General features: G+C 40.8%; 5 protein-coding genes across 21 annotated transcripts; 2 read left to right on the top strand and 3 right to left on the bottom strand.

The window, feature by feature from the left end:
* Nucleotides 1–8,168: 8,168 nt before the first annotated feature.
* Nucleotides 8,169–12,166, bottom strand: GJA10 (gap junction protein alpha 10; the record flags this gene model as incomplete). Its single annotated transcript, XM_032105079.1, has 3 exons — nucleotides 11,826–12,166; nucleotides 8,510–9,045; nucleotides 8,169–8,410 (listed from the first exon to the last, which is right to left on the bottom strand). Coding segments are annotated over exons 1-3 (1,020 nt in total), but the record flags the coding sequence as incomplete, so codon positions are not given.
* Nucleotides 12,167–16,526: 4,360 nt separating this feature from the next.
* On the bottom strand, nucleotides 16,527–37,691 carry CASP8AP2 (caspase 8 associated protein 2). 5 transcript variants are annotated; one of them, XM_032105053.1, is made up of 10 exons: nucleotides 37,258–37,691; nucleotides 36,029–36,104; nucleotides 34,869–34,949; nucleotides 33,381–33,481; nucleotides 32,135–32,209; nucleotides 30,704–30,819; nucleotides 26,139–28,627; nucleotides 22,211–25,145; nucleotides 20,521–20,620; nucleotides 16,527–19,198 (listed from the first exon to the last, which is right to left on the bottom strand). In XM_032105053.1, exons 2-10 carry the CDS (start codon nucleotides 36,075–36,077, stop codon nucleotides 19,142–19,144), a joined length of 6,003 nt encoding a protein of 2,000 aa, XP_031960944.1. In that variant the 5' UTR covers nucleotides 36,078–36,104; nucleotides 37,258–37,691; the 3' UTR covers nucleotides 16,527–19,141. The 5 variants fall into 5 exon arrangements, with proteins under 5 accessions (XP_031960944.1, XP_031960946.1, XP_031960945.1 ...); XM_032105055.1 differs by having other exon boundaries at nucleotides 36,068–36,104; XM_032105054.1 differs by lacking the exon at nucleotides 37,258–37,691 and adding an exon at nucleotides 36,872–36,903.
* Nucleotides 37,692–37,782: 91 nt separating this feature from the next.
* Nucleotides 37,783–131,235, top strand: MDN1 (midasin AAA ATPase 1). Of its 2 annotated transcripts, none has more exons than XM_032105052.1 (102): nucleotides 37,783–37,978; nucleotides 43,437–43,663; nucleotides 45,085–45,309; nucleotides 46,641–46,748; nucleotides 46,828–47,020; nucleotides 49,007–49,219; nucleotides 50,455–50,586; nucleotides 52,053–52,156; nucleotides 53,676–53,790; nucleotides 55,346–55,539; nucleotides 56,563–56,644; nucleotides 57,306–57,401; nucleotides 58,376–58,488; nucleotides 59,031–59,179; nucleotides 59,279–59,339; nucleotides 59,835–60,046; nucleotides 61,490–61,593; nucleotides 62,591–62,735; nucleotides 64,021–64,117; nucleotides 65,327–65,440; nucleotides 66,039–66,186; nucleotides 66,351–66,461; nucleotides 67,253–67,404; nucleotides 67,854–68,032; nucleotides 68,407–68,615; nucleotides 69,701–69,847; nucleotides 70,564–70,705; nucleotides 70,833–70,967; nucleotides 71,044–71,182; nucleotides 72,125–72,263; nucleotides 72,353–72,483; nucleotides 72,970–73,114; nucleotides 74,224–74,353; nucleotides 74,917–75,147; nucleotides 75,879–76,076; nucleotides 77,517–77,725; nucleotides 78,252–78,374; nucleotides 79,272–79,469; nucleotides 79,561–79,668; nucleotides 80,241–80,429; nucleotides 81,214–81,303; nucleotides 81,398–81,658; nucleotides 81,801–82,071; nucleotides 82,586–82,745; nucleotides 83,023–83,139; nucleotides 84,281–84,489; nucleotides 85,037–85,182; nucleotides 85,667–85,869; nucleotides 86,972–87,192; nucleotides 88,215–88,328; nucleotides 89,136–89,268; nucleotides 89,953–90,062; nucleotides 90,710–90,843; nucleotides 91,430–91,590; nucleotides 91,944–92,064; nucleotides 92,914–93,124; nucleotides 93,266–93,497; nucleotides 94,312–94,438; nucleotides 95,320–95,490; nucleotides 95,632–95,846; nucleotides 95,943–96,324; nucleotides 96,530–96,639; nucleotides 97,729–98,425; nucleotides 99,399–99,557; nucleotides 100,237–100,510; nucleotides 101,485–101,720; nucleotides 102,387–102,482; nucleotides 102,722–102,816; nucleotides 103,509–103,633; nucleotides 104,770–104,916; nucleotides 105,193–105,302; nucleotides 105,751–105,824; nucleotides 106,014–106,209; nucleotides 107,654–107,810; nucleotides 107,979–108,125; nucleotides 108,545–108,671; nucleotides 109,602–109,707; nucleotides 110,803–110,918; nucleotides 111,942–112,421; nucleotides 112,942–113,168; nucleotides 113,515–113,661; nucleotides 113,890–114,062; nucleotides 114,436–114,597; nucleotides 114,737–114,874; nucleotides 115,098–115,239; nucleotides 115,472–115,641; nucleotides 115,882–116,025; nucleotides 116,664–116,796; nucleotides 117,459–117,778; nucleotides 118,708–118,869; nucleotides 119,247–119,348; nucleotides 119,507–119,708; nucleotides 120,173–120,343; nucleotides 121,810–121,967; nucleotides 123,736–123,825; nucleotides 124,215–124,330; nucleotides 124,953–125,127; nucleotides 125,806–125,879; nucleotides 125,973–126,087; nucleotides 127,071–127,134; nucleotides 128,791–128,933; nucleotides 130,275–131,235. In XM_032105052.1, exons 1-102 carry the CDS (start codon nucleotides 37,877–37,879, stop codon nucleotides 130,461–130,463), a joined length of 16,707 nt encoding a protein of 5,568 aa, XP_031960943.1. In that variant the 5' UTR covers nucleotides 37,783–37,876; the 3' UTR covers nucleotides 130,464–131,235. The 2 variants fall into 2 exon arrangements, with proteins under 2 accessions (XP_031960943.1, XP_031960942.1); XM_032105051.1 differs by having other exon boundaries at nucleotides 115,469–115,641.
* Nucleotides 131,236–131,333: 98 nt separating this feature from the next.
* On the top strand, nucleotides 131,334–132,846 carry LYRM2 (LYR motif containing 2). The gene is made up of 3 exons (XM_032105072.1): nucleotides 131,334–131,435; nucleotides 131,592–131,732; nucleotides 132,324–132,846. The coding sequence occupies exons 1-3, from the start codon at nucleotides 131,391–131,393 to the stop codon at nucleotides 132,402–132,404; spliced, it is 267 nt and encodes an 88-aa protein (XP_031960963.1). The 5' UTR covers nucleotides 131,334–131,390; the 3' UTR covers nucleotides 132,405–132,846.
* Nucleotides 132,847–133,134: 288 nt separating this feature from the next.
* ANKRD6 (ankyrin repeat domain 6) lies at nucleotides 133,135–224,920 on the bottom strand. Of its 12 annotated transcripts, XM_032105063.1 has the most exons (18): nucleotides 224,825–224,920; nucleotides 224,314–224,446; nucleotides 219,026–219,125; nucleotides 168,068–168,324; nucleotides 159,725–159,823; nucleotides 151,466–151,564; nucleotides 150,864–150,962; nucleotides 147,529–147,627; nucleotides 146,520–146,618; nucleotides 144,849–144,947; nucleotides 144,553–144,630; nucleotides 143,633–143,737; nucleotides 143,244–143,384; nucleotides 142,840–143,016; nucleotides 140,676–140,828; nucleotides 140,007–140,120; nucleotides 137,913–138,255; nucleotides 133,135–136,809 (listed from the first exon to the last, which is right to left on the bottom strand). In XM_032105063.1, exons 4-18 carry the CDS (start codon nucleotides 168,185–168,187, stop codon nucleotides 136,250–136,252), a joined length of 2,385 nt encoding a protein of 794 aa, XP_031960954.1. In that variant the 5' UTR covers nucleotides 168,188–168,324; nucleotides 219,026–219,125; nucleotides 224,314–224,446; nucleotides 224,825–224,920; the 3' UTR covers nucleotides 133,135–136,249. The 12 variants fall into 12 exon arrangements, with proteins under 12 accessions (XP_031960954.1, XP_031960952.1, XP_031960959.1 ...); XM_032105061.1 differs by lacking the exon at nucleotides 219,026–219,125; XM_032105068.1 differs by lacking the exon at nucleotides 219,026–219,125 and having other exon boundaries at nucleotides 143,244–143,381.
* Nucleotides 224,921–228,167: the final 3,247 nt, after the last annotated feature.

Here is a 228,167-nt window from a genome sequence, read left to right as displayed (position 1 = left end):
ACCACTAGCATGCACAACAAGTTGTACATCCCAAAACGCTCCCTCAAAGACACAAGGGTGTTTCTGCAGTGGCAGCACACACTGACAAGATCCAGCTCAGTCTACGTGAGAGAAATCTTGAGTCGTGGAGAGAGCTACCCATTAACACCAGCAGTCAGAGTACAGTACAGCTGGGATTGGCATGAAATGGAGGAATAAGTGTTTGCTTCTTTAAACTGTATTATCAATTACACATTATAGCAGCGGGAGAGGGGAACATAGCAACAGAAAATCTGCTTTTTGTCTCTCTGCTGAAGGCAGTTTGTGCTCAATCCCTTCGTTTATTTCTTCTCCTTAGAATGTCCTTACTTTTTCATGATGGATGATAGTTCTAGGAGCATACTCTGAAAGATAACAAGAGAAAGAAAGCATGAATTGGCTTAAAGGAGAAAAACAAATGCTATCATAGTAATTAACCCCAACACATAGTGAAGGGTATCTGGTGTTTAGCTGACAACAAACTTGCCTTGTAGGGCTTTGGTCAATGCTAAGGGGAGGGTGGGAAGAGGGGCAACACCTTGCTTTTAAACCAGAATAAACACATGAATGCATTAGAGTGACCAGCAGGTTGAGGGAGGCGATTCTCCCTCTCTGCTCGGCTCCTGTGAGACCTCACCTGGAGTGTTGCATCTAGCTCTGGGACCCTGATATAAGAATGTCATTGGAGCTGCTGGAGTAAGTCCAGCGGAGGGCTGTGAAGATGGGCAGAGAGGCTGGGACACCTGTCCTATGAAGACAGGCTGAGTTGGGGCTGTTCAGCCTGGAGAAGAGAAGGCTTCAGGGAGACCTTATAGCACCTCCCAGTACCTAAAGAGGGCCTACAACAGAGCTGTAGAGGGACTGGTAGCAAGGGCATGTAGTGATAGGACAAAGGGTAATGGCTTCAAACTGAGAGTAGGTTTATATTAGGTTTTAGGAAGAAATTCTTTACTATGAGGGTGGTGAGGCACGGAAACAGGTTCCCCTGAGCAGTGGTGAATGTGCCATCCCTGGAAGTGTTCAAGGCCAGGTTGGGTGGGGCTTTGAGCAACGTTGTCTAGCAGGAGGTGTCCCTGCCCATGGGAGTGGGGGTTGGAACTAGATTATTTTTAAGGTCCTTTTAAACCCAAACCATTCTGATTCTATAATTCTGTGGTTTAATAATTTGTTTGAAATCAGTGAACCCATCCTAGAGCTCTTCCTATACCTAGTAAGGGGGCTTGTATATTTTTGAATTCTTTAAAACCTAACAGACTCAATTAAACAAGTTCCACTTTCTAAAATCCAGCTTGTTTGTTGCTGCACAAATCCTCAGAGGGGTTAATTAGTGTTCAACTGCTGCTAACACCCAAAGTTTATCTGTGTTTGTGCAAGTGGTGAATGGTTACATTTGGGTGGCCAAGTGGCTTTTGCAGAATAATTGGTACACTTGCTGTCATCACCACAAGCTTCTTCTGAGTGCTCCAGGGCAGAATAAGATACAAACACTGTGGGATTTATTTATTTTTTTAAAGAGGTGTTTTCACGGCAAAGCTGTACAAAACCAGCAGTAGCTACCAGAGGTGTAAATGTGAATACCTATAAGGATTCTCAAAAATCCTAGAGGAACACAGGGTTTTTCCACTCCCTCACCCTACCTCTAGATTTTCCTGGTGGAGCTCAGCTGTATAAATAACTCCTCCGTGGTTATCAGGTTTGTTATTTCAATGTACATTCACTCTTATCAAGCTGTTGCAGCCCCAGAAGCAAGAGCAGGTGAGCAGCTAGTTAAATGAGTGGATATTTATTCCTTACATGTTGTTGAAAGGTTGAATAAACATGCCATGTTCTGAAGAAGATGGCAAGCACTCATGCTGAACAGCAGCTTTCTCCTCCCTATCCTGCTCACTATGGAGTGTTTTCCCAGTGGGTAAGAGGCTCAAAGCTGAATGGAGAATTGAGAAGCAGGAAAAAATTGAACAGCATAGAGGAATAAAAGAGCAGTGCAATGAGGAAAACCAAACCTAGTGAATTGTAAAATTTCCCCAACTTTGACAGAACCAGGATTTCAGCCCCAGAGACTTCCTTTTCTGAAAATGAATAAAATCAGCAGCCCTATCTCAGACCAATTCTGCAATCTGAGGGTATCAGCGTCACCACCTGCTTCATTGTCAATTTTATCCCTTCATTCACCATGAGAAGGGAGCCTGGCTTTTAAAGATACATTGGTTACTTTGTAGCCAAAAATACAGACTTAGAAAAATTACACTGTGAAAGCACAGGGCGCTCTGGAGGAGAGGATGGGGAAGATGCCGCACTTCTTGAAAAGCAAAAATCTGGAGTGTCTAAAAGGCCTAATTCTTTATGAAAATATTGATCTAGTAATTTTGGTTGCTAAGAACATTACACATCTTCTAGTGATTTCCAGTTTTGTTTTGTGATCTAGGAACTTATCATGGCTTCATGAAGAAACACAACCATTAGATAATGTCAAGCCCCCCATCTTCTTGGAATACCCTTGGGTACTCTAGCAAGAGCACTAGCACAGTAGTTCTCTTAATACAGATTTAGGCATGGGTTGCAAATGTGATAATTAGTTCCAAGTCATCTGAAAGTTGGTGCCTTTGTGAAGAGAATTGCCAATCTAGTGTACATGTTCCAAATCCCAGTTAGCCAAATTAAAACTTCTAGGTTTTAGAGTACACCATAGAATTCTTTAGAAAATTATCACATGGATAAAGACCAGAAAGAACTGATACTGGACATGCTCAGGTAGCATGCAACTAGAATCCTCTGCTTTAGAAGGGCAGGAAACACAACTAGCAAAGACTTCAAATGCAGCTAGCAAGCAAATACCAGCCAGCCTCCAGCTTTTGTAGAAATGCTTGCATTCAGCTATTGAATTGGGATGACACTGCGACACTCTGAAGATGGAACCTCAGGCTGTGGTCATCTCAGATGAGCTTTCTGTTCGTTCTGTAATCGTTCCCTGGTTTGCAGAAAATGGGTGAGGAGGAAGACTGCTTGATTCTGGCAAACGGTGCCTTTGGAAGTAAAGCTGCCGTCTTCTCTAACTGGTCATTTGGAGTGCTCAGATCTGTTTTTCATGGCCCCCAGAGATAAGAAGAGAGTTATTGGATGGTTGTAATGGCTTCACACAGCCCTGCATGCACAGGCTGTGAGACAACCGCCCTCAGTGCAATCCCCCGAGAGTGCCTATTCTGGGCTGTAATTCCTGGCCCTGCCTATTTTCAAGAGAGCACAGGTTGTATCGGTACTCGTTATATACTGACCTTTGACTGCATCAGTCAATTAATCTTATCAGGCTTAAGCATGGATTATCCATTAGTCAAGACCCTGACTGGTGCAAATTATTAGGGTTTTTTCTCATAATATCATTCATGTGCAGAGTCCTATTGACAGCAGCATAATTCCTACACACCTTTGTGGATCCAGCTCCTGGCTGTCAGTTATGATTGTGGATATACTAAATTCAGTGAAGCTCTTTTCACTCAGCTGTGTGTGAAAAGCTGCCATTTAAGACCTGCTTTGCCTAATGGTGTCTGGCAGCCTGGGATCATGCAGAAGATGCCCTCTTGCTCCACAGCTATATCTCCCCTAAAATAAAAGTTAAAATGTGGTGAGAGATGCAAACCTTAGGGCAGAACTATGTGTGTACCCACCATATTTCGTAGAAGATAAGATACTGTATATTCTCTAAAATGTATCCTCAAAGTGAGCCTTGGAAATTATTAATGTGGAGATAGTTATCAGTGAAAAAATTGTTTTCTGTCACTTCAAAGCATGCTGAATGTGGTCCTCAGGACCAAGGTTTTGGAGACTTGCAGATAGTCTGACTTCAGCTGTACACAGTTGCTGGATTCCCCTGTCAGCGTAGAGTTTTGTAACATTATATTGAGATTAGCTCATCCATACAGTCAGCAATGCTCTTGTCACTGTGTTTAGGTGAAATGAAATCAGTTAGAAATAACCCTCATGTCATGTATTGACTCCATCTTTGCTTTGCTATGTGCTCGAAGGTCCAGTTTTGGTATTCTGTCCTCAGAATCTAATAAACCTAAAGCTTGACCAGCAGTGCCTCAAAAAAAGGTATTTTTTTTCCCAATGGATCTTTAGCCAAGTAAGTTTTTTAGGTTTTCTGTCTCTCTCACTTTGGCTTCCTCGTCTGAATAATGATTAACTTTGGACAATGCAGTGTGAAAGAAACAGAACTGAACATGAAGAGTGAGTAGTTTGAAGGTAAAACTAAACACTTGCAATGTAAATATTTTGTCAGGGGTTTATGCTGCAGTTGGACGCAAAATGATGAAATGGCTCTTCATCTCCACCAATTCCAGATGAGGAAGTTTTAAACAGCCTTCTAGTTTGCACTGTGGCCAAACATGGTTGCCCTGTATAAATTCTACCAATGGGAAAGGCATTTCTTCTTTCTTATATACAGAGATGGTCTGGTTTGAACTGAAGTCTGAAAAAGTTGAGGAATCCTGATAGCCAAACATGCATTTTGTATTCAGTATCCTACTGCGCTGTTTCATAAGGGCTTTCAGTGAAGAACTAAATGAATTCTCTCTTAAGGGTCCAAAGCAACCTTTCCTCCAAAGAGGAAGTCCTAAGAACTTCCTGTTCTCTTTGAGAGAGGCAGTTTTGTACTTATGAAAAAAATCCCATGATATGACCTGACCAATTACTATCCACCACCTGGTCTTCATAGTTTGATCCAGAGGGTGCAATACATTACAAGAGGTAATCTTAAAACATTTATTTGTGCCTAATGATTATTGTTTACTTGTAAGAGATTCAGTTTTGCCGTGGAAGTGGCGGTGATAATACTGGTCAGGAAGAAGCTCATCACTGGCTGAAGATCAAGCATCCATAAACTGTACCATTAGACTTGCTCCGTACTTTCAATGTCCTGACTCACAGAGCGCAGTTGACTTGTCTGAACACTCTTGCAGTATCGGATGGATAGATTTTGTGTAGCTTTGAGGTTTTCTTTCAGCTAAGAAGAAAACTATAGTGTTTGTGGGCAGCTGCAGTTGTCCTGCTGTCTTACCACAGAACATGGGTAGGTGTTTGGTTGGAGGTTGCCAGAATGGTTATTGAGCTACAGAAAGTGATATTTTCAATGTTGAGTTGATACTCATCTCTCATTGAACCTAATACGAAGAATGCTACAGACAGATTCTGGCCAAATGGTGTGGATGAAGGGAAAAAGAAAAAACTGGAACCAGCATGGAACTAAAGATGACAGTTTGGGAAAGTTATCAAAGAAAATTGAAGAACAGTGTCAATTCTGCTATTAGGCTACCCAGCTTAGATTAGTAAAATTTAGGTTAGAACAGACTCCATTTTGGCTGTTTAGAGTATGTTCGTTCATGTGGATTCACTGTTATATTAAAAAGTGTCTGTGCTTTCTCTGCATTACTGTTGCAAGTCACCGTTAATCAGGGATGACAGTAGGATGGCATAGTTTTGTAAGCTTCATTTGGAATTTTTTAATACAATTACTTTTAAGTACTTATTTTTTTAAAAAACATGATCAATAGATTTTGAATGCTCTTATCACACAGATAAATCTAGTAATACACATTTTTCTGTTCTCTAAACATTGCCTCTCCTATGAGGAAAGGCTGAGAGAATTGGGGTTGTTCAGACTGGAGAAGAGAAGGCTCCAGGGTGACCTAGTAGTGGCCTTCCAGTAAGTAGAAGGGAGCCTACAAGAGAGCTGTAGAGGGACTTTTTGCAAGGGCTTGTAGCGATAGGACAAATGGGAATGGCTTTAAAATGAAAGAGAGTAGGTTTAGTAGGAAGAAATTCTTTATTGTGAGGGGGGTGAGGCACTGGAACAGGTTGCCAAGAGAAGTTGTGAACGCCCCATCCCTGGAAGTGTTCAAATCCAGGCTTGAAGGGGCTTCAGGCAACCTGGTCTAGTGGAAGGAGTCCCTTGACAGGGTGGGGGTTGGAACTAGATGATCTTTAAGATCCCTTCCAACCCAAATCGTTATATGATTCTATTATTCATACATTATGATTGTCTTCTGGAAATCAAGTTAAAACATATCAAACCAATGCTGAGTGCCTTTGACCAAATTAAATGGTTAATATAGGAATTGGGGAATACAGACTGTAAGAGTCTTCAAGTTCTAATGCCCAGGTTCCACATATTTGTGATGCACCAGCATATTTGTGTATTGAAATCAGTATTCATAAAATGCTGCAGCAGTGCCAGAGTGAAGTGCATTTGCCAAAATCTTGACTCAGTTGTATTAAGAAGTACACGTACTTTTAAATATTGTGTGCTGTAAGCAGGAAGCACCAGGTAGCACACCTACATCAGTCACATTTTAAAATGCTAGCACAAATCCTACACGTAATGATCTCCAAAGACAGCATGCTGGAGCACTGTTACTTTCAAGAGTAATGACATTGTTTTGCAAACTGACTGTATTTCTCCGAAGAGCTCCCCTGGAAGATAGAGTCATTGTCATTACACAGGAAAAGCTGCCAAGCAACTTCTGTGAGTTCGCAACAGGGTGCTACTGAAATTCTGTCTTGCTTTAAATAACTTTCTGCACTTCACCTTTTTAAAGAGCCTTCTATCTGAATATCAAAACCCAGCAGATCAACAGATTAGGCTCTAGGCCCTCTCTCTGTATTAGAAAGATTGAAGTGGAAAGTGGTTCAATTGCACCTGACAATTTAACATGGTTTATGCTGACTGGCTTATTGTAGGAACTGTCATCCCATGAAAACTGGAACCCACAAACAGTTTTTGGATGAGCAATGTAACGGTGCCTTGTGTTTCTTACCACAAAAGATTTGAAGTTGGTTGGTTGGTTTTGTTTGTTGTCTATATAAGAAAAAAAGGGGAGTGGGGGTGTTTAGGAAGAGCAAGGAAAAAAAATTGAACAGAATCTATGACTTTGAGCTTTGTGTGAAGTGATCTTGTTTATTACATGCCCCAGAAAAAGGTATTTATGGGCTTGCTACTGCAAGCGATTGTAAAGGAGCCTCTGTGCTCTCAAAGAACAAAACCTGTTATCTGAGGCAACCACAATTCAAATCACTTTTAAGAAAGCCTTGTTGATTCTTAAGTGCAAGCACTATATCTTATCAACATTATGACTGTAAGCAAGCCTAGAGCATGTGGCCAAAGAAAAGGAAGAGCTGCTGAAAAAGCAATTCTGTAGTCGTTGGCTCTGGCATTGCAATTATTTGGTGGGGGTTTTTTTAATGTAGATCTTTTGATTTATTCATTGAACAATTATTCAACTTGGAGGTCACCTCTGGGACAAACCCGAAACTGAGAGAAGTTGTGTCATTGAACTCAATGCATTCAAGGCTTCTTTTTCTTACACTGGCAGGAGCTGAAGAAATTTTCCCTGGGACAATCCTCGTCCAGTTGATTGGGATGATGGAATGAATATAAAGAAGCTGGGATTCGGTGACTTAGAGCTCCTCGGGACTCAGTAATTCCCTGGTGTTCCTGCTTTCACTGCAGAAGGAGGCCGAGCGTTTGGGAGCTTGGCTTTGTCCGGGAGGCCGCGAGGCGCTGGGGCTGTGTTGGAAGTCCTGCCCGAGTCGTCCTGCCCCCTGGCTCGTCCCCTCCTCCCCAGGGCAGGCACAGGGTGCCGGGCCCCCCCGCCGCCCCCCTCCCGCGGGCTGCCCCGGGCGCTACTTGCCATGGACACGCGGCGTCCCGAGGCGGCGGCGGGCGGCGGGCTGGGCGCGCCCTCCTCGCGGCGCTTCCCCCCCGAGCCGGAGCCGGAGCCGGAGCCGCCGCGGGAGGCGGTGCTCTCGCTGTCGCTGCCCGCCCGGCTCCCGGTGAAGACGCGGGAGAGGAAGCTGGACTTGCGGGTGCCCGGGCAGTGCCCGCTGTCCGGGGAGTCGCCGCGCTCCTCATCCAGATCCCGGCAGGCGCTCACCCGGCTGTGCCTGCGGGGCGCCCGGTGGGCGGTGGCCGCGGCCGCCCCCGCCGCCCCCGCCCCGCCGCCCGCAGGGGCGGCCCGCGGCGCCTCCTCGCTGCTGGAGGAGGGCGGCTGCTGCTGTCCGTGGTGCCGGCGGCGCGGCGGCGGCGGCGTCCCCTGGAGCTGCCCGCGGTGCTGCCGGGCCGGCGGCGGCGCGGGGGCGGCGGGAGCGGGCGGCGGGAGCGGCGCGGGCGCGGGGCGCGGCGGGGACGCGTTGCTGGCCAGGCAGGGCGGCGGAGGCACCACCGAGCTCTTCTTGGAGATGTACAGGCCGGGGTCCTCCTCGGAGGGGCCCGCCGGCCACTGCGGCTGCCCGCAGAGGCTCTTCTGGATCTTCTTGATGCCCAGGTGGGCGATTTCGAGGATGTTGAGGAAGAGGGAGACGGCGGCTATGCTGTTCATGAAAACCATAAAGATGGTCTTCTCTGTGGGTCGGGACACAAAACAATCCACCGTGTTAGGGCAAGGGGGCCGAGTGCATTTGTAAAGGGGAGACATGTGAAGCCCGTACAAAAGATACTGACCTATCATAAAGCCCACTTCGACCACCGACCGGGTCAGGATATGTAGGACGTAGGTGCGCAGCAGAGACCCTCTCAGGGGTGCCTTATTCACTTTCTTCTGTTCCTCCAGCTTACGCAGTTCTCTCTCAACTCTCCTGTGTTCCTCGAGCACGGGCTCCAGGTCCTCGAGCTGAGCCCGCAGGTCCGCTTTTCTGTTCTGTCGCTCTTTCTCGAGCGCCCTTAACCTGTAGAGCGCGTGGCCCATGTACACTAGGGATGGGGAGGAGACAAATATGATCTGCAGTACCCAGTATCTGATCAAAGAGATGGGGAAGGCTTTGTCATAACAGATATTGTTGCAGCCAGGTTGCTCTGTGTTGCAGATGAACTCGGACTGCTCATCATCCCAGACATCTTCAGCAGCCACTCCCAGCACCAGCATCCGGAATATGAACAGGATCGTGAGCCAGATTTTGCCAACTATGGTGGAGTGGATGTGCACTTCTTCAAGGATGCTGCCCAACAAGTTCCAGTCCCCCATGGTCAGAAGTTCATTTCTGGAAACAAACAAAAAAATTATTTTCATGCAATGATTTTTTTTTTTTTTTTAATGGACATTTTAAGTTTCGTTTGTTTGCGTTTGTTTTTTTTTTAATTTTAATAAATGTCTTTCAGATACATTCTGGTAGCTGGAGAGCTCTTAGAAGTTCATCATTATTTTCTACTTACTGGGTCTTTAAATGAATGCAAACTTCATGATTACTGGTCAAAGATGCAAATGTGAGATTATTTTAAGATTAAGAGAGATTAATTTCAGCTGTAATACACAGTACTTCATAACTGCCCATAATTTTATATTATTTTCTTCCCACTAGAAATGAAGGCTTTTTTCCCACTTTGCAAATCCTTTGCCAACTACAGGTTAATTCTACACCCACTCCATTCCACATTGACTATGAATTTGCCATAGTTTTGCCATAATAGATAATGTTCTTGGCTTTAATTTGTTGGATAAAGCTTTGAGAAGTGTCCTATAACTGACTAAAAAAAAGTTTCATTTTTACCCCAAGGTAGTAGCAATATTAGTGTCATCCATCCAATATTTTCCCACCTACCCGGGTAACAATTCACAAGTTTCTCTCTTGGCTTCCTAAAACTACAAATATGTAGCTGATTTACACATAACTTTACATTTGCAGTCTCAGTTCTAGGACAATATCAATAAACTGAGTGCTCCTAGGGTTATTACCTTTATTTTTATGCATCAAGTTTTACTGGACCACCAAGACTTCATCTTAATTATAAATTTTAACATATGAGATAATGAAATCAGGGATTACATCATGGAGCAATGTGGAGGTTTTTAACAGTGAGTGTATGAAAATCCTTTTAACAAAAATGATTAACAAAATGCTTGATTCACAAGCAGATTGGTCTATGTTCTGCTACCAGATGCTTGATTTACAAGCTGCTTCTTTTGAAACTATTTTGGAGCTTCGGGTAATGTGGGGAATTGAAATGTAAGATATTTGACTGCTTATTTATGCATGAACTGCATGTTTGGTGCTGAGTCCCTGGAATGTGTTCTACTAATACAGTAATGAATTATTGAAAGCAACTGGGATCATATCTACTTTAGGGTTCACACTTGAATTTTTTTTGTGCTACAATACTTTAAGTCCCAAATTCCACTAAACTACAACCTTTAGTAAAGTGCAATTTCTAAGCTTTTTTTGTTTGAAAGTGGCTGGTTGATGTGCCCAAAATCTTGTATGTATTTAAATGATAGCGTAGCTGGGTGATATCACCATTATTAATATGGCTTGGTTCATGACATGATCCCATGTAGTTCAATTCTGCTTCAAGGCTGCATTTTTCCACACTGCAAGTAAAGATTTTCAGTTGTAACCAGCAGTGAAGTCATTCTCAGCACAGGCATCCTACAGATTTCATTATTTTGTTTCTGGGACTGTTTTCAGTCTGCAAATTTGAATTTTCACACATGGAACTGGCTAAGGAAACATATCGAGTGAAGCAATTTCTTAGGTGCTGTGATGCACCCAGAATATCTTGTTTCCCCACTCCTTCCCTCCCACACATATCAATGCAATGAGACATGAGGAAAACAAAAAGTCAGCAATAATTATTGTAGTCCAATGCAACAGTTAAACAAAGGAGCTTTAGATATACTCATTGCCTTGCAAATGGCTGATCCCTCACTGAAATTGATAGACTCAGCAAAAAAACCCAACCAAACAATAAAACCCCAAGTGTGATGCTACAATGTAAATTCAGGAATAAAAGGGAAAAGGAGATATGCTTTAATCCCAAAGATAAAATGCATTCATCTAGCAGTAGGAACTGCCATTGTTCTGGAACAGAAAGTGTATGTAACTATTTGGGGCAAGAGAGGTATATAAACAGATCATTCCAGCTCTATAGAGTTTTGTTTCTTAAGTTGTTTCTATCATTGTTTAAATAACTCTATCCTCACCTTTGCATTATAAAAGCCAACAGAGGAGAGTAATGTAATTGTAGGAATGGTATAACTCACCCTCTAAGTGACCCTGTGATACCAGGACACTTGCCCTCAGCTCTGCACTGGTAGAACTGCAGCATAAATATTGACACAGTGAATGTTGTATAAAATAAAGAAGTTAGAGCCATAAAAGCCAGAGTCTCTAAGAAATCAGCCCAAACTATTTCACAACCTTGTCATAGCAATGTGCTTCTAATTCTTCCATTTTTTTCCCTTCCCTGGCCTTAATTGAGTTCTGTGTAACAGAGTAATTTCAGTTTACTGTAAGAGAGTAATCTCAAAAATCAATGATATCATTATTTCCAGTTTACTAGTAGACTAGAAATTCTAGTAGTGCAGCCTATTCTATATTACTAGTGTTGTAGACTAGAAATATACCATTTTTAGTAAAGTACATGCCTGAGATGTTTCTCATTATACCATCTGACTACCTTTGTGTCGGCTCAAGTATTTTTATATGGTTATTTCAAACAATAAAAATTCATGCATGTAATCACTTAGAAACAGATGGGAATCCACCATTTCTCCTGGAGGAAGTTCCTTTAATTTTTGATTTCATTATTTCTTTAAAATTAATCTGGTCATTTGCCACTATTCAAATGACTTCTGTATTACATTCATGCCAGATTTGCATCAGTTGAGGTATGAAAAAGCAGCATTAAACTTTAAATTTCTTGTCAGAAGAAGTTAAATGTTAAGATGCAAATACTCATGGATTTATTTTGCATTGCTTCAAGTCTGACAGGCACCTGCCTGCTCCATACTGCCCCTAGGAAGAATTACTTTTCTGCTACTTACCTTAGGAGAAAGCCTTTGGTTAGTCTCTTAGAGCATTGCAGAAGGAGCATGCAGAACTGCTTGTTGTTATTTCTCAGAGACCTCTCTTTGAGAATCCTAGGACATCTCTTTTTTTTTTCTTTTTTTTCTTTTCCCCAAGAGCCAAAGCATAGACGTGGTCCACTGAACGGGCTTCTCAGTTCTATGTAGCTGGATGCCCAGATCGCTCTGTCTAAACTATTCATACACGGTTTAAAAATCATCAGATGATAGGATGGTGCCTCTAGCCAAAATTATCGTGCAATTATTTTAGTCAGCGGTGTCTACCAAAGCCATTCCCCCAAGGCTCAATCTGTATGGCAGCAGTTTGTAATGTCCCTATGCCTTGTTTTAGTCAGTTCTTCAAACTTGACACCTCCACCCACCTCCCAAATGAAATTTTATTTTATAAAATGGCTAAATAGGTAGCCGTTTTTGTACTTTACAGTACAATAGAGTCTTACATTTTCTTTACATTCCATTAGTTTCGCTTTGAATCAATGCTCGAGGATCGATCGGTCATGTCCGATTTCATACTCTGTTGCCTGGTGAGTTAATTTAGGATGCGTTAGACTGAGCCTTTGAAAATGGAGGCCACAGGAACTGAGACTCGAGTCTTGAGTTAGAAACACAGGCTTTCAGCACAGTAGCCCTTGAAGAGCCACCCCCAAGACCATTCAGGACTGGTATCTGTGAGAGACAAGGTTTAAAAAAGGAAAGTGAGCTGTCAAAATGGGATTTTGTGAGAAATCGGAGCTACCAGAGCTGAGTTGCTGATACTAAGACCTTCCACTGCCTAGTCCTGCCCAGGCCCAGGCCTAAATTTTATGGAAATTCCAAATACTCTTTTTTTTTCCTCTCTTGTTGTGGAACTTCTGGACCTTTTCTTCCATTTTATAAGGCACAGAAATTATTTCTGTTTTGGACTCTTCTCCCTAAAGATACTCCCACTAATAAGAAGAGGAGTGGCCAGTTCTCAAAGGACAGTAGCCCTACCCCTTCTTTGGAATTATCTCTGATTTATGTACCATTGCATCCTTCTCTCTTGCACAAGCTGTACATGTCTCCCTGAAAGTCCTGTTTGAATATACCTTCAGAGCCCTGCCCTGCAGCATGTGAGGTGGCTACAGCACCTTTCCTCTAGCCTCAGCCAAACACAGCAGATGTATGGTTTATGCAAACATTACAAACACTTCAGGGGAAGTAGGGTTACAGTTTTCACTCCTAAGAGATGCATTAATATTCATCTGAACCACCCAGACTGCCACAGGCCTTTCTCATCCTTATACTCTCGTGCCTGTCATTGCCATCTTATTTTCATGTCTCTTCTTTCCAAATTTTGTCACCAAGTCCCTAAGGCTTTTCCTTGCTGCTTCAGCTGTCTCAGACCTTGGACGCAGGCCTGGGTCCTCTGTGCTGCCTCATCAGATGTTGTTGACCTGACATCTCCAGCAGCTTCTGCAGTGCCCAGGTGTTTCCCAGGAGCACCCTCTTCACATCTGCTGGCTGTGAAAACTTGAGAAAAGAGCAAGAGCTGCAGTACCTATGCCGTGTCCATCCTGTCAGAGAATGAGCTCTGTTGTTCACTGCAGAAGCAGCTCATTCTGGGCCCAGCACATTTCTGTCCAATTCCATCTGCCCCTTGGTCCAGAACCTCAGAGCAACCTGGTTTACGGTTTTGGTTTTCTCAGGGGACAGGGAGGGTGACAGTAGGCTGTTCAGGGACAATTTGTTGCATTTCTGCTTTAGCAGCAGAATAATTAATGTTGCTAAAAGACTGCTCATACAAGCTTATTATTAATGGACCACATAATTAATTGTGCATGAAAGGGAAGCAGGGGTGGGGGCACAGGGATGGTGGTGTTTGCATTTGGAGAGAAGCAAGAATCTGTGGTGCCTCAGGACACTCCCTTCCTATAAGCATCTGCTGTAGACAGAATCAGCTTACATGTGAATGGCAGCAGGCTGTGCGTGGATGTGTTGGGAGGGAAGATATCCTGCAAATCAGAGACTGAAATTCCAGTGGTGACTGGAATAGGCAACTGTGAGAAGCAGCACAGTGGGAACCAGCACATCTTCATGCCTGACCTACCTGGACCTGGAGTGACCTCCCTGCTAGGAAGAAGAGTTTTAACGTGAAGCCTCAGGTTTTAACGTTCATGTTTTTCAAATCCTGTACTGCCTGGTGTGTAACTCTGAAGTTTCTTGTAACCTGTTAACTTCTGCTCTCCCCTGCTAGGTAGACATAACAAAGCCTCTCTGGGCCTGCTCTCCAAGGACACTCAGACCATCCTAGGCCGAAAAAGTATAAACCAGAAGCCTCTCTAAAGTGGGGGCAAGCTTGGGAAAATTACATCATTAACTGAAGCTTTAATTGGAGAATTAACCCTGATATGCAAATGAACCAAACCTATAAAAGTGTGAAGAACTCGTGACCTGTTGTCCATCTTGGGGTCCATCTTGGCAGCAGCCTCTGGCTCCCCAGGGGGTTCCTTTGAAGGCCTTTCAAATAAATACCTACCTTTATTCCCTTACTCCTGTCTAGCGTCTGTTTTTAGGTGGCCTCTCAAGGCATCACAAGGAACATAGTGCTGGGGCAGGAGCTGATCACAACCAAGGAGGGTGAAAGGTCTAGTCCTGGTGCTTATTCAATAAATCCCAGTATCCAAACCCAGTATGGGGCATTTACTCTGTCTTGTGTGTGACAGCAGGATTCTTTCTGCCCCTGGGATGGGGGCAACCCTGGATGTACAGACAGAGCAGGGAATGAGATGCTGGAAAGCAGTGCCATGGAAAGTGACTTGGCACTCCTGGTCAAGAGAAAGTTGCCCATGAGTCAGCAGTGCCCTGGCAGCCAGGAGGGCCAGCCCTGTCCTGGGGGGGCATCAAGCACAGCATCACCAGCAAGGCAAGGGAGGCCATTGTCCCACCTTGAGTCCTGTTTGCAGTTTTGGGCACCACAGTCTAAGAAATACATAAAGCTATTAAAGTGTCCAAAGGAGGGCAACGAAGATGGTGAACGGCCTTGAGGGGAAGCTGAGGTCACCTGGTCTGTTCAGCCTGGAGGAGACTGAGGGGAGGCCTCACTGCAGTCTACAACTTCATGAAGAGAAGAGGAGGGGCACACACTGATCTCTGCAGTGCCCAGTGACAGGACCCAAGGTAATGGCCTGAAGTTGTGTCAGGGAAGGTTTAGGTTGGATATTAGAAAAAGGTTCTTCATTCAGAAGGTGGTTGAGCACTGGAACAGACTCCCCAGGGAAGTGGTCACAGCCCCAAGCCTGACAGAATTCAAGAAGCATTTGGACAACACTCTCAGGCAGATGGCGGGATTCTTGGGGCTATCCTGTGCAGGGCCAGGAGTTGGTCCCTTCCAGCTCAGGGTATTCTATGATTCTAAATTAGAAGCGACAGCTAGTACAAAATAAGTTCTTCAAGTATTAGGTCCAAATACACTTTTTATAGCACTGCAGCTTTTGATATTCTTGTCAGGGACTCACACATTTGAAAAACAAAAAAGGATATACGTGGGAACTAATAGTAATCTTCTTGTAACACAGACAGCAGCATTTCCTTGTACTAATACTTTACAATTGTTACATCACAACAAGCTAAGAGTACAGGGTCAAAGCCACTTCAAAGTGCACATGCTTTCTGCCATCTCACCAAATTCATCACAAAACTCTGAAGCCAATGGATGTGAACAGTGAGCCAGACAACAGGCTGCAGCCAAAGCAATTCAGGTATGAGCACAATGAAATGCGAAGATGAGACTACAGAATTTTAGTTTTAGCCTAAACCACTAACCTGGTTCAGTGCACCCTCACTGTCTAGAAACCCCTTGGCTTATTAAAAAAGTCACTTCACTTGAACTTGTTTTTCCATTTTACTACAGGCAAATATTACTGTTAATACTGGTGCTAACTCGCTCCTTCTGGAGCAAGTTGTCTTTCATAGGAACCAGACAGCCACCCCTGAAACTTTATCCATCTTTCCTAGCAAAGCCAATTCCACTCCTGAAAAGCCTCTTTACTGATTTCATAGTCTTCTAAGAAATCCTTAAGCCTGTTCCTCAGCATGCCTTATTACTGCTGCCTCCCTTCATGAAGACAAATTACTGAAGATTATTCTGCATTTGGTTTTAGAGTGAATACAATTAGACAAAAGCCTCAATGGAAATAGCTATCTGCTGCTGGATTGACATCTAAGAGAAGTGCCCTGAGTTAAGACAACTGTTGTATGTACACCTTTAGCTGCAAACAGACTTTGCCTTAGAGAGAATCCCTCAAAATTCAATGCCCAGTGCTCGATGATTTCACTGTCACGCACATCTCCACAAACCCCGCTCTCTGAATTTCAACTCCAAAAAATTTTTGAATACTCACATCCATTAAACAGAATCCTGTAAAAATACGTGTGTTGGACAGAAGTAGACCTATTCTTCAGTAGCAAGTTGGAGTAAGACTCTCGAAGGACCACCAGCTACACTCTTCCAGTGAAAGGTCCTGGACCTAAAAAGGTCTTTCTCCTCTGTAATATTCCACTCAACAATAACCCTGTTTCCAGAAAAAAGATTAAAGTTGTAGGTCCTGATTCATAAGTGGCTTAAGGGTTTTACGTAGTTTGTGAAATTCTCCAATTTCTAGTCACAACTCAGAGCAGTAATTACAGTAGAGCACCAGCTGGCAACTTCCATGTTTATTGGCCAGAACGTCAACATAGCTACCCACTTACACCAACTAACAGAACTAAATTTTAATGCTGCTTCACAGCATGTGTACTTGTCAAGCCATTAACCAACAGTTCTAGAAAATATTTTGATTTACCTGAGGTTTCACAAAGAAGACTGTACAATTACATACAGTACATTTGGCATATATGTATCAAAATTCTTGTTGGAGAAATAAATTACAAACAATGGTACAAAACCACTCCAAGACAACCTTTGTTCAACAAGAACATGTGTGTGAGTTTTACAGTTTTATTTTTTGTATTGCTCTTACAGTAAGCAAACTATTTAGTTTATACAAAATAAACCTGTAGTTTTATATAGTTTAAAAAAATCATCTTTGGCTAAACAAAGCTCCTCCTATTTTTATACATATATTTATATATATACAAACATCAGATATTTTACAAGACCATGTAGGAAGCTGTACACATAGATACAATAAAGAGAACATTAACCAAGTTTCACACTTTACAAAAAAGGAATCCCAAGTCAGATTCAAAACAGTCAAACCCTGCCTCCCATCACCTATACAGATATGAAAGCAAGTAACACAGATAAGGAATAAACAACTTTGTAATAAAATACTGCCTGCCTTTTTTGATGCAGAGAGGAAGCATTTAAATGGAGAGAAGTGACTTCCCTCAGTGCCTTCAGTACTGTGCACATGTTGATCCATAAGGATATAGTTAAAAGAATACTCTTAGTAGAGTCCAACTTTTGCACAAATACGAACACTTCTCTGCAAACTTACTGTTCTTAAAACAGTTTCAGTTAGATTTAAATCTTCACCAAATTAACAATTGTCACAAATGTTTGTTAAGAACAAACACAGGCTGGTGCACCAATCCCCCACTGAAATCACCAGGCACTGCCAGCATTAGCACAGAAGGTGAGATTTGATCATTAAAAGCAAACATTTCAGAAGCAAGCATTTAAGACGGAAGACTGCCAGAACTGACATCATCACCTACTCAAGTCATTCCTTGTAACAGTTTCCAGAGCACTACCTAAAATAAGGGCAATGCACTGTTTGGCAGCATGACAATCCATTCTGTAGGTCACATGTACAATACTCCAAAGTGGTCAGTGACAACATCACGGACAAATTATCTGATGGTTTATTAGAAAGAGAGGTCTGTCCCATCAGTTGGAGAGGGAACAAAAAAACATGCTGACATTGAAGAAATGGTCACTGGACTCTGAAAAAGAGCCAATTCAATCCAAGTTGAAAGGCAATGCACTTTGGTGGGGCTATTAACTGAAGTCTAACTGAACTCAGCAGATGCTCTGACTGAATAAAGACTACAGCAATTCTGGTCCTCCATACAGAATAAAACCTCAAAAATCAATGAACTCATTAAAAAAAACCCTTGCAACTTCCAGGGATGTTTCTCAGAGAGAAGAAAAAAAAAAATCCTTTTTAGAAATTTGGGATAAAACAGCAGTGTGTATGAGATGTGTGTGTAAATATATATATATATATACACACACACACACACTTTAGGTATGTTCTAGTAAAACTGGAAACAGTTATAACAGATTTTTTAAAATAGAACATAATGAATTTCTAATGTACTAAACAATTTGTAAAGATAGATGCAATTGCTGTCAAAACATGCCAAGTTGACAAGCTTTTGAAAACTGCTTGTTTTTACAGAGAAGTTTTGTTTCTGGTTAGTAGCTACAAAGTCACACTTTATGAAACTGTAAAGGTCTGTCTGTTTCTAAATTAATTTTTAACAGAAAATCACTTCTCAATATTTACTCTTTTTTTAACAAAACAGAATGTTTATTATGTTGAAGACCTTAACAAAGTACCTTTTCCAGATGTAATTTGGAACAGAAAAACATAATGGCCTTTGCAGAGTAGTGCTCATATGAAGTTAACACTTAAGCTACCCTGCACACCGACTATTCTGAAAACAGATTCTGTTAGATTTAACTCTCCAGTAAGTAAACAATTGTCACAAATATTTGTTAAAAACAAGCTGCAGGATCCACCTATTCCTGAGCAACAGAATTCAATTACTAGATAAGCAACTTCTGGAATCATTGCCCTGCCTTATTTTAAAAGAACAAGTCCTCACTTCTTAAAATATGTTCCACAGTCACAAAGATGACCTACCTGTCATTTTCCAGGATTATCTGCCAACTGGATTCCAAAGCACTCTCACTTTTTAAGATCAGAGTTCGACATCAGCACACACAGAACTTCTGTCAAGCGAAACAAGAGCCACCATTCCCACTCAACTGCTTGCCCTTGTCTCCACTCACAGAACACCTTTAACTAACAGGAGATGTCACCCACTTGAAATGATACTGCCCCATGCGCAGTGTCAAAGCCCTTTCTTCCCTAGCCACTTGGTTTGTGAAGTTCCCTCTGTGTTACCCTGTTAAAGAACGTCAGAGGAAACGCAGACAATAACTAACAGTGCACTGGATTTACCAAACTCAGTATTCTGACTTGGATACCACCCCATAATCCCATCATACGAATGCAGTGGCTCCAGTCCATCCCTGCAGGTAACAGCTACGCCCTGTAACCATGAAGCAACTTGGTTTGAGTCTACTTGCACTTGGATTTCTTGAACAGCTTCATTAACTGCTTGAATCTTTCTGAAACCTAATGGAGGACAAAAAAAAAAAAAAAAAAAAAAGATACATCATTAAGGCCCCAGACCCAGACTTCCACATCTACCAAGACAGATTGATCTGACATCAATTTTTTTAAGACCACCACTATTTGCTTACAGGAAATTTTAGTAGGAGAATTTTAGGAGCACCAATAACAGATTAACTGGATCTAGGAAGTCTTCCTACACCTTTCACACTTGAAATAGCTTCCAGGTTAATCAAGGAGAGCTAGAGCCAACACAGGTTTAACACAGGTTTCCCTACAAGAAGAGGGAAAAAAATGAAGGCTTCAAAGACAATTAGCCTTGAATTTGCCATGTGTAACCATGAGTAAGATGCAAATGTAAAGACAAAAGCTTATTTTGTACACCACAAAAAGCGCCGTTTATTGGTTATTTTCAACCCTCTTATACAATTATTGCTTCAGGTATTTTTGGCTCATCATGGAGTAATCTGCCCACCAGGGATTTTACATAACTGGTCTGTAGATCAGAGTAAAAAGTTTTTTTCTGAACATAGCTACAGCTGACATAGTGACCTCATTCAGCTCTAAGCTAGTGTTTCTTATTGCTATATACATATTGCTATAGCATATTGATGATCCACCAAACTAACTGGGAAGAGAGGCATAAATGCACAGATAACATTGTTTTATCCAACCAGCCACCCCAACAGCTTCCAAACCCCACAAAAACCCTGCAGCCACACAAAACAACACTCTAAAAGCCAAATCCCAATCATGCAGGATTTCCTAATGGAGTCAAATGTGTTTCTCCCTTTCTAGATTTTCAGGATATAGATTAAGAGAAAAATTCAACTTAAGTGTAAAGTTATATGCAAACCTCTGGAAATATTCTACATTAATTTGCTATCTGTGTCTTTTGAAACTTTTTAATTAAAAAATGAAAGAAAAATGAAACACCTTCATTAAAAATGTCCTTTCTGCACAACCCTGGTACTTTTTTTGAGCTCTAACTTCAATTTTTTTCCTAATTTATTAAAGGTGTGCAAAGGCTTCAGGCCTCTCAAAATTGCCTTTCTTTATCTAAGTGCCGATCCAACAACAATCCCTTATGAGTGTAGCACTTTCAACACACCAATCAAACAAGTATTGAGGAATCCCCATAATACTCCTATAATGTGTATTTTTAAGAAGTAACAACTGGCAGAATCAGATTATTTTTTACAAGAATCCCCCAAAATGACATGAGGAAAAGAAAACTACAGATTTGCAGACAATCTCCAAAGATTTTTGTTCAACTACAATTGTCAGTGTAGGAATTTAGCAAACATAAGAATATCATCACCTACCTGATTTGGGCTTTTGTTTAGCCTAGTGGCCAAGGAAACAAAAGTTTTGCTTGATGGTCCTTTTTTCTGACATTCCAGTAAAATTTCTCGGTCATCATTTCTAGACAAAAGTGAATTTTTAAAATATTCATACATATAGTTGTGTATGTGCACACAAGCAAAATAATACATACAGGCCTATATAAAATTTGGAGTATTTCCAAACTACAGAATATGAATTCAAACAGCAGCAATGAATTTGTGGAGGATCCTTTCTTCTACCAGCACAGAGTAATAGAGTCAGTACAAACAAGTGGTAGTGGAGATTATGTTCCCATACTAGGAAGAGCAGGATTGTTATAACAGTTAGCCCCAAACCAAAGTCAAAGAATTTTAAGCTTCTAAACCAGACATTTAAACTTGAATTGAGAGGAACTCAGATTCAACAGGGTCAGTAGTTCCAGGTGCACATGCCTCAGTTTGCATGGCTGAATAGCTGCTTTCACCTAAGGCCCACTGATGTTCAAAGATCAACCAGAGAGGCACTTGACTTCTCTAAGTGGCTTAATGTAATAAAGATACTCGGAGCACATCTACTGTTCAGATGAGAATAAAAAATCAGAAGTCTATTCTGTAGTGTGTCACCGGTTTCCTGTTTGTCTCATCAACGATTTAGGCAAAATGTGTATAGACAGTAATTTTATTTGACTGAAACCTGTCATACTTCAATAAATTATATTTCTTTTCTTCAATTTCAAAGAAAAACGTAATGACCAATTATTTAAATAAATGCCTTTTTTTTCTAAAAGACAAACAAAATTTCAAAGATAAATAAAAAGTGTGAAACCGAAAACCTGGTCATATTCATAAGGAAAACTGTAAGTCTCTTCCTACCTTTTTGGTGTGCACATTAAAAAAAAATCACATTAGCTTTTGCTGTCTTTTTTCCATGAAGGAGCTGATTTTCTTTTAAAATGTTACCTAGAAACTAACTTTATCTCCAAACTATAGTTTAGAAAGGTCTGTCCTGAAAAATTTTAGAACCCCCTTTATAAAGTGTTGATTGTATCAAGTTGTACCAAGAACAGCAAAACCTCCCAACTATAGTTTCTTAAAAATAAGAATACACGACGATAATTTTGCATGAATTATTGACATGTACAGCCACCTCACTTGTCACACACATCCTGCAAATTGGAGTACCTGAGTTGAATGGTTGACTAGTACATTTCCACATATTGAGCAGCTCAGACCCGAAAACAAAAAACTGTTTGCTCTCGTGCCTTCCCTCAGAAGGGGAAATCTTTAGCTATTCTCCTTCACCAGTCACTGATGCCTCATAGGAACATCAAGGACCTCCATTCCCTACCAAGCCTGGCTGGAATTTTTGGACAGAAGAAATAAACTGGGCAGGGGAAATAACAAGAACAGACAGTGCATTACAGTAGGTTTGTCACCTATGGCCCATAACTTTCAAAACAAAAGCCAGGAGGACTCTTACTTCGGGATATGTGGATAAGTGATGGACACCAATCTCCCAGAGCAATCCTGCATTGATAAAAGGAGGGTCCCATTCCACTTTTTAGAGAAGGGTGTAGCGCTACCAAATAACTTCAGTCATCAGCTAAATACCCTTTTCTTCCCTCTTTTCAGTGTATAAGGTAGTTTAAAAAAGCCCTAAAGCAATCAAGCAGATCAAATCAGAAATTACCTTGTCCAGGATACTACTACTTCTCCCTTCTTTTTAATGATGTTTTTGGCATAGAGGCTAGGTGATGATGGAGATGAACCCAAGGCAGAAGAGTCTTTGTTCTGCTGTAGCTCATTCTTCTTATTGGAACATTGTTTGGGTGATGAATTTCTATCTTCAGACCTGATATTACTTCCATCACTCCCCTCACCTGCTGATTCAGTTCCTTTTCGTTGCCTTTTGGAATCGGAATTCTCTTCTACGGTCTCTTTTTTCCTCTTTTTACTAGTTTTATCATCTATACTTATCTGGCACCCTCCATTAGTCTTTGAACTGGGTTTTGTTTCAAGATCACATTCACCTGCTACAGTCTCATCAGAAAGCTCTTCTGTTAAGTCTATAGATGCATTGAAGCACTCTTCAAGTTCTTCCTTTTTATCACTGACTTCTGAGTTTCCTGTTGAAGTTTCCCGAGTCCCGTTATCTGCTCTGGATTCCACTGCATGACATGAAGTTCCATTAACAACACCATCTGTTATGTATGACTTCATATTGCATCCAGCAGGAAAAGAAGCTTGAGATCTAACATGCATTTCATTTATGTTTTTGGATACTTGCAATTTGTGTGCCTCAGATTGCTCAGAGCCTTTATCTGGGCTTTCAGTGTCGTGGCTCTCTTTGTCTGAAGATTTTCTACGGGTCCCAAGCAACTCAGTACTTTCTTCCTTTCCAATACTATTGTGTGACTCCTTCAGAGGCTGAGCTAAGGTAGGATTTTGTTCTTGTTCAGCACTGACGTGAGGCAAGTGATCCATCTTAACCAGATCTGGTTTGACGGCTTCTTTCACGGTGGCACTCTGGCTGTCCCTTTCTTTTCCCCCAGTTCTCGTTTCTCCTTTTCCAGTCTTGGTTGAGGATGCCTGTGCCTCCTTCACTGGAGCCATCTGATCAGAAGCTGGTGAGACAGATGGCACTGCACGCCTAATCTTTACAATAAAATGATCATTGGATTTCTCCATGATTACTGCTTGCATTGGTAGGCTGGGGCGACACTGAAAACCAGGAGCAACAGGCCGACTTGTCCACGATGATGAACAACTTGATTTACTGCTTGAGTTATCAGATTCTAAAGCCAAATGAATGTCTTGTTCAGTGGCATCCTCCTCTCCAAGAAGTGCATCTTCGCTGTAATGTGCACTAACAACACCCTCTGGAGCTGAGCTAGAATTATTCTCAGGTTTTAGAAAGCTGAGGTGAGCATCTGATTTCAAAGGTGATGGAATCGTTAAGGAAACAGCCAAATCTTCAAGAAGGATAGAAGAAACACATGATTTATTCTTCTGCAAATTGCATTCATCTTCTTTGCACGAAGCCGAGTTTGTGGAAACCTCAAACATACAGCTCTCATCCAGCACATCTGGATCAACAGGCATCTGAGGCCTAGATGCTAGTGAGGGAGCTCTTACAGGTGAAACAATAGTCCAGCTAATACCCTCTTCCTGTTTACAATCCATGCATGCGTCCTTTGGAGCAATTTCTTGCTCTAGTTCAGCAGCATTATCCCTGCATTTATGACTGTCTAAAAACTGTTTTTCTGGTGTCCTGAATTCACACTCATTTCTGTTGATATTGCCACCATTTTTTTCCAAGAGATCAGAGCCTTGCAATAAGCTTTTAAAAATTTCACCCATTTGAGCATCACTTACAAGATTAAATGTGAGACTGGACGCTTGTTGTTCTGTGAGAAGCTCATAACTAAGATCAGACTTGTTAGCATCTCTGGACAGTTGGAGTCCTTCCTTTTCATGTTTAACACCCTTCACTGGAGTAAGAGTGCTTTGTAAATTACTCTCTTTAGAGAGGTGAACTTTTGTTTGGGAACTTCTTGTGTTATCAATGGAGTTAAGACATTTTGTAAAGGCAGTTTTTGGTGTACCTGTCTTATTTTTCTCATGGTGACACTTAGGTTGTTGATAATCCACAGTTGCCTTTGAAATATATTCTTCGGGCTTTTGAGAACCATCTTTCAGGGACTTTTTTCTAGATCTCTGCACATCATTTTTATGACTGATCTTGTGGTTTTGCTTTCCAGCTCTTTCGAACTTCCCATCCTCACCCTCATTTCCCACATCACATAGCTTTATTATAATTCTCCTTATCTTTTCAAATAAGTAATCAAGCTGTTCATCTACAAATTTCCACAACTGTTTTTTCATATCTGACACTTGCTGTTCAAAAAGACGGTCCACTATTGCATTCTTTTTAACTTGTTTAAGTTTTGACTCTATAATATCACAGATATTCAATTTTAATGTATCACCTAATGCACATATCTTGGAAAAGTTCAAGTATCTTATTAATGCTGTAAAATTTATGATCCCAGATTCTATAATTCTGTGAAAATGCTGAACTGGGAAGTGGACTTTGAACTTCATATAACTTTTCCTCATCTGTTTTCGTATAGCTCTGAGCATCTGCATGATTTCTTGTATATTTGAAGGTTCAACAATAACATGAACTATTTTTTCAAGACAAGCAATGCTCACAGTTTTGTTTTTCCTCATATTCTTTGAAGATCTGAAGGTCTGATTTTTATGCCTCTCTCTGTTCTTTCGTGTGCTTACTTGCACAGAAACAAATTTTCCATTATCTTCATTGCAGTGCACAGTTTTGCTGTTTTGATTCTGAGGACTGCTGGTCAAATTTCGTGTCTCAGAAGAAGCTTTTGGTCTCGACTTTTTTGTATTTTCAGAGCCTCTCTCTGGTTTAGATTTTTCTTTCTCTTCATCGCTACTCACAATTTCGCCTTCTTCTATTTCATCTGAAGAGATACTCAGCTGAGACTCCATCTCTAAGTGTTCATCAGACATACTAACTGGCTTTTGATTTTCTTTGTTTACCTCCTTTGACAAGTTCTTTGAGGGACAGATGACAACAGCACCTTCAGGAATTAAATCTATAAAAAGAAAACAGTTTGCTAATCACCATAAAGAATGCAATTTTAAACAGCATTTTCAGAAAGACCTGCAAGATTCTCTTCTGTAAACTGACTATTCAGAACTGTTTGTTTGAACTCGGGAAGCCTGAGCTATAACAAGTTTGGGTGGTTTGCTTCAGCAGTTTAAGGGATTTGAGCTTTAAGGGGCAAATTGAGCTTTATTTTGAGCAAATTTTGAGCTTTAAGGGGCCTCAACATTTCACCAAACACATGCGAACTATCTCACAAATACATCAATTGGAAAGAGAAAAATACAGCAGTTTTCATCAACTTTGAATTTCTTTCCATTTACTTTAACAAGTTTTCTGATTACTGTACCAGCTAAATAACAACTATCACATCATTTACATACAATAGGTGGCTTTTCTTTTAAATTTCAAAACTAAAACAAATTGAGAACAAATGACCCATTAATGTTCTAATACTCCCATAAAGTGTTATGCTCTGAAACATAAACAGATTTCAATGCCACTCCACCATTTCTTTTCTAGTAAGAAATCTAAACTTCCAAGAATTTTTGTTTTAATTGCAGCAGGACATTACAAGGAAGACTTAAGTTCACAAATACTTGAAAGAATATGATCCTATGTAACTTTTGCTTCCACAATTTCAGAGGAAAACCTAAAGGGATCTATGCAAAACTAGCCGCAACTAAGACATGCGTATGTGTTTTTTTAGTAAGTTAATACAAAACTCATATTTCAACCAATCTTCTGCCAGTAGTGACCAACTCCAATTTTTAGAGCACTAATATTCAAATAGCTACAATCTTGGCTGCAACATTAAATGCTTCCACTACTAACAAAAAGGACCACTGAGACATACACAGCTTAAGAAGACACAATTTGTATCTTTCAGAAGGCAGTTAAAAGAAGTAATTTCTGCTTTCCTTAAGCAGATCTTCTAAGCTTTATGTAGAAAAGAAATTAGAACATACATATATACAAATACCTTTGTTGTAAGTCTTCACAAGGCCTTTACAGGGACCTTCCATCTTCAGTGCTTTAGCCAAAGGACGCACTGGACTATTCAGTGGGCTGATTGCCTTTGGAATATACCTCAAGTGATTGAGATCAATGCTCAGTATTGAGCTGTCATCATCAACAGAAACTGGGTTAGTTTCTATCTCTTTAGTTATAGGACACATCTCACCACTGAGAGAAGATGCTGTTGCAGTACTGTTATCAGTTAGGTCTGGCTCCAGATTACAAGTATTCTGGTCAACTAGTGGTTCATCCTTAGCAGTTATTATAGTTCTGTCCAGTAAATGAGATGTACTAATACTAATTTCACAGATACTCTTTTCCTCCATGGGACAGTCAACATTTTCTGCAGCCACGTGATCATCATCCCTCACTACTTCCATTAAACAGTCTGGTTTTGTTTCACTGATGCCATCTGCAGTACCAGAGGACTCCAGATCACCAGAACTTCTGGCTTCTGAGTCATCTAAGACAACATTTTGAGAGCCACATTGATCTGCAGAGCTTTCTTTGTCAGTAGCCACCCATATTTTATCTTCCTCTTTCTTCTCTGCTGCTGACTCTAGAAGGTCTCCCATACTTGCACTTGCAGGTTCAGGTTCAGCCACTTCTGCTGCTGGTACATTATCATCCTGCATCTCACCCTCTGTCACACGCAACTCTTCACACTCTGCCATACTCCCTGTCACCTCCAGGGGCAAAGATTCAGGGTGGTTCAGACCCGTCACTGCTGCTGTTTTTCCTGAGGCTTCCAGTTCAACTGGATCACAAGCCTCTGCCACTTCTGATGGCGTTTCTGCCTCCATCTCATCAGGAACCAGCACCTTTGCTGCTTCTGGCAATGTCTGGGGCTGTACCTGACCCACGTCTGCTTCTGGAAAGGTTTCTGAGCTTGGTTCATCAGCTGCAACTGCTGGCAACGCTTCACACTGTGCTGGATCTGCTGCTGCTACTTTCAAGGCTCCGTTTTCAGAACTGACGGAAACAGGCCGCGATGGTTCCACGTTGCTTTGAGCTGGAGCGTCCAGAACTTGTAGTGCTGAATGACTGTGCTCTGTGGGACCACAGTCTAGAGGGTGGGCAGAATCTAAGAGTTCTGCTTGCAGTGTGAGCTCTGTACCTCCCTCATCAGTGGCCTTTTGGGAAGGTTTTCTAAGCCTATCCACTGCAGACAGACATTGTTTCTTATTAGGAGAAAGAGTTAAATTTAGCTTTTCCATAAAGCTAAGTTTTAAGTCTTTGCTTTTTGGCCCACTGCGATTACCTTTAGTTTTGGGAACTTTATCATTTTTTAAGCTATCTGCTACTCTGGATGTTTCTTCCAGCTTACAGGGTTTCTTTCTCATGCTTTTTGTAACATCTGTACCTTTCTTGGAGTCTTTTACAGATTGGTGAGAAAATTCTTTTGCAACTTTTTTTTCATTTCTAAAATGTCTATTTTCATCCTGATCCTCTCTTTCCCTTTTCCTTTTTTCTTCAGTTCTGTGTCTTTCTGATTTGGAATGTGCTGTTTCCCATTCATGTCTACTACTACTTTCCTTCAAGCGTGCATATTTATGCTCTCTGCTGCTGGAATTAGAAGGTGAAGTCCTTCCTTCTCGAGAGATATGATCATCTGTTCCCCTGTCTCTCTTGCAGTCAATGTGTTTTACTTTTCTAGACTCTTCCGCACGACATTTGCGTGATTCATGAACAGTCTTTGAATGTTCATTCTTGGAGTGTGGACTGCTCCCCCTACCAGGCCTCCTTGGTTGCTCTTGCAGCTTTTCAGTTGGTTTATTTTTTTGGCCAGCATGTTTTTCACCTTTATCATGTGTTTTAATGTCTTTTTTTAATCCATTTTGTAATCTCTCATCAGCATACAATTCACCTCTTGTTTGAAACCTGTCTTTACCAGCTGTCTGTTTCTCCCAGGAAGAAACACCCCTTTCTACTCTTCTTTCTACACTTGGACTGCATTTGAGTTTCATGCTCTGACTTTTTTGTTGCAATTCATTTTTACTAGCCTTCTCTGAAAGGGTTTTCAGCTTCTGTTGAGGATCTGAATTCCCCTCTTCACTGTCACCATCATTTCCAGTGCTCTGATGTACTTCTCTCTTGTATTTGTTGACATTTCCCCTGCTGTACTGTTCATTACTTTTAGTTTCTTTTCTTTCCTTTCTGCTCTCCTTGCTGGAAGTATGGTCATAGCTCAGTGCACACGTGTGAGTACCATCACTGCAGAGCTCTTCAGGAGGGTGCCTCAGCAAAAATGGAGTGTTCCTTTTTTCAGAGCCAGACTTCCCACTGTCCGTGTTATGAGATGAGTAACTGTGGTATCCATCTTTTGAACAGTCATTTTTCATTCTATGTTCCATCTTCATATTGTCACCTAAATCAGAAGGTCTGAATTTGGAATCTTTTGTTTTAGTTGATCCTGGAAGGTATGTTCTTCGATGGTTGGGAAATTCTGATAGCCTGTTTATAAAAAGGAAAAATGTTATGCTCTTTTAAAATTTATTTAAACGTAACTAAAGCTGAACTGCAATGAATCCATGTATCTGTAAAAATTGTTAACACTTTCTTTCATTTTCAATCTGAATAAAAGTGGGCGATATAAAAAACATTTAATAACATCCATCAGCACAGAACAAAAGAATATAATTTATATACATATTTTCCAAAGGAAATTCATCTGAAGAAAAATCAAGATTTATGAAAAAGTACTATATTGAGCCTAGTTAACAATTTCAGTAATTCAAATTAGTATCATTGTCCAGCAATAAAGCGAGCTTTCCCCCAGGTAAAAAAAGTTGTTCTTTACAGCATGAGTGATTTAAAATAATTATAATTGAAAAACCATCAATAAGCAAATAAACTACATTTGGGAGTTGTTGCAAGCTCCAGAAGACAAGTAGTACATTATGATAACCAAGCCTCATCAAGGCCACATGCTACTGCTGAGAAGTCATCATATTAAAAATAATTAAAAAACTCAAATTTAAAAGGGTACATGTAGCCTGTATGGCATAAACTCCTATTCATTACTGATAGAATGCACCGGTTACCTCACTACTAAAACAAACAAACAACCAACCTCCCAAACCCACCACAATAAAACAAACACCAAAAACAACCAGACACTTTTCTACCATAGTCAACACAACATTTCATTCAAATATCATCACTAAAGACAAGGTCAACCTTTTTATACACTCACCACTACATAAAAAGAATGATGGTGTCTAATCCATGTAGAAAGAAAGAAAACTAAAAAGTTACAGCAACAAATGATGGCAGCAAACTGTTGGGGTCTCCCCCAAATCACTAAATGTCTGGCTCTGTTTCAGAGAGTCAAGGATGAAGTGGCTGCAACACAGACATCTGGATTTGGCCTGCAATTCTATGATGAAGCAGCATCCAGTTGTAAGGAAGCAGTGCAAGTGTAAAATAATTATCTCCAATACAAAATAGGATTGATTTTGCTTTATAAAATGGAATACTTCCTATGGGTCAATACAGTAAATTTAAATATGATATGAACACCTTATACAACTGGGCCTACTCCAAAAACATGACATTGTGATGTGAACTGAATGTTGAACCCTAATAATGCTGCAGCTGTTGTAACACAAAATCCTTTCTTATATTTGTTTCATTTTGAATGAAACTGATAATTTTTTTCTATGCTTTAGGCTTGCTATTAAATCTGTATATGTGTGATTAATGTTACTGTATCCAAGCTGTGTTTGTTTGATTTTGTGGTTTTAAAGTTGAGGGGTTTTTTTGAGATAAACACTAACAACTCCCTGAGAGATACTAACTTTGAAATAATCTTTACACACAGATGCATTGTCTAAGCTAAGCTAATTTACTATAAACCATGCAACAGACTTCTAAGATATCAAAGTGCCACCTTTCCCACAATTTTCCATGATGGATGCTTCCAAAATACCTAGATCAAATCCTGAACCCCTGCTCTGATTTCACGTGGTTCAGAAACCTTACTGTCAGCTACTCTCCCACCCATACTTCACTGTTTGCAACTCCTTCCAATAACATTAGTGGCATACAGAAATAACCAATAAATCTCCAGTTGTTATCCCCCACCACTGGAGACAGGGATTTCACATCTTGCCATGAAAACATTATATAATCAATTTTTTTTCATTTGTTGTCTGGCAAGTTCCATGGAATTCAAATCTGAGGCCATAAAACAAGACTGGTTTTGAAGCTGAACTGTGTAGAGTATCTGCTTTGAAACATGCAAGATAGTTAGATAACCCACAAGGAACAGTGGGTTACAAACAAAAATTCATGCAAAAGGTCACCATTTGGACTCCTTCTTGGTTTCTTAAGTAGAAACCAAAGACCCCATCAGGCAAAGGAGATATCTATGTATTTCCTCTGATTGTACTGGTTCTAAACTACACAGTTATTTACTAAGTAATTTTTTTTCATTACTTTTTCTTCAAATACATATAAAAATTTCTAACAAGTATATAAACATGATCAGAAAAAAAGCATGTTTTCAGTTCTACTGTCTATTTGTACCTTTGATGGAGATGACTGATTTCTTCATCCTTACGGTTAATTTCCACTCTTGCTGTTTTGATAAGGGCTGAAATATTCTTTTTGAGAGCCTGGTTTTCATTCTGTAGAATGATATTCTATTTTAAATATATATAAAACAGACAGCAAGAGAGAGGGAGAGAAAAAACAAGAATTAGCTTGGGTATCCAAACATGTAATGAAAAATAGTGCAAGACAACCACTAGAAAAATGTCTCATCATTGGCAAAGTGACAGTAAAACATATATAAAACTTTTCGAAGAAATCAAAATTATTGACATCCAAAAAGTTTGGGGTTTTTCTGGGGGTTTTCTGTCAGGATTTTTTTTTTGGGGGGGGGGTGTTGCATTGGTTTTGTTGTTGTTGTTGTTGTTTTGTTTTTTTTGTTTTGGTTTTGTTGTTGTTTGGTTTTTTGCTTTAGTTTTTTTGGGTTTTTTGCTTTTTTTGTAACATCACTCACATTTATGGTCCTGTTTGTGGCCCTGGTAACTATTTCAAACATTTCAAGCATACAATTTAATAAAACTGAAATATGCCATAAAACAAGTGAGCTAAAAAATGATAATCCACCTCTTCATTTCATTCTTTTACTCAATTTATTACTTTCTTGGTCACTGCAGTAAATGAGAGATGTAGCTCTAAAGCACATTCATAGAAAGAGCGTATTTTTTTCAAGGTATCAAAACCAACTTTGGGTACTCTATCATTCTAACCTTTCTAGGCATGATATTCTAGAACCCTGTCAATCCTAGAAATAGTCCCTTCTCTTGATAATTGTCCTCAGCAAAGCCTGCTCAGAAAGGCAGACAAGATTTGCAGAAAACAATACAGAAGTGTCACAGGGCAGCAGCTGCTTACCACTGCAAACCTTAGAACCTTTGGGAGTTATGTGTAATATGCACTAGAGCACACTGCAGAATTGCCCCAAATAATCCAGCTCTATAGAATGGCACAGCAAGGGAACACCAGCTCAAGTTGAAGAGCAGCTCAGACTTTTCAAATTGGCACTGCGCTCAAAGCAACACAGACATCTGCTTCCAGTTCTAATGACAGTGCAGGTACCTTTACAGCCCTGTCCCTAGTGCATTAAAAAAACAAGAGTACTGGATACCTTTCTGATAACTACTCATTTCACACATTCACTTTCTAATTAAGAAGACACAAGACAGCTTTTAACCAAATAAAGTCTTACTGCACACAACATTGTGAAACAATTTACCTACTGATTTTGTCAGTAGGCTATCCCAGCAACCATCCTAGGCAGAACAAGCTCCTAGCATCTATCTACAGGAGCGCTTTACAAACTATCCATGCAATGGATCAAGTCTGGAAAGCATGTAAAATTTCTTTCTCAAAGCAATATTCAATTTACTTTGCATGATCTTGACAATATTTCCCTTTGAACTACAATACCTGTGCCTGTATTTCTTTAAATTTCTTCATCAACTCTTTAATTTGCTGTTGGCATTTTCCATATTCTGCCTGCAACTGTCAAAGAGAGAAGAATTCACAGCATAGGAGCGGACTTAATTACACAGAAGAGTTACTTCTCTAGATTTATACCTAGTTAACACACTAATGTATATTACAAACCTGTTTTTTCCCCCAAAGAAACATATTAAAGCTGTATTGAAACAAAAGGCTCCAATATGCTCCAACTAGTATACAGGTCTCTAAAATGACACAAACACTCAGGTAAGAGGAAATCTATGTGTGCTTGCCTAACAGTAATAGGCTAAAGAATAACAGAAAGCCATATTGTTGTGAAATTAAAGACACAATTACCAAGGAGCAGGAGTTCTAAGAGCCAAGTAGATGGGGACTCTCTTGTCAGATTTTGTGTAACACAAAACAGGTAAGGAAAAACACAACAAAAAGTTACTACAAACGTGGACTGCAAAAAATAGACTGCAAAAGGACATGATGCTGCTAAGATCACAAAGTTAAGCAAAATAAATTTGGCAGAAGCTCTTCTTTAGAGGTAGATAGTGACAAAGCTTTCACAGAAGAATGGACAACTTCCATTCAAACAAACAGTCAACAACTTTCAAACTTGCAAAGTGACATTTTCATCACTCAGTGGAGTCCTGGAGGTTCCGCTCCTGCTCCTTCCAACATCTGTGGATGTCTGTCCCTTTTATGCCATTTAAATGCGTCTTGTAGGCCAGGACTGGTGATGCTACTTAAGTGAGTGTTGCCTTGATTTGCTGGAAGCAGCTACCTACTGCATGGCCACCTTCAGTCTCAAGGACAGAATTTAACAAGACATAAGATAGGTCATGGATTTATCTGCTTTACTCTGTAAAAAATTTGTTGGGAGAAATGTCAAGACCAGCTTTGTATCATATGTCTGATGAGATCCTTGACTAGAGGGAAACCACAAAACATTCTCCCACTATGTAGCTGATACATGAACTGCATGCAAAGGATAAGAAATGGGAACACATCATGTCACAGAGTGACAGATTTCCCTCTTCAGATGAACTCATTGTCCTAAGAGTTTATTAGCACACTCTTGTTCTTACTTATTTAAAAACAGCCTATTTTTCCAACAATGTGAGCATGCCGACAACATTTTCTGTACTTTACTTTTTACACAAGAAAATTTGGAACAAAACCCCCCAAAAACACTAGATTTTTTTTCCATATTAATACATACCTCATCATAGGATGCTTTCTTTGCAGTCCCTTCTTCAATTAATATTTCATCAAATAAATTTAAGCTGCTTCTAGATGGTGTAGTATTTGGTGCAAAATTGTCTATATAAAGAAAAGCAATGACATAAGGAAAAGGTAGTCTTCTAGCCAAGTTGCATTGTTTACACTGTTCTATATTGCCTGTGCATTTTGGTTCTACTTCTTGTACTTACAAGGTAACAACACACAAAATAAAGAATTATTACATGCTCATGGCATATCATGTTGCAGTAAGGTACAAAGGTTTCTTGAAATAGCCATCTCTAAGTGAAATGAAAGTGAAATGAAAAAAAGACCCAAACAAAACCAACTGACAAGCCAACACCCAAACACCCAATTTATTTAATGACAGTGCTTTTTCCTCAAATCCTCATGGGTGCTCTGTTCACCAAGTACACTTAACTGACAGGACCTGGCTTATGACACCCCTGAAATACAGATGCATTTGCCGACAAAAAAATGAAGTCAGCTATCAAAGCTGTGCTTCCATCCTTTGGACAATACCAATGTAAGAGGATGTACAAATAACATCTTATTTGTAAGATGTAACATCTCACCAGTCCTCTCTTCAACTTTAAAATACCAAGATCCCTCAAAACTGGACTTGTGGGAGACAGAGGAGTGCAGGAAATTCGACATGGACTATATAAAATGCTTTCATTACATTGCTATTCCTCCTTGTATCTTTGATGTTTACTAAACAATGCATCTCCGTATGTGAAATATGAACTTCAGAAATACAAAATGCAAAATAAAAAAATTTATAGATGCTTTATGTCTGTAGGATATAGCACAGTCCTTCCATAAAAATTCAGTGGTCTTACAGCTGTAAGATCAGGAGAGAAATAATTGCTTAAATACTAGAAACAGCATCTCATTAAATGGTACACTAAGGCTCATGAAAAAGATCATGTGCTGGATCCATTTATTACTCACCTTCAAAGAAGTTAAAAGAAGAAATTAATTTACATTAGCATGTCAAATTATTTGGAAAGTAACAAAAGGTTAAAATGATCTCCTGAATATACTGTATCACATAGAAAGTATGCACTGGATCTCTCACTGGGGATTTTGTGATCAGTGACTGTTGGATCTGGTCCTGAAGCTTACATAAACACAAAATAAAGGTGTTTTTCCCAGGATAAAATGTCCCGTATCACAGCACAGATAGAATAGCTAGGGTTTCTCTGCACCCCTTACACGCCCAAGTCTCTTCAAATAGCCAGTATCAGAGGAAAACTCTCATTCATTCAACTAATAGATTTAAGAATTCTCTGCTGCATTTATACAGCCTAACATATGTCTTGAATTTAAACAAGCTGCTCACTGAAGCATAGGTTACACCAGCTAAATGTAAACCTAAAATTAAATATTGTTTTACTTGAAATCAGCCTAAGAAGCAGAGAGTCTATCATGTTCCAAGCCAAGCAGTGGGACACAATTAACCTACCAGAAACCGACACACTGCTGTCCAAGCCATCATAAATATCCACTGAGCTCTCATCTCCTTCCCTGAAGGGGGAAGCTTCAGCTAAAGCAATGGAAAAAAAAAAAAAAAAAGGCCAAAGTAATCATTTAGTAAACTGCAAACTCTACCTTCCCCATAAAGTAAGTGCAGCTAGAAAATAGTAGAGGTAACAGTACAGACCAGTGAAAGACAGGGAAATTTTTCCAGCAAACTACTGCTACTGTGGAGAAAAGATCTTTATTCACCAGGGAGCAAAGACAGTCCTGTAAGATCAGTTTGTAAATACTACAAGAACTGTGCACAAAGCATATTATACGGCAAACAGATTTTAAAATGATAAATTAAGTAAACTTGATCTAACTCTGAAACTGTTTTCTAGAATGCACTGAATACAAAACTTACACAACTCAAAAACAAAAAGAAAAGATTTGGTACAATAAAACCACTACTGTTAGAAGAAACATTTCTTGCTAAAAAAAAAAGTATTGTAGCAGTCTGTATCATAACGCAAACGATTTGCTTTAGTATTGCCATCTACTCACACACTAACTGGTTCTGCAAACGTATTTTAATCTAAATCTCCTCATTCTCTCTTCATGTCTTTTTCCAATGCCTCTTATCACTCTCGTCTCCTCCATGTGAACCTCTCTAGTTCTGCAACAAACATTATTTCTATAAAGAAAAACATCAATGTCCACAGTCCTTCTGAGGCTGGGAATCTCCCAAATATGTCTCAAGGCAACCAACTGTGGAGCTGGAAATAGAGTACCTTATTATGGGTACACATTGGCTCTTACAAACAGCAAACAAAAGAGCAGTGCCCCTAACTGTTCAAATGCAAGCTTCATTAAGATACAGCTAAAGGTTAAATTATACAGCAGGAAAGACAGGGGAGAGACCAGCTCCAGGCATCCCTCAAAACATTCAGAAATCCAAAGTACAGGTATGGTTTTAAATACAAACTGATTAATGGGATATGGCTTGCATGATATTGTGCCACAGCCATTTAATTACAGTTGAAGCTCATCAGTATTTGTCACAACTTCGAACTTGTTTTTTAAGTTATTTTCGGACCTATTTATTAGCATAAGACTGCTTGCATTACTTCCCTGCGAATCAGAAAGTAATCTAACACTTCTTACCACTGTAGCGGATATCAAACAGTCCCAGTCCATCCTCACCTGCTGCCATGATACAAACTCCCTATGGCTTCCCCATCTACGAGGAAAATATCAAAGCAAAGAGAACCAATTAACTGACAATTTCAGAACAGCAACATAAAGCAGCATCATCTTGAAGTATGTCAATTACACGTGAGCTACCTGTGGCCCTTGTTCTTCAATAAAATCTAGCACTAGAATGAGAAAACTCTTGTATCAAGGTAACAAAATGAGCTTTCAAGAAATTTAAGAAATTATCTGTTACTTAAATAAGCATCCTGAAGATCTTTAGCTGTTACTTACAGATCCTACAAAGAAATTCTGATTTGAAAACCAGCACTGCATTCTGCGAACAGGTATCTTACCCAGTTAAAATAATCTGATTTAATAATTCTGATTTCTTCCCTACTGACCATTTAAGAGGAAATTCCCCTTGTCTGATACCACCAGTCAAACCAGTACCGAGCAGGGGGGCTGGCAGAGGCTCAGGCTGGGGGGCGGGCAGGGGGGGAAGGTACAGGCGCGGAGCAGCCGCCAGCCCGTTCAGAGAGAGCGGCCCTTCCCCACTCCCCAGGCCTCGCCCTCCCTGCACAGGCGGGGAAGGGGCTCCCCCCCGCCCCAATTCCTGCCACGGCGGAAGAGCTCGGGACCTCTCGGGGGCCAGGGCAGGAGCACCCCGGGTCGCGGCTCCCCCAGCCGCCGGCGGCGGGCAGGCTGTGCCCGCAGGGGCGCGTGCCCGGGGGTGCCGTGCCCGGGGGTGCCGAGCCGGCGGTGCCGAGCCGGCGGTGCCGAGCCGGGGGAGCGGCGCAGGGCCGGGGCACTCACCGGCCGCCGCCGCGGTGCCGCAGGCCGGGCGCGGGGGGCGGGGCCAGCGCCGCGCCAGCCAACGGCCGCAGCCGCACGGCGCATCCGCCGCCGTGACGTCACAGCCCCGCCCCCGGCCCCGAGCAGTTGGCGCCAAAGTGAGACGCGCGCGGCGGCCGCGCCCCGCCCCCTCCGCCGTGGCCCCGCCCCCTCGCCCCTTCCTGACCGCGGGCCCCATCCCGGCCCGGCCACGAGCGCGGGAAATCGCGCGCTGCTCCCGGCGGGACGAGCCGGGCGCCTCCCGCCTGCTCCGGCCCGGAACTCACGGCACTCGCTGGTCACGCAGGCCGGTGTCGCGGCAGCTGGTAGCTGCCTGGGGCAGCGCCGCACGACACACGCGCGCTCACCTGGTGCCGTTCCCCGCTGCTACGGCGGTGCTCTCGGGAAGCCCGAGGTTTAATGCCGGCGGCTCCTGCTATCGGCGATCCCGCTGCCAAACCCCTGCACGGACATCGTTACCGCCCGACAGCCGCGCTCGGCCTCCGCGAGCGGCTGCCACCGGGGGCGTAACGTTCCTGCCGCCCGAGCCGGGGCCACCCGCTGCCGCGCCCGTCACCGCCCGCCCTCGGCCGCCTCCCTGACCCAGATTTAAAGGGCTCACGGGCGGGCGAGTCCTGCGGCAGCAGTGGCAGATGGCTCTGCGGGAAGCAGGGAGCAGCGTAGGCCGAGGACGCGGCAAACGCAGCCCCACACGCGCGGACTTCCAGTGCCCTGAGCCAGCGGGAGAGCCCCGCTCCGCTCCCGGACGGCGCCCGCGGCGAGAGAGGAGGCGGCGCGGTGCACGCCGGGAGCTGTAGTCCGGGGCGGAGGGCACCGCATGGGGGGCGGGGCGGCGGCCGCGCTTCCCGTGACGGCGGCGGAGCGGAAGTTGCTGGTGCCGCGTCCGCTGCGCGCTGCACGTGCTGCGCGCCCCGCGCCGCTCCCGCCGCTCTGCCCCGCCGCGGGACGAGCAGGAGCAGGACGAGGATGGCGGCGGATCTGCGGTTCCGCCTGGCGGAGCCGCTGCAGCTGGTGGCGCGCAGGAACGAGAAGAGCGGCGTGGAGCTGAGCAGATTCCTGGCGAAGCAGGTGAGAAGCGGGCGGCGCGGGGCTCGGCGGTAGCCCCCCGCGCGTCCGTCCTCCCTCCGTGCGGGCGCGTCTCGCAGGGGCCACTGTGGAGCGGAGGGAGCGTGCCGCCGTCTCCTCCCGGCAGCTTTGTGTGTGCCCGACCCCCCCGGCCGTCCCTGGCTCTCGGGCGGCCAGCGGGAGCTAATCCCCGCTCTCTGCCTCCCCCTCTCTCTGTCTCTCCCTCTCTCTCTCCCCCTGATGCTGTTTCTTGCCTCCCCCGCTCCTTTCAGGGATGCGCGGGTGCAGCCTATGAGGAAGATCCTCATCTGTATCCTGGGACCCTTCCTATTGCGCTTCGGCCCGCAGTTAAAATCTCCAATATCTTCGTGTCCCCTGAGGTGACTCTGGAAGCGTGTTAGCGAGAGTTGGCATTTTGTTACCAAGCACTGAGACAGTAACTAGTCCCTACCCTGATGCTATTTTTCGTGTCTTCTTTAATTACCTTGAAGCAGCATGTGGGATAAAAACAAGCATTGATTTTCTAGGCTTTGCTTTGAGGTTTTTTTTTTAATCACAGTCTCACAGGTTGTAGTGATGCTGGAAACATGATCCTGTAGTCACTTTCATGCTTAGGCTGCCTTAGCTCTGAAAAGCACACCTGCTTTCTAGGAGAGTTAAGGCCGATCTCCTTTCTCCCTCTGAAATGCTTGAAGACATGTAGTACCAGGATGTCAGCACATCAGATGTTGTTTTATTAATATTTTTCATGGTAGAGCTTTTGAAGCCCCTAAGACGTGTACACATTTTGGGGCTCAAAGTCTCTGTTTCTCTTTGAGTGTCTTGGAAATGTCCCAGTTGTTTGAAGATGAAAAGTCTAAAGTATCATATTTTTTCAGAATATTGGCTTTCAGTCTGAGTTGCTGTCTCAGTTATGGTTGGGGAAGACTTTCATACTGGTACTCAAGTTTCCTTGTTGGTAGACAGATGGCTCTTTCTTCTGTTGCCGCAAATCACAGGATCAAAGTAAAATTGACGTGAATATATATTCCTGAGTTGAAGCTAATTGGTGGGAAGCAGTGATGAAGAGTTGCTTTTCGAGAGAGAAACTGCTGAGAAATAGAGGCGGGGATGGTGTGGATGCATGTTGTAGCAGACAGATGGAGCAGTGAACCAGAAGTGAGTCACTGAGATCTGAGATTGGGAAAGAAACTGTTCCCTTTCCCTTTTGGTGACTGGTTGGAGATATGCTTCAGGTTTAAAAGTCTTGCTAGGTGGAAATTGTTAAAGAGTGATTGTATAGAGGGAGTCTGGAACAGCACAATACTTAACAATGACACATCCTTTTGAAAACTGAATTGCTGTTTCCAGGCTTGAAAGCTACAGCTCTAGGATTATTTTAAGCTTGTCTTGCCAGTAAACAAACTCCGTCTCTAAACGTCATACCTGATTTCCTACAAGCTGCTTTGTATCTAACCTAGGAAGCATGCATTCTGGAAATCTAGAGCTCTCTTTGCTGTACAGCTTTGTTATGTCTTTCTGGCAACTTATTCTTCAGTGTTCCATAAAGGAATGAAACTTGCCCACAACTGCTAAGTAAGGAGCAGTCTTTTAAGGTTCATAGTGTGGCACAGTTCATGTGGTCATTGAAGGTTTTGTTCTCTGTGCTTGGGTATGTAATAGAATTAGAGCCCTTTCTGTAAAGTATTTTTATATACCATGAACTCTGCAAAGATACAGCAAATTTCGGTGCTCTTAATGAGGAAGGTGGGATGAAAAGCTCTCTGGACCTGTTTCCCACCTTCACATTTTTGAATAATTTAAGCAAACTGTAGAAACAATGGGTCTCCACAAAGTGGAATGTGCTTTTGGCTCTGAGTTACCAAAGGTGTGCCAGAAAGTCTTCCTGCATAGAATTCCAAATGTGAATTTTGTGCAAATGTATGTATTTTGGTTCCCTGTGATCATGTAATTTCAGTAGAGAAGTTAATTACTGTGAAGGTTAAAACACTATTAGGAATGGAACTTTAATGCAAAAATACCCTTTCTTGTTTCTGTCCTTTGCATCTACCACTGTGCTTATATGGAAAGATATATATCAAAAAATCTAACCCCTTTGGATATTTCTTCTCTTTAGTCTATGCAACCATCCTAAGTGGACAGGAGATCTTGAGCACACCATTCTTGATTTTCTTTTTTAATGTCTTGGTGGTTTAGCTTGGCATCCTTCATTTTGCATTTCATTTTTCTATGTAGCAGTGAAAGTTGTCTTAATAATAATTCCAAGCTTTTCTTTAGAGTCCTTCAGGCTTAGCATTTGATGTTGAAAAGTGCCTTTATTCCTTTATATTAATAAGTGTAGGAAAAATGAGGTAACCTAGTGGTCTTAAATTCACACAGCTACCCATTGTCTGCCAGAAAAATGTCTTGGTGCTCTGGCAACTAAGGCAGAGGTTTTTTCATACTGAAATATGGCTTCAACATTTTATTTGAAAGATTAGTTAGACTTTGCATCATGTAGCATTAGAAATAAGGGAAGGTATGTTGCACTTTGGCTTCCATCTTGGGCTGTATTGTCATCTCCTTCTGCTAGTTTTTGAAGTGCTGTGATTTTTGGGACACTGTGTGTTAATGATACAAAGTCAACCAGAAACTTCTTGCTTTCATCCTCTCTTGTGCGGGAGAGATCTGTCTGACTCTGTCAGAGATGTGTTGAAGGAGGTTTAGGAAGTTCCAGCTTGTGCTCCCTGTGAGACTGCTTATCACCCCTGCTTTTTTTTTTTTTTTTTTCCCCTTGAACTGCATAGGTTATAGGAAGAGTGCAGGCTCGTGTTTTGGTTTATTTTGCTGAACTGAACAGCTGCCAAAAAGAGTGGTGCTGCTCTGTTTTCTTTTAGCCTCTTCCCAAGGCCAAGCCACACATTTGTGTTGCTTCTCTTGTCTTGAGCCCAGTAAGCCTGCTGATTTGGAAAATACATTCAACTTTCCCACCCAGTGTAGGACTTCATAAGAAAGATTAGTTTGGATCATCTTGCTGAATTGATTGCTGCACAGTCATACAGTGGTAGAGCTGTTGTGTGGTGGAACAGAGACAACAACATGAGTTCCTGTGTTGGAGGAGAAGAAAGATTTCCCATGTGTGGCCCTTATGCCCTCCTACTCTTTAGAAGTATCCCACTGTTAAATCTGTGTCTGGTGTAACCTGTGAGTCATGAGCAGAAGTGTGGATTTCATGTGGGACCACATTGCTCATTGCTGTGATCCATTAGTTTATGAATTTAGGGTTTGGATTAAGCTGGGTATTATTAAAGATTTCTGTACCTTGTGTGCACTGAGCAAATGTACTGTGCGGGTTGGGAAGGAGATGCTCATCCTGCTGCTAGAGCAGCACCTGGGATCATGTCTGACTCCAGATCTCAATCCTAGCTGTATCTGCTTCGTGTGTCTCATTAATAATAGAGACAGTGTGTGTATGTGCTCTGTGTTTGGAGGCACAGTCTTTTGTGATGCTTTCTTAAAGCAGCTGCTTGGAACCACATGTGCAGATTTACTATCCCAGGCTTGAACACTTCCAGATCAGCTGTCTATTGCTATTAGTTGAGAAAGCTGGTGTTTCACAAAGCCATGTTTAGTTAAAAAAACCCCTCTGACAGTATTCTGCTTTTCCATAAAATTTTTAATTTAGACTCTGAAATCAGATAGACAGTCTCTTGGTAGAATGAGAATGTTGCCACTGTGATTTCTGAACAGCTTTATATGTCCTAAGGGTACTGCACAAAATGATTAAAAACCTGCTTCCTCTCACAAAATTGCTAATGGCATGAATTTGTTGTACCATAGACATGTAAATACAGAATTTACTGAATCAGTCACATTATTTACTGTTTTATTGTTAATTGGCTTTATTCAGATATTCAGAGCTCTGGTTAGTAAATTAAGCACCCTGTTGTGCCTTGTTTGGGTAGCCAAAGATGTAATTGATTTGAAAACTGGAGGTACTTTTTATTTTTTCCAGTGGAGTTTATTTCTGGTTCTTTTGAGCCATTCTGCCTTTGAACAACTTACCAGTCATTTTGCCACTCAAAATCTGCTTCCCTGTAATGAACAGGGCCTCACTCCATTTTAAAAATTATTTTTTGTGCTGCTGTGATAGATGAGAGGAAGATAAACTTATGTCTTCTAAAAGCAAACAAAAGGCCTGTAAGAAACTGCTTGCAATTAATATGATGGGTTTGATCTTTGTAGTGTATATACCTCAGTTTCCCTGGCTTTTTATGCTGTATGGGGGTGAATGTCTATTCAAATTCAGGAGACCGAGGAACAGGTTTGCATGCGATCTAGGAGGGTGTGGACGGTGGTAGAGCCTTAGGAGGTCATCCTTTCAGAGGACCACTGCACTCTTGTAACGATGAAACCATCCCATCTGTGAGACCAGGAACAGGTTTTACCCGAGTAACAAAAGCCTAGGAGAAGCAGAAATTGGCTGCATGTGGTGCTGAAGCAAAAAAGTACCTGAATTACAGAATACTTCTGGCTAAGGGTTCAGTCAATAAGGGAGGGAAGCGTGGAGCATCCGAGTTAAGAGCAAAACCGCTATAGTGCAAATTCATAATCCTGATTTCCAAAATTACTTATGCTGCATTATATGTTAAGCATCATGGAAATGGAGAGATGCTTGGGTAGTAACATAACCTCAAAGACCAGAGAAATTTAAGGGTAAGACACAAGAAATGGGTTGTTACAAAGTTAAGAGGGTTGGGGGGAGTAGGTGGGGTAGATGTGAGGGTAAGGTGTGTTGGTTTGGTTTTTTTCTTTCTTCTAACAGATAGCGAATATGTTTTCCTTGTATTTTAAAGCACTGAATGACCATTTTTGTGTAACAGCATAAAAAGAAAAATATTTTCAACTTCAAAATTGCAGATACGAGCTGCTTCTTGTTAAGACCATTGCTCGCTATAATCCCTGTCAGAGCTATGAAAATAAGGCTGTGATCATGACTGATCAAATGCTTCTTTTTTGTAAAGAGAGAGTGACCATGAAGCAACATAAATTTAAGAACTCAAATTCTTAAATGTTTTGTGGCTCTCATGAAACCAAGCTGTTAAGGTCAATGGAAATTCTAGGCAGAAAGATGTATTAGTTGTTATAACATTTTCCTAATCTTTTTCTTAAAAAAAACATACTGTAAATTGTTTGCTTTATCTTTCAGTTGTAAAGTATGATTTAGGATTTTGGGACTACTTTGTAATTCCTATTTAGTGTATCATTCTGCATCTTACTCTTTCTCTTTTTTTTTAAGGAATTTTTTTTTTTAATACAGAGAACTGTGTCAATTGAGTACTTGCTTTGGGATTTTGGACTCCCTTCTGGTTTTGAACTATTTGTTCCTGTAAAATTCACTCTGACTTCTGCATGAATAGTTCTGAAGTTGAAAGTCAAAATCATTTTCCATTTAACCTGTTCTTACTTCCCATTCCTTTAGGTTTGGACTCAGCAGGATCGCCAGTGCATCCTCAATACTTTAGCACAGTTATTGCTGGATAAAGAATGTACTGTATTGATCGGCCGTCAAGTTCGGCCCATCCTGCTGGATTTGTTGGAAAGAAATGCAGAAGCTATTAAAGCTGGTGGCCAGATCAACCATGATCGGCATGAAAGGCTGTGTGTAGCAATGAGCAAGCTGGTTGCTGACCACCCTGATGTTTTGCCGTGAGTAATGAGATGTCAGTGTTTGAACGTAGGAAGTGTTACAACCCCTAGAGACAAGGGTAACTCAGGTTCTTGTTAATAGATCCCTTGGGGCAGATTAGAGAGAAGTACACAGACCGACTGATGTTTTTATATATATGCATGTGCTGTTTATTTTAGAACAATTTGGTTGCAATGGAAAGGAGATAAGTAGCTGTTTTGGTTATTATCTGTAGAAATACAGCAATATATAAGCATAAAAAATGTCGCAGTTTCAGTGGCCATTGGTCCAAGCAATGGTCGAAGTGTTGATCCATCGGGGGATGGAGGAAGCCCATGAAACATAAAATTTGTTGGGTTGATAAACACTCAGGTTCAGGTGGGAATGCCCAGGTACCCACCCCGGCAGGGCAGAGTTGTACACTGTGGATCATGCCCAGTTCTCTGGTGGAAGTTCCTAAAAGTGAGTCTGGGGGTACTTCGGGGCTCTTTGATTTATGACTCCTCCTAAGACATGACAGCTGCCTCTAATGTAGTTCAGCCAGTTATGCCCCATCAGAAGGGATGAAAACCTTCAGGCCCATGTGAATGTCCTGGTACTTTCCCCGAGGGGAGTTTTTGCACCTGAGCCAGTTGTGTAAGGGAGGACATTGTCATGATAAAAAGCATTATCCCACTTTGCAGGATTTGCTTTTTAGCAGCCTCTTCCAGACATAGCCCAAACCCCAGCTCGTAGCCCCAGGCAGTGGATGCTCCACCCCCTCTGCCCCTGGGCTGTCACCCTGCACATCCTCAGCAAAGCACTGCTGCTTTTGCAAATGTACAATTGTTTGAGACGTTAACCATTAGCATTGCAGTTAACATTTCATCCAGGCAGTATGTGCTTGTTAATGTTCCCTGGTGAAGAGAGGTGATGTCAAGATTTGAATAGTCTCCCACAATAACAGATGTGTTTTGAATGGAAAGAATTATTTAGTAAATACAAGTCTCAAACACAGTTTATTTTAGTTGAATCGTGTTGTAAGATACAATGTGGCTTTCATCTGTGATGTACAGGAAAGCAAAACAGCTGCCCTGAAAATAGTTCACAACCAAAATCTCTGACTTTAATATTAGACCTCTAGGCCGCTAGAATATAAAGGTACATAAGTAGGAATCAGTCTTACTTTTTCAGTAAACAAGAACAATCAAAGAGTTTTCACCAAAGGCAGTACTGTTTCCCCTTGATAATTAAGTAATGATTTCTAATAAGGTTAAGTGTCTGTTGTCAGCTGATTGCTGAAGTGGTTGTCTTTCCCACGAGTGAATAAAGTTAATTATAGGCCTTAGTTCTTAGTAATGTCAGTTACTGTCCTAGGACCTGTGCCCTGACATTTTTATTAGTGTCTGGTTTTCCTTCTTCTGACTCACATGTCTGTGTTCCATCTCTCTCTCTTCTAAAGATTTGCTTTAAGATACTTTAAAACTACGTCACCAGTTTTCCAGAGGCTTTTCCTGGAGAGCTCAGATGCAAACACAGTCCGATATGGGCGCAGACGAATGAAGTTACGAGACCTCATGGAGGCAGCCTACAGATTTTTACAAAAGGAGCAGTCAGTGTTCCGGGAGCTATGGGACTGGAGTGTGTGTGTTCCACTCCTAAGGAGTCATGACACTTTAGTCCGTTGGTAAGTAACATCTATTCAAATGAAAAAGATGTGGAGGTTTTATCTGTGTCTTGAGTTCTAATCAACAGTGTTCACATGCCATAGAAAGCATCTTCAAATAATACCAGAAATCCCTACCAATGGTATCTGTACTTGTACTTTTTAACTGACCTTTTGAAATCTATCGTGATCTATCACAAAGTGAATTTTAGGCTAGTAGTGTTTAAACTATGGTCTAGAGAATCTTTCCAAATAACTTCAGTTTGCCCAAGTTGGTTCTTTTTTCAATTGTTTGTATACAGATTTCTCAGGGGCTGTAAAACTTGGCTTATTTAAGCTGCACTTCGTATTGGCCTTGTTACAGGCTTCATGTGGGAATTTGGTCCAATGTTTGATGTTAGGCTTCTGCCTGCAGGGCTTCAACCTGATCACATGCTCTACCTTATTTATGTCAGTGGTAGTATTGATAGTGCCTTTTATTTTTAAAAAGATCTCTAATAGTGTTCACTTTTTAAAACATAAATTCAGAATTGTGTTAGTAACACATATTTTAAGTAAGGTGTATAATTTAGGAAGGGCAGAACCAAGAGTGTTTTCAAATCATTTATGAAGCTCTTCAAAATTACAGGCTTAGTCTCAGAAAAAGAGAGATGACTTGTAATTCATTGACTAGATTTGTTTTACCTGGTGTTCAGCCAATAGTCTTAAGTAAGTGAATGAGCTGACTTTCAAACTTTTGTCCTGAAACAATCTTCTTCTGCCCACTCTTCCTTCCCCCCCACCACGCTCATAGAACAAAACTTTGTTCTTAGAAATTAAAACCAGTGTTATAATAAATGAAAACTGGTTTATGATTTATATTAAATATTCCTTTGTTGCAAGACAGCTTTATGTAGTCATGACTTGGGAGTTGTTGGCTTTTTTAGGCACTCAGAATTGATTTCATTGCATTAGGTTTACTTTAGAAATAGCATGAAATGCAAGTGTGGAAGGAAAATGGTAGGAGAAAAAAAACTGGGCAAAGATGACCTCAATTCCTTGTCTCGTATGTTAACTTCCATTTACTTGGGAAAGTGCATTCCGTTATTACATTTCTGCTGATAATTCAGTTCTTCAGAGAAATGTTAGCTAATTGGTGTATAAATTAAAACTGCCATGACAGAATTGCTTTCCTCAGTTCTGAGATATTTGTCTAATCTGAAAGGATGTTAAGCATAGTGCTAAAATAATTTCTATGAATAAAGTTTTCTGCACGTTTTTCCAAACTTAATGTTTTGGTATGCAATTGACAGTTGTCAAACTACATTTCTTAAGACTGTTTTGACATATTTTATTCTAAATACAATTTTTAGGTATACTTCAAACTGTCTTGCGCTGGTTACATGCATGAATGATGAGCATAAATTATCTTTCCTGAAGAAAATATTCAATCCTGAGGAGCTGATACATTTCAGACTAAAGTAAGAACTTTTAAAATCATGAACACTATTTGTTTTTCTTGATGGCTTTCAGCTGAGTTAATAAACATGGCTTTCACAGGTTGCTAGAAGAATCTCAGCTGCAGAATGTGGAAAAAGCCCTAGTTTTGGCTAATCCAGATTCCTCGTTTTGGCAAAAGGAGAAGGAACCGCACTATGCACAAGGACACATTGTGTCGGGCGACCTCTCTGCGCACGTAGTAGCTGTCTGTGGCATTGTGCTGCCTAGACTACAGCATGTTTCTGAAGAGCAGGTATGTAATCCACGGATAAATCAGTACATTTTGGTTTAGGAATTTCTAAGTACAGTGAACTGACTTTATTTCCTGATTAGATGGCATTGAGATACTATGGGTAATGTGTGTATCTTTCTCAGTGTGTGCTGTAAACTAGTGTTGCATAATACACACACCACAAAGAAGCTCTGCAGTGGAGTGAAGCAGTGAAGGAACAATAGTGCTGTTCACTTTACCTTCATGTAGCAGTTTGTAGAAACATATTACAAAAGAATATTCAGCCTTACATAGTAACTCCAATCTCAGGGTAATAATCCATAGCTGACTAAAGCCAGGATCTAGGACAGATGCTTCTACCTGCATGACATAGGTTTTTTTTGTGCTATATAGGCATCTTATATGCAGCCTTTCTCCAAACATATGCTCAGTTCTTCTATGAAAAAAAAAAAAGGCTGCTACTTAAACTTTTCTGGAAGGCAGAGAAAGGGGAAAGGAAGTGAACAAGAATTTACTGTCACCACTTGAGAAAGTGTAATGCAGACTATAGTGCCTTACAGTTTTGGGAAGCCCATCGAAGGCTAAATGTATTTAAACAAACAGTATTTAACCTTTTTTCTTTTTAATTGCTATTCAACTTAAGCTCTCCAGATCCCTCTTTGTAGCTACAGCCAGTATTCCTGACTGTTTTTCTCCTTTAGGTAGCAGTTTTAGCTCTTAGCTGAGTTTTTTGTTTAATTTTGTAACAGTGATCTACAACGGGACAAAGAAATGAATGAAGACTACTAGTGTCTAGAATTGTTTGAGTAGCAGAAGCAAGGAAAGAGGATTTTTCCTCCAGATTCCTCTTCCCCTCCCCTCTCCCCCCCCCCCCCCCCCCCCCCCCCCCCATTTTTCTTCCCGCTTCTGTTTTTGAATTCACTGTTTTCTAGCCTTTTGGGATTTTTTTATGGGATTGAGAGTGGTTTGAAATTTGCTGTAGGAGAGGAAACTGTAGAGCTGTTTAAGAAGATTCTTACTCCCATGGCAGCATCACAGCTGTTGCAGCTGTGCTGAAGCCAGGCCATGCAGTAAACTGGATTACTGAAAGAATACTCATTATCTGTGAGGGAGGAGAGAACTTCCCTGAAAGGAATGCTTTTATTTTTTTAATAGCCACAGGTATTTCACTGATCTGGTCTACAGTGTAGTTCCAGTTACAATAGGGAGGTTCCAGTGACAGCTTAGGAGGTCTGATGAAGATGTAGGAGCAAACTGTGAGGGGAAGCAGGTTCTCTTGTTTCCAGAGAAGTACATCAAGCTATATGTGAAAAAAGGTCAGACTTAAATACAAGACACTCATTTTAATGCTGTGATTTCTTTCCTCTGAGCCTTTTGGCACAAAGCACTATTTTTTGTGCCATATATTGATATGACTGTAAGAGTCTAAATATTTGGAGACTATCTGTAGCATTGATTAATTGCCATTCAATAAACTGCATTCATTTAATTTTGAATAAAATGAAAATGTTATTGAATATACCTTTTTTTCATTCACTGAGTTTAATGATCTTGTACTTTGGCCTCTACAGAAAGAAGTAAATACTCATATTCATTCATTTAATATTCATATTTGCATCATTTGAATGCAACTGCTATTTGATTTGTTCTGTGATTTGGACCCATTCTGATGACTGAATTTCACTTACATTGCAAATTGTATTTGATTGACATGAGTTATGACTGAATAGTTACTATGCCTGTACTGACAACTTGGTGTGAATTCCCCTTAGGATCAAATTGTATGTATACTTTTCATTAAGTGTTTCAGCTATAATAGGTTTTGGATTAAATCTATTTTAATACCTGTCAATAAATACAACTTTAGATTCCCTTATTTTATTTGATATGCAGATCTGCAGGCCAAAGTTTTTCTTGTTGTTAGACTCACTTTCCTAATTGTTCTATGTTGTACAACTGTAAGAAAAGCAAATTCAGTGTAGTAACCCAAATTTTATGTTTGAACAGGAAAATAACACCAACAGTTTTGTTTTGGTTGAATCTGCCTTCACAAATCTTCAAAACCTTGCTATTGCTGTAGCGTATCAGACTCCTGTTTTATTAGAAGGACCAATAGGATGTGGCAAAACCTCTTTAATTGAATATTTAGCAGCTGTTACGGGAAGAGCAAAACCTCCTCATATTTTGAAAGTTCAGCTTGGAGATCAAACTGATAGTAAGGTAACTGATGGATTTGTTTTATGGTTGGATCATGAGACATAACTTTTACTTAAAGCATGGACTTAATTTTCTAGTAATATAATGTTTTTACTCAAGGACCCTACCCTGCCCAGCTCATTAGTACTGGTCTTACTATTGATGAGAATGAATAAATTAACAAACAAGAAAAATAGCAGTTATTTTCCAGTAGGTTTTAAATTCTTTGCATAATTGTGCTGAACCTGTGTCATCCAAATTATATTTTATCAGGGCTTTTTTTTTTATGTGGAAGAGCTCTATTGATGTTTTTTTTAAATATAAAAAAAATTGATTGGTATTGGAAAAAGCAGGATTCTGGTGCCAAAGGTTGTATGAACACTTTTATTTCAGTTTAAGTGAGCTAATGTCAGTTTAATCTGATGCCTTTTTTTTTGCGATAAAGGTGAGATAAAGTCAGATACTGGAATGTTGAGGTGACTTGCAGTTACATATTAATGATTAAGCTCTATCTGTAGGTAATTTCATGTACTTCTTGTTTTGCATATAGAATTTTGGAGCTTGAGCTGATTTGTGTTGTTTGGCATGATTTATTTTTAGTTTTCAAGGGTGGTTAGTATCCACAAGAAGTTATTAGAAGGTTTTTATTAGCATGCATGAGCACCTTGTTTGCTTGCATGGAACACCTGGTTTCACCATCTCACAACTGTTTCGTCTCATATACAAGACTTAAGACAATCATATTTAAGAAAAAGTGATGAAGTTCAAGGTATAAAATATGTAGTAGTAAAATCATAAACTCAATTTTTTAAGCAATGCTTAAATATTGAAGTGTCAATTTGAGAGAAAAGCAAAGCTTTGACTGGATTTTACCTTTGAATAACTTGCTTTATAGTTCCTTTTACTACCTTAGTCACAGACTTTTTGAAAGCATGAAATAAAGTTCAGTGTGACCCTAGACCCCAGTCTTCTGTGTTACTTTAGGTCCCTTGTAAATTAGGATGGCACAGCTCCTAAATCCACTTCCAATTACCTGGCTTGTTTTAATTATTATGATTCAGTTAAATTGCCACTGGAGGCAGGGGGAAACCTTTCTTCTTAATTAGAAAAAGTGCAATGCTGGGCAGAGATTGCCAGACAGATCGTTTAGTGAGGTGGAGGCTGAATGTCACTTGTGTCCCAACTTTGGTCCTATTTGCCCTCCTTTTCTCTGGGGATGTGGTGCCCGGTCTCTGATGTGCCAATGGTTTCTGTCACAGGCGCTGCTGGGCATGTATCGATGCACAGATGTACCAGGGGAGTTTGTGTGGCAGCCTGGGACCTTGACTCAAGCTGTGACCAAAGGTCACTGGATACTTCTGGAGGATATTGATTATGCTCCTCTGGATGTGGTATGTACCTTTATGTTTGTTTTAAAGTACTGGTCTTTATGCCCGGGGTGGCAGTTTTGGGAGTCTAATCACCAGGGTTTTGTAGCAGCACGCTGAAAATGCTGCTGCTTTAGAAGGGCTTGGAAAGAATTCATGTCTGTTCGCATATTTGCACACGTCATTAGTTTTTGTCTTTGTTACAGAGTAGTCATGACCCTGCCACTAATGCCAGATTTCACTCTGGAGACTGAAATTGACACTGATAATGAGCTGATAATGTGTCTATTTAATAACGTTTTGGTGTTTGAAACCAAATGTGGTCCTGAACACCGCAGAATATTGTCAATGTGTGAGGCTGGTGCTGTTAATAAGATTTTCTTTTTGGTGTTTTGTTGTGTGGGGCTTTTTTTTCCTTCCACATCTTTTCCTACACATTTCTTACATATTAAAAATGTGCTGTTGCACTAAGCATTATAAGGTCTAAGATTTCCTGGTTTTTGGCTCCAGAACAACTAGTTAGTCAGTCATCCTTGCCTCTTGAAGTAATGGCTACTGAAAACAAGTCATTTGCAAGAATGGTGTGATAGAGATGCTTTGCTGCGTAGGCTTGCTGGACATTCTGCTGGTGGTTTCCTTTCATATCTGTTCCATAAAGCATCCTTTGTGTGACTGAATAACCTGTCAGTTTGTTTATTAGGTTCTAGGCTTCTGATATTAGAAATAGAAAATAAGAAAGCAAATGAATACTGCTTGTATGTACAGACAGTTCACTGCTAGGGGGTCGTGCACTTGTTTGCTTCTGTGGACTCAACTCATTGCACTCATGATAAGCATACCCTGAACAGTATCCTGCATTCATCAAATCCCTTTCTTCAGGTCCTCCCTGCAGGCATCCTGTCTGCTCCATATCAAAGGATCTCTGTGTGCCTCCCTCTGTGCTGAGCAGTCGGTGTGGTCATACCTCCCTTCTTTCTTCCACCACCATTACTGTCCTTCTCTGGGAAAGGGTAGATTTTTTAAATAGACCCCAGGCTCTCCTGGGGGTAGCAGTGTATACACTGGAAAAGGTTGATGTTTGAGAATGACATCTTTGAGATACAGGTCATCTTTCTTTGGGCAGATAAAGAAAATAAAGCTTCTGGTGTGGAAGTGTCTAATAAGTCATTTGATAATTTAAAAATAAATAGTTTTGGTTTGGACTTGCAGTGTAAAGGCTGTTATTCCATTCTCTTATCATTAAATTTGAATACAGGAGAAAAAAGGGTAAGTAAACATTACACCTATGACTTCCACTGCTGATTAAAATTGCTGGGGACTCTGCAATTCCTGTTGGCATCACTTGGAAGTGCAATCTATGGGAATGGCAGTTGCTGGCAACGGAATGGTGCTCCGTGGCATTGCTCCAGCATCTCAAGTGGGAAATGAGTGTGGATGGTTGTGCTGTCTGTTAGTGCCATCAAAAAAAAATTTTTTTTTTTTCTTTCCAGATCTCTGTGCTGATTCCTCTTTTGGAGAAAAGAGAGTTACTGATTCCTGGTCGTGGTGACTGTTTAAAAGTAGCACCAGGATTCCAATTTTTTGCAACCAGAAGGTAGGTTTGTGAACTTAAATGAGATTGAGAGCATGGGTATCCTATTTTTAAGTCCAAGGTACTTTTAAGTGCAAGATACTTGTGTAGGAGTATTTTAGCAATTTCCGATTAACAAGCAATAGAAGCTGTTTTCAAATCTTTTATAGTTTATTTCAAAGCCTTTAACATATTTTCCTGCTTTTGTCTTTCTTCTGTAAATTAGTTCTTTTCTTCTGATCTATTTTTTCTGGAATTGAGTCTTTTGTATTCAACTCTTTTGGTTGCCTCATTTCCTAATAATTTTTATTTCTGAAGGCATGGCTGTAATGGTTTAACCTCAGTCAGCAACTAAGCACCATACAGGCGCTCGCTCACTCCCCTGCAGCAGGATGGGGGAGAGAGCTGGAAGAGTAAAAGTGGGAAAAATCTTGGGTTGAGATAGAATTTAGGTAAAGCAAAAGGTTTCCACACAAACAGAGACAAATGCCATCTCTCTGAGCATCCTCACCCTTCCTTCTTCCCACAGCTTTATATGCTAAGCATGATCCCATCTGATATGGAATATCCTTGTGGTCAGTTGGGATCAGCTGTCCTGGCTGTGTCCCTTCCCAGCTGCTTGTGTACCCTCTATGCTGGGGCAGGGTGAGAAGCAGAAAAGGGTTTGAATCTGTGGAAGCCCTGCTCAGGAGTAACTAAGACATCCCTGGATTATTGGTATTGTTTTGGTCACAAATGTAAAACACAGCCCCATACCAGCTATTGCGAAGAAATTTAACTCTATCCCAGCCAAAGCTAGCACATCAGTGAACAGTTTGTATAGCAGCAAATTATAGTCTTCATTGGGCTAGTTAGAGTAGTTTCCCTAAATCTGTTGAGTTTACAGCTGGGAAATGGTATTTAACAATTGAAACCAAACACAATACAACAAAGAAGAAAAAACCAACAAAAACCCACCAGAAAACAAAAGCCAAACCACAACCCCAAATCTAGTATTTTGCATGTGCAAGGCTACTTCCGCGGTGGGTAAAAAACCACATGGCTGAATAGTTATTGCTGCAGTAAAAGAACAAAGGGAATGAAATGTATGATGGCAAGAGCTGAGTCTGGAGGATGAGGAAGAATAATCATAAACCAATGTGGAGGGGACAAGCTAGAGATGCTTTTCCTGCATCTCTGCAGTAAGAGCACAGATCCTTTAAGATACTTCACAGGCCACTTCTGTCAGGTTTCTCTCTTTACAAAGGGTTCCATATGTTGCTTCTGATAGACAGCCGACAGTAAGTTAAGTCTTTCAGAAAAAGAATTTCTGTGGAGATTTTGCGTTATAGGAAGAAAAACACTGTGATAATAGGCAATTCAGAAAGTGTGGTTAGGCAGGGTAGGGTACATCACAGTACAGTGACAGTGTCGTTCATGCCTGCTGCATTATGCTGTAGCAGCTCTATGTAACGTGTTCTTTGATGCACAGAAATGCACTGAAAATGCTGAATTCTTCAGCCACGCTCAACATGCTGTGTTTCTTCGTGTTGTTTTGATTTAGGATATTCAGCTGTGGTGGAGGTTGGTACAGGCAGCAAAGCAGCCATGCTGCTCTTCTGGACAAATACTGGACCAAAATACATCTGGATAACATGAGCAAAGGAGAACTCAAGGAGGTATGGGGTGTGTTGCTCCATTGTGGCATGTGAATAATTGTTTCAACCTAGGGTAATAAATGTTTTTCAGTAGTTAATTGAATCCTTATTTTTATCTTCAAGTTCCACAATAGACCCTTACAATTTCAGCTTTATGCTGCCAATTTTGAAGTAAACAGGCAGTTTGTCAGGAAAATTTGAAGTGAATTGAACAAAGATTCCTGGAACTTGCCTTGACAGACACAATTCCGCTTTGTGTGGGTCTAAGAATCAAGTTACTTTGCCACTTATTAGCCCACAGAAACTTGAAAGCAGAGAGAAATAGCAAAAAAGAAAATTGAGCTCACTCTAATTATAAGCTTTGAGTTGAAAAATAGTTGGTCAGTTATCAATTAAAAATAATTGCTTCTATTAACATCTTTCTTTTGTTAGCATCTCTGGGAAGTGTTTGCTTTGTGTAGCTCTTAAGAAGATTAAAGCAGCCTAAGGCTCATATGAAAATAGAATTCTCTGGAGATTCTCCGTGTGATACAGAGCTCAAAACAGGATCTGGTCCTACAAGACCCTCAGTTAAGAGAAAAGGTAGTGAATAGTGTCTAGCAGAAGAGTTGAGGAGACAGTTCTGAGTTTTCTAGAATGAAGAAGACAGTTTTTTCAGTAGAATTTATTCACTCATTTGGACTCATTCAGCAGCCAGCACTAGGTCACTAGGTGGCCTTAAATATCTGTGTGGTTTTTTTTCCTTTCTTGTCATTTGTCAGCTAATTGTTAGGAATGGGGCAAGAACAATTATCAAAACCTTATGAAGAAACAAAACTTGAGGGCTAGATATGTTGCTTACCACTAGGTTCTCTTTATTATTTTTCTGCAACTTTAAAGCTTAAGTCACGAAAATGTATAGATTAAGCACTAAGATTCAGTAGTAGTAATAGAAGAGACAATGTTCGAGAACACCGACCTGCTTGCCTTGAAAACAGACTCATGTTCTTCTTGTTAATCTTAAAAGTCAGTCTGGCAGGTTAGGACCAGTTTTCCTGGCCTATGTCTGTGAAAAGTAATTTTGGAAAGCAATATTTTGGTTGGCAACTTTAGTGGAGATAACTGAGCTGAAAGGAAACTACAGAAGGAGATTATCCCTTAAAGTGCCTTTGTCAGCACAGTGAAAAGACAATTTGAATGCTCAAATGAATTTAGTCATAAAAAGAAGGGTGGGAGATAAGGACTTCTGTAATCAGCTGTAAAGTTGTGTGGTCATGGTTTGGCTTCAGATAGGATTGAATGTACTTTCCGTTCTTCCTGTAGGTATTTGTATTTGTGTGACTGTATTAAATGAATTGGAGTAGAGTTGAGTTGGCAAAGTTCATTTTTGACATCAAAATCAGTATCATAGTAGTCATGATAACTTCTGTTTTCTTCAGATCAGAGACTGCAAGGGAGCAGTTTCATGTAGCTTGCTAGCTAAAGTATTTGTTGAAGCATCTCCTGGTAAAAACCGGGGTTGGTTTCTCTCCAGTGCAGGTGGGATTTTTGTTTTGTTGTTTCGTTTCATTTTTTTCTTTTTTGTTTCTTCTTTCAGGTCCTCCAAAGGAGATACCCCAGCCTTGCTCTTGTGACAGATCACTTGCTAGAAATTTTCATGGACCTTGCGGGAGACAAGTATCAGTCACCAGAAAACTGTGCTGCTGGCTCCAGTCACACATCAGAAGCAGCATCAGAATCTAGATCAGAACATAAGAAACCAAATCTGGAAGGACGAGAACTATCTCTAAGGTTGTCTTTTCTTACATGTTTATTGGAAGTCAGCTAGCTACAGAGATAGAAGGGTTTATTTTTGTTATTTTTCTTAATTTTTTAAAAATAATTGTAAACGCTTGAATAATTAAATGGGAATTTTGCAAAAACTGGGAAAATACATTTTTTGTTTTAAAATAATGATCAATATATCATTTAAAGAAACTCATTCTGGATTATTTAAACTTCCTATTTGCTGTACTTCCTTTTTGGTGGGTGTGGGGGAACGTGTAGGTTTTGTCATATGCAGTGCTTAGTTGGTATCAGGCCATATGAATTTATTCTTAATTATTGTTAACACGAGATATCAGTACTAAGTAAAAACTGGAAGGTGCTGTATAATGTTCTCTCAGTAGCTAGAAGATAATGTTTTCAGCAACTGAGTATATTATCTAAATTGTTTCATACTGAACATTCTCAGCATTATAACTTAAGGCGACTGAAAATAACTGTATCTGTAATGTACTGTGAATTTCAGAAATTCTGTGATGAAATGTAGCTTGATGCTGAATTATTTCTTCCTCTCCTACCAAATGTCAGTTCTACTCATCTGGAATTTCTGTAACCAGTAGTGCTTTGTGAATTAGTTAGTAAATATTAGGTGTGGGTAGTACCTAATATTTTTGTGGAACATAAGAACATTGTTTTTTTCTAGAACAAAGTTTCCTTTTCTTGCCTTTTGGAAGATCTTGTTGTTGATAAGGAATCTGTATCTTGAAAAAATGAGGGGTTTATACTTTTCTGGATTCTTTAACACCTTTCAGTTTCATTGTTGCATTATGATTTAGTGGAGTATGTATTACCTGCTTATAAGCAACATTGGTCTTTGTGCTCAGCTACTCCTCAGAGTTATCAACCTCTTTGTGTCTTCCCATGTACAATTTTCACAACAACTACACATGCAGCTGCCAGAAGATGGTGTCATGGCCTAAGCTGAACATGAAAGAAGGTGATGTGTATTTTGGCATGTTTGTACCAAATCTTTTTGGTTTTTCTTTTTAGAGACCTACTGAATTGGTGCAGCAGGATTGCTTACAACTTTGACAGTAACTCTTCAACCACAGCAGTGAATATTTTTCAGGAGGTGCGGTAAGACTTGATCTAGAAATTGATTACCCAAATTCTAGCATTGTCTCACAAAATACTCTCTTTGGGAATGTGAGATGGGAATTTTTTGGGGTTTGTTTGAAGCAATTGGACTGTGGTTGGAATGTTTGTGATAATCTCTAATCAGAAGCTCTTGTTGCTACTAGGGAAGTTGCTTGCAGTAAGGTGATGAGAGACTTTACTACTGTCATACAAACAGCATGGTGCATATAATTTTAACTGATACAAGCTGGGATTGCATATGACTGAGACCTTTCTTTGTCTTCTAACATGGGGCTGCGTTTCTACTTCCCTGTTGATCAGTCTACAGTCTAGGTTGGGAATTTTTTGGGTGTGCATCAGTCAGAGGCAATTTTGAGATGTTGCTTCCTTCTCCATTTTGGTCCATTCATCTAAAAAAAGCTTTTGTGACTGGGCATTGAAAAGTTTTTGCTTTTGGTAGAAACCCACTACATTACAGAGTTTAGAAGTCCTTGTTACATCTTTTTGAACTCTGTTGTTTGACTTGATCTGAAGACAGTGAAATAGTTTTATTTGCAATGGTTGGATTGGATTTGGGTTCGTTTCTATTAAGATGGTGCTTGTCAGATAAAATCATACAAAACTAGTGTTCAACAAGTTGGTTTTCTCCTTGACAGGCACTGGACTGTTTCACAGCCATGTTGTCCAACCAAGGGAGCAGACAGAAAATGGCAAAAGTTATTGGAAGTTACCTAAACATTTCAAAAAAAAAGGTATGTTGAGCTATAATTAACATAATCTTTATTGGTAGTGTTCTGTATTATATAGCTTGCAATTATTCTGTAACATGTTATGCTATTTTTTATTTAAAATTATGCCCACCTCTCTGTCCCAAACAGATTTTTTGCGCTCTGTTCCATCCCAGGATCTGTTTTTCTCCTATTTTATATTCAGCTGCTTTTTTTTTTTTTTTTTTTTTTTAAATCTGAGGGTTCCAGGGAACCTGTTTTAGAGCAAATGGCCTCATGATGCAAAAGGATTGCACAGCTGCCTAAGCACACGATATCACTAGATGCACAGGGTAGTAAAGAATGTGGTTTTTTCTTAGGTGGTTTACAGTGCATGTTAATCATTTAAACAGAGAGATCAGAGGGAAACGTGATCTTTACTGCTACTTGTTCTGTACTCACTGATTACAAAATAAGCTGCCTCTCTGGAGCTCTATAAATGACAGAATTAAACTAAATCATTTCTTTGTCAACTATTTCTGACTGTAGAAGTCTGCAAATCAAATTCCCTCCTGTAAGCTGACAGATGGATCCCTGAAACTTCTGTGGGTTTTTCTCTTTGTCCTTCTTTGCATTATTTCATTACAGGAGTGTATTATTCCCTGCAAGTGGCAAAATACCCTTCTTTACACAAAGGGTTTTTTTTAAGGGAGGTTGTTTGTTTATTGTTAAAATAACAGTTCAAGTTTATGTAGTTGAACTTACCATGGAAGTAGGTGAAGTAGAAATAGAGTGGCAAAGACTATTATGAAGTTATTAAGCTGAAAGTTGCTTGTACAGATAAAAGCACTTCTGAGGTCCTTCACTGTTTTAGGTGATGTGTATTTAAAACCTGAAAAATCTAGAATTTTACCATTGAAAATTAGCTTGCTGCAAAGTAATGCTGGTAGCATAGTGTGGGTGTTCTTAGTGTGATGTAAGCAGCATTAGTATTGGAAATGTTGATGCTTTTTTCACAGGTGGAGTTCTTCTGTGAACTCTATAAACCAGAAATTTCAATAAGGGAACAAGAAGTCTCTGTCGGAAGAGTGCATCTTGTGAAGAAGCAGAACCAGGCTCTCACTGTACAGAGGTAAAATATCCTGTAGTTTCCATGTGAATTGAAATGTTTTGTGGTGGAGTAGAATAGACTGCAAGTCACAGGGTTAAGGAAAATGTGAATTGGGTATTCTCACCCTAATGAAAGGAATGTGAGAGTTCTTTCCCTTGCGATCTTAGTTTTACCTTGTGTATCTTTAAGAGTTGTCTGCATTGTGCTTCTGGCAGATAAAGCCGTAGAGATTTTCAGCTTCTTTGAACTAGAGTGTCTTCAAAGCAGTGTGGAGCCACAGCAGTTATAAAATGATTTTGATGGATCTGCCTTTGTAAAGGGAGATTTTTGTAGTATGTGTTGCTAACTCCATTGGCCAGGAAGTTACTTGGAAACCCTGAATTTTTAGGTTGTATCTTGAGAAAAGTAAGTATCTTAGAAGGATATCTTAGAACTATTTCTTTTCAGACCTATATTAAAAAAAAATCCTAAATCAAACCCCTCCACTAAAAAATGGTGAAGGTAAAATTGGAATGAGCTCCTTGATAAATCTTAGTTTTGAGTAACTTGCTTTGTTTTTTCAGGGCAAAACATACCTTTGCTGCCACACGGCCATCTGCAGTATTGATTGAACAGCTTGCAGTGTGTGTTGTCAAAGGAGAGCCTGTGCTTTTGGTTGGTGAAACAGGAACTGGCAAAACTTCAACAGTTCAGTACCTAGCTCACATTACAGGTAAATAATGAGTGAAAATTGTAACTTATGTGAAGATAATTTAAAAAACAACAAATGAACAAACCACAAGCTGATGGCACTTTCTATTTCTGTTTCAAGGACAACGTTTGAGGGTTGTCAACATGAACCAACAAAGTGACACAGCAGATCTCTTAGGGGGGTGAGTCACTGACCACTGTTCTGTCTGTTCTGTGTAGCAAATGGGCAGTATCTGTTTAATAGTAGGATGTATGTCTTAAGAAACATGTTTGCATGCAGGAACCCTCTTGTCCTTGCTGCAGAACAGAGAAATTTCACTGAATTGTGTGCAGAGCCGTGTGTGATTGCGTCATTCAGAAACACAGCCCGATGTCTTTAAAAATGGCTAAGTTGTTCAATAGAAATCTGATGTAATATTCACTGGACATACTGTTTGGTAGTATTACAAATATTTTGCTTGTCAGGGTGCTCCTGTCTTTACAAAATTGCCTCATGAGGTACATTTAAATATGTGCAATTTTACATGGTTTGTTAGTTGAGTAAAAAACTTCAGAAACAAGGCTTCATCCATGCAGCATATTGTTGTTACAAGTCACTGGTTTTGGGGTTGTTTTCTTTTTTAAGTTCACAGATAACTCTGTCTCACATGAGGAATTACTGTTTTGCTTCTCTTCAGTTACAAGCCTGTGGATAACAAGCTGATCTGGCTCCCTCTGCGAGAGTCTTTTGAAGAACTCTTCTCTCAGACATTCTCTAGGAAGAAAAATCAAACATTCTTGGGACACATTCAGACTTGCTACAGGCAGAAGCGTTGGCATGATCTGCTAAAACTAATGCAACATATTCATAAATCTGCTATTAATAAAGAAGTAAAAGAAAATGCATCTGGTAAGACTTCAGATGGATCAGACACACGTTAGAGCTGAACCACTGCAGAGGGTACATAAATAATGGTGACTTCTGTTCTTTTAATTTGGGTTTGTTTGAGGTTTAGGGGGTTTTCCCTCCCCCTATATTACATCTTTTTTTCTGGTTTTGAGAAATGTAATGTCAACATTGCAACAAGACATTCAGAACTCTGTTAGAATAGTGATTGGGTTGTGTTTTGTTTTGTTTTTCCTTTTTCTAACTCATCTCTGCTGTTAGCTATGCCTGACAGTGTGGAGGTTGACTTGTCTGCCCTATGATACCCTTGACATCTGGTCTCCACTCAGCACTTGTTTGTTGTGCTGGTGAGCAGTCCTGGTTGGTTGTGTGTCAATCTTCTATGTGAATGCATTCATACTTTCAGTCCTGAAACCTGCTTATGTCTCACAAATATGTCCTATTTAAAACACAAAGCAAAGCAACAACAAAAAACCCAAGCCCGAAGTAATAACTGTTTCAGGGTAGTAATAATTTTAAGAGCTTGCTTTTGCCTTGGTTCCTCTGGCAGTGATGCTGACTTGCCTAGTGTTTTCTTTTGTTTCTATGGGGTTTAGTATTTCCAAATAGGTTTTTCCTTGTTTTATACTTCACAACCCATTTTGGGGCTGGGGCAGCATTGATACCTTGTCTTGTACGGAGTTGTGTCTGGTTCTAGACCAGCAGAATAAGTGAAGTTGTAGCTTTCATTCAGTTTGGGTTAAGTAAAATTAATTATGAACTTTATCTCCACTCTTCTTTTAAGTGATATTAAATGAAATGCCCACAAATGTAAAAAAAAAAAAAAAAATAGGGTTTAAAGACTAGTTAATCCAAGAATTGACAATGCTAAAATAAAGATAAGCTGAAATAAAGACAAGCTGAAATCTGTAACTTGCAAAGTTTCTTGAGGAATTTTGGTGCTGTATGTAGCTCAGTTAGTGATTTTTAGCAAGTAACTGAAATCAGTGCTATAGTAAGTAATGTTGTAACTGATAAGCATCAGTGTGTTTATTGATACTGAAGTGTTCATTGTTAATCTGTTCTGTCATAAGGGTTATAAATTTGGATTTATTTTTTTGACGTGTCTTTCTCTCTCTGGAAATCAGAGTGGTAACAGTCATGCTGGAACAAAGTGCAGTATAAGTGTTTGTTCCTCATCTAGGAATGAATAGCAAATTATCTGAACATTATCCACATATGGGTACAGTTAAATTTAAAAAACAAAAAACCACGCACACAAAAACCAAAACAAGATTAAATTATTTTTTTAATTTGTGGTGTGTCACCTGCAGGACTTGAATGTTTTTGTTGCTCAAGCTTGCTTTTGCCTCTGTGCTGGAAACAACTTGATTAAAGTGCTGTTGTCAGACATTTTTTTTGTGACATTGTTTGGATGGTCCAAACTTAAATTTGTTTTGCTTGCAGGCTTGCCACTGAAGGAAAAGTGGGAGGCATTTGGTCTTAAACTGAATCACGCTCATCAACAGATGAAAATGACAGAAAATGCTCTTCTCTTTGCATTTGTTGAGGTATTTAGGGATTTGCATTTTGGTGCTAGGAGGAATAAGGAGAAGTATTTAAAAGTCTTTGCAATCAGTATTATATAAATAGCTTCCTGACAAGAACCTTGCTGTGAAGTAAAATGTGTTCCATGATAACTCATGAAACAAAGTGTGCAGCTTCAAGGAGGCAATGTTTAGATGGGGAGTGGGAGAATGTTTTGTGGTAGCACATTAAATCAATGCTGTATAATAGGAATTAGGACTGGTATGATAAAAGAGTATGTCATACCATCTTTTCAACTGTATCAGATTAGAAAAAACTTCTTGACCAGTCTCCAGTAGCTCATGCTTCTGTCTAGGGATTCCTGTGAAAGATTTAATATTAAGGATTGATTATTTATCTAAAAGTGATTTTTCAAAACATTTCCAACCCATAATATGTTTTAATGACATTAAGTGTGATTAGGAGAAATTGTGAGGTATATGCATGCTTGCTCCTTGTCACCCTGTTAGTCTGAATATATGCACTCAAATTTCATGTAAAGTGTGTAAAATGTTGACCAGTCCTCTATAAAAAATGTATGTATGAATAGTTGGAGAACCTTTGACTTAAATATAGTCATGTTTTAATTAATATAGTCATCGTTTTAATTAATAAGGTACAGATTCCATAGGAGCATAATATTGCTTGTGTCTTTGGATTAACTGTCTTTATTCTATGTGGTGTCAGTGGTAGGTATCACCAACAGACAGCATTGCACAAATAAGAGATCTTAAATCTTACATTTGAACCAGTCAAACTGGTGTCTGATGTAATGGTGTGATAACTGCCTGACTTCTGTGACTGGCAAAATAATTGCTGTTATTGAGAGAGAGCAGTAAAACTGCTATTGCTGTAAAAGGTTTGGAGCTGCCATTTGTCTAATCAAGGCACAGAGTGCACACCAAGTATTTCCTGTATCTGAATGCTTCAGTTGATACATCATTGCTGGCAACATGATTAAGAAATTTGTCTTATTTTTAGGGTACTCTAGCACAAGCAGTAAAAAAAGGAGAGTGGATTTTATTGGATGAAATTAACTTGGCTGCAGCAGAGACTTTGGAGTGCCTGAGTGGTTTATTGGAAGGATCATCTGGGTCACTGGTGTTACTAGACAGAGGAGACACAGGTACTATTTCTACGCTTTCTTTTCTGTATCTTGGTATCCAGCTGACTTCCCTATCCTGTGTAGCTCAAAATAAATTGAGCTCATTTACCATTAAAATGAATGTGTGCAAAAGAGTGATGTGCTCTTTGTAGGCTTTATAGTTCTTTGCAAGAAGTCCAAAACACTGGTGTGTTCTCAACAGCACTGCAGGGGCTGCTGTGTAGGCAGTTAACTCCTTTTACAGATGTAAAGGTAAAAAAATGCAGTTGCTGAATGCTGCTCTCAAGAGCTACAGATAGAGGCAAGTGTTGTGTGAGCATCCTAGGCTGGATTTTCTTCCTGGCCAAGGGAAGCACTGGCTATTGTTCTGAAAGAGACAAAAAGAGTTGCAAGTTTAGGGCTTACATAATTTTTGAAACATTTTGAACTAAATATGTGCTGGTTTGGCCAAATTTAGAAATATATCCTCTGAGAGAAGGCAGGTCACCACCCCTCTCCCACCAGGTTCGGGGAAAATAAATTTTCCTCAAAGGAAAGAGATAAAAACTATTTATTTACCAAACACACAGGGAAAGGAAAATAATGCTAAGTAATAAAATCTCTCTCTGTGGAGAAAAAACCTGGGAGAGTGTTCGAGTCCTCCCTTTGGTCTCCTTGGAGCTGGGGCTTGGCCCAGGGCCAGGCCCTATGTGCCTGATGAAAAATCCTCCTGATGTGCTCTGATGTTGAAGCAATCCAGTGGAAAAGGGGCAAATCTGAAATTCCAGGGAAAGGGAAAATTCAACTCACAGTCTCTCTCCAGAGAAAAAGGAGCTGAACAACTGGCCAAAAAACTGACCTGGGAGCAGCCAGCCGGGTGCTTCCTCCCTCCCCCGCCACAACTGGGAAAAAAAAATTGCTGTGTGTGACCTTGAACAAGCTGCAAACTGCTTTGAAAAAGTTTTGCTCAGTTTTTCCTTCCCCCTCTCAGGCTCAGTTTAGAGTCATAGAAAGGCACAGGAATTAATTTCTGGGCATAGGCAGCGATATGGGATACACATCATAAGGTCACCCCAAGACATTTGTTAAAACATTTCGCTATGCACAAAAAAGTCAAGGTTTCACTTGCCTGTGGCTGTTGTGAAGATGCAGGTACTTCTGAGAAAATCATGTGGGGTTCTCTGAAAATTTTTGCCACTGGAATTTTTAAGGAATTTTAGTAGTGCAGCAATAGAAAGTTGCCTTAGATAAAATATACCTTATTTAACATAATAAATATCCAGTGTTTATTGTGAACCTTATGTCTTTTATTTCTGCTTTACTTTAGAGCCTCTTGTCCGTCACCCTGATTTTCGCTTGTTTGCATGCATGAATCCAGCTACAGATGTTGGAAAGAGAAATCTTCCTCTAGGAATAAGAAACAGGTAGGAAATAATGATTCTGGGACAAAATAGTCACTGTCTTTTTCAGAGTTTAATTAGTTTCAGGAGTTGACCAGAATGCCGTATCTGAAGCCTGAGGATACAAATCTGGACTCAAATTTACTGCCTGTGAGAGATGCTTTCCACATTATGGTGAAGGTTTTTCATGAAATAGAATCAGCAAAATACTTTGGTGAAGTAGCTGAGCTGTGAGCAAGTGGTCTAGCAGTAGTGTAGAGTGTTGTCAGTGGGGACAGGAAATGATTATTCTTCACAAGCTGTCAGTATCTGGGAATGCTACTGCAGCAGTTTATGTTCCTGATTGGAGTAATAAAGACAGGTAAGTGCTTTGTGTCTGTTTAGCAGCCTTTCTCTTGATAACTCAGAAGTGTTGATGATCCTTGCAAAAAGCTTCATGTCCAGTCTCGTTCACTAAAAAGAGGATTTGCATGGTGGCGCAGGTGTGTGATACTCAAAATATTTGATGTGTGGTCTTAAAACATGTAAGTTGTGGCAAGGAAATTGGAATTGTGGCGGATGCATTCTTCAGTGCCATCTACCTTCCTGTATGCACAGATCTCCTGCTTGATGCAGTTTCCCTCATGAGTGCCAAAAGTTGCATGTATAGTCCCTTCCCAGATTCCTAAACACTTTGCAAGACTGTGGAGATGCACCACCTATGTGTAACTAGTCATTTGTAGTTTCCAGTGGCAAAGCAAGGTTTTGTTGCTATTGGCTGTCTTGCAGAATCGTGAAAGGAAAGAAAGTGATTGTAATACAGGAGAGAGTCCAGCATCAGCATAACTTGCTAAGTTTAAATGAATTTGTATTTCTATTTGTCAAAAATACCTACTACTATTTGTCAAAAATAGCTACAGCTACAATAGCTACAGCTGTGTCAGTACTGCATTGTTCAGGTATCTATTGCAAATTGTTTAAAATTGTAATTTAAGTCACATTGTTCACTTTCAGTCTAAGAAATTAAACTAATTCAGATAAATTACTTGAAAGTATTAGTAATACCTTATTTTTCAGCTGCTCTGGTTCTTGAGTCTGTCTGTAGGTTTGACAGTCTATAGGTCTATAGCTTTAACTACCTGTATTCTGTTACTTAAAAATTTAAAATGTTACATGCCATGAGATTTATATATAACATGATTTTTCAATATGGTCAGGTGCCTTAAGTGCTACAGATTGATTTGATTCTTTCAGGTTTACTGAACTTTATGTAGAAGAATTGAGAAATGAAGGAGACTTGCAGATTCTTATCATGGATTATCTGAGAAGCTTGAATGTGAACAAAAGCACAGTACAAGGAATTGTGAAGTGAGTTGACTGTAATCTCTTATAATTCTTGATGAAATAAGTCACAAAAAGAAAGTATGTAACTGTAGTCCGTGGCTAGACTGCTTTGGGAAACACCGTAATGCTCCCCATGGAGCAGTTGGCATAGCTTTAGGAAACAGAAGAGCACGGACATTCATCGTGATTCTGAGGGTTTCTGTACTTGTGGGAAGGAGATTTCTGTTTTTTATTAATTCAGAATTGTTTTCTTGGTGGCACCAGTTAAAAAGTATTGTTGTTTCAGTCCTGTTTCACATCTGAGAGACTAAAATGGTTTGTTGTATTTGTCTAGAGTTACTTTTCTTTCTTGTAGTGTAAGGTGAACTATCTCACATTTAGAATACTTGGAGTTTATAGTCACTCCCTGTATATCAAGCTCTCCCAAAAATACAGTTCTAAAAATACTCTGTTGCTTTGCTTCACTGATTGTACAGATGGCAGAGCTTGGCATGGCTTTCCCAGCCTGGAGCTTCTAAGAAAAGTTCCAGTTGGGAATAAGCTGAGGTGTTCATACTTGGGTTTGAATTCCTTGTAGCAGTGGTCTGATCAGTAACAGCTCTGTGTAAATTTGTTTTTGCAGCTTTTATTTGTCTGTGAGAAAGGAAGCAGAAACAAAGTTGGTGGATGGAACTGGCCACAGACCTCACTACAGTCTCCGTACCCTGTGCAGGGCATTGAGATTCGCAGCGTCTAATCCGTGTGGCAGCATAGCGCGCTCCCTGTATGAGGTGATCACCTGTGCTAGCATTTGTTTCAGTGTGTATTCACTACAGAGGTTGTTTGGGTAAAAGATAATCCTCTCTAGGTTCACTATTGAACAGAAATGGTTCTTTAGTCTGTATCTTTTCCCCTACTTTTCGTATTTATCACTGAAAATAATTCTTCTTCTTAGGGTTTCTGTTTGAGTTTCCTGACGCAGCTTGACAGAGGTTCTCACCCAGTGGTTCAAAAGCTAATTTGCCAGCATATAGTCTCTGGCAACATCAAAAGCCTTCTCAAGCAGGTAGGCAACTAAGATTATGAAGAGCTGTCTGGTATTTAAAGTGGAATTTATTTTGAGTTGTCTTCTCTCCTTTTTTTCCTCTACATTTCCTTCTTGCAGTTCTGTTTTTCATTTTATAAAGATAAGAACTAGAAAAAATTAGTACCATTCTTCTGTAGTTTTTCACTTTGCTTGAATGTTTGTATGTGAGCTCATTTATTTGTTTATTTATTCAGGCTTCCAGCACTGTGGAGTGTGGGCAGCTTAATGCAGTGGCTCCAACTGTAAAGCTTTCACAGACTTTTGAGGAGCTTTCTCAGGCTTTATATTTTTAAACTCTGAATGCAGAACATATGGATATGAAGAAGCATCTGTGCTTTGTCTTTTATGGGAAAGGAAGAATATCACTAGTGCTGGGAACCGAGCACGAGTTTGCGTGGGGGATGGGGAAGCCAGTTTAAGAGATGGGTATTGGTTTCAAAATAAACCCTTTCGTACTGGAAAATGTGTCTGAGCATAAAAAGATTAAAGCAAAGTTCCTGCCTGAAAATGCCCTTCAAAATTCAGTGCTAGGCTCTTGAGACACTTTTATCTTCATGGCACTGGCAAAGATTCCTGCTTCATGACCCTGAAACAATCTGGTCAGGTTTTTCCTGTAATTTGCATTCTGTGACAGTGCTTATTGCAGGAGTGCTCAGGGATTGATTTAAAATTTCTTTACAGCATAGGTAGCAGTGATGTAACAGTAGTTGTTTTCATTAGCAAATTGAAACCCGTTTGTATAATCTGTTATTTCTATCATGTCTCCTTAGCAAATACCAAAACCCCAAGGAGGGAGTTTTATACTTATAGAAGGATACTGGATTTCAGCTGGGGACAAAGAACCTACAGTAGATGAGAGTTACGTGCTCACCCCTTCAGTTAAGCTTAATCTGAAAGACATTGTCAGGGTTGTGTCTGCAGGGTAAGTGTTTCAAGTTTTTAATTAAAAATATAGGTTAAATATGTTTGTTTAGGCCTTGAGTGTTGGTGCCCCTCTAAGTCTATGAATAATGTCTATTTTCCTTCTACTTTACAGTTAACTTTTCATTATAGAGTGACTTGAAATTTATACATATGTTTCTTGTTTCCTTAAAACATCCTGCTGCCATACCTAGTTTTATTTAAATTCTGATCTAGAAATTTGCAGTTAGAATAACCTGCTTATTTCACACTGCCATGAAAAACTTCATGGGTAGCTGTTAGCACTTGGGAGTAAAGTTATTTGTATTTGCCTGTTAGTGTGTGATCTTGGATACCCTAAATGAGTGAAGTGGTGGTGTTTTGGTAATGTGGTTTAATAATGTTGACACCTTGTGTGTGAGAAAGGCATGGCTCCTGCTTCTAACCCACTATTTTGGTCATGGCTTTTAGGACTCATCCAGTACTGATTCAAGGAGAGACCTCTGTTGGTAAAACCAGTTTAATTCGCTGGTTGGCTGCTGCTACTGGGAATCATTGTGTAAGGATTAACAACCATGAGCATACTGATATCCAAGAATATATTGGCTGTTACACATCAGATGCCTCTGGAAAGCTGGTATTTAAGGAAGGTAAGTGAGCATGTTCTATATACTCCAAATTCCTGTCTCATTTCAATGGCCGGGGTTTTTTTTCTTCTTTTCTGCTTAATATATCTGGTTTATTACAATGGAGAGATGACCTGTCATAAAGTTAGTAGTTGCACTTTATTGGTAATCACTTGTGTGAATTTCATTGAATTCTGAAAAGTTCATGTCTGTCTGATCATGCTTGTCCTATTGGACCTAAAGATGGTAAGTCAACAATTTAAACAATACTGTTGCTTCCTTCTCTACATCAGTGTTTATCCTGAATGAAAATGGGTTGCTAAAAGTATCTGAGTGCGTGCTTCTGTTAGATTTGCTTGATAAGATTTTTAACTTGGAATTTTTCCGTTCCCCCCAAGGCATTCTCATAGATGCAATGAGAAAGGGCTACTGGATTGTTCTAGATGAATTGAATTTGGCTCCCACTGATGTTCTGGAGGCTCTCAACCGCTTGTTGGATGATAACAGAGAGCTGTTCATTACTGAGACTCAGGAAGTTGTCAAAGCTCACCCTCGCTTCATGCTGTTTGCCACACAGAACCCTCCAGGTCTCTATGGTGGCAGAAAGGTCTGTATGATCTATTTATTTGGGTAGGTAAGACTTTAGGGAATTAATCTCTCTCATACATAAAGTGTGATGTGAGAACCTTTTGATGTGTAGCAGCATGAATCTCTCAAGAGGGAGGGAGTTGAGGTGGCTGTGGACTGTCAGTACATCTGGCTTCTGTTTAGGTGAGTTGCTTGTTTCACAGATGCAGAATTTCTAATTCATTTTAGGTAGTTGAGATTTAAGTGATTTACTGAACTGGAGTTCATGTGTATTTTAAGTGACTCAGCATTTCTTGTCCAAGAGCACTGGAAAAGAGATTCTACTTAGGCTATAGAAGTCCATTTTGTACTGGTTTTTGTCTGGAATAGGTAATTTTCTTTGTAGTGACTGGTATGGTGCTGTGTTTTGGATTTGTGATCAAAACAGTGTTGATAGCACAGGGATGTCTTAGTTATTGCTGGGCAGTGCTTGCACAGCTTCAAGGCCTTTTCTGCTTCTCACACTGCCCCACCTACTTGTGGAGTAGCGTGGGAGTGCTGGAGAAGCTGTGAGGGGACACAGCTGGGACAGCTGACCCCAGCTGACCAAAGGGATGTTCCATGTCATATATCAAAACTCAGCAGTCAAAACGGGGGGGAGGGGGAGGAAGAGGGGGATGTTCAGTGTTTGTTTCCCTAAATAACACTGGTGTGTGATGAAGCCTGTATTTCCTGGAGATGGCTGAATACCTGCCTATTGATGTGAAGCAATGAATTAATTCCTGATTTTTCTTTGTTTGCACACGCACCTTTTGCTTTACTTATGAAACTGTCTTTGTCTCAGCCTAAAAGTTTTATCACTTCTATCATTCCAATTCTCCCATTGTAAGGAGAGTGAGCTTGTGGCTTTGCAATATTTAGCTGCCTAGGCCCTTAAAACACACAATCTATTTTAAAGCTTTTGTCCTCACCCAGACTGTCTCTTGTTCTTTCTTTCAATGTTGATGTGTGTGTGTTAATTGGTATGCTATGACACTATCCCTATTTCCTTTGGATGTGTAGGGGAAGATCTATGAGCAATATCAAAGGAAAAAGTTCGAGCAGTAGTGTGGTCTCATATTTTAGGTTTTGTCCAGAGCCTTCAGAAATCGTTTTGTGGAGCTGCATTTTGATGAACTGCCAAGTGCTGAACTGGAAACCATCCTGCACAGGAGATGCAGTTTGCCACTTTCTTACTGCAGCAAGCTTGTCAAAGTCATGTTAGACCTGCAAGTATGAGAGCCTTCTTTTAGTCTAACAAATGCAAACATATTTCAAAGTAACATGTACAAAGTAGTAGAAATTCCTTTGAAGGGGAGGTATTGTTAGCTGATGGATATTTACAATTCTAAACCATGGAGAGAACCCACCAAGGTACAAATTTCAGTGGTTAAGACAAAGAATTGGAAAGCTGATGTCAGATTTGAGAGAAAGCTACGAGGAAAAAAACCCAAAAAAAACAGACATCTTGGGATTTGATGTGTAGAATTATCCCTTTCTCTGGAGCCAAAGTACAGTACTGGATTTGTAGGTGTCCTTGGGTCACGTGAAATTTGGTATTATTTCTAAGCAGCAATTTTGGATATGTTTGGCCACTCCTGTATTCAACAGGCATTTGACACTTATTATGTAGCTAAAACAACCTTGTATTTGAAAGCAATTACAGCAGCACAAACTGGATTTTGTTTTATTCCAAGTACCTATTTTATTCTTAGTTGATTTTTTTAAAAATTATTATTATTGTCGAAATTATTTTGTTCCTGGTGCTCATCAAATACCTGCCTAAAAAGAGTTAGTCTTTAGGAGTTGTGACTCTACTAGGGTTTTTTGTTGTTGTTGTTCATGGAATTTTCTTGTTACAATGTCACTGCAGAGAGTGGTGGTTAGCTTTGCTTGAAGTATTTGGACGAGTTCATGAAAAAATAGCTCCCATTTTGTTCTTGTGTCAGTCTTACCGCAGAGGCTCGACAGTGTTTGCTGGGAAGCATGGATTCATTACCCTGCGGGATCTGTTCCGCTGGGCTGAAAGGTACAGGTTGGCAGAACAGCTGCAGAAGGAGTATGACTGGCTTCAGCACTTAGCAAATGATGGTGAGCTCTGCTGCCCCAGCTTTTTTAAGTGTCTGTAGAATCACTTTCCAGCCCCACTTCTTAAGTGTAAATTTTTATTGCTGATTACCCAGGTAGTAATTGCTTTCTCTCTTCCTCTGTTTTGCAGGTTTTATGCTTCTGGCAGGCAGAGTCAGGAAACAGGAGGAGGTGGATGTTATTCAAAATGTCATTGAAAAACACTTCAAGAAAAAAATATATCCTGAGTCTCTCTTCTCAGGGGAAAGTGTCAAAAAGCTACTGGGTGAGTTTCCTATAGGGACCCCACTGGTAGATCTCTAGATGTGACTGAAGCTGATGGATTGCTTTCTGTTGTGCAGCTAAGTCTTCCACGTGGATGTCAGTAATGGATAGAGATTTTAACCATGTTGTCTGGACTCAAGGGATGAGGAGACTTGCCATTTTGGTGGGACGAGCCCTGGAGTTTGGTGAACCAGTACTGCTGGTGGGAGACACTGGGTAATCCTGCTTCTTGTGATGTTCTTGGTAGTGCTTCGCTGGCTGCTGAGTTGGACACAAAGTGATTGTGTGGGCTTCAGTGCTTCTTTGATCTGGGACATTTGAGCCTTTCTCATGGCAGGCTTGCAACTGCTGTTTTTCACAGTTCCTTTTTGAGGGGAAGCAATTGCATCTCGTTTAACCCAAGTCTTTGATGGGTTTATCTGCATTGTATAACTACACAGAAGTTATATAAAAGTAGTAAAATGAAAATGAGCTGACTTCTGTCCCCGTCTTTACAAGGTGCCCTGTAGCATCTCAGTGTGCCTCACTGTAGTGCCTGCTTTTGGGGTATTGTGGCATTTTTCTCTTTGAGAACACATTCAATTTAGATGTTTTAAGAGCTTGAATATAGCCTTGCTACCACTTCTCCACCTCATATGCTGTAGAGGAGGTCATGGAAGTAGATAATGTCTGCTTTGTGCTGGTTATAAATTTGTAGCCTAAATTTTTGTAGAAGAGAAGGAAAGAAAAATGCAAGAAAAGAGAGAAGAAAAATTTACTTGGGTAGTAAATGAAAACTAGGTACTCGGTGGTTTATTTCCTCGGACTTAGGCTTGGTCCAGACGTGTAGCAGTTCTAGTTCAGTGAAATGTTAGGCTGGTTGGGTATCTGTAAGGGCAAGCTGAAAAAATTTGACTTTCAACATGCAGAAATGTATCTATGCAGGTATTGATTTAAATTTAATTAAAGGCCTCTTGGGCAAGTCACCAACAGTTGTGCCAAAGACGGCTTCACTTTGCATACATTTCTTTAAAGGAAAGGAGCAGAAGGAAATTTGCGTGTTGGGCCTTTGCCTCATAGCTCTTCAATGAAAGTATGAATCCTGTCCAAAGTGAGCTGATTGTTTGGTTTTGCTTCTTTTTTAAATTCATCCTTTTTAATGAAATTACTTCGTTGCAGGTGTGGTAAAACTACCATTTGTCAGATCTTTGCATCATTAGCAAATCAGAAGCTGTACTCAGTGAATTGCCACCTGCATATGGAGACATCAGACTTCCTGGGAGGGCTGCGACCAGTCAGGCAGAGGTCCAAAGACCAGGTTTGTCTTGCACCAGTAATAGCTTGGATGGTGGGACCATGGAAGTAAAAAGTAGTGGTTATGACTTCACTTCCTTTTCCATTTCGTAGGAGGAATCTGATGGTTCTAGACTCTTTGAGTGGTGTGATGGACCTCTTGTTTTAGCAATGAAAGAGGAGGGGTTTTTTCTCCTTGATGAGATTTCTTTAGCTGATGATTCTGTACTAGAGCGACTTAACAGGTATGTCTTAAATGTGGTAGTACTAAGCATCCTCAATGTGTCTGTTCATTATCCAAACATAAGTGGGGTAAATCTGACTTCTTTTAGGCACATTTGTTTCCTGGCTTAGGTGAGGTGTTCTCTTGCTAAAAAGGACAATGGTACAAATAAAACTTAAAATCTCTAGTTTACCATCTGCAGTATTAATTTTTTCAGCCTGTCAGCGAGCTCTTGAAATTATGCCTCTTGTCAAATCCCAGGAACAAAATCTAGTTATTCCCCTCTTTTGTGTGTCTAAAAAAAAAAAACAAACCAGAACAACTAAAATATAAGTTTAACTTCATTATCTATTTGCAGTATCCCTCATTTTAGTCTTTTCTGTTACCTGTTATATTGGGTAAATGAAAGTTTATCCAGGCCGATTAATGTGATTTTCATTTTTAAGTGACCTTTTGAAGTGTGGAACAGAATTTAAAATTAGCAATTTTTTTTTATCCATTTCTCTAGTGTTCTTGAAGCTGAAAAGACATTGGTACTTGCTGAAAAAGGTGGTCAAGATGATGAGGAGAATGAGGTAGAACTATTAGTTGCAGGAAAGAAATTCCGTATCCTTGCGACCATGAACCCTGGAGGTGACTTTGGGAAAAAAGAGGTAAAGTCAAAACATCTGGAAATACAGCATGCCTCTTTCTGGTTTTACTGGCCATTAAGTGGTTGGAGGTGCAATGCCAAAATGTGTCATGCCAATTCTGGCATCCAGTGCTTTCTAGTTGGCATCTGCTTCATCACTCTAAATGAGGATTGGGGTGAATCTGTTTTCTGCCACTTCCGTGGGCTGTCACTTTGGCATTATAAATGACTACTCAGCAAAATGTCAAAGGAAGCTTCAGGCCTCTCAATACTCAGGCTTAATATGTAGAATACTTCAAGTGCAGGATCTGTGACTTGTGAAGCAAGTAAATCCAGCTCTCTGGGGTAGTACGAAGTTGTGTAACAGATTGTTCTCACTAATCCTATTCAGACAGTGATGGTCCTCTTGTGTTTCTTGGTGAATAATGAACATCACATCGCAGAAGATCTTTTTCATTTATGGCAAAAAATGGTTTCTGAAGTTGAGAATTAAGTAATTTAAAACATGTTAAAGAAAACCCATAAGACAACAAAACCCTGCAACTTTTAAGCAGTGTTGGAAGCTAGGTCTATAAAAAAGAACCAGAAGCTCTTTTACTCGAAACAAGATGGGTACTCCATTTAAAGTGGTTTCTGGAATAGAGAACCACTCATTGTGAAGCCATGTGTTTAAACAGGATTTATTTCTGCATTGAATTTGTGCTACTAATTTTTGCTTGACCAATTCAGCCAAGAAAGAGAGAAAGTAGAGAAGCGGGTTGTAATTGAAGGCAAATTTCCATGTGGTTTTCTTTTAAGCAAAGAGAGATTACAGAGCCATTGTTTGATACATGATGTCCTAGAATGAAATGTAGGTTTGGTGCTTGCAAACCAGCTCAGTTTCTTCCCATATTCCTTTGAACTTCCTTTAGAACACATTTCCTGCATTGATACCACTACTAGAAGTTTTAAAAATCCTCCTTTTTGCAAAGATTTTGCGAAGTGTCTCTGTCAAAATTAGAAGGAAAGGTCTATCTTGTTCACTTTATTTATTGTTTACAAGTGCAGTGACAACAAGGCTGTTGTTAACAGAGCCTTAAGGAAGATGATGTAATGAATCTTGAATTGCTCTGTTACTCTGCTTGTTTGCAGCTTTCCCCTGCGCTGCGCAACAGATTTACAGAAATATGGTGCCCACAGAGCAATGGCCGGGATGATTTGGTACAGATTGTAAAACACAATCTTCATCCAGGATTGTCTCTGGGTGCAATAAACCACGAGGGTAGGTATTTCTCTGTGTTGGTATTCAAATACTGCTAAGAAAATAAGGAGGTTGGAGGCTGCCAACCTTTCTTCAGAATTTATACCAGTGTGACCCTTTCTCTGCTACGTTTTTCCCTGAGGACAGTATGATATATTTTGGAGTTTGTTCTTCCCTCACTGTGTATGTTACAGCCAGAAGTAGGTTCAGGGCTGTGTTTACTTCACCATCCAGATAGCTGAACTATCCCCAGCCCTTCAGTGTCCCAACTTGGTTTTAATGTAGAGTGTTGAAAGACTGGACACTTCACTTTCTGCCAGCATCTTCACTGTTAGTATTAGTCACCTGATTCTGTCTTGTTACCAGAATTTAAAAGGATCTGTAACGACAGCTCAGGCATGAACTTACTCTTGTGTTATTGTTTTTCTAGGATATAGAGTACCCATCCACATTGCTCATGCAGCTGTACCTACTTTAGAGATGTTTTTTACAACAGTGTAGCAGATGTGACCAAAACAATTATTTTACAACTCAAATTTATTTGGGTTTGTGTGTGTTTGTTTGTTTGTTTACATTCTTTTTAGGGGCAGACATAGCAGAACTTATGATGGACTTTGTTGAATGGCTGACTAAACAAGAGTTTGGTCGCCAGTGTATTCTCAGTGTGAGAGACGTCTTGGCCTGGGTTAATTTTATGAATGTCATGGTAGAGGATGAGTCGGGTTCTGCCAAGGGATGTAGCCGCCTTAACGTTTCCCCAGTGATGTCTTTTATCCATGCTGCATGTTTGGTATATATTGATGGAATAGGATCAGGTAAGTCTTCAGTGCTCATTTGGTAGCAGAAAATATGAAACTGTGTATTTGTATTAATATTTTTTAGTCAAATGCAAACAAAATGCTTTGGAGCAGCATGGGACTCTTCTGAGAGAAGCTTTTACTTCTATTTAACAATCTCTATGTCATGTGCCTTTTCTGTGTTTCAGTAGCAAGAGTTTGAGTAATACAGCAAGCTAAAGTAAATTAGAGGGATTAATAATATTACAAAGGCTAGCACACAAGTAAAGAAAAGCTGTATTTTCTATTGAGTCTTCTGAGCTGATACAGTACTTAAGCACATGAGCACATATTAATCTCTCTATCCCCCACTCCACATATGAGCATCTGTCTGTGCTGGCCTGTACCATGCACATAGCTGAGAATGCATCTTTGTGTGTTTGGCTGCTGGCCCAGCTAATAAATAGTAGATAAGGGAGAGGAGGGAAAGTGAAAGGCACAAGAAATGCCAGAAAAGAAAGCCTGGGGGAGGCTATGGCGAGGGATCAGGGTGGTTGTGATGGTAGAAGAAAGGGAGTTGGAAATACGATGCCCTTAGTTCTGTTGCTCACAGAGCAATCTGTCCATGGTAAATAGTACTGGAAGCACTGTCAAGCAAATACATTAAAATGAAATAAAAACCTGCATGCACATGAAGGGATTGAGTTTCTTGTCATAAGATGAATGTACCTAGTTATGTTTTGAAGCACACTTAACTTTTCTAATTACAGGTACAACATCCTGCTCAGCTGACATGGCTTTATTAGCTCGTGATAAATGCCTGACATTCTTAAGTGAGAAAATGAGTCAGTTCTTTGAGCTGACTGATTATCAGAAGAATGAACTAAAGATTTATGACAGAACAAAGGAAAAAGAGTTCGTATGGATGGACAACTTTATGGGAATTCACCCATTTTTTATTCCAAGAGGCAAGAGACTGTGGGAGTGGGTGGACATTTATTCTGTGATTTATATTTTCAGTAGTTTTGTTATTCACTAAATCTCAGTAGGATACCTGAACCATCAGAGAACAATTTATTGGTTCTTAAGCCTTAGAAAAATGCCTTTTCTGCCTCCAAGTGTGTAGATAGCAACTCAGTCACATTTATTAAGAAGACACATCTGTTCATTCCCTTTTTTCATTACTTCTTAATGGTTAATGGGCTAGTTTTTATAGACTGTTTTTTGGTGCAACAAAGCTTTTTTTAATTTGGAGTTGTGATTTTCTGTCACTTCTGCATGCTCGGAACGCCTGTTAACTTCCACTAACTAAAGCTGTACAAAGCATGGAAAGCAGGGGTCCTAAATACAAAGCTAAACAGACTGGAGGTTAATGCCTGGCCTTGCTCTAGGCTCTCAAAGATTTGCTACAATTTTTGCAAAATTATTTAGTCCCTGCTTTTCAGTCCCTTGTGGGACAAATTAATGCAAATGGAATTAACAAAACACTGCTTCTTACCCTTAAAATGCAGTGACAGGACTAAAAATTGATGACTGTGAGCTTTCTAACTCAGCTGGTTAGTTTTTAGCACATGGACCTATGTGTTCTTAATGCTGTATTAATTGTTCATATTTGAACTTTCTGGCATTCATGGATTGTGTTAGTCATGCATAAAATTGTGCAAAGTAATGCTTTTTGGTAAGTTGCTTAGAGTTCCCCTCTGCTGATTAGATCGCAAAAGGAATCTCTTGGGATCCCTTTCATACAGAACAGGTATCAAGGTGTGTAGGATGCCTTGGTGATTAACACCTTGTATACCTGAGCAATGCTGTATGACACATTTGGGGGAGTGATGGCCCGGGAGCTATACTGGCAGGAATTTGGCAGACAAGCTCTGTGCTCTCTCCCCACTGTATGCCATAATAACAGTAAAGAAAAAGCAAAGTTTTAATTAAAGGGGTGTTCCTTCACAGAACTGGCAGTGTATGGAATAGATTAATATGTTATTCTGGAGCATGACTGTATTGTATCCCTCAGTGTCAATTCTTCAAGAGCTGCTTTTGAGTGTTAGATCCACATGACTGAAGTGCAAGGACAGATTTATGTTTTTTCAGGGATAGATGCCTAGTTTAAATCATGAACCAGGAGGTATTGAAGTTTCATGCAAAATAAATCATATATCTCTATGCTTTTTTTGCTAAATTCAACGTAAATATATGGAGATGGGCTGAGATGCAGCTATGGGTCAAACAGAAAGTGTGTGTGCCTGATCTCTGAGAACAGCATATAAACTGGAATCTCCATTGCTTGCTGTACTGAGATCAGCAATTTACAGACAGAGTGAGCTCATTCAGAGGCACACTGTCAGCACCTCCAGCATAAACATTCTGGTCTAATTGTTTTCTGGTTTACTTCTCCTTTGTTTTAGGCCCTGTTCTCCAGAGGAACAACACGACAGATTATGCTTTAAATGCTGGGACTACAGCAGTGAATGCACAAAGACTGTTAAGAGCTCTACAGCTTAACAAACCTATTTTGTTGGAGGGCTCACCAGGAGTGGGCAAGACCAGCCTAGTTGCTGCCCTGGCAAAAGCCTCAGGAAACTGTCTTGTTCGAATCAACCTGTCTGAGCAAACGGTAGAATAAAATATTATCTTCATTACTCAGTGTTTATGGCAGGGTAGAAGCCTTGAGTAACTTTTAAAGTGCAGTTCTCTTCAGCACTGTCTCTGAAATGTCAATTCTTCCTTCTTGGTCTCAAGATAAAACTGAATGGGAGGGGGAACCAGAAAGAGCAGTAAGCTTCTGAGAGTGAGTGCCAATTCCCAGATATTTCTGTTCTTTTCAGGTGAAGTCATGCGTATCTTTGTCTACTGTGTTTTTCTTGGCTTCTGCAACATTACTTGAAAACAGCTTTAAGGCTTTTTAGCTTTTCTGTTCCAATTTAAATTTGTGTTGTTAAATATAGTAGCTGGTCACTGGAGTCCTATAATGGAAAAGCTTTTAGCATTTTGCAACTACTGAAAATTTTTAAATAGACCTAAAGTGTAGGTATTAAAAGGGAAGGGAGAAAATGTTAAGTAAAGTTAACAAATGCTGTTTATGAACTTCTGTTAAATTTTGTAATTCCTCAACTCCCCCATTCTGTTCTTTACTCCCAAAGGATGTGACAGACTTATTTGGTACAGACTTGCCTGTTGAAGGTGGGAAGGGAGGAGAATTTGCCTGGCGTGATGGACCATTGTTAGCAGCATTAAAGGCTGGACACTGGATTGTATTAGATGAGGTAAATTCAGGACAAATAAAATGGAATGTTCTAGAAGAGCAAATTTGGTGATTTGTCCTGTGGAATAAATACCTTTGAGTGACGATGCCCTCCCTTCATGGAGGCAGGTGATGACTAGATTTCTTTGAGACAAGAGGACAAGGGTTGAATCTCAGCTTGAATTGCTGCAGAAAGCCAAGGATAGGTTTGATTTACATTTGAAAGTTTTTAGGGAAGAGTGTCAACGGAAGTTTTGGGGCAAGTGTCTTCCATGGATACAATTTCACTGAAATAGAAGGTGTTTTTCTGGGACTGACACACTGTGTTGGTTACTAATTTGAGATGGAGAAGAGTTCCATCTTGCCAGTATAAGCTATCCTGCCACTGCAGGTTTGTTCACGTACCATGTAGCACATGCTTTCACGCGTGTGTGCACAGATCTGCCTTCTTGGCAATATGCATTCTAATTACTTTAGAGTGCAAAATCTTCAATTCTGTAGCCCCTTGTCTACCTTCTTTTCCCCCACTATTGTGAAGAATGCCACTTTAAACAACCACTGTAATTAAATAGCTGAGACTGCCTTAATTTAAAAAACAAACGAACAAAATGCTCTGAGTGCCACAAATCTGTGAACGTAAATTCAGAAGAAACATCTCGAACATGCAGCTTTTATGATGGAGAATTGTTTTGTTATCACAGTGGAAAAAAACAGTACAAATAACAAGTATAAGGGTTAGTTGCTCTAGTGTAATAACAGGCTAGCTGGTGGTAATAACTTGTGCTAGTTCTAGAACAGCAATGAAATGGAATTTTACCTTCTAGATATCCCAGATTATTAAACCAGAGATTATTAAACTAGACATTATGCAAAAATGTTTTGTGGACCATTAATATTGTATCCTTATTTCTCTCCTCAGTTGAATCTGGCTTCTCAGTCTGTGTTAGAGGGGCTAAATGCATGCTTTGACCACAGAGCTGAGATTTATGTTCCAGAATTGGGAATGAATTTTCATGTACAGCACAAGACGACTAAGATTTTTGGATGCCAGAATCCGTACAGACAAGGAGGTGGAAGGAAGGGTCTCCCCAAGTCCTTTCTTAATAGATTTACACAGGCAAGCTTATTTGTTTGGTTTACACTACATCGTGATCCTGTCTTGTAGGTTTCTGGGTGTATAAACACTCTGAATTCTCTTGATTTTATAGGTGTATGTTGATCCACTGTCAGCAGAAGATATGAAGTTTATTGGGAATACATTGTTTCCTGCTATTGATAAAACTATTATTGCTAAAATGGTTGCTTTCAATAACAAGGTAAATATATTTTAGTTTCTTTTCTGTAGAAGTAGGCAGAATGCAGTAAGACTAGAAAAAAATTAAGTCTAATGTTATATTTCCAAGCATTTTTATAGAGAAGTGTGTGGGTAAAAAAAGAGGGGTGAAAGTATATGCAGAAGAAAGTAAAGAACACCACTAAACCTGGTACCAGAATTCTTGTACCACGACAGTCAGATGGTTGGTTGATAACTGACGAGGCATTGGTTTTCATGGAAGATAAAACATTTATACACAGGACAAAGTAGTATTCTGTGACCTTGGGTAAAATCTCTTGTGTCAGCATCTTACTGCATATTCATTTATAAGAGGGCAAGAGCAAATTGGAAAATTGAGCTGAGTGTTAGAGGAATAGTAGGGAAGAGACAAACTAAACCAAGCTTTAGTTCCTGACATATGTTCAGCAAAGTAAATTCAGCCTGCTCTTTCAGTTGTCTCAGTCTTGTAAGCAGTACCAAGGCAGAAGCTCAGTCGAGTTTTTTAAAAAATATTTGAAGACCAGCTTGTGGGTGGAATAAAAGATTAGTTTTTAAATTACTTTTTTTTTCCAGATTGAAAAAGAAGTAATGGCTGAAAAGAAGTGGGGACAGAAAGGAGGACCCTGGGAGTTCAACTTACGTGATCTTTTCCGCTGGTGCCAGCTTATGCTTGTTGACCAGTCCCCAGGATGTTATGATCCAGGCCAGCATGTGTTTTTGGTCTATGGAGAAAGAATGAGAACCAGAGAAGACAAGGAAAAGGTGAGCCATGTGTTCTTCCTTGCTCTTCAGATGGTCAGGAAATATTTATAGAAATCCAAGTATAGATCTCCAATTTGAAGATTCCTTGCTATTCATTCATAGACATTTATCTCTTAAAAAAGAAAAATAGGTTTGTTTGGGGTTTTGAGGTTTGATATAGATATCTGCTCCCCAGGGCATTTGAAATACCAATTAATTAGTGTAAAAGCAGGCAGCTGATGTAAATGAAGACAAATAGAATAATCAAGGACTTAAACAACATACTCTTGTGTGGTTTTGTATTAAATAATATGTTTGCCACCTACTTATCCCTCTCTTGCTTAGAAATCCTGTGCTTTTGTTTAATTTCACAGCATTTAAATGGTATTAAACTGAAAGTCAGTCAGATTGTAAAACTGAAGTTACTGGCTGTACGTGATGGGATATTTCCTCATGGGTTGACTTTCCCCTCCCTGTAACATTGTAATATTTTTCTGTGTTACTAAAGAGCTTATTTATGAAGTGAATTCTATCCCAGTACATTGTTAAAGAAACACATTGCTTACAGTATTTCAAGTCTCGGGAAACCATGATTAATGAAAAGGTTGCTGTGAGCAGCTCACACTCACATGGCTTGCTGCACTTTGAGTTAAATGAGCTTGTGATTTACTGTGTTAGTTACTGTCATACAGATGTGGAGCTGAGAGGAAAAGATACTTCAGATGTAAATCTTTAGAAGTGAATCTTTGGAGCAGTGGATAACTTGAACTGATAAGTCTCTTTTTTGCTCTTTTAACTGTTCTAGGTTATTTCTGTATTTAGAGACATTTTTGGCCAGGAGGCCGATGTGTATACAGGAACCAGGGAGTTTCACATCAATCCATATAATGTTCAGGTAAACTGTTGACAAGGGATTTTGTGATGGGATAGGGAAGGAAAAAACTTGCACAGCTAAACTCCCATTTGCCTCTGTTTGTCATCCCTTTCAGATTGGTTATTCAGTTCTTTCTCGTGGCAACTACATTCCTCATTCTGGCAGAACTCTCTCGCTTCTGCATCATTCACTGCAGTCCCTGGAGCCCATAATGAAGTGTGTGCACATGAGCTGGATGGTGATCCTGGTGGGCCCGGCAGCTGTTGGCAAAACCAGTCTGGTGGAGCTGTTGGCCCATCTCACCGGCCGCCGGCTGAAAATCATGGCGATGAACAGCGCGATGGATACAACTGAACTCCTGGGTGGATTTGAGCAGGTAAATACTGGTTTGGTAATGTTTGGCAGTATTTCTCCTTCCCACCTAATAGTGGCCAGTCTGCAGTGAGTTTGTGTTTGTAAATGGAGCCTTGGCACCACAGTCTTCTGCATGAACTGACTCCCTAATGGCCTTTTTGCAGGTTGATATCAACAGGCCATGGCAGCGCCTTTTGGAAAGGGTGGAGAATGCCGTGAGCACACTCGTAAGGGACAGTCTTCTCCTGGCAGAACTTTGTGCAGATGATGCTGAACTCGTGCTGCGTGCTTGGAGCAATTTCATCCTGAATTACAAACCCAAATCTCTGGGGGAAGGAGGTGGAAGTGTTACAGCTGAATTAGTGAGCAAACTGGAGGGAATACTTGTACTTACCCAGAGACTAAACAACAAAATAAATTCTTACACAAAGGCAGGTATGTATGGTGGGCAGTTGGAAGCACTGAAATTCTCCTGTACTGAGCTACTCAATGTATGATGCAATACAAGCTCTTACCTTGTATTCCTAAGAAAGGGAACTTGGATACGCTATTCTTGCATTTGTACTTGGAAGCACTGATAGCTGTACTTCACATATGTCAGCAGAATAATGTATGAGTTGGTTTTCCTTCTTTTTTTTAATCATTGTTTAAAATAAGGCATTAATACTCATCAAATTTCATCTAAAGAGGGAGAAGGGATGCAGAAAAGTACCTGTTTAGGGAGTAAAGTGTCGATCTGTTTTATATTTCTTTGTGCTTGCAAACCTTTTCTGTTCACATGGATTTTGCCCATGGGAGGCTACTGAAGAGCTGGAGCCTCTGCTGTTATGTTCCCCTAAAAAGTAGGAAGCATATATGTTTATTAGCAAAATAACTACTATTTTTCTCGAATGGAACTGGAAGCTACTTTGTTGATGTAAGTCTCAGTGTAAGATGTATTTCCTTTCAGAGTTTGCTCACCTGGTAGAAGAGTTCCGACGTTTCAAGCTGCAGCAGGCCCAGGCTGCTGACTGCAACAGCCATGGCACTTTTGAATGGGTGGATGGGATGTTGGTTCAGGCCCTGCAATCTGGAGACTGGCTGTTAATGGACAATGTTAATTTCTGCAAGTAAGAGATTTTAGTGGCCTTGTTTCAGTGAATATTTTGACCTCCCCAACTGACTTTGCCTCTTACTGTGTGGTTCACAACTGAGTATTTTGCATTTGATAATACAGAGGAGCAATAAATTAGATTTTCTGGAAGAGTATCTTCCTTCTCAGACAGCTTAGCACTTGATTGTTTTCCTGTTTGTCTTTTGCTCAAGATGGGTACCATTTTGATTTCAGAGGAGAAAGGGATCAAATTGGTACCTTTTTATGACCACATGACTTTGTTTTGAATGTAGCCCATCTGTGCTGGACCGCTTGAATGCTTTGCTTGAACCAGGAGGTGTTCTGACCATGAGTGAGAGAGGTGTCATAGATGGCACAATTCCTACAATAACTCCTCATCCAAACTTCAGGTACTTTGCATTTCTGCTTTTTTTTTTCCAAGGTTTTTTTTCCCTTTATCAAATAGGTTTAGAATAAAGGTGTCATCAGTGAGCCGGTCTTTTGGTATTTTGAATGCTGTTCAGTTTGCCATGTAGTGTAGTGACACTGTCTAGCAAGAAAGAAAACTGCACTGTGGTGAGCATATAAAAGAGAGGTTAAGAGGCTTTGCTTTATATCCCTGTTGCAACACAAACTATTACACTGGAAAATTCATAGCAGTGTGCCTCTGCCTTGATTTTGCATTTCTAATTTAGGATTTCAGCACTTCCCTGTCTCACTGTAATGAAGTTGATGATACATGCATTGAGGATGGTGAAGTCTTTAGATGTGCTGGTTATGAAAGCTGATATATGGGCATAATAATTTTCTTCACAGCTTTTTCCAACCCATCTATAAATTTCAGTTTCCTGCAGTGACAGAACTTAAAAAAACCCCAACAAACCACCCAAACAGACAGTCTATTCTCTCAGACCTGAAGTAGTCTCTGGGGAAGATGGGAGGAGAACATAACAGGATTCTGTGTAATTCCTACCTTTTATAAATCCATAACAAGGATATTGGGACTGATACTCTCTGGCTCCTCTGAATTGGAAACATTTTTGACTTCTCAGAAACCTGTTTTCACTGCTTTGTGTCTCAGAAGTACTTTTTCCTCCTTGCTTTTAAGAGGTGTCTATTGATAGTATTAACTGCTTGGATGTTGGATACTTTGGTTTTTAAATAGCACAGATTTATTTGAAGCTGTTGCTAAGACTTTTAAAAGCATTTATAGCTCAGAGGCATAGTTTAACTTCTCTTTGTAAGTGGGCAAATGATAAAACAGTCATAACTCAGATAATAATGAGTTGAAAGTCATACAGAATATCTGTGTCTAATTGCAAAGTATAACTATTCATACAGATTTCTCATTTAAATTCAGTAGCTGTCTCTGGCTTTCTAGATATCGTGTCCCCATTTTTATGAAGATGAATTTACTTTATGGAGAAGCAGATTTGGTAGTTCCAGATAGTTTAAGGACCTAAGTTACATCTTTAGAATTTAAGGCAGTTGAAATGGATGATTGTTGTAGGTCCCTATCAACTTGAATTATTCTTTTCTAATATCCAACAGGCTCTTCCTTTCTATGGATCCAGTTCATGGGGAAATATCCAGAGCCATGCGGAATCGTGGTATTGAAATTTATGTTCCTGGGGAGACTGATGGAAATGTATTGGACAGTCTGGATTTGAAGTTACTCCTGCATGGTTTGGGTTTAGTTGGAGATAGTGTCTGTGATGCACTTCTGGCTGTGCATTCAGAAACCAAGGCAGCAATTGCAGGTAAAAAAAATCTTCTAGGTGTTTTTTAGCAATGTGGGCTCATTACATATATATGGATGAAGTCTTCGGTATTAAACCCTGGTTATTTTATTGTGTTATGTGCTGATATAAGTAAGCACATAAAACTATAATCAGGTAGTTTTGGATTGGTTTTTTGCCTTCCCAGGAAGTAGGCCCAAGTCATGAAAAAGTGGTAACTACAGTGCTTTGTTACAGAGACCTCAGACTCTGGTGCTAGTCTGTTGTCCCTTGTTATAGGGAAGGCAGTGTATGTAAGTGAAAATTAGCAAAAGAGAGGGGTTGCACAAGTTCTTCTTTGCAGCTGAGTTTCATTCATCTCAGCTGTTTGATGTCTTATTTTGAGCTGGTCATCTGTTATTTACAATCTTGTCAGATTTTCTTATCAACCTTGGGAAGAATCCACTCAGCTTTCAGGATAAGATGATATATTTGTTTTGTATCATGACACCTAAAGTGGTGTTTGTCAGATTAAAGGGTTGACAGTTGCTAAACATTCACATCACCCTAATTGCTGTGAATCTTTCAGGTTCTGTGTCATCGTTGTCACCTTTGCTTCAGGCTGCTGTATTAATTGTGCAGCAAATACAAAGAGGCCTTGGATTAGCAAAGTCTTTTTACAGAGCCTGTTGGGAAGTTTATGGCCGCTCACAACAACTGCAGATTAATCAAAAGGTAAAAGTCCTGTATTTGAGAGCTTTTCTTAGATAACTAGATAAGTGAAAAATGTAACTGCATGAGGCTAGTATTTGAGATCCTGTTTCCTACATGCCTGTGCAAGAGATTGATGGAGATGGTGCTCTTGGAGAGATGAACCAAACAGTACCCTGTTTGGACTCTGAGGCTTGTAGTTTGTAACAGCTTCAGCTGGGATATTGGGATATTCATACTGATGGAGCTGTAGCCCGTAACACTGTGCACACTGTCATCTGTGGACACATTCACTTCCTGTTTGAAACTGTATAGTGTGTTATTTCACTTCTGGTAGGAATGTATTGGTACTTTCATTGTGTATGTTATATAGTGTTTGTAGAAGATTTGGTCTATAATAACTTAATAATAGATACATGTAATGAAAATGTTTCCTGAGCCGTTGTGCTTGAATGCATGTTACATGTTTGAATATGACTCTAAGCTGCTTTTTGGTTGTTTGTTGTAGCTTGTGTTAGAATTGGTTACGAGGCATGCTTCCTCTCTGGCTTCCACTGACACTTGGGGTGAGTCCTTGCTAGCAGTGGGATTGTGGCCAGACTCGCTGCCTTCAGGTCTGTTTGCAGCTGAAGACTCGCTCCTTTCCACAGTCCAGCAGGATGGACAGGTCCTGATGTACTGTCTGCACAGACTAAACCTCAGAAACTGCAGGTAGGCAGGAAACCTTTTTTTTTTTTTTTTTTGTCTAGTAAATAAGAAACAATACATGTGAACTATTTATTGTTTATTGCAAAATTCTGTGTTTATCAAATTGTGCAGGTAGAGACTGTGATTGTCGTGCACTGTAACTGTGTTCCTGTTACCTTTCCATACAACCACTGCAAGTGAAAGTTTAATTATTTACTGCTTTATTCTTAAATCTTCAAAATACGTTCAAAAGACTTGTCTCTTTGATCTTCAATGAGTGCATTTGACTCATTTTGAGAGATGTTAGGAGTAAGCATTTAGCAGAAAATGTGAATGCAAACACTGGGTTTAGTAGGTAATAAGAGCCCCAAAATCTCTTCCTTCGGTTTCCTTCTAAGCTTTAAAAAAACCTGAGCATTGAACTACTTTAAAGTATACTAATGATTCTCTGGATTTCCTGTTTTCATGTAATCGATTATTCATCAGTAATTTTAGGTCCAGTAGTTTCAGATAAAAGCACAAATTTCCTTCTTCAGACAGAGCTGTCTGAAAGAAGCAGAGGCCCATGTGCAGGGGGTATATAAAAGAATTTTTTTTAGTGGTTTCTTGTGCAATATAGCTGTTAATTTTTACAACACTGGGGCAAAAACTTCCTTCCTGCCTTCTCTGCTTAGTAGCCTACTCTGGACAGGTACTGTAGTTTGCTTCCAGTGAAAGAACAAGCTGTAGAAGTTGCTACTAAGATACAATGTTGAAATTGTGAAACCTTAGCAACATGCTGTGTTGTTTGCTATTTTGTTTGTTTGTTTGTTTTTAATCAATGACACTTACTTTCCTGTCTTTTTTAATTTAACTTTGCATATCATTCTGGTGCACAAATCAATTAGAATTTCTCAGTGAAATTCTGTGCATATTCACCTGGGGTAGTGCATGAATTTTTGGCAACAGTGAGCTCCTAACAGTAGACACCCCCAATGGATTTGAAATTGAAAAGTGGTTTTAAAGCTAAATAACGGAGGAAAGATCATTGCATTGCTACACTGATGCCTAAAGATGGTTGCAAAATATATTCTTTCCTGGATCTGGCAGTTCAAGCCCTTGATTGCTGGATTTCTTTGTGTTTCAGGACATTACCAGTGACTCTGCAAGATCTTAAGAAAGTTATGCAGTCCACTAATCCCGAGAGTCTCAAGTTCAGTGCTGTTGAGATTGATGCAAACTGGATGGACAAAATGGAAGTTCTCCAGGCTTCAGTGAAGTTGTTCATAGAAAAGGCGACCAATCAAGATTGGAAATTAAGAGTTAAATGGCTTAACTCCTTAGCCAAAAATCTGCCACAGGTGCTTGGTATGTAATAATTTGTTTGGTCTAAAGGCTGACTTGTTAAGTTTTTGCAAATCATAAGTGTTGTATGAAAACATCCAGACCATTCAAATTATCTGAGTTATGGAGACTCTCAACTATCCACACTAATTCAAGGGCATGGATGCTCCAGGGAGGGATAGAAACAGGTTGTGCATGTTAGGGAAATAAGGAGACTTTGGGCTAAGCATTATCCTTTATTATTCAAACGTGGGTAACTTGTGCCGCTTCTGAATTAGTTATTTTTGGATGGCTCTTGGTCTGTGTAAGCAAATACACCTTTTCACTTTTTTTTTAGTGATAGTGAAAGCAGTCAAATGCCTTCTGTGTATTTGGTATTAAAATACAAATGCTTAGAAAGCCAAGAAACTGTAGAACTGAGATTTCCTGAAGCAATGTTGTCTGAACATTCAGGATAATAGCTGAGATGAGCTATTCATTTAATTACAGTATTAATCTCATTAAACTCCTGGAGCATTTAGGCAGGCACTAGTCCAAGTAATTTACCCATTTAGCTTTCTTCTGTGGTCTGAAATCTCAGACTATGTTGTCCCTATATTAATGGGATTGCTTCCTCTTTATTTTGCTGTCTTTTCAGGCAGGTAGGTTTGCAAAGTAGAAAATACCTAAAAAATTACTTTTAATGAAAAGTATGCTTTTTTTTTAAATTGTAAAGAAAATACCCTCTCCCCCCCCCCCCACAACAGATGTGTTGAGAGGAAGATTTGAAGCTATAAACTCAAGGATTTTCACAAACCATATATTTAATAGCATACATGTAGTATCACCAGTTCAACTAGACCTCCTTGCTGGATTTATGTCGTCAGCCATGACATTCTGGTGCTTTTAAGACCTTTTGGAGCTAATACAAAATACAACCAACCAGCATATCCAGAGTGCATGCACAGATTTGATTCAATCTGCTTGTGCTGGCTCAGTTGAAGTTATCTTTCTTGATTTTTACTAAATGCTCTTCTGTGCCCATGTTCTCCCCTCTTCACCTGCAGATTCAGTGCGAATTCAGCTGGAAGCAGGTGCTGTAGCCCTTGGTTGTTTTTATGCCAGTCCTCTCTCATCTGGAGTCAGTAACATGATCAAGTTGCTACAGCCAACTATGACAGGTACTTCTGAAAAAGATGGATGTAAGACATTGCTTCCTTTATTTGTTCTCTGAACACACTGCAACCCTTCTTAGGAAATGTATGTAGCAAAACACTCAATTCTAAATATATGTTGCTTCTGTCATAAAAGAAAGTACAACGAAGAAATTAAAACAAAAAAATCAATTACAACAAATACGAACATTCTTGCTGTCTAGAACAGCAAGTATGACAATTAAATGCATTCATCCTATTCAAGTTAGATATGAGTGCTCTGCCCATGAGTCCTGGCTGTGTATCCGTGACTCAGATGTATTCCTACAGCTCAGGGTGATGTTCTGAAGAGTGATTCAAATATTCACTGCCTTTCTGACTTGATAGATTAGGCACCCTGGTCTTTTTTCCCCAAGATTTGTGTTAGTCCATCTGAAACCCCTGTTTTGGCCTATAATTTTCCCTTGGTGTTTTGTGGGGGCTCAGGCCTGTGGCTTCATTTCCAAGCTTGTTAGGTGCATGGAAACTACATACAGTGACACTGGACCTTTTATGGATGATCCTGGGTATATTGCTTGGAATGTGAGCTGGACTTGAGTTTCCAAGCTGTGTTTGGGTGCTCTAACCCCTGTTTTAATTTATTGTCAGTGTTCTGTTTTCCAGAACCTGCAGTCAGTTTTAATGCTTTTCTGTTTGGATATCTGGAGTGAGAGAGTTTGACTGCCTTCTTCCTAGGCTGCTTCTTTATTTCCCTAATGTTCTTGTATAGGCAGGGGGATCAAGAAAAGAACTGAGTAATGTTTCACTGCTGTCCTGTCTTGTCTGCCTTTCCAGATGAACATGTGATGCCTCTGGACCCAAGATGGAACATGCAGTTTTTGGAAATCATTAGAAATTCAATGAGCTTTGATACAGAAATGAAACACACAGACCAGCTTCTTATCCTTTTGAAGTCTGCAGCAAATCGGTGGGTTACAAAAAAACCCTTTAAAGAGTGCCCAGTGCCTGTAACCAGTGCTGAGTAAACCTTTGTGGTGTCTGCCACGTGTGTTTTTAGGTTTTGATAGATGTGATCTAAAATACCAGGCAGAGGTTTTGTACAGGTATTTAAATTCTTTGCTTCTGTTTTCTGTAGATGCATATTAAACACAATCACTTAATATAGGGAGCAGAGCTCCCGGCATTCCATACATGGTGCAGTACTTCAAGGACAAATCAGAATGTTGGGATAAAGCATTAAAGAGGCAGAAGCAGCAGTGTGAAATCTCTGAAAAAGCTGAAATAGTTGCCCTGCTTTTGCATATGGACTGTTTTTCCTAACAAGATGAAAAAGTGCATAGATTCTGGAGTTAAAGTGTAAGGAAGCAGCTGCTTACATATCCCAGAGGCCATGGTGTTGCACCTGTTAAGTAGCTCACTGGTTTTTCCTTCTTGGTGAAGTCAGGAGTCTGCTCCTTGTGAAGCTTGCTTCTACAGAAACCATATTCAAGCAATTATCTGTTGCAATTTTCTGCACCTGGTTCTTCTTCCATAATACAGTGAATACATTATGTCACTTTGTAGTTCAAATGTCATGTTGTAGCTCACCGTTGTCATAAAGCCAAGGATTTAAAGCAGTACTGGATTGGTAACAACTTTATTTTTACTTCAGGGCAGTGTTATTTCTTGACCGAGAAAAAAGAAGTTACATTGAGAAGAATTTGATTGCCAGCAAGAAGCCAAGAAACAGTGTCTTAAGAATGTCTCTAGATTTCCACAAAAGTGGGTTGATTTTTGCTGTTCCTTTTGGTTCTGTAGTCAATTTGAAATATGGTTAATTTGCATTGTTACGAAATGTATACTTTAAACATGGTGTGCAAAGAAAGAGTATGTGAATGTAAAGCAATCAGATGAGGACTAGTGTGGTATCTAACACATTCTTCTTAAATTAGATATACCTTAGGCTACACTATTTATGTCCCACCTCTATGAGGTAATGAGTGGATATGATTTCTCTCTTAATTAACCAAACTTTAGGATAACAGTGGAGAGAAACTGGAATAACATTCTGTCTTTAGCTAATATGAATAACTAAGTTCTTCAGATTATGTAAGTAGGAAGTTTTACTTCTAAAACAAAAGGTAAGATTTAGTGATGAGGTTAGTGTGCTGCATAGAAGCAATTGATCAAGGAATCCCTCATAATGTTTTTTTTTAATATGTGTATAAAATGCAAAGAGGTAATAGAGAATTGTGCAAATAATGAAGGACTACTTATATTGCTTAATTTCTTGGATCTTTTCCAAGGCTGTGGGTTTTTTTTCTCAATTATAGAGAGGTTCTAGTGATCAGAAGTTGACCCTTATGTGTCATGTGATGTGGCTGGAATATTCAGTCCCTCCCTTTCTTTTCCTCTTCCCCAAACCTCAGATCCAGGGAGTTACAACTGTCTTCCTCATGGAATCGTGGTCAACCTTGCTGCTTTCTTTGAACTTTGGGATGCATTTGCACTTCACTGGGTGAAGTCTAATCAGGTGGCCTTAAGTGACAATGACATGCATGATGTGAGTAGACTTTCCATAGTACATTTAGGGTTAAGTGAAATGTGATTGTGTGCAGAACACTAGTTTCAGGGACCATGAAATAAACAGCAGTGCTTCTGTCTGTATTCAGAATATGCCTAACAGCAGGCAAATGATCATGTTTGTTTCAGTAGCTGTATTTGTGCCCTCTAATACCTGCTTAGGATGGCATGAACTGTGCTGTAGAAGTGGCTGTTTGATGATAAAGGGAGTATCCATTTCTATCTGTGATAAGAATATCTGAACCCTGACAGCTGACATACAGGTCACAGGGGTGGTTCACTCCTCCCTCTCCCTTTTCAGACCATGAATATAATTTTGCTGAAATCTTGACATTGTAGACTTGGTGCAGGGATTGTTTGGTTTTGGCTGGTGTAGTTCCACCTGCCAGTGTGGTGTTTTTAGAGAGCCTGCAGTTGAGTCCTGGTTGTGTAGCACTAAATACAAAGCATTGTGGGACTCTAAGTTAATATATGGTGATGGTTTTGCTTTTTCTCTTGCTTGAACCACGCAGTATTGTGTAACCTGCAGCAGTGGTAACACTGTAACCTCCTTGGCTTGTTGCTAGATTTTCTACTGCTCGCTGTGGCGGGACCGGTTCTGGGCAGTGTCTGACACTGTCACGGTGGATTCGCCAGGGTTGTCACTTCTGGCTCTGCACTGGCACTGGGTTATGAAACACCTAATTGACAGAATTCCTCAGATGCTTATTGGATCAGACCAGAACAAGTGAGTGGCTTTGTTTGGTGGTTTTTGATTTGTTTCTGTTACATGGCTGTATAAATTACTCTTTTCTTTAGTGTTACAGCTAATTAGCATTGTTTGGATTAGTGTCCCAAGTCATGTTCCATTAGTGATGCAAATAACAATGTATTAAGTAGCTGTTCATTTTTAAAATTTGTGTTTCCTAGCACTGTGCGTCTGCGTGCTCGAATGATCATCTAGAAATTTTACCCCCTTAGTGAAAGGATGAGAGAGAGACTTTCCTATGCATCCTTTTGCCTTGTTTCTCAAACTTCCGTTAACTGTGTGGGCTTTTTTTTCCCTCTGCCCCTCCCTTTTTTTTGTTTTTTCTCTACAAGGATTTCCAGGGAAATTCAATCTGTTTCACAGCAGATTCAGAGCTGCTTGGTCAATCCTTCTGGTATTTCAGCCAATATGAAGATACTACAGAAGTCTCTAGGAAGACCCCTTCCTTTTAAGGTATCAATACTCTGCTCTGTTTGCAAAAGATTTGTATTTCCAGCAATGTCCAGATAGGCTTTAATGTATTTACAGCACTTGCTTTCCAGGACAGCAAAAACACATTTCTTTTGTGTTTGTTAGATTGATTGAAAGAAAGTTTCAGCATATGTTAATGTACATCTCTTTTGAGAAATACATCAGTTATCCAGATAACGTTTCTACTATGAATTATGATATGTATAGAAAATATTTGTTTAATACAGAGGGGTGCCTTTGCATTCATGTTGGTGACCAGTAGTTAGACCTAGGTTTTTATTACCTTATCTCTCAAGGATACTCACCTATCAAAAAATGCACGTGGTTTACTTAGTGAGACTTTGAAGAACATTCAGTGCTTACTGAGAATTTGGAGAGATCCAAATGTATTTAAGCATCCAGATGTATCTAATGTATCTAAACATCCAAATGTATTTAAATTGCAGGTGTAAACTGCAATTTCTTTTAAGTCACAGTAGATCCTGAGGGGGTTTTTTTATCATTTTGTGTATTTATCGCCCTTGATTTAGGTAAGTTGCCATGTTGAAGTATTATTTGTCTGCATAATATATGTAGTTTCTCTATGAAGGAAAAAAACTCTAACTTGACAAGGAGGAATTGTGGTCACCTGTTTCAATTTCTGTCTTCCTGCTGTATTGAATCAGGCTACTAAAAGATTATTGTTAAGCTGTTGTTGCAGGCTGGTTTATATATACTTGTACTTTAGTTGTGCGCACGTGAATTCAAAATCTTAGTTTTAACTGCAGTCCCAAATCTTGTTTGTGGTTTTGTTAGTGCTGCTGAAACAAATTGTCCTTTTCACGTTTCCAGGATAAACTGGGCATGGAATGTTTTTCTCAGTTAAAAGCTCTCAGCAAAGCACTGAACACCTTGGAGCTAAGATTGGCCTTTGGAGAAAGTAGGTGGCAGGAAAAAATGTGCTGTGTGAAAATCGCTGCTGCAGGAGTAAAGATGAAGAAAGCATTGCTGCAAGCTGATGGCCTGATAATAAGAGCCAATCATTTAGAAGATGTTAGTCTGGGTAGGTAACACTTGGTAAGAGCCCAGCAGGATGGTTTCTGCCATCTCCATTCTTTCATACACAGATGGAAAGGGTGTTAGATGTTCACTGACAAGAAACATAGTACGTGCATTTATGTGCCTTTTATATTCTGTCAAACAGATCAACTACAGATATTTCTGAAAGCTCTACATTCACAACTGAAAGCAGAAGGAGTCACATACAGTTATTCAGAAGAAAGGCTTCCTGAAAACACCATCTCCAACCAGTTAGACCCTGCCTTGCTGAATCAGCTCTGCAGTCAGGTTCAGCTGTGGCCTGCAATGGAATACATAGGGGTGCTCTGGCAGTACAAACTGACAGCAGATTGGCTGGCCAAGGCTTGTGCAAGAAGGTAAGAAGAAGGCTGGAGAAAGAAATCCTTTATTTCTTTCATGAGATTCAGAATCCCTAGCTAGAAGCTGTAACTTTGGTGCTTTACATCTGCATGTAAATCTGTGTGTATGTATTTGTAATCTATATACACCTGTGTGCATGTGCATATATATCTGTGCAGCACACAAATACATGGGGTATTAGGAATCAACAGAAGATGTTTATCACCAGATTGCAGGGGGCTACTGCAGAAAGACTAAACTAGACCTGGAAATGAAGGAAGTAAACTAGCATGCATGCTTCCTTTTGTGTAAACTATACATTCATAGAATCACAGTTTAAATTAATAGTTAATTTAAGAAGTGTTTGTGTTGTTTCAAGGGGCCAAGTGTATTTATTTTTAGTCTGGTTTACCATTCCTTAAAAGAAAGCTATTCATTTATGGACTTCAGTGAAAGCTAATTTTTGTGTAATGAGACTCTTAGAATCATTGGTTCACTCTTGAATTCAGCAAAGTTCTGAATTTTCACAAAAGCTATAAAGCTAGAAAACAGTTTCTCCCCAAATGCTTTGTATGGTTTGCTCAACATGGAGCTTATAGCTACAGGACATTCCACTTTTCCCCCTTTTTCTTGTGTTTAGATTTTGTCAACTTTGAAGGATTCAAGTGTTTTGAGTAGTATTTTCTTGTTCTTCTCCAACATTTGAAATGCTGTCATTTTAACCTTTCGGTGACTTTGCTTGCCATCTCAATTTGTTTTACTATCCAAATGATTTGTTTCATGTGCCCTGCTTAAGCATTGCTTAGGTTGTATTTTTTTTACCTGCTACAGGAATAACTGCAGTCAAGAATTAAGCATATGTTCAGATCTAGCTCAGTTTATAGCTTTTTCTCTGAAGTTGACACCAGCTGCTTCTCACCAGCTCTCTGGACTGTGGCACTTGTTACACCTTAATGAAGTAAGGATAAGTTTTATTTTAATTTAATTAAATCAGATCTTTAATTAATCTTGCAGAAGTTTTCAAAGGTTCTTCAAAATACGTATATCACTAAGATTTTTGACATGCAGTTTTTCTGCCTCTGCCTGACAAAAACTGTTCCTTCTTTTAACAAGAAAGGTTATTAAGTGTGAGCCTTGAGAAAATGTAATTAAAGCACAATGTTGAAAGATAAAATACAACAAAGTCTTAAATAACATAGTTCTGTATGATTTAGTTTGGTAGTATTGTTCCATACATGCATCTGTGACCTAGTGGAAAACAGGAAATTGTTTAGATGGCAGGTGCCAGCTTGGTTGTATCTATGTGTTCAAAGTAACTTTACACTGAAAAATGCTTTCCTCTATTCCCATGTCCCTTTAGATCTGTTGCAAATCAAACAGACTGATAAAACTACTTTATGCATTTTCTGTAGAACGTTTAATAACTCTGGTTAATATTTATGATACAATGGTTGTGTTCCCACAAAGCGAAGTAAGGCACAAGTTCACTTTAAATGCTTCAGAGCAGAGTTTTGGATGGCTTTACCTGTTTCATGCCTCTGCACCCTCGTGTATCGTAACAAAAGGTTGCGCAGTCATAGACTAGAGGCTGTATTCTAACAACTTGCTCTGTAAACATGCTTCATATTTCACAGACAGGAGACAGTGCTGACATCAGGAAGTGTACTCTGTGTTGAGGAGATGCAAGGAAATACTATGTGAATTTGAAAGGATCTTGGAGAATATCTTGTACTGTCCCTACTGAGAAACAGAATCATGCTTTCTTTGTACGTGTGTGTGCTTAATTCTCTTTTGCTCCCTGTACATTAGTCTCACCTCTAGGTTCTTGTTTCTCCTTAGATATCCCCTGAAGAAATGTCTCTTCTGTCATCTCAGCTAGTTAATGCTGTGTTAGCATCCTTTTGGAGCAGTACTTTCACTATGGACCCAGACTACTGGTTGACTTGGAGGCCACTGCCTGCAACAGAGGAAAACAGCTTCTCTAAATCCCATGTGAACCGTTCTATGAAGGTTTGTCTCTTCTGACCTAATCGAATTCTAGGCTGAATGCTCTTGTTGACTAATTCAGCAGCTTTCTAAAGCCATTGTAAGTTCTGTCATAGTCAGTGCAAGTTGCATCTGAACAATCTAACTCTTAATCTCTTAATTTAGGGCCCAGGCATTTTGACCCGAGCTGTTTTCTCAAAGTGCTTCTTTGAAATTCTAACTAGCAGTAGCAAGACAAGCCAGTGGGATGTGAGTGGGCTTCCTGTCCTGTCATCATCCCATGTAACACTGGGAGAATGGATGGAGAGAGCACAGCAGCTTCACAGAGTCAGCACAGCGCTGTGGACCAACCTGGCTGTCTCTTCAATAGCAGATTTTAGGTATTAAGACCTCTCTTCCACATATAAGTTATTTAAATCAAGCATGTTACAGAAGTTTGCTTACTGTGTGTAAACTTCTCATTCCTTTTCCTCCAGACACACAGATGCTAGACTGCAAGGAATAATGCTAAGCAGACAGCTCTCTGCCCTGGTAGATCTGGTTCCAATGGATCTTCAAGAAGAATTTTTGGAGTGCTGTGAGAAGCTCTACCTCAGGGATCCTGTTGCATATGAGTACCTTCTCAAGACACTTGGAAGCATCACTGATCAGGAGCTACTTCCTAAAGAATTTCTGTTTCTTCTGCTCACGTGCTTGCATCAGTTCTATGGGGAAGGGCTTCAGGAGTTACCAGAGACAGCTTGGCGAGGAAGCCTCTGGGTGGTCATTGGCTTGGTGCAGATCCAGATGTGGCTTCCACAGACCAGGTTTGATCCAGCTGTTAAAAGAGAATACAAGCTCAAGTACTCAAAAGAAGAGGTGAGTATGAAGCCAAGTTGGCTTTTACCATTGTTATGTATAAAATCAACACAGAGGAGTTTGGCTTGGGGGGTCCTTGGGCAAATATTTGGTTGTGATTTTTAAACTATACAGTTAGAACTTCTTTTAGTGTCCAAGAAGTTGATGTACCTACTTGGTTACTAAAATCAGAACTGCTGTGAATGGTTTATTCTTTCCTTTTTAGTTATACCAGCTGGAGTGTGAATGGCAAACACATGACTTTTCATCCCAACTGCATACAGGAAAAAGTATTGAAGATGAAACAGTCAGCAACTATATTCATCCCCATATCAGGTAACACCCCGGCCCTGAACCCATCTCTTTTAGTTTGGACATGTCATCTTTGTGTGCTCAGGCTTTGAAACTTTTCTCCTCAGCTTTACAGTTTTTCTCTCTTTCTGTAGAAACTAGAGTTGCTGGTTTTAAAGTATCAATTTACATATTGAGGTGGAAGAGAAAAATACAGAAGCTGTGCTCTTTACTTGCAGTAAGGAATTGTCAGTACACTTTGTACTGCTGTAAATAGAGCAATTAAAGCAGTGGCCATCATATACTCATAAAGTTGAAACCATGCCCAGAAGTAAAAATAATGCTATACATTTAAATTACTGTACTTTTGTTAAAATGTGACAATGTTATCAGTCAGTTGAAATGAGATGAATTGTTTATCTATCACTGTAGTTCCTCAAGGCCACTATACATGACAGTGCTATTTTGCAAAGTTCTTCAGCTGGTATTACTGGGGAGAAATCTCCATATGTGTATTTTAGCAGTAGCCTTTGCCTATGTTGCTGTGGATGAATTAAATTTCTTACCACACAGAGTACGCTGTTGACATTCAGAATCTGTAGCCACTGTTACTTTGTTTGGGGCTTTTTGTGGTTCTTTTTTTGTCTGAGGAAATTTTAAGCAAAGACAGCTTTCTCCTTTGTGCAGCCTTCCAGGTGTGTTCCTTGTACATGGAGATAAAAACTATCTATTATTCACAATTTTCCACTTTTAATAGGAATTTTTGATTTCATTATTACACATGTAGAGGACCTGCTAGTTCCATGCTACTGCTTAAAGAGAATGATAATCACTGAAAGCAGATTCTGAATGGCTGAGTTTTACCAATTGCATTACTTTTTTCTTAATGCTCACAGAGCTGTCAGGTGGCAAGAAAAAAGTAATTGAAGCTTGTTGAAGTGACAGGGAGAGAAATCTACACCTCGGTGCTAAACGGCTGTCCTTTGTGTTTCCCTTGTTTGCTGTTTTGCACAAAGTAGCAGAGTATTTCTGATTAATCTTCCTCTTTAGCTAACTGTTACGTTAGAGCTGTTTAAACAGGTTTGTATGAACCATATTTCTATGTCTAAACTGGTCAATGTTATTTCTTAACAGACTGTTGCATGAAAGAATGCAAAGGCTGAAAGAGCAGATAAGCAGCCTTTCTAGAAGGAAGGCCTTCAGGCCTCCAGCTCCACTGTATGATTGCTTGTACCAGGAGGCTCACCAGTACATCAACAGCATAGCACGGGTTTCCTCAGTCCAAGACCTTCTAGCCCGCCTTCTGCAGTTCCTCCGTGGAGAGAGACCTAAATCACTGCAGGCTGTACAGAGCCTGTTAAACGAAGAAGCATCGTGGCAACAGTCACACCATCAGTTTAGAAAACACCTGGCAGAGGAGTATGCTGCATTCCCTGATGCCATCATTCCGCTCCAAGCTGCCATCGTGCAGCTGCAACATGGCATGCGGTTAGTGGCTTCTGAAGCGTGTGCAATGCTGCAGAGCTTTGTGTGCCCAGCTGATCTCACCAACCTCCTCACTTCTTTGTTGGCATTTCCTTCTGTTGGCCATGCCCTTCCTACTTACTTTGCTCGGGCAGAAATTTTATGCTCAGTGAATTCAGTTGGGGTACTTAATGGACTTAAAAAGTTCTCTCTGAAGCACTCTGAAGGAGGATCTGAGGGAACTGAACAGCCTTGCCCAGCTCTGGAACAACTCCTGGTGAATGCTTTGTTGCATCTTCGATGCCATGTACTATCCAGAGGAGAGATGGACCAGAAATCTCTGCAGCTCTTCAGACATCTGTGTCGGGTAAGCTCTGGTTGCCCGTAACTGCAATTCTTGCACTGAACTTGTCCCCTGTGGAAGATGTGGATCTCTTAAAACAGGTCTAGAGGAGGCCCACAGAAATCAGAGGGCTGAAACACTTCTCTTATGAATGAAGGCTGACAGAGTTTGGGTTGTTCAGCTGGAGGAAGAGATGTCTCTGAGGAGACATTGTTGTGGCTTTTCAGTATATAAAAGGGGTTTATAAAAAGGATGGAAGGAGACTTTTTACCAAGGCTTGTAGGACAAGGCATAACAGTTTTAAACTGAAAGAGGGTAAATCTAGATTGGATATGAAAATAATTGTTTTAAAATGTGGATGGTGAGACACAGCAACAGGTTGTGTCCAGAGAAGTTGTGGATGCTGCAACCCTGGAAGTGTTTGAGAGTGATTGGATGGGGCTTTGAGCAACCTGTCTACTGAAAGATGTCCCTGCCCATGTTAGAGGGGTTGGATTAGATGATCTTTAGAGGTCCTTATCTTGATAATCATTAGTATGATGTTCTTTAAAATTTTCTAAATTTTTCCCACTTAATTGTAAAAGATAATCTAAAATACTGGATTAACTTGTTTGGATTTATCAAGGCATAAAATTAGAGCCTGTAACAATTACCAAAGATTTTATTTATATAAGAAAAACTTCAAATAACAAAACCCAAAAATGGGGACACAAAGAAAAAAACACCCCAAAGCAAACTTTGTAGTGTTTCTTTATAAAATGTTTAAGAAAGGAGACTAGAATTTGGTTGAATACTCTGTTGCATATTGTTGTCTTTGCATTTACCTCATTAGCTTGTTAAGAGGGCAGTTCACAAATGTTGGATGGCTTTGATTTCTACTATTGTAGGCCACAGAGGAGGGAAGAGCCAAGCAAAATAGATGCTGCCCCGTTGAAGGAATAGGAGATGATTTTAAATGTTAACTTGTGTAGAAGCATCCTGCTTTGTGTTTCCTTAGGCAATTGTAAATGAATGGGATGAACAGGAACGCCGTGCCCAAGAGCAGGAGGCAATAGAACGCAGCCTGTACAGATACAGGAGTAAAAGTCATGGGAAAGGACAGAGTGAGGAAGAAGAAGAAGAAGAATTTAGGAAGAGATTTCCTTTTCATGAAAAGGTAATAGCTGTAACTGTTAAGAAATACAAAAATTACATCTGAAGTTGCTCCTGAAAATACATGCTATTAATGACATGAGGAATGAAGCAGTTTTTCCTTCAACCAAAAGCCGGATGGGGGTAGATTTTGATAGGTATTAAGTTACGCGCCTGTGGTTTATTTTATCTTCTGACTGCAAAAAGTTTTTGGGATTAATTTCCAGTACTGTGGTTGGGTGAATAATCCCAAGTTATATAACTGAATGATAATGTAGTTACTTGTAAAAATCAGGAATTTTATTAATTTAGCAAGTAAAGTCATCTGAGGTCCTACTACCTATGGAGAAGGCTGATCTCCTTGATTAAATAAAGCAGCTGGGAGAGAACAGTTCAGGTCCTCAAGCAACCACACAGTGTTGAGGTGGTTTACCAGCAGACACAGCTGCTGTGTTTTCTGAAAAGGGGTTTAGTTGGCAGCAGCTCAGGGATCACTGTACTGCACACTTGCCTGCTGTAGTTATGCCCTGAAATGTTCTGTACACCTGTGTTCTGTTTCAGACTCGCAGTCTGTCTGTATGGTACCAGCTGCAAATCATTAGCATGTCCTTGCAATGCCAAAAAAAAACCAAAAAAGGAGATAGGGAGAGGAGGCATTAAAGGAAGAAATTAAAATTTACTTTTGATTTTCATGTAATTTGCAGGACTTTGAAGATATCACAGCTCAGCCAAGCCTAGAAGAAAAAATGGAAACCGAAGATCCAGTGGAAGACCAGCTGGAAATTAACAGAGCCCTTTTGTCCAAGAGCTCTATGCAAACAGTAATGAAGGTTCATCAACAGTTGTGCTTAAACTTTGCTCGATCCCTGTGGTATCAACAGAGTCTGCCTTCTCATCAGGCCAAGCATTATTTTAGTACATTTATTTCCTGCTATCAGACTGGTGCATGCCTGGTGTCACAATTCTATCCTTTAATTGGTAAGACTGCTAGCAGTATTTCAGATATGCAGGTTTAGATTTGTAACGATTTGTCTAAAAATAATTGCATTACAGGCCATGAAACACACATATTATGGTGAAAATGCACAAACCTGAATTTTCTTTTTCCAAAGAATTTGCCCCAAGTTCAGAATTGTCTTATGGAATGCTTTGATTTTTATTCTTTTATGCATTTTTTTAATTCCATTTGGTAATACAGAAGACCAACACAATTTAAAAATGTATTGAATACTGAGTGACATTTTGATCACATGGATCTACATAGTCCTGTGGAAGATAAAGCACTTGAAGAAATTTCCCAGAAGTAAATTTTGCAATGAAGTTCATTAAACAATTGGTTTCAATTTAGCTTATGTATATAGTTGAAAAGAAAAATGGCATCGGGGTTTTTTTTTCCACCCTGAATTTTGGAAAACTTGATGTGTCAATTGTGTTAACAATCTGTGAGAACTCAGAATCATCACTTTTCAAAGCAGAGCTGTATATTTCAGTTCTGATGTAATAAGTGCATGTGTGCAATTAAAATGAAGCAGATAAGGGCTGATGTTTCTACAGTGCCTTACTTTTGTGTTTGCACCTGAGGTGTAATCTATGTGGGAGTTTTTTTGTATGTTGGATTACTTTTCCACAGAGCCTTCCTACTAGTTTTATAGTAATATCTCTTGACGTGAATTTACATACAGAGGAACTGTGTTTTTCTGATAGGATCACAGCCCACGTTTAGAATGCTGGTTGTACTTCTGTAGAAAAATTTGATAAAATAGAGAATATAAACTCTAAGTATGTCTCGTGTTCTATACTCCATCTCATTGTTCCAGTGACATAGTACTATATCCTTGTAAAAGATAACATGCTAAGGCTTGGGATACAGGGGGAAAAAAACCCCAACTTTATCTATTCAACTGAAATAAGAATTAATAGCATGTGTGATGTCATCCTTACTTGCTTCCTAGGTGCTGAAATGAATGACAGTCTTTTGGGAAGCCAACTTCTGCTTAGCACTCTTCTTCACAATACCTTTTTTGAGGAAGTAGCTTCAGATCTTGTGCTGCAGCAAGATGGCCCATATGACTTCTACCAGCATCCCAATATTCAGCAAGTCCGACAGTGCCAACCTGTACTTGACAATTTTGCTAAAGAAATAAATGGGCTACTGCAGGAATGGCCAGAGCATCCTGTACTTGTGCAGGTAAAAACACCTCAGCAAATGTTTGGGGGAAGCTGGAGCATTTTAGGATTGCATTTAGGTGTAAATACGTCTATAGATATGCATAGACATGTGCATACACATTCATATGCTTGCGTAGATGTTGTCTGTATTACTTATGCAGATGTTCTGAAGTCATACCTGTTTATTCATAAAAGGTATAGGTATTATTAGCTGTTCTATTTTAGTTATGAAATGTTAGGTGGGGTTCTGCCAACTCTGAACTTAGAACTTTAAGCAATCTTCAGACTTCCATAGCTCAAAGATCCCTAGGGTCTTGCTGTTTCTACTCCTGTTTTTTTCCGAAGTTCTTTCTTTCATAATGCTTTAGAATAATTATTTTTAGTCTCTCTTATGGGATCTATGTGGTCCTCAGGTTACATTTCTTAGAGTAATGTAGAAACTCAGATTCTATAGGAACTCTGCGTTAGGTCATTCGTGCTACCTTCCCCGAGTGCATTGGCCTTACTGAACTAGTGAGCTTATACTAAATTGAGAAAGCAGTTTAAAAATGTAAAAAAAAAAAAAAAGAGAATCCTTATCTCTTGTGGGGAATGGTTATGCTAACAGAAATTAACTCAATTTCACGGCTTCTTCTGTTGAAAGTGCATTTACTATGGGCTGAATGCTTTTGTTTTTATTCTGCAGCTGTTAGTTGTGATGGACAGAATCCGGAGTTTTCCACTTTCTAGTCCTCTCTCAAAGTTTCTGAATGGCTTGGAGATTCTTCTTGCAAAGGCACAGGTAAGAAAAAAGGCTAAGGAAAAGCTTTGTTTTCTCTTTTATGCTTCCTTACCTGTATTTGGTACCATGTTACAAACACAGTACGTGAAAGCTGTCTGCTTGACAGGATTTGGGGAAGTGAACTTACTCCATGCTGAAAGTTTCAAGAGCAAGAACCCAGTAATCCAGAGTAATGCATGAGTCTTGCCAGGCAGTGACTAATTTCTGGCTTTGTGTAAAGGGGAACTTTTCTTTTCCAGGACTGGGAGGAAAATGCTAGTCGAGCCTTGTCCTTGCAGAAGCATCTTGATCTGGTCACACAACTGATTATTCAGTGGCGTAGATTGGAGTTGAAGTAAGAACTGTCCTTCCATGCTGCTTTTCCTTAGATACTGTAAGCTTTTCATCTCCATATGGAAGCACATTCCAACACAGAATTGCCTTAATCCTGGAACATGCTTCTGTGCATCTGTCATAGTGAAAATGTGGGGGGAAAAGAAACCTCCAGCGAGGATTTGTAGTGGCTCAGAATGAGCATATCCAGGCCCTATGTATTTGCCTTAGGAGAAGTAGAAGCAATGTTTTACATATGCTCTCCTGTTTTCATCCTAGGGTTTCCTGACCCTGCAGGGTCTTTTCCTGTTTAATAACCATCATTAAATTGTACTTAAAAATTATTGTCCAGTCTCCTGTTTAAGACCATGTAAAATTTTTATAGCCACAGTATGTCCCAATCAGGAATTCTACAAGTCCACCTCAGTTTCTGAGAAAAGAAACTTTTGAATCTGCCTCTGATGGATTTTGCTTTACCATTCCATAATTTCTTCTCACATATTTAATAATGTTGCCAAAACAATGATCCTCAGGAGTTGATTGTATATATGCTGATATGTGTGTATGTAATGTATGTATATAAGCCTATGTGCAGATTCTTTCATCCTGTTACATTTTCCATTAGTTAAATAGAAACAGAAAACAAATTTTTGTTGTTTTGAACACAAACTACCCCTGATATTTTTGATTTATCTCCTCTCTTATTGTTTCTAGTTGCTGGTCAGTAAGTTTGGACAATATTATGAAGCAGCATGTGGAGAAATCCACAAAGCACTGGTTCTCAATCTATCAGATGATTGAGAAGTATGTTCAAGAACAGACAGAGGCAAACACAGAAGGTAAGTGCTGGCCTTAAAATGAATGTGTGATGCAGTTCTAGTGATTACTAAGGATATATGTTTAAGGTCCTAAATGCCAGAATTTGACAAGGCATTTTTCAGGTATAGTTCTTTGCCCTACAGTAAATTCCATGACTGTGTAGGGTCTTCCATATGGAGTGAACTTTGTATTTCTGAAACAACTTGGTGGCTCATAGGGCCGGTGTTGCAATGTAAAGAAAAGATGTCTTTAAAAAGTATCTAAAAGAAAGTAGAATTGTGATAGCTGTATGTCGTCATGCACATACAAACATTTCAAACAGATCTGGAGGGTAGGAGGCCTCCACCTGCAACTGGAAAAGGCACCTCGGTTTTTTTAGCTGCAGAAAGCATAATTCATCCCAGCTGAACTGCTTTTAACATTCTGTATAAAGCCTAAAGTATTCTTAGAATAGGTAGGTTTTGGTATGTACTGTTCTTAGCAAATCTGTCCGCACGTGTTCATGTTACATAAAATAGGGGAATGAGGGGCAGTACCTTGCCTCCCCCATATTTAATGGAATTGTAAAGATGAAAGCAGTATCCTCTGGCTTGAGGTCGAGTTTCCAATCTCATGACTACTTAATGCACTTGATGAGCTTCAGATTCTTAGCTTATATTACATCTCCAAGGGGACCACATGTCTTCTTCCATAGGTAATACTCCAAAGACACTGTATTCTCTACCAGATTCTTCTGATCTGTTTCTGTCCTCATGACTTTGAGGAGTTAAGAAACTGGCAGTGACTAATTTGTAGTAGGGCTCATCCTGACTGAAAAAGCCATTCATTCATTCATTCATAGATAATAGCAAGTATTCTGTAAATACTCAGTGCACTGACTCTGCAATTGGACATATAACTGACCTTCTCAGTCAATATCTTAATGCTGCTTCTTGTTCCCTGTCCTTTGCCCTGTGTGGCATTTGTTGGTTTTACTTATTAAATCAGAATTCTTCCCCTCTCTGCCCCTGTCCTATTTTGTTTTGAACTTTTCCTAATCGAGATACAATATTTAGGTGAAAGTTTAGAAAGAGCAGACAACAATTTTCATGTAGATCTTCTGGGGTTTTTTTTGTTTTCTCTCACTTTCTTTCTAAATTTCTGGTCCAATGTTCAGGAACTGAGCAAATGGATCTGAAAACGCTGGTCAGCACCTTACAGGCTTTCATTGAAGGCTCTACTCTCGGAGAGTTTCATGCACGGCTCCAAGCACTATTGGTTTTTCACTGCCATGTATTGCTGTTGCCTCAAGTAGCTGAAAAGGGTAAGTTGTTAGCATTATCTGTGTTATCTGTCCAGCAGTCTGGCCATCAAGTGTTCCAGACTTTCCAAACAGGTCACTAAGCTCCTAAGTAGAACACAAACCAATGATGCTGTTTTCCTGTTGGTCAATTTACCCCACCTTGTGGTGTTGCTAAACTTCCAAAAAGAACAGGGGTGCATTTATTGTAATGGTACTGAAGAATATCTTCTGGTAAAAGAAGGATGATAATGATTATTAGTATTATTGTTATTATTATCTGTCCCTTCTCACTTCTAGATGTTCTGTGCAGCATCCTGTGGAATCTATACAATTACTATAAGCAGTTTTCAGAGTGTGTTGAGGCCAAAATCACTGAACTTCGTCAACCCATAGAAAAGGAACTTAAGGTAAAAGGAAACTTGGCTCGGACAATGTATCGGCCTAATCAAAGGGACAGTGGAGCAGATACAATTTGAATTTGTCTATAATAGCTCTGTTGGCCACTGTAATCCCTACTAAACTTCACATTTTCTTTGGCAAGAATTTATTTTTGAGGTGGGGGATGAGTTGATTGAAGGCTTTAAGGTTTGATCACTCCCATTTATCCCTGCAGGTTTCTACCAGTGGTGAAGCCCCTTTGGATTTCATAACATTTGGCTATGCAGCAGTTTTTATGCAGTGCAAACACTTTATTAATAAGATGCCTGTGCAATAATTTTCTCACTTACTAAAATGTCTTGCATTTTAAGACTACCAGATCATCATAGCTTATTAGGTTTAAAGATCATCTTTGATAGGGAAATACTTCATTTCATTTACATAAGTAATCCCACTAATTATTCATTTTCCCAATAGGAATTTGTGAAGATTTCCAGGTGGAATGATGTCAGCTTCTGGGCTATAAAGCAATCAGTTGAAAAAATACGGAGGTAAGCCAGAACTTAAAATTAAGCTCCCTATTTTGAACCTTCCTTCTAGATGATTTCTCTATGATGTTGCATTTGAATGCAGAAATGTTTCTTCTGCTCATAACACAGTGGAAACATTTATTTCCAGCAGCTGAGAGATTTCCAGGATTACAAAACCCAGTAACATTTTTGCTTTCATTTGGTAATTAGAACCCTCTTTAAATTCATGAAGAAGTTTGAAGTTGTTCTGGATGAGCCATGTCGGCCTGCCTTGGTGGAAATTGGTAAGGAAGAGCAGCTGGACTGCATGCAAAAGCAAGAAGAATCTGACGACAAAGAAACCAAAATTCAGAGGCTAAACAACACATTAAGAAAGGTTCTGTCTGCTAGAACAGATGTTACCAAGGTGACTGAATGAGTTATTCTAAGTGTGGGAAGAATATTTTCTGTGTTCTCATCTATATGTTGCTTTTCACTGATTTATTCAGGAAGGTCTTATGTAAGTGTCAAATCTGTTGAATATATCATAAACTTCTTTGGTCTTACTTGTGTTCAGTGTTACGCAACACTGCAGATGGGTGGGAATGCAGCATGGAATGACAAGCATGGTCTGTACTGATCTGGTGCTATATCTGTGCTCTGATAGAGAGATGAGGCAGTCACACATTTCATCTCCAATTTGCTTACATATTGTCTGCAGCAATTTGTTACTTCTCTACTATTAGTGCAGTAAAATAGCCTGGGAGTTGAAGTTGTTATTTTTTTCTAAACAAGGGCCCAAATAAACAATCGTGTAGCTGTGGGATTTTTGTGTATATAAGCTCTGATTAAATATTAAGTCACTTTCGGCTTGGCTACTGATAGGGGAATGCACTACACTGTCATATGTTTGCTGTTGGCTGACAGTTACTGGACTGTGAACATTTGCCTTGGACAAGCTGATGCATGGTAAATCCTGCTCCCCAGAGCGTCAGTTTAGTATGTCTCTAATTAATTTGCCCAGCTCAGAGAGGAAGCCAGGTAAATTTCTTCCTGAAAGAATTCCTACTCATATCGTTAGTTTTTATTAACAAGATGCAAGGAGACAGTCATAACTCATCAGAATTTGGTGGTGAGTGGGAAATGCTGAGTTACACTCAGCTTTGTTCAGTTTCTTCAGACCAGGAGCAGGGCTGGTCTTGCTCGTGTCCTGTACAGGAGGGTAGAGCAAGGAGGCAGAAATCTAATGCAAATCTAACGTGTTTGATTGATTGAGGGTTTGGTTTGTTGGTCAGTGATTTGTAAGCCTATTATTGATAGTTAACAAGGTTGTTGGTTTCACTTCACGTTGTCTTCATTCCTTAAAGAAGATGCATGCAAACATAAATCGAACAAAAGGATTAGCTTTGGATGTGCTGAGGAATTAATTCTGTTACTTAATAATTTCTACTTGCGCGCTGGTTTTGTTGTTCTTTAAGAACAAAATTCGTGTCTCGTGGAAAGTAAGTGAGGGTGTTCTTACCTGGCATCCTGAGGGCATTAGTGATTTAGGGGAATGCCTTTAAACTTGGAAGGCAGAGGAAGCTGACCTGAAGCAGTGATTACTTTTTTCATGGAGGTAATGACAAATGCCTAAGACAGTAAGATCGTAGCGTCTTTCATTTGCTTGACTGTTTTCAAAACTAATGTCTGCCTGACATACATGTATTATAATTCTTCTCGAGTATTGGTGCTGAACTGATGAAAGAATCACATGAGCATGTTTTGGGGTTTCAGATGAATTTAGCCCTTTTTTTAAAGTGATTTACGCCTAGTGATCAAATGAGAGCTTTGAATATTTGTGTATAATTTTATTTCATTTTTTTTTTCAGAGGGCACTCCCAGAATGTCAGGATGGCATTACATTTCGTACAGAATCTCTTCAGTATCGTCTGTCTAAGCTTACTAAAAAAATGAAGAAAATGTGTACAGCAGTTACAGAAAATAATTCATTCCTAAGCCTGGTGGAAAATCTCGACCAGTTCACAGGTTAGGTTTTCTTGTGATTTCCATACCACAATTGACATCTATAACATAAATGGAACAAACCAGGAAAAAGTGCAGATATATAGTCATCTTCCTAGAGTGTCTTTGCACAGCTGCTTTGTGTACGTGAAATTTTCAATCTCTTACCTTTGTCTGCTGTCTTCTATACAGGTGGTATTATTGTTTCTGTAGCTGAACTGCAAAATTTAACATTTGACCAGACAGCAACTAAGGAGAAGCAGAAATCCGAGGCAAAACATATTCAGATGCAAAAGCAACGGGCTTTGTCAGATCTCTTTAAAAGCCTTGCTAAAACAGGTGAGCTTTGACTAAAAATGGACTTGATTTAAAAGTACAGAGTTCTTGAGCATTTTACTATCTTTGCCAGTACATCTAAACCCACCATAATACGATGACAGGTAACACCTTTACCTTCCTCATTCATCAGCCTTTTCATGTCTTAAAAATGATCCCTAACTCAACCTTCTTAAAGGACGTGGGGCAGTGAAAAGTCCTAAATGCACACAGGTCTGTTAGTCTTATTTCAGCTGTTTTGTTCGGCTGTGTTCAGCTCAAGATAGCTCAGCTACAATGTGTTCTTACATTACAAAACTTGCAGCATGTTCAAAGACTTGTCAAAATAAGAACATTTGATATCTTACTACCAACTGTATGAGTGACATTTTTCATGTGAAGAACGAGGGCATGGAAGGATGTGTGCTCAAATACTGTTCCAGGTTTGTCGTACCGGAAAGGTCTGTCTTGGTCCCGTTCCAAAGACTACCAGGAAGTTCTCTACCTTCGTCCACTGGACTTGTGTAGTGCATTGGCTGCAGTGAATTGTACACATGAACTGGATGCCACGTATGTACACAGGACTTTTTATCCTCAGATTGTGTGAATTGCAGCTGTAGTACATGGAATTTATTGCTTGTTGATTTAGACTGGATTTCTGGATGGTAATTCATTTAGGATTTTGCATATTCCTTTCCTTCTATTACTTCTCAGTTTGGTATGTGCAACTGAGCAAGGATTTGGGTTTTTTTCATTTTGGGTTTTTTTTTGGTTTTTTTTGGTTGTTTTTTTTTTTTTTTAATTTGCACTTCAACAACTGTACCCTCAGTTTCATTCTTTCCATGAATTAGATTTCAGTTGGCCCTCCACTGTCCAGCCTTGCCTGGGGTGCTTTGCTAGCATTATATTAGAGTGTAAACTGCTAGTGATTTTATTGAAGGTGAGCTGTGATTGTCAGGGATTACTTCGTTGTTTTGTCTTCATTAAATAATGGCATATTTCAGGAGAAAATGCAAATTCTTGGAAGTGGGCATTAACAGAAAAACTTTCTTAGAGGAAAGATGGTTTCTCAGATTTTTTTTTTTTTGTTTCTCTGTCAACAAGTGCTTTTTTTTTGTTACTGAGACATGCTGGCTGTTGTCCTTCTGGGCTGTAAGGGTTTAGTTTATGGTACCTTGCATCAGGGCCAAAAGAAAAGCTTCCGTGTGAAGCTGGATTTATTTGCATGAGGGGAAGAAAAACAGTATCACTAATTAAGCATTAAATGGTATTCAAAGATGGTGATCTTGCTGCTATTGCCATTTGGTTTCCTTAGAGTTTATTTTAAAAATTTAATGTTTTCTTAAGATTAGAATATTTTTAGATAAAATGAAGAATTGCAAGATGATTGCATTTGCAAAACAACAAATTTCAAGCAAAACTGTTGAGGTGAAGAGCTGACCTGGTGGCTCCAGCATGCTGAGGTACTTTTTAATACCAGACCTCTTTGTGTTCTGCCAGGTTGCTGACAGAGATTTCTTCTGGCTGGGATGGATGCCAGAAGTACTTCTATCGGTCACTTGCACGTCACTCTCGGCTCCAGACAGCATTCTTAGCACCTGCCAAGGTAAAAACAGCAAAGTAAAAACAGAATCTTAATTCTGTTAACTTCATTTTACCAGCTTGGACTGAAATTTCCTAGCAGTAAAAAGGTGATGGGAGATTATGCTATGTTGTGTAATATGATATTAAATATGACACTTTTGTACCACTCCTTAAATGCAGCATGTGAAAACCTGCTGTTTTATGAAGGGACAAAATTGGTTTAGGGAAAGAAGTTAATGATCTGTTCAGTGTACAATGTCTTTCATCCCATCAGATCCCAAATTGCTACTTGTTGTGCATGAAGGAACTCATGAAATGCTGAATCCAAACTTGTAAGGAAAATAAACCCAATGTTATTTGGTGTTCGTGAAGAAATCAGTTGATATTTATAATTGGGCGTAACTGAAGTCTGTGTCCAGCACAAGAATTGCCAATATATTTCTTCATTTAAAGATTGGTCTAAAATCAGTAGAACAGACAAATGAGTTCTGCCAAACCAGAACCACTTTTGCAGCATTTCAGAAACAAAGTGTCTCTTCCAGATGCTCTTCCTCTCACTATGCATTACCCCTTGTTTTACAACATGATCTTACAAAGTCACACCTGATATTGGATACAAATAGTGGAACATGACTGTGATCAGTTATGCTTTGTGTTGTGAGCATTTATTCTGAGCCTTACGATGTGACCCCCTTCTAATGAAAGGAGTGAAAGTAATTGTCAGTGTATCTGGTAAAATGAATTGAATGGTTTTAGCAGTGGTCATGAATGTAAAGTATTTAGACTGGTATCTCTTCAGATTTTAATCATTACTTATAAAAGGTAGATTTAATACTGGAACTAAATTCCTGATACGAATTGCTGCAGTGGAGTGATGTGTAATGTGACTATTGCAGAAGTTACTTGAAAGTCAGATTTGTATGCAGGATATATAGAAGATGCAGAAAAGATGAAGATGGGGAAACTAATAATTGTAACTCTAGTCTGTATATTAAGACTTGTTCAATTAAACCATAATCTTTCAGTCTGCTCAGTGAAATGGAGGCACAGAGAATGCTGTTGTCTGGTTGTTTATCTGACTGTTCCCTCCCACTTTTTCTGTCTCTGTTTTGTTTAGGATATTGGACTAGGTAGCATTGAACGATGCAAAGGGTTCACTGCACACCTCATGCAGATGCTTGTGAGACAGAGGCGATCTCTTACTGCATTGACAGAACAGTGGATCTTACTGAGGTATTTTCCATCTTCCAGCATTTAAATGTTGGCAAGAAGTTTTCACAGTAAGCACATCAGTTCAAGAAAGATGGAAAATAAGGTAGAAGAGAATAACAAATTTTTCCTCTGCTTCCCTATGTTTATCCTCCCCTCATTTAAACCTAGATAGAAAAGATTTAAGTTTATCCTATCACTGCAGCCAGTATTTTGGAATCAAAATAATTTTGTAAAACAAGTTAGGCATATATGTGAAACAATTCCTGTAGTTAATTTCACAGTTAAACCATTAAACTTACAGATTGTTTTATCTCTCTCATTTGGTATTGGCCTAAGTTAATTTTGTTCACATTCAAGTTGTTGGCTTGACCTGGGCCAAATAAATGATCTGGGTGGTATTTTGAGCCAAAATAAATAAAGCATCAACAGCTTACAAAGAAAAATTCTAGAAAGGTGGGACATACTAAATGTTGTGTCAAAACTGTAACAGGAAAAGTAAGACTCTTTCTTACTTGATATGATTTTTCACTCCATTGCTTGAGTCATCAGAGTGATTGCAGACACCACCTTTGTTGAGCATATTTGTGCTCAGCACACTGTAATCCACAAAACTTTCTGAAGTCAGGTTAGGAGCTAGTACCTTTGTACAGAGAAGGAATTCTGGACCGGAGATTACAGGTGCAAAATTTATTCTAACCCCAGGAAACTTGAAAAAAACAAATAAAAAAACCCAACTAAACAAACTCTTCAGCTTTACAGTCACAGGAATAGTAAAATTTTCAGGACACTTATCTGCATTACTATGACTTTCATAGCAAATCAGATTTCCTGGGTTTTGGAGTATTTCATAATTCAGGGAGGGAAAAAACCACTAATTAAACAACTTATAAAAAAAAAAAGAGAAAACTATTTTTTTAGTTTTTCCAGGAGAGGTTATTATCTAGATTTTTTTTTAAATTAATTTAGTTAAAGGTAGAGCTTTTAAAAAGGAAGTACAACATAAAACTCAGTGATTATAACTTCTCCTTCTTTCTTTTTAACTAGGAACTTCCTGAGTTGTATACAAGAGATAGATTCTACGTTGACTGCTGACAGAGACTACAATTCAGCATTTCCTCCTCAAGACAGTATTCAACAATGGACAGACAGACTGCAGCAACTTTCCATGCAGTGCGTGATGGTTCTTGAGGATCTGTCTTGGTTTATCCAGTGCTGCCCAAAAGAAGAGTCAGCCAGGTCCAATGAGAGTGAAAGGACCGATGTCAAACCCAATATTTTTCAGAATTCAGTACCTGAAATGGGAAATGTTCTTGCAGGAATACCTGACCTGATTCCCTCAGATCTAAAACACTTGTCTCCAGTAACAACTGAGCAATTGCCTCCTGGATGCAGAATGCGAAATAAGGATCAGCTGTGGCTGCAGGTAGCTACACAACTGACTGCAACGATGGCAAATGTAAAGGCCATGAAAGCAGAAGTGGACCGAGTAAGACAACAGTCACGTGAGACCTCCTTTTATTCCTGGTGAGTTCTACACATGAACATCTCTTCTGTTTTATGTTCACATAATATGTGAAGTCATTTTGAAAATTTTTGCCTATGCATATATTGAAAAGTGGGTTCAGATGCTCTTCAAACATTTTTCCTTTCATTTTTTTTTGCAAAATGCAGTGCCTGACTCTTTAAAGAAATGTATGTCTTCTCCCACTCCCCTGACAAGTCAAAAAGATTTCCATCTCAGCTTCCCACTTTGTCTTTGGTCTCTCAGGATTTTATCCCCATAGCTCCTTAGCTAATGAGGTGAATTTCAAATAAAAATTTAATGAAGAAATTTTCATTTTAAAAGAAATTTGTAGCCTATTTAATAACAATCTTCTAATTTTCTCTCTGCTTCAAACAGTGTGAATATAAGCTTGTTGTCAGACCTTTTATTTAATAAATTCATGGAGATAGGCTGCCTCTCCCTTATCCATGCCCCAGAAAAGGTTTAATCTTAAATTGGGCTGTTTGTTCTTCTTTCAGTATTATGGTATTTCTGTTGCAGGAGAGACTTTGAGGTTTGCGCATCAGCTGTGAGTTGTTTGCTGGAAGTCTCAGCCCAGTTACAAAGCATAGAGTCCCTGTTTCTTCCAAATGGGCAAGACAGGGAAGCTGCAAATCAGATGGCCCTCATCAAGAGCCTGAAGTATATACAAGAAGAAGTTAATAACACGTCTTCAGACTTCACAGCCTGGAGAACACAGCTTCTTGCTTCTGTGTCAAATTGCAGTGGTAAGGATAATATTTCTCTACCTGATTTGTAACGTTGGTAAAGACACAATTTATTAGTGTGGTTGTTGCTGAAGGTGGCCCCGTGTTCCTTCTGTTATCCAAAAACTTCATGAAATTCAAACTTTCAAAATTTAGTCCAGACTTTATTTGTGCAGTATTATTTTTTTACCATCTCTGTTAGTGACAGATCTTGCACCATGTTGAAGATCAGGATTAGCAAGGATATTTTGGTAGAACTGGGTAGTAAAAATTGCATAGTGCTGTCATTGTCCTTGCATAAAGGAAACATAGGAACTTGTAATCTGATGTGTTTCTTTGTAAAACTGCCTATGTTACGGTTCAAAAGGAAATCAACAGTCGGATGAAGAGTTTGTGGAGCAATTCTCAACAAAAGTGGAGACTGTTATCCGTGCTGTTCTGTATGCTGTTCAGTGTTTGGTAGAGAGAAAACAGGAAGGTGGAAAAGAGGAAGAAAAATCTTCAGAGGAAAATGGTAAGTTTGTCAATATACTTGAGTGGGGAGCAGAAGAGTTTAAACAATGCAAACCTTAAAATTTCTTAAATTGTGTGTGTGTGTCAGAGGTACCATACACAAAGAAATTGCTATTTTAAGAGAAGTTGTGTATTTAAACAGAGAGGGTAGATATATCCAGATTTCTTACTATGACATTTTTAGATTGTCTGACTTGATCTCCATTTTTTTCATGTATTTCAAACAAAGAGGATGCGGCCTTACTTGATGTGGTTAAAGCTGGACATATAACTAAACTTTTGGATGAAGATCTGTCTGCTGATTTGGAGTCTCTACATGTGCAGAAGGCAATTTTAGGTGTTTCAGAGCTCCTGGAGAGCCTGAAATATTACAGGGAAGACTGTACTTCATATAAACATAAGGTAAAATTGTTCTTTTCAAGAGTTTATTGGCTTAGGAGTCTCAAGAGATTTGGAATTGTGAACTACTTTGGTGGTTCAATGTGCGTCGCTTCTTGCCCAGTGCCTTAAAACTAGAAGCATGTGAGAAACTGTGGACAAATAAAGGTAGTCTTCTGTAGTGCAAAAGTCAGACATTTCTGTAGTAAGAAGACAAAGTTTTTGGTTTTGTGAAAAATCTAGAAAAGCTCCAGAAACTGTAGAAATTGTACTTAAACTCACTTACTGATATTTCTGCTTTGAGCATTTCTTTATAGTCACTATCATGACCCTCTCTGAGGTGCATGTCACTAAGTACAAATAATGACTGACAGCTCTTCTTGTTTTTTAACTGCAGTTCTTCAACCAGTCCTGCTATTTGCTGGTGCGTCTACAGCCCATGCTCTGCAAGTACTCAGACCTCATCCTGTTCTACCTCACCGTTTCACTGGCATCTCACAGGAGTACTGGAAAATTGCTTTCTGTTCTAACCAGCATTTTTACAGAGCTTGCCCTAAAGGTAAGTTATTAAGAGATAACAGTGGGTATATGGCAAGCATATATTTAATGTGTAAGAGTCTTGAGTAGAAACTAAGCTAAGTAGTAAGTAACTAAACTTACTACTGAAGAAGGCTTTGAGTTTCTGTTTGCCTTTGCAGGGGTTTTGTCTGCCAAAAGAATTACTTGAAGATGAAGCAGGAGAGGGAGCAACAGAGTTCCATGATTATGAGGATGGTGGTATTGGAGAAGGGGAAGGCAAGAAGGATGTGAGCGACAAAATAGAAAGTGAAGATCAGGCAAGTGTTTGGGGTTGTTCTTGTTTAATTGAAGCAAAACTAGAAAAGCTCTTGAAATCCATGATGTGGATGTCTTGGGTAGAAGAAACATGAAGTTACCTTCAGTCACCTATTTATTTTGGCTTTCATCTTTGCATATCAGTTTACAAATATTGTTGTGATACTTAAGCTTTTACTATATAGGCAAGATCCATTGTAATTTTTGGCTTTACCAATGATTTAGATAGAAGACAGTTTTCGAAAGGGTGAAGAGAAGGAGAAAGAGGATCAAGATTCTAAACCAGACATTGAAGGAGAAGACAACGCAATTGAAATGTCTGAAGACTTTGAAGGAAAGATGCATGATGGAGAACGGGAGAAAAAAGGTTTGGTTCTTCCACTATGGCAAACTTACAAGAAAAGTTATAGATCAGTCCAGTAAAGGTTGACACTTTTCTGTAACATGGGCATGTGTGTCTTTTTCAGCATATATCAATTAAGTGAATGGGGTGATGAAATTAAGGTTCAAAGTATGATTGCTTATTTGTTTATAAAGTTAACAAAAACATTAGCTTTCCCTCCTCTGTACTGAAACACATTCTGAACTGTACACAGAAGATGAGGAAAATTCAGATGAAGAGGAGGAACTGGATAAGCAGATGGGCAATCTTGATAATGCTGAAGCTGATGATAAACTAGATGAAAGGCTCTGGGGGGATGAAGAAGATGATGATGATGAAGAAGATGCTAGTAGTAAAACAGAAGAAACTGGACCAGGAATGGATGAGGTAATAAGGAAAGGGGTGGGGGGAAAAATGTATCAAAGGAATTGAACTCTGCTAACTTAATGTGACCTAGAATGGGAATTGCCTCTCAGAGCTCTTGGCCTTAGGAAGTGGAGTTAAATTTTGTTTAGTGTTTCAGGGCTTTTGTTTAATGTTGTCTTTTTTTTCTGTAGGAGATGGTCTTGTCACTGAGACTTTGAAAAGCAGGTAACATAACTGAGTGTCTTTTGGATTTATTAATAGGAGGATTCAGAGCTTGTTGCAAAAGATGACAATTTGGGGATAGGAAACAAGGATAATAAAAAACAACCTCCCAAGAATGAGGAAAAAGAGCAACAGGAAGAGGACAGTGGAAATAAAGAGAAAATCCATGAACAAATTGATGAGGTAAAAATTACTTGGACTACATGAAGTATCTTGCTGTTAAACCACGTTCTGTTGCTCATATCATGTGTTTCTCAGAATTTGAAATGGGTTTTTTTTAATAGTGAAGTGCATTGAAAAAAAGTTAGTTCATTTCAGAGCTAAAAGTAAACCATACTGTATCCATTATAATATACATTTATTTTCTGATTTTTATTCCAGAAAGAATTTTTTTTTTGCAGCACCCTGAACTTGTAATGGCTGCCAAAACAGGCTTTACAGTGAATTGATGTTTTGATGGTCAAAGCTTCAAAACTCTAATTCTGGTGTGTTTAGCAACAGAAACACCTTTTCCGTGTGCATTTAGCATCTCCAAGAGTGCATATTCTGTTTAGAATGTTTCAGAACTGGCTTTTGAACACAAAACATGCTGGTTTTAAGTACCACCAATTTATGCAAATGCATTTGCTGAAATTTTTCTTTCTGCTCTTAATGCATGAGTCTGTGTACCACTGGAAATCCACTTTTAACTGATCAGAATGTAATATTGTATCCAGTATTTCTCTGTCCTAGAGAATACAGTAGTATCTTATTTCTTATCTTTGCCTATCCTCCCACTTAGTACATGCCTGTTATTTTTTCCCCCATTCTTTTGCTGACAGCGTGAGTATGATGAGAATGAAGTAGATCCGTATCATGGCCAGCAAGAAAAGGAGCCTGAAGTTGAACCTTTGGACCTTCCTGATAATTTGAATCTGCAGAGTAATGAGAAGAGTGATGATGAGGAGGATGAAGGTACAGCTGAAAATCTCTACATTTCCTAGATGAAAGCCACATGGAAATGGAGGGAATAATCAGTTCATGAACCCTTTTTGTCTATAGAAAGGAGAGAGGTGGTGGAAGGATTCTGTATAACCACCAAGAAGCTACAAATTCATTTGTGTATCAAAATACCAATATACCAAATGCAGGCCAGACAAGAACTCAGCATTACAGCATTTTCCTTTACCTCCCTTTCATGCACACTGTGGAGCAGGCTTTCTCATGTTATCCAAGTGATACAGCCTGACTTTTGCTGGAATCTCCTTATTTAATAGTCCAGTTGCTTTTGTGGTTTCATATTTTTTTTATTATGCTTTCAAGAACATTATATAATAGAATATGTTATTCTATTATACTTTAAGAGTATTTGTACTCTTAAAAGTCAATTGACCCTCAGGAATATTTGGTTAAAGGGAGTTAGTAGGAATTCATCTTGCTATATTGCTAGTTAGAAATCAATTGAGACTTAAAGGAATTATCTGGCTATAGAAAATCGTAGATTCTGTGTATAGGACTCAGTATTTTATGGGTTTTTGATAGACTGGGCTGTTTTATTCCAAATATCTGAATATTCAGTCTCTGTACTTTGCTGAAAGTTTTATATACCTTTCTGATTTTTTTTTTTTTAAATCCAGAAGAAGAGAATGATTTTGAAATAGATGAGAAACCTGTGGATTTAAATGAGGCAGAGAAGACAGAAGAACAGAAGGAAGAGGATACTGGTGAGACAGAAAGAGATGATCAGGATGCAAAAGCAGCTGAAGAAGGCGTTTCTGAAGATAAAGAGGAGAAGGAAGATGAAGGAGACAAAGATGTTCATGATCAAGAAGATGATGCAGGGAACACTGAGGATGCAGAAGAAGAAGAGGAAGAGTCACAACCACCTAATGAGAAAAAAAATGAATCTGCCGAAGATAAGGGAATCCCTAATGAAGACCAAGGCCTTCAACCTCAGGTAGAGTGTAATAAATAAAAGAATTTTTTTTTTTTTTTTTAATTGTCTTATACAAGATTGAAGAAATGGATGTGTTCTGTGATACTCCAAAACAAATTTGACATTGGTAGATACAATGTTAGTGAGATCCTTCATCAGGATAACAAGAGCTATGCTCTTTAAACATGTGTTTCTGCTGTCTGTGTTCCTGCTGCCTCCTTGGCCTTGTGTTAGAATGGAATAGACTACTTCAGTTGGAAGGAACCTACAGTGATCATCTAGTCCAACTGCCTGACCACTTCAGGGCTGACCACAAATTTAAGCATATTCTTAAGCATGTTGACCAAATGCCTCTTAAACATTGACAGCTCTGAGGCATTGACCACCTCTCTAGGAAGTGTGTTCCAGTGTTTGAGCACCCTTTCAGTGAAGAAGTGATGTTAAAGTCCTAATGACCATTCCCATGCATCCTATCACTGGGTACCAGGGAGAAGAGATCAGCACCTCTCTCTCCATGTCCCCTTCTCAGGAAGTTGTAGAGAGCAATGTAGGCTCACTCTTCAGCCTCCTTCTCCAAACCAGACAAGCCCAAAGTCCTTAGCCACTCTTCATGGAACATTGCTTCCAGCCCTTGCACCACTTTTGTTACCCTCCTCTGGACACATTTAAGGACTTTCACATCTTTCTTAGCTTGTGGGGCCCAGAACTGCACACAGCACTCAGGTGAAGCTGCACCACTGCTGAACACAGTGGATTCACCACCTCTCTTGACCAGCTGGTGTTGCTGTGTTTGATGATCTCATCCTAGAAGGGGTATCAAATTTAATAGGACTTTCCCTTTGTTAACCCATCCTTAAACTGTGCCTGATGACCTTATTCATCTTTAAGTGCCTTTCAATAACACACAGTTCTCAGTGTTTTTTAGAATGTTATAATTGATGTTATTTCAGGAAGAGGAGGATAAAGATAATTCAGAGATGGATGAACAGATTCCTGAGGCTGAGGAAAGAATGGAGCATGAAACACAAGGGCAGACTGGGCAAGAAAATCTGCAGAGTGACAGTGCTGTTGAGCTGGCTGGAGAGGCTTCAGAAAGAGACCAGTCTAAAGAGGTAAATTATGTGGAAGTGTCTGAGTTAAAAATGCTAAATTTGTGAATATGTTTTCAAGTTGAAATTAGGGAACTGCCGCCATAGTTTTTAAGAACTGTGTATAAGACCTGAGTTTATACCAGTTATAAATTCACTGAAAAAAACCTTCAAGACCATGTAGATACACCCTGCATTTTCACTACTATAAAGGTAAGTTTAGGGTAGTTGTTGAACTGCAGAAGTGGCTTGTCTGCTCTCCATAAGAATTATACTTGCAGTTATGAGTCATTGGTCATTCAGAACAGAACGTAGCAAAGCACTGCAGTTTTAACATCTGGAGTTTGTTTACAGTAGTTGCTATTTTCGGTTACACTTGAAATTTTTTTTTTCTTTTTCAGGAAAGTGGAACTGGAGCTTCAAGTGCAAATCAGTCAGAAGGCCATGAATCCACATGCATGGCCCGGATGGCTTCTCAGAAGCAAAGCAGGAAAAATACACAGGTTCATCTCTGTTATAAAAAATTTTAAATTTTTGTTTAAATGTCTTAATATTAACCAGCAAATAGGCAGGACTCAGTTTCTCCTTGTTAGAAGACTGTTCTCATTAGTGGTGGGTTACACCTCTCTTGAATTTCATGGTGTTAATTTGTTTTCTTCAGAGTTTCAAGAGGAAACCTGGCCAGGCAGACAATGAGCGCTCAATGGGAGATCACAATGAACGCATCCACAAGCGACTGAGAACCATGGAATCCAGCAGTGAAACAAAGCAGGATATAACTCAGCCTCAACAAAACGTGGAGGAGGCTGAAGCATTTGAACATATTAAACAAGGCTCTGAACACTATGATGCACAGACATATGGTACAGTGGTATTTCTGGGTGTAAAGAGTTGTCATTGCAGAATCAAACCTTGAAACACTCGTATTTGCTGTGGTTTTCCCTGTTTGCTTTATAACATTACATTTGACCATCCTTGCTTTGGTTAAAGATGCAGCATCATTTCACTGCAATAAATGCTACTCTTTGGCAGTCAGACTCAAACTAACAGTAACACTTTTGAAAATACCGATTTGACTTATAAAAATGGATTTTATCTTAATATATATCTTTACAATCTGTTCTCTTCAAATCTTACTTCAGTTAATCCACACAATACTGAACTTGACACAGCACAGGAGAATGAAAGATAAAACAGGGGTTTGAGCCTCAGATCTCTTCTAAGTTCGCTGAAACTGATATGCAGTGGCCTCAGAAAATGCAACATTTTTTTTAACTTGACTACTTCTTCCACTTTTCTCTTGACACGTGTTGTTGTCTTTGTGCAGATGTAGCTAGCAAGGAGCAAGAGGAACCTATTATGCCTCCTGAGGAAAAGGAAGAAGGAGACTGTGAAGATGCAGCAATGGAAACAGAAATGCAGGACGAGGATCTCAGAGCAGTAGACACTGAGGAGCTGAAGCCAGAAAAAAAGAAGTCTACTGCCACTAAACCTCCTGGTACATTTACTTAAAAAGTATTCTGAATATATGCTGATATGGATCTTAGATGTATATGTAGGTATTTAGATTTGCATGCAGTGGATGAGTTTCATAAGACTCATCTGTTGTAAAATCTTTTGTAAGGCTAAAATGCCTGCTCTAAATTGATTCTGCTGCAGCAATATTCTTACTTCTGCCTAGTAACCAGCATTAGCCTTTGCTAAATAGATTGAGTGACAGAGGGGTTTGCTGCTTTCTTTCAAGTTAATGGTCTCTAATCTTTATCCACCACTTTGAAGAAATAAAAAGCAAACACTTCCCTGCTGTTCAACACAATGCCAATTCAATTAATTGGCATATAACAATGCATTCCAGTGTCACCACCATCAGCACCATGTAATTCAACTGTTTTATGTATAACTTCTGGCAAAAAAACAAAATAAACCAGCAAGAAGTTGAGGAGCTGGTCTGAATAACATCCAATGAGGTAGCACCAAACTCTCACTGTCTTCTTTCTTAAGTGGGAACAAAACTGAGCAGCTAACAGAAGTGACTGGTAGAGGAGAAGATAGATCTGACTTGTCAGCCACACAGCCCCCCCAAACAAAATAAGCTAGATAGAAGTATCTCTTGCCAATTGCAACAGAAATTGTAATTTTGATGAATCTGAGTAAATGACACTGTAGCGTAGATTTTGAACAGTTTTCTTCTTGAACAACACAGCGTGGCTGGAGAGCGGAGACAATTTTTACAAGCGTCCCACTCCCGTGAACTTTAATCACTTAAATCCCTTGCTAAACTCTTTTAGCTTTATGGTACAGGTGTGCATGTAATCAGTCTACTTGTTTTTCCACACGATTCTCTAACTGTATGTTCTGAAAAACTAAAGTTTTCGAAACATCTGCTACAATGTCATACTTTTTCTCCTTTAGAATATTTCTTAAGAAATTAGTTGTTAAACAGCATAGTACAGTAGCAATAGTAATAAAACAAACTCTTTAGTCCATTCCTTTATTTGTAAATTGATTTTTGATTTATAGAAAACTGTTCTGTTAAAAAATTAGAGAGTAAAAGAGAAGCAAAGATTGCTGGTTTTTAATGATGATTTTCTGACTGTTCTCAAATGACTTTATACGTCCTATCATTCTGTCAGAGGCTATGAGAGTCAATAAATGTACTTCACCAGTGGCATTGTCAGGTGTTAAAGACCTCTTAACTACTATTTTGTTTGTTTGGCAAGAAGCTTACAAGACAGAAAAACAATTTGCACTAGGAAATGCATGGTTATCTGTTCCAGTGAGTTGCAAGATGTATTCATCCCATTCCTAGAATTAAATGTCTTAAAATGTGGCACTTCTTTTAAAAGAAAATGTCTAGGCTGCACTACAAAGCATATGAGATGCTCTGTAAAATAGTCAAGATACGATACTGCTTCTTGTATTATGTGTGATCCATGAAGTCAGTAATTAGTTTTGTGGTTGTAGGACCAGGTGAGGTGGAGCCAGAGATCCAGACTTTTGACTTGGAGGATGTCAGTGACTCTGCACCAGAAAAGCTACCAAAGGTGACTGAAGAGAAGCCAGAGCGAAGTAAGGACTCGACCATACACACAGCCCACCAGTTTCTGATGGACACTTCCCAGGTAGGATCCCCAGGCTATCTTCTTCCAGCTACAGTAGTAGAAAAAGATGGTTTTACTTGACCTGTGTTAATGAAACTCTGAATGCAAAAGGCTAGAATTACTTTTTTTCAGCCAACTCAGTACCTTGATACTATTTAATAGCAGAATGAAAAGTAACACACATATACTGTTGTATATGCAGCTGAATGATGCCTTTAAAATGACTAGTTCTACCCATGGAATCTTCTCATATAGTTTTTTTTAGAAGCTTCTGTTTTTCTAACTGTAAAGAACTGTTCTGCTGAGATGAATCTGCAGATCAAATGCTTGGTTAAAGTGGAAAGCAATGGGCAAGGGTATGTGGCCTGAAGACAACAAAAGGGTACATACAGAATCCACACTTCAGTTAATTCATTATAATATATTACTTCTTTATAAAAGCTGATTGCAGGTATTGTAGAACCTTTTTGAGCATTTTATGAATGTCTCAATTAAAAAAATACTATGGCCTAGAAGATCCTAGAGCTTCATGTAACACTCAGGGTTTTCCAGTGCAAACTTCATTGAAAAAGCACATTTTATCATAAAGACCTATGGCATAGAAGCAGTTGGTGGTGAATAACCAGTTGATAAAGTAAAAATATTTTCAGTGTCTAGTTTTTTTAGAAGGATTGACTTTTCATTCTTACAGTATGGTATCCTAAGTACACACTTGGAGGGTGCTATTCTACTGTTTCTGTGCATAATACAGAAAGGATTGTGTCCCAGCTACATTGGGTATTTCTGTCTTAATGCCAAATATTGCAGCTCTTTGGAAAAAGGCTGCTGAATGCAAGCATTCTCCTGTTGTTAAAATAATTGTGGTTTTGGGGTTTGTAGATTTTTTTCCAATTGGCATGCAAAATGTGAAACAGGAGAGGGAGCTCTTGCAGCACCATTAAAGGGGAAGGGAACGAGGCTGCTGGGGGAAAAGTGCAGCTTCTCAGCTTTCAGGGAAAGGAAGAAGAGATAAATCCCCTCCATGTATATTCTTGCTCCCTTCCTTAAACCTACAGTAGTTGACCAGTGGGACCAGCTGCTTCTTCTTGAGGAATGAGAAGTTACTGGGACTACTGAGTTTGCAGTCATGGGCTTATTTTCCTTAATCCATAAACCTGCAGGTTATGCAGACCATGTACTGCTGTTCTGCTAAGCTGGGAGTTTGTAAGTCAGGGACAGAGGTTGTCAGTGGAAGCACAATGAAAGTAAAAGAAGTATCATAAAGTTTGGGTGTCCTTTAACAGAATGGCTTGTCAAATAGTATTGGTGCCAGGTAAGGAGGATGATGTCATTCAGTCTTCAAGTGGTTTGAATGAAGCTTTTAAAAATATATAATTAAGTGAAGTACACTGTTTTCAAAGATACTAGGTAGGTGTAGTGTTCAATAGTTTGGTCTCCATTATACTGTCATTAAATCTGGTGTTTGTAAAGATCATTTCACTGTTTTATCTTGAAATTCTGTGGTTTATTATATTCAGTGTCAGCATCATAGATGTTCCTAGCCTTGTTTCTATATTGATTATATCACATATGGAGATATTTGTGGGGGAGGTATTTATCTTTAATGTACATGGAAGCTATTAAAAAACATGGAGATTTAAAATCTTCATTTAGGTATTCAGGTATTTTTTTTGTTTAAAAGAATAAGAACAATGCGTTTATACTTTTTTTATAGTTTGCTATACTTTGGGGATCACCAGATGTGTAAACTTATTTTTCTGTCTCATAAAACTCATAATTCCACTTCTAGCACATTGTTAGAGATCCTGAAGAGCTAAGAAAGGAACTTGAAAGGCAATTGGAAGCTTGGCAGACACAACAGCCTGGAACTCCAGAGGAGGTTTGTGACCTCATTTGAATATAAAACTGTCATAATAATCCTTCATTGCATTATTTCATCTTCTTTTACTGCTAAAACATTGAGGAATCCAAGCAGGCTGGAATCTAAATACTCAAAATCACATGATTTAGATACTATTTTTGTTGTTACGTTTAACTTACTCTGAAAAAAAAATTACATTATTCTTGAAGCAGGATGATGTTTCAGATCTTGTTTTGAATGTGAATGCAGATTGTCATATGAGACGCCCTCAGTTTTAGCTGGTTACTGCCCTCCCCTCACTGCCTTCACCTTAGTGCACTGAGGTTTGGTTTCTTTCTTCAGACAGTGGTCTCCTACTGTTTTTGTTTTTTCATACTGCATTTTAATTTCTTTGTGTGATGTTGTAGGAGAAGGAAGCAGCGCAGTTGTGGCAGAGGTATTTAGCACTGACATCTCCTCTGTCACAGCAGCTTTGTGAACAGCTGCGACTCATACTGGAACCCACTCAGGCTGCCAAGCTGAAGTAAGTTGGGTCTTTCTGAGGCTTCTGATTTCTTCAAACTGATGGGTTTGGGGTGCTTTAGCCTCTGTAAAACTACAGCTTTATGTTGTTCTTGTGTTACAGTAATGATTCCTGCTTGCAAATGCCTTCAATTTCCTTGTATGGGAACATTAGGTTATTTTATTAAATGCAAATATGATATAGTAGTAGGCACCCATCCTGAGGATATTTCCTCCTACTTTTTTTTCTCCTATGTAGCAGGTGATCAATCAACTTCACCATTTGAAGTGAAGTCAAAGATTATGTTAAAAGTCAAAATGTTTTATGTTGTTTATAACGTTAAATGATTTTTTTAAGAGATACAGACTTGTTTCAAACTGGTGGAGTCTAAATTCAAGGTCTGCCTTCCATTTTAGATACCTAGATGTAAACTTCTTTTAAAAACACTGAATATCCATCTTACATTAAAAATGTGGGGATTTTTTAATCTATAACTATATATAAGTGTTAAGATACTAATTTTGGATTTTTTGTATTTAAAAAAAAAATTTTATGTGGGGTATATGCTGCATAGGCCATGGATTTCCAGAATGAGATATTTGTTGATAATCCCTGTCACTATGTCTTTTTCCTCAACTTTCAGAGGAGACTACAGAACAGGGAAGAGACTGAACATGCGCAAAGTGATCCCGTACATTGCCAGTCAGTTCCGAAAAGACAAGATCTGGCTGCGAAGGACCAAGCCCAGTAAACGACAGTACCAGATTTGCCTGGCTATTGATGATTCCTCTAGTATGATTGACAATCACTCTAAACAGGTAAAATAAAACCTCAGGAGAAGTATGGAGAAACTGCCTGTCATTGATGAGTATGGCAGTTGCTGACTTGTTTCATACAGGGCTGGTGGCTGCTGGAAAGCCTGACTGATAATTCCAGAGCAGCTATTTTTACAGACCATGTGCTTGAACTCCTGTCACTTCATACCTAAGAGATTTATTAACAAAAGATCAGTGAAAACTAGCTGAAAGGATTGAGCTGTTGTTTGTTAGACAGAGGTGTACATATCCCACTGTAAAATTACTTTCTGTAGCCTACAAAAGGCTGAAACTTCCTTATCTGGCAGTTCATTGGAGCACTAAATATTAATTCATCCTAGCCCACTTGTAGGGTGTTTATTAATTGAAATGGTGTGTTTCCTTCTAAACAGTTACTTATTTATTTCTTCTTAGCCTGTATAAAGGCTAATGTATTATTTATTACTTATTAGCCTGTATAAAGTGGTGTCTCTAAATCAATCAGCTGAAGCCCTCAAGCAGAGCTAGTGTATCTTTACTGCACTGACTGTCTTACATAAGACAGGCAAAAAGATAGGCAGTCTCTTCAATTGTTTTTCTAGATGAAGAAAAATAATTTAAAAAACATTCTTCATATTTAGTATTGGGCTTTGAGTAAAACATTGAATATGCTGGTTTTGATGTAACTTTTTTTTTTAATAGCTTGCTTATGAATCCCTAGCAGTTATTGGAAATGCTCTGACTCTTCTAGAAGTGGGACAAATTGCTGTGTGTAGGTGAGTTTATTTGAAATCTTGACTTTTCTTCAGTACTTCAGAGCAGAATGTAAAGACCAGTTTCATGCTGTAATTTTCTCTTCTTTTCTAAAGCTTTGGAGAGACTGTTCAGCTGCTGCACCCATTCAATGAGCAGTTCAGTGACCAGTCAGGGACACAGATATTGCGTCTTTGCAAGTTTCAGCAGAAGAAAACAAAAATAGCTCAGGTACACAAGAATCCCTCGAGGGCAACAGGTTTGCCTATCTTTTCCAGACAAAATATCAGCAGCTTCATGGTTTCATGATCACTTTGTAACACTTTCTACTTTTTTGTATTTGAGAGTCTGATAGCAGGTTAGATACAAAGAAATAGTGGTCATAATTTTGTAACAGGAAGAGTGTTTCTCACTTCTAGTTCTGATTAACACCACTTTGAAGCATTCACCTTTCTCTGTATTGGGTCTTCAGAAGTATTTTGGGTACAAGCTATTGAGTACCCCAATGCCAAATCCCATCAAAGTTTGTGAGACTTTAGGAGAATTCCATGCCATGGATTCCACTGTAGTATTAGAAGGAAGAGCTTTAAGTTTGTCAGACTTGACTGATTCCTGAAAAAATAATTCCCTGTAGTAAATTACGTAAATATAGTAAATTATTAAAATGGGCATATAGGAATACAGATACGGAGAGCTGAAAAGTTTTCTTCTTTTAGGAAGGTTTTTGCAGTCTTACCCTTCCAGGCTTCAGTAAGATTTTCTGTTGATACTAAATGGAAACAGAGGAGACCCAAATAGTCAACAGTAATCTTAAAAACCAAAATTGGAAGGATTTGACTGTTGATGTTCTTAATTTTAGTGGGGAATATGAAACTGGATAATTCTGTTTCAAGTTGAAGCCAAAGAAGTTCAGCCTAGAAATTTTCAGTGATGCCATTAATCTCTTTAGCAGTGTACTGGTTTGATGGCTTTTCTAGCAGTGGAAAAAAATTAAATCCTATTTGAAGGCTTCTCTGAAGATTCTTTAGTTCAAAAGTACTTCATAAATTTCAAGCAGGAGTTAATACAGGAAAATGCCAAGAACTGTATCTGTGTTAGGTGGTCAGACTGTCTTAGCATTTAAAATAGAGAAAGGTGTTCTTTAGAAATGTTTTCATTATTATTATTATTTTTATGATGAAATCACTTAATTTTCTTATTGATTTCTTCTGCAGTTTCTAGAATCATCAGCAAATATGTTTGCTGCAGCACAGCAGTTGTCTCAAAATATTAGTCCGGGTGAGTTTTTTTGTGTTACTGTGCTTGTTGCCCTGGCAGCAGAATGCTCACTACAGTCCTGAAGTAGGATCCTGCCACGAAGGCTCCTAGCACTGAAACATCACTTGCACTAGGGCTTTAGGTTTTGCTTTGTAAAAAGCAAAGTTTGCTTGAAATTTAGCTCAAAACCTGAGACACCTACTTGGTATTTGTCAATAATTCACTAGAATTTTGTGTAAGACTTTTTTAAAAGGCACGCCTTACCTGTCTCCCTTTACCTCATGCTTGCAGACTGTGTTACAGCCTAGGCTGTGCCAGCTTGGAGCATTGTCCAGCTTCATAGGGACCCTGATTCTAGACACTTCTGCTCCTGCTTGAGAGCTTGAGTTCTCTAGATATCCAGAAGCACACCGCTCTGAGGAGGGAATTTGCCTCCTTCCTGCCTTTCACTGTCCTGCAGCTTTAGATCACAAGCTGCTTGAATTTCCCAGAACAGCTGGAAGACTGCTTGCCTTGTGTCTGACCCATAGTTAGTCTAAAAGATTGTTTTGTGTAGCTAAAAGCTTGTCATGGTGGCACCAGTATTTTTTATAAGTTCTCGTTGAAGTACTCCAAGATCTGGACAGTCTGGGATTTATAATCCACAGCTGCTTTGCCACAGGGTGGCCAGGATGTCAGAATATTCTGAGGGGGAGCAACATCCAGTTCCGTTAAACTAGACAGGGATGCAGCAGCAATCAGCTCCTTAGGATTAGAGAGCTGGCAAGAGAAAAGGCCATAGGATCCTTCACCACCTTCTGTAAAAAGACAAAGCCCTGTCACATTTGGGGCCTGTCTGCAGAAGTGTGTTCTGCATCCCTCTGTAACAATTAGGGCTTGCATTCCTGACTGTAATTACTGTGGTTTTATGTGTAATTAAAGGGTGACAGATGCATAACTTAGAATGTACCTGCAGAAGAATGTATCTGACTCTGGGGGCAACTCGAGTCAAGTAAGATGTCTCCAGACATGGTTGGTGCTGAGGAACCCAGCATGGGTGCTGTGTCTGATGTTTCAGTAGGTTTACTTCAAAATAGCTGGACCGCCTTGACTGTGCCTCTGAGCCTATCTTTTGATTTAGTTTCTTCCAAAAATAACCCGTTTTGGGCACTCCAGGATTGTTCTCTGATGGAAGCCAAGCCTGTTAAAGTGGGGACAACAGAGAAAAGCCTACAGATGGACCCACAGGTGCCTCTTCTAGAGGAACGGATTTGAGCTCCATTTCATTGAAGCAGCTGGTGCTCTCCTGAGCTGGGGGCTGGACTCTTGTCAGTATTCAGTCAGTATTCAATCCCTAGGCATGAAAGACAAGTCCGTGACTAAGTCTGCTTGGTATTTTCCATGACTTTCATCCTTGATTATAGTACTGATGGATGGTGCGAGTCGTCTGTGTGTTGTGGGTGTCACCACCCCCTTACCCCATTATTTTCAATGGTATCACACACTACTCTCTTTCTTGACCTACTAGTAACAGCAGCTTAATGTTAAGTCACATAATTCTATTTGATTAAGAGTTAATTTCCTTAGGAATACCCCTTTTTCCATTATATCCACAGGGCAAACAGCGAAATAGGGGGGTTTGCCTTTTAAATGGATTACTCTGAACTCACTGGAATTTTAAATGTTCTTTGTGCTCAGAAACGGCACAGCTGCTTCTGATTGTATCTGATGGAAGAGGCCTTTTCTTGGAAGGCAAGGAACGGGTGACAGCAGCAGTTCAAGCAGCTCGGAATGCCAATATCTTTGTTATTTTCGTAGTGTTGGACAATCCTAATTCCCGGGTAAGTGAACAAGCATTCAGCTGCAGTGAATGAGAAACCGATACAAATCTTTTTCTTGTCTTTTGTAATGTCATACAGCTACCTTATCTTTTGTAGTGGTCAGATACTGAACCCAATTGCAGTTTTTCACGTCTGTCAGATCTACCATTTCTTCCTGCTGTGCTTCTTATCTTTTGTATTTAAAAAAAATCTCGGCTTGCATGCCACAGAAAGGCTAAATAAGAGCTCCCGTCTTCAAACAGAATGGCTGTAGCTCTGGGCCACCAGGGAAGCAGCTGGCAAGTTGACAGATTTGGAGTTTGAGAGATGCTTTGTTCCATCTCAGCTCTGATTCAACTTGATAATTTCTGACAGCAGTCTCCAATTGACATGACAGCTGGAGCCAGTATGAGATTAAACATTAGACAGAAGGGAGTATGTGAGAGTTATTTAATGCCTCAGTTGAGAAATCTGAGTCCTGCATCTGGTAATGGGGGAAGAAAACTTAAATATCTTTGGATGGGAAGCTGAAATATCTGGGAGTGTTTCAGGAAGACTCTGTAGTGCAGTAAGTGAGCAAACATAAGCCTGGTAGTGAATTATGTGGTAAAGACTCCAATTTTGTAGTTCATGTTTTCTTCCTGTATCTTTATTTTTGCATACAAAACACATCTGCTATATTTATTGTTGAAAAACCAACAGTTCTCCTGCTGACGAACTGCTGAAAGGTTCCGATGAAACCTGGCTGTAGTATCAAGTGAAAATTCTGGGTGCTTTTCATAAGTTTTTTTTTCCAGGGAGAAAAAGATATTTTCCATAAGCTTTATTTATTTCTGAGCTGCTACACTGAGCAACTAAGAAGTTACTTTACAAGAAGCACAGCTGGAGTTTAATCTGATTTTTGTCTTTGTAGTATCTGTTGAAATACTATGAACTTCATAAGGAATCTTTTATTAGAGCACTGCACAAATATGAGTTGAACTCAGCACTAAAGAGCTTACAGACTCTCTTGGGAAGGTATCAAATTAATAGAACTAAAGTGCCAACAATAAAATCATAAAATGCTAAGAGAAGACAGAATTTATTTACAGAATTTGCAGAAACTTAAGCTTAGTCTCTTCTAGCCTGTAATTCATGGATTAGTACACTTTTATCTAAAAGGGCAAAAGCATTTAACTGATTTATGTTCAGCTTCTGATCTGATTTACCACTGAACACTTACAGCTTTTAATCTTAAGAGTATTTTACTAACTTTTAATCTAACGGGGGAGAATTGTAAGTATTTAGAAAACAGGGTAAATTCTATCAGTGATCATAGAATATGTGTCTCATTTAGTAGTAACATCAGTACTTTTTTTACAGGATTCTATTTTGGACATTAAAGTACCCATATTCAAAGGACCTGGAGAACTGCCTGAAATCAGGTCTTACATGGAAGAATTCCCATTCCCGTTCTACATGATCCTTAGAGATGTGAACGCGCTCCCAGAAACTCTGAGTGATGCCCTCAGACAGTGGTTTGAACTGGTGACTGCCTCTGACACTCTTTAGACTTTGGAGACAAGGTCAGGACCCGATTGCTGCTGCTGAACCGCTGAAATACAAGAAACTGCATTTCACGGGAGGGGTCACAAGGCTCTCCTAACTGGGATTATCCTGTGGGAGCTGCCCTGGGGCAGAGACTGTGTAAGAACAGAATGGTTTGTGTGCATCCTCCCAGGAGTGTCAGAGGACAATTATGCAATGGTGAGATTGCCTCCTGGTATTCCCACAAGTAATGTAAAACCTGTCTCAACTCCTCTTGTAATAACTTATTACCTTAAAAAAAAAAAAAAAGCATTTGTAATATTAACAGAGGTAAAATTATTCCTGCTGCTCTCTCCGTGCTGCTGTAAGTAAAACCAGTCTTGCTCCTGGAAAAGCATTTTTGCTTTACAAGTTGAGGTGTCTTGCAAATAAAGCCTTCTTTAGCACCATGTGGAGGTGCCTCTGGGAAGGAGTGGGGAGCAGGGGCGGCAGATGGTTTTGAACAACCAAAAAATAAGTACTTGAATACTTGAAACTATTCTGCGGTTTTAACACTTTTCTTTTTAATTATTTCTGATTTTTGCCTGACGATACCAGCAGGGACTTTTCCGAATCATGTCATATTCTGATCCCTGCCTTACCAGTTTACACTGTGGAGTTTACCCCTGTCCGAGGCAGGCGTTGGGGATGTTTCATAAATCCGGTGTCCTAGAGCACGGACGGGATTTTTCATTGCAAAAGCTATGCATCTTGTATCGTCTGTAGTAATAAAGAGAGGTACCGCTCTTTGTAATTACGACGTCTGTGCCTTGAATTGATCAAAGCTTAAATAAAGCGACGGACGGTGCCCCTGCCGGCACTCCTGGGACGACGCAGGAAATGGCGGCCTTGGCCCCGCCCGCGCGGGGCGGGCTCGGCGGCCCCGTGGCGGGGCAGAGGCGGAGCCGCGTCATGGCCGCCGGGCGCGTCCCCCCGGGCGCGCTTACCCTCAAGCAGGTACGGGTGGGCTGGGGGGGCTCGGGAAAACTGCGTCCTGTAGGTACGACGGGGAACTCGGTGGTTGTTTAAATATCCCTCGAAGCAGAGCCGCCGAGGGTGCAGCTCGCAGCACTGTCCTGGGGCAGCGGGCAGACTTCCCTCTCTCCTCGCCAGTTCCTGAGGCGGCAGCAGGTCCTTCGGTTGTATCGCAGGATCCTGCGGGCTATCCGGGAGGTTCCTGCTGAGCAGGATCGCCGCTACTTAAAGGACTGGGCCAGGGAGGAATTCAGGAGAAATAAGGATGCTACAGAAGAGGTGAGGATCGGGAACCCGCAACTCTGATCGCCTGCCCTCGGGAATGGTCCCTGCCATGTCCTGTCCTGTGTCTCGGGGGTTTGTTTTGTAGGCGTCGCTTCCAGACTGGTGAGAAGACTCCAGTCCTCTGCTTCCTAGTTCTTCCTTTTTCTAGCCAGGGCCCAAGTAATGGTGGCTGAGTTATGCAAAGCCTTGGAGTCCTTAGATAATGTTGAGAGAAACACCCACCTGCTCTGTAAAACCCGTCTCCATCATATCTGTGTGCAGTTCTCATTACTGAGCTTGCAAAGGCAGTACATACAGAGGCATAAAGGAAACATTATTAGGAGTTTGAATCCTGTTAAAAACTGCGTTTTAAAGCAAAGCCACAGGCAAGAATATCATTAAGGAACTAGAGGAAATAATCAATTTATTTACCTGGTTTTTAACCATGTCAGAGACTGTAATGTTACATCACACAAAGAAGTAGATGACAGCAGTGCCAGTAAGAATTGTATGTATTTTAATGCATTAGAAGTCTGTGTGCTTGGGTGAAACCTGTGCTGTGTATGGGGGGGTGTTCAGTTCACTAGATTCCATTCTATTTTACAGGATGCAATCAGGATGATGATTACTCAGGGCAACATGCAACTTCAGGAACTTCAAAGAACACTTAGACTGGCAAAATCTTGATCTTAATTTTATTGACAGTTCGCTTTTCATCTGCTGCAAATAAGCACAGTGTTTTTTCCAGAATGTGGTTATAATGGTAGCTTTGCTGGCAACCTGGTAATGTTTGAAGGAGGAATCTACTACAGTGGGGCTTCTGTTTTTTCCTCTTCCTCATCCACTTCTCAGTTTGGCTACCCTCAAAAGTGGAAATCACTTGGACACAAAGGACTTTAAAGATCTGCATGGATGATAGTATGTGCTGCAGGAAAAGCAGAAAGCACCAAAAATTACAACAGCTGTGTTAATGCTGGTGGAATGGAAAATAAATATATGCCAGATTATTTTGTCTGCTTTTTACTAACATTCACAATAACAGCTCTTCATGTACCATGCCAAGGATTTTCATCCAAACTTGTGATTAAAAGAAAGAACTGAGGATAAATAAATTGGCCCGGAACAAACATCATCTTAATTTTTTGTGTGTAGATGTTGATTTTCAGTAGTAGCTGAATAAAACTTAAAAGGGGAGGTCTTTATATATGAAAATGGGAGATTTTAATCCAAAACATTTATGACCAAGTACCTTCAAACTAGTATTTAAAAGTCAATATATAAGGAAGAATTAGAGGTAGAAAATACTAACTGCAAATGTTGTGGTTTGTTTATTCAAATGTTACACTTCTCCATTTCTAATTGTTAGCTTGCAACTGTTCTCGCTTTCCTTGAGCTGCAGTGTATCTTTTTTTTTTTCCCCCATATAATTTAAAAATGCCTGGATGAGCTGGGGATTTTCTTCACGTAACCAGACAGGCAGCAGTAGATAGATGCGTGACTGTTTTAGGTGGTGATTCCAAGACATGCAGGAACTCTTCCCTCTCCCACTCTGCTATTGTAGTTTCCTTAGGGAACACCCCTGCTTCCCAAGGTGGTTTGCTGCAGAGTTGCTGAGCTGGACAGACTGGCAGCAAATCCAGTAAATAGGTATCACCACTGGCACCAGGGAAAGGACAGGACAGTATTCCAGGATACAAGACAAAGACCCCAGCTGGAAGCAGAAACTGTGGTTCAGATTTGTATAGACTGAATCCTCTGAGCTTCAATCAGTCTGTGAAAAATATGTATGTAAAAATGCTTCATTAAAATTTTACATGTTGTTAACATTTTCTTGTAGAACACACTGACAGAACATTTGTGTGTTGGGGATTTATTTTTCATGTTCGGAGAAAGTTCTTCTTAGAAAGGGATTTTGATTGAACAAGCCATAACCAATGTTGGCTGTTACCACGGTAGCCTTTCAGCCAGTGCTTGGATTTCTGTTCCTTAATCAGGAGGCTTTACCCTGCTGCCTCATGACTGTGCTTTCCTTTTGGAACCCAGAGCCTGCATTACTCCTTTGACTCCCAGTTCGTACATTTCCAGGTTGTGGGCATGTAATCCAGCGCTAGGACTGACAGGCAGATGCTGACCTCTTCAGTGCTGCTGCCCTTCATCTCCACTGTTCTGTGGGCTTGCCAAGATAATGTTGGCAGCCAGAAGCCTTAAGGAGTCCAAGTACAGCCTGTAAGGGTAAGCAAATTTACCTGCAGATAAAGGTAGGTAGATCATGCACGTGTTTTGAGAAGCCCTTCACAGCTGTAAAGAAGGGAGGGGTATAGAAAGGAATTAGCAGAAAATGCTTCCCTTTTACCATGCAGTCATTGGCTTCAGAGAACCTCTAAAATCAGTAACCTGCAGCCAGTTACTGCCTTAAATTACTTGGTAATTACTTGGATTTACTTAGAAGTACTTGGACCTATGACTTTGGTAGTGTGGTGTGTATGGGAAGTAGAGCAGCTAAAGCTGCAGCCTCTCCTTGAGCTTGGCAAGCTCAGGAGCGTGTGTGTGATCAGTGCACAACTCAGCCCTGTGCCTGTAACTTCTGAAATGGGGGCCTGCACCAGCCAACAGACAGCACTCAGTCCCTGCAGCCTCCCTCAGCACAGATGGCAGACTCCATTTCCATGTTTTATAACCACAAACAAAAAGCTTGGAAGTTCAAAGTCCAATCTTCTGCTCCCCCTTCCAAGTCAAGCGAGGGGACTGTGTCAGTTTTCTCTGGCTAGAAAACGTTACACCACGCATTTCTGAGCAACACTTACTTTAATTGCTTGGCAAAACATTAGCTTCATCCAGGTGATACAAAACTTCAATAGCATGCTTCTGCATTCCTACTGTAGCTTAAACAAAACTGTAAACATACCAAAGTGTCTATAGTAGACTACAGAAGTCAGAGCAATAAAACCAGGATTTCCATAGCTGCAGATACACTTGTCGTGATAGTGCAGTGATAGGAACTTGAAAAATATTGTTATATGACTTTTTTTGCTTTATACATCTGCTAAGAAGACCAAAGCTTAATTACTAATAAGTGAATGGTGTTCTTCAACACTGTGAAGTATTTTGTATTGATTTTAGCACTCCTTAGTACAGAAAAAAAAAGTCTTCTTCTCCTTGGCATAACAGTACAATCCTGTGTTGGAACTGATTCTGAGCAGTTGTCCTGTGTTGGAACTGATTCTGAGCAGTTGTTCTATCATGATCTGGTAAGTAAACTTCTTTTCTAACAGAATTTGATGGAGCCTTCTCAGAGGTATAAGGAAGAAACTCTAAAGGGGTGAAGATGCAATGAGTTACAGTGCCTCTGGATTATTTGGAGTCTGTCAGCATGGAAAGCATGGGTCAGTGGAAGTTCTGATTTTATAACAAAACATCAATAAAACCTTTAAAATGTTGAGTTCTGTTTTGTGGGACTGTTTGTCCTAAAACCTGTAGACTCGCCAGGACCTGGTCTCCATTTTAGAGATACAAGGGAAAAAAACAGAGGAATCATTCAGAGGTACAAAGGTAGACAGTCTGGACAAGGTGCCTGGGAAAAAATCCTGACTGCAGAAAAATAAACATTTGAATACAGGGAACCAAGCTTTCACTTCCTTAGATAAATGACTTTTTCAAGTCTCTGCAATAGTAGAGAATTCAGCCATGTGCTGCTTGAAGGAAAAGATATTTATATAAAAATTACACCTAACAAATAGACCGCGCTTACAGTAAAATACTTGCCATCCATGCCCTAAACAAAAGTTCTCAGTCACATTACTGGAGTACAGCCCCAACAATAGTGTAACCACAAGGAGCTCTGCAACCAGGACACCTTAAAAATAAGACAAGTCTGATTTAGCACTTGTTTTAGTAATGGAAAACCAAGAGAAAAGCAAAGTGGTAGCTGAAGCCTCTGTACCTAATGGGATGAGTCGCCTTAGCATCTCCCTCCATGGTTGCCTGCCGTCTCCCAGCTGGAAGCCTGCATCTGTCACCCACCCGGGCTTGTAATTGGAGTGGGTTCTTTAGCTTCTCTCCACTGACTAGAGAGAGGCCCTGGGAGTATCTAAAATAGGATCAATAGCCCTTCCATCACTAAGTAATTCTGTCAAAAGCTTTCAAACATCCTGGATTTATTTCAGTACTGGTATCACCACACATTTCCATGTAGCATACAGTGGAACCCTCTAGCCTGTGTCCTGTGTGGAAGTAAGGGAATTCCCTTTTCAAAAAGCAGTTTTGGTTACTAATGCAGTTTGGTTTCAAGCAGCATCTGGAAACTGAGAGTGCAATATTAACAGACTCTTGGAAATAATCTGCAGCATCTCTTTGTTATCAATAGAGTTTGCATATGAACTCTCCTCAGTTGTGGAGTTTCCAAAGTTATTTCTACTGAAAAAGAGTGTTTTGTTTGGATGTAACAGGCACTACAAATATCTATCAATATTCCAAATTCCCATACGGCAGGTTCCAGAATTAGTCCTGTTGCTTGATTACCTGCCTGGCAGATGCTAGCTCTCTTTCTGCACCTTAGTCCTTAATTTGCAGAGCTCCTCTTCTAAGCATTTGATGTGCTCCTTGAGTGCAGCTTTGTCTTGCTGCGCTCTCTGGTTCGCTTGGCACCGGGCTTCTTCTATCTTCCGCTCGTACCACTTCTCCATCTGCGTGGACACGGCCTCAAAGAAGTACTGGGTAATCTCCAGAGCCTGGGAGGTGTCTCTGAGCGGAGGGGCAGGCGGGGCCGAGGGCTGCTGCTCCTGGCCAGGCTGTGCCCCGGTGTGGTGCAGAGCTTTGTGCCTCGACTGCCCGCTTTTGCTGGACTTCTTTGTCTGAGTTCCTTTGTCAATGAAGTAGCTGCTCTGCGGTTCAGTCTTTGCAGGTTCAGTCAATGGCTGCAAAGCAGCTTGAACTTTAACGTGTCTTAATTTGGAGCCCAAAAGCTCGGAGGAGGGTAGCTCCTGCTGGAACTTGTGGAACGTGCTGGCACTCACAGCTCTGTCCTTTGGCCTGACATCTTGAGAAGGGGCAGAAGAAGAAACTGGTCCGCCAGCCACTACCTGTTGCTCTGTACCTATAGAATAAATTATACACCATATATTAAGAAAAACTCTGGGCATTTATTTTAGCACTCAGAAGACCTCGGTGTTTGATGAATTATGTGGTTTTGTGTGTACGTTGTAGAGGCTTGTATTAATTTATCATATGTTCACAGTCAGGTGATGTAATAGAAGTCATTAAAAGAGAAAAGCTGGCCAAGGCAGGAAGGTGCTGCATTGCAGCTGTGGGGCTACAGATGGACAACAGGCAAAGGACATATAAATATTAGGCAAAAATTCCTTACTTGTGAGGGTGATGAGGCACTGGCACAGGTTGCCCAGAGTTGTGGATGCCCCATCCTCAGAAGTGTTTTAACTTTTGAGCCTTTTCCTCAAGGCCAGGCTGGATGTGGCTCTGAGCAACTTGGTATAGTGGAAAGTATAGTTGTCTCTACCCATGGCAGGGGGGTTGGAACTAGATGATCTTTAGGGTCCCTACCAACCCAAACCATTCTGTGATTCTGTGACTTCATTGGAGGGACATGTAACAAGTATCAGTCTAGACTTCCAAAGTAGGTTATGTCTGCTGATATTTATGAACTCCCTGCTTCTATAAAACTGGAAGTCCCAGTAATTTTGGAAAGGTCACACGTTGATGTTTTTGAACTGTTCCAATGCAGAACAGCTCACACTCAAGTACTGCAAGATCTCTTATGAGCCTTTCTAGTTTGATGGGGCATCCATGTCTGTTCACTTTGCATAGTGTTTAGGGGGCATATACATTGTATTTTAGAGAAGCCAGGGCTCTGACAGCATTCTACTTGGCTGTGGAGACCTGGCCGTTCTGCACATCTCTTTTTTTTTTTTTCCCCCTCACAAGCTTCCAGGGCCAAGAGTTATTCAAAGCACCAAAGGACTTTTGCTTCAAAGACACAGTGGAAGCATTAGGAAGAGTCAGTGGAATTCCACCCAGCCACGTCTTAAAATATTCCCAGTGGCTGCCTTGAAGTGTATTCAAATCCCAAGACATGAGGCATATGAATGGGGGAAAGCACACCACCAGAATTATGTGGTGTTACTAACGCAAGTATCCCTCAGCGAATGCGCTCGCCCTTGAATGGATATGACATCTAAGTACCTGACGTGGTTGTACCCAATGCTCCGTCTTGTTTAACGCAAAAGTGTTGCCCAAAGCTTTGTTCTGGCATCTGGACTCTGCTCCTTCCCCCATCTTCCAAGAGGCTATTTGGAAGTGTGATATAGGAATGCTGGTGGGAGCCCTCTGACTGCAGCACAGGCTGGTTGGCTTTACAGTCCTTGGCACTGTGGGGGTTGTTGTCAGTATCCAGGGTCTCAGTGAGAGACTCACAAGTGGACAAAGTTGATTTTGGCCTTGACGACCTGGAATCTCCAGAAAGCTTGAGCTCCAGATTCTGAATCTTCAACAAGCACCAGGTCTTCAGCTCATCAACCAAGGAAATCTATCAGAAAGAGACTGTAAATTACATGATCCTATGATGAGATCCCATGGTTCCTGGGCTGCTGAGGACAGGTGGCAGGGACAAAGAGAAGCATGCTGGGTATCTATGAGCTTAGACTCCCTATTCAGATGTACATGCTGCCACTGGGAATATTTAAAGGACTGCCGATCAGAAAAGGTGGAGAACTATGCACTAGCTAATGAAAGGCAGCCTCTTTTAGTCCAAGCTACCACTCTTAGATGTGAATATGCTACTTCCAATGCAACTCTGATGACTTGTTTAATCATACAGTCAATGATACTTTCTAAGTGCAAGGAACACCACATGGTCATTTTTTTAAGAGTGGAATTCAAATTAGATGCTTCTGGGGGACAGCTTTATACAATTACCAGCCTCTGCTTCTCTCACCATTAATCACCTTCATTCATTCAGTGATGAATGAGAGCCCCCCACTATATGATAAATCACTAACAGCTTTCAGATTACACAGATGCTTAGTAAGTGTCAGCTGCAGATGCATTTAAATAATTTAAAACAGGAGTAGCTCTTTTCACCCTGTTGTTCATATGACATGAATTTAGGTCAGGCCCTCCTAGGCACAAGGATATTTAGTCAGTGTGTTTAGTAAAGCCCAATTCTGTTTTTTCAGTTGTTTCAATGAGACCCAACTGAGCCAGAATAGCTGACATCGCTTAATTCAGTTCACTTGATGTATCACTCCAGCATCTTGTTTCTTAAATGGAGATTACAGGGAGATGGAGCACAAGCCTAGATGTTCAGAAGCCAGTAAAATACTTATGTCTCTTACAAAATAAAAATTAAAGCTGCCTTAGTTTGGTAAGTACTTTTCTTTGGAAAAGAGTGTTTGCTGGATGTTAGACCCAAGTATCTTGATCAGTATCTTATGCAAGGATTATCACAGCTGTCAGTCTTTTTACATGGATTTGGAATGGTCTTACAAACACTCATGACATTTTCCTAACACAAAGTGTAGTTCTCAATTCTTGGAAGAATACCAATAATGAGAAAACGAACTGCATTTTAAATTCATCTTTGTGAGTGGAGAAACACAAATTTCTCAGCAGGTTTTAAATGGCGTGTTTTTGCAGAAGCTGGAAGGGCAAGAACTGGATCTCTGTGGGAACAGTTATTCTTGTACTGCTGGTTGAACAAGCATACCAAAAAAGAATTTCCCATTGTCAGTAATACACAGCTTGGAGATGATGCCGTGTTGCTAACATCAGAGGAAAGAACTTCAGCCTTTTAATACATGGGGGAAAAAAGATCAGATGAAGAAGAAGGGAGAGATTCCCAGGGCCCACAACCAAATGAATGAGAAGGAAAAGGAACAACACAGATCTTAGCCTTTTTTACTGATTGGATGTGTTCCTGCATATGTCCTCTAATGAAGCAAAAGCTGAAAGCACAACTGTGAAAAATTTAGTGGTAGAAATGTTTGCAAATCACCGTGTTAGAAAAATGGTATTTTGTTGTAGATCCCACACTAGAGACACACCAAATTAAATTACAGCAGTGGGACTGGATGTCACATTCCTCATTTCTAATGCAAAAACTTCATAAATTTGGTTGAGTGACTAAGATGGTGGATAGGAATAATTCAGTCTTTAGAGCTCTTTAACCTGTTTGAACAGATGAGACACATCTCTGATATTTTCTGCCTGCCAGAATGAAACTCCTGAGCTGAGCTGCCAGGGGATGAGCTAAGAGGGAGTAGTTGTTTCAAGCCCTACCTGCCGCTTCTCCCCCTCACTCTTCTCCAGCTCCGTGTGCTGCTGCAGGCGGTGAAGGCACTCTGTCCTCTCTGCCGACAGTCGCTCAGCCATAAGCTTGTCCAAAACACGCAGCTGTGGGGAAAAACAGTTCAGCTGAGATCATCATGTTAGAAACCAAACTCCCATCTGTGAACCCTGTAAACCAAAGTATAGTCTTTCAGTCTTCATTTCTAGGAATGCTCCCAACTACAATTAGATGTAGCTTGCAAAGAGGTTCAATCACAAAATTACCAATTAATAACTACTAAATTAAAAATAAAAAGTAATTTAGATGATCTTGAATGTCAATCCATACATAATTCAGCAAGTGGGATTTTGACAACTATGAACTGACCAGCCATAGGGCTGCCTTTTTTCCCTCTTAATGCCTCAAGCCCTTAAGTTTCCTTGTATAAAGAAGCACCAGAAGCCACTTAACACATTCAATGTGTTTTTTCTCAAGACCCTAGTTCACAACATCATTTCCCAGTGGAATGTTACAGTTCCCTGGACTTAAGTATTAAGAGTTCAGGTTTGCTTTTACAACACCAGAAGCAAAAAATGAATCATTACAATGAAAATATTAATTAAGTTGAGGATATGTTTCTAAATCATATGGACAAGCAGACCCTCAGGTCATATTCTTACTTGATGTTGAGTTTTGCTTTCCATCTGGCCCAGCTTAATATTCATCTTATCTTGTACTGTCCCAAGCTCAGCTTTTATCTCTTCCACTGTTGCCTCCAGCTGATTCTCCAGTTTATTTATCAGGGGCTCACAACGACATCCATTTATGGGTGCCTGGAAGGAGTGATGATACATTTACTTGCTACACCCCACCACCCTCTTAGCACACCTGGAACATTATCACAGCCTCCTTCAGTCAGTCTTGGGTTCTTCTATCCCATGTACTGTATCTCACCCTCCTGACAGTATCTTACAGCAGCTCAGCAAATGGGCTGTTAGTTGAAAAAGCACAGCCTACACAAGGATTGATCTGATGTGTGTGGACACACCCAAACACACAGCAGTGTTGATTTCACTGGGGCTACACGCAGCACTGTGCTCAGACCCTGTGTGCTGGCTGAGGGAGTACATCACAGGCCTATACCCTGTGTCTTAATGCTGTAATTCTCAATTGTAAAAAAAAAAAATCTGATTTTGTGGATTATGTGCATTTGCTTTTTAACCTAATGCCAATAATGTGCTCTGTCCTTTTTTTGGTACTGAATGGCAAGGCCCTCGCTGCTTTTGTCTGCCCTCACCCTTCTGGCATTCAGCTGCCCCTTGCCTGCTGGGCACTCCTCTGCCTGCCTTTGACTCACCTGACACCATCCCATGGCCCCTCTGCAAGGGCAACTGCACTGACCACATTTAACTCTCTCAGGGAGATGCTCACAAAAGGCTCCCTTAAGCAAGGACAGCTAAACCTCATCAGCTTCCTCTGCAGCCCAAAGGCAGAAACTGGCTCCTTCAGGGGCTGTACCAGGAGCCCAAAGCAGCTGCTCTGAATCTGTCTGCAGGGGAGCCTCCCCATCTTCTTTAGCCCCGCAGCAGTGTTTCATAAATTGGGGGTTATTCCCTTGCCAGGGAAAGGTGGGTGGTTTGCTAAGTACTAAAGAAAGCTTCAGAAGTACATGTACTTCAGAAATTATGTTTGCTATTCATGGCCTCAGGGCATCAAAGAAGACAGACAAGCAAAAAAGAAAAGGAGAGAGGAGTGTCATGTATTTCAGGAAAAACTGTATGGGACTCTAGCTCTATTAAGCTAATCTTTGTGAATAGATGAGATTTGTATACAAATCTCTTCTATCTGCTTTCTGCACCTCTCTGCTCCACAAGTCCTTCCTATGGCCCGTCAGATCCCCGCAGCAGGGAGATACTCCTTTTAATATATGAAAGGCCCTCCATCCTTCCTGATGTCTGCTAGAGGATAATTCCATAGCGTCCCTGTCTGGAAATTTCTCAGACATTACACTGAGAGATTGGAAAGCAGTAAACAGCCAGTAAAACCTTTGAAGTCTGACTTGAATGATCTTCAGAATCTCCTGAAATTCCGAACTACAGGAAGGGACTAACAAGAGATGATGGATGGATGTGAGAAGCTAAGGAAATGAAACTCCTATGATAGACCTCATAGGAGTACAGGAGGGCAGTATTAAGAAAACAACAATACAGCTGTCTACCGTGTCTACAGGATAATTTAATGACTGTTTTTATGCTTTCCTGTAAATGTCTACTGGTAATTAACTGTGTAATGAAGTGACTAAAATATCATTCTCCAAACTAGAATAAATGCACATGGGCTGGTAGCTCCAGGTTTATTTGTTTACCAGTTTCTATAGAAATCCTGCCCCCAGTAAACATAGAATCCCCAAAGACATGTTGCAAAACCCAGGAAGAATTGGAACAAAATCTATTGAGCTTACTCAACCTCTTGGTTTAGGCAGTAAGCTTTCAGTGCTCAAACACTGCTTTTCCTTGGAAAATCTCTTTGCATCTCCTGTCAGAACTCTTAATGTTTCAAAGTATATCATGAAAGTTCTTGTATCATTTCCAATCACTGTTCACGCCTTATCTTTGCAGATCAAAACTACTCAAGTGTGGCTTCTTTAACAGGCACAAAACCAGCTTATAGTTTGCCAGAATTCAGGCCAAAATGCAGCTGAAGCCCAAGCAAGGAAAACCAATCCCAAGTCATGATTTCATGTCCCTGAGAGTGCAGGTAGTGGAGCATATGTTCTATCCATTACCTGTGTCCCAGCTGCACATGCTGCTCGCAATGTCTCCCTCTGAGAGGGCAGTGGCTCACCTGCATCACCTTCCCATCCTTTCCTCGGTAGAGTGTGTAGAGCTGGTAGGCTCGGACCTCGTGGGGAGGGGGTGGAGAGGAGCAGTGGTGTTTACTTCTGCGCTTAGGCACGTTTTTCTGGGGCTGAGGGAGTGTCTGCTGATCAGCTGGGGAGATGGGGTCCGAGAGTGCTGAAACCTGCATAACATACACACAGTGTTTTGCCTATATGAGCCCTGGTAAACTATTCCTGGTGGGAATGGGACAAATCCTTTGAGACAATTACAGCAAAAATCAGTTTTATCTGAAGACTATCTCTGCCCCAGGAGCATGGTGGGGCTGCTGCCCCAACACGCTAAAGTGACACCCACACCACTTCTGAACAGCTATCCCTTCTCTCCCTGCTGTTTTAAATCTACTGATACCTTTTCTTTTGGCTTTTTCTTTTTGCTCTTTTTTCCTTTGGGATCTGGTGAGGCTGACCGGGGTTTATCCTTCAGGTTGTTCTTCCTCTCTGGTGGCTGGTCGCTGCTCTGTGTGTCGTCAGCAGCTGAGACACTGCCCTGCTTGAAGCAAAGACAGAGAGTTCAGAGCGGTTGCAGAGATGGGGAAAAGGAGCCTCTTCCTCGATTGCCCAGTTTTAAGCTGCTCTGCACACGTGAGTGGGAAATGCTTTAGCAGCAGAGCATGACAGACAGCCTCAGGCAGCTGCTGGGGCCATGCACAAGTGATGGCTCCGAATTGTCTGATTCCTCATGGGTTTTAGTGACAGTCCCTCTTCACAGCAGATCCAGCTGGTAATGCCAGGCCATACCTTGCTCTGTACCACTTCATCCCGTGGCACCGACTGAGCTCGCCTTTCCTCCTTCAGTCTCTCTCTCTTCTTCCTCAGGCTTCTCCCACGGTTAAAACGTGAGACCTGAAGGCAGACCACACTGTTACTCAGTGATGTCATGCTCTTTCCTACCACAGAAGACAAGTAATAGAGCAGACTTTTTCCTTGCCTGTCTGAAAGGCAACGGATAAAGGAGAGTGCACTGCCAGATGGAAACTGATGGGCCAAGCAACGTGGGTGTTTATGGCTGTTAAAACACACCACCACTGAGCTCAGTCTGTTGGGACACTCTGCTGTCCCCTAGAAGGGTGAGCACCTCCTCTGCTGTCCTTGGGCTGGTTCCCAAGCCAAGCCCAGCCTTTTTCATGCGGAGGTGACAAGGAAGGTGAGGGCAAGGATTATGCCTGGTCTCATGCCCTCCCACCTACCTTCTGGCCTGAAGAGCATTGCAGCATTTCACACACAGCTGCAAAGTATAAACAGGACATAAACATTTTGTCCCCATTGCAAAGCATCCTCCAGTGCTAACCACCATTTTGGGGATGGGATATGCCTGAGACAGGCAGCAGAGTGACACAACTCAGGAGCTTCTGGGTACAGGGCAACTTTCTAACTCCTGGGCCACTGCAGGGAACAAGTGCCTCTGACTACTCCACACTCTGCCAGTCAGGACAGAGAAACCTCTGACAGCACTTCATGCTGAGGCTTAATCTGCACACCTTGCTCACCCTGGAGGCTGAGAGGCTCTGTGTCAATAGACCTGAGGCCAGCCCACAATGCCAGCAGAAACACAGGAACCTTTCACAGCAGAAGACAAGGAGCAGGGGATGCAGCCTCCCAAGGTTAAGTGGCCTCAGCTCCATGTGTATGTGTGTGTTGGGGAGAGATGTGTAACGTACCTGTGATGCCTTAGTGAGCAGGAGCGCAACCTCGGGGTTATTGTGCTGTCTGGCAACCTCTAGAGGGGTCTGGCCTGCCTGAGAGGAAAAAGAAAACAGCATTTCCTTCAAAACACAAACTACTGAAAATGTGGAATTTCTCCCACCAAGTTGGTATATACTCTGTGCACAAGAGTAAAGTGACTAATTGCTTTAATTTAATAATTCAACCAAGTATTTTCTACCAAGCCTATGAAGAATGTTGAAGAGACTCTACATTAATATAAAATACCAAAGAAACTCTGTGTCCTGCTTACATTGTTGACAACGGATGCATCAGCTCCTGCCTCCAGCAAGAGCTTCACCACCTTCTTGTGATTTAGAGCAGCAGCTACATGGAGTGCAGTATCCCCTGCCTGCAAGTCAGAAAGCAGAAAACAAAGTTGTGACACAAGTCCTCGGGTCTCACCCTACAAAATTCACACCTTCCTAAAAGATGCTCAGAGATTAAAAAAACCTACACTTACTGATGCAACAACTAAGCTTAAATAAGGTCTGGTCAATAAAAAATAACTGAGTGGGAAGATGACAGGAGCAGGCAAAGAGCTACTTCAGCCTGGGTTTGAGAAATGCAGCTGGGGCGCTGGTGATCTGATTTTTCTAAACCAAGTGACACATGATGCATCTTGGAGACAGCCCAGCTCTACCTCCAGCAAATGGATACGACATCTGAGGCTAGAACAAGTTTTCCCACCACAACCTTCTCTTCTTTTTTTTTCCCCAGGTTTGATTATTTGGTGTGCAGGTGGTCATGTATCACATTACTCAGCAAGAGGGTTGGCATTCTCTTCACAAGATTCCTCAGGAAAAACTGATTTTGGATCAGAGCCAGGAGGCAGTCCAGGTCCTGCACTAACACACTGCCCTGCCCTTGTCCTGGTGCAGTGAGGTGAAGACAGCCATGATCAGATTTGAGCACTGGTAACAGAGCCAACAACTGTTCAAGTGAGAGCGGACACATGCGTATAATGCCCTCCTGTCCCCCTGGTCTTGCATTTTGCTTTCATAAAATTAGATCTCCTCAGGACTAGTGGTTATCAATTGCTTGTTGCTAACTTAGATGAAGTGTACTCCTAAATCAAATCATTCTGTGGGCAAATATGGAACAACTTTGGGTAGTGCTAGGGAATGAAGGAAAGGGATATCTCTCTGGACCAGGTTCACACCAGTTGATCTTAATATTCAGTAGCTCATTTTGCAATTTGAAAAACTCATTTCCAAATAAAATTACGTAGTAAATTTAACATGCTGAAACCCATTTTCTTTGCTATAATATCTCATAGTGAAGAAAGAACATTAAATGTACAGTTCAGAAAACATCTTTATGATCCTCAACTACACATGGAAAATTTCCCAGGAACATGAGAAAACGTGGTTAAGCACCACATAATATGTTTATTTAGCAGATTTAACACGTTTTACTGTACTAATTTCATTCCCTTCTACTACCCAATTAGGCTATGCTATAGGTACAGCAATCAATTACTTCTCTATAAAACAACTATGCCTGATTAATCCTAGTCTGGACTGATCATTAGTTTGAATTTAGAGCATACTTTATCTTCACTTTTATGTCCTCTTAATTCCCTCTACTGCAAAACACAGTGAAGGAAAGTATTCCAGAGGAATTCGCATTTTAGTAGCATCTAAATGTCAGTGAGTTGTGCTTCACAATGTCTCTGTAATGGCTATAAGATCATTAAATCACCTCATAAATAAGCAATGCTTTAAAGAAATAATGCAAATGCGATGGCAAAATAATAAACCACTGATATGCCATTACTTTAAGGCTGTTCTTAAAAGCTTAGGCATTTGGTGGTACAGTGGAACACACGGAGTGAAGCGGGATTACTTCGGTAGGAATTCCTCTTCCCAACAACTGGCCGTATGCAAAGGGCACAGAGTCACAATGAGGTTCATGCACTGACCTGGTTCTTTTCATGGACAGAACAGAAAGCACTGAGCAGCACCCTAATGATGGGCAAGTGATTATAACGAGCAGCCACATGCAGACAGGTATCTCCTGCCTGCAAACAGAAACAAAGCTCTGAGCATGTAATCACAGTGAGAAAGCCTGTATTTGTCATGGTGTTCAGGGATGAAATAATCCTACTAAATCAGAAAGAGCAGTAAACACCACACACCTCCACAGAACAGCAATGCTGTCTTCTCTGCCGTACAAATTCTGCTATCATGGGTGGGAAAGTTTAGCAAGAGCTCAGGTCAGGCAAGGTGAGAACATGACTTCTTTAACCACTGATGGGAAATACTGGAATTATAAATGCTATTTTACTGGCACTACAAACCCCAAGTTAGTTATATTTTCCCATTAAATCTATTCTTCTGAACCACAAACCAGTGCAATTTGGAATCTCACCTTAGGGTTGCACATAGTGTAGAAAACATGAGTGGTGGCCTGAGCAGCATTTTCATGAAGGGTGGCACTTGTGCAGCTGAGCCTGGGTACCAAAACCCCACAGGTTTCCATTTCTCTGCCGATTTTGTTATCAAGCAGGGCAAAAACATTTGGCTTCCCTTTGTAGATTGCTTATCTCTTTATTTATCATGCCAGAATAATTATAAAATAGAAGGAAAGCTGTCTGGAACTGAAGCCACCTTGAATCTACCTCATTTGACAGACTAACACACAGTATATGTGATCTGCAGATCTGAAGCCTTTCACCACTGTCTGTGCAACAGGAAAACCCCATTTGGCTCCTTCTATCCCTGCTCAAGAGATGCACAAGTAGCGCATCGCTCAGTCCTACCAAAAGCATTCCTGTGCATGATGAATACAATGGTTGGATAGTGGGGTTTTTTCAATATAATTTATAATAAAAATCATAGCTTAAAGCCTTTCTGAGTATTTCTGCAAGTTAAAGCAATATAGCTAAAACAAAGTCACACAAAAATGAACATGTTATTTCCAAAACTCACATTATTTTTGAGGTCTGCTCGAGATCCTCCAAGTAACAAAACACGAGTACTCTGGGAATGGCTATTCTGGCAAGCCAGGTGAAGAGGTGTGTTACCTGCCTTAGAGAAATACAGGAAAATATAAAAGCCATATTTAGAAATTGGACATAAATATTAAAAAATAAAACCTCACAGGTCTTCGCACAAAAAGATCCACCTAAGGGTGGGAAACTGTTATTTTCCCAAAGATACGAGGTGAATGAACCCGGACAGTGAAATCCCCACTTCATTCTGGCAATGGCTTACCTGGGACATAACAAAGGCAGAAACAGGACAGTCTAATGATATCTGCATTGGTCAAATCTGTTTACAGGAAGAAAGAACTCTAAAAACTGTCTCATTCATTAGTCTCAAACAGCAGTGTTAAATATTTAATTCAAAGAACTGTAATTCTTGTGTTTCAGGTTTCCCCCATGCACAGACACAAAAAACCAAATTGCCATGGCACAGGATCTTTGATCACAGCCATGACTACTGCAGGGTATTCAGCAGACCAGGGTCACAACTCCTGTCTCCTTATGTTCATAACACAAACCATCTCGAAGTCTCGCTGGGTCTGTAGGTGCTCCCACCAGGCAGGATATAGATTTTAGGCTCTCAAGAAGCTTTGATGTTCAGGAGGCACACCAGTCTCCAGCCAAGATGAGAAGGGAGGGCAAAAAGCCACCCAAGCTCCAGAGAATCACATGCTATGGTTCCTCAAAGAAGAAAATGTGCAGAAATGGATAGAAATCAAAGAAGTGTTGGCTTGCGTATTGCCTCTCTAACGTGGTGAATGATTTTTTTGGTCTGACAAGTTTTTCTGGCAGCATTTGGCTTTTGTTGGCCTGAAAACATTCAGGGTTTTTGGCTATTGGGAGCTAGAAATTAAATCACCTCAGGTAAAAAGGTTTACCAGGCTTACTGTGCTGCCTGTTCACCTTGATTATGTCCTTTAATTTGTCCCCCTTGCTTTCAAAACACAGATCAAAGCTGCAGGGTTTGAATTACAAAAGGCCAAGTCTTAGATGTGGTCTTAGGTCTTCACTTCGATATTACAGACCTGAATGCAGTCCCTAAGCTGTGACAGACATGAACATTTTTCTTCACAGCTAAATTGCATTTAAGTGTTCATTTTTTCCCTCCCGGGTTTATCTCTGAAAAGCCTCTGCAATGCCTTTATCATTTGCTGTTTGGCAGCTTGGTCCTGGTGGGAAGGCAGATGTCCTGTGCAGCAGATGAGAACTTCAATTCTGGGAGAATCACGGTGCCAAGGGTCAGAGTTCACAGAGTGGCTCATCTGGTTCATCTCCCATGGGGTGACAAATCTCACACCAACTTCTGAGAGGGAGAGAGGGTTGTACCAGTCTGGGAGTCTTCACTGAAATGTACAGACTGATGGAGAATCTAAAAATAAGGCTTACAACTGATCTCACTGAATGATCTATCACAGCAGAAGAGATTTTATTCAGCCAACTTAAAATAAACTGCACCTCCAGGGTGATTGCTGTGCAGGAGGAATACAGCTACCCAAAACACAGTGTCAAATCCTTCCCATCTTCTGCTGTTTCACAGATTTGGCAAATCTAGCAGCCCATATCTGTCCCGTCCATCCCAAATCACACATTGTCTAGGTGTAAGTCAACAGCCTGTGGGATGCTCCTGCACATGGCACTCAACCCTGGCTGCCAGAAAAGCTGTCAGAATGATAATGCCTTGTCATCAGTAACACAAAAAGCTGAGAGAACAGAGAAACCATTTTGGGATTAAGTAGACTTAAGCTCTTCATTTTTCTTGAAAACAAAAGGGTAAAAGCACGTACAAGCATGCAGGATTCCCACATTTTTCAGCAGCTCCTGAGAATATATCTTGTCCATTAGAAAACATCCAAAGAGTGAAATGCAAAGGGTAAGACTGTGTGGGTAAGACATCAAAGACTAGCACAGGAGTTGCTCAGGTAGTATTTAAGTTTGCCAGTCATATTTCAGCCATCAACCCTGCTGAGCTATTTTGTGCACATACTTTCCCAGAGAGGTTGCCTCCAGCTGACATACACTGGATTGTAAGCTAAATCTTCTAACTCCCTGAGGCACCCAAGCATGCAGGATAACCAGACTTGCATCTTAAGCCCACACCTTTGTACAGAACTGTATGGTTATACATAGACAAGCGTATCCAGGGATAGCTTCAACAAGACTTCATAGTCAAGCATGAGAACTTCTCTAAAGTACCCTTGATACAAATCTAGGTGGACATTACAGCAAAAGTAATTACAGAAAATAAGAATTGGTAGTAGAAATAATACAAAAGAAGGGATACACATAAAACAATATTGAAGACGATGTAATTGCAGAGCACAACTGTACAAACCTATGCTTCTATAGTGCATATACATATACACACGTGCACATACAGAAACATTATGCCCAGGCAACATGCCTTTTTACTCGAAATCTTAGACTTTGGCCAGCTGTCTCCTTTCTTTCCCAGCCCCTTCCGGCTGCTGTTTTAGAAAGAAATTTACCAAAAATGCTCAGACATCCCCTAAAGCCATCCCAAAGCCCCTCTCCCTGTCACCTAGGGCACAGTGCCAGCCACATGATCTGAGCAACCCAGCAGCACAGCCATCCAAACCCTGACTCTGCTCACACCATGGGCTGCTACCACCATTTCCTAGACTATTCCATTAACTTCTGAATTACTGAATTGAAGTGCCCCTCAGTTCTAACAATTAGAGTGGAACTAAACCCCTTTACTTTGTTATTCTTTCCTCTAAACAGCTCTCAAGGTTTTATAAATACCGAAAGGAACATAATCCAGGTTCATTACAAGATTCTGGGAAGAGACTATGCTAATACATTAGTAAGAATTTAGTAACAAAAGGTACTCTTTTTTTTGTTTCCCTCTGTGGCTTACATTTCTTTGGCTGTTTAATTTCTGGAAAAAAACAGATTTTCAATACCATTTTCTTATTAGTACAATTCATTTCCATTTTAAATCACACCAATCACAATGAATCTCCCCAGTATAAATTAGAGCACCATGGAGATTTCCACAGGAATGGCAGTGTTCCTCAGCTGTAATTAATGTATCATTCAACACGTTATTGAGTTTCTCCTGCGTCAGCTGCCAAAATATGAATTTCCTAATGCCTGTGGATGAACCATCCAGGCATGATAAATGAAAAGAAAAAGAAGAAAAAATCTCACTAAGAGCTGGTCCCCCACCTGCTGAGAAATGCCACGGCCAGAAATCTCCAGTTCTGAGAAACAGCCACCTTAGACCAGAACTGAAAGCTCCTCTTCCATGGGTCTCACCTTGTTCTTGGCAAGAACGTTGGCTCCTGCTTTAACAAGCACTTTGGCAGACTGACTGAATCCATGCCAACAAGCTTCATGAAGAGCAGTGTTCCCATCCTGAAGAGCACACACACAGAGTAGAAGGTTAGGGGCTGTATAACCAACCTACTCTCTTAAAAATATTTTCATTTCCTACTAGCTTATTTTCTATTTTACTTTTAGAAGAGGGTAAAAATATTATTTGTTTGGAACTTGAAATTAGTTATATTTACTCCTAAATTAAACTTACAGCCTGGGATTCTCAAATTTCTGGGATAATCATGGGAACTGTGCAGTGTTTTGTGTAGGGCGTAGTATGGTTGCACATTCCTTTAATTCATCCCTTAATGAGCTGAGAACAGACTCTCAAACCAAAAACTATCAGCCTAATATAAAAGCATAACTAAATCAGTCACTTGTATTAAAGAGAAGGTGCAGCCTTTTTCTCAGTGTAATTGTTCCAATTACTCTCAAAGCATCAGACACTTACTAAGGAGTATAAACTGTAACTTTCTCTCTGAGACCTTAACATTACTGACTGCAAAGGCTGCCATCCCAAGGGCTTTTGCTTTGCCTTTTACCTTGTCTTGTCTGTCCAAAGCACAGCCCTCTTGAATCAGAGTTGCTATTATATCGGTGTTCCCTACCACAGCAGCCCGATGCAATGCTGTCTGGTCACCCTGCAAAAAGAAGCAAGTTGTAATTGGTACAATTCCCACCTCATTTTGACTCAATGCAAATGCAGACAACATACACAGGGGCTGCACCTTTGACACACATACTGCTTAAATCCAAGCTGCCTTTGAAAACAGTCCCCATAAACAACTACCATTGAAGTTTCCAAGATTAATGAAGTTATTGAAACTATCAGAGAGCTACAAACCATTTACAGTATTTTGCAAGTCATCACAATCCCATATACAGCGCTGAAGCATTCTAAACACATGGCAGTATTAGAAGGCAGTGAATTGAACACGTTTGGCTCTATGTGTCTAATAGTCAACAGTGTCTGTAGGGGACTAAAGGGAATTACAGGCTGTTGTAATTCATCATAATCATCCTCCAGCACTTACACTAACTGGATAAGGCTCTCCTGTTCTGGCTCTGATTGCTCCATCAGCCCTGCTTAGGATAAGGAGCATGAGATGAGATCTGTCTCTTCAGCACCTCTGATGAATTTACCCATTCGTGCTAAGAGTGGAGGCAACTTTACGATGAGGACCACAACTGCAGGACCATCCACTTGTTTCACTCGAGCAACTGAGTAATCTTGAGGTCCAAAGGACTTTCATTTCTCAGTGACCCGCCACGCAGCAGCAACAAGCAAGTCTCTTACATCAGTTTATTTCCTTTAAGGCCAGCTTTCTAAAAGAAATTACACCAATGTGGTCATCTTGTCTGACTGCCCATCTATCTCCTCTCTAAAAACTGCTGAACTCATTTGCTCAGCTAGAGAGTTCAAGGTTAGTTTTCTGCAATCCTTCCAGAAACTGAAGACTAGGCAGACTTAAACCAGTGTCCCTGCCCATCAGGGGTTATCTATATGTTTTTATGTACATGTTGGTGAGAACCTGATAAAAGAGGGGCTAGAGAAGGATTTATGAAGCAGTGCATAGGGATGTAACACAGGGATCAATGGGAAAATGAGCTGTAGCAGTTCCACTGCTGCCACAACAACTGGTCTTGGCTTTCCTTTGAAGTTGCTTTGAACCATCAATGCTGAAGCACAGCCTGAGTCCAGGAACAAAGACAGGCTTCAAAGCTGCACACAGACTTTTCTGTGATGAATAAACAGATTTGGAATCCCATCCATTTCTGCTTATCTAGATAATGGTCACCACAAACACACACAGGGCAGAGATATACCACGTGTCCTAAAGAAAAGCAGCTTGCAGGAAGCCAAATCCTAAATAGATACAAAATTTCTCTGCTACAATTCGTTATCAGATAGTAGCATATTATATTAAATACTAAAACTAGAGGAATTTCTGTATTTTCTGTTCTAGAGTCTTTGGATAACTGGCGTATTTGAACAATTTGTTCTCAAAGGCAATTAGCAGCTGACTGAAAAATTGCTCTTGGTGGGGTGCTTTCGTGCTAATGACACCAAAATAGTTATTAATCTATAAAAAAATGAGCATTGCCAACCACAACCTTTCAGTAATCCCTACCAGTAAATCATTAAATTAGCTTATAATCATGAAGTTGATTTTAAAAAATTGTGTTGAAGGTGCTTTTTAAAAACCTGCTAATTTTTTTGTTTCTAGAGGTTACATATTTTTGCTTTTTTTTTTGCGACTGAAAATGTATTTTAAGAGACAAAGACAGTAATGCTTCCAGGAAGTGGGACTTTCAGGAAAACAAGAAGTATTGGAAAATTGACAGCATGGCAAGTGCTCTGAACTTATGTATTTGTTCCAAATTCAAAGACAACCAAAATGTTATGGAAAATGTCTAAATTTTACCATCTCGCAAGTACAAACGTCAGATAGTTACCGGTTACTATGACTACATGGAAATCTGCTCACCAACAAACTGAGAAAGAATTTGATACCTGATTTTTGATAATGGCACAGCTACTGTTACTGCAGTAGTGAGTCATGTGGGACAATGCAAAAGTCTTTTTGTCTGACTATCATGAAGTGGAAAGTAATCTGCCAACCTACCCCGGCCAAGTGGTATTGATGCACCAGCAAACCTACAAAAGATATTATAAAACAGACTAAAACAAAATGGCAACTGCCACTGCAGTGGATGGAATTTGAACAATGAATGGTTAGTTCCTACTGCTTTACAGCCTGGAAAATTACTCTGGAGAAGATCAAATTGGGGACAGGAAGGGACTGTACAGGATTTGATTTGTAATTAAGGATCTTCTTACTGGGACAGTTTAAACCAAGGCTTGTTCCTGCCCCCATCACAGTAACCACAGTGAGGTCAAAGACTATTCAGCTTTTGGGGCTTTGTTGATATGACAGCTACTTCTAACAGCATTTCATTTAAATTTAAAACAAACACATTTGTCTGTTTGGAAAGTGGGCAGCACACCTCACTGCTGAGAGACCAGGTCTCCCTTGGTAATCCCAACCCGTATGCTGGGGGGCCATACACTGGGAATACAGAGCAGTACTGGGACAGCTTCAGCCATGCCTAAGCTTTGTCCTAAAATATATTCTGGTCTCTGAAACGGAAGCCTACATAGGTGAAGGGACACAAGTCCCACAAATGGCAGGCTCAGGTACTTCCTGCCCAAGGTATGGACTTTGGTGCTGACATCTTCCCTACAAGAGCATCCAAGAGTAAGGTCCAACCCACACCCTGACTGGACAAAATAAATACCTCATCCATGCAACAGGGAGTGTCAAAGAGTATCTCGAACCTTGTTTCACCAACTGAGGCACCTCCCAGTGAAGAGAGGGCACACGTCAGAGTCCTGGTGAGGGTCTGTCCCTACCACGACCATATCCCTCAGCCATCAGGACAGGGCAGCACCTGGTCCACTGTTTCCTTATACCTCAGCACAAACATTAAACTGCTTAAAGTGCTGTGGAAGCTGAACCACCAGGTTGTGATGGCTTCTGTGTAACAGCCACTGAGCAACCCAGCCACGGGAGAGCACAGTCATCCTATAAATAACAGTGCCTGCACCACTGCACACTAACCTGCCTTCCCTCCCCATCAGCAGTGGAGCAAATCCCTGCCTTGTCTTTCATGGAGTCTGAGAAAACAGATGAGTTGTGTTTTTTTCACAGCATGAATTTTCAGACAGTGTAATCACTGACTTGTGTACCTTTTATTGATTGCTAAAATAACCATTTCTGAAAGCACTCACTAGAATTCCGCCTTTAGCAAAGCATTAGGGGTCTGTTCCAGAGGCTCAGAGAGCAATTACACTGGTAAATGCGTATTAACTGTCCAGACTATTATGTTGGGCACAATTTATGAGCCTATTTGCAAGAGATTTATGCCTTAGGAAGAGGCTGCAGATCAGTAACAATGAAGAGAGACAACTCCAGTGCCGTGTCACAGAAACATGACCTTGATAGAAACAAGAGTCTGCCCAAAGCCAAAAAGGCTCAATAGAAGGAAGGCACTAAGGTCGACACTGGTGAATCTTAAACCCCCTTCCTCAGACTCTGCCCAGCCCTGAAGGCAATTCAAACTCAGGAGATTCCACTCCAACGTGTCCACATCCTGGACATGTCAGCTTGCAAGGTGGGTGGGTACAGGGCGCTGTGTCACGGTGGCACAGCACACCCTGGCCCTGCACAGCCCTAATGCAGGCAGCTCCCCTCCTCCCTCTGCCCCCGTGAGTGCCCTTGTCACATGCTTGATGGAAGAAGCTCCACACATGTTGCCGGTATGGTTGCAACCCTTCAAAATCAAGCCAGCAAAGGAAGTGGCCACTGGCTCTTCCAGAGTAGCCCAGAGGTAGCGGTACTGGCCCAGGTCGTCCTGCCATGATAGCACTGCAGTATTGAAAGTTCTCCACTTCTAGGAAAAAATCTCGGTATTTACTGGGATAGTAAGAGGCTGACACTGGGAGACTGGGATAGAAATCTGCATCCCCTGATGCAGAGGATGCAGGACTGCACATTTGAGAGTTCTACCTGTAACTGGGCTCCTGCAGAGCAACAGGTACATTTCCAGAGGGGGAAACCATGCTCTCTACAGAGGGCTTAAACACCTGCTTCCAGGAGAGGCTTACAGGCTGGGAGTCCTGAAGAAAGGCAGACACCTACATCTTGATTTTTCCCCATGGACTTCAGCATTACCCTTTGTTTAGCACTTCTCTGTTGGCACTGCTGGTGGAATTTGCTCAGTGTCCTGGTGTTTGCAACTATCTCCCTGAGCTTCCTCATGCGCTATCTTAGAACAGTGGATGCAACCACTGGGAACAGGCACTTGGAAATTGGGCAGGCATCTGTTTACATCCAAAGTTCACCCCAAGGGAAAGGAAACAACACAAGTGACTTCCAACACAGTCTCAGGTAGACTTCTGACAGCTCTCCTGGGTTACTGGAGTCTCTATTATAGACTCTACAGACCCAAATTAATGAGATTTGGTTTACATTAGTTTGTAATACATGTTACTTTTTCCTTTCTCTGATTAAAAAAAACCCAACCTATAACCCCATTTTTTCCTGCACATTCCTATTCTCCAGAGCATCCAACAGTTGTACAATCTCCTTTAAAGCCCTTCTCCCATGTCACACTTTGCCTCTTCACTTCTATGTTTGCAGAAATCAACAGACTATCTTGCTACAGGCAAATTGAACCAAGATCATAGAATGGTTTGGGTTGGAAGGAACCCTAAAGATCACCTAGTTCCAACTCCCCTGCCATGGGCAGGGACACCTTCCACTAGACCAGGTTGCTCCATCCAGCCTGGCTTTGAACACTTCCAGGGATGGAGCATCCACATCTTCGGCCAATCAAAAAAACAACCAACCAAAATAACCAGGAAAAACTCATGGCTTCAATCCCTGATACAAAGTGCTGAATGGTGCTTGTAAAGTCATGTAATATAAAATCAAGCCACTAAATTCACAGCAGAATCAAAATATTCTGAAGTTAAAATATAACCAAGTGTTAAATACTTGCAGGAGCATACAAGCATATGTGGATATCCTGAAGCAGCTGTACACAAAGGGAACTGAATAAGCTCTCATGTTTCTCAATGTCTCTGTGCTGCTCTCCTCCCCTTTTGCTACAGAGAGGCAGTCATGAAACACCGTTAAGAACAACTTCACTCTGCACAATAAATGATGATGATGCATGTCCAGCAGAAGTGATCAAGGCATGAAAAATAATCATGAACAAAACAAATTACAGCTTATATGAAATGGGACCACAGAAATAAGCCCCTTTGCATATTTTCATTCAGCTAGAAATGGTTATGAACCCTGGGCTATTGTTCCATTTGAAACTTATTTTCTGCTTCTTAAACTGGAGCTTCCAGAAGGGAAATTTCAGGATCTCTAGCCTTTGTTTTAAATCAGCTTGTTTTCCCAGTTAGATTTTCAAGGGTGCAGACAGGGCAGGGGACTGGATGCAGAGCAGGGAGCGCCAAGCGGGCCATGCAGCCATGCAGCGCAGGGAGCTCGGCCACGCCGGAGCGCCGCACCAGGATTCGCAGCATGCACGCAGCAGGCGTCAGGCGCAGGGCAGGGCTGATGCAAGAGAGTTCTAACCTCCTTCTCTCTTTCTGATCTTCTAGGTTCCTTCCTAGCCTTTCTCTTCTGGTTTCTCTTATTTTTTTCATCCTTGATTTCCTTCACCGGGACAATTTTCTCCTGGACTATTTCTGAGGTTTGTGCTGTATGGACACTCATTGACCATTCAGAGATGGCATTGGGATCCCAGTAAGAGTTGTCAGTATTGGCAGGGAGAAGGAAAGAGTCAGCTCCCGGAGTGGCGTATTCTACAGAGCTGGACTCCACCGGCTGAAACTCGTAATAATCCCACTCCAGGCCACTGGAGGTCATTCTTCAACTAATTCTTAAGGCTCTTACCGTGTTTAGGGAATATATCTGTAGAACATGAAAGGGAGCATTTTAATCTCTCCACAACATTTAGCAGCTTTTAAGTTTCTACTTATCATCTGGCAAATTAAAACTTAGTCTTGAATTTGATCAAAACTCCAAAATAAAGTGTTTAGGTTTCTCTTGTTATTTGGAAAAATAAAATGTAGGTCATCTTTTTGGATTTTTGTGTGCTATCGCAACAATGCCATAGACCAAGATCAACAAAATAATTTGCTTTTCAATGAAATATAATACTCCACACACAGGCATTTTCATATCTGAACCTGCTGAAAAACAGCAATGAAGCATACAGATGTTAATCAACACTTGAGACTAAGATGCCTTCACTGCCACATAAGTACACAGTAAAAGTGACAGAAGGTATAATCAATAGATTGCAACTAAAAGAGACTACAAACATATTTTGTGGGGCATAAACTGTAAAATGGATTATACAAGGAGAAGCCATAAGCAGAGAACCTTCTTTGAAGACCTATGTAAAAGGAAAGCAGAAATATTTTAGTTAATACCTATCACAAGCAAAAATCTTCATTTGGAGTTTTAGCCTTCCTCCTCCTACAAGACAAATCCAAACATATCCTTTGAGATTCAGCAACTCCTGAGGCTCCCCTCAATCCCAACCAAATTACTAGTTCTACTAAGTACAAAGCTACACATCAAAATACATTTTAAAGAAGCAGTATCTATGCATCTACTCTGCTCACATTAATCACCACATTTAGAGGAACTATCCAATTGTCGTGAACAAAGCCTCTGAGAAGCTCACAAGACAACATGTCTTCTATGAGCTGAGCATTTCTACAAGCAAGACTTTTCACTGAACTGAAATGATGCTGAACACTGCTTTACTGTTTTTCCATCATGGCTATCATGTTTACATATAAACAGCCTAGATTTTATTCCTAGAGGCTTAAAACAAATGAACCAGACTTATTCAAAAAACAGTTTCCACAGAAACCAAATTTGACCAAATCAGTGGAAGCTCTTGCTTTCTTAGAGCAGCAGTTTTCTTTTCTCAGGAAAACTGGCTGTATTTGTAAAGTATCTGCAGTTTTGTCTTAAATATCTAATGAATCATTTCTGCTGGGAGAAGTCAAAAAGCATACCCAGGATACATCTGAATAAACTGATTTTCCCATTCCACTTGCAAATCTGCTCCATTTCACAGAAGAGCACAGTGAAAGAATAAAGAGCACAGGAAGCAAATTTTCTACGTGGAAAATTAAGTTTCCCTGTAGAAAGCTGGCCACATCAGTACTCCAGCCCCAAGCTTGTCAGGCAGACTGCTCTTGTCTCACAGGGAATCAGCTACTCATGCAGAAAAAAAAACAGTTTTCCAATTGCTATAGACATTTAACTCTCTAGATGCAAACAAATGCCCAAGGGCATTTTCAAAAGGCACCTAGACATTTCCAGTGTCCTAACAGTCATACAGGTGCCTCTACTAACACCTCTGGACCTCTATGGCCTGTGAAGACTCTCCACCTTATATATTACAGGGGGAACAAAAGCAACCCTTCCTCAACTTCTTCCAGTGTGCCATCAGAAGTTAGCGATTAATTTGAAGAAATCATGCTTATTTAACTGCTGTTGCACATTTCAGCCTACACCTTTTTTCACCAGAGTGAGGGAACTAATTCCATGTTACCTGTCACTCCAAAGTGCCTTAAAGCCCAGTCCAAGATTAGAACAACTCTTATAGAAACCCAAGAAATTCCAGTAACTTACATATTTTACCAAATGAAGACAAACTACCATTTGGTAAATTCAAAGCTTTTTTGTGCTGATGCCCCACCACACAACAACCTCAGAGATGTGACCGCCCCCACATGAAGCATGGTGCCATCCCATGGCACAGCACTGTGCTATGGGCAGCTGTTCTAGATGCTGAGGGGTGTGTCTACTCAAAAAGCATCTCCCAGTTCAGGCAAACATCACAACGGGCTGTGTCCCCTACCTGATGTCCTCCAGCGGGTTCCCACAATGAACTCCTAGTGCATTTCTACAAGAAACAGCAGATGATGGCTCTCACACCCACCTGGCACAAGCAGAGCTCTTATAAAGCTCTGCAGCTTGAACAAGAGGACCAAGCTATTAACTGAAAACCACCACATTTTACATTTTTTCCCATACACTTTTGCATCTCCAAATTAGAGGTTACATGTCTGAATTGGAAAGTAGAGAGAGAGATTTTGTTGTCATTTAATCCTACTTCAAAGAAGTGAAGGTCTACTGTTATTTGCAAATCACCTTTTCCCCTCCACCCCAAGTTAGAAGGTTGTATCTACTTACATCATCCTGAATATCGAGGTCACAACCTGCCTTCAACAAAACCTGGACAACGTGGAGATGACCCTTGTGGGCAGCAAGATGCAGGGGGGTCCGGCCATGCTATGAATGAGAAGAAAATAATAATACCTTAAGATGAATTTTTATGCATGGTAGTTGAATAGTCATCATTCTCCTGCTTGTACCTCACTCTCTGAAACCTGCAATAGTATCAACTGACATGTACTAGTGTGACAAAGGCTTTACCTTGGTTTTGTGAAAGCTGCAAACTTCTCCTCCACCTTCTGCAACATTTCAGTTTATCCCGATGACACTCTACGAAAGGGATATTATATTCACATAAGGGTACTTCCTTACAAATTCAGATCTGGCTCTGTGTCCAAGCCTGAGCAGAATTCATGACCATTTTGTTTCTGTCCCTCTGGAGCACAGAACTGTCAACTGCTGTCACCTTCCCTCTGTACAGCCAATTGCTGATTCCAGCAATTGCTAAATTCACAAGGTATCATCACAAAGAATGCTGTTTTCTCCACCAGGCATTTTGCGAGGATCACATTAAAAGTCACATTACTCTTCACCTGTATCTATTATATATCTATTCCTTCACTACTGGTGCTATTGTCTATTTTTCCACCCAATGATCTACCCTGCAAAGGAAGATAAACAGCCCTAATACTTCAACCACAGAAGGGGCAAACACTTCAATAGCTGTCTGACTAGTGGCTTGAAGTACACAGAAGGCAACCATTGGCTCTCCAAGATTTTAAGCAACTCCTTCAGTAAGAAAACTACTTCAAGTAAATAATAAACCAAGCTCAAGACAAAATTGTTTTCATATAGCAAACCCCATACCCCCATAGCTGGTAAAGCCTTGTTAACTCAGGCTCCTGAGAGCAAAAAGGAAAAACACAGTTGGAATTCAACAGAATGGCTGAAGGCAAAATGTCTGTGCCATTACTGGTTAGTTGTGCTGAGCTTCGGAAACATTAAGTGTTGATTAATTGTCCTACATTATTGACTTAAAGGGGCAGATCTGAGGACAAAATCCTCACCCACAGTATGACACTTGAGCCTCTCAAAACCCATATGTTGTCCCTTGCTGGCAGCAGCAGTACATTCCCACATGAAAAACTTCCATTCTTGCCCTGCTAAAGGCATAGGAAGGGCTCATTTTTGTTGCCACCACTGCCCCTGGGCACCATCCAGGCTCCTGCCTGGATGCCTCTGGCTCAATCAGGCCACAGGTGCCTAAAATCCTGTCCCTGTATCGAAGGGCACTGAGCTGCACTGACCACACTTCCTTCTCCATCAGCCTGGAGGAGAGCCAGAGCTATATTGCTGTTCCAGCTAACTCAACAGCAGGAGTCATAAAATCCCCAGGCAACGCAGGGATAAAAAGAAAAAAAGAAAGAAAGGAAAAAAAAAAAAGAACAAAATAAAATTAAAAAAAATACCAAACTGGCAAATCACTCCCGACCATGAACAATACGTCTGGATTATGAGCATGTGCTCCAGCACACTCAGATTTACAGGTCCTGACTTTCTACATTCCTTAATGCCAATAAGTAAATCACCCAATCCAGGCATCTATCTCACTTCCCAGGTTATTAATACACCATGAAAACAATTTATAGCAATCTGTGCATGGAGAAGGAAAAATCCCAAACAAACCCAACTTGAAGCCAGCTCATGTGCTTTAAAACCAAAGTGTCAACAACATGAATATATATTCCAGCAGGGAAACTTTCTGATAAGATAACCAGCTCTAACCACTGAAAAAATGCTGACATGCAGTTAAAGGCACTATGTTAAAAGTAAGCTATGAAAGCAGAATAGGAGTTTATTTGAATACAAGGAACATATTTTCTCCACCCAACACACCTTCCTGGGCAATTGCTGGCATGGTTGAACTGAAAGACTAAAGGATCATTTTTACTCCAGAGTGTTTGTGTGTTTCAGATTCTCTATCCAGAAACATAGGTTCAGAGGCATCTCACCTACCGGAAACTCTAAAGAGAGGCTTCGGGAACCAGACTTTCTGCACACATACAGTCCTTGAGTTCTTCCTACTTTAAAGGGACACGACAAACAAAAACTATGACATTAGCCAGGAGAGGAGACTGGGAAGGAGGATCAATTCCAGCATATTACATTGATTAGAGGATCAGGCTTTTGGAAGAGTACTGATCATCTCAAGATTAATCACAGCCCTGCAAGAACCAGCAATGCCAGATTTTCTTTTTCTTCCCAGCAACATCCAAATGAGAGTAGAGGTGGGCAGTACAGCTGGACACTGTTCCAGTGCGGGCAAGGAAACACTGGACAAACATCAAATCCCCACACATATACACACACACACAGAGGTATGGATGTACATACACATGCACACTCCAATCTAGAACAAACAGGGAGGAAGAGACAAGGCAGTTTGGGTGCCCCTCATGTTGTGATGACCAACTTGGCGCACAGCAAGCTTTGGAGAGAAACACTGAATGAGTCCATGCCACAGCAGCAGTAGTCAGGGCTGCTTTTGCCTTCATGTCTGTAAGTCAAACCAACAGCCCACAAACTTTTTCTCTCACAGCAATTCATCCTACCCAAAATATATAGGGGGCAGAGAGATGAACACAGACAGACAAAACTTCCTCTGTGTGTCTCCTCCATAAAGACATTCTGCACTCAATGCAGCAGCAAAGAGGGGGTTTATCTGAATACACACAAGGGTCCTAGCAGGAAAGAAAACATACAAGCCAGAGCATCTCCTACATGCTCACTTCAAGGACACAACACCAAACCCAGGGACTGTTCAACATGGAGATTACTGACTTAGAAGCTTGTGAGCATTGCCAAATATGAACTGCAATGATTTGGGGGTTATTACAAATACAAATGAGAGACTGCTACATCTTGGGATTAATGAACCAATAAAGCAGTCATTCATATGAAAAAAAAAAAAAGGCAATTTGGACTTCTATTCAAATGTAAACAATTGCTTCAAGAGGCAACAAATCATACAAATGGTCCTGTGTCATGGACTTATTGACAAAATAAATGGGACCTATTGGACTGCAACTTCCAGCCACCGTGAAACACTGCTGTAGCTGTGGGGTGTATTGGGTGGCAGCCCAGCACCGTAAACAGCCACATGAACTTCAGCAGTAAAATGCAAGGGTAAGTTTTTGTTTGCATTCAATCCATGCTCTAACTTCCAGACACTGACAGGCAGCTGTCGATACACACCACTTAAAAGCAGAATTCTCTTAGCATCGCTGCCAATGTACATGCACTCCACAACCAAATCCATACAGGGGGGCCTTAGCACCATAAGCTCCATGATCTTTCCTTGTGTTTACGTATGTAGGTACTTTTATGCAGGTACATTCAGTTCTCCATCTCACCCTGCTCTTGTGATGCACAAGGACTGTTATTTATTCATCCATTCTGCACTCATAAAAAACATGCCTGTCCACATTTTATTGGAAAGCCTGAAAGCAAAATCCAAGTCCTGTCACATTGTTCACACTGCTGATTTGTTAGACTGTTCTCCATGAATAATCTGCTCGCTCAAGTCAGCAGAAAGCTTCTCATTGACCTCAATAGGCACTCAGCAAGTTCCTAAGTGTGTGTTAGTCCCTTTTAATTTATCTTTATTTATTGTTTAAAACAGACACAAATAGCTTTTCAAACTGAAGGAGTGCAAAAATGTGAAAGCACCAAAATACATTTCTTTTTTGTTTCTGCCTTAGCTTAAAAAAGAAGAAAAAGAGAGACTGCTTTAAAGAACTCAACATACTCTGAAGTTGAGACTTAAAGTACCCTAGCATTACAAAAGTGTTGCCATATGGTGTGTCCATAACATGACTAGTTCAAATGTTAAACCAAACAATTACTGAATCAAAACAGATGCACTACCTTTTGCATTTCTTTGAGGCTTTTCTCCTGAATTATCATCCATTATCTGCAGAATTCAATTTTATAGCTTTGATCTTAATGCAGGAACCTGCTCTAGCACAAGTTTCTCATGGATTCACAGGCCTCTTTCAGGCATCCACCTGCTCTGGTATGGGTCTGCTTCCACAGGCTGCAGCTGGATCTCTGCAACCCCATGGACCTCCATGGGCTGCAGGGGCACAGCTGCCTCACTATGGTCTTCACCACAGGCTGCAGGGCAATCCCACCTCCAGCATCTGAAGAACCTCCTCCCCCTCCTCCACTGACCTTGGTGTCTGCAGAGCTGTTTCTCTCACATATTCTCACTGCTGTTCCCTGGCTGTAATTACATCTTGTCTTTAACTTTTTTTTTTTCCTTTTTAAATATATTATCCCAGAGGTGCTACCACCATTTCTGACTGGGCCAGCCTTGACCAGCAGCACATCCATCTTGGAGCCACCTGGCAGTGGCTCTGCCAGACGTGTGGAAGCTTTTGGCAGCTTCTCACAGAAACCATACCTGTAGCCCTTCCCACTACCAAAACCTGGCCATGCAAACCCCCATGTCAGGAAAAGGACAACAACATCCTGGGAGGACAGCAAGGCACATCAGCTCAGCAAAAGTCCCAGTGCTTTTGTGCCAAAGATGCAGCTGTCAATAATTTCACTGAAAGACAGCTCTACTACAAAAGGACTGAAAGAAGGGACCAGCTTTCTTGCTTGGAAGAAAAGGCTTAAGTTCCTAGTTTTCCAGTTTTTGCAGCTTATTCACCAAAGTACTTGATAAGGGCACCTGTGTGTTGGATCAGCTGGTAGGTATGACCAGTTTTTCAGGCTATTTTCCCCATTTCATAAAGGAATCAGCTACACATTTCACACCTGTGAAGAATGTCAGACAAAAAGGCAGAAAAATGGAAATGATCTCTTTGTCATAAGAGGCAGAGCAGCAACAGAGCCCCTGACCAAGCAGGGGCTCTTTGAGAAGAGCAGAGCCACAAAGCCTCTGCTGAGCACCACACCTGCCCTAGGCCACAACCCCGTGTGGCTGGTGGCAGAGGTCCAGCAACACAACAAGTGCTCAATGCATGTGCCACGCAGTGCCACCAGCCCTCTCTGACTGTGGGCTCCCTGATGTCAGATTGCTGGCACTGGTGTGACCTAGGGGCCATCAGCTCCTCTTTACATATTTTAAAAGGCCCCAAATCTGGAACGAGCCCGAGTGTCCCTCACTGGAGTCAGAGGAGGTGCACGTTTCCATATTGACTTCACCTGCAGATGCCTTGCTAGTAATGCTGCCAAAATGAAACAAGTGCATCCTCAACGTAATGCTGAGGTGAGCACCCAGGTATGTGTATTTTCCATTGGATTTTGTTTCTTTCATATTCTTACTCCTTTTTCTGAAATCATCTACTCAGAAGTGACAAAAATGAAATACTGTTTTGCAGCTGAATTGTTGTTTACTGAAGCAACAATTAACCACATCATATGACCTTCCATACAGGACAAAAATAGAACTGGACAAGTCGGCTATAAAGCATTTACTAGTACTTGGTTTGTTACAGAAAATATCCTTCATTTTTCTTGAGCTATGCTCAATTAATCCTTTTTGAATAAATATCTCTAGATTTATCACTAGATCCTGTACACTTTAATCTGTGGCTCTGCAGTGTTATTCACAGCAACTGGTCTGTGCTTACAGATGCGGATCAGAAATACATTTAAAGCCTACTGTGATATGGGAACTTTTTCTTTCCCTCCAGAGAGCTTTGCTTCCATGTGTCTTCCTTCAATAAAACCCAGAGAATTCAGCAGAAGTTTGCTTGACAAGTATCAAATCCTTTTTTTTTTTTTTTTTTTGGAGGCAAACCTCTATAATTTATAATGAGACAGAACAAACTGAAAACTACTAATAAAAGCAGAAGACATACATGTAAAACAGAACTAAGGCATGCACATGGATAAATTTATTTTTATGCTTCATTGTGCAATGACTTTTATCTTGGGGGAGAAGAGGGTTCTGAGTTTCAACTTACCTGAGAGCTTGGTATATTTTACTGCACTACAAGACGCCTGCCATCTAATTTCCCTTCTAAAATTAAGAACCCCTATCCTGAAAGTTGTTCTTATTTTGTGCTTGTTCTGCTTATTGGAAGACTCCACAAGAACCTGTTGGTGTGATGGCTAAAAAAACCCTTCAGATTTCCAGTTCAAATATACCTGAGCCTAATTTCTACATCCTTGCTCTTGTGACAACCTTGTCCTCAACTTTAAACAGCTCTTTCTCCTTCCAGCTTATGTGTGCCATCAGCTTAGCAAGCCAAGCTCTTCCAGGGTATGTTTATACAGCCTTTTGTAGGTAACTATGCACATGCTCTCCCTATGCAGCCGGCTGGCTGGCTGAGAGCCCCATGCAAACTCCGTGCTGTGTACAACTGAACAGGACATTACAGAGCCTGAACAGATGGGCTTTGGTGAGGGCACCAGGTTGGTCTCACACCTCTTGGTTCACACTGGGCTCAGCTCTCTCTGGCTCACAGCATGGGAGGAGAAAGAGTGTGTGTGCCTCCAAAACACCCTGTATATAGTACAGCCTTGGCTGCTGCTCTGAGAGACTCTGTTCCTCTGTGCACTCCTCCACAGTCTTGCAGCTCTGACTTCATCTCTTCTGAGCAGGGCTTGTCACCAGGCTACCCAAGTACCTCATCTGTACTGTCTGTCAGTGTGCTGGGATGCATCCAGCATGACAACAGGGACAGCCTTTGTCATCTTCCCTCTCTGGGCTCCACGGGGATGACCCACAACTTCTAGGAAAGAATAGCTACAATGCTAGTACAATGCTAGTAACAGGTGAGCTACAGGGATGGCCTCAGAGCCCACAGCTCTCCAGCATGGTTGGCAAGCACATCTCTCCAACAGAAACTCCAGCACATTGCACCTGGCTGCGATTTCACTGCCAAATGAGCTTTGTTTTGATTTTCCACACAGGGTAGAACAACAAAGCAAGGGAGCCACTTATGTCATACAGGAAACAAAAACCTGTCAACTCTAGGAAATCTGCATTATATCAAATTAACCTGATTTTGTGTTTCAAAGTCAAATCTACACTGTTTGTTTCTTATTGTAATTAGCAGAGGTCCCTCAGCAGCCTCAAAGCTCATCATCCTAAAAAAATCAAAAAAACAAGGAAAAAAAAAACCAAACAAAAGAAAACACAACCACAAAACCCTGAGCTACCATCCAGGTATGTGTAAGTCAGTATTTCCTGGTCTATTACTGACTACCTTTAATAGCTGTTCATCAGCTACAGAGCTGCTTGGACAACAGATCCAAACAGGCATCTACATGAGACTATTCACGCTTACTACATCTGTGCTTTTTATCTACCAACAAGAGGATAGTTATTTTGGCAAACAAAACTTACAAACACAGGTTGTCCTTGGATCACTCCAGCTTTCAAAATAAATATTATCTACATCTCAAACACTGTGAAGGGACTGAAAACAACTGTCACTGACAGATAATTATTCTGTCTTTTCCTCTTTTTATCAAATGTGCTTTCTATCTGCAAATACTAGCTCCCATATATATGGAATGTTCAAAACCAATATGGAAACACAAATAAAAATAGATAGGATGGAGAAAAACAGTTCATCAAAACAGCACACCCCAAATTTTATGTTACAGTTCTAAAGATTTAACTTACCTAGTTCTTTTTAAGGTTTTTTGCTGATAAAACCTTCTTGCAACAGGCAATTACATTTCATCTTTTCTAAGACAGTATTATTGATAACATGTTGAGCATTAGGAATAGGTGAGCATCAGTTTGAACTCTCTTGTATCTAAGCAGAAATCCTTTGACTGACTTTATCGCAAAGGTATGGGGAACACAATTTGCAACCCCCAAGTTTGAAACTGACTAAGGGACTACACAGAACAAATCAATGACGATGTTGGGTATAAGTGAGGCTGCTGCACCAAGAGACTTCAGCAGCAAGAAACACTTTCAGTGTCCCTTTACCCTGCCACAAGAGGTGGCTTTTCCCCATCCCCTCACCCGGGGAGATGGGTGCCCTGAACCGCCTTCTCTTGACAGTGATGAATTGCTGCATTCATCAGGTCACACAGTGTTCAGAAGTCAATACATGCTTTGAAAAATGTTGCTCCGCTCTGTCAACACACCATGTTTCCAAGGACGAAGTGTTCATCACAGCTGCACCCACTGCAAAGGGTACAAATACAACATGTGCACTATATTGCAAATTTGCATGAGCTATTAAATGCAAACTTTAAGGAAATCTGAACACTAACTTCAGTCACATTCAGGTTGGTAAAGCTAGGAGGGCATTTTCACAGACAATGGTTTAGAAGAGTTACATTAGTTCCCAGGGCTCTTGCAAAGCATTTTTCTCTCGTTACCTTGGTAACTGCTACCTTGGCACCCCTGTTGATAAGCTGCACCACATTCTCCACTTGGCCTTTGTAGGCGGCTACAAGCAGGCGTTCTGAAAGCACAGCGACCACATCCTGCTGGCTCATGAATTAGGAGAGAAAGGTTTTCAGGTTTCTTCAGTCCAAAAACAAAGGCTTGGGATCAGTTCAAGCAGCATGCAGGCAGGCGAGGAAGGACTCCAGCTCCCCGGACAGTGACGTTATTGCTATGCCATCCTCTGGACCTATGGATCAGAAAACAACACTGCTGTCAGCGAGATTTCAGAAACAGAGCACTACAGCAGCTCCTCCCTGAGCGTTCATCTAGCATTGGCTTGGGAGGGGATCACAAAAACTCCTCAGAACTCCTGAAGACATTGCACTTCTGTTGCAAGGCAGAGAGATGTAGACAGTAGCACATTTCCAATGGGCCCTCATTCCCCTTGGTTGGGACAAAAATCCTTAAACTTTCTGAGAGCTTAATTCTCTTTTGGCCTAACCTCTATTTGTGTGGTCCCCCTTCATCCTCTTTCCCCCCCACCAGACCTCCCAGTCCTTAACTAGCCAAGGATGGGTTAACTACTGTCAGCCAAAGGAACAAGAATAGGTTATAGTTACTGGCTGCTGATACAAATATACAAACCTCTGCCCTAGAAGGACTGAGTGCAGTCAGCAATTAAAGGCAGCTGACTGCTCCCTCAGGAGTATGAAATGCTTCACAGCCTCCCCCTGAACCATCCCAAGGACACCACTGCGAGAGATCACAACCTGCTATTGGGAAACACTCATCTTTGCTGTCACTGAGAAATTATGTTCTCCCCACAGAGCTGACATCATGCCCCACTGACCCCAGAAACAATTCAGATTTAGCACTCATCATGAAACTATGTTTGTCTGCCTGGGCTCCACTGATCCATCCAATGAGCCATCAGAGCTGGAAAGAGCTTTCTGATATAATTACAGAAAATGTATCGACAGATCACTTTGAGCTGCGGGATCCAGAACCTGCCTAGTTTGGGAAGATTTCAGCTTTATTTGTGCTTTTCCCACTTTAGTATTTAATTGTTTCAGTACAGGAAAAACACCTTCAAGATATCCAGTGTATTTACAAATTATTTGTCCTCCTCTCTTGAAATATCACTGCACTGCTCCGTAACAGCCACCAGGACTAAACACACTGCATAGTTCAAGAGTAATAGGTACAGGGTCCAGATGATCTTGGAGATTCACAGTGGAATACAATGTCTTTCACCCTTACGTTATCCTTTAAATCCATCTCCCAACAGCAATAACTAAAACTGTAGGTTAGTTTGTAGTAGTAGATGGTAATAGCAGAAGTTAATTTGCACTCCTATGGTAATTTATATTAACGAATCTTAGAACGCTTTATGAGCTTTAATTTTTATAACACCTTTTGAGGTGAACAATATGTAGAAGAATATTACATGCATTTTAGAAAAAGGTCCTCGAAAGCATAGAAAAATTACTGGTTTCTCTGAGGTCAATAGAAGGTTATGCCAAAGCCAGCAAAAACTCCAGATAACTGACACTTGACTTCCAACTGTAAGCATTAGGCAATACTGATTCTAGGTAAAAGACTCAGGTTAGCTTTTCCTCACCTTCCCCCTCCTTTCTAAGTGCAAACATGCTTGGAGCAATATGGAAATAGCGGCACATTTATTCAGAGAAACCAGACAAAGAGTGTCTGGGCCTCAGAGTAACACAGGACAGCAGAGGAGTGGTGCTGTACCCTGTGCCACTGGACTGGTTTCACCCACACCCTCAATGTGATGGACAGAGTTTGTACGCCCTGGTAACATGGAAAGTAGGGAAGACGGAAGAAAAACCCCTCATGTCCTTAACTAGCACACCATACCCTGCTCCTCTGGCTCAGTGCTATACACATTATAGTACAAACCATTTAAAAAGCGCCAAGAAATACAGATGGTCTACACTTAGTAACTTGATCTGTGAAAAACAACACAAGTTTCAATCTTACCTTCTCAAGTATTTGATTTCCAGTGACTCGTGCTTCCAAAGCAAGCTGAACACCCACCCTCCCTCCATACCCCCCACCACCCACCCATGATCCCGGCCCCCTGCTCCCAACACATCCCTGACCCTCCCATCACATCTCAAAGTGCTGCTTCCATAACCCAGGAGCACACCCCTCACCTCCTCTCTGTGACCAGGACACAGTGCAGGGCACACCTTACAACAGGGAGCTTTTCAGGCAGAGGGATGGTGTGTTTCTGTGCCAGCCCCTGCCCAGGCAGCGGTAGTTTCCAGGTGAACTGTGGCATCACTTGTTTGTCCCCATCCTTACCCCTAAGCTGGCTACCAACACTTTGGCTGGAGTCATGTACAACACACTGACATCTTATGACATCTGTGGTCAGATCCTGCTTGGTTTTCTTACCTCATAAATTAAAAAAAAAACAAAACTAAAAAAAACAAAACAGTGACATCAGTGTCACTGACAGATTTGCATATTCACTACAAATCTCAGTCTCAATGGAGACATTTTCCTGACATACTGACATTTCTGAGCAATTTTGCAGAAACCATAGATGCTCATCACATATTAACCACACCACCAGAAAGACACACTAACACCTCAACAATGTAGGGCTGGAAAAGTCTGGATAATCTATGCAAGGTAAATGCTGGAAATCATACTCCCTATTCAATTATTCTCCCTCTCTCATGCTGCCTTCCCACTACAGCAGCACATGGAAATCATAAGCCTCCTCCTGCCATGCCCTGCCACACTGGAGTGATGGACTGTGACGGCGTCACTGCTATCATGGGCTATCATGGAGTTTGCCTTCTTGCCTTTTCCACCCCCTGGATCATACACAAAAGCATAGCAAGGAGCTGATTCAGCTATTCATCTTTCAGGGGTATCTCCCACTTTGCCCAGCTCTCCAGCAGGTGTTGGTCCTGTTCCCAGAGGGCAGTCATGGCATGAGCCTGGCTCCTGCTTGCACAACAGGTCACACTCCCTACCACATCTGCTTTACATCTCCTCAGCTGGGATTATTTGCAATTCAGAAAAGAGCATCCAATTAGAATAGGAAGCCCAGACAACTGAAAGACCAACTTTCCTTTTCTCCTGAGCTGGTAGAAAAGGTGATGGGTGAACAGTGGAAGTGGGAACAGCCTTCTCATTCCCCTCCCCATGGACCCATCCCCAGCAGAGTGGCTACACTGGCAGTGGCATCGCTCCCCCCCAGCTTTAACTCTCTATGTGCCTCAGACACACAGAGCGTCTTCCCTTGACCACGTCTGCACCCCCAGCAGCAGGAGGAAGGTACCAGATGCCCAAGGACTGCAATTAAAAGCTTGACTGCTCCTTTCACACCCAGATGGTGCAAAATGAACCCGACAACACGATTACAGACACTGCATCGCATCCCTGCTGCCAGCACCTGCTGCCCAGAATTAAATCCCTCATTATCACCCCCAAGATCCAGAAGCTCAAGGGAGGCACAGAGCATGAGAATATTCAAACCTTATGCATTCAAAACAACAACAAAAAAATTATTTTGCTTTAGCATATTTTTAAATGAAAAAACAGCATCTCTGTGCTTCTTTGTTTAAGATCAGATTACTTACCTGGGGCAGGCTGGGAAAGCAACACCTACTTCCCAAGCCTCTCCAAGGAAACTGGCCAGATGTGATGCCCACAGGTTCAGTTGCTGTGCTGTGGGTCAATCCCTTCCGAGGATAACCTGGCTCAGCCCTGAGGATAACGTGCTCACCCCATCGGTGGAGTGTGGAAAAGGACAGGCTGACTGTGGATTAGTATTCCCGACTGGCAGCTGCAAGGCACCGTCCCCAGGCGCTCAGGTCCAGCTGCATCCCCACGGATTAAGCCCTCAGCTCACTGAGCCACGCTGCCCTACGGATGCTTAGGAGATGTCTGCCTGGGGTGGCACAGCACGGTGTGGGTGGGCAGCTGGCTGCTCCGTGGCAGGGTTGTAAAGCTCCCAGCTCCGTCCTCTCTCCCAGGCAACTGGCAGAGCTGGCAAAAAACAGTCTCTGCACCTTCCCCCTCCCCAGCTCCCTCCCCTCCAAACTGCTGCCAGGCTGCTTCAGTGGCCGTAGCACCTACACGTCAATAACAAAAAAAGCACAGGAATGATGATTTTTGAAAGCCAAAGGACAGTCCAGGAAACATCACACATCACAGAGACTGAAAGGCTAAGCAATAGACTCTCCTAAATTCATGGGAAGGGTTAAAACCAGCAGCTTCCTCTCTGAGGGAAGAGAAAAAAAGCCAAAACTGTTAAAGATTTAGGAGCTATAAGCTAATCAATTTTAAGAAGTCCTCTGTGCTAAATGGAAAAGATGATATGCCAGAGCACAGGTCATTCACAATGCAATCACTAAGCTAAATTAGTATTTGAATAAAAGAATGCTTATATAGCTAACAAAAAGTTTCCATGTGTACTGAGGTACAAGATGAAAGGCGAACAAAAGAAGAACGGACGGCAGTTTCCTGCAAGGGATCCCAAATTCTCTTTTTTAGTTTATCACCCAAAATTATGCTGAACAGAATCACAGAATCATAGAATAACAGAATTTCCTGAGTTGGAAGGGATCCACCAAGATCAACGAGTCCAACTCCTGGCCCTGCACAGGTTGGCCCCAAAAATCCCACCATGTGCCTGAGAGCATTGTCCAAATGCTTCTTGAACTCTGGCAGGCTTGGGGCTGTGACCACTGCCCTGGGGACCCTGTAGGCCAAGAAAAACTCTCAGCACCTGGTAGCTTTATTTCATTCAACATAAACAATGGAATAAAATTAGTCTAAATTATTTTGGAATACCCCAACATTAAGATATGGAGCCAGACCATTTTGTTATGGGAGGGTACATAATAGGTACTATTTTGTAATAGTAAAATTATAAAATTATATTATTTTATAATTCATAATAAATTATAATAATAAAATAATAAAATAAAGAATAGTCTTTCAAGAAAATTTCCTATATCTAAATACTGCTCATCTCTTCTTTGCTTAACTCCCAAAGCAAAATGGCTTTCTTTTTTTATTAGTACATAACAGTATAAAATCTATAAAATGCTCTTTTCCTTGTCCAGCCTCTTTGCAAAGCAGTTTGTCATACATAAAATATGACGTAAACACTAAGATTGTATTCACTTTAGAATAACAGCATTATTCAGCAGAGTGGATTATTGCATTAGAAAGAGCGAGTTTCCTGGAACTCATTTATCATTTACTGCAGGATGCTGATATATCTGCCATTTCTCTCAGCTGACTTTAAAAGGGTTTGTCCAAGACATGCAGCACTACTTCCCTTTCAGTGGTTTTTCTTTAGTTCCACCATCGATCCAGTATAAACTACTCAGGAGAAATATCTACATATTTTGCTAAAGGGAGGACACTGCCTCTCACCCCCTCCTGCCCCAAAAGAAACTTAAAAATCAGTCAAAGGTGTAATTGTGAAAACCAGCAGCAGCTTTATCTGGAAAACAACAAAGCCCCCCACCAGGTTGAGAACAATGTGCTTTTGATTCACACTTTTCTTCTTTTCTTTACATCATCATCAATACTATTTTTGGAGTTCGGTTTTACACCAATCAACATTTTGAACTGGACATCTACACAGACATTTAGTAGATTGTATGTTGGTCTCTGGGGGGGGAGGGGGGGGTACTGTTTTCATTATGTGTTTTATGGTGGCAAGTACAATTATTCAGTTTTCATATGGACAGTTGCATATTCATCACCCTAAGTATCACCACTGTCTGGGACATCTGGAAACATTTTCCGGGCTTCTTTTTTTTTCACTTGTTGCTATTAATTACTTCAACAATGACTATTTAGCAGCCTCCCAGGGAGCATCTGCATGACAGTTGCTCATCAGGCTTCCCACCACAACCAGAGCAGACTGATTGATGTCACTGCTCCACTGCAGGTGGCCACCCGCAGCCGGACCGACGGCCAGCCCCACTTGGCAATGAGCACGGGGAGACAGCGACTGCAGCTTCCCCAACTGCTTTGTCCAGCCCATCTCTGTGCCCGGCCTCCACCACTGGCTGCACTCAGTGTAAATCCTCAGCTGCCTGGCAGCTCTCAGGCAACGCCTTGGTACCATCAAAACCAACCTCCAGAGTGGCACCTGCCAGGCAGAACGCTCTTGGAGAGAGGCACGGACACATGGAGAGCAATGACAAAGATCAGAGGCAGTTTCAAGTCATTGCTTAGACATTACTAATCTTGTACAAAAACAACTGTTTTTCTTCCCCTTTTACTTACCTCTCTGCCATATAGCCCTAACCTCCCTTACCCAACACACAGGTTATATACTTACCACCTTCCATATAACATGATTTGGGGGGTTTATTTGGCTTATCTCATTGAAGTTTCACAGCTTTGTTACTCCCCACTCCCTCTCTTTCAACACCTGCGTATACACACGTCAAAACCACTCAGTAGAAGCAAGCTCAACTCACAGCAAGCCCTGTCAGTTGAGCACTATTTACATGACAAAACAATACCTATTGTTTGATAGGGGACAGTGCCAGTGTGCAAACACACAATCACGACATATCTGCTCCCATTTGCATAAAACCAGTTAGGAGATCTTTCCAGCTGACTGCTGCTTAACAGAAGTGCCGGAGCCTAACCTTGGGAACGAAGCAGACACAAGGCTGTGCTCATGGGAGAGTGGGGGTTTATGTTACCCTCACACACAGTGGGGCTTCTGGATGGGAGAATTGTCCCTCACCATCACTTTCTGTGCAGGAGCCAATTAAAATTACTGCAGGACCTCACTGCGAGCAGAAAGTGCTATAACCCTTTCCACAACCAACTCCCTTTCCTTCTCTGCTGTTCTTCCCTCCTTTCTTACCCCCAGAGCATGTCCTCTGCTGCCAGGGTTCAGATCAGCTTTAGCACGGACAGTATCTGTCATTCAGTTTGGGAACCCTGCTGCTGCCATGTCAGAGTGCTGGTGAAGAGGTCTCCTCCTGCCCATGTATGACCTGAACCCTCTTCCCTGCTAGCACAAGCAGTCCCACACTCTCCCAGATGGCATATAATAGCAACTCAGGTTAATACTGAAAAAGACATTCCAGAAAATTTCAAGAAAAAACTAATTCCTACATTTACAGATTTTTTTTTCAAGGCCAGAAAACACCACTACGATAAACTAATGCCAACCAGCACCAAGGCACGAACTCCTATTTGAGCTACTCCTATCTTTTATACACATTATTAAAGATGTGCAGCCAGGCAGTGATCAGGAAATGCTCTGGCTGACTGCGCAGAGAAGAAAAGAACACATTTCCTAGCTTCAAAATATTTTTCAGCTGGCAAAAGAGCACTGGAGATGTCCTTCCTCTTCAAGAAAAACATGACTTAGGAGCTGCCAGCAGCGATGATGCAGCCCCTCTTGTATCTTCACAGCTGATGTCTTGGGAGAGCACCGGGAGATGTGGTGAGATAGGTGGATCAGTGTCTCCCAGTTCAGCACTGAATCATGGAAACAACGTGAGTTATTTGGATATTGGCACAATATTCCCCAATATTGCTAGGCTTCTGGCATGAGAGCAAGGGTCTCGCAGGCAGTGTGTCAATTAAAAGCTTAACAAGGCTCAAGCTGAAAGTCAGTGGATGAAATCCTAGGGATGGAGCGGCCAGGGTGGGAGAGAGATGTATTCAGACAAGCATGGGCAGAAGTGCTGAGTCTGTCCACTGTAACCCCCCGAGAGGTGTGTGCCCCGGTTATGGTGCACACCGTTACCATGAAGAGATTACGATTTTTCCGGTTGCCTCCCACCCCAGGGTACTGCAACAGCAAGAGGAAGCACAAATATCCAGGGATTTGGCACACCCTGGAAAATGGGCAAGTGAGAGAAACCAAGCACAGCAGGGAAGCAAACACAGAGGTCATATTTTGTTGCATGGAATCACCCCACCAGTCAGCACAGCTAGGACAATAATTCTCATTTCCTAAACCCATGTGCTGATCCCCCAGTGCTGCTGCTGAGAAGCTGGCTGTAACTCCCAAGAAAAAAACATTATTGATGAGGTAAAACTAGCTGCACCTGATTCACACAGGGAACCACTTTAGGAAAGGTCCCAAACCTGCTGAGTCTGCCAGAAGGCTCCCTCTGACCTCAGCAGACTTTAAAAGAGCCCTGAAAGAAGTGGGGAGCAACTTTAAATCATCTCTGAGGAGATCCTAATAAGGAGAGAAAAGTGTAGGTTTAGGGACTATATCCACAAGTTTGGGCCAAAGACAGCAAAGACTCTCTGATGTAGTGCACAAAGCCTTCATGCTGCACACTTCCCATGTTGCTCAGTGCTTTGGGTTACACAGCAGCAGCTGAAGGGGACAAAGCTTTTCTTCTTGAGACCAGGGGCTCAATTTTGCTTTGGTAGCCAGGTCAAATCAGCTACCAAAACTGCTGTTTCATGGCTGTGCAGGATCCTAACGACACCCACAGAAGGTCTCTGCTCCAATTCTAGTGCAAAGATGCTCATAAATGACAAAAAGATTCCAACACATATCAAAGGATACATTTGTCAGCAGTTTCAGCAAATAGACTGGACTACCACGTGAAGGCATGTAGTGGCACAGAAACTGGGGCAATGAACAGAGATTTCAATACTGTCAGTGTTGTACCCCAGGCAATTACAACACTCTCTTCCTCACAAAATAAGCCGGTTTATTAAAATGAGACCTTGTATTTTTCTACTATATTGACAAATGTAATGAAGCATGGAAGATCCCTCTACAGGATCCCTGTCCCCTTTCCAATTTCCTTTACTCCTTCCTTGTCTAGATAAAGCACTGAAGTTTTTTTGTCACTCCGCTCTAGATCTCTTATTCCAGCTCTCTGCTCGTTCATCCCCTGACAGTTTTTTTGAGGCTCAGTACTCAAAACTACGGAGAGTATTTGCAGAGGACTCTTGACCTGAGCAGCCCTAAAGGCAACCTGGTTGCAAGGAGAGAATTACTGAGCAGAATATGTGTGCTGAAATAGGAAATGCCTGCTGGACTGTGAGCCTGGGTGTTGCAGTGGGGATCCTGCAACACGCATATATCAAACCAGGAGTCCCGTGGAAAGGAAATATATATGGACAGACAGATTCTTGCTAGATGTTTCAGAGATGTTTATTTCTCCAGCCGCATGGCCGGAGCTCTGCCGAGGAACTGTTCCAGTCACGGGACCAAGGGTCCTTCTGCCCGCGCAGGGAACACAAACCAACCAATGGGAACGAGGCTGAGCAGGGACAGGGAAGCCCCGTGTCTGTGCCCTCAGGGCCCCTCTCCCAGGGCTACACGGCGGGGGAGGGACCCCAACACCTGGGAGCCAGCAGCATCCTTGAGAAGTGCAGTCAGCATCTTTGAAGGGCAGCTGGCATCCTGAGGTACCATTGAGAAGCACAAAACCAAGGAACTTATTATCTGAAAAGATGAAAAAAGTGGGAAAGATGGAAAAAGGGGAAAACATCCTGAGAAAATAAGGTTCAACAACTGCCATTGGGTCTTCTAACTACAAGAACAGGAAACAGTCTAGAAAACAAAAATTGGTCTGAGATATGAGAAATCATCATCATCTACTGGTTCTCCCAGCTGAAAAATAGAAATTACAGCACCTCTTGGCTGCTGTCGTACACCCTCTAATGTCTTTTTGCCATAGAAAGGACTTACTTTTTACCCAAAGTGGAGCTTTATCCTCTGGTTATTTCCTGCACTGCTTGTGGTTTTCTTACACAGGTTGAGCTCCCTGCACGAACTTTCCACAAAATCTCCTAGACAAACTCTTGGACTCTCATTAGGGATGTCTGGCTGACTCCCAGCTTCATGACAAGGCTTATCATTGACATGAGACTCTGCCTGTCACTTTACTGGTCTTCCCCTGGGACCACTTCTGTATTACAGAATCCCTGAAACCCCTCATGGTCAAAATCTTCTTACTCCCGCAGGCCAGTTAACCCTTCAGGTCATGACAACCATGCAGTTAATAATTCCCTCTGATCTCCTCTACAGATCAACCTCTGCATCCCAGAGCTCTGGGCTTGCCTTTCCTTGCAATGGCATCAGACAGATCAAATTCACTTCCCAGCACACTCCAAATTCTCAGACTTATTTCTGCAGCTTAAACAGGAATTCTCTGCCTTGTAGCAATCAGAGATCCATTCTTACAGTGTAGTGCTTGGCACTCAACTCAGCAGAGTTTAATCCTCTTGATTTTGGACCCAGTGGACCTAAATCCCCATGCATTTCCTCTCCTTTTGAAGTTCCTGCATTTCCTCCCTACTCCACCCTCCCACACTGCTTTCTGTCCCATCACCCGATTTGTGAATTAATGGTTAAAAGCTGTTTGTATTTTTCATAAGATGGGGGCACCAAGAACACAATTGAGTGTGAGGAGCCCAATGGTCCTGTTTTAACACTCATTTCTCTATAGTGACACAAGCAGGAGGGGCAGAAGCAGTAATAACTTGCAGAGCCAAAGCCCACAAACATTTCAGGCAGCAACAGAGAATGTATCTACCTGGAAACCCTTTTACGTTGTATTAAAGGATTGTTACATCCTGTTTTACAACAAGCTGCAGTCCCCTCAGGAATAAAGCAATTACTTTCATTAGCAGCAACCCATGACTGCTTAATCAATACAAAGTACCTAAGCAAGCCAAATCTTTGTGAAAAACAAGTCCAGGGGATAAAAATAACTTTAAAAATAAAACTAAAAAAATAAGGTGTTTTGCAGACATTCTATGGGCTGTATGCACCACATCAGATTACATTTTTTGCTGCTTTACTGTATTGTGGTATTAACTGGAAGATCTCTTAATGCTGACAGCATGGCTGATCTTGCTTTCATGCTGGCTTGCAAGGGTGACAACAGACAGCTGTGCAGGGATTATCTCAATGGAAAAATCTCTGGCAAAACCAGAAGGTGCAGTGTTGATAGCACGATAATGAGGGATGCTTTACAAGGGAAAAGACTCTCCTTGGACACTGACAGTTAATAGTTCTCAAATAACTCACCTCTTCAATCAGAGGTATCCATCATGGAAGCTGAGGACAGTGGGACCAAAGAGCTGGAGTAAACATCTGAAGCAAGCACTCTACTTTACCATGGGAAAACACTCAGTTTGGAAAAAAAATGCAAAAATGAACAGGTGTTGAAAGCATCAGCAAATCTCAGTAATGACTTGTCTTCTGCATGGACTTCAGAAATCACATCACACTCTCAGGTCTAATTTTCTAAGCCCTAGTCAGCGATCCCACTAGGATCCCAATAGTCCCACTAGGACTAGCCCAGCTAGTTCTCCATGTTGAGAGTGCCTGATTTTCCAGAAACAATGAAAAGCTTCAGCACATGGAAAGCCCCTCCTTGAGCAGAGGACAGGGCCTCCTAGGGGGAAAGTCTGTGACTTTGTCTTGAAGAATTCTTGAAGAATGTCTTGAAGCTAGCCTCCTGCTTAGGGAAATCCCATTTCAGTGGGATGTTTGACACTCCTCAAGCCACTGGTTCCTTAAAAATGCAGTTCAACAGAGGTGTAACAAGGACAGCAGAGGAGGCGAGGAACTGTACACCCCAAAGAACACAGCAGCGGGACATAAATACCATAACCCAGTGTCACAGGTGTAACTCCAAGCTCTTCACAACCCCTCGTTACTCAGGAACTGGAATGCATTTCTAAAATGCAATTCTGCATGGCATTATTTTTATAAATTTTAGACAAAAAATTTTGAAAGGTCGTATTTGGTTTTTGCACACTCTTAAGGATCTACCATTCATTTTTTTCTGAGGAACATTTTACAGCTGTGTCTTGCAAGGCAACCTCTAGAGAAGGATAATGGGGATGCCAGCTCCAGTCTTTCCCAGTGTTGACCACAGCAAGTCTCTGTACCACAGTATGGTACACTGTTCCTGGGTGAGGAGAAACACATCATAAATGGAGCATCACAGCAGACTGAGAAACACAGAAATTTAATACCAGTGCTTTCTGCAGCACTCAGCTGCCAGCATACACCTGGGCAAACCCAGACGTTTCCTCCTGAGGTTTACATGCCCATTTCCCATTATAAACAAGTTCCAACCACAGCTCTCCAGTTTGGTTCCCACAAACTGACCTCTGAAAATAAAATTGTGCAGCTCTCACTGCTTCGTAAGGACAAGGAAAATGCAACAAAGACCTTCGTATCTTCCCAGAAATCATGTGACAAATCAATAAAATCAGGAAAGGGACAAGTTCACAACAGTGTTTACAAATGATGGAAGTCACTTGGCCTGCATGAACTTTTGAGAGCTGAAAACTGCTAAGGATAAATAATCTCTCTTGATCTCTGAAGCAGAAATCATTGCTGAAATGCCAGTTCAGTGACTTCAATAAGAAAATGCTGTTGGAAGACCTTACCATCCCTCTTTCCTACTAATTAAAATCACCACATAATTTAACTGCTTTTGCTATCTTTTTTCCTGATGCATTCAGATCAGCAGATGTGTTTAAGTACAAAAACCACCTGATAATACATAAAGGCATTGGAAAACCAAGCACTAGTTATGTCTGTGACTTGACCTTTTGGTACAATGTCAATGTCATTGTACCAAAATTTTGTCAATGACAATGTCATTGTCTTGTGAATACACCTTGCTGTTTCATTTTAATTGGAAATACCAATTGAAATATAAAGAACCAAATAGATAAAGAGTATTTAAACTACAGGTCGATTATCAATAGTCACATTCAAGATAATGTGCAGAAAGACATAGCCTGACGTTAGAATCAAGAAGCAAAACTTGGAGAGACATCTCCAGAGCTCATCCCTTCCTACAGCTAGGATGAACTTATATGCTACTTCTGTTTAGGAATAAATGGTATACTCTGAAAACAGGTTCCTAAAATATCTCAGAGGTGGTGCAAGTTCCATAGGTTACGTGCTGTTACAATTGCATATAACAACTGGGAAATTAGAAGGTTCTTTAAAAAAAAAAACCCCAAACAAACCAGAAACATTAGTGCAGAAGTGTGATTAAGCCTAACTCAAGATAATTTGATTAGCTGTATCATTCTGTTCATCTCACCAGGTTCATCAGGAAGACAGCTAGTGTGATTTCACTTGGGTATCTTATCTCTTATCTATACTCTTTGAAAACTGTATACTAACAGAAGTAACTCCACATCTATTCAAATTGCCTGGCAAATAGCACCTACAGTATGAAATTAACACAGCATGCTGCTAATTCACACATTATTTGTTAAAGACTACTCACAATCTGAGACTCGGTTCAAAGAAACGGTTCCAAAAGGTGAAATAGATCCTTGTTCTGTATTTGTGAGGAAAATCAAGCGGCAGCAATCGGACAGAGTGGCAGACAGTGTAGGAGAGATCCAGCAGCAAAGCCATGAACAGCTTAAGAGCCCAGGCGTGCTACCCAGCATCTTGTATGAGATCAGGGAACAAAAGCATGGGCAGGATTACAAGAACATTGGGGACTGCAGACAGATGACAGCTGATGTGAGGCTGAGGAGGAAGTGCACATTGTAACCTTTGGTGAGGAAGAGGTCAGGAAAGATGCTGCCCAGACTGAAATGTGCAAAGCTGGACTGGAAAAGGCACTGGTGCCACCAACAACTACTGACAGCACACTGTCAGTAAGGGGGAGAAGAGAATTGCAGAAGGTACCTAGAAGTGCGAATGTAACTGGTGATGATCTGGTCTTTTTTTCATGCTGGAAGAGGTTCAGACGAGCTTACGCTGCTCGCAAAACCAGAGGAATGAGACCTGAGGGTGGATACTAAGAGAAGAGATGAAAAAGGAGAGAAATGGTTGGAGATTGGACACACTCATCAGGGCAAGTGGAGGGGTTAGCAAAGGAGGGCAGGCAAAGAACTTCTGCCTTTGCTGAAGAACGAATGGCTTGTAAGAAAGGAGAAGAGAACACAAGCAGTGAAAAAGCTTCTTTTGCCAGTATTCTCTTCAAAACAATTGCTGAGTTCCTGCACTGAGAGAGAACTGGAGGGAGAAAAAAGGGAATCTCCCAGGGACAAGCCCATGTGGCCAAAAACCTCACTGGGGCTGTAAATACTGATAATAAATTACTGCTTCTTTATAAATTGGCGTATTTGTTTAGTGCACATGATTAAAGAAACACTCAGGTATTTCCCAAAATGCACTCCAGTCCGTTTAGGAGGAGGTATTTCAAATTTTCTTTAGGTGGGAATAGAAAGTTTATATACTCCTCTCTTTTGTATCAGTCATGCAAGTCTTTGATAATAGAGATTATTACCACTTTTCTCCCCTCTCCCCCATTTTTGGTATATGGACAAATCACTTAAAAAACCAACACTGTAACTGTGATATATAAGGGAGCAAATTTAATCACTGGAGATCAACAACTTTAATTATCCACAGTAAGACAAGAATTCGGGTTTAAGAAAGCATGACTCTACAACACTAATAAAGCTGTCTTCATCTTTGAACTGCTGCTACAAGTGTTAAGCATTTCACTTTAGATTAAATACTGCATTCATTCAATTTGCAGAGTTTGTACACTGTATGTACTCAGAAAAACATACAAAGCTGTATAAACCTGAGTTTAGCCAAAACCATTATTTTTCATGCATATTAAATACATTTTAGCAGCATAAATATTAGTTACTATATTGTACAAGAGCATTTGTTCCTCTATAGAACCATCAACTGAATATGTTCATATACTTACATTCAGCTAATAAAATGCTAAGCATCTACCTTTGAAATATAAATATGTTGAGCTCCACCAGGTACCTGGTGTACCTGGCAAAGTATTTTAAGTGATGTTGGAAAACACAATGAGTTATAAAGCAAAGACTGACAAGGCTAGACAATGTTGATACTGATGCTGTAAGTATTATTTAGGTTTTAATCTTCTAAATCCAGGGAGACAGGTTTGGTTTAACAACTGGTTTGTCAATAGGACAGTATCTTTGAAAATCAGCTGTTCAGTGAAAGGTGATGTTTTTCCTTGATACTGAGACTGAATAAGGTGGGATAGCTACTTTTCACAATCAATCAATCAAATCATCATCAATCAAACCCTATGTTGGTAAAGCCCACCTAGAGCCCTCCTGAAACACATTTGTTTTATTTCCTAATGGTGAGAAATCTTTGGTCTGTCATGATAGAGAAACAGAAGAATAGCAAAATTCCTCTAAAAAGGCCAGTCTTACTGAGAAATGAGTTCCAATTAAAGCTTTCCACTGATGCCATAAAGACAAATTAGCCATAAAAAAGAGACACAAAATTATTAGCACATGCAGCAGCAATTTTTTAAACTGAATATTGGATTGATTGTACAAACCTGTCCTAAGAAAGGAGGCAAAAAAGAGCTGGCACTGTGCTTTATAATATATTTGAGGAACAGCACTCATAAAGGGTAGTGTGTAGCCATTCACAATCAGTGCTTATATTTTGTTATTAACCAAGTCGCTCCAAGCTCCAGATGAAAGCAGAAACAGATGTTCTGGTTTTTTTGAGACTTTTTGCAAGTTCAACCCAGTGCACTGGGGACACATCTGTCTCTGGCTGCACACCCTGCAGAGCTGCACTGTGACAGCTCCCTACAAGCTCTAGCCAAGAAAAGATGATTTGGCAGTGCAAAACTGAGTAGAAAAAATGGCAGACCTAGCCGGGCTAGGTTTAGCACAGTGTATTGGATCGTGTCTGAAGAGTGTTCAACAATGTGCATTATCAGGGCATGATATACTGAATTTCTTTCAAGATGACTGAACTTCACTATTTGTGCAAAAAAGCTGGACTGGGTGATGTTGCAGCAGCCTTCAGTAAAGGCACTAAATTGAGAGCACAGTAAAACCCCCTCTCACACCAAGGCATGGGGAGAGACAGAGTCTGTCCAAAGACCCACTGTCACAGCTCATACCTGTTTTCATGCGGCAACATCCAGAGGGGGGAGATGGTAATTGGGTCTCTTTGTTCATTCAGTTCTTAATCTCTCTGTTGAGACTGACAACGGGGGAGACCATTAGTGTCAGCTCTGCTGGGACTCTCTGTTATTAAGGCTACTTAAGCTTTTCCAAGTAAATTGCATGTGTCAAACTAGCAGCACACAGTGACGGGCAAAAAAAGCCATTACACAACTGCTCTCCCTTTCTATTGATCCACCCAGGTGCAAGGGGGAAGGGAAAAGACAAAACCCTGGAGACTTCAGCCAATTCTTCGCAATTCCCTGCTCCTCCCACTCATTATATTTCTATTTTACACTATTTACAGGCAATACATTGGTCATTGCCTCCACTTCTTTCTCTTAACAGGAGGTTAATGATTGAGTATACAAGTGCCTCACAAAGCTTTGCTCACCATGCTGGATACACTTCGCTGCATAACTTAAATATTTTAAAAGTTTTGGTTCAGATTAGTTAAATTTCCTTCTACCATCGACAGAGAAAGACAAACAACTGTAATGCAGGCATAGGGGTGTCCCAGCTTCTTTCTTGTCCCTTCCTCTGACCGCAAAGGGACCTCACCTCTAATTTTCACACACCTCTACTTAGATGGTGAGAACCCCATACGTAACAACAGACTGGCCATCCTTTAGAGAAAATATTTTGCTATGTCAAGGCTTCCCTCTCTTTACAGAAAGAGCTAGAAATTGTTTCTAGACTGTCTTCTGAACTGTCATTATAGCCCTTAGCTCCCATCTGAGGCTACAGGATACCCAGCACCTTTTAACCACCATTCATTTTGCTGTTATTAAAGCAGCAAAGCCATTCCTCATGCCACCTTGAGTATATCTAACCTTACATATGCAAAACCTTAAGTAGAAAATAAGTACGATCCTTGACCCTATTACATCACAGGGAATTTGCTTTTGACATCGATGATTTCACTCCAACTCCTGATACCCAGAGAGCTACATATTAATTTATTGTTCATATTTACAAATGCATTTAAATCTCCAGGCTACTTTTTTGCATTTCGGTATATTTAGTCTGTGGCTCTCGATCTATAACAAAGCATGCTGAAGAATTCTTTCTGCTAGGTGTAATGTTTGTTACTAAAAGCCACGTATTTGAAGCAAACAGGGATTGCCACCCTGCAATACGACTCCAAAATACAAATAGTAAAAGTAACAGTTCTTAATTCAAGTTTGGGTTCAACTGAACTATGGCATTTCTCCACTAGATCTTACTTCCCTCTCTTTTGCTAGTTTCTTTACTGCTTTTCAAAAGAAAATCAAATGAGAAAGGGAAGAAATAACAGAGGGGAAGTTTAAGCAGATAGAACTTAGTCCACTTAAAGTTAGGGATGCCAAATGAAGGACAATTCAGCTACCTGCAAAGCCACTGTAAGGCACACACATTAAAACCAGATACCGTGACAGGCTGCAAAGCACAGACACCAGTGAATTGTTATGGTTCTCGCAGGAAAACATACCTTTTTATTTATGAACTTACTGGCTGTTTATTGTTCTCTGTTTAAATGCTTCATGATGAACACAAGTAGCTGCGTCACTGTTTCTTTAAGTACCCTGACATTTAAGCTGGATGTTTCAAAAAGATTTATGCCCCTCCATCCAAAAGGGGCAAAAAGAGAGGCAAAGATGAACAAAGGGCTCTGGAGCACTGTGACCGTGGGAATGAGGTGCCCTCCACATGAAAACAGAAGAGCTCTTTAGATAACAGAACGGACAGCCTATGAAATGTCACTTACTCAGCTTTCTCTAAAAGATGGGGAATTTTAGGACCATCATGTGTAGGAATTAATTCAAGTAAATGAGCATGCTGCTGGATTTGTCCCCTAGAAGAACCTGGTGGCCACACTGCCCCATCTCTCTCCCTCACCACCACCCTGCAGGAAAGACAAGGGACTGGCGATACGTATCCACAGGTAGCCCAGATCCATTCTCTTCACTGACTGCAGAGCACACTTACGGAGATAGAAACAGAAGGCTGTCCACACTAGGCACTTAATTCGGAGATTTTGGATTTTCCTCCAACATTCCTTTGGAGGAAAAATGCCTCTTTCCATTCGCTTAAAGAGAGTCCCAGGCAGACAGGTTGGTTTAAGAGTCAAGTGTCCAAATTTGAATAGTCTGATGTTTCACTAGCACCTGAAAGACTTTGCAAAATTACCTGTTTACTTTCTCACATTCATTCCAAATCACTATGTTTAAAACATATTAGAAAATACAGGAACTACTTTTCCTTACCTAATTTACACTAAAAAGCATGCTTTTTGTGTATGTATGTGAGGGGATGAGATTAGTCCCATTTGTGTTTTGGATATCAAAACCCAAAGATGGGATTCAGCGTCGGTGGTGGTTTCCACTGTTCTGCCACTACTGACCATTTCCAGTCTTTCCATAAGAATCCAACTCCGAGCAGATGCACAGATACAGCTGGACAGGCAGGCAGGTCTGTCAGAAAGCACACCTGCTGTACTGGCAACCACATACCTGCTCAGCACACTGCCTGCTTCCCATCTGTGGCACAAATAAAACAGGCAAAAGGCTCAAAATCAGCTAACACAACTGGATAGCTACAACCTGGGTATTTGCAACAAAACCCTAAAAATATCCCAAATACTTTCTGCTTTATATGCGCTCTAAGAGTAAGCTCCAATAGAAACAGCAGAAGGAAACAAAAATAAAAGAAAGTCAGGAGTTGAAAGGGAAACATTCAAAAGAAAGTAACGTATGTAATTTAAAGTCTTTTTGTGGGGTTCTGTGGGTTTTTATACACACCAATTACTTTATAAGGTCTTATTAATTATGTATGCTCTGAATATATATTTCTATAATAAGGTCAACAGCCATTATTTTTGTTAAGTCATTTGTGCACATGAAAGAAAACCAGAAAACCCATACAACCATTTGACGTGAAGGCATTAAACCACAATATTTCTCAAAGGTTTTACTCTAAAACTCTTACTAGATGTTTAAGGAAGCTTAACGGAGATACTGTCTGATTCCTGCTCCCTGCTCATCTGCACAGGAGGGCACTTTCCCTTTCACACACACACAAGGATGAAGCCTCCATTGACTTAGATAGTGAGATAGAAAATAATAGATAAATGTTTTTGCAGAATGAAAGAAAAAAATCAAGTCTCTCTGCAGTTTTGTCAGGCTTTTTGATTTCTGATAACAATCAAAATAAGTGCAATGATTTTAGATGCCTACCAAAGCAGCACAAACTACATGGAATAAAGAAGCCAGGTACTGAGATATACTCTAGTTCTCTTCCATCTACTCAGGATTGCTGTAGAGCATGTAGTAACGAAGAAATTTGATTCTTTATTCAGCTGTTACATAGAACAATGCATATGATAAAAAATAATAAATAAAATTTCCTTGACAAAAGAGAACCATACTGAATTTCCAAAAGTGATCCCATAAACAAAACCCAGTGATTTAATAGCAGGCAATTTAAATGTACATATATTTTTTTAAAACTTAAAGTAAAAACCATTTGATTGGTCATCTTGTTTGTATCAAAAACAAGAAGGAAAACACTGCCTGAAAGTATTACCCAAGAGCATCCTATATCTGCTGTATCATCTCATTAAGAGGGGAGAAGTTCAGCAGCAAACAGCTACCCAGGCTGTCTCCAGCTGTAGTCCATGGCAGAGGAACTGGATGTTTCCAAAGCAAAGCAGCACACTTGTAAACCCACCCCAGCTGTAGAGCAAATCATCCTAAACATCTAATCCCTACCAGCAGCTAAATGGACACATGGCTGCGCTGAAGTTTTGCCATTTTGACCCAAGAGTAAAACCTTCCACAACTGCAACAGAAAAAGATACATTTCACTCAGCTTTACACCTTCTGAAGACAACGCAACGTGCCCTGAGATTTCATGTCCCAAAAGAAGATTACTTAAAGAGTTTTTTCGAGCAGCAGACTCAACTGGCATGTAAGTGAGGCATTGGGAGGAGCTTACCTAATTCTAGGAACTAATTTTACATGTGATTTAAAAAATGTGAAAGCTTGGCATCTCTGGTGATAAACACACAATCAATTGCAACAAAATACAAACTTTATAGTAAAATTTGACAGTTCTACTTTTTAACCAAAAAAGTACTGTATTTTCACAAATGTCTATTCAGTACAAAGAAAAGTATCAGAAAACAGTGAATTTTTGGTATACTTTTTTATATAGTATGACTGCTACTTCCCAGTATTGTGCAGAGCTGTTCTTGGAGGGAATGATACTTCAATTACAATGGTGAAAAATAATGGGTTTAAAATAGTTTTATTAATTATTCTGAACCACCTTAAAGACTGGTTACAATAAAAAATACCCCACATATGACATTTTTCTTTTTGATAATTCACTGACTGTTTCGGTGCATTTAGAAGGGTTTTTTTTAAACTCTAAGCACCCACTGTATGCCAAAGTATACTTTGAAGAAATCCAGTACCAGCTCCATTTTGCCAGACAATCTTAAAAACAACAAGATTAGCAAATAAGGTTTTGAAATCTTTCACACAGAACATATCAAGTAACTTTTGACACAGTCAACAAAAAAAATCATATTAATGGAGCACACATATACTTGAAACATCTGATACGAAACAGTTAAAAGAACAACATTCATTAAATGGGTATTTCCAAATCAATTAAAAGACCTTCAAAAGGATGAAGATCACAAGAGGAGTAGAAAGTATTTCTCAAACGCAGCTGCACACTGCACAGCTGCACTGTTGTCACAGACACCTGCAAGCTCCAAAGCCAAAGTCCAATCAAGACAGAAGAAAGCAAATATCACAATGCCGGTGTCATGCCTGCTACTAATCACCTACTATGGAACAAAACCACCTTCCCACCACAGCAAAAAAAATAAGCATGTATACATATGCCTCTGTATCTATCTCTGCATGACAGATCTGTCATTAGACACTTTCATCCAAGTACACAAGATATTCTAACTGCTCCCTTCCAAGGTTTATGAGTGAATTACGGAGACTTTACTTCTTTGCCTTCCCTCAGAGCTGACGGTCCATCAGGGACATCTCGGTGGAGAATGGGCTCCCCTGACGCTGTGGGGTCCTGAGAGCAGTGGCTCCTGCTCCTGTTCCTGCAAGTGGTGGGGAAGAAGAGCACATACCCCAGCGTGCCTGATCCTGCTGTAAGTAAACCAACTAATCCCCTTCTGAACTACTTGAGTCCTCCACAGCAATTATTTTAGAAGACAGACATCAGTCAGTCTGTATTATCAATATCCAGACATTTGCATAAGGCTCTTGGATAAACTCTCAGATATTTCCCTCATGCCCTCACTGATAACCATCCAATGCACAGAGTTGTCTCTCACGGTGTGCAGGGTTGTGGACAGCTTTGGACATTTCCAGCAGCTAGAGTCAGCAGTCCCTGGCTGTGTCAGGTGGTCAGCACATGGCACCAGGAGTCAGTGCAAACAGAAAGAGAGAAGGAGAGTCATAGGGAAACAAAAATAAAGAGCATTAGATGTTCCTGATAAACCTACAGCATCATAGAAGCTGCAGAGGCAAGAGATATACACTGCTCTGCTTGTCTAAACCTCCCGTAGGGCTACGCTTCTAAGTAGGCCAACAAGAAATGTGGTTATAGCTACTATCGATCAAGCCTCAGCATCGCCAATACAGAGACCAGGAGAGTAAAGACAAAGTTCAGACATCAACTTAAATTCTGTTTTCAAACTTCAGTCCTTCCATGTAACATAATATCATAGGAAAAGGGAGCAAACAGCTCAGCTGCCAAAAGCTTGTCTAATTACCACAAATTTGTTTGCCTCACATTTCTGAATTCCTTTCTCTTTGCCAGACAATTGACTAAGAAATACTCCTTTCCTCAAAAAAGCACCGAAGCAGAATAAGTAGAACAACTAATATAAACTGGCAGCTGTAAATTAATCTATATAGTAGGCAGTCTGGAAGGCTTTGTTCATCCCTACGGCTTTGTCGGCTACAAACCAGAGGAAACAAAAACAACCCCAAATACTCATCCACATCCGCACACTGTTCGTTAAACAGCAGCACTAATACTTAATCTCACCAGATGCTGGGATGAAACAAGCAGCACAGTCTCAGTGCACTGAAGGGTGTTGTGCCAAACAAGAGCTGTTACAGCGCTGGCACAATTGTCTGAAAAACAAGCAGCCGTACATGCCTGCATGCACAAGCCAGCAAGCGAGCGAGTGCTCCCATTGCTGCCTAAGTTCCTTCAAAGGCCCTCACACTTTTTAAATTAGTATCTTTTGAGCCTGTTACACACATATCACAGAGTAAAATTTATGGGTTTTGTTTTTCCAAATTGACCCCTGTGCCCCCAGTTTATAGTCACACACTCTTAATGAAGAATTTTGAGCGATTATACCTATTTTTGTCATATTTTTTTTCCCAGTCTGGTCAATTTAAAAGAAACTGAACCTAAGAAAAAGGATGGAATTTCCACAGTGAAACACCCTAATTTATCACTTCTTTGGTAAGGAGAAAAAACCTACAGATGTTTTGTAACAGCTAGTATAGCGCTGGGTTATTAAGCACTTTATTCCTCAAACATATCTCAAACACATTATTATATCTTAATCACTCTGCAACTATAGAAAAATGCTTATCAAAACCTCTGATGAGCAGATTTATAACTATTTCTTTAGCACTGAGCTGGGAATGAAAACATAAACAAAGAAGGCTGACTCTAAATGTTTATTACGTTCATGTGATGATATTTGCCTCAGAGATACATTACCCAACATAAAAATATATTGCTTCATTCAACATAAATAGACCAATATGTTCACTTGAAGCATTCAGATCTAAGCTCCTGGGCTCTTGAAAGGAAAAGGTGAAGTCAGTAAAAGCAATGTGGGTTTTTTTTAAACTCTCTCTTGATTTATGGTGTCGTATGGAGAAAAAAATCTTTGTATATACCTGTTCATATCAGATACTGCAGTATTCAAATATCATGGGGAAAAGCAATCAAAATAAATCACAGTCTTCTCCTTCCCTGCCATTTAAATGTATTTCATCCAGGAAAGTAACCTCTAGCTGATTACTTGCAGCAGCAGCATCAGTAAGAGTGTGTCACAGCTCATTTGCCAGAGCTGCAAGAATGAAGCTCATTCTGTGCTGGAGACATTCCTCCATAAACAAAGTGAACAGGTGCTTGTGGAAATACTCACTTTATGAGGTCTGACTTTTGGGTTCTTGATCTGTAGCACCACTACCAAAGAAAGCTGACAGTTTCAGGTACCCACATAACAATGCATTAAAAAAAAATTAATACTGAAACTGAGTTACTAACCAGGTCACTTCATACAGCAGTAGAGTAAGTTTCTCAGGGAGGTGCTGGGATAATAAAAGCTTTACTATGCTGACACATTAAAAACAGGAGTAAAACCAACTGAAAGATAAAAGAAGGCACACTATGGCCACTGCCACCTTATGGTCTGGAGTGGATCCAGAACATTCTGAAGGCAGAACCTCCACAGCAGTGGACAGACAAGCATCTTCCACTGAGAAAGCACTCACAAAACACAGTCCAACTACATTTGCCTCATTCATGTTCATTTCACCTGAACTCATCTAGAACCACAGTTGCTGGCTGGGTTTTTTTGGGGTTTTTTTTGTTCCTTATTTCTGTCAGAGACTTGAATGACCAAAGTGCAAGACCACCAGGGTCGAGCATGAAGACCAACAAGGTGAGCAGAGTGAAGCTTTCCTTACACTCATAATATATTTATATACAGCAATTATATATATATATATATATTTGACACATTTATATATATCAAATATATTTTTATATGTATGGTTTTATTCACATTACTTTCTACACTCTGCATTACGGTTTATAAATACCTAAGATGATTTTTCCCTCCTCCTGTTCTGTAACACCACCTATCACACTGAACCTGGTAACCCTGCTCTGGGCATACCTTTAGCACGTATCCCTACAGCTAGGCTCTAGCCAGCTCCAAACCCTGCAGCTTCAAGCTCCAGCATCTCTGCCCTGGGGTAAGGCAAGCCCTGGCCTCACTGGTCTCACCACCAATGCTGCACATAACCCCCCTGTCACTGCAGAAGAAAGCTGCTGCTCCCCATCAAATCAATCCAGTAACAGCTGGACCTGCGATGTCTCCTCTGAGCAACTCCCACTGCTCTTTGCACCAACAGTCCCTCCACACTGCCCTGGCACAGGATAAGCATGTGTCCAAGGGAGCTTGTTTTTGGCTTGGCTTTGCACTGCAGGTCCTGTGCTCGTGCTCCCACCCAGGCTGAAGGGAACTGCAGCAAGCCCCAGATACCAGCCCTGGCATGACCTGCAGCTGCTCAGCTGGGAGGCAGCAGGGAGAGCACAGCAGAAAAGCACTTGTGGAACTCCAACCCCAGGTGAACTGATACACATATTCACCCTGTCTGTGTCTGGAAGGACTGCGTCACTAAAAAGTGGAGAAAACCTTGGATATAAGGGCTAAAAGGGTTACAGCAAACTATCAACATACCCATTTCTATCTCTGTAAATAAATTGTGCAATTCCTTACAGGAAGGATTATGTCCCCAGAGCACCATGCTGTGGCCAAAACACACCCCCACACCCCTCCTTGCAGCGCCTCCCTAGATAATCCCCAGCAAATAAATTCTCTCCGTGCCAACGGGGCTGTCAAGTGCTAACGGAAACAGTAGCTTGCAGGAGCAAAACTATTTCCAACCTTCAAAGGCAAACACCCCCACAACTCCAGGCCACCACATCCTTTCACTGAAACATAAACACAAAACAAAACTATGTGTCAACACCAACTGTGTTTAGCTCTCCTACTTGTGTGTGCACATACATGCGTTTGTGTATATATATATATATATACACATATACATATATTGCATTGCCGTCTGTTAGAGGCTTCTACCAGCAGCTGCAGGAGGCAAATGCCCCCCTGCCTAATCCCCTCCCCATGTGGGAAAAGAGCTCATTTTACTAGCTGAATGCATGCTATATATTTTCTTTATCTATATGTATCATTAGACATTCTTTTCTCTGTGTCATGAATGAATTGGGGAAGAGTCACTGATTTCCAATGAGGAGGAGCAGAAAGGCAGGGTGACAATAAAGGGACCCTGTATTAATCAAATGTGCAGCCCAGACAGCAATACCGAGGCCTTAATCTCTGTCTGGGACAAGTGTTGCTTAAAGCTTTCACCCAAAGAGAAAAGGAGAGATTTCACATGGCAGGTGCTGCACTTTCTGCAGCAGTGTAAAACTCCATTGTTCCAGATTTCTGGTGAGCATCAGAAGAGAACGAAGGAAAAGAAGAAAGGAAACAATACAAGTGGCAGCTTCAATGCAGAGGGAAGTGGGAAGGAATGGGAATCCTTGCTAAATTCTCACATTATTATGCATTAACAAATTTAAACAGACTGAACAACATGATGGGCCAACACACTTGTTCCTCATCTGCAAGCAACTCAGATGAGGCCACATTTTGTTCTGGCACTGCTCCACACATAACCTGGTGCCATACAGGACAGAGACAGAGCATCACAAAACCCAAGTCTGCACAACTCCATGGCACAGCTTTGCCTTCACATCCCTTGGGCTGGGAGCCCGCTCTCTCTCGTCTCTTCCCTAGAGGATGTTCCTGCCTCTTGGCTGAAGCAGCACAGGCCTCTTCTGTGCCCATCCAAATGCACTGCTGGTGCAAAACATCTCCCTGCTCATGAAATCTGGAAGAGCCTTTGTACACCTCCCTCCCTCATCTACTTTCTAACTTGTTTCAAACCCAAGGAGAAAATGTGTCTTGCCTTTCTTGCCTGAGCTTCTTAAAGTCTCTCTGTAACAGAATTACTTAAGTGAAGTGTTTTGGTATAAAAATTGTGTGGAAGACTCTTAAAAATGACCTGCCAAAGAAAACATATCCTCTGCCCCTGCAATATTAAATGACATATTTAGGTGAAGAGAAGGAAAGCTCCTGTTTATCACTCGTATTAGAAATTCATGTCTTGCCTCTCCTGGGATGCCACATGAATGACTGGAAAGGTGATGTCAGAGTAGTCATCACAGCAAGAGTGCCAAAAGAAAGGAAAAATCCTTTTTGTTACTTTGTTTTGTTTTGGACTATGTTCAGGAAGATGCATCACTTCACTACAGTAGCCAAAGTGTTTCCTGCATCCTATCAGTCTGCAGCCTACAGCTGGATACATGCCCATCCTGATCATGCTGGTCCTCCCTGGAGACCTCCAACACACTCAGAGAAGACTGTGGTGTTCGAAACACTGCTATGGTGAAAAGTAAAGCAGTCAAGAGAAACAGCAGACCCTTTCAGATTTGCTAGGTGCAACACTGAAACAAAAATTGTATCATTTTCTTCTTTCATTCACAGATGAACTACAAGCAAATAAAGCAGTGGGTATGATTCCTAGACTGGGTGAGGTGTTTGCAGAGTCTAATCTTCCCAATCATCAGCTTCATAAAACACACAAGTAACACTGACACTCACATCTCATGGACGAATCTCTAAAACCTATACAAAGTTACAGCCCTTCAGCTCAAAGCGCCATGACTTCAGTATGTTCACCCAGCTGTACCAAATGTATCCTGCACCTTGTATTGCTCTCCTTCTACTGTTTCACCTCAGTCTGTCATCCCTCTTTCATCATTCTTCCCTAAAAACAGCTTACTGATGTAATTTAAAATAACAACAATGTTGCTTAACCATTTCAGATAAACCTTTTATCAGTCATGTTTATATCCCCAAAATAATATTGCTGTCATTCAATTCTCACACAATATATAAGTAGTTGCCTTAACTCTCTAGGCCACATACTGCTTCCAAAGTCATGCCACCGTTTAGGGTAAGAGAACACTATCTGCAGGTACAGGAGTGATACAGTAACATAATGAAAAATTACCAGAAAGTTCTGATGAAGATAAAAGCATTTATTATGTGACTATAGTCTGATTAAACATCCAGCAACAATTATGCCATAGCAAAAGAACTGTTTTACCTCCAGAAATTAACATAAACATTCATTTATGGAATTTAGGAAATCAAGCTTAGGTCACTGTTGTCCAATCCCATCTTACCCAGGAAAAGGATGCTGTAGATATTGAAGGATCATATAGAGGCACGGGAGAGATCATTTTTCTTCCTTCTCTTCTCTAACCATATACTTCTGGCCACTGTGTGAGGCAAGGAAGAAGAGCTTTTGCTCCAGCTAAGCCAATACAGCTGCTCATTTTCCAGCCTTGTCTTGTTATACCAAAGAAAGCCCATGAGAGAAAATAAGGGGTAGGTCAGGACATTCTGGAAAATATTATCAATTAAAATGTTCAACCAACATCCATACCCCTGTTTAGGTTCATATTTATACACTTGCTCAGAAGAGAGAAAATACAAAGTCTACAGAGGAAGGTTAAAATTGTCATTGAAAAGGTGAAAAGAAGAAAAATTAAAAGAATTACAAACTGCCATCCTGTCCTTATCACCCAGAAAGAAACTGTTAAGCAGCCTCAAGTAGAACACAACAATGGAAGTACGCTAACAAAACTAAGCACAAAAATCATCAAAAATTATGTCTAATATAATGTTCCTCTTTGACAGGGTCACAAAGAAAAGCAGTGTATGCATCTTGAATTCAGTAAGGCTTTTGACACTGACAAACGAACTAAGGAAATACCTATGGGTGTAAGCTAGGTGCCTGAGTGATTTAGAAAATCAATAGCTCAGTAGTTATCTCTGACAGTTTCCTTATCAAACTGTCCTGCAATTTCTGATAGGCTCCTATGTATGTATATGCTGAGTCCAGTTTTGTTCAATAGTCCCATGTGGGATCAAGAAAACAGAGATGACACTTGTGAAATCTGTCTCTAACATCAGAATGGGTAAAGTTTCAAGTTCTTTAGAGGGAGACAGATCACTTTTCAAAGTAATTTCAAATTGCAGAAATGGTATGGAATAAAGAGGATGCAATCAATAAAGTGAAAAGTTCCATACAAACGCAAAAATAGGAATGAACTGACTAAGCAGCAGTACTGGAAAAAAAAACACCTATAAGACACAGTGAACCAAAACCTAAATGGAAATGAAGAACATAGTGCTGAAGTGTAAAAGATACCTCTCAGGCTGGATACATAAGTAGTGGCTAGAGAACTGCTGATTTTAGTAGGCAAAGGAAGAAAAATGCAGAGGCTCTTTTGTGTGAATAAGATATGCCAGTGTGACTTATTGTGATTTAAAAACAACTATTAAACTGACACAAAAAATAAAGTGATGTTGTTGTTAAGCAGCCCATGTTTAATTAATTTAGCATATCCTGATAAAGAAATCTGAGGCTACTTATCAGAGTTACTCATGTCCCTCCAGATCTCTTTACCTCAAAAATGGGACTAATTGAAGTATGGACACTGATAACGGGTATTTTTCATTTTATTCACTTTGAATGTGACCACTAGACCATATTAAATTATAGTAAAACTCACCAGTGAGTTTTCTGAGAGAAGCAACTTCTGCATCATCCCATTTTTGCTAATTAAATTGCTTTTAAAATGTGCATGAAAAGCTGAGCACTTGCAGCTGTTCACTGGAAACTGAGTGAAATGAAACAGTCCCAGTGCTGAACCTCTCCAGCGTTAGCTCCAAACCAGCACAGGTCTCACCACTTTCTACAGAGCTAAATAGCTTCTGCATTTCAGAAATAAATTTTAACCACCTTTATGTGGGAAAACTGATTTTAGTGTGCCTTTTATTTCACAATTAGAAGCATGCAGCATACAGGATCATTGTACTTATCACTATTAAAATCTTAAAATATGAAAACCTCCTTTAGCAAGCTGTCAATTGCCATCCTTCTAATAAGGGGCTCTTGCACTTCAACTATTAATGCAAAATGTGCATTTCCAATTTAACATAATCCCCTAGTGACTACACCACATTACTTGTACAGTACAGTCAGAGACACCAGGGGATTTTCAACAAACTGTCAAAAAGACTTTCTCTACTTTAGGAAACATGGAGTATAATAGTGCCCACAATTACATAAATTGGAAATAATCCTGAAGACCCTATTATCCATAGGTAACAGCAGTTATACGTTCTGCAGTCTTTCTTAGTAAGCAATATATCCATGTCCCACCATAGTATTATTGAGCATATTTATGATACTAGAAGCTTGCCTATGTTACTACCACGATGAAAAAAAAGCATTATGGAGAGCCAGGTGAACATGTCCACCAAAGCAGTTCCAGAGTGGCCAGGCCTGAAGCAACCTAGACCATTTGAGAAGACTCAGATTAGGAGAGCAATGAGATGAGAAAGATGAAAAGGTCAAACAGACAAATAAAGCAGCAATTAGACACAGAGGTAGCTGGGTCCAGTGATGTGACCAGAATACCTATCTGTATTCCAGTCCCAGGTCTGACAGAGGCTTTCTCTGTGCTGTTGAGAGAGTCATTTAATTTTCCTACACTTTTGGTTTACAAGCTGTAAAAACACTGATTCCAGGTTTACTGTGACATACGGTGATACTGCAAGAAGTAATGCACTACCATTTACACCCAGCTAAGTTTCTTAGAAGGAACATAAAAGATTACAGTTGAGAGTAGGGGGAAATTATGTAGGGGAGGAAAAGGAAAAAACAAAGAGGAATGCAAAAAACAAACCAAAAAAAGCCTGAAACAAGGAGTTTACAATAGAAATTTAAAACTGACTCTTTAACTCAAGATTAAAAGTCTGAAAAATCCTTAATGTTTCTGAAATACAGTTTTCCATTAAGCCATGTTATGGCAAAACCTCCACAACCCAGCACAAAGCAAGCCAGCCTCTTCAGACAGTCTATGCAAATAAATATACACAAATAAGGGGTGTGTTTATTTAAGGAATATTCTCCAGGATCCTTATACTGACTAGTCACAATGAATCAGGGCACATGTTTTAGGAAAACAGCATATTAAAAAAAAATATTTACTGATTCACTTTCTGAAGGCTTATTTGGGGTACATTATCAAATTGTCCATGTGGGAAAAATTTCTGCTAGCCAAAAGGTACCTCTGATTTCCCCTAGCTTTGGCCACTTATTTTCAGGAAGACAGGAACACTGTGTGAGTGTCCTGAAAATTGGCTTTGTTGGTGCAGTCTTCTACTTTGAATGGAGCAGAGGTTCACAGGCAATGTAATTTCAGAAATTACTAATGCTACTCGAACTACCATATGCCTCTATTTTTACACTGCCCTCCATTCTTCTGCCAGATGCTTCTCTTCTTTCATTTCATCTGCTTAATGAACCTCAGCTATTTAGGTCCCAGTGCTTTGATTTTAGAAAATTATGTAAGATACTTTATAAAAATACATCATCATTATTATTATTATTAAGATGACTGACTGACTCATTTTTTTTCAAAAAAGGTAACATTTAGTTCAGCTGTTCAAAAAGGTACTTTGTGGTACCAATATCCCAGATTTCAGACAGTGAAACCAGAGACAAATCTCCAGCCAGAATTAAAACAAGCACAAGATACTTACAGCAGATACAGTCATACACACAGAAGTGTACGTGACATTTTGTCCCCATTTGGGTACTGGGGGTTTTTTGTACTGACAAAGAAATGGCAACGAAATATGGATGATCTAACAGTCTACAGGTCTGGATGTTTATCTAGTATCTCAGTGTACAGGATTCCAGACCTGTGGATGGTTTGATTATCCTGGCATCCCTCTGAGTCTAGCAAATCTCAGTCTGCTATTTTGCTCACTCCTAAGGAATTACTATTGTAAGACCCCTTGAAACCTCTCATTTTGTCTTTATGCCCCCATCACACTCAACGAATTCAAATTGCTAACTTGCCTGACCTTAGAATCAGGCTGCTATATTATTAATTTTTAATTTACCTTAATCAAAACACTGAGGAAGAAATATAAAAGTTAAAAAGCAATATTTGAACTCACATTTATTACTGCTCTCAGAGGTGCAATTCATCTACCCTGAGGAAGCCAAACAAGGGTGGAAGGTCTCATTTGGATGCGTTCTGGCACAGCAAGGACCACTGTGACGAAAGCAGAGCACAACAGTCACAAGAAGTTGTGCTGCTCTGGGTAGAGGAGTTAACAGAGCAGATTCAACCTCCATAAGGAATTCTCACAACCCACCATCTGACTTACAGAGTGGTACCACCACTTCAGAACAGAAGTGAAGAGGCAAGGCTAGAAGTAACTCACAGCTGTAGGTGCTCAGGATCAGCACCAAAAGCAGCTGTTACCCCTATAGGGTAAGAGGAGTTCTAAAACTGGAGTACAGCTCTCACTGCATCCATAAGAGCAGCTGCACTGCCTGGGAACACAAAGCATCTCAGGTGTCCTTTAATGCACTGGGCAGTTCCCAAACTGCCTAGGGGACATGCTCAGGAGGTGAGAAAGGCACCCAGGGTCAGTAAATGACATCAATTAAGAGTTTCAGAGTGACCTACTCATTTCTATTAGGAACAGGGACTGCACTTCCACACTGCCCTTCTATGTACGGTGTAACGGCAAGAGTATGTTTCTTTACCAGATGAGATGAGCTTTTGTATTTCGTAACACAGCTGTTTTTACTGATAAGTGAGACTTTAAAGACAAGTTAAGCTTCTTGCATGCAAAACCACCGGTAAGAGGAAAGAGGTCAGGTCCCCACCTGTGTCAGGGAGGAAAACATTAACACAGCTTTAGAGCAGTCGGTTCAGTGTTAACTTGTCTGCTTTATTTTTAATGAACCGTGAACAAGCCAGCAACTTTGACTAACAGTTAATACCTTGACCCAGCACATACATAAAACCAGACATAGCCCCAGGGAACAGGTTTACTCCCAAGGTCAATCTAACCAGGGGGAAAAAGTGTTACATATGGGTTTGGGTTGATCTAATTCAGCCACAGCACAAACTGGGGCCAAATACACTGCAGGAATAACCCTTGTGCAAACATGCCACGAGGGGCAGCTAACAGGTATTACACAGGCCAGAAGAAAGGAGCCTATTAATGCAGGGCTGCAGGAGAGGTTTCACAGCAGGCAGTGACCCTCCTTCCTTCTGTGCCTTCCGCTGCTCAGCAAAATGACTACACAGGATAAAGCACTATGCAGGATACTGGAGCAAAAGCTCTACAAGACGGTAATGGCTTTCTGATCCATCAACTAGAAATGGATTTTCAGCGATTTGTTTTCAAGAGGTATCGTTTTTAAATAGCTTGTGATATCTATGCTGCAGATAATGGGTGTTGCAAGAAATTCCCTTAGCACGAGGAAATTTACCCGGGCTCTTTTTTTCTCCTCTTACACTGGGGAAATGAGACGGTTCCCAAATCCTAATGCATGTATTGCTTTTGATTTGTATCTTACAGCAAATAATCACAAACACTTGCCTTGAGGGACTGTAAAAGAAACTAGACTGTTACAATTATTATTTCAGTTCTTGCATGCCCACAGCAAAGATTACCATGGGACTGAACAACCCTCCTAAATTAGCAGTTAGTCCATCCTAACAGATGGAGTCGAAGTATTTTGCTCTCTCTTCCCTGCTTACAGTAGCTTTTTAGGCAGGTGAACACAGATGGCAAAATGGCCTTTTATTTCAGCAGCAGCTGGATCCAAATGATGTCAGCATATAGTAGGTAAAGAAATACACAGGACAGGCTGGAAAATCAGTAATGAAGTAACCCTCATGAGTAGATACTCCCCTCTCCTTGTCCATTTTGGAAAGCCACAAATGCACCAAACATTTCCTGTAAGGGCCAAGTGAGGAGAAGAGAAATCCTAAATTTGATCCCCTTCTAGTTTAAGGAAGTCGTAACAAGTTTTACATTTATGCCCTAACCTTTAAAAAACTAACATTAAAAACTCATGAAATAAAACATATGAGCACAGTCAAAAGCACTCCTGAGAAAAAACTGGTGTCTGGCACCCTGTGGCCACCCTACTCCTGTCCCCAGCTTCCATTACTGACTAAATGACCCCCTTCCCTATCCCACTTATTTTTTCCTTAAAAGTATCAGGAAATGAAAGCTTGCCTTCCTTCCAGTCCATGAATGGAACGTAAGAAAACTGAGTACACTCACATAAAATAAATCTCTACCAACAGTGAAGACAAAGATCATCCATTACAACCACCAGCTGCCATGGGAGCAGAGCGTAACTTGGACATCAGGGAAACATCTGTCGCCACCATCACCACTGATTCCTTCCGAAAACAGAATAATCAGTTCCCAACTGATGCTGACAGATGTGTAAGCATGGGACTAGTACTGCCTTACACAGTATTTCCTCACCTGAGCACACCGAGGACAGAACTGGCAAAGAGGGGGAGTGGAAGTAGGACATGGTCACGGACCATTTTTTTACACAACAGTAAAAAAAATCATCTTATTGGAGAACTTGGTATTTTTTGAGCCCCATGGCTGGTCCGAGTTGTTCCTTGTGTTGGTTTAATCTTAGCTGGATGCCAGGTGCCCACCAAAGCTGCTCTATCATCCCCCTCCTTAACTGGACAGGGAGAGAAAATATAATGAAAGGCTCACGGGTCAAGCTAAGGGCAGGGAAAGATCACTCACCAATTACCATCACAGGCAAAACAGACTCGAACTCACTACCAATCAAATCAGAGTAGGATAACAAGAAGTAAAAACAAATCTTAAAAGCACCTTCCCCTCACCTCTCCCTCCTTCCTGGGCTTAACTTCATTCCTGGTTCTCTGCCTTCCTCCTCTGGGGAACCAGGATCAGAGGAAGGACTCCTCACACTATTCCCCTGCTCCAGCCTGGGGTCCCTCCCACAGGACACAGTCCTCCACAAACTTCTCCAACATGAGTCTGTCCCACGGGCTGCAGGCTTCCACAAACTGCTCCAGTGTGGGTCCCTCCCATGGGGTGCAGTCCTTCAGGAACAGGCTGCTCCCATGTGGGTCCCCTGTAGAGTCACAAGTCCTGCCAGCAAACCAGCTCCAGTGTGGGCTCCTCTCTCCACGAGGTCTCATGGGCCTCCAGGAGCCTTTTCCAGCTCAGTGCTCCCACCAGATCACAGCCTTCTTTGGGAATCCACCAGCTATGGCGTGAGGTTCACCATGGGCTGCAGGTAGATCTCTGCTCCCCCATGGATCTTATGGCCTGCAGGGGCACATCTACTTCACCATGGCCTGCAAGGGAATCTCAGCTTCGGCTCCTGGAGCACCTCCTTCCCCTCCTTCCTCACTGATCTTGGTGTCCACAGAACTGTCCCTCTCACATATTCTCACTCCTCTCTTCTCTGGCAGCAATTTGCCTCTATGCAGTAACTTTTTCCCCTTCTTAACTCTGTTATCCCAGAGGCACTACCACCATCAGTGATGGGCTCAGCCTTGCCCAGCCAGGGGCCTGTCTTGGAGCCAGCTGGCATTGCCTGTATTGAACAGAGAAAGCTTCTGGCAGCTTCTCAGAGAAGCAATCCCTGTAGCCCACCTGTTACCAAAACCTGGCTGCGCAAACCCAATGCACTCATCACCTGGAGAAAAGCCATTCCCAGCTTCCTGCTGGCCTACCTGGTCACTATGATCATGTAAATCTTTGTGCACCTGGACATTAAGCTTAGCCAGTACTGGTGAGTTACAGGATTTTCTGTCATTTGAACCTGTGTAATTGTACAATTGATCTGTATTTGTTACTGTGCTGTTACTTAGAAATGAGCTACTGGTCTGGTGTCACACCGGACATCAATGGGGCTGTCTTTAAACACTCATCAAGAGCTCATTCACTCATTCCTTAAACATCTGACCACTAGTGATTTGACAGCAAAGAAACTAAGGCAAGAGAAGTGGAATGCCTGCAGAGACCCAACACTTAACGCAGTTTCAAATACAGATGGCTGCAAGTTTGCCATGAAGAAAAGAGACAAGAGCAGGATCATCAGGATAGTCAACCACCAACACAAATCTAGTAATGAGAGAAAAGGTGGAGGAGAGGTTCTCTTTCTGGAGGCTAGTTTTGTGGCAGCAAGAGATGCTGATCTCTTTTTAAAACGAAAATCAAGAGATGACTTTTTACTAGCTTGAAATTTTGACCATCATGACCACTCTTCATAAGACAAGATGTAAACTTGCAATGCCCTGTCCAATCACTCTCAGAACGAATGACCTCCTGACGAGATTTCACTGCTTCACCTATGAAGCCGAATACCCAACATAAACCACTTGGTGCAAACGTCCTTGGCTGATTTTTTTCTGAATGGCTACATTTTTATCATCATCATCACCTTCACTAGATGCTCACTGCTCAAAAGCTCAGTCAAGGGTGAAGGACAAAAACATGGCAATGATGTAAGGGCAGCTGTGAAATGATTACTTGAGATGAAATCTGTAGCAGTGTGCTACTGTTGCGAGACCAGCAGTACAACTGAAAGCTACTGAGCCAAAAGTAGTTTCATCTTCAATCAGGAAAGCACAGTGTACGAGGACCTGATTTAGTTTCCCTCAGGTTTTTAAAGCACTGTCCCAATATATAAAGTGTGTAGCTTCCACAGATCTCCAGGCGTCCCTTCCAAACCAAACTGTTATGTGGTATGAATGAAATTAGAAAATATTAATCAGCATACATACTGGGAGAACATGAAAAGATTTTGCCACTTCTGAAATAAATTAATTTGTACAATGACTGTAGTAAGAATTCAGTTTCAGGGCTTATGTTGCACATATTCTACTTGCCAGAAGAAATACAAGATACTAGTGGGTCAAAGGATGGTTTCATATGGGCATATAATTGCATCCAGTGGTGGGCTGAACACTCCTTCAGCAAGGGAATATTTACAATAAGCCTTTTCTAAATTCCGATATACAATTTATCTAGAAGAAAAAGTCACACATCCTTCTCTGAGAGAACAGGAGCCTGCTACTGCTATTAACTCATTCTGAGGCTGCCTTAACGACTTAACTGTCCAAGACAACTACTGGCAGTGTCTTATTTTAAACCTATTGCTGGGAGAGAAGCTCCAAAATGTAACTAATCTTAAAGACAAGAGAATTAAGCTACTTTTGCATATAGGCTATGCAAGTTCTCTTTGTCAGGGACTTTGTGCATTAATAAGCACAGTTAATATTACCTCCAAAGAACAATGTGTTCGTGGGATAACATGTATGATAACACGTTTCATGAGACACACGTTCAAAAATGAAGAAAGCATGTTCTGGTTATTGAATTTGTCCACAAAATTATGGATGTGTCTTTCAAGAAGCAGTTCTGAAACAACCATTTATCAGTCCTGCTTTACTCATCTGCCCATCAGGAAAGACAATACTGTAATATGTGCTGGCTCACTTGGAGTACAACAGAAGGTGAAACAGAAACAACAAGGAATATCTACAACAGATGATCTGACCAGCTAACTAAAAGCATATTCTACAGGGAAACCTCAGCTGCTTCTTTCACAAGAGGCCAGGGACACAACAACCCTGATGCCTTTATATGACAACAGATCTCCCCACACTTCCTTCATGAAAAAATGTGATCTAAAATTGGATCTTTCGGAGATTCTCTGTGGGTTTTCACATCTATTTGGTTTGCCAACTCAGAGGTTTTCACATGTGGTGAGACCCAGCTCCACACTTACCTCTGTCTGAGCAGCTGGCATTGTTCTTCCTCAGGAGATTAAGAGGCACCTAACTCACAACACCATCCACATTGACTTGCAGCCCCTGGAAAGGCTCGTGGCTGCACAGATGGTGCCACAAAGCGTTCCCAACTTGCCTTCCCTTCCTGCTTAGGGACTAAGACAGAAGCCATCCTTATAGCTACAGATCTCCCTGAAACAGAAAACACCAAACAGCTGGTACCATTCCACCAGCTCTCCTGCAACACTATCACATTACATTTTGACTATCACACAATAAAGAACCCTCTGTCTTCCTTAAATGAATGAGGAAGTGGCAAGCTGGGGTTAGGGAGAGGAGAGCAGTGACAAGAATGCAAACATCCTGCAAAACATGTTCAGTCCTGGACGCTACCTCTTGGAGATCTGTAGCAACAACACTAGGCAACAACCTAGATTTTTGGTTTAAAAAAAGAAAAAACCAAAACACTCAAACCGTCAGAATAGGCAGAAAATTACTCCTCTCCACACCATTCTGCAGAAAGTGTAATACACAGCCACAAATTCTCTTGGGCAGGCTTGTATTGCAATTTTCACAATATTCTGTATTTTCTGACTTGAATCAGCAGCTTCCATGAGCCCATAAAAAAACCTAAGAAATATCTGAAGAAAACTGAGGATGCCAGCTCCTCCATCTTGCTTTAAGAACAGAGCCTCACTTTTACAGTATTGTTAAAGAGTTAAGACTGAGGAAGTCCCTTTGCTGGGAGGGGAGACTGTCACCTGCTGGCACAAGAGAAAAGGGTATCTCAGCACACTTGCAGGGAACCATGTGTCTACAGCTCTATTTTCTGCAGGGATCTATCTGCTTCCCAAGAGGCCAGTGCTGCGCTCCCCAACTAGAAGAACAGACTCCACAGTGAACTTTCTCAAGTGAACAAAAGCAGCAATGTTGGTTTATGACAGGATTCATTCCCTTAAAATGTTTTATCAGTTTTTGCAGGGCAGAGGACAAAACTGGTCACAGAAGGCATTTTTAAAAGAGGAGTGTGCTTGTCTTCTCCCCCTGCATCAGTGAGCAAGGTTTCACATTAGAAATCAGGACCAAGTTCACCCTATACTACTCACTCATCCGTGGTGTGCATCTGGCAGGCCTGCACTATCCCCATAAGTGTGGAAGCTCTTCAGAAGGACTGTGTCCTTGGGGTGCCCTGCCACAACAAAACCATCAGCGAGAGCAGGGAGCCCATCTGACATCTCTGGACTGTGGGAAGAAGGGAAGAGGCATCAGTGCAGTTCTGCATCAGGTGCAGCAGGTAGCATGGGCTGTCGGGGTGCTTCCCTCACAGGGACAGGGAGAAGAGCCTGCCTTGCTCTTGAAACTTTTTGTACCCACTTCTGGTTTCTCTCCTTTCTTGCTTGGTGATGCAGGGAAGTAGCCCCATCTAGCCAGATATCTTGCAGTGCTCCTCAACAAGCACCCTGCCAGGGGCATTTCCCCAGCACTGGAAAGATTTGGATGTTTCTCACTGCATTCCGAGGTCTCCCCTGAGATCTGAAGGGATGCTGGCTGCTGCAACTGCTCAGAAGAACAAGCAGCACAGAGAGAGAGCGCAGATTTCCCAGCCAAACCCCTTGTACATAACAAAGAAGTGAAATGCAGAACTTGGTGCAGTGTGGAAAGCAGCTGCCTACCTCCTGAATTAGACATTTTGTCCAGAAGATTTCCATACAAAATAAGCATTGGAGTCTCTAAAAAGCTCTCCCAGACAAGAGTGGCTGCCAAGCCAATGCACCAGCAGCCAACACAATAAGCTGGAAGAATCTGTGGAGACAGGACAGCTCCCTTGAAGCTGGAAACTGATGGCTCTGGAAGTAATGCTGAAAGGATGCTACAGTTGTTTGCTGTAACAGAGCTGCCCACTTCAACCTGGGAGAGAAGGAAGCATTGCAAATGGAGACAGTAGGAGCGCCTACAATAATTGAAGGAAAAAATACCGAACTATTTAAAGACATCTCTCTCTCTCTCTCTCTCAAGGTGTTTAAGTTAAAAATGACCACAGGAATTTCAAATAATGGATTAATTTCAAAGACATTTGTGTGATACCCTGTCAGACCTAATGAAGAGCTAAGGTTTTGGAGACAAGTCCATGAGACTCAATTCTCCTAACTGCAAGCTTTCACAAGCAAGGACTCCTGTCGAACCACAAGGCAGTTCCTCCATTGCATCAAGTGCTCCTTCCTGAAGTGACAGCTCACACATCTATGTTTACATATTACTATTGCCTATTAGTGATCAGATACTACAATCTGAGGCATGATGGCTAACTTCACCAAGGTGCACTCCTGGGACACAGCTGCTGCAGCCCTGACCACACACTGCACGCCACCTTTGATAGAAACTGCCACAGGTTACTACAGGAAAACTCTATGCAAGAGAAAAATGTATGTTTGGGATTCTGACATTGCCTGGATAAAATATACATGCAATCCAAATTCTCCCTGTAGGAAGCTCCAAGTCGAAATATCAACAAATAAACCAAATCTTAGAATAATAATATTGTTGCAAAATAGCTTAGAATTGAAAAAAAAAAAAAAAAAGTACAGATTTATTCAAAGGAACTGGGAGTCAGTAGGATCTGAGTATCTGTTTAAGAAGTGGTGATTTTAAAGTCAAAAGCTTTCATTATCATCTCTCAGCTTGGATCAGCAAGTTCAAAATCAAACTTCCAGCGTGAACTTAAATATCCCAAAACTGGGTAGTTTCAGAAGTGAAGTAATACCATTGCTGCACCTTCAGATTTAATAAACTGAGTCAACTTCCTCTTGCATTTTCCCCACCCCCCCACCCCGTCAAAGCAATTCACCCCTCTGGTAATTCAGGTACGCTAGAGGGAAGTGTTGCAGGACAACACTTAACATCTCCTCAGCAATTCAAAAGGCAACAAAAGACTCAGTAATGGAGACCATTGTCTGAATGAAAAGGTCCAATTTTACAAGATTCATCACAAAGTCTCTTATTCATCAGCAGCCTTGGCACTCTTACTCTTCTACCTCAGACAGACATTTCTGGAATGTGTTTCAGGCTACTGGGAGAAAAAAAAAAAAGGTAGTTCAGCAGGAAGCAGCAGAGGGTAAAGAAAAGAAGAATCTGAAATCGATCTTGTTCCTGTCTTCCACAGCACAACTTCTGTCAGAAGCACCAAGCAGAGCAGGACTGTCCCCTTGGTGAGCAGAGTTTTCTTTTTACATTTTCTGTTTTGGTACCTCCAGTAATATTTACAAACTATTTACACACAAGAACAATACTTGCAATTTTGCATGAACAGACTTGCAGCTGTTCTCTTACAAGGCATCTGAGATTTTATATGAACTAGATTTGCAGATTGAGAGCAGGAGAGCTGTGTTTTCATCTGCTTAGGAAAAGTTCTACTTGAAAAGTTTCCTCCTTGCTAGACTGCATGTCGATTTACTAACAGACCTACTAGGATAAGGGTACACAGAAATTCACTTCAGAAGCTGCAGGGGGTTTTACTACCATTTTTATGAGAAGTATATTGCTCTTGCTTGCTTGATTCAAAGCTTAAAAAAACCAATTAAGAGATTGAAACAAAGTCAGCAGAACCAACATGGGCAAAAAATGTCTTATTCGAGTACTGGCATCTGGGCAACCTTTGCAACAGAGTGCCAGTCTCCTCTCCACGAATACCTTCTCTGCATTTTCAGAGGCAGTTCTGCTCTGGACCAGACAAGAGACAAAATAATAATAATAATAATAATAATAATAATAATAATAATAATATTGTTGTTATTTCGTTCCTTGGATTTAAACTCACGTGACTTGACCATCGCAAGTGCAGTGCAAACAAACTTCCCTGGAGATCCAACCCCTCAGTACAGTACTTACAGTGATAGGTATTAAAACAAGGAAACAAAAACCATGAAACACATTTTGTTCAGACTTGCATGCAGTGAAAATGCTTGCAAAAGAATACAGTAAAAGCGAGGTATGTACAGAAAGTTATCCTAGTTTTGATTAATGTGTCTTGTTTGGGAGTGCAACAGGAAACCTAAGGAACTTGTTTGCCCCGAATTAATGTAACACTAAGGAGGAGTTAATGTAACACTAAAGCTGCCAAGCAAATCATAGAGAGAGCAGAACTGCCAGAATTAGTCAAGCATTGCTCCTGCTCTTGAGTTCCAGGTCACAGCTTCCACACAAAAGTGCACTCTTACCTCTCCAGAGCCTTGCCCAGTCACTGCTTCTCCTATGCAGCACACAGGGCACGTCTCCCACAGAGCAGCAAATACACGATGACGTCTTTAAGGTTTACACCACAGCATTCTCTTCTTATGTTTTTTCATGTTTAATTTCCTTTTTCAAATAAAAGCCACGGAAAACCAAATATACAGCAGTACCCCATGCCTCTGCATTCTCTCATACCACTTGCCTATGCTAACGATCTACAGGATTTGCACTCAAGGTTGTTGAAAACCACAGTACACGCCTCCTCCAGCACCTGAACTACAGGAGTAAGTGCTGGAAAACACAGGTTTAAGAAGGAAGCAGAAAAAGACTCGCTACTGGTGATGAATAGAGTCAGCTTGTTGCCACAGTCTCACACAAATATTTGTAAGACATGAGAGGAATGTTGGGAGTCAAGCTTTTTTTTGGAGGGGGGGAAGGAGAGAGAGGTGTTACTGAATAGTGAGAAATTATGGCTAGTGGCTGAGTGCAGCATAAATGAGAACAGGTTTGGCACTTTCTGAAATGCAGTGAAGATGCTGATAAGACTTAGGGCACCTGTTGTAACTGGTGACCTCAGCATGGGCTGGAGTGGATTTCTGTACCTGTGAACATGCTTATGATATAATTATGATTATGAATGCATTAATATAAGTAATGCAGAATGATTGTACTTGCTTTATTTCTGTGGCTGTAATGTGGTCTTGCTCAAAGGAAAGAAAGAAATGCATAATTAACACTGGTGGGCTGATGAAAGGAAATCAAAAGTGAAGACCTGTTGCCATGTTTGTCTCACTTTGTACAAATTACAAAAACCTCCTTAGAACAGTATAGCAAACTGCTAAAAAACTTTTCAGCTTTATTTCCCAAAGACAAGTTACAGGAAAAGTTTTCAGGAAACTTCCAGTGCTGAGGCTCTGAACATTTATTTATTCCACAATTTAGAACAAAGACCTCTAGTCCTTTACATTTCCACTTCCCTTTCTCTCAAACTGTCTTGCATTTAAGCAAAGAAAGTCTATATTTCTAAGTGGAAAACAGGTAAACATTTGGTTATTCCATTTGCAAAAAGTTAAGCTGTTATCACCATAAAGTTGAAGGCAAAAATTTGAACAGATAAGAGGATAATGTTTCTATGATTATTTTTCTCTTTTCCTCATAAATCAAGCCAGGAATTCTAAAGCAATTCTCACTAAAAATGCCCCTTGGGTTCTTTGAAGACATGTGCTGGCAGGCCAGTAAGACTTTTACAGTTGTAGATTTTGAGGGAAGAAGGGGAGTTATGCTTGAGAAAAGGCATGTGCTGGGACAGACCACACAATAATGACAGCAGCAGAGTTTTGGTACAAGACCTTTGTTTCATCAAAACATATTGGGCTGAATATCTTAGTAGGACACATTTGCTGACTCAGACACTACAACATGAGAATCCAGGAATAAGTTTAGTTTATGTAAACACAGTCTGAAGACAGTCCCGGAATTGTGTGAATAACATTGCCGACAGAGGTTTGAAGAAGTATCTGCTAAAAGCCCTCAGCTGCACCAGTCCATTTCACCCCCTGCCCACTCTTGTTACACCTTCTCCTTGTCCTGGTCTTTGCTAGGATAGAGCTAATTTTCTCAGTAGCTGGTTCAGTGCTGTGTTTTGGATTTGGTATGAGAATCATGTTGGTAACACATGGATGTTTTGGTTGTGGCTCAGAAGTGCCTACACTAAGTCAAGGACTCTCAGTGTCTCATGCCCTGCCAGTGAGGAGAAGCACAAGAAGCCAGGAGGGAGCATGGCCAGGAGAGCTGACCTGAGCTGGCCAAAGGGATATCCCATACCATAAAGCAACACATTCGGTACATAAACAGAAGTGTGTTATCTGAGGGCTGCCAATCACTGCTTGCAGATGGGCTGGGCATTGATCTGTGGGTAGCGAGCAATTGCACTGTGTATCACTTAGTTTTCTGGAGTTTTATGTTATTCTTTTTTAGTAGTAGCATTGTTACCATTAGTATAATATTACTGCTATCATTAGTAGTGTATTAGCATTATATTTTACTGTGTTTCAAACTGTTCTTATGTCAACCCATGAGGGTGGTTTGGGGTTTTTTCCCTTTCTTAGGGCTTTTTTTCTGATTCTCCTTCCCATCTCACCAGTAGGGAAGGGAAGAATGAGCAAGCAGCTGTGTCAGACTTAGTTTCCAGATGGGGTTAAACCATGACACTCCTCCACCCATATGCGAGAATATCCAAACCAACCCAAAGTAAGGCAGTTTCTCCGCAACAAGCACAACTAAGTCAATAATCCTAGTAGGCACATCAAAGTTGATTTTCCTCATCAACTGTTCATATCCAAGGATGCAACGCTGTGATACTCAGATCACTCCTCCACAGTGTTCTTGCTGGTGCTTTACAAGATGCAAAATAAACACAGGTAGATGAGAACAGTAGCACTGGTCTACAACTCCATGATTCTGCTCATCTTAGACATTCAGTTTGTCAGTGAGGTTTTTAGTCCATCACCCTAATGAACCTAACAGTGAGTGCCATAACCGTAAGTGCAACAGGGTTACATTTGGATTCCTAATTCCTAAAGGTTTTGTTACTGAAACAGAAGATAACACAGTTAATGTGAAGAATAAGGTGAATTAAAACTGAAATAGGGTTTATTGCAAAGACAGAACGTGACCATGGGAATTATCCTATACGGAGAGAGAATCTTGGCAATTACTATCTGAAAAGTCAGCTCAGTCTTATTTTTTAAAGTCAGCAAATAACCTGCTTTGGTGTAGAAAAGCATCCATCAGGGTGGTTGTCATGAACCAGGAGAAACATAATCTTTCAGAAAGTCTGAGAAAGCACATGGGAAAGACTTACAAAGTATAGAGAAGGAACATAGGCTTGCTTTATATCCTGTGTCAGTCTGAAGGTTTTCTGAAGCCATTCCCACTAGATACTCTGAACAACAAAAAGGAAAGCTTAACTTTGCCCCTAGGTAATTAGAGAGTATAGGTGGAAAGCAGATGTCTGAAGTAATTACAAAATAGGAAGGGTCAAAAAGGATGACAAGTTCTGGACTTGGGAGACCAGACTAGGGACTTGATTCCCCACAGAAATAAGACTTTGATGTTTAAGCCAATCACCGTTATCATGAAATAGTCAAGGACTATCAAGAGTTTGATGCCAAAGAAACAGTATCTGCAAAAAGACATCTAAATTCCCCTATGAAGTTGTAATACCACAAGGTCAAGTTACCCTTCACAGCTGTATCTGTACAGGTGATGTTTGTGAGTAATCTCCAGATAGGTCGTGCAGACAACACTTTGGAAATTCTGATCCTCTTGCCTGGCCCCCTGGCAGACATGGAATTGAAGGATCTCTCAGTGGGTTGTGGGCACCCTCTGTGCTATCTTTAATACTTGCCAAATTCTTTGGAAGTTCTGCAGAAGACTCTTCCCCACTCCATGCAGAAGTTCAGTGGTGGAAATCTCAGTCAGATAACAAAAGTGGTTCCCTAGCTCAGTGCTCTTTTGTTCCAACCCACTGAACAGCCCAGTTCCCAAAACGTCCTTCTTCATTTCTTTTCTTCAAGCCATGCAGAGCAACAGTTTCAACTCAGCATTTGAATCATGAGGACTGCCTCCCCACCAAGCTCAAAATAAACAAAATCATATGTTTCTGTCCTGTCCTACTTGTATTGCAAAGTAGGATCTCAATTAATTTTAAAAAACTATGGATCAACAAAAAATACTTCCAGGACAAGTAACTGAAGTTAATCTCTCTCAGTGCAGGCTACAGCTCAATTAACACATCTCACCTTGAATATCACATCTGCTCTTCCCTGTATCTCGAGAATCTTGCCAGCTGTACTAACATAGGAACAACAGAAGAAAATAGCTATCACAAAACCTTGGCTCTTGCATCAGGTGACTGTAATGAGCATTGCACAAGGGTGCTTTGATGTTACAAAAGGCCTAAGAAAATGCCAGGGGGTTGGGGTGTGTTTCTTGTTGTGTTTACTCTCCTACCAAAGGGCACTTGTCATACACATGCCATCTGCTGCATCGAAACGCGATATGCAACCAGGTAAAATAAAAATCTCCCACACCAGCAGGCTCTTTGTACAGATTAAAAGGATCACCACTAATATAATTTTAGGTGATTCAAGAATCTACGCTACAGAGACTGCATTTCTTGAAAGCTTCTCCTCTCGCAGGACAGAACCTCAGCTCCCAGTGAAGACTCCGCCCTCGTGGCTGCTGCGCACAAGAAGTCACAGGTTCATCATCCAGAAATATTTGTACTCATGTCAAGTACAGAGAGCTGAGAGTGCAAAGGGAACACAAAGGACCCCATTCCCCCTCACTACTCCCTGACCCCCCTTCTTTCCCTGTACGCTCACAGACACTGCAGGAACCCAAAGGAGTAATCCTGCAGTGGAAGCCATCTCTCTGGTTTAAAGACACTCAGCCTCTTAATGCTTGTGGATGTTTCCCACAGCCTGAAAGAAAGGAAAATCTGGAAAAGCGCTACTACATGAGCTTACCTACAGCACCTTGGTGAAGTCAGGATCCCTTAGTACAAGCACCTCCTTGGTCAGCCACTGATAGGAACCATGGAGAATGATGCTGTTTGTTGCATCCATTTCAGTCCCCTTATGTTTCTAATTTGTCTTCAGTCAAAATACATGCTTTGGTCTTATTTTGCGACTGAAAAGGATCATGGAGTTCAGTGTATCTGCTTTATAGTTAATGAATACTCTGAAATTTCAGGATATCTGAGTCTCCTTCATACTTTACAAGAGGCCAGCTCATATAAGACTGCGTTAAGACATGGAAAACATTTTACATTATCTGTCCACAAAGGCTGTCCATGTTCTAAAGAGAAATAAGAAGCAAAAAAAAAACCCCAAACCTTATAATGGAAAAACAGAGAAGGGCAGGATCATGCTAGAGTGACATCACGTGCCTGGACCATGTTCCCAGAAACAGGCAGAAAAATTTTCCTCATGGCTGCCTGCTTCCCTACCCTCATGAAGCTCAGCATCTCTGTGCCTTGTATATTCGAGGACACCCTTTTGAAAGAGAGTCCATTTTCACTTTTACAACGTAGAAGAAAAATACAATAAAAATCTCAAGGAGGTGGCAGTTCCTGTCCAGTAAGATAGAAACAGATATTCCTTAACCATCACTCCCTACCAAGGAACACAGTGGACCACTGTTATCAAAAAACCAATATACTGATAAGGATTGGAAGCCTACCAAAGCCGGAAGCACAACCACAAAAGCCCATAAGCTACTGATGTTGGAACAGAGTTGAAAGCTGTCAGAGATGGAAAAACATGCCCCAAGACTCAAACAACACTAGAGTTGAAGTGAAAGCAGAAAAAATAAGATTGCAAATTGAGACAGGTAAAGGCTAGAGGACAGGACAAGGAAGAAAACACTGAACAAAAAGCTTTCAAAAAGCCTTGGAAGATGTGTCACGACAATCAATATGATCTGTAAAGATCACCTGGAAAGGTATGGAAGAGGGACACATATCATTTTTCACTCTCTGACAAATTCTTTCTTAAAGGATTGTCAAACAACCTTTTGCTCTATTTACAGCTCTTCTGGGTTCCAAGTGGTGACTCAGAATTTATTAACCACTGTCAGGAGCACAGCTAGCAAAACAATAGGAGATCTGTAGGGGAGGAGAAACAGATCAAAGAAAATCAGATGATTCTCAGATCAATGATGCAAAAGTACTAGGACAAAAGAGGGGGGAAGACAAAATTGGGGAACAATACAGAGCTTTTAGAAGTGGCACAAAATGAAGAGAAAATGGGAAAATTAAATTGAAAAAGGACAAGATGTTAAGGACATTTTCATTACCTTAAAATCACAGGAGTGGTCTAATATGGTAGAAACACGCACTGGCGTTTCAGAGCAGACAAAATCAAACTTCCCTCCTAAACTATGCTGACCCATCTGTGGAGTTGCAGGTACTGCAGTGTGAGTGAGGAGGAGTTAAGGGCAGAGTTCTGCTCTGTCAGCACTACAGGACTGAATCACACCTTACCAGGGGAGCTGCATCGCCACACAACTACCAGCTCCCGGTGGTGTATAAAACAGAGAGCAAAAACTAAGGACTGACTCTCGTGCTGTTTTCTTACATTTAGCCTTCCCATTTATTCTTGACTCAATACAGGGAGACAGAAAGGAGGGGTAGAAAGAGAAGGCAAGCAGATTATATATTTGTATTCTTGTTTTCCAGTCCTTCCAGAAAGGCCAGTTTTGTAAACAGAGAGAAAGCTGAGATTTTCTTTATCTTGTTAACTACTCCCATGACTGTAACACACCATGCAGAGTTCACAAGTATCTCTGCTCAACATTATCGAAAATGCACTGCAACTCCTTTTGCAATATATCATTTTAGTCAGGCTATCTGCACCTAAAAACACTCAGCCTATTGTTTCAACAGCACAGACCTGCATGCTGAATTATAAAAATTGTCCAATATCATATCATCTTGGCTACAGATTTAATTTCACGGAATATGAAACTACACTGAAAATCATTGTACAACAAGACAAGGAAACATAAACACTCATTTCTTTTTTGGGTTTTTTTTTTTTCCCCTTTATATTAAGTGTGAGCCTACTACAACTCCCTCTGGGAGGATATTTTTCATACAAAGCCACATTCTTTGGGTCTTATTCACATAAACAGTCATTGAATTGAATGAGATCAGCCACAGAAGCAGGGAAATCAGGTTCTGATCCAGCATTACCGATACAAAATACAACATAAAATTCAATTTAGAAAAGAACAAGATAAGAAGCATCCGTCTTTAAACTAATAATGCCAAAACTGGTTAGAGGTTTTGTTTTTCAGTTCTACCCTTCTTAGATTTAATACAGTAAACTAATTATAATTTTGCTACACACAAGCTGTTGATAATTACCTCTCTATGGGCCATACTGTTATTTGAGTATAAATCATGGGATTTATTTAATGAGTCATTACTTTAGTATCACTTTATTCTTGATCCCTCATTAAGGAAGGCCTGAAAATGCCACTTACAGAGCATAAGGGAAGTGATTTTTAAGTGGTACTTTAAAATCTGCTAACTCTTGCATTACAGACACTTTTGCCTGATTCTGTTTTTCTTGGAAGACCATATGTATTTTGAGCTAAGCTTAACATAAACAAACCATGAGAAACTTTTGTTAGCAGAAGAGTGGGTACTCATACTCAAAAGTTGAATCATGACAACTGATCAACTGAAGGTCAGTTTGCTTTTTACAAGTAAGAAGGACAGACATACAACAGATGCTTGCTGCTACATTAAAATTTACAATGCAACTTTATTAATATCAGTCAAACTAAGACACTGCCTATATAGCTAATGATTTTCAAAATCTTAGTATTTTGGGGAAGATGACAAGTATACAGCTCCCTAGAATGATAGAAAAATTCTTCATCTTAGCGTGAAACACTGTAGCACATATTTACTAATGTACTGAGAAATTCCATCATAGTGTCTCTCTCCTCTGATAACTCTCCCTGGCTTAGCTTACTTGAAAAGAGCATTTAGTGCTTTTTCCACTAAGGCAGAGTATCCGTGTGTTTCATGAGAGTTACACAGGACTGAAACACAGAGCAAGTTCTCAATTTCACTGACACTCTTTATTCCATGTCTGGGAAAGACTGAGAACGGGTCCCAGACAAAACTAGCTTTAAACCACAGCCTCCTGAGTAGCTCAACACTTGTTTCAGTCAAGGAGAAAGTCTTAATTTCAAATTGTAAGGAGAACAAATAAACCTTTAAAATATTGGGGTTTTTTTCGTTCAAGGGCTGTGCTGAGTTCTTCTAAATGCACCCTTACCTGTTTTCTTGGTGTGCCTGTTACCAAAACCAGCTCATCCCATGTAAGTATATCCAGACATTTGCTGCATGTACAAACCCACACATGAAATGCAAGCAAATTCATATTATTACAACTTTTCAAAAGAAATATTTTTAAAAGCTGGAAATACATGTATCCAAGTTCTGTATGCTTGATTTTGAATAAAATGTGTTTCTATCTTCCATGCCAAGTATCCTACTTTGAGGATTACAAACAAAAAGAGGAAAAACCTGGCACAGTTCTAATAAATAAAGCAGCAACACCCGCCTCATTTGTATGTCTGCAGTTACAGACATGAAAGGCTAAATTCTCTGAAAGAATATGGAACTCAGAAGTTAGCTTTTAAACTTCTCAACTATGTGTTGATGGGCAGAGACAAGGGGAACAGAAAGGAGGCGGAAAAAATTTGGGGTTTTTTTTTTTTTTTTTTGATATATGTTACTCTTGTATGGAGACTAGGAATCTAGGAACAATTTCTTAAAATATTAGGTTTTTTCAGTTAAGAGACTCTGCCAAGGATCAGAGCTTATATCTACAAATTCTGCTTTGATTTATTGATATGGCATGCTACTTAGTGCAAGTACTCATACCACTCTTTTAATTCTGCCATTCGCTTTCACACTGGGTCCCATCTTGCTTCCAGGTAAACAAAGTGTAAAATTCTTATTGAGCAAGGATGAATAAGCAAAGCAGAGCTAAATATAGAAATAGTCAACCTGGTCTGACAAGTAGGAAGAACGAGAAACAGAAGTGAGTTACTATAATATACTGGGGCACTCTCTGACCAAAACTAAATCCCAAATAGAACACTGAAACTTAAAATTTTATGAAGCAAGCTGGGATGTGATTGCAATGTAGACAAGTTAGAGCTGAATGCTGATTGTTTGGACATAAAACAGACGTTTAAATTAAGCTACTTCACATTTGTGGTGAATGTACACATAGCCTGTTACCATGGTTTCACTGATGTGAAGTTATTCCTCAGTAACTCATGTCCAATCCCCAAAGATTCTCTTCAAAGGAAGGAAAGCCGCTTAAAAGAAAAAAAAAGCAAACCCACCAAAAAAATCCCAGTCTTATGAAAACTAGGCAGTCATGGGATAACAGGAAAAGTCCTCATCTGTATAGAGAACCAGTTAGACAGGAAATAAACAGTACAAGGTCAGTCTTCCCAGGAGAAGGACACTAAGCCTGCAGCCCCACGGCCATCTGCATTAAGCATATATTGTGCTCATTACACCCACTAATGAGTCACAAGGGGACAGGGAAAGATTACAACTGTTAAAATGGCTGGTAGATTTCAATACCATTTAAACACAGTCTGGTATTTGTGGTGGGGAAAAACACGTCAACTTCGTATGCATAATGATGGGTTTGGGATGATTCAGGAATGAAATCCTGGGTTGACGGTGGACTGTTCTTACAAAAGCATCAGCACAGTTAAAAAGCAGGAAGAGTGCTAAAAAATCATTACTGCAGAGAATACAACCAAACCCACCTTTAATCTAAGAAACTCAATTGCATCTTAGAAGTTGTAACTCTGGCCTCTTCTTGGAAAAGGTTTAGCAAAACCAGAAAAGTTTCAAGGAAGAAGAACATGAGACAACCAAAGGTAGGATATAATTAAGTAGAAGAAAATCAGGTTGGAGAAATACTAGAAGGCATCAGATTAAACCAGCATATTTCAGGCTCAAAACAAGTGAGAAGAAATAGCTCTCATCATAAAGCAACTTTCAAGCTGTGTTTTTCATAGCCTTTCTTCTCTGATCTTCTCAGGATGTTTACTGTTCACTCATGTTCCCTCCTCAGCTTGAGAGACTCACTGACATGGATGCCCTACAAGAGTGAAAGGCATTAAAGAGAATATATGCCATCTTTCTCTGCAAATGAAATACAGCCAACTTAGAGATGAGAATCAGCCAGGCTGACCATGAAACCATTCACCTGCACCTCCAAACCAGGCTCATCATACCTTGCTCAGCTCCTGGCCACAGAGCAGGAAGAGCTGAAAGAAATCTGCCCAGACAGACAGTCGTGTCCCAGTCAGTGAGAGATGTCCACCTCTCCCCGCCTTCAACTGAAGTATGATTTGTAAAAATGGTCACACAGAGAAGCTGCTAATGTTAGGCACTCTGTTTTTCCAGCTATGTCAAAAGCATCTATGTCACTTGGTAAGCTTTTGAAAACTCTTTACATTACTAGAATTTAAAAAATTAAATTTGATCTTGCTTATTTTGAGGCTAACAGCAACTAACACAGCTAACATCAACATACCCTCTTGACTGAGCTGTCCTCATTCATCACCAAACCCAGTTCTGCTTTATCAGGCATGCTGGTAATGAAGCTGCTGACCTGCAGGGGCACCTCCACTTGCCTGTCGAGACACCAGAGAAAGTGAAATGGATGACAGCCTCACCCAGTGTACACCAGGCCAGGATTTCTTAAACCCTGGCTTCTCCAAACTGATTAAGTGTAGTCTTACAGAGAAAGAAGAGAATCCAACTTGGTAGCTGACTGTTCATTAAAAAAATATTACACTTCAAATTCATGTTTAAGCTTACTCCACACCTGAGTCTGCCATTCATATCAATACTTACACCATAAGCTTAAAAATAAACATTAAAAACCACCATAAACTTAAAAATAATTTTTAAAAAAGCACATGGAAAGAGCATGGCCTGATTTTACACAGAAGCTGTGAAAAAAGAACAACACATATTAAAATGCTCTAGGGTATATCACCGTGTCCCGCAGCCGTAGGGAGGAAGAGAGAAGATCCAGCAGGCAGAATTGTGCAGCAAGATTGATTCATTTAATTATTTTACAAACTCTTTTGTAGACTTTTTTCTTCATAGTCTAATTTGACAAGGATCAGCCACCCCTTGGGTGATTAGCTAAAATCCTAAAACATCCATTGTCAAAATATTTTTCTACTATAGTACAAACAAGGCTTCTCAAGGTTGCAGGTGTTTCATTGGTTACAGAACTCTGGTACCTCTTCTGTGAGAGAGAAAAGTCTCTCATGAACTTAGAAAATAGCAAAAAAATTCTTGCTAGTAGCATTTTTGTATCCACAAACACATACTTGCAAGAATTCAGGAGCTGCTGTAAAGTCCAGAAAAACCAAACTGATACGAAAGTGCTGCACTTTCAAAATCTGGATTTAAACCAGAACAATAACATCAATGAAAGACTGTAGATGTCAGGCAGATATTCTGCAGCCAGAAGACAGACACCCTCCATCCCTCTTGAAAGACTTCGACCAGAGTCTAATCCCGAAAGTGCTCAGACAGAAAATGAAGGAAAATTACTCATATGTAAGCTTTACAAAATACTAACAAACTAAGTTAAGCAACAGATCTGCCTGGCAGTTATTAGAGCAATTATTTGAGACAGCAGTGATACAGTGAAAAGATCACATCCTACCCAAGACTCCAAACCAGCTGCAACTTCTGCATCTGTTGCACACAGACATCAAACTCTGAATACAAGTAAAACATATCTAAAATGATTCACTCTGATCACTGTTAAGAAGCTACTCAAATATTAAGGTCATATATAATTACCATACATTCACAGTGCTTTCTTAGTTTATAAAGCTGGCACTTTTCCTCAGTGACTGACCCATCCGAGACAATTTAGGGCATTTGAACTCAGAAGTATATTGACACAATACAAATAAACTAGCAACAGGTCTTCCTAAGATGTCATATTGCAGATGCTGTTAAAACCAATAGAAAATATTCCTGACTGGCTTAAAGCAATTGGCATCTCAAACTGGAAAAGGAAATTATCCCACTGCAATGCACACACAATGAAGATGCACACTCTTAAGGAACTAATTTCCATCGAATCCAAATGCATTTCCCATAGTGCAAATGAAAATGCTTTTGTCCAACAGCATGTCAAGACATGCACACAAAACCTGTATCTTCAGCGGCTCACTTCACAAAGTGGATGGTGCTTAGGTGGGGAAGGTGGCAAATCATGAGAGAGAAAGGGAAAATAAGGGATAGGCTGTTAGGAGAAGCTTGTTTAAATCCAGGATTTGAAGGAGGTATGATTTCATGATTTGAATAGTACTCCAAATATGCTTTTGAACACAATGTAAGAAAAAAAGCCTAGGCTTTTCTGACATAGGAGTATATAAATATTTCTTCAGGATTACAGCAATCCCACTAGGCTACCTATGCTCAGCACATCACACCCCAGCTAGCCTGTAGCACCAGTATACTCCATCTGGCTGGCATCCATACCAGATACTTCCATCCATCACTTTCCCACAGACGTGCCCAAATCCCATCCCTAATCACAGCCAGATTCCCCCCATGGCTGTGGCTTGGCTGAGATGCACCTAGGGTTTGGAGGACCAGCAGTGGGTGTGGGGAGTGGGAAGGAAGGAGCCACGGAGGAGAAGGCAGGAAGATATGAGTGCTGGCTGGAAGAGAGAGTCTTCCTGTTCATTCTAATTAATTTCATGTCACACATGGCAGGATCCCTGACAAAGGATCAAAAGTAAAACAGTGCAAGAGCAAGCCAGCAACCTACAGTCCTGCATCATACCATGAGCTACCTATGCATTCGATATTGCATCAGAAGTACCTCACTAAGGCTACCAAGACAATCTCCCCACAACTGCATAATGCAAGAATTCAAGCTGTTGTACTGTATCCATTAGGCCATCCAATGGGATTCATTTATCACAACAGGACCTCTTCCTCTTTCAATAAATCCAACTAACTGTTAGTGGTAATAAGCTAGATTAATCATAGACAATAAGCTCGAAGTCCTGTGCGGCCTTAATGCCTCATTTATCACACACCTCTCAAAAATGTGTCCTGAATTGACGCTCATTTCATCACCGTTTTTTTTTATAGCACTCTTGACACTGGTATCAAACTACTGCACACCAACAGTATCCTTCCTGCTTCACTCCCAAGACACACCTCCAACTGGACCTCAGAGTTTTCCAGAGAACAAGAAAAATACCTGTCTGGCCAAACCAGCACCACTTTGAATACAAAGCATCACTGTGTCATGCACAACCTGTCAAAGGAAGCAATACACAGAGAACATCCCAGTCACAGGCAGTATCTCAACACTCATGCATTTGAAAGCTATGCAACAAATAAGTGAGGACTCCACACACTTATTCTGACTCTTCCTAACTTTGGAACACCTGCCTTCACAAATCCAACAGTCTTCCGAATGGCAGCATGAGATAAACCAAATAGGGACAAAAGGAGTGGAAAAAGTTTAGAAAGAGACCAGTACACATAATTCAGTGACAGATCAAGCAAGACCTGGGGTATTTCAGGATTTCACTTTTCTCACAACTGCTGTCAATGTACTGTAACAAACTATTCAGCTGCACCTGCTGTTAAACAGGGAGTGGAGTAGTCAAGTGAGAAGCAACTAAGCTGTTCCTAAAGGGCTCACAAGTTAGCAATGATATGGAAGAATATTTCTAGTACTGTACTTCAGAAACTATTCTGGAGATTTTGGGGATCAAAATAGCTGCATAGGAGGCAGGGAAGAAAATTAGCCCCTTGTTGTTATGAATTAAGGTCTTTCTGAAGTACAGCTCTACACCCTCTATTTTTGGCTGGATCATTTTTGAGGAAGTCACATATTTCATCCCTGAATAAACAAAAGTAACTAAAAATATTTATTTCAAATTTTTATTTGCCCAAAGGAATTACAATAAATTTATGTCTTTGACAAATATATCTCCCTGATCAATCTTGCCAATAAAATAGGGCACCTCAATTGTGGTTTTAAATAAAATACTTCCACTATGGACGTGTTGTACTGATATATCTCTAAAAATAGATAGAGCTGTGAATTCTCTGCAACTTCATCCAAAGTCCTAACTGTTGAGGGAAAAAGAGGAATTGGACATCTGAAACTAATGAGAATAAATATAGTTGTCAGTATAATTAATTTAAGAACCTGAAAGTGCTTTACAAATGTTCATTGGTACACCACCTATCCAAACCAATAAGCATTGTTCATCCTGTTATACAGATTTAGCGAATAAGGGGCAGTAAGGTCTTTTTTTTATACATCACAAAATTACTCACTGGCAAAGCCAAACAGAGGTGAAGGTGAAGCTGAAGACACGTGGAGAAATGCAGCTTGAGGCTCAATTGCTCAGTACCACACCCTACAAGCACCTGATTTATTAAGAGATCATTCATCTCATCTAGTCCAAGAACATAGTAAGTTTGATAATGTGAACTCCAGAACGTGCCACCTGTGACAGGGCAAGATGCTAAGCCTGGTGCTGCAACTACAACAGCCAACATGGGAGCCCCATTAGTGCAGACAACTTCACACAATTTCTGTTCCCCAAAAAGACCTCTGTGAAAAAATCGTGAAGGAAAGCACCTGCACGATCAGGAGGTTATCAGTTTATTTTTTCCCATCATTTACTGGCTGTTCATTTCTAGTGTTCAAAGCCAGTCTCCTATATGAGGTTGGTAGCACTGTCTGGGTAAATATTAAGGAGCAGGGGAAAGTGAAAATTTTCCAACTGAATACTATCACAAAGGTCCTTTTTTATTTTATTAGGTTTTTTCAAACAAAAAAACAAGGAGAAGAGCAGGGACATTACTACTGCTGCTACACAATTCCCATTTAGCCTTGCAGACTAATAGGTCCTCACGGACAAACAGGCATACATCATCTATCTACATACCAAGCATCTAAACAATTTATGCAGCCACTCAACTGTAGGTTTTGCAACATGCAGTGTATTTAACTATATTTTTAGTATTTTCTGCTCAGAAATTATTACGAAGTTCTGAATGAGAGTCATTACACCATGTCTTGTGGTCTGCAATGCAACTACAGATCTTACACGTAATCACACATCTCCAGAAACACTTTGTTTTCCACCTACCTAGAGAATGAAGATTACACAATACTTGGAACTTGAGCCTGCCAAAATAAGTTGTTATAAAACTAGCTGTGCAGCCTGACACATCACCTTGAAAGAAAGTAAATAACATTCTCCTCAGAATAAACCATAGACTCAAACAGTCCTGCCAGGGGATCGGATCCATGCCTAACCAGTGCTGCATAAGAGTTAAGACATAGTTATGCTCCTCTGTCTTTGGACAGAGGCGGACTTACTGATCTTCCCAATTACTCCTTTAACGTTGGTAGTACATTCTAGGTTCATTTAAATAACTCATGGGGCAAAGATTCACTGATGCACCTACCAACAAGCTACTTTCTAACCTCTCAATGTTTTCCCTGTGAACAAAAGGTATTCAGTAGCAGACAACATGTCCTTTTGGTCGTGTCTATTGCAGAAATACCAAGCAGAAACCCAAACAGTCACTTTGCATATAATTATAAAAATATGAAGATATTGGTTATGCCTTTTTTAAAAAACAGAGCACTGTCTACAGCCTATGCTATAATGCACACAACCCCCCAGGGCACGATAAGCCCTTTATTAATGCTTGCAATAAAAAGAACACTGCAGAACAATTACATGCCGTAGCCATGGATTTCCACAATTAGAGCTCTATCAGCAGCCAGTGTGTACTCACAAGGTGTTGAGACCTCAGGGGAGGCTGATGTTTGCAGCAAACTAGTGGAAATATTTCCAGTGGAGCTTTCAGGTGATGTCAACAACAGGAAGGATGACTTTGAGCCAGATTTCCATTTCTCATCAGACGCGCCCTTGAAAGTTGGAACAAGAGCGTTAAGACTCCTCATTTTCACCCCCAAACTTGCAACTGAACTCCTACGTCGACACAGGCTCTTGTACTTCCGCGGCACACCGGAGGGTCCGTGTCTTCCCAACTTGGGGTCCCTCCCCGGTCTGGAGTAAGGCAACACTTTCACTACTCAGGTGCGGGTCACTGGCTTCGCTGCGGTCGTCCCCGTCCCCGTCCCCGTCCCCATCCGTCAGCCCCGCCACAGCCCGGCCACCTCCGCCATCACCTGTGCGGCCCCGCCAGAAGCGCCCCCGCCCCGCCCGGCCCCCGCCGCGCTCCCCCGCCCCAGCGCAGCCACACGCAACCCGCGGCGGGGGGCGCGGGTGGGCTCCGCGCTCACCTGCGCTGCCCCCGCGGCACCCGCTCCCACCGGGCCGGGCTCGGCACTGCCCCTCCAGCGGCGCCTCCGCCGCCGGCCGGGGCTGCCCCGGGGGTGGTGCCGCCGCCGCCGCTCCGTGCCCGCTGCGAGGGCGACACCGAGCGGCCGCGGCGGGCGGGCAGCGCCCATCGGCCCGGGCCGCCTCCCGCCCCGCCGGCGAGCGGCCGAGCCAGCACGGAGCCCCGCGAGGAACGCAGGGCTCTGGCCGGAGCCAGGCTCCACGCGGGCTGGACGCTCTCCTGGACCGAAGCTCCTTTGCAACTTGATTATGGAAGCTCATAACAATTTGCGTAGGAGCAGAAGCGCTACAAAGCCACAGAATCACAGGGTGGGTCAGGTTGTAAGGGACCGCAGTGGGTCACCGGGTCCAACCTTCCTGGTTAACCGGGGTCGTCCTAGACCACATGGAACAGGACTGCGTCCAGACAGCTCTTGAATATCTCCTGTGAGGTAACTTCCACAGCCTCTCTGGGCTGTAAATAAGTAAATAAGTTCTTCCTCATGTTCAGGTGGAACTTCCCATGCATCAGTTTCTGCCCATTGCCTCGTGTTGGAATGGCTGAGACCACCGAGAAGAGGCCGATCCATCTTCTTGGTACGGTCCCTTTAGATATTTATACACAGTAGTGAAGTCTCCCCTCAGTCACATCTTCAGCAACCAAGCTCAGCTCCCTCAGCCTTTCCTCGTAAGAGAGCTGTTTCAGTCTCTGAATCACCCTCCTTGCCCTCTGCTGGACCCACAGCGGCTACATGTCCCTCTTGTACTGAGGAGCCCAGAACCGGTCACAATAAAATTTCCCCAATTTCGGGCAGGCTAGATGCCCTTCCCTCCAGCAGGGAGCCAGTCAGCGGGCTTTGAAGTCTGAGCTGAAGGTCAGAGAGGGACGCCTTGAAAGCTGACTGTGCCTCCTTACTGCCTCACCCACCCCTCCAGCTACCACAATATCCCTGGGACCTTCCGCTCACCTAAGGTATGTGTTTGTATGGGCAATTATGGGTGAATGTCAGTAATTCACAAACTGGTAGGCAGGCAAGTTAGACAGGACCATCTGTAGACGCTGGTAGAGGAGAAAGGAGTTTGTATGAGTAGGCTGAGTAAAATGATAAAAGTGGGACTGGAAGAAGGATAAAACAGAAAACAAGCAGCTGTTCCCCATACAATGCCTGGTCGCTTTCAAAGGCTCTTTCTCTGGCTTGAAGGCATTCTCAGGATGCCCTAAATGAACTGATGCCCTAAACAAGCTAAACAATGAAGTATCACAGCCACTTCCTAGTTATGTCATGAATACATTCTTTTGAATGTTTTTTCAGATTACTCTATTTATGCCTTTTTCACTAAGCAATTACTATGGTAGTCATCGTTCTGTAGCAATAGTCATACCACAGGTTTACATCAAAACCCTTGGTGCTCCCCACAAATGACTGACTGGATTTACTGTTCTGATGCCTCCCTGATCTCAGCAAGGCTTTGTCAAAACTCCAACATTAATCTGAAGTCTGGTGTCATTACCGAAGTTAAAGAGTAGTTGCTAAAACACATAAAAACGCACTGTGATTCTTCACACTACAATTCTGTTTGCTTATTTCCATATTCAGGATAGGCTTACTTCATGTGAATTTTATTTAATTTGATATTGTGCAAAATTCTAATGTAGGAATAGAAGTATTTCTGTGAGTAACAGTTAATCTGTATGTTAAATAAGTTCCATATATGTAAAAGTTTGCAGAACTATTTTGGTTATGTTTGATCATTATGATTGAGAAACGAGATGTTACCACGTTGTAGAAAAAGGCTTTCTTGGCACTGATCTGTGATCAATGTATTTTATGGAAATTTTCACTCTTTAACAGGAACAGGATAAGACCCTATCATGATCTTGCAAACCTAGATGCAGATAGGCTCCTTGATTGCATGGATGTCAGTGGGACCATTCCCTGTGCTTAATTAACATTAACCTTTTCTAATCCAGACAGTCCGTTTTGTATTTTTCTGGATTTTTTTTTCTAGTGGGAAGAGAAATGAATGAAACAGAAAGTATATCATGTCTATGAACTACAGCTCTCCATGGACACAGTCACATCTAACACTGTACATGTCATATATGCAAAGAATCAACCTCTTATTTACCTGCCCCTACTACAAGTCCTGTGACTGAAGGCTGGGTGCTGTTTCATTATGTGCACCCAGCTTCAAAGTCAAGTGACCTGACTAAAGGAAAAGGAGAAAAAGGCCCAATGCAGAGGGGACTGAAAACAACCTGGTGGCAAAAGGACAGAGGAGGAGCAAGTCCTGAGGCTTATGTAGAGTCCATGACATTATATTGCCAAGGGATTGGCAGAAGTTCCTCAGCCCTACTCTAAAAACCTATCCGGCAATGGGCCTGGAGTCTACATGGCTTTGAACCTGAAGCTGTGGTCAGGTAGGAGGTCACTGATGTCAGTTGCGGGAAGGTTGTGGGAAGAGCTGCATTGTAACCAGTCCTCTTTTTTAAGTTTCTACAGCCTGATTTAGTATTTAATATATCCAAATTATTCTCTCTCTCATTGGTCATGTTTCATAGCTCTTTGTATAGAAGAAACCTAATACAGACAGATTTCTGGGCAAGACCTAATATCCAAAGCTGGCCTTGAGACCTAACAGCCCTTTGTGCGCATAAGAGGTCAGCTGGTGTGTGAGACAGATGGCCCTTCATTACACACCTGGAAACTCTCTTCCTCTTTCCATCAGTTTTCAGCAGGCTAATGCCTACCAGGGCTGTCCCAAGACACAATGCTGAAAACGTGACTGGTAAAAAAGTCCTGCTCCAAACCTTAGTTCTAATTTCTTTTACAAGGTTTAACTTTGAAACATTTCCCATAATCTTTTAGTACATTGTTAATCTGTTCAAGCAAAACTTCTAAGCAGGTTGATCAGTTGAGAATAAAGGCAGGCATTTCGATAAATATGTATATTAATAGACAAGGGGGATTTCTCCCGCCTCTGAACAGACCTGTACCTCCATTATCTCCAGTGGGTTAGTGCAAAACAGGTGGGAAAAAATAACCAGCTGCAGGGAAAAACGTGGAGACTCCAAACAGAAATCTAATCATTATAATGAATGCAAGGAGGGAGAACAGGACAAGAAGAAGTAGTAAGAGAGAAACAGAAACACAGGAAAATTTGGTGTTGGTGAATAAGGAATTCAGCTGCCGGTCACCACAGCGGGCAGCATGGGATAACAGCCAGGGACTAACACACACACTCTGGAGCTTAGACTGGTGAAAGACACACTAGTCCCGCCCAGGTCCCACAGTCTCCCACATG

This window comes from Corvus moneduloides, chromosome 3 (genome assembly GCF_009650955.1).
Source record: "Corvus moneduloides isolate bCorMon1 chromosome 3, bCorMon1.pri, whole genome shotgun sequence".
Classification (NCBI taxonomy): Eukaryota; Metazoa; Chordata; class Aves; order Passeriformes; family Corvidae; genus Corvus; species Corvus moneduloides.
The sequence above is the reverse complement of the archived record's forward strand: the minus strand, read 5'-3'. Positions and strand labels throughout refer to the sequence as shown.

Excerpts from the sequence above, each read along its gene's own strand:
- MDN1 (XM_032105051.1), top strand. The coding sequence starts at position 37,877 with ATGGCGGCGGATCTGCGGTTCCGCCTGGCGGAGCCGCTGCAGCTGGTG. Across the intron at positions 87,193-88,214 it reads AAATCTGCCACAGGTGCTTG|ATTCAGTGCGAATTCAGCTG; the intron begins GTATGTAATAAT and ends CTTCACCTGCAG. Across the intron at positions 117,779-118,707 it reads ACCAAGGCCTTCAACCTCAG|GAAGAGGAGGATAAAGATAA; the intron begins GTAGAGTGTAAT and ends ATGTTATTTCAG.
- ANKRD6 (XM_032105059.1), bottom strand. The coding sequence starts at position 157,372 with ATGACCTCCAGTGGCCTGGAGTGGGATTATTACGAGTTTCAGCCGGTG. Across the intron at positions 144,948-146,519 it reads CTGTCCATGAAAAGAACCAG|GCAGGGGATACTGCACTCCA; the intron begins GTCAGTGCATGA and ends TCTGACTTGCAG. Across the intron at positions 140,829-142,839 it reads AGGATGGGAAGGTGATGCAG|GCACCCATAAATGGATGTCG; the intron begins GTGAGCCACTGC and ends CACTCCTTCCAG.
- LYRM2 (XM_032105072.1), top strand. The coding sequence starts at position 131,391 with ATGGCCGCCGGGCGCGTCCCCCCGGGCGCGCTTACCCTCAAGCAG. Across the intron at positions 131,436-131,591 it reads GCGCGCTTACCCTCAAGCAG|TTCCTGAGGCGGCAGCAGGT; the intron begins GTACGGGTGGGC and ends TCTCCTCGCCAG. Across the intron at positions 131,733-132,323 it reads ATAAGGATGCTACAGAAGAG|GATGCAATCAGGATGATGAT; the intron begins GTGAGGATCGGG and ends TCTATTTTACAG.
- CASP8AP2 (XM_032105053.1), bottom strand. The coding sequence starts at position 36,077 with ATGGCAGCAGGTGAGGATGGACTGGGACTGTTTGATATCCGCTACAGT. Across the intron at positions 30,820-32,134 it reads TTAAAGAAATACAGGCACAG|AATATCATTCTACAGAATGA; the intron begins GTATTGTAGTTC and ends TATTTAAAATAG. Across the intron at positions 25,146-26,138 it reads TGTGAAGACTTACAACAAAG|ATTTAATTCCTGAAGGTGCT; the intron begins GTATTTGTATAT and ends TTCTTTTTATAG.